Below are 280,807 nucleotides of genomic sequence, written 5' to 3' on the forward strand. Positions count from 1 at the left end.
AGATTCTGGGATGTTTGTGTCTCAGGTCTGAGCACATGGGCTGTTGACTTTTTTAAAAAGTAAAATAAGGTATGGATTTATTATCTGATCACTTGCCATTATCAAAATGCTCAGAACTTGCCCCACCCATTAGAAGTTTTTTGGCCAAGAAGTGTTTCTCTAATGGTGGCCTTCTAACCTCCTTCTTAGAGTTCCTGGGGTAATGGTTATATGAAACTTACTGGACCTCATCCCTAGATCAAATCAATCTAAAGGTCTAGGAATGTAGCCCTGAGAATTTGCATTTAAATAAGTAATTAGGTAATCTTGATGCACGCAAAAAGGTGAAAGCCAGTCCTTTGCCAGCTCAGGGCCAAAGGTTCTGCTTGATGTCATTTCCCTGAGTCTTCTTCCACTCTTTGTGATCCCCAACTGTCTCTCTCATTTCTAGGCTGATGGGTTTCTTTGGAGTGTTCTTAATATCTGATGTGTCATAGATAATGACTGTTTCATTGACCAAGCAAGCCCTCTGTTTTCTCCTGTTAAATGAGAGGGTCAGGTTGGGTCATTTTAAAAGTCTCCTCCAACTCAACATGTTAAATTCTATTTCTATGAGTTCTAGTTAGGGAGATTTGCCTGGTTATGGACAGCTCCTTTGATCATTCAGGGTTCTGGGGAACTCCTTGGGGAAATGTCATAGTAAGCATCACACTAGCTTCTTCTTGTCAGTCACGAAGGTCTTCCTCATGAACCCAAATCCGTGATGCTTGTGTTGCTTAGACTTGGAGTTGCTGAGAGATAGCCATTCACTGGGAACAATGATGGAGTTTCCCCATTTATGTTACAAGCTTCCCTGGTACCAGTAATTCCCAGCTTTCTATAATTTGAAAGGTCACAAATAAACTGTTTTTCAAGGAAATTTTATAAAATCATAGTCTGGTTTGATTAACAGCCCTGAGATACACCAGGAGCAAGAAAGACTTCATGGAGCAGAGGGCTGGGCTAATGAGGACTGCAGTGACAGCCACGGAAAGCAATGACTTTGGGTTTAGATAAATACCTACCTACAGCTGCTGAAGTTTTGGCTCTACAGAGAATCCCTGGGGTTCTGCCTTTCCCTGTCTGTAGTTTTAAAAGCTATTTTGACAGAAAATAAGTCTGAAGCAACCTGGACTTGAGTTCTGGAAGTGCCCTCACTGCATTTCTGCAGCATGGAGGGTGCACATGGTTTTCACCTGCACTGGCAAGTTTCTATGTGCCCTAAGATAATTAGTTGTTAATCATCCAATGACACTAAAAACCCAAACTGCTCAGGTAGCTGAGTATTTCTTTTAAGAAAACAGACGTTGCTGAAAGTCACTGTTCCACTTTGAGGAAAATACCACTAACATATAAAATATACCATTTATGGGGGCGCCTGGGTGGCTCAGTGGGTCAAGCTGCTGCCTTGGGCTCAGGTCATGATCTCAGGGTCCTGGGATCGAGTCCCACATGGGGCTCTCTGCTCAGCAGGGAGCCTGCTTCCCTCTCTCTCTCTGCCTGCCTCTCCATCTACTTGTGATTTCTCTCTGTCAAATAAATACATAAAATCTTTAAAATGCAAACTATTTTAAAAAATATATATCATTTATGATTAAAAAATGTAAGTCTATTTATATTAAATACTATCAAAGGAAAACTGTCTATATAACTATATAACATGCATGGAAGAATCACTCCTGTCTTCTCATGGAGCTACACGATTCTCAGTGGAGTTTCTTGGTTGGGTGAGGAATTTTAGCCAAGTGGTTTATCCCTTCTCCATTTCCCCAGAGTATCTTGTGAGAAATGCTTTTGGCTAGAATTTATTTTCCATAGGTTAATCATATGATTACATATGCAGTTTTCTAAGCCAGTGGTTCTCAAAGTTTGGTGTAGACCAGAATCACCTGGACTTAGAAAAACGCAAATTGCTGAGCCACATTCCCACAGTTTCTGATTTAGTAACTTGGAATCAGGCCCAAGGATTTGCATTGCCAACAAGTTCCCTAGTGATCTTGTTGCCAGTCTGGGAAGAACGCTGACTTGAACTCTTCGCCCCTTTGTTAAAACCTAGCTGGATTCTAAATGCTGCTGATGCCATTTATGCATTGTTTTTGAAAGCAGATTACTCATTTATGGCATAAAATATTTTATCATTGTTTTGCCTGAAGTAATTTCTCTTTCCTTTGCGTCTTAATAGAAATTTGGTAGGTTGGCCACCTTGAGCATGAATTAGGCGTTGTATTACATTCATCTTTGTATAAGTCTTATCTTTTTTACTATTCTGAACTCCTTGAAAGATTATTTTCATCTTTGAATACTCACTGTAACTTATCTTGTAGACATCAAATAATTGTTTTGTTTTTGTTTTTGTTTTTTTGTTTTTGAGAGGGAGGGAGAGGGAGAGGGGCTGAGGTAGAGGGGGAAAGAGAATCTTAAGCAGTTTCCATGCCAAGCTGGAGCCCAACATGGGACTTGACCTCACAGCCCCGAACATCAAGAGTCAGACGCTTAACTGCTGAGCCACACGGGTGCCCCTCATGTCTTGTCTTTTCTTTCTTTCTTTCTTTCTTTCTTTCTTTCTTTCTTTCTTTCCCCTCATGTATTCTTAATTGTACATATTATCTTAACTGACTTGGACGGTGTGGGGCAAGCACAGTTTCCTTGAACTTAACTAGACCAAGATTTGTAAATCTAAATACTTACATCTACTTAATTATTGGAAAGTTACCTATAATTTCGAATTCTGAAATTTTACTGTGAAATTTCCATACACAGAAATAGGACTCGAGAATGTGCATAATAATATAGTACTTACACAGACTGAGGTGTCCATAAGTGTCCTCTTCAAGAGCCGATGCTAGGGGCGCCAGGGGAGCTCTGTCGGTTAAGCAAGCGTCACACTCTTAATTTTACCTCAGGTCATGACCTTGGGGTTGTGAGATCAAGCCCCACCTCTCCCCTGCAACAAGCCCAGCGTTGGCGTCTGCACTCAGGGCAGAGTCTACCTGAAATTCTCTTCTCTTCCCCCTCTGCCTCTCCCCTCATTCATGCTCTCTCTCAAATAAATAATATCTTCAAAACAAAACAAAACAAAACAAAGCCAACACTAAGGTCATGGGACTGACTTCTGACATTACTTACATAGAAGTTGATTTACCCTAAATCACCTCCTTTGCTTCCCTTTAATATTTAGCTATTTAAGAATAAACTACATCTTCAAAAACTCGATTTCTGAAATCAGATGTCAGGATGCCAGAAATATTCATACTATTGTTGCGTTGTAGCCATAATCAAATGTATTTGAATTTTCGGACTTACAGATTTTAGAGTTGAAGCTTTCCAGCTTTGGAAGTGACCATAAAGATCATCCAAGTCCACAGTCAAGGCTCTCGTCTTCCCTATAGCCTACTTATACTCACCTTTGGTTTAAAAAAAATAATAATAAATAAAGCAACATTCAGCTTCTATGCAATTGCCCTATTTCAACCCCTTTAGAAATAAAGCCTGTTAAAAAAGGTAGTCCACTTGTCTGTCATTCCCCAGGGCTGCTTCCCTGTTCCCTATTTCTAGCTCTCCCTGCTTCCGAAGCAAGGGGAGGGAACTACAGCCCCACTGCTTCCAGCTGCTAGCTGCTCAGGGCACACAGGCTTGCCACTGACAAGCCTGAATCCTGACTGATGAAGAGAGGACTTTCTCCTTAGAAAACTTAACGGCTTTCTACTCCAAGCCCAGGCTCAGCACAAAACCTGTTACCACAGTGACGCTCTCAGTAGTTACTGCAGTACTAGCACGAAATGATATGGACTTTATCAAGGATCACAAAAGAATAAAGGCTTCAAAAGAAAAAGTAGTCTCCCTCAAATATAATAACCTCAGTAAGTAATATAAATATATAAATAGCTAAATGCTTACAGGTCTTAGTTCACATCCTGATCATTAAAATTTTAGCTCAATAAATCAAGGGCTATGTTTACAGATTTAGGTAATCTATTTCTTTTGTATGCTTTTTACTAATTAAAATCTATTCAACCTGGGATTACTTCAAACCATAACCCACCATCATATTTTACAATTTCACTTTCAATTGCGGTGAAAATATTTTTCCCACTGATGTTCACAAAGCCATGGTAAACATCACACAGGTACTACATAAATAAAACATGAATCTACAAATAGAATTATAAATTTAATTCACTTACATGTAAAATTTAGGCCAAGGCATGTAAATGTCTATTAAAAATACAACAGATTTGAAAGAACTACAGTTTGGAATACTGTCAAGTTCTGCATTATAGGGAGCAGAGTCAGATAATGGGGGTACATTTGAGCAAAGGAAGAGAGACACATGACACAAACTGAATTTCCATGCTAGAGATGAACATGGATATATAGAAGACACATGACCTCCACAAGTCAAGAGGCATACAGAATGGAAAAAGAAAACAGAATACAGAATGTAAGAATAAAACTGCAAAGGCAGAAATAAGAGAAATAAGCATTCATGGTACCTTATGCAGACTTTAGGAAATTGCCACCAAATACTTTTTAAATTAGGACACATTTTCCCCACCATAAGCATAAATAAGGATTCAGCTTTGATATTTGCCTTGTGAATTGGATAAAATTAAGCTGAGGGCCAGATGTTTCCCATCTGTGTCTCAGAATACGCTACACACAAAATCATTAGAGAGCGCCCGTGTGACCAAATGGTTTAACTTTTTATTAAAAAGTCAGGTAACATATAGCTGCTACTGCTTTAGACTTTGGTGATTTTAGTATATTTTTTGATGTTAGAATTTTGACAAGTAATGAAAAAATTAGATGAATAGTTTTGAGGTAAACAACAACAACCCTTCCACTTCATAAATAGGCAGCCTGAATCTTCACAACACTGAAACAACTTTTGAAAAGAGAAAGCTGCAGATTTTCCATATATCAAACTAGGAACCTGATTTATTTACCCTGACTTGAATTCTTGTATTAGGTACACAACCAAAATATATTAGTTAATATAGTTTATTATGTGTTGTGCAGAAACTACTGCAGCTCACATGCATGGACTAAATTAAGAATTAAGTGTCAAATACCCCAGTGGGGATTATGCTTCAGTATAATCACTAAAGGCTTGGAAGGAAAGTATATAGGAAGGGAAGTCATCAAAATGTCAGCATGGAAATATACACTGTATCAATCATCACATGCAAATCTACAATTGGTAGTAAACTGTAATAGTAAAATTGAAACTATTGAAAAAGTTGTGATGGCCCATAAGCTGTTTGATTACATCTTTGTTGAACAGTATGATTAATTTGTTATAGTAAGGAACATTATGTAAGCCATTTTACAATGTCCGTAAACTAATTTGAAACTCTGTAGGTTCTTTCAAAACAATCAAGGGAGGAGCAATTGACACAAAGGTCTTTATGCAAAAATGTGTTGAGTCTGAACATCACTAGAGAAAAATGTATTGTTTATGTATATTGGATACCACATCAATTAGGTTACCACTACGGTGTCCATTTGGTATATTAATCTAAACATAGATTTCATTGCCATCATGCATATTTCTATCTAGATTTTTTCCTTATTTTTTTTTCCTGGTGTGTCAAACTATGCCAATATATATCCATATTTCACAGCTTCTCTTGGTTTCCTACTCTTCTAAAGTTCCCCTCTATCATGCAACCAGAGGTAGGTAATGTTTTCTGATAGGATATTGATATTACTTGTTTTGAGTAGCCCTCAATTTGGGATATTAACAAACCATCATTCCATCTACTAGAAAAACAAAGCTTGAGGGCTGAATTTGATTCCACAGCACAAGATTATTTCCCAGTGAGACATCTTCAATTAACTTCAACTTATCAATATTTAATGTGAAGAGCTAAGGCAAGTAAAAGTGGTTTATAATTTTAGAGCCCTGAACAGCTTACTAGACATTTACATGAAGTCAAAGTCATTGCGGCTGCTATCATAACATTCTGTGAAACTCTCATGGCAGAACCCAAATAAATGGGAAACACTAAAGGTGCAACTTTAAAAGGATTTCTTAAAACTCCGCAGTATTAGAAGAGAAACAGTGCAAATCAGGGTGGAAACCGCCTTTCTTACAATATCATTGTTTCAAGTGTTTCTGCAAGAAGCATGCTCATCAAAATTAGGTTTTAGATTGGTATATCTTGTTTGATTGACTTACAGCAAAATAACTTAAAACAATATACACAATATGGGTATAAGATTTAAATTCTAACTGAAACTACACTAACACAGTAAATGATACAGTTATATTTTCTGTAACACAATTTACTTCCATTCATTACCAGAACCATTACAAAATTATAACTATTCAGTTAAAGGTAAATTTGCACAATTTTCCCTTGAGAAAACTATGGAGCATTGTTAACAAGTTCAGGAACAAACAATTCCGAATTACCTAAATAATTACTAACTCAATTTCCCCATGTTTCTAAGTTCTTGATCAAAATGGTTCTTCTATCAATTGAGAGTTAAATTTAAAATAATCATATCACATTAATCTTAGAATTTTCTAAAATATTATACTTTGTTATATTTTTGCATGATACTAAAACAGTTGCTTTAAAAATGTTCTTGAGACCATCATGAACATGTTTTCTTCAATCAGTTTTTAAAACTTCATTGACTTGGGTGCTCAGGTCTTTAAATAAAGCCTTAAATATAGTTGGTAGATTAAACTTCCTTTTTTTAGTGTTAACAAAACTCTAAATAAAAAATAAATTTTAGTTTACATTTAATGGCAATGTTTCTGAATTTTTCTCAAATTTTATTAAATTTTCTGCTAGGTGTGCTCAATTATATATCACTTATGTATATTATTTTGGTATATTGATTTATTTTAAAATTTTTAAAAAATCTAAATGGTATCGGTTGTAGTTTTATGAAACAAAGCATGTGGCAGCAGTTCCAATGTTAACAGCTTATAAAATCTCATACATTTCTGCCCTGTCAAACTTCTTTTTCTGATTTGTTAGCTTATTTTTCAGTATAAACATGAAATGGTTTCCTACACTTGGATAATAATATCATATCATTGTGGCTTTCTGGCTTCCACTTGGATAATCTGTTCTAAAGTAATTTGCAGTGGCACAAGAAACAGTCTTCCAGCTATACCAAATTAGTCAAGAAACTGTACTTTTACTGTGCTTTTTAAGTTTGCAGGATTAACTAAGTAAAAACATAAGAAAGTTACTTTGTCATCAAATGACTGTTCTGCTTTTAAACATCATATATATTGTATTTTTAGATAAATTCTATATATGTTATCTAGTTCTCTTAAGAATCATAAAGATAGACGTACAGGGAAACTTTATCTTCAACACTATCTGTTTAGATACTGGATGATCATGGCTGTCAATGACAGCTAGCAGACTCATTACAAACTGGCCACTTTTCTTTTTCCACCAAGGGCATTCTCTTTTGAATGAATCACTTCAACTTTTCTGAGTAGAAGCCCTTCCTTGGGTCTTTGCACTCTACCAGGATTTCTCTTTCCCCACTATCTGCCAGGATAGGAGTCTTGGCCCTGGCTCTGAAGTCTATCCCAGGGCATGGCTCAGATGTGAGTTTCTATAACTCTTCGTAGAAATGATTCTCAAGAATCTTGATTTAGATTAAGATTACACACTTAGATGTATATTAGTGTAAAGCAGCAACTTTCCTATTAATGTTGCTTGCAAAACTGTCAAACCCTTGAAAACTGAGCAAACCAAAATGTGCTTCCCAGGTAAAGACTTCTGAAGACTCCCATTCCAATCTGTTCCAAATAGTTCCAAAGTCTCTAATGAGAACAACTGGTTCTAAGGCAAAACTCCAAATGATTCTAACACTCTTTTGCTACCTTGTTCAAGTTAAAGTAAAATGCTATTTCTTAGGAATAAAAAAGTAATTTCCTCTGTTATGTTGATGTTTGTGTTTTACTTAATTCTGTAAGTCTCAAGTAAAATCCTCCTAGCTCTTAAGAACTTACCATTCCTGTTGACTTCAAACAAAAGGAAAGATAACAGTTTGTGAAGTCCTATCAATGTATAAACACTTCTGCTACCATGAAAAAACTATTCAGTTCCACTGAAATCTGCCATTAATGATGCTACCTTGACATATTGGCAAATGCTCTTTGATAATTCTAAATCAGAAGATTAAGATTTCAGTTTCAGGTTTAAAAATGCAAATGTTAGCAAACATCAAGGAGCCAATTGAGTTGAGACACTTGAAAAAAACAGCTGTAAACTTTTTTTAGAGACAGGCAAGAAACCTAGATATGAGTATTCCCGGCTCCTCCCTGAGCAAATCTTGGTCTATTTCAATGATAAAAAAATAAAATAAAATCCCAAGATACAAAATGAAACTAAACTTCCAGGCCCAGCCAGAAATTCCCAAGTGGCCATTGTGAAGCAAGACTGTTAGGATTTTCACAGCACAATGATTAAGAAGAAAACAAGCCAGACAAGGGGGCTGAGGTGTCAGCTTCTTCCCTGGGCGAAGACCAACCTTGAAGGAAGGTCCCCAGTTTCTTTGTACCTCTCCCAAGTCTCATTTATGAACAGATCCTTGGGTTTCCAGTTCCTCTCCAGACACCAGCATAACCCGCTGCCAGGAAGAAGCAAAGCTCTAGTATGACTTCTCTACCCACAGAACCACCAAATGGAAAGACACAGGGAACTTGCCAGATAGAAGAACGTGCATTGTAGGTGCAGCAAGTATCAAACTTTTAAGAGAAGCCCGACAGTCTCTGGTCAAGTCCTAAGACCGCGAGATCTATCCTCTTTACCACAAATCTGACCCTGCCCTACTTTCTCTGTCCACGCACCCAACACACTTGCCCAGACCCTTTCAAACCAAGAAACCTCCATACAGGCAGCCTACAGGAACCGTCTTCGCAGTGAAACCTGACCGCTTTATAAAGCCGCCCGAAAGACGAAAAGATCAAATGAGACTGCCTCATCCGGATCTCCAGGTGACCCCGGAGTTAACGTATTTATTTTCACACTGCAACTGCTGATTGTTTTACAGAGAGACATTTCATGCTGTAGCTCTGAATGGAGCTGAGGACAAAAGTAACATTTTTATTAATGTTATAATTATAATAATTATTCTTTAACAAAGCTATTTAAATAACCTGTACAAAGCCCGGCCGATCCTAGGGAAAAAAACAAGAAACCAAAAAACAAAAACCGAGCACTATTTAAAATCTCCCAAGGTCCTTCTGCTTTAATTCAGCAGTGTTTCCTATATACAAGGCCGGCCCAGTGTGGTTCCCCCAAAATGTAGCTCTCCCAGACGGTGGGAATGGTTCAGAGCTTGAAACCACCCTTGCGTGACGCAGAGCTCCCAACCCTACCTCCCCTGCTTCTCCTGGGCACTGGGTCCCTGTCCGCAGCCGGGCCAGGGAAGCTGGAAGTCTGGCGTCGTTTTGGGAGATGGGCAGCAGAAAGGCGCCAGTGCCTGTTGGGTCCTCCCTCGGCCAGGTGCCCACAGAACCCCGGAAACTCCCCGAAGAGGTGCTGGGACGGGAATCCGAGGCGGAAGAGGCCTCGAATCGCCCCGGGGTAGGCTCACAGGTCCCGCGGGTCTTCCCGTTTGACCCCGGCCTCAGCAACTTTAAGCTTCTTATTCTGGTGCGTCTTGACGTGCTTAGCAAGGTGGTCGCTGCGCATGAAGCGCTTGCCGCACTCCGGGCAGGCGAAGCGCTTCTCGCCGGTGTGAGTCCGCAGGTGCCGCTGCAGCTCGTCCGAGCGCGTGAAGCTCTTGCCGCAGAAGAGCCAGTTGCACACGAAGGGCCGCTCGCCCGTGTGCCAGCGCAGGTGCGCCTTCAGGTGCGACGTCTTGCCGTACACCTTGCCGCAGCCCGGCACGTGGCACACGTGCTGCTTCTTCTTGCCCGGCTCTGCCTCCGGGGCGCCGCCCGCCGCCTGGCAGTTGGGGCAGCGGCAGCGACGGCACCTCCTGGCCGTGGCCGCCAGGGGGGCCTTGGTCTGCAACAGCGCGGCGATCTGGCTCTGGTACTGCGCAAAGTCCGACGGGCCCAACACCAGCCCCCGCTGCAGAGCCGCGGCGGCTGCGGCGGCCGCTGCGGCCGCCGAGGCAGGGAAGCGGGGTGCGTGAGGGCCTCCAGCACAGGCGCCGGAGAGGCTGCCCCCCGGAACTCCGGAGGTCCCCGGGCCGGTGCCCGCCTGCGGGATACTCCACCAAGGGAGGTCGTCGGGGGCCGGGTTGGGGGACAGCTGGCGGCACGTGGGCGGCGGCGGGGGCGGCGGGGGCAGCAAGTTGGAGTAGCCGGGAGGCAGCGCGGCCTGTGCGGGGTAGGGCACGTAGGCAGGCGCGCAGCTGGCTGGGAGGGCCGCCATGCTCGAGGGCAGCATCTTGACGGGTGAGAACTCGTAGGGATACGAGGGGTCGGCAGGGGGTGTGAGCGGCAGCTCGTGCGCCGCCCCGAAGGACGGCTGCAGGTGCGTTTTCTGCGGCGTCAGGCCCAGGCTCGGGTGCGGGGGCGGCAGCGCTCCAGGGGAGTGCGCCGGCATGTCTGCGGTCCAAGGGTGAAAAAGCCGGGAGGGCGAGCCCAGCGCGGGGTCGTAGGGCACCTGCAGGAAGTCCGGGGGCGCAGCGGCTCCGGGCTGGCCGATGCGGCTACAGGTGGCGGCTAGCAGCGCCAGGGGCGAGTGCTTGCCCAGGTCCGGAGAGGCGCTGGGGGTGCGGTCCTGCATGGGCGGCGGCGGGGGAGGGCGGAGAAGAGACAAAAGGTTAGCGCTCCAAGCGCGGTCTCCGGGCCGGCCCGCCACCCCCACGCCAGCTATTATAGCGCCGCCCCTCCCCCGTCCCGGTGTCCCTCCCCCGCCACTGCACCCCACGCACGCACCCACCAGTACGGTTAACTTTTGGTGCCTGCGCTACCTGAACGCGGAGCGCTCCTGCTCTTCCCGTGAAACTACTTGGTGCAAGGAGACGCCATCCAGACTCAGAAGGCAGGCACAGGGTTGGGGGGAGAGGGATCCGACGGGCCGCTCCCGGCTCCGCGGTCAGAAAGGGTGTGGAAACACCCACAGCCCAGCTGCCCATCCGCCCGCCCTCCCATCTTTTAAGCTCTTTCCACGCTACTCTCGCGCTCCTACTCCGCCCACCCCAGGCTGAAATTCAGCGGGAGGGCCCAACAGGGTGAGCGCCGACCCTGTTCTCTGCCAGACGCCCAAGTCCGAGTAACCCCCGGATCCCCGCGGCCCTCCCCCAAAGGCCACACTCTAGACACCAAGGTTAGGTGCGAAGTTGACGTGGGCACCCCTCAGTCTAACTCTAGCGGCATCCACCGAGCAGGCAGGGGTCCCTTTGAGATTCGGGGTGCCCACAGTACCAGGATTGATCCGGACGCCACCCTTCCCACCTTTCCCTCGCTCCCTCCGAGCCCAGACCTGACCTGGAGGAAGGCCTGCAGAGAGTCGTTCCGGAGGACGGCCACGGCAGCCATAGCTACAGCTTGGGGGCCGCTGGCGGCGGAGCAGGGCGCTGCCGAGGCATGGAGACCCGAAGGCGAGGACGAACCGCGGCCCAGCGTCCCTCCCGGGCGCTCTCTCTGCGCTCGGGGGCCCTCCCCGCCAGCGCCCCTCGTCGCACCCCGCTCGCTCGCCCCGCGCGCGGTCTGAGCGCTTCAGGATCACCTCCAAGAATTTGATAAGGACTTTGCTGGGCCGCCAGCCAGTCAGAGGAAAGATTTATGGCTTTGAAGTTTGCCGCTACCCAATCATCAAAGAATAGCGGCTCTTTCAGAAGCGAAAGCAAATCCTTTGAATCCACAAAGCTCCTATGGTGTGTTTGTTGGTCGGGATAAAAGAACTGATTATTAGGGGGGATGGGAAGGGAGGAGATAAAGGCGGGACAATTAATGAAGTAATCACTATGTGGGAAATGTATATACACAAATAATTGGATTTTCCTGATCAAAGGGGGCCTTGCCGCCTGGAGACCCGCGCTTGGGTTGCTGGAGACACTCGATCCTCCCCCCACCCTCCCCCGCAACACCCTTGCAATTAAAGATTTGCACCGAGGCAGCGCCCAAAGTGACAAAGTGTCTTTGTTATCTCCAGAGAAATCTGCCTTTGGCTTCCAGGAGCGGGACTTTGAGACTGAGATGAGGGTAATTCTCCCCTCCCCCCCGCACTTACACACCCCACACGGGTCCAGCACACGCAGCGGCCCGCGCACACGGCGGACCTGAGGGAATTCCCGGGGCGGGGCGTGGGACTCACCTTGCCCGGCCGGCCGCGTGCCCGCTCTCCCCGCCTGCCGCGGTGGAGCTGCGGGCAGGGCTGTGACCCGGGGCGGGGCCAGGCGGCCGCCCATGGCGGCGGTGGGTGGCGCGCACGCTCCAGGGCCGCCTGCCTGACAAGCCACTGTGGCTCGCTTGTGACATTCCTGCTGGCGACCTGGAAGTTTTCTCTGGCCGCAACTTTTGCAAATAGTGAGCCTGGGAAAAACACCCGTGCCGCGCCTACCAGCAAAGCTAAGCTTGGCAGGACACCCAGAGCAAACCATAATATACACCCGAGGGAAAAAAAACGTGACGTCGTTCTTCTCCCTTCAGGCTGGCAGCCCTGGACGCCTTGGAGGGTCGGTCAGGCGGCTGACTGCTATTAGGCCCCCGAAGTCCCCGTCAGTGCTAGCAATTTCTCCCCCTAACCCGGTCCAGCGAGTGCGCACTCTTTGGGAGCCGCACACACCTACCAGGGAACTACTTGGAAAAAGTAAGGCGCGGTCAAGGAAACCTTTTGTTTTGAACAAACCACACACAGTGCGAGGGAGGCCCTTTAACCGGAAAGAAAAGTCAATAAAACTGTTGTTCCTGTCACCTTTGCAAAGAAAAGAAAGTTCAGGCGCATAGCGTGCGCCCCGGGCTCGGGAAACTCTCACTCCGAATCCTTCCTGGCCCGCATGCCTGACCGCGGAGGGACGGTGGGCCACCTGCCTCGGTCCGGCCGGGGCGCCGGGCGCGTTTCGCTGGGTGGGTGCGAACGCAGGAATCTCCTCACCCGGGAGCGCCGGGCGGGGGGAGGAAGATGAGGGGGCTGGGCGCAGCGGGATCCTCGCGGGACTGAAGGGGATTAGGAGCCGGAAGGGCCGCTGAGGCCTCCAGCCGGCGGCCGCGGCTCACGGGGCTGAGCAAAGGAGTGGGTCGCCCGGGCTTGGTGGACCCCGCTTCCCGCCGGGCCTCCCCGCGGACAGGGTCTCCTCTCTCGAAGGCCGCCTGCTGTGCGGGGCTCTTCTAGCCCTGTTGCGTCCCGTCTTCTGGAAAGACCGCGCCGCGGCCGGGACTGACTTGAGAGGAGGGGCCGGGTGGCCCAACGCGCCGTGTGGCGCCTGCGGCTAACATAACCCCAACCCGTTTTTGATTCGGAGACTGCGCTGTATCTTGGTGCCCTCTGCATTCCCACCAGGGGTCGGGAGGCTAGGCCACCAGACCCACATTTCCACACGCCCGGGATCTGCCACAGAAATAGAAACATCTTGCCGGAGAAGAGTGGGCCGCACGGCGTCCAAACACTATGAGGCGTTCCCAGCATACCCCACCCGAAGGTGTAACTCCAGGAACGATGCGCCTTGACCACACAGCTCGCTGGGCCAAGGCTCCTGAGGATGAGGTCCCGTTGCTCTGGAAGCGGGGAAGGGAGGGGATTTCGTGTTTGGCTCCGAGGCCTGGCAGTCCTACTCCTTCCACATCCCATCCGTGGGGCGAGTGCGGGTGAAGCCCGGGACCCCACGGCGCCCTTTCCCGGATGCTAGTCGGAGGCCAGGGAGTTCCGTGGCGCACACCCGCGCACGCACGCCGCCGAACTGCCCAAGCAGGTCTGGGACCTTGGCGTGCTTTCTTTGCCTCTCCTTGGAGCTCTTCAAACCCCGCTCTCCCCGAGGGGTCGGGCCAGGATGGGCCAAGCAGACTGGAAAGCAGTCTCATTTGCCGAATATGTTCTCTGTCTTAACACAAACGCAAGAAAAGCCGGTTCACATCTGCGTAGTTGTTATAGGAGAGAACTTTTCCTCCAAGATGCCCCCATTAGGCAGTTAAACCACACCACCAGGGGCCAGGAGACGAAAGAGAGAACTGCTTCGTGGTTAAAAGGTTGGGTTCAGAAGATCTGAACCCAGATTTTCTAGTTGACGCTTTTTAGTTGGTGACCTTGGCAAACAAGTTACTCAACCTCTTTATGCCTCAGTTTCCCAGTTGGTAAAATAGGGGTGATAGTAGTGCTCATCTTGTGGAGTGTTTGTAGGCTTCAAAGAGGTAATATAAGCAAAGTCTTTAGGACCGTGGGGCGCACAGTAGGCCCTTTCTTGCTGTCGGCCTTACCTCCATTTGTGAAAACCCACCAGGATTGTAGCCCTCCCAAGCACGAGCTGAAGTTTGCAGAGAGACTTTTACGAGCTGCTGTTTAGCTTCCCTCCCTTTGCAGTCGGGCTCCTGAAAAACTTACTCTTAATGAAGTAATGTTCGGAGCGTCCATTAAAAATGCAATGCCGGGAGATCAAAGTACAATATTTATTTTAGAAATTTGTTGCAATCACCAAGAGATACAGGTATCAAGGCCAAATGTCAGTTCCGTTACACAAAGCCCCGCGCCGGGGAAGAGAGTGTGGCTGCTCCGCCATAATGTAAAGAAACATCAAAGACCAAGCGCGCTGCAAAGTGCGCAGCCGGGAGAGAAGGAGTGAGCCCGGGAGGGCCGGGCGCGCCCCAGACAGCGCGGGGGCTGCGGGGGCGGGGGTCAGTTCAAAGAGGTATCCGCTGGGGCGCGAGTTCACAGGAGGGAAGATTTAATGGGCTTTCTTTTGTTGGTGGGTGTGTTTGTGCACAGAGGACCCAAGAACTCCTCTGTGGTCCTCCAGCCCGAGGGCGGAGGTGGAGGGGCGGGGAGCGGCGAATAGGGAGCAAACTTTTAGCGCGGCGGGGGGCGGGGAGGTTGAATACCAGCCTCCCCGCCGCGGCTAGCGCGGCAGTGCGGCTCTCCAAGCTGCAGGGCTCTGAGGCTGGGAAGTTTGCAGCACAATTTCTAACCGGGCAGGCTACGAGCGCCGACCAGGTGCCACCAGAGGGAAGAGGCGGGTAGGTAAACCCGCACAGGTACTCGCACGGTATGCGGATCCGCTCAGCGCGCTTCAGATCCATTTCAGAAAGAAGTGTGCTGAGAACTCTGGGTTACTACTTCACGCCCGAGCTTGGTACCTCCTCGCCTTGGGCATTTTTTTCTAACAATCGGGGACTCACGCCTCTGAAATCAACCCAATCGGTCACCCATCTCCAGTTGATTTTTTAAAAATATCTGTGCATTACTTAGGTCATTTAAACAAATTCATAATTCATTGGTTCTTCACAGCAAGGTGTTGCTTAACCGCCCAGATCCCTCCCTCCTTTTCCCACCCCCTCCCGGACCTCCCTGTTCCTCGCTAAAGGCTCAACCTTCCAATTGCCCGTATCTACCTAGTTAAAAGTAGGACCAGTCGTTGCTCTATTAAAGGTGCTGAGAGGGGAGAGGTCAGAGTTTCCCTCGTGCTAATGGGGCACCAAGACGCAGGAGGATGTCTTGTGCATTTCCTCAGTCTTCTACAAGCAAGTATTCTTAGAGCAGTCACTCGGCCGCCTTTTGAAGTCTTGCTAGAGCAGAAAGCTGCTATTGTTTCCAGCTCTCAACATGGAAGGGATCAAACTTTGCCTCTTCAATTTGGAAGTTTTTGTTGTTGTTGTTTTGTTTTAATGATGGTGGGGGAAGGGGTTGCAATCTGATATCTTTTAAGTTAACTTTGAGGATTTGGATTGGTCTCACAGTTTAAGCTGCAGACCAAACCACCGGCGCTCTAAAGCCTGCGTCTGAAACAGCAGCTCGATCACTAACCCAGCGGAGAGCGTTCAGTCGCAAGAAATTATAATGCTGGGAAACTTTGGAAAACACTGTCTTGGTTTGGGAAAGTTTCCTCAACTGGAAATCTTGTGTTAACTTTAAGCTTAAACTTCAAAATTGGATCAGTATGTAATAGATGAAGGAGTGGACTTCTAGGAAAGGTCCTTGACCTCCTCCAGTAAACTGCGTTTACATCATGTATCCTTCCTGCCACAGTGCTGTGAACTTCAGTAGCTTTTCAAAAAAGGCTCACTGGTGTTGGGTGGTAGAATGGAATTGTGTGTACCAATGTCATTTGCATAGTGTTTGGTGTCACAGAGCTCACAAATACAGTAGGGACTCAGAGGAGGACAATGGTGAGGGCTAGAGCAGTTAAGGGAGGCTTATTAAGGAGCTGGGGTTTGGAGGAGCTTTAAGTACCTAGGGAATTTTAATGAGTGCATAGAAAGGAAGACAATGGAGTAGGGAAAGGACAGGAAGGGAAGAGAATTCCCTTTTCAGTGAGGAGCCGAATAACCAGGGAAGAGGACATTTTCCATCTTTGATCTGGTATGGACAGGATGGGGCTAGATTAGAGAAATAGGGAGAGAAGACTGTCCCTCTAGACGTAGTGCAAATTCAGTGTAGACTCCTGAGTAGGTGAATTCAATTCCAGCTCTTCACTGTCCTTCCCTAGGAGGGTTGGCTTGCTGAGAGCTTGGAAGGAAAGATGCAGACGCAGTTATCTTGGTGTGAGATGGTGAAGACCTGGACTGGAAACTTGTGTGGTAGTCAAAGGGTGACAGACATTTTAAAGAGAAAAAGAGGAAAATTTGATGACAATTCGGAATAAGAGACAAAAGGAAAAATAAGAAAGATCTCACTTTTGACAAATGATGCTGAAACAACTGGATAGCCACATGTGAAAGATTGATGTTGGGCATTTTCCTTATGGCGCACATAAAAATTAACTCTAATTGGATCATAGACCTACATGTAAGAGTTAAACTATAACACCTGTAGAAGAAAACATAGGAGTGAGTCTTCACGACATCAGATGAGGCAGCAATTTCTTAGATGCTCCAAAAACACAGTGGCAAGAGAAAAAATACATAAGCTGGACCTCATCAAAATTTAGACCCCTGCACTTCCAAAAATACGGTCAGGAAAATGGAGACACCCCACAGAATGGGAGAAAGCATTTGCAAATTATGTTATCTCCTAAGAGATCTGTATCTGTAATGTGGAAAAAAACTCTTGTAACTCAACAATAAAAAGACAACTAACCCAATTTTAACATAGGCAAAGATTTTGAATTGATATTTTCCACATACAAAAAGCAGATAGGCACACGAAAATATGCTCGACATCATTAGCCATCGTTGAAACACAAATAAAAACAAACGTGATACCAGTTTACGTCTACTAGGATGTCTCAGACAGGAAAGCTAGTGTTGAACGTGGTGAAACTGGAACCCTCACACACTGCTGGTAGGGATGTAAACTGGTGCAGCCACTTTGGAAAACCATTTGGCAGTTCTCAAAATGTTAAGCATGGAGTTATAATTCTATTCCTAAATATATATCAAAGATAATTGAAAACATATGTGCACAGGAAACCTGGGCATCAATGTCCCAGCAGCACACTCATAATAGCCACAAGATAGAAACAATCCAGTTCAGCCCATCACCTGCTGAATGGATAACAAAATGTGTTGCTTTTATGCAATGAAATATTACTCAGCTATAAACATGAATGAAATGTTGGTACATGTTACTAGGCGGATGAGCTTTGAGATTTTAATTATGTGTTTATTTTTGGGGGGGGTGGCGAGAATGAGGGGAGGAGCAGAGAGGGAGGAAGAGGAGGGGGGAAATAATCTCAAAGCAACTCTGTGCTGAGTGCAGAGCTCCACTCCATCCTCGATCTTACCACTCTGAGATCATGACCTGAGCGGAAACCAAGATACCCCACGACGTGGGTGAACTTTGAAAATATTATGCTAAGTGAAAGAAAGTAGTCACAAGTACCACATATAATATGTTTACAATTATATGAAGTGTCTAGACTAGACAAATCCAGAGACAGAAAGTAGATTAGGAGTTGCCAGGGGTTGGGGGTGGGGAGTGGGAGGGAGGGTGGAGGAGTGGAGAATTTTGGAATGATTGCTTTTGGATTGCGTTTCTTTTTTGCAGAGAGTAAAAATATTCTAAAATTGATTGTGCTGGTTGTACAACTCTGTGACTAGACTAAAACTCATTGAATAATGCACTTTAAATCGAGGAGTTGTATGATACATAATTATAGTTCAATAAAGTTGTTCCAAAAGTATCAAAAAGAGGGGTGCCTGTGTGGCTCAGTCTGTTAAGCGTGGTTCTCTTGATTTCAGCTTAGGTCATGATCTCTCAGGTCCTGAGATCAAGACTTGGGTTGGGCTTTGTGCTCAGCGTGGACTCTGCTGGGGAGTCTTTCTCTTCCTTTCCCACTGCCCCTCCCCCCCAGCTCCCATGCACTCTTGTTTTCTCTCTCTGAAATAAATAAATAAATAAATAAATAAATAAAAGATCAGAAAGACCCCAGGGTTTTAGCCTGTGAGGCAGCAAAAATGGTCCAGTTGTTGATAAAAGTGGGAAAGTAAGGCAGGAGAAGTTTGTAGTTGAGTAGAAGCACTGAATTCAGTTTGGGGCTGTTGATTTGAAGATTTTGGCTGGATATTCACAGGGAAATGTTTGTGACAAGTTGGAAATATGGGAAGGCGGCAGGGCAGGAGTCAAGGATAAGGACTTGGGAACTCTGAGTAGTGATGACTGAGTGAGTGAGCTCACTGGAGTGAGTGGAGATCAAGCAGATAGAGGAAAGCTACAATAGAATTTTAGGGGAAACCACCATTAGAGGAGGGACAAAGGGAGAAGAGCCATCAATGTAGCCAAAGGAAAAAGAGAGGCAAGAGGAAAGAAAGCAGAGGTGGGAAAATGAGCAAGACCACTGGACATGTCCAAGGCCACAGTGGGGTGGAGGGGTAGAAAAAAGCGTGGTTAAAACAGGGTCTGTTGGTTTCAGGAGGAAACTTTGAGTCTCTACCTTCAGAACTGAAGTGGGCACAGGAAGCAGATTATGAGATTAAGAAGCAGCTAAAACAACCAGCAGGGTCAGGGCAAAAGTGTTTGTGCTTTAGGATGTGGAAAAAGGAAACAGTAGAAAGTGGGGAGCTGTAGGTGGGAAGCTTAGAATCTGGAGGTTTGCAGCAGAAGTCTGAGAGTTCCCTCTAATGAGGAGAGGAACCTATCCTTCCCAGGCAGAGAACAGCTAGCAAGTCGAACTATAGGAAACTTCTGACCGGGCTGTTGCCAAACAAAACTCCCAGGAGAAGCTTCTCTTTTGTTAATCTGAAAGTAAAAGGTGGAAGTTATTGCTAAGAGTGTTTGGGGTGAGGGGTTCCCACGTTAAAAGTGCAGTTGGAAACTGGTTACGGATCAGGATGCTTACATTGGCTTGTGCCAAACCTTGTCTTACCTGTTTTACTTGACCACATCCAAGCTTCACACACTTAAACCTTTTCTTCTCATTCACTCTGATGTCATTTGGATTCCTCAGACAAGAACAGGGACCTTCTCCTTACTTCCTTGATTTGCAAAGAGAAGAATATTGCTAATGTCCTCCAGTGCGGCTTTTGAGCAGGGCAGAGAGAAGGGTTGGGGTGCCTCCCATGGTGGGGAGGTCCACAAATAAACATGCTTTTTTTGGCATATAAAATTGCTCTTGGGGAACCTGGGTGGCTTACTTGGTTAAACATACTACCGTTGGTTTCGGCTCAGGTCATGATCTTGTGGTGGTGGGATCGAACCCTCCTAGAGCTCTGTGTTCAGCCTGGAGTGGGCTTCAGATACTCTCTCCCTCTCTCTCCCACTCACTTACTCTCTCTCTCTCTCTCAAATAAATAAATAAATAAAATCTTTATAAAAAATTGCTGTCAACAGCATTGCTCTGAGCCATCTTTAGGCCCCAAAAATGTCCCCATGCCAAAAATCCATCTTAGGAAAAGATAGCACCAAAATTTATTTCCTAAGCATATCTTTTCCTTCTCATTTTATCCATGAATATCCATGTTTCAACCCTATGTTTTGATTCATCACATGAGCCACTGGATGTTAAGAGAAATAAAAGAATAAAGAAGCCCGAGGACGAAGGTCATGGCAGGAGACTGCAGGAGCACAAGATACCATTTTGTGGCTCTGTCTGCCATCTTTCTTTCTAGGTACAAGGAACTGAATCTCTGTGGATTACAAAGGACATCTGATCAGGAGAGCTCAGGCATTGTGGAGGACTCCCAAGATAGAAGATGAACTCTGCCCTTTGGACTATCTGGAATCCAGAGCCGAGGAAGAGCAATCAGAGGGCAGGCACAGTTGGGTCCCAGCATCTCAAGACGGTGAGAAGGGCTGATAAATGTGATGAGGCCCAAAGAAGTGAGGTGGTTTCCTGAGATCACACAACACAGTGAAAGAATTGAGTTATGCATTATTTTTCTATGCTGATGGGGAACGGGAGTACTGAGGGAAAGATTCTCCATGATTTAATACTCATTTGTGGGGTCATTTATTCCCTTAAAAGAGACAAAAGTGACAAATAGAGCAATAAAATGGATACAGCAATAAAATAAAAACATGCATTATTATACAGGAAAATCTCTTTGGGTGCAAGCCCAATAAAGATCCTGTGTGCATATCAAGAAATGATAATAACATCTGGACCCTTCATTTCCAACCCTTCAAGTCCAGCACTCCTGAATAGAAGGAAGAGTTGGCTAATTTAGTTGGAGAAAGGAGTGCTGGTGAGGTCATGGGTTTGCATCATGGGTCTGCTCTGGTTTGCTGGTGGTGGTCTTTGGGGTAGCCCTGTCTGTGAACACAGACACTTTCACTCGTAAGTGTGCTTATGTAACCATGTGGCTGGAGGACCATGATTCTGTGGCCAACTACAACTCTAAGAAATCTCATCAGCTCTCTTACTCACCTGATTTTATGGATGGGGAAATTGTAGCATAGAGGAGTTAAATAGCATGCCTAAGATCCTACATCTTGCTATTGGTGTTGAATCCGGCTACTGCTTTTAATCATCAGATTAGAGTGTCTCCCTAAGTAAGTGCAAATTTCTATCATTGGAAAAGCAAATGAGTGTGTGGGTCCGCAGTGATATTATTATTTTACAAGATTTACTTATTTATTTTAGAGCGGGGTAGGGGCAGAGGGAAAGGAAGAGAAAGCCTAAAGCAGACTCTCTGCTGGGTATAGAGACCAACCTGGGACTTGATCCCAGTACTCAGGAGATCATGATCTGAGCTGAAACCAAGAGTCAGATACTCAATCCAGGAGCCCCCTGGAGTGATATTATTAAATAAGAAGTCAGGGATAATTTCTTAGCCACATTACAAGGTGCTATTTGCTTTGTGATAAGAATGTCAGTCTCACATGTGATGTTTTAATCTGTGTTACCCAAGGAGAAATGTGGATTTTCTTTTTTCCTTTTTTAAAAGATTTTTATTTATTTATTTGACAGAGAGATTGAGATCACAAGTAGGCAGAGAGGCAGGCAGAGAGAGGTGGGAAGCAGGCTCCCTGCTGAGCAGAGAGCCCGATGCGATGAGGGGCTCCATCCCAGGACCCTGACACCATGACCTGAGGCGAAGGCAGAGGCTTAACCCACTGAGCCACCCAGGTGCACCGGAAATGTGAATTTTCAGGGTTACAGTTCAGATCAAGACTGTCCTTTAACTTCTAGAATTTTCTTTTCTCTCCCGTGCCCTTTATTTACCTTTACCCCAAGCCACCAGGGGGCACACAGAATCAGCTCTCTATTTTAGAAGTTTTAAGGCTCCAGTTTTAAGGATACAGGTAAATATTAGATGGTATCTTTATGGGTCCAGCTGAGGACAGACTAACACAAATGTCAGGTCTCTGCATGTCCCCAGTTCCATTTAAAAGGTCACCTCTACTTCTTATAGCTCTGGCAAGAATCTTAACCTATGGGTCTTTTGGTTTTGAGAAACAGTGCCCTTATTATTGGGGTTCTAGGATCTCAGTTTAGTTTCAAGTTGGAACTGTTCTTTTTACTCAGATGCTCCCTTTCAGGGTTTCAGCGCTGATCTCCCTCTCTGTTTGCTCTACTTCCCTCTCTAACCTTTTAATGGCTGCTCCCTGGAATAGTCCTAATTCGTTATTTCTCTAAGATTCTCCTAAGTGGCTGCAACAAGAGTCTCCAAGCCCTACATCAGGATCTCTTGCTCACCGTATTGGTAAGCAACATATTCAAATGTCTTAGGGACCGAGTGGCGATCTAAAGAAACAGAGTCTCAGATGAGCTTTTAGGAACCTCCTCCCAGAACCACACCACAGACCTGGGTTTACAAGGGAGCCACTGCCCCTGCTGGGATCAGGCTGCTGTGGAATCAGAAAGCTGCCTGCCTTCTGGAAAGCCACAGAATCCTGCCACCCCTACCGTGGACCTTGCCTCTGTGACAACTACCGTAGGTAAGGCTGTGACATCAGGACCTCTGTTACAGCTGCCACAGAAAACAACGAATGTGCTGCACCCGCGCTTACCAGCAGGGACAACAGGAGTGCAGTTCCTACCTCGGCTGTGTGCTTCTGTCTCCCAGTTTTGGGATGCTGCATCTGACTGGTCCAGTCTAAATCATACACCACAGAAATCTAGCTGCAAGAGAGTCCAGGGAATATAATTTTTAACTTTCTGGCCTTGTAAGAGATTGGGACAGCTACTGAATGAACCAATCCAAGCTGTGCTACATTTGCGGACTATGAAGTTGCCTCACTTGAATTCCTGGTCTCCTTTCCTAGACCCTTACTTCTCCAGTAGGGAATGGCTGAAGTATGGATATGCTCTTTCTTCTCATTTCAAACACTGACTTGGCCCAGATACTCTGGTCCCAGTCACAGTGGGGTGATGTCATTCAATCAGTATTTATTGGATTCCTACCATATGCACTCTCTGATCATCTCCCCCTCTCATGACTCCTAAGTGTGTCTCCAGCATTGACTTTGGCCGTTCTCTAGAGCTCCAGCCCTGGATTACTAACTGTCCTCCTTCATGTCTCCTCCACAAGAATGTCCCATCAGATCTCCAAAATGAATATATCCCAGGAAACAACACCTCTTCCCAATTTTTAAACCAACACATCTTACCAAGATATCTGATTTGTGATTTTTAAATTGGTTCAGGTCGAGAGTCACTTGGCCTTTCTCCTTCTTCACTCCCTACTTCATCATTACTAATTCTGTTTCCATACTATTAATCAATTCTTACTTTTCTTTTCCAGCTTCCATTTTCCTGGTTGAAGCTTTCATTATCTTTAACTCCCTTTAGAAGGCCCTTGTGACTGTAGACTGTATTTTCATGGCAGACTATTTGCAAGAGATGATCCCAACTAAATCTCTTGTACAAACTGGCCGGCCTTAATGACTTGCTTAGAGTCAATGGGATGCAGCAGAAGTAGCCATTAAGGCTAGGTCAGTAAAAGCCAAGTGGCTTCTACTTGGTTCTCTTGGAATGTTCACTCTCTGGTTGCCCCTCTCCCTGCCTTGATATTCCCCTTCTTGGAACCACCCAGCTGTGAGAAGCCTGAGCCATGTAAGAGGCAAACTCTAGGTGCTCTGGTCAACAGTCCCAGCTGAAGCCAGCTTTCTAATCACACTAGCCCAGAAGCTGACATGGGAGTGAAGAAGCCTGTGGGTAATTCCATCCTTCAGCCGTTTGAATTACCCCAGCTGAGGTGCCAGACATCGTGAGCAGAGATGAACCATCCTCTCTGTGCTCTGTCCAAATTCCTGACCTGGAATGTCCACGAGCACGATGAAATGACTGTTGTTTTATTCCGTTAACCGTAGGGTGGTTTGCTCTAAAGCAATAGGTAATCAAAAGAGCCTTCAAATCTATATTGCATTGTAATGTAATCTGACGATTACTTTTCTTAAACATTGAGCAGCTTATATTTTTGCTGGGTTCAAAAACCTTAAATGTCTCCCCACTGAATAGGGAATTAATTGAATGTTTTCCAAGCTTGCATTCAAGATGCAGCATAAGTTTTAATCTTCCTGCCTTAGCTTCCACTTTAGCCTTCATTCCGTTTTTACCACGCATTAAATCTTTGCTTGGCCAGGCCTAAAGCTTTCCTTCCTCCATGAACATTCACAAGCCTTGGCTTTTACTTGGAATCTTTATTTTCTGTATCTATCAAATTCCCACCTATCCTTCCCTGAAGTCCAGCTTCGACCTCACATCCCCTAAGACTGTGTTATCCAATAGGGTAGCCAATAGCCACACAGGGCTATTCATATTTCAAATTAATTTTAATTTTTTAAAAGATTCTATTCATTTGTTAGAGAGAAAGAGAACACAAACAGGGAGAGCAGTTGGCAGAGAAGGCAGAGGGAGAAGCAGACTCCCTGCTGAACAGAGAGCCTGATGTAGGGCTCAAACCCAGGACCCTGGGATCATGACCTGAGCCAAAGGCAGACGCTTAACCCACTGAGCCACCCAGGCATCCCTCATATTTCAAGTTAAACCAATTAAATTAAGGTTTCAGTTCCTCAGTCTCAATGGCCACATTCTAGTGCTCAGCAGCCACTTCCTACAGGAGAGCACTGCTCTGAAAACCTTCTCAGCATTTTCTTTTCCAATTAATCTCTCTTTCCCCCACAGAATCTTAAATCACAACTTTGGCAATGTTGACTTGAATATCTTGAAAAATCATGTAATCCACTACCATAAAATCTCACTGCATCTTGGTTTTCTACCATTCTAGTGTGCTGCTCTGAACACGGTGGGCAGCTCAAACACTTCCCGAGTTACAAGGAAGCAGCAGTGAATCTCTAGCGAAGAGGCTTGGGTCAAATGATCTCTTAGGTCCTTTTCCAATAAAATATTCAATCAACAATACAAATCACATATTTTCACCAATATATAGTCTCCCTGGAAAGCTATTTTTCAAATCATAAACGGTTTGGCAGCAGGAGGGTCTCTGGGGAGGGGTATCCCAGTGTAGCCTTTTCTGCCTTCTCTACCTTTTCCAGCAGCTAATGCTTCTAGGGATCTAACTGTTTTGGAGTGTGTAGTGTGCATGAGTGTGTGTGTGTGTGTGTGTGTGTGTGTGTGTGTGTCTTTTGTCTCAGATTAGGCCAATCTTTGCCCAGTCCTCATGGCATCTTAATCTATATGTCAACTCTACATACCGTCAATCCAGTGAGGGATTTCCTTCTCACTGTTCTTTCTCTGAGCAGGAAGGACATGGGAATAATCTGCTACCAGATGATGACATTCCATTCAGTTTAAAGAAACGTTATGGCTAGTCCCTATACCATTCTGTTCCTATAAATAAAATACATAAAGCAAAACTCTAAAATTATATACTATGTGATTAGTAAGACTACTTCATCATACGTGTGTGTGTTTGTGTGTGGAAATAGAGAGATTTTTTTTTTTTTTTAAGTAATCTCTACATCCAACATGGGGCTCCAAAAACTCACAATCCCAAGATCAAGAGTCCAGTGCTCTACCAACTGAGCTAGCGAAGTGCCCCAGGGGGAAAGAGAGAAAGAGAAATTTTCAACTTCACTATCTAAATTCTTTACTGGTCCAATAAAGAAAGGTCATTAGGCATGTGGTAGATTCCCTGGGCTCAAGAGCACAGCCTTCTCCAAAGCCTGTAAAAGAGATGAGCTTTGATGATGTTTATGTGTGACACTATGTGCTCATGTCAACGGTGTTTTATTATTATTTCCCTTCGCTTATAACCACAGAATGAAGCTCCTACTAAACTTGGGACATTTTTGATGTTAATATTTACTTAATCGAAACATTCTATTTAAAATAGAAAACCTGGACTCTGTACTGGAAACACTTCTTCAGTTACTCAATAACCTTACTTTCATTGGACAGCAATAAATGGGAATTTTTAAAACTGTTTTTGGGATGGATGCTGAAGATTAGGATATTGCTGCCTGGTTTTGGATACAGTGACTTTCCAATACCTTTGGGGCACTCTCACTTAGCTCTCCCTTTAGAATAATTATTAGTTAGCCCCAAATGGCAATATTTTAGGCTTGGTTAGTTAGGATGGGTTTTTAAGATGCAGAAAGTATTAACTTCTCTTGATATTTTAGAACGGTGCCCTTGGGTCTCAGCATTATTATGAAGCAATGTAGGTTGATGCCCTTGGGGCACAGGCAAAGTAAAACCCGGCCTGGGGCATCTCAGTGTGGCCCTGGGTAGGTGCCTCACCGCCCATCCTGCTCTCCTGCTGGGGAAGGGCTGTGTCCTGGTTTTTTCCTCTGCCCAGCAGGTGGTACCCAGGACTCCCAGTCTAGCAGCTGGAGAGGGTTTTAATAACTTGCTGTGTCATTTCTCATAATGGCAATATCACTCTTCAAACCTCAACAAATTAAGAATATGCTGGCTTAAACTTAAATCTAAAATGAAGAGCTATATAAAATACTGCTATATTTTGTTCTCTATTAATATAACTAATAATTGACAAAAATATTATTTCTCTCCTCTCTTGGCATAATATGAAGCATTAATACCATTTTATTAATATCATTTTCTTCTAAAACCAGTGTAGGTTTTTAAGATTACAAAATAGTGGGGCGCCTGGGTGGCTCAGTGGGTTAAAGCCTTCGGCTCAGGTCATGATCCCAGGGTCCTGGGATCGAGCCCCGCATCGGGCTCTTTGCTCAGCAGGGAGCCTGCTTCTTCCTCTCTTTCTCTGCCTGCCTCTCAGCCTACTTGTAATCTCTGTCTGTCAAATAAAATAAATAAAATCTTAAAAAAAAAAAAAATTACAAAATAGTAAGTCCAGCCCCCTGGCATGCACACCGTCATAGCTCTGGGCCCCTAGGCAGAGGGTCTTGACTTATCCTGGGCCTCATTTTCAACACTGAATTAAAGGATTTTTTGTTTTTTGTTTTTTTTTTTGTTTGTTTGTTTTGTTTTGTTTTTTGTTTGCTTCTACTTCTCTGTTTCTAACACCTGGTGATAATGTGTTGGGGATTACTGATACATTAAATTTGAGAAGTTTAAAAAAAATTTCAATTGTGGCAAAAACACAAAAAATTTACCATCTCAATCATTTCTAAGTCTAAGTTCAGTAGTGTTAAGTATATTCCCATTGTTGTGCAATGCACTACTAGAACTTTTTCATCTTGCAACACTGACATTTTGTAGCCCTTAAACAACTCCCCACATCTCTAGCCCTTGGCAACCACCATTCTACTTCTATGGGTTTGCCTCCTCTAGATATTTCATGTAAGTGGGGTTGTACAATATTTGTCTTCTCGTGACTGGCTTCTTTCACGTAGCTCCATGTTCCTAAGATTCATCTATGTTGTAGCATGTGTCAGAATTTCCTGCTTTTTAAAGTCTGAAGTAATTATACTTTTTTCTTTTTAAGGAAAACTTGTGTCTGAAGGTACATAAGATCATTAGATTTTAAGAGAGAGACTGGCCTTGAGGTCCGATCTATTATTTTATGAGTGTGAAAGCAGAGGCCTAGAGAAGTGACTCCTGCAAGGTCACCCAGCAGGTTAGCAGAGCAGACCTGGCCAGAACTCAGGCTCTGGAGATTTGCCCCTAAAGTACTCCTTCCACCGCAGGATATGGGGGGCTGCATTTCGGGACATTCTAAAAGAAGGTGAAGAGGTTTAAAATAGCATTAGGTAGAAGGGAAAATAGCATTGATTATGCTGGAAAACAAAGCATGCCCTTGGGAATGTGGGGCAGAGCTGTGGGAAGAGGTTGGGGCAGGAGGAAGGGATGGCAGAGGAGGAGAGGGAACACTGATCTGAGGAGGGGGGCGTGAAATGGGGGAAGGAAAGAGTGGGGGCAGGGAGAACAGAGCTTGTGGGGGGAAAGGGGGAAGAGCCAGATTGGAACCTAGAGACAAGAAAGACCCAGACTTGGGACACCTGGGTGGCTCAGTTGGTTAAGCAGCTGCCTTCGGCTCAGGTCATGATCCCAGCGTCCTGGGATCGAGTCCCGCATCGGGCTCCTTGCTCAGCAGGGAGCCTGCTTCTCCCTCTGCCTCTGCTGCCACTCTGTCTGCCTGTGCTCGCTCTCTCGCCCTCTCTCTCTCTGATTAAAAAAAAAAAAAAAAAAGACCCAGACTTTAAAAGAAGCTAGTGAATAAATACAAATACTTCTGCCCTAGAGTAGCTAAAACAGGTTTACCTTAGGCCTACCTCCTCCAATCAGCTAAGTTTAGTGAAAAATCATGGAGTTTGCTATTGTTCCTCCAGGCCCCAACACCTGTCCTTGTGCTCAAAATACTTGAAAACAGAATCAAGGCTTTCCGTCTTAGATTGCAAATGCCTAGTTAGGTAACACATTGATTGACACTCTGCCCATTAAAGTACAATCAACTAAGACTTCAACAACTGCATGTGATTTTTGTCAGGCTTTCTTGTTTGGGATTGTGGAGCAGAATTGGGAGTTGCTGGGATTTCTAGAAAGGGCAGTATTAATTGTGGAATGACCAGAAAGGGGAAGCCCCAAGTTGGGACCCCTGTGTTCTTGTGCCTGGAGTCGGCCTTGTTTGCTTGTAGTTGCTACAGGCTTGGGGATTTCGAGGCAGATCTGCCTTGACCAGAACAAGATGATTGTGGGCCCAGAATTTCACACAATTTATGAAGATTTTACTTTTCAACCCCAGTTAATTCCTTACACAAGAAAGCTTTGTCCCAGGTGCTTCATAAATAGCGGGATCAGGCAATAAATGTTATATAATATGTGTTTTATAGACACCCAGAATGTATTTGTGCATAGCCCTGAGAACTGTGATCTGATGTTCATTTAGTTTGAGAGTCTTTGTTTTCCAAGAACTAAATCTTCAAAGACTTGCAGAAGAGAGCAGAAGCCACCTTTACGGTGGACACAATTTTCTTCCTCTCCCATGCTCTAACTCCTGGCTGGCTATAAAGCTATCAGACTCATTTCCATATCAAACAAAGAGGAGGCAGGAAAATACTCCCCTGATCGACATAAAAAGGCACATTACTGGAGATTGTCTAAGAACTTGTTTTTATGGCCAAAATTAGCAAATTATTCACAGTAATAGGTGAGTTGGATGACAATAGTGTTTAAGAGAACAAAGCTACTCATTAGGACTTCGACCCCAAATCTGCCCCATGGTGGGTCCCCAGCTGCCAGAACATCTCTCTGAGCACAGACAGCCAAGAGGCTATAAAAAAGAAAAAGAGGCAGCCAGGAAGTCTGCCACTTACCCAGATGCAGCTACCAGAAAATGCATTCCAGGGCTCATTCCTGCAGCTGCCCAGAAGGCTCCATGGGTGGCCACTGTGTTAATGTGGGGGCACACGTGGCTCCCATCTTGCTAGCGGTCCCAGGGAAACTGGGGAGCTTCAGATGCCCAATATCTATTTCCTCTCTTGAATTGAAACTCTTTCGGACATTTTGGAGACTTTCAGCGGAAACCTAATCTGCCAGCTGCCAAGCATAAGTGCTTGATTTCTTGACCTGCACTTAATCAATACCAATTTAATAACCCTTTTGAAAACATTCATGTGCATTGTGTTGCAAGGTGGTGAAAAGACGCTTGGCACCTTTCTGTATGAGGCCTGTCCCAGAGACAGTTTATCACATGGTAAATCAGTGTTAGCCAGCTGGGACTCAGCGACCCTTCCCATGAGGCATGGTCAAAGAGTCGATAGACAAGCCCTTGAAACAGGCACTGCTAAAGGGGCCCTCCAGGAGGGGAAGAAGTCTTAAGGCAGGACCAGCAATCCGACTGGACATCTGGGCTCAGACTTCCAGGGGTCACATCAGCAAGGCGAACCAAATGGGGATTTGTGCTGCTGCTCACTGTTCACTCTCTCTGCTCCACGACATAATTAATGAGGGCCTGTCTGCTGTCCTGGTCTCCCAAGGACATGTCTTCTCTTGGGTAACAGTGAGGGGAACTCATAAGCTTCCTCTTATGTTCTACTCGGGGCTCTCGAAGACCATTTTCTGAACTCAAAAGAGAATACCTCCAGCTGTAGGATTCTGGGCACTAGCTCACAGGAGCTCGCCTCCGGCTGCAGGTGAGAATCATTTGAGGAGCTTCTCAAAAGGTATGGAACCCAGGCCCTACCCGGACTAATTAAATCAGAATCTGTGAGGCCTGGCCATTGGCATTTCAAAAAAACCTTTATTTTGAAATAATTACAGGTGAATAGGAAGTTGCAAAAAGAGTGCCAAGATGTCCCATTAGCCTTCATCCAATGTTCCCAATGATTATATAGCTATGGTACATACACCCAGGAAATCGACGCTGGTACAGTATGTGAGAGTAGTTCTATGTCCCTGTGTCACGTGAGATTAGTGTGACCGTCACAATGATTAAGATGCAGACCCATTTCATCATCGCACACCTCCTTCTTGCCACCCGTAGAGTCCTGCCTGGCCACATGCCCGGCCATCCCCAACCCTTAGGATCTGCCCTTCACTGTCCTAATTTCATCCCTTTGAGAATATCATACAAATGGAACTGTATGGTGTGTGACCTTCTGATGCTGACTTTTGTCACTCTGCATAACGCCCTCCAGAGCTGTTCAAGTCGTTGCATGAATCAGCAGTCGCCTCCTGTTTATCTCTGAGTCGTGTCCGTCACACGGATATGGCTGAATTTACCCATTTACTTCTTGAATGACATGTTGGTTGTTTCCAGATTTGGTTATTTCCAATAAGGTTGCTATAAAATTCATGTATTGGGTTTTGTGAAGACATAGTTTTCATTTCTTTAGAGCAAATTTTTCCATTCACTTCTCAGGCCATTTCAAGAGGGAGCAGGGCTAGGAACTCTCAGACCAGGGAAAGTGAAAAAGTGGCTACCAGATGTCTCAGACATTTCCTAAATGCTCCATGTGACATTGTGCTAAGCGGCAGGGAGTCTAGAAGAGTAAATAAGAGCGTGGATGTGGGTGTCGCCCTGCCTGGGTTCATACTCTGGCTCTACAACTTTAGGGCTTGGTCTCTGTCTCACTAGTGCATCTGTAAAATGGGACAGTAACACCAACCTCAGAGTAGGGTTGTTAGCATGAATGAGTATTGCTACGGCCCGAATGTTCGTGCACCCCCCAGTTCATGTGTTGAAGGCCTAATCCCCAAGGTGACAGTATTTGGAGGGAGACCTTTAAGGGGTTACTACTTTAGCTGAGATTGTGAAATGGAGCCCGCATGATGGGATTCATGCTCCTGTAAGAGGAAACCAGAGAACTTGCTCTCCCCTTCTCTCTGCAATGTGAGATTACAGAAAGACAGCAACCCTCCGCCAGAAGAGAGTTTTCACCAGGAACAGAATTGGTCGGCACCTTGATCTTGGACTTGCTCAGTCTCCAGAGCTGTGAGAAATAAATTTCATTCAGTCTGTGTATTCTAACAGCCAGAGCTGACTAAGAAATAAAATCAAGTATAAGTCATGAAGAAGCTTAGAACATATTAAGAGCTCAATAAGTGTTATTAGCACTTACCATTGCTAGGAAGTGAATTTAGGTCACATGAGTTTCTGGCTTTAAAACTCTAAAGGCTTCGAACAGGTGTGAAATCATTATTAAAAATTTAAAAACACATAAATACAATGGGAACGAAGGATTGTGGAGACAATCAAAATCACAGCCGTGTTGATGCTAGCAAGGCTTCCTGAAAAAGACTCCGTTTGCTGTCTCCGTCTGCCTTCACTATGCCACACTGTGATAAATATCTGGAAACCGGTGAGGCTCGAGCAGGGAGTGCTGGACACCACGCGACCCATCCGCTCAGGAGGGACCAGAAGTTGCCACCATCTGATGTCTGTCTTGTGGCCGCATGAAAGGAGTTGGGGGTATAAGTCCAGTTCCTGGTGGACAGGTGTTGGAAACCCAAAGCCATCCTTACAGTTGGCACCTTTGGTGAGGCCTCCGCAGACAGGCAAGGATTAAATCGAGGGGAGATGGCATTGCTCTTCCACTCGGAGCCGGTGGCCCCAGCAGGGCAGGGCTGAGGCTGACTGACAGAAAGACCAGCGTGAAAGCCGCTACTGTGCTCTGTGCCCTGCGTCGCAGAGGAATCACGAGTTCTGGTCCCCAGAGCAGTCAATCCAGCAACTTTCACACATACTGTCATATGCACATTATACTTCCATCTGGCCACAACTGTTTCAAAGAATTAGAGGCATCCCTTTTATTATCAAAAGAATAATATAATTAATGCAAAGTGTTGGGCTCTGAATTCTGCTGTCAGAAATGAAATAAAAAAAGCAGTGCCCTGGACAGTACCTTTTCTTCAGAAGTTTTTCTTAAAGTCAAAGCAAAGAATGCCAGGAGGAAAGGAGTTTTGAGTTATCTTGCTCTCGTTTCCTACTAGGTTTTCTACAAGTTTAGAGTATTGATTTTGTTACATGGAGATTTTCAGAACCCGAGTGGGGTGTAGAGCCAAAATCAGCAACAGGAAGAAAACACCTCCCTCTGAAATTGAGATCACATGTACATGGATGACATTGTTGCATCTCTGGAAATCTCTCAAACAACCAAGAAATTATTCACGTATATGGCTGCATAACATTGTTTCCAACTCTCATGTGAACGTGTGACTAGCACAGGCTGAGCAATATCGTGATGACTGGTGTTTTGCCTGCCCCGGGACAGTGCTGTAAGGTCAGAGGATCATGGTAGAATATTGGAAACAATTTTGAAGCATGAAGTATTTGTCAGTTTTAAGAAGATGGTGCTCTGCCAGTGGACACAAGTGGCCTTCTATGAGAACCTGTCACCAGGCGGGGGCCCGCTGCTGGAGGCGGTGCAGACTCAGATCAGCGAGCATGGGGGTTGGCGGGGTGGGGGGGAGAGGGGGCGCTCTGCCCACACCTTGTCTAGCCTGCCTTGTTTGTAAGACCGGTGGTTCTCAGCTGGAACTTTGAGAAATGTGCACACTGCCCCTCTAACTTGTTGACTTCATCCTCCCCTGTCATCTTGATCTTTTAGAGTCTCCACTGACAACAAATTGGTATCCTGTTTCATAAATCTGTCTTCTGCAAGATTAGTGAGACGGAAGTTTCAACTTGCCTACAGGCCTAGGTGTTCAGTGGTGTTCAGAGGTGCCTTTGGGGTTGAGAGCAGGAAGAGGGGGAGCAAAGGCCCTCCCTTGGTGTTTCACAGACTTTTTTGACTTCACGAGAAGGCAAGCTCTTGACAGAAAACATTCTGAAAACCATTGAATCAAGTAGCCCATCCCTTTTGAATGTTTGTAATTATGTTAATTGTAGCAATTAAACTAGAAACAATTTAGTTTTTGCATGTACTGCTAATTTGTTCATTAATTTGTCAAATTATTCCTTTAAATGTTAAGAATTTAACTGTTACTGATTATACAATTTAAGAAAAGAATTTTTCCTATTAAAAAATGCCTTGTACAAACATAAAGGGTTCTGGCACTGCTTTTTGTTTGTTTGTTTTTAATTCCAGAGTTTTCTGGGTATTTGGAGAATTCTGAAATTGATGACATTTCTTGACAATCCTAAGAAAATGTATAGGTCACTATTTATTTATTACCTTTTAATGGGGTTCATTAGCTCATCATTCCTGGTTTTTCATTAGAATCAACTTTTGCTTTTGTCTTTGCTAGGCATGTTACAGTTCACTATCTCCAGAGAGATGCGGTGGTAAGAAAAATGATGTCAAATATAGCATTTATTTATGAGAGAACATTTGAAGGAAGCAGCATAAATCCAAGGACTTGATTTATTACAACAGCTGGTGGAGTGGCACTGAGATGAGTCCTAGGGTTGCTGCTCTGGGTGCTCCCTTTTCCATGGGCTACTCCAAGGATCACTGCTGGGGCTCTGCTGGCAGCCAGGAGGGGACATGGTCCAGCCCCGGCAGTGGGTGTCTAAGACCGTGGCCAAGGCGGCAAGCTCTGGGTGCTTATCTCACTGACAGACAGGGAGCCTCATGTTGTTAACCTGAAGACATTGGAAAGGGCCACGAGTCCCAAATCCCATGCTGTTCGCTAATGCCAGATCACCTGTTGATCTGATCCTATTGAAAGAAAAATAAAAGTATAATTCCCTATAGAGAAAGAGGTGAATTTTGCGGTACCTGTAAAATCCACGAATTCTGACACTTTACTGAATTCCTGTATAAGTTCTAGCAGTTTTGGAGTGGTTCATTCTTTTCTCTTGCTCACGGCCAACTACATTTCTAAGTTCTGGAGAATCTGATAAACTGGTGACAGTATTTAAATGGACTGTGGTACCTGTAGGTGGCTTATAGGACTGAAATAAAGGTGTTGGAGTTTTGGAGGGAGGGACTGGAATTAGTGGACAAGATCCACATTCTAGCCATGAGACCAACCTAGTTTTCAGACAGTGTTAATGCTTCCATTTCTAAAAGCTAAAGCTCCATTTCTTTATTTTTGAAACTTGAAACTGTTTATTCCTAATGGTTTAGAAAAGCGCCCTAATGTATATGGCTAATACATAGGATTTCTGGGAAGATCACACTTTAGTGGGCGGCTAACAGTATCTGTGTGAAACCAGTGACTGGAAAACAACAAAAACGATGCAAAGCCAAGCCAGAGGTTTACTAAGTGTTGCTGGAAAGAACATGTAATTGCTTCAGCTCTCTTCCTTCGTGGCTTTCCCCTAAAAAGGGAGGGCAAGTTCCTTCTCCCCTACATTTAATTGTCAGACTCATCTGCATCTTTTTTTTTTTTTTTTAAGTTGGATAGACCAAGCCTAAAACATTCTGGGGGTGGAGGGTTTCATGTCTACAGCATTTTTCTCACTCTTGACACAGTGAAAAAGAGGTCATGCCAGCTCTCAGAGCTCTGGAGCCTGGTCTCTCATGTTCACCTCCGTATCTTCCGTTCCTGGCACAGTGCCTGGCCTGTGGTAGGTGCTCATTAAACATAAGTTGAATGAATGGTCATGTGGCATTATGGACTGGAGAAAGTACCCCCCAAGGAAGAACTGTAACTTGTCCTATGCACTTCACAAATTATGGCAATTGAGAATTAGAAATGGCATTCTGTTAATTTTGGAGACTAGATGGATAACTGAACAGACTTATTCCAGATGACTGAGCTAACTCATGAGAGGTGGAATTCTTCATTATTCCTTTCTCTGTCATCTATACCTTTCTTACCGTTTAGAAGACACACATCATTAGCAGTCCCCAAATTAGCAAGCTGAAAGCTAAGCAAAGATTACTAAATATAATGAAAATTTCACATGCTTTAGGCATCTAAAAAGGTGTGTCTAATGTCTCCTAATTTAAAAAGAGTTTATGTTTTGTAGTTTAATTAATTTATTTAATGCAAACACTCTCAGATCTGTAATAGGCCTGTTGATAGAATAAAGCTTTGTCAAATAGAAGGGGCTGTTGCTTAGCCAGCATTCACCCATGTTTGCAAAGAGTTGTGTCTGCGGCCAATCAGGGGAGAAGTTTTGTAAATAAACAGTCTCTCTCCTAATTGAGAGTTGCAGTTTAACTGGTAGGGAAATGCCAATTTTACAAAATTTTGGAGGCACAAAAGCAAAATCTCTTAAGTCTTGTCCTGAAAATAACTTGACATGAACATTTTTTTCGCCCATTCCGAAGGTCTGGAGCTGGGCTCTGTAATTTACATGACACGATGAAGACGGTTATATGCCATTTTAGACTATTTATGTAAATTGGAAGGAATTTACTCCTTCACTCATTATGGCAAAGTATTTACTGTTTATGTGTACTAACTTTAATAAACGTTCAGTTTGCTCCTTTTTGTAGCTGTGGCTAGTTGCCTTTAAGTGCTCTTAATTTGTCCGTGATAACCAGGCATCTCTTTTTGAAAGATCGAAATTAAAATCCTGGATAAGGATACAATCACAGACAAGGCACCAATACAAAATACATTTTGCCAGTAGTTAGTCATCTAATTTGGCAGAGAGGAATTTGTTTTTGTTGCTGTTCCCTTAGAAGATACAATGACAATAATATAGTTGATTAGATTTTTTTTTCCCCCTTTTAACTTTTTTCATAACGTTTCCGGGCTTTACTACTTGGCAAAGACAACTTGGGACAGATTTCTTTATTTTCTCCTCTGGCCTAAAACGAAAAACCCCCACTTTCCAAACTGTTACCACCGAAGAGTTTATTAAATGGCTGAAAAAGACAGCTGGTCCCACCATCTGTTAAAATTTTTCAGGGGCCAAATAAAACAGGTTACACCTTTAGCCATGCCAAGTCTTGCAATACCCCCTTCCTCTCACAGCCTGGGGAGGGCTAATCTGAATTTCACGCTCTGATTTTGCTATTGCTAATGCCTGAGCTGCATATGTAGCTTCTCCATGTTGTTTCTATTACCTCTCTTTTTTAGGTACAAAGCTATTCTCACATTTCAACCAAGCTTATTTGCAACCCATTGCCTTACACCTCCAGAGTCTGTATAGTTACACCCAGCAACAAGAAGGAAACCCACAGATAACTAACTAATTTCTGACTTTTCAAGCAAAAGGGGAGAGCCAAAAGTATGTTTCCGTTGTTTTGCAACCATTTTTCTATAAATGCTAATGGAGGTAATTCAGATTTTGGAACAAAGGCTTAGCTCACGACACACTGCAGGTGTGAAAGGGTTGAAACAAAAGAGATGCTAACCCTAATGGTATTTCTTGTCATTAACAATTCTTTGATGTTCACACTGGAGCCTCCCTTTTATCTTTTAGTTTTTCAGCCATCTTTGTTAACACTCAGCTCAATTGAATCTTTTTTTTTTTTTTTTAACCTCCCCCTGGCCTTTAAAGACATCTGCAAAATGTTTATGCTAAGTTAGTTTCCACCGCATCTTTTAGTACCAAGGCAAAGTAAAATGAGATAAAGCTTGTGAGGTTATTATTAAAACATCAGTAAGTTTCTATCATTAAGCTGAAGGGGAAGATCAATAAAAAAGGAGCACTTAATGTTACTTTAATAAGGATGAGTTTCCTGTAACAGGATTTGGGATTAACTTTAGTATCACTGAAGTGGGCTTTACGCTAACGTTGCCATTGCCGTGATGAGAAGAGTTTGACTTGCCTTTACCCAATTAAACAGTTTGCAAATACTTTGAATGTACTTGATCTATTATTTCCTGTTTCTTTGAAAGCTTTCATGATATAGCATATTTTAAGAATATTTGACTAGAGCTTTTTCTTCTTTGTGGATGAGTCCCTGGCAGGCTGCCAAAGACTTTTGCAGGCAGGTTTGCCTCTGTCTGTCCTTCTGTCCATGGAGGATTGGGGAAGGAGGAGGTGAGATGACAGGGAGTGGAACTGCAGCTTTGAGAAAAGTTTAACTCACTTTGATGACAGCAACATGTAGGGAACAGTCAACACTACATAATATACCGTCCTAAGCTATTCAGGGGCAGGCTCTGGGACTCGGAGCATGGGTGCAAAGTAGAATCATATGTTTCCCACGAAATGGTTTGGCTGATCTTACTATTCATTAATCTATTTTTGCATTGTTTTGAATAAAGCAGAAACGTTTATTAATTGCTTCTGAATTAAAACACCTTTCCTTTTAACTGTTGGCGGGGATGCGAATGTTTAACTAGATAACTCTTGAGTGCAAGTGGGGAACCTCTCTGGACAGTTGATTTATTTTTACTTGAGAGCTCATGTTTTGGCAAGTATTAATTTGGAGCTAGTTTAATACTGTAGTTCGGGGTTGTAGTAAACCAGGCAACTCCCTCAGCCTTTATATACCTAGTTCTGCCCCAAATGTCAAATGCTAGGGGGCAGATAATAAGAAAAGATAAAATACAAATTAATGTTAACAATGTATCTATTTTATGATTTTCCTCTCATATTATTTAATAATTCTTAGCATTTATATGACACTTTTCATCTTCAAAGCACTTTACAAATGTTAGCTAATTAACCACAAGGTAATGAGGCCTGGGTAATCATGTAGCAGTAAATTTTCTCTAGCTCAGATTATGAAGTAAAAATGGAGATCATGTATTCATACTTCTTTTTATAGCATTAGGTGGTCTTGGAGATTTTGTGAATCTGAAACTCAGGCAATTTATCTTTGTGTAGAACTTATGTTTCTCTGTAAAAAATCTTGGGCAATTCAGATGCTCATGAACTGGAAGGATTTTCCCATCTAGCAGGTGGTTAACAAACTTTTTTTTAATTTTAGCTTCGTCTGTTCTTATTCCTCGTTATTTTCACCTTGATCGCTCTCTTCTTGTCTAAGAACAGAGAAAGGTCCAAAGGGAAGGAAGGACATTTACTAGGAGGAATTAGGGACAGACATTTTGGTTTTTTCCCCAAATTCCCCAAGTTGTTTTAGTTTATGAGCTGCATGCTAAAACATTGGTGCTATTTTACATGGTTTGGTGTAATGCTGCTAGTGCAGGAAGGTTTCAGTAGTTTCGAACGGGGTGTGTGTGTGCACTGTAGACAGTCGGGCTTTGTATAAGGCCTAAATTAGGTAAATTTTCAAGAAAAGCATACTTTATTCTACACAAAATACCATCTGATATAAAATAGACTCTAGGAAGGAGAACGAAGGCAGCGTATTTCATGGCAGACTAACATTACAGACTAGTAAACACACTGCTTTCTGAGAATGAACTGCTCGCTGTACTCGTGCTCCGAGGGCTGGTCTTACTTCCCTGAACTCCTGATTTTGGAAAGCTACTAAAGTTAATCAGATTCTCCTAGTCATAGATAAGATCCTGATGATTCAGAAGGAATTTTATTTGAACCACTGAGGGTCCCACAGACTACGTTCTAAATTAGAACAACTTAACGAGGATTTATTCTATTTGTTAAACGCTTTCCTCTCCTCCATCTAGGAATTATATATTGGGCTATGTCCACATGCCCCAAACACAAGACTGAGAAGTAGAGGTTCTAGTCTCAGACCTCATCCTCCTGAGACTTGGGGAACACACTGATACTATTTGGAAAAAGCCAGATAATGACTGGTGCATAACAGACTACAATGTCCAGGTGACGGATTTTTTTTCACTTTTCAGTCTGATAGCTTTAAAGTCCTGAGCACCAAGTGCCAGCCTGTATGCCTTTATAATAATATAAATCATCAAAGAAAGAATCAATTGCTACAATATTCTGAATCTGGGTCTACATATGCCTTAATGATATGGCCTCTCTACCGAACTCATGCCTGGTAGCAGACTGAAGATAAAATATACTGTTATCATCAAACTAGCATCCCTCAAAGAAATTAATTGTATGCTTAACTCATAAAGACATAACTTGATCAGCTGGAGCTTACAGTATGCTGGTCAGGGACAAGTGTTTCTGTCATAAATCACGACCTTGTTCTCACCTTTTGTTCCTAAGCAAACATATCCTTAGCTTGGTGTGCCATCAGGATGGCCCCAGTCTTCAGATGGGGGTGGAAGAAGGGTCAGGAAGGAGGAGAAACAAAATAGGAATCAACCCTTCTTGTCAGTGACACCGACCAAGCCTCTTTCCTATGTGTAGGGGGAAAGGAATGGACCCCAGTGAAGATGGAAACCGAACCAAGTACTTTCATATTAGTCCAGTGAAATCTCTCAAACACTTCCTCACCCACTGATTTCATTTCTGTTGAGATGATGAATTTTTACATTTTGGAGAAATATTATTCATCAAGTATTCCTAATCGGCTTTGCTTACTCTGTGGCACCCTTGTTATCTCTGTATATTTGTACTCTAGAAACTTTCTGTCTCCGGCAAGAATTCTTGCATGGAGACTTAGCATAGATTCAATTACCAAGAAAGGTTTAACCCCTGGCCCCCTTCTCTCCATCTGAACTCCAAAGCCGTGGCTCCCTTCTTTTATTAGAGCAGAATCCATTTCGATGGAGAGATGTGTCCAAGTGGGAAAGGAGTATGACTACATAGTGGACTACTGTGTATACCCTGACGTGAAACTGTCCATAAAATTTACTGATTCAAAAACACCACATGGTATGTGCAATATGATACAATTCATGTTTTAAAAGCTTCTATGTGAGGGCGCCTGGGTGGCTCAGTGGGTTAAGCCGCTGCCTTCGGCTCAGATCATGATCTCAGGGTCCTGGGATCGAGTCCCACATCGGACTCTGCTCAGCAGGGAACCTGCTTCCTCCTCTCTCTCTGCCTGCCTCTCTGCCTACTTGTGATCTCTGTCTGTCAAATAAATAAATAAAATCTTTAAATAAATAAAAGCTTCTATGTGCTAAAGAAAAGCATGAGAATATGTATATTATTTCAATGTTTTATAATAAGGCTATATAGGCTTTTAAAGTCATATGCTCTTGACCAACTCCCACACTTGTTCAAATCTTACTCAAATGTCTCTGGTTCAGTCAGATCCATCCTGGCCACCCTGTTAAACTGCAATCCACTCTCTGCTCTCCCTGTTCTCCATGGTCCTTAGCATCTTCAAACATGAAGGGTGACCATGCAACTTGCTGATCAAAGGGAACGTTTTTGCAAGTGAGAGGGAGCATTAACTGGAATTGAAGGGGGCCAGAATAATGTACATAATCTGAGACTATTTTGAGCAAAGCAGAATGTTTGATTACTTGAGATACACTATATAGTTGGTTTATTTATTATGTTTATTGCTTATTGGCAGCCGCCCCTCAACCCGGATTGAAGCTCCATGGCAGCAAACAGGCAAAGCTTTTTGTCTGTTTTTATCTATATGCTTACTGGTGTATCCCAAGGCCTAGAGCAGTGCTTGGCACACAGTAAGTGTTTAATAAAGATTCACTGAATGGAGGAATACAACAATAAATGGATAAATACACTGAATGAGTGAAAATAGGAAACTCATTTTGGGGAAAAAAATGGTGTATAAATGTGAAAGTGTTCTAAGCAAAGTCATAAGGCTCTGAATCTTTGCCACATCCATGACACTTTGGTGAGTGTTCTACACATAGCAAGAATATGCTGAATGAATGTTTCCTGATTCAGTGACTATTTAGTCTGGAATTCAGTGAATTCTCAGAACACCCATTCCTATTAAAATGACTAACTCAAAATTTGTTCCAAAATCAAACCGTGATGCTATTTTCATGGAACAATGGGCTGATGTGCTATTTTCCTTCTGTTAAAAAACAAAATTCAACTGAGTAAATTTGAAGATCTAGATGGGTTTATGCAACAATTCACGAGCCAGGCAGTATCCCTTCTAGCAGACAGAAAGGAGCTCCAAAAGGAGCTATATAAAATGGAAGACATTTACAGGCAGAAGGAGGCAGGCAAGAGTGTTATTCTAGCAAAGTGGGTTATTTCAGGCAGGGTCACCTTTCATTGGAGGAAGGTAGGGGTCTCTCAGGCAGATTTCCTCACTAGTTATGACTCAGGAATTCCAGACTGACTGGTTAAGACTATATTTCTGGGGAAGACTGAAACTGCTCTTATGTTAGGTATCAAGTCTTTGTTTGCGGCGTGGGGCTTAGTGCAAGTGACTCTATTTTGGGCTTGTCTTTTTCTTTCTTTCTTTTTTTTTTGTTTAACATTTTATTAGTACAGATAAATGATGAATGACTTAACTTGGAGAGCAATTTCATCTTTCAGTAGGAAAAGTTTTCTATTTACATTTTATTATTTTTTCATATATGTTTTATTTGGGGGGGCATGGATTAAAATATGAATTTACAGAGGGCCTTCTCATATGGTCTGATTTCAGGTTCTCCCTAGTGTTTTTCTTCTCTCAGGTATGAATCAATAACTCATGCTAAATTAGTTCCTGCGTAGTTTCCATTTCCTTTTCTCATTTTACCACTACAATGTATTTATACAATATCTACCTTAACACCCACGTGTGTTTTTCATATGGTCAGGAGGAACACCAGAAAGACTGTTCTTCAGGATTAAACATTTATTCTTATATTGCTTTTATTCAACCCTCTCCCTTATTTTGGTGTGATTTAAAACTTGTCTGGGTTACCCCACAAGATAATATTATGAGGACAACTGTTATTCTCTTTCTTCAAAGTCCAGGTGGCACTTGGACTTACTTTAAAAAATGATTTAAAATGACTTTATCATTAAATGCCTTTTGTTTAACCTAATGTTCCCAAAGGAAGCCCTTTGTCTCATTTGGGAAATGTTTTCAATAATGTATGGAAAGGACAGTGTTTAGAGAAAAGTAGGGGGCCTAGGAGAAAAACTGTACACGTAAGGCAGGTCAGAGAGAGGAACAAGAGAAGGCATGACCCCAAAGAGCTGTGTTTATAGTTGAACATCTGATTGGGGTGTCTTTGATTGCTGTCTCCTATAGATGGCATGAAATTGGAGGCATCTCTCTTTCTAAAACCAGGTGCAGTGTGTAAAGGAGAGTAGGAACAATAGGTAAGTTAGAAAGGTAGAGGGAGGACCCGGCTGTCGGTGGAAGAATTGCCAATGGAGCAAAAGGCTTCTGAGAGCAGCAGGCTGAGTATGGAAGAGACCACTGGTTGTCAGTCTGATTAGACAACACAAGAATATGTCAGAAAGAGGGACTGGGGAACAATCCTGTTCTCTTGGTGGGGATAGCACACATTGTCGTAATAATTATTAAGAAGTTGAGCTTCTGAGATAATTTGGAAGGAAGTTCCTATTTCAGGCATAAACTTTCCAGTCTTGTTAATTTTTACAGACAGAAAGTAATATATATTTAAATAGTTAGGAAATGTTTACAACAGAAATGCAAATGCTTTGTTCTCTCTGCTGTTCTCCTTTTGCGGACATTTTGTTAGCCTTGAGCTGGAAATGTTTGCGCCTGCTCTGCATCTCACCTTTAGTCTTTGTGCAGTTGCTGCTACAGTTGCTTTGTTGTTAGCTCTAAGGCCTCTTCCTATAGGAAGAAAAGAAGAACAGAAGGATCGGGGAGTAGGGAGAGAGACAGAGGGATTTGGAAAGAAGAGTGCGGGAAGGGAGAAAGTCGGACACCCAGTCCAAGGTTAATTTTTGTTGTTCAAGATGATGCTTTAAGGACTTGAGTTTTAATAAACTCCACTCTAATATCTTCTACACCGGTTTAAATCAATGTTTCAGTTCATTCAAAGTTAAGGACTTGTAATTTAACTCAAGCTATAAAGATGTGCAGCAGGGTTTCTCATACTTTTTTGTGCACAGGAGTCACATGAGGTAGAGATCCCTCCTGTGACCTCCAGAAGTTCTGCTCACGTAGGTCCGGGTGGGCCCAGGAAAAGGCTGTCTTTAGCAATCTCCCCTTGTGGCTCTGATATTCTGAGCCAGAGACACTTGGAGAAGCACTGGGTTTGCACTCATTATTTTTACTTCACCTGGATTGGGTTAGGCCCCAAGAACCTCCTCTGACCTCTCTTTTATTCTGAAGAAGGAAAAGTGGCTCTCACTTCTCTCTGCTCTCTGGAGGTAAAGGAAACAACTAAGTTCCTGTGACCCCAACCTCATCCCTTTCTTTTATTCTCATGGATGTTTCAAACATATCCTGAAGCTAAACAAGCAGCCTTCCTTTCCAGGTATCAATGGGATGGGAAAAGGGAGCACTATCACTGAAATATTGTTTAAATATGTTGTGACATTCTGAGCCCCTGAAGCTAAGCCTATTAGATGAAAATGAATAATGCCACTGATGTCCTTGTAGGAAGTGATTTCCCCCCTGTGATCTTTATGTGAAAATCTCAAGAGGACAGCTCTGTATTTAGCAGAAAAATCACAGAACTTGCTTAGTGTGGCTTATTTTAACAAGAACATGGAAACAAGAGAAACTCAGAATAATATAAGGGTTTCACATAGAGTGTAGTTGCATAGTTGGAGGCGTGAGTTCAATTCCTGGCATAGAGTAGTTATTTATTTTGTAATATTTTTGAAAGATTTATGTATTTATTTGAGAGAGAGAGTATGTATGTGTGTGTGCAGGGCAAGGAGTGGAGGGAGAGGGACAAGCAGATTCTGTGCTGAGTGTGGAGCCTAATGATGGGCTCGATCCCACAATCCCAAGATCACACCCAATCCAAAATCAAGAATTCAATGCTCAACCAACTAGGCCACCCCGGCGTCCCTAGAGTAGTCATTTAACACACATTTGCTGAATAAATGAATATATTTTAAGATAAACTCAAGCCTTGTTTCCAGCTACATAATACTAGACATAAGAGATACACAAATAATTCCTACTACACTTCTTCAGAGACCTATGACAAATTTTCAATCTCAATTGAGCTCTTTGGTCATATCATTACCACGATTGTCAAGAATCTATAACTACCCAGTTGCATGCCCAATTATGTGATGCTCTTAACTTGACCCCAAATGGATAGGTTAGCTTGCAGTTAGTTGTTAAGAACAGTATCTTGTCACATTAAGCTTATGTATTAGTATTGGTGAAGAGATGTAGATTTGCTAGCAATTAAAATCACTCAGACATATTACACATAAGTGACTGGAGAGATCTAGCATCCTGAATGGACACTTCAGTGGTTTGATGATTGTTGACAGTGCCGTTCAATAACATATCTAAATCTGGGAGTGAATGCAGGGTGCTGGGTTTCAGGACATGATGTCTTGGGATTTTGTGATGGTTCAGGAAAAGCCAAGGACGTTAATGACTGAGGGTCCTTGGAAACCCAGGTGTAGGCTCTAGAGAAAAGCCTAATGTCCTAACTCGACAGGTGAGGAACTACAGCTTTGAAAGGAATCTCTCTGCTCTTTCTCTTTCCAGCCCCTTCAACCTTGTTTCTCCCTACCCCCCCTTTTTTTTCTGAAGGGTTGTTGGTGATCTGTTAAGCATTCCATACAGCCTTCCTTCTGCTCACAGTTATTGATAATACGTGGTTCCTTAGAATGGATTACATCATGAACTCATACCCCATAGGCCTATTTGTATAGTATAGTATTAATCATGCAACTTAAGAAAAAAAGAAAAAGGCAATAGAACCGTATTACTAGGCTTCTTGTCCAAGGATTTTTCATGAGGCCAAACCTTTTCAGTAACTCTCAGAATGGTTGGAAAGTGGCTAGAAAAAAGTTTTCCCCCCAGTTCTCTAGGTAACAGTCTAGAGCAGGCATTGGCAAACTTCTGTAAAGGGCTAGATAGTGAAGAGTTTAGGCTTTGGGGGCCTGCCATTGTGGTGTGAAAGCAGCCATGGACAATATGTAAACAAATGGGTGTGTGTGTGCTCCAATAAAACTTTATCCATAAAAGGAGGTTGTGGGCCAGAAGTGATCCATAGGCTACAGCCTATCAAAATTTAGCCTTGAGAAATACCATTTCCCTGGATGGCCAAGATTAGGAAAAATTTCTGCACTTCAGTAGTTGAGAAATTTGGTGTTATTTATTTTTCTCCCTGGAATTAAACCCTCAATAGCTGAGGAGAAAGGCTGATGAGGTGTATTGATTTTTTTCAGTCTGAATGTTCTGTGAATGAAAGCAGAATTGACTTAACTGAAAATTAATGTGACATAGGAATAACATGCTATTTTCAATGAAAGACTTAAAAAGAGAGACAGTATGTGTTTAGAGCTATATTACTATGTCAGTTGGATATTGGACTGGGTCTTTTAGTTTAGGTTTTTACAGTTGGAATGACAGAATTGAGAGCCAGTGGAGTTTTCTCCAGAGTTTCCCAGTTTTCCTTTCAGCTTCACGTTGCCTGTGGGCACTGTTGAAGCTCCATGCCTATAGCTGCCTCTGCACAACTTGCCCCTGACTTCTTACTGCCCATCGGTCCCCCGCAAACTTATTTTTCCTAGTGCACTGCTTCAGGGTCAGCTCTCAGAAGCGAACTCATTTGAGAAACCCCTTACACAAAAGTGTAAATTGCGACAATAGTTTTTTGCATTCTTTGGGATAGAAGATGGTGCAGGTTGGTTTCCACATAGAAAGCTCACCACCATTTTTGTCACTGTCTTGTTAACTGTCACCAAGAAATCAGGAATTTCTCTGGAAATCCCCAGCAAGGCTATTCTGCATTGCCTCAAGAACTTCAATAATTTCCTGTTTTATAATCCAACAGTTGGTTCAAGTTTCTTCTCAACTTGGCTTTCATAGAGCCTTTGGTAATCTAGTCAATGTTCTTGACGGAGCCGCCACTTGACCCTCTCTGCAGGACTCTTCCTGAGGTTGCGGGTTTTACATGGCAGCATGGAGTAGGGATTAAGGGATACTCCGAAGTCACAATGTCTGGGCTCACATCCCAGTGACACCACACTGCAGGGTCTTGGGCATGTCACTGAAACTTTCCTGTCAAAATGGCATAATGACAATGACAGCATATATCTATCTAATAGGTTAATGTGAAGGTTGAATGGAGCGAGAGGAATCGACACAGGACTTGACGTATAATAACTACTCAAGTGTGTCCGTTATATTGTTCTCAGATAAAAATCCGATGGAATCCTCGGCATTATTCTATATTGAACTGCATTTTGGTTATTGTCACCCTGGGCAGACTGTCATTGAACTGATAGCATTCCTTGAAGGACAGTGAAAAACACAGGATGCTTGGCTCCTGGAAGGAGTCTGGTTTGGGACTCTGACACGGCTGGGTTTGCGTATTGCTCGCCCCTACAGGCTCTCTGACCACGTCAGGTAACATAACCTTCCTGAGCTTCCCATTTATGCCTTTTACCTACTTAGCATAGCTGGTGTGAAGACTATAGGAGAGAATGCCAGTGAAACTGCATTAAATAAATGCATTAAGAGGGGCCTGAGTGGCTCAGTTGGTTAAGTGTCTGACTCGATTTTGGCTCAGGTCATCATCTCAGGATTGTGAGATCGAGCCCCCCATTGGGCTCTGCACTGGGCATGGAATCTCTCTTTCCATCTCCCTTTGCTCCTTGGCCCACCACTCTTAAAAAAAAAAAAAAAAAAAAAGGAGATAATAAATAAATAAATGTGTCAATTTTTTTTTTTATTTCAATAATGGCTTTATTATTGAAATAAAGGGCTGGCATCAAGCGTCTTCCATTGGGAGAATTAGGGAAATATTTTTGGCAAGAAAATCAAAATCTCTTTTCTAAGCAAATTATCTGCTTAGAATCAATTAACCTGTGTATAAATGGGGCTGGTCCTAGATTATATGACATCACTGGGAAGCTGGATAGTTTGGTACAGAGACTCCAGAATGTAGAATAAACTAACCTAGATTTTTGTCTTTACTCTGTTACTGACTCACAGTGGGACCCCTGGGTAAGTCACTGGCTGTCTGCTCTGTCATCTGTAAAAAGAGTGATGTTGGCCTAGTATTTTCTAAGTCTTCTTATTGTTCTAAAGTAGAATGTTCATGTGTACAGAGCAGTGACAGGTCATTTTTATGGGACTGATGTGGCAAGTGACTGCCAACCATCCAGTGTTAACAAGGGAAGGTTAATTGGTAGAAACATTTTCTTTGCTTTTAGCATTGTAATGGGAGTGGCAACAAGCCTTTTGTTCTTTGCTTTGGTTTTGTTCCTCTCCTTTTATTTTGAATGACAGACACATGGCCCAGTAAAGCTACAAGAGAGCGTGAATGAAGAAAACATTCTGGGGGCACCTGGATGGCTCAGTTGGCTGAGTATACGACTCCTCATCTCAGCTCAGGTCTTGATCTCAGGGTCATGAGTTCAAGTCCTACACTGGGCTCCACACTGGGCATGGGGCCTACTTAAAAAATTCTGTGTGACTCAGAAGATTAGCATTCTTTGCTATCATCGATCAAGGGGCTGGTGTGGAGAACAGTAAATACCAGAGCTTCACTTAAGTGGGAAACATTACCCAACTAACTAATAAGCATAGGCTCTTCCCAACTTCTCATTTTATTCATAAGTTGTCACTGGTTCCTCGATGACATGTATAAATGCACAAAATCCTTCTCTTCCTTTATCAGAAGCTGAGTATACCGAAAATAAGATTTGGCTGGGCACTTCAGTTAAATTGCCAAACTGGTGTTTATGCATAGATGCAGTCTGAACTGATGACTGGGTTAGTCATTCAACCAATTAACCTGATCAATAACCAGTCCATGACCTTACAGAGAGATCACCAATGGATCAAATGATTCAAACCACTGGGTGTGATTAAATGTGGTCTTGTGAATGAGTCATGGATACAAAGAAAATATTTAAGAGGAAACATCTCAGCATCTCTCTAAAACTTCTACTTCACAAAAATTTGTCTTAGGATGAACATTAATGTAATTAAATAACACCTACATAGAAAAAGAGCATGATATGTTTAAAAAAAAAAAAAAAAAGGAATCCCCAAACATTTCTTTTAGGAATAGTCTCTGAACGTTGAAATATATGTAAGTTAATATATATGATGTAACAGTCCCTTTCTCTTGAAGGTTATTTTAACTGTCATCGGGAACTGACAATAAATAAATTACAAAAGTCTCAGGAATCAACATTGGCAGTGTGAAAAACCAACAAACACAGCTCTGAGAAAACCACCTTTCAAACTCTTTTAATGATTAACATGTACCTGAATCCAGTTATTACACGATTTATTTAACTTTGAATCTCAGCTACTCTAGTAACATAAAAAAATTACTATTACCCATCTTCAGTGTGAACCTTAATCCTTACCCTTTTCTTCAGCCTGTTTGCATCCTACAAATCTGACCAATCCTATAACCCCCTCCTTGAATCACCTTTCTTCCTCTTTCCTCCTTTTTAACCACTGAGCTTCTGGAAAATTAGCCAGCTGCCACAGGAAACTAAAGTGACTGTCCCAGTCACCCAGCTGATAAATTGCAGATAAGTTTCAGATTTCAACTTATTTCTTCTGCAAGGAATCATCTTTATCTTTCCTCCACCCATTACTTCCCCAGTCCTTACTACCCAATCTGCAAATGATATTTTTACAGGTTGTACTGGTTTCACACTTCTTTTATTCTCCTTCCGTCATTCTAGCTTTGGTCTTTAATACCTTTGGCTGAACTGCCACCCCATAAGTCTTCCAACTGATCTCCTCGCCTCTCACGTCATGCTCCTTTGCAATACTGCCAACAAGCTCCTTCCAAATTCCAGCTGTTCGTGGCATTCCTTGGAACACAGTCCCCAGTGGTTTCTTGTTGCCCAGTAAATAGAGTACAAACTCCTTAGCACAGTATTCAAATTCCTCCATAAACAACTTCCACAGTTTTACCTCTTATTTACTTTCTATGCTCCGTCAAACCAGAACAGGACCTGAATTTTCTTGATGCCTCAGGCTGACTAGGCTCTTCCAGGACACTTGGTTGTTCTATTTCTATAAAGACGCTTAGAATGGGGGTGGAGAGGGACTTTTTTTTTTTTTTTTTTGCTAATTTGCATCAAGGGCTAGCAGCTACCCTTGTGTTTTACTTTATGGGATGCCAGTTTAATTCTGCCTTTGCCCATCTCTGCTCTACCAAATCTATTCAAGATTTGGGTTAAATGCTGATTCCTTTATGAAACATTTCTTTATGCTTCCTCTCTGCTCTTACTCTGCCATTTCCTACTGTAAATATCTGTATATGTGTCATATCTCCTCTTCTATATTATAAACTCCTACATCAGCTCAACAATAGTGTCTTAAAAGAAGTACTATCTGGGGGGTGCCTGGGTGGCTCAGTGGGTTAAGCCTCTGCCTTTGGCTCAGGTCATGATCTCAGGGTCCTGGGAGAGAGCCCCACATCGGGCTCTTTGCTCAGCAGGGAGCCTGCTTCCTCCTCTCTCTGCCTGCCTCTCTGCCTACTTGTGATCTCTGTCTGTCAAATAAATAAATAAAATCTTAAAAAACAAAACAAAACAAACAAACAAAAAAAACAGTACTGTCTGGAATTTAATTATGTGAAACTAATAATTCATTATTAATAATAGTTCAAATATACTGAATTGTACACTTTAAAAGGGTGAGTTTTATGGTATGTGAATTATTTCTCAATAATTGATTATAAGAATAATAGTTCAAATACTAATATTTGTATATGACTCAATTAATAATAATTTTAATTATTATTAAATAGGATAGGTGACAGCAAGGCAGATATAGCGTGCACACATTTATATCTCCTATTTCCTGAGATCTCATTTAAATGGCAGTAAGGTGGAACTAAGAAGAATAAACTCACAATAATGATAAGAATAGAAAAGAGAATGATCAAGGGAAGAGAGATTTCAATATATTTCTGGAAGATGAAAAATAGGTAGAAGAAGTCACCTGGTTGCCGTAATAAAGGACTAGGTAGTTCAAACTGTACTCTCCTTGAGCCAAATAGTAAATTAGGACAAAATTTAAAATACACTAGGATTTAAGGCACTGAAAAGCTAGCAAGAGAATGAAAAAATATTGAATTAAGGTCAAGAAAAAAACAGAAGTTCTGAGAGAAGAGCTTGACATTGGGGGGAACTTTTCTTGGAGGCATTTGCCAATTCTAAAGAGACAACTAAGAAGCTGTGAGGCTGAGCAGCAGGGGGAAGCCAAGGGGACAAAAGTCTTAAAAACCTATGTTCCCGGGGTGCCTGGGTGGCTCAGTGGGTTAAAGCCTCAGCCTTCGGCTCAGGTCATGATCTCAGGGTCCTGAGATCGAGCCCCACATCGGGCTCTCTGCTCGGCAGGGGAGCCTGCTTCCTCCCTCTTCTCTCCCTACCTGCCTCTCTGCTTACTTGTGATCTCTCTCTGTCAAATAAATAAATAAAATCTTTAAAAAAATATTCTTCAAGAATTAAGATGCAATTAAAACATTTCTTAGTTAAACAAAAACTTATAGCAGCCAACTCACAGTAAGGGAAACACTAATGGTGCTCTTTAGGCAGAATGAAATGGACCTCAGAATAAAGGTCTGAGATGTGGATATGGAAGAAATGAAGAGCAATGAAAACAATAATAAGATCTTGCAGGATTTAAAATATATATAAAATTAAAACATACCACAATAGGGGCACCTGGACAGCTCAGTTGGTAGAGCATGTAACTCTTGATTTTGGAGTAGTGAGTTTGAGTCCCATGTTGACCGTAGGGCCTACTTAAAAAAAATATACCACAATAGGGGCAATATAATCAAGGAGGAATATGTAACATAGATAGAGATTTTGGTAGTGTTTTAAAGTCCTTGAATTCTTGAATTGTCCAAGAAGAGGGTAAAAATGTACAAGTAATATTAGATTTTGGTTAAGTCAAGGATGCATGCATACTGTAATTTCTTGGGTAGTCAAAAAAAAAAAAGGTAAAAGTATGTATATGTACCTAATAATAAAGATTTAAAATACATAGAGAAAAAAAATTGCCAAAACTAAATGGAGAGGGGCAGCTGGGTGGCTCAGTCATTAAGCATCTGCCTTCTGCTCAGGTCATGATCCCGAAAACCTGGGATTGAGCCCCATATTGGGCTCTCTGCTCAGCAGGGAGCCTGCTTGTCCCGCTCCACCACCCTTGTATTTGTGTTGGGGAACTATCTCTCTCTGTCATAAAGTCATAAGTAAAAAAACAAAACAAAACAAAACAAAAAAAACAAAAACAAAAAACCACCAAAGAAACAAACAAACAAAATAAAAACACCTAAGTGGAGAAATAGACAAATTCATAATCATAGTGGGATATTTTAACATACATCTCTTAACTGATAGAAAAAGCAGTAAAAGAAAAATAAGTGAGCATTGAAAAGATGAGAGTTAACAAACTGGACCTATTGTGCATATATAGAAGACTGCAGAATATACCTTATTTCTAGTATATGTGGAATATTTGTGAAAGTTTTACCAAAAAAATCATATGCTGAGTCATAAAATCTCAATAAATGTCAAAGTCTTGAAGTAATACTGAATTTGTTCTCTGGCCATTAAGAATTATTAAGCTAGAAACCAATTAAGAAAAGTATAGGAGAAAATCCTTGTATGTTTAGAAATTAATAAACTTCTGAAAATCTTATGAGTTAAAAAAGAAATCATAACTAAATGATAATAAAATGCTTCCATTTGCTGCTAATTTCATACTTAGAGGGAAAATTATAGCCTAAATAAATATATTAGAAAAGTTAAGATTCCAAAAAACCAGAAAAAATAACAGCCATTTTTACCAAAGCAGAAATATAATAAGCCTAAGAACAAAAGTTAGTGAAGTAGGAAACAAATTGGTAATAAAAAAAATAAGTAAAATCAAAAGTTATTTTCATTAAAACACTAATAAAATTGGCAGATCTGGTAAGAATAATTAAGGAAAAAGAAATCGCAAATCATCACCATTACAAAAGAAGGAAGGCGACCTGACTATAGATTCTACAATATTAAAAATATCTATAGACTTTTTTTGAATAATTCTAACCAAATTTGACAATGTAGAAAACCAGACAATTTTCTAGAAAATGAAAACCTAACAAAACTGACATAGGAAGAAGTAGAAAATCAGCATAACCTTAACATTAAGAACCATATGAACCTATCAACCATAACATTAACAAAATATAGGAGTAAAATCACAGAATTATTTAAAAACAAAAAATAAGCATGTGATAAAATAGAACATCCACTTATGAGGGGGAATTCCTCTTGAGAATAGAAAGGGACAGCAAATACTATAATTAATGATAAAATACTGAATGCTTTCCCTCTTTGAGATTGCAAAAAAGACAAGAGTACTTACTATTAGCTCTCCTAACCAACCTTGTACTGAAAAACTTAGCCAGATCAGTCTGGTATTTTGAATAAGGAAAAAAAAAAAAAAAGACTCAAATTCTCTACTTTTCCTTGTATCCACACCCTTTGCAATGTAATGGGACTCTGAAGCCCTTCTTGAATCCGCGCTGGCTTTGTATTTTGCTTTGGTTAAAAGAATATGGCTAAATTGACAATGTGCCATTTCTGAGCCTCAAGAGATATTTTTCTCACTCTCCCTCTCCTCCCTTTGTTTTTCAAAGACTCTCGCACTGCCCCTGGGGATAATAACAAACTGGAGGATGAAATCATGTTGAATAGAACTAAGGTGGCCAAGCTGTCCTTGCTGTGGCCCTAGATATGTAAGAAACCCAGCCAACATCAGCAAAGGTGCTTAGTTGAACTGCAGCTAACCACAGATGCACAAATGGATCCTGGCAAGACTAGTTCAAATCAGCAGATATAGTCATCCAACCACAGACTTGTAAGAATAATTTGGGGTGGTTTATAATGCAGCAAAAACATTATAAAACAGACAGTAGGTCAAGGAAAAAAAAAACAACAACCAAGGTATAAAAGGAAGTATGAAGTATGAAAAAGGAAGAAAATGTCTATAGTTATTTGCAGGGGGTAAAACTATGTAGAAAATCCAAAAATATCTAGCTACATTATTGGAATTAATGACTTAGCAAAGTTGGTGGATCTCAAATACAAAATATCCATTACACTTTCACATAATGGCAATGTCTTAGTCTATTTGGGCTGTCATAACAGAATACTATAGACTGGGTGGCTTAAACAACAGAAATTTATCTCTTACAGTTCTGGAGGTCTGGGAAGTCCAAGATCAAGGTACCAGTAGATTTGGTGTCTTGTGAGCATCTGCTGGTTCATAGATAGGCATCTTTTCGCTGTGTCCTCATGTGGTGGAGGCAAGCCTGGTCTCTGGGGTCTCTTTAAAAGGATACTGATCCCATTCATGAAAGCTGTACTCTCATGGCTTACTTACGTCCCAAAGACCCCACCAACAAATACCATCACATTGGAAATTAGATTTAAGCATATGAATTTTGGGGGGACATAGACATTTAATCTAGAGCAGGCAACCAACAGTTAAAAAACTTAAAAAACACTTCTAAATACTATAAAATTATATATGGTACATACGGATAAAACTAACAAACTATGTGTAAGATTTCACAGATAAAATTATTTGTCATTATTAAGGGAAGAGAAGGAATAACTACATAAATAGAAGGATATACCATGCTTTGGAAAATTCAATCTTGTAGACATGACAATTCCTTCCAAATTGACTTACAGACTCAAGATAATTCCAAAGAAATACCAATAGTTCTTTTTTTCCGTAAGTTGACTATTTGAATCTAAAATATGCAAAGAGCCCAAACTAATCAAGGTTCTCCTATAAAAGAAAAACCATGTTAGAAGACTTGCTCTGTCTTATACCAAAGCCTATTTTGAAAGTATAGGATTTACAGCAAGGATAAAAGGTCAACAGAACAGAATAGAGAATCTGAGAACAGATCCATGATTACTTGATTTATGTAAATGATACTATTTTAGAGCAGTAGAAAAGAGATGTACTTTTCATTAAATGGGCCTTTGACAGCTGAATATCCATTATTAGAAAACATGAAAATTTGTCCTTACCACACAGTATTCACAAAATTGATTCTGGGTGAGCTGAAGATCTAAATGTGAAAGGCAAGACAATAATGCCTCCAGAAAATCCTAAAGGTAAATACTTCTATGACCTTGGGGCTGGACAAGATTTCTTAATAGGCTATAAGAAAGTAGTAATCAAACAGGAAAAGACTGATTAAGTTGTATTATGTTAACATTACAACACTTTTTTTTTTTTTTTTTTAGCACAAGATACCTTAAGGGAATGAAAGGACAAACCACCTAGTGGAGAAAATATTTGCAACACATATAACTAACAACATATAATACATTTCTTCAAATTAAAAGAAAAAACATAGTTAACCCAAATTAAACTAGGCATATCACAAAAGAAGGTATCTAAAATGGCCACTGAAGTATGAAAATGTGCTCAATATCATTATTAATCAGAGATATGTAAGCTAGAAATCAACAGTGAAATTCTAATATATATTCATTGGAGTATCCGTATGAGGACTGAAAATAACAAGAATCGGGGAGAATACAGAATAATGGAAGCTCTTTTATGTCACGGGTGTGACTGTGAATTGGTAAAATCACTTAGGAAAACAGTTTGGTATTACCTACTGAAGTGCAGATATGGGTACCTTAGAATTCTGCCATCTTAATCCTAGGTACACAGCCAACAGATATGCATGAAAGCAGACACCAAGAGACATACAACAATAATAGTAGCAATGTCCAGAATAACCCTAAATTGGAAATAATTCATATTTGTCTATCAAAAGCAGAATGGCTAAGTCAGTTGCTCCGTATTCATATACTGGAATGCTACATAGTTTTGAAAATAAATGAGCTACATTTATATTCCACAACATAGATGAATCTCACAAATAAAACACCAAATAAAAGAAACAAAACCCAAAAGATTATATACTACGTGATTCCATTTATAGAAAGCTCCTAGAACCTAACATAAGAAGCCAAATTTAACTATAGTGTTTAGGGATGTGTGTAAATGGCAAAATTATAAAGAAAACCAAGGAAGTATTTATACCTGAGTCATGGGAATGCTTGCCTTTGGAGAGGTGGGTGATTGGGAATGGATAAAGGGAGACTTCTAGTATGCTGACAATGTTCTAATGGACCCACAGATAGTTTATATATATACTTTCTAATAACCTTCAGCCTGTAGGAGTGGTTACACAGATAACTTGACTGTAGGGGCAGTTATGTAGATACTGATTTTCTGATAACTTATTGAGTTGAGTCTTCTGATTTGTGCCTTTTTCTGTATTTGCATGACATTTAAAAATAAAGTAAGTTAAAGTGGGTGGAGGCATGTCTGCAGATGTACCAAAATGGAAGGAAAATCAGCAGCTCACAACATGAACACCAATGGTTTTGCAATGAAGCTTTTAAAAACTGTGGTATTCCCGGGATGATTTCTGTTTCGTCCAGGGTCAGTTATTTTGTCTTGACAGCATTTTTCACCTTGTTGGTTTTCTTCATGTCAGGTATTCTTGCAGAGATACTATCTAAAGTCAATGACATACAAAAATAGGTGTTTAATTATATAATTTAAAGTTTAAAAGGTAATCAACACAAATTTAAGCATCAAATTATAAGCACTGGAAGAAGGGCAGGGAGAATTGAAATAAATGCACACCTTTCACAGAGGGGGAGAGTAAATATTATTGAAAATGATAAACCAAGAAGATGGAAGCAAATTATTCACAGACGTGATGGAAACCATTCAAAGAATTAGAATTAGAAATAATAAGACATGGTTGTTTCAGTGGGGAGGGACTAAGGTAGGGACAGGGAGAAGAAGATTGATTTCCATTATAAACCCTCTGGACTCTTTGATTTTTGTTTTGTTTTTGCCATATGCATATTACTTTAATAAACTCATAGGACATTTCTGAGATTCCAAGTTGCATCATTCTCATATACTTGATCTAAGAACTGCTTCTTGAGTTCGTGGCATTATGACTAGTCCAAGAGTAACATCTACAATCTGTTGATGGTGTAGCTGGTAGTGAATCCCATTTCTAAAGTACTGTTAGGAGTAAGAGCTGTGGCAAAGACTATTTATTACAGATCTTCTAAATTATAATTTTATAATTATTTGTTTCCTTTTAATTTATTTATGGAAATATTTAATTAGAAACAAGGCAGATAACTATTATATTGTACACAGACAAATGGGAAGTTAGGAACATTTTTACTCAACAGTTTGAAAAACAGCTAATATTAGCAAATCAAAAGTAGAAAAGTCAGTGATAAAAGTAAAACTTCCAAAACAAGGAATATCACCTCATACCAGTCATAATGGTGTGATAAGAAATAGCAAGAGTTGGCAAGGATGTGGAGCAAACGGAACCCTTGTGCACTGTTGCTAAGCATACAAATTGGTGCAAACACTGTGGAAAGAAGTAGGGAGGTTCCTCAAAAAATTAAAAATAGAAATATCCTAAGATCCAGTAATTCCACTACTGGGTATTTACTCAAAGAAAATGAAAACACCAATTCAAAAATATCTATGCAACCCTATGTCTATTGCAGCATTATTTATAATAGCCAGGCTATGGAAGCAACCTATAAATCCACTGATAGATGAATGGGTAAAGAAGAAGTACTGTGTATATGTATGTGTGTGTGTATTATATATATATGTAATGGAATATTACTCACCCATAAAAAAGAATGAGATCTTGGCATTTTGTGACAGCATGGATGGACCTATAGGGGTATTATGCTATGTAAAGTAAGTCAGAGAAATACAGATATTGTATAATTTCATTTACATATGGAATCTAAGAAACAAATAGATGAACAAATGGACAAACAAACATAAAAACAAAAACCAGAAACAGACTAAAAAATATAGGGAAAAAACGGTAGTTGCCAGAGGGGAGGGGTGGCAGGACAGGTGAAATAGGTGAAGAGGATTAGGAGATAACAAACCTCTAGATGGATTGATAGGTTGGCTGGTTGATTGATGGATGGAGGAGAGGAGAGGGAGAGGGAGAGAATTTTAAGCAGACTCCACGCCCAGTGTCTCACAACCCTGAGATTGTAACCTGAGCCAAAATCAAGGATCAGACACTGAACTGACTGAGCTGCCCGGGGCTGGGGGGGCAGACTTCCTGTTTTAAATACTAAGTCACAGAGATGAAAAGCGAAGCACAAGGAATACTGTCAAGTATGCGGTATGGTGAGAGATGGGAACTACACTTAGAGTGGTGAGCACTGCACGAGGCACAGAACTGTCGAATCACTATTTTGTACACCTATGCTATACTCCAAAACAAAAATACTTACCTTAAAATAATGTTAAAAAGCTACATAGACTACATATTTTTTAAACAATGAAGTTCATTTATGTTTCTTCTGCTGTACTTGTATACCTTAATAAACATTACCTTTGGGGTGAATATGTGAGGAAAAAAATCAAGGCTCACTTTTTTAAAAAGTAAAGTTTAACTATTGGATAATTGGATTTTCCTATTTCTTTTTCTTTAAAAGTATAATTTCTGAGATCTTTAGATGCCTCGTTTCAGTATTTTATCTTTGTAAAATGTGTATTAAAATTGTCCTCTCTGTAACTCTGGCTAACAATTTTTTCTATTTTTTCCACTTATTTTTTTCCCCCAAACCTGGGTACTCCCACATGTATGATCTGCCAAATATTTTAAAGCAAAAAAAAAAAAAAAAAAAGAAAGAAAGAAAGAAAGAAAAAAAAATCCGAGAACATCTGTTCTAGAGAAAAGGTCTTGTAGGATTTTTGTTTTTGTTTTTGCTTTTACATCATAGAGCAATCTCACACATTGTTTTGCATGGAGTAGTTGCTCAAGAGATGTTTGTTTTATTGAATCATATTGAGTATTATAATATATGGTATAACATTACTATAATAGAACTAGCCCAACCTGGAGTGAAAAATCAGAGCTTACAGTGTAAGAAAAGTGATTAATCATGAGGAAGGCACAATTGACAGCTACTTTCCTGTCACATATGTAACTAAGTGAAGTCTCACCATTCATGTAAGGCCACTTACTAGATGTCCATTCTGTGCCAGGCACTGTCCTAGTCTCTGCCCACAAAGACAGGCACAAGATAAGATCCTTTCCCAAAAATCACTCACAGCCTCATGGACACCACTGACCGGAGAATGGGAATTTACTAAACCATGTGACATAGACTATGACAGGTCCAAATTTTCTTTCCCTCTAATTTCTTTGTTTTTACTGCGAAGATGATGGAAGTAAAGAGTCAAGTCTTTATCAGCATAATAACTAGCAGGAGAGGGGTTCATCAGCCTTAGATAAAGATTAGGCCTCTCCCCCTAAACACAAAAAATTATCCTGGCCTAGGAGACCTTGAGTGGGGACACGCTCCAGTGGAATTCTGACTCTGGAGAGAGGCCTGAAGCATCTCTCAGAGGAGGTGGGGAGTGCAGGGGAGAAGTGAGGTGAAAAGGGAGGCCTGGATTTTCACAGGGGCAGATTTTGCATGGACTGATGTGGCAGGAAAAATGAATATCATCAGCATTCATGATTGGCTTATTATCCTCTTAGATGCTGAGGGCACGAATGATGCTTATTGCTGTAGTCTAGAAGGATGTTCAGTGTCCCACAGGTACCCATGAGATGAGAAAAGGAAAAAACTGCCCAGTTCAGGTTGCACTGCAGATGTGGGGAGGGCAGTGGAGATTTGAGAAAATGGTTAGGAATCTGAAAATTATTTGGCAAGGCTCAGACCCAGACTATGTGTCCAAAGAAGCTGGCCCCATCACACCTCTTTCTTATTAAATGATAGTCAGTCAATTACCATGATTGTTCTTACCCTGAACAGACTGGGTGGGGGGCAGAAAGTACACCTCAGAGCTGAGCAAAAGATGCTCCTTTTGAGGGTGAGGAAGAAAGGAAAGGGCAGGATGGGTTATCTTCCTCAGGAACAGAGTCCACAGGTGACAAAGATTTGTAATATTCGTCTTCTCCATCAAGCACTTTGATTTGGCTGCAACAAAGAAAAGAGTTTTCAGCAGAAAAAAAAAGGAAAAAGGGTACAGTCATCACTGCAGCAGCTGAAGTTGCATATGAGAACAGGATTGGGTTCCCCCAGCGGGAAGGAAGGACAGCTTAGGGTAGGTAGCTCAGGCTCTCCCAAAACACAGGAACTGAGGTCTGATCCACAAAGCATTTCACCTCAGGGTCACAGGCCGATATTGGGCCCAATTTAGTGGGGTCTGGAAGTTGTGATCAAATTACAATTTGCCTGAATTGACTTGTCTGTCCCTGTTTGGTTCCTTCTAGAGGAGAAAGTTCCCTCCTGTCCTCCTCCAGTTCTCAAACGGGTACCTTACCTATGTCACTATATTCTCTATCGGCATACTAACAAACCAGAAGAGTCCTCTAACCACTGGGGGAGATTTCCCTTTGTGTACCTTTAAGGTCCAGGGGTAGGGTGATGTGGGAACTGGCATATTTGCATTGCATGGAATGCTCTTATTTGTGGGAGAGTCTTATACAGTCTGCTACATCTGCAATTATGAGGGAAACCCCAATTTCCTGGGATAATTGTGAAAAATAACATTTGCCTTTAGGTGACAATTTCAGCCTTTTCGGACAGAATAGATTCAAGTTTTATAAAGCTGCTACTGTGAAAAGTAGTTTCCAATGTCAATAATAGGGGTGATATCCCTATTTGCATATTTTTAGAAGCTTCTCTGAAAAGTTTTGCATTTTCTGTAATATCACAAAGGACCCCTTCTGTTTACAGTTGCTTAGAACTAAGAAGACAGATATTTACCCAAGTTTTCTTGGCTTCCTCTTGCTCCCTTGATATTCTAGAGTTCCCTGTGGAGAGGGCCAAGAACACACAGTCAAAGCAAAGCAGCAAGTCGTTAATTTTTAATTCAAAGTGATTTTGTGTTGAATGCAAGCAGATGCTGATAATATCAGAAGTCACAGCATAATTTTTTTGATCAAAGGGCTCAAGTGAGCCTGATGAAGCATGCATCTTGCTCGTCTTTGATAAACCACATCAATTATTCACCGTGAAGGCAGACATCCTGACATGAAAGCAACAGATAAAGAGCCTAAGCACATGTTCAAGAAGAGAGCATAAGAGAGTGGGGGTGGGGCTGGAGGGGCTGGAACAGGTATTAATAACAGAATTATTAACTGGAAACAAAGCCAGTGAAACGGCTTTATGACCACTTTGAACTCACATTTAACTGGTTATAGTACATGGTGTCCTCAGGGCTACTCAACATTTTGGGCTGCTGACATCTTCGGCGAGGTGTTCGCTGCTTCTGTATAAGACCGTTTTCTGAAATTGCAGCAAGACAGCAAAACTTCACTGTAAACCATTCAAGGTGTTGGGAAAATCAGGTAAAAAACTGCTCTTCACGTAGATGCACTTAGAGGAAACCGTGTCCCGTTTTAACAGGTATGCTAATATTGGCAGAAATGTCATGCTAAGACACATATGCACACACAGGAACTGCTAAGGCTAACCAAGGACCACTATAACTTTGCCTTCGTCGCTCTTATCCAAATCAGCCGTCAAGAGTGACAGAAAGCAAACTGGGTTCGTCCATGCTGGTGAAGCAGAGGTTGGTGGTCAGCCTTTGTAGAGTGTGGAGTGGTAGCTTAGTGCGATAACTCAGGACAACGAAAGCAATCTGGGAGAGTTTGTACCACATCCTACATTGAGGGTTCAAAGACATCTGGAGCACACACACTCCTGGGTAGATGAGAAGCAAACCTTTCAGTGGGATACATTTTGGAGGGAAAATGGCTTGAACCAGTATTTACTGAAATGCTTTGAACAGTACCATTGATCCGTGCAATCTCTGGAAATACAGTGGAAAGGAGAAGGGGAAAAGATAATTGCATGGCTTCACAGAGAAGTCTCTCTGTGTTAGCCCTGATTTCAGAACCCTGGACCAAGAGTGAACTGAAGATTAAGAACTAAGTGTCCAGGGGCACCTTGGTGGCTCAGTGGGTTAAGCCTCTGTCTTTTGGCTTGGGTCATGATCTCAGGGTCCTGGGATCGAGCCCCTCATTGGGATCTCTGCTCAGCAGGGAGCCTGCTTCCCCCTCTCTCTCTGCCTGCCTCTCTGCCTACTTGTGATCTCTCTCTCTCTGTCAGATAAATGAATAAAATCTTTAAAAAATAAAAAGCAAACCACGTGTCCAATGAAGTCATGATTTATTTCCTTTCCAAGCAGATGATTTTCGTGGAATCTGCTGTCCTTTTCACACTATATCTGAATCAGGATTTAGCAGCTCTTCTTGCCAACATACGCGCTTGCGCACGCGTGCACACACACACGCATGCCCCAGAGCTGCCACAGGATATTGTTCACAAATGTGACAGTCTAGAGAAGAGATATAACTTTCTTCTACAAAGTGTATATCATATTCATAAAGTGGAGTTGGAGATTTGTACTTGGAACTATAGCTTGACTTCACTAGAGGTTCCTACTATTTAGGGAAATTTTGGGGGAATTTTCTAAGTGAAGATTGACTCAGCAAGGGGCATTATGAAGAGCAAATCAGCAGTTTCCTAAGTATGAAGTTTTGCATTTGCACTTTTCTCGAACAGGAACATATCTATCTTGAACAAGGTGATTAGAACCATACAGGACTTTAGCAACCATTTATTCTAAACACGCTTTTTTTTTTTTTTTTTTTAAAGAAAACTGAGGCCCACAAATGTTGAATGACTCATTCCAGATGAAGTGGTAGAATGAGGACACAACCCTAGATTCTTATCTCCTGTTCTAGAAGTGTTCTTTTTAAAACTACAGCATATTGTTTTTCTTAACAAGAAACTTTTTTTGTAAGCTAAGGTGTAAGTAAAAGTAAGCTCCATGAAAACATATTATTTAGCATAGCACAATGACGCATTGCTTGCAGAGGACTCCAGTAGCCTTTAAAGGTATCCCTGTCCATATCTTCAGGAAGTCTGTGCAGAAGGCCGGACTCCAGCTCTCATGCTGTCGTTGTCCTCAGAGTAGAAGGAATCCAGGATGGAAATCGGTTCTTTCTGATATTTCCAACATACCTACCTCCTGCTTGCTTTGTGAAGTCCATAAACTGTGATATGGTAGGACACAAAGTCCCTTGTGTCACCTCCTCTGATTTATAGATTAATGAAGAGAAGTGCCTGGAGGTAAGGTTGTTGGGGTGAACACACACTGGAGATCTGACATCTATTTTCCCTTAGACTTCCTAATATTATGGGAATTCCAACCTTGGAAACTCAAAAGGCTGATCTTAATAGTTTCTGAGTTCAGCTGGAGTTCAGCCCAGTTCAGCTGGACTTCATGTAGTGTTTACATTTGATCAGAAGCTTTTATTTATGTTCTCAATTGGGTATGCTTGATATAAGATGTGGTTTTCAACTTTTGCTCTCGATGAACTTGCTGTTCCATGGGTGGGTGTTTTTTCATATTCTTAGAAGGAATTAAGTTATTGGGTAGAATCTTCTCAATTTTAACATTTCTCCCACAAATAAAAAAAAAAACCGACGGTTGGTTTCTGATGGCATCTATACTATACTACAATCTAATGTAAGTTAGTGTCTGATTTAGCATCAAGTTTTAATTTTCATTATTGTAGCTTAAATATCTCCATGTTTCATGATGTTTTACAGAATGCCATAACTTCGAAGCATTTTGCCATTGGAAGAAATATGAGTACCACTGATATGTGATCAATAATAAGCAACCAAATAAATATTTAGGAAATGAATCATTATTTAATAAATGCTGTTGGAACAATTTCATAGTAAGATGCAAAAAGTATAACTTGAATATAGACCTTATAAAATTTATCCTGTATGTAATATAAATATATAAATTTTATAATTTACAAAATTATAAATATTTTTTATTGTGGGGGGAAAAAAGGAAAATAAGACAAGGTCCCTATCTTCAGTCTAGTAGAGAGCACAGGGTCTTAAGAGGTTGAGTGACTTGTCATAAGTTAGTGCTGCTGGACTCCAGTTAGTTTTAAAAAATTCTAAATTGTTTACTTTTCTCAATATGCTTTTTGATTCTCACAGGCCACAATAAATTCCAGATGTGTTATATAGTTAAACATTTTAAATATTCCTATAAAAACCTTAAAGGGAATGAAATGGATTATCTTAACTATGGAAGAAGATATTAATAACAACGATGGGTTCAATTATAATATAAACAAGAAAGTAAAATATTCTATATGATGGACAGTAACAAAACTAAGATGAAAGGAAGTACATTAGAAAGATTATAAAAAAATTTAAAAATATATACACACAGAAGTCTACCAACCATAATGTGGAGAGGAAGGCAAGAGAAATATGGAGACACATTCATACATATTGAAATACAATTAAATGAAATGAGATACTGAAATTGTTTAGCCATCCTGACAAACAGCTTCAACTAAAACAACTACTACTGCTTTTCTATTAATTAGGATAAATTAAAGATCCAAAGACAATATGGGAGTGGCCCTACATACACAGATGAGCCCATAGGCTCCACTTTGCCTGAGAGAATAAATAACAACTTGACAACAAATAACACAGGCTAAGCAATTTGTTCCAAGAAACATGTCCCAGTGAAGGAGACCAGACGGAGAGAAAAAGAATTTATACGAAGATGGATTATGATGACACTTTTGTAGTGGAAAAAAGCTAGAAACATGACAAATATTTAATAATTGGGGAGAAGATAACTCTGGGATATGGACATGATATTCCCATGTTCCCACGAAGGCATCAACAAAGATCAATTAATTTATGCTGTTGAAAGATGAAAATTCAAAATTCAGAAAAAGAAGAAAAAGACAAAACAGCATATATCACATTGATTAAATCTAAGTAGGTGTGCACATTGAGAAGTTTATCGTGAATTTTTTCCTTTAAAAATTAAAAGAAAAAAATTAAAATAAATCAATGAGGCGTGTAGGGCAAAATTATTCTTTCTTTCTGTAGATGAAGAAAGCATAGCTAAGAAAGTTAAATCTCAAAGAGGCAAAGCGGAAGCTAGAACCCCTGTCTTTTGGCTTCCAAGGCAAAAGTTCGTTTCCAAGAGGTATGAAACAATAGGGTATGTGGCAATTTACCTAGTTCATTTGACTTGTTTATGTAGGTAAATGGGTAATTCAAGTTTGAAGATAAACATTAGTCTATGAGTCATTTGAAGACAATGATGTTCATAATCTGAAAGTGGCCTATTTCTGTCTAGCTCACGCAAACGTGTGTAAGCCAAGCGAATGTTCCAGTTTGTAATCCTCTGGGGGTTACCTCCTCTTAACAGTTTTTGAAAGTACATGATGTCATGGATACCATTTGACACACGTCTTTTCCCCTTTCAAGAATCCCTGCACCTTCTTTTCCCCTTGCGTCTTCTGATTTCATATTTGAGACCTGAGCACATCTTTCTCTTAGGAGTTCTGTCCCAGAACCTTATAATAAACTGCAGATAAATTCATTGCAAAATGGAAGACTTGTAAATGGCATCTCAGTCAGGAGCACGGGGTCAGGCATACTTCTGGATCCCCAACCCCAAATCATCACACTGTGTTTGCACAACGGGCTAAGCCCTTGATGGTTCAGTTGCCAGCTTCGTCGCAAAACTTCAAACAGCTGATTTGGAAATTTCATATTTCAATTCTCTTTATTGAACATGCAGGTATCCCCACACTAGAGTTGCCAGATCAAATACAGAACACCCAATTAAATCTGAATTTCAGATAAACAACCAATACTTTTTTTTTAATCTAATAAAACCCTGTGCAATACTCAGGACATACTTGTATTAAAAAGTGATCAGTTGTTCATTTGAAATTCAAATCTAGCTGGGTGTTCTGTATTTTTTTGTTGTTGTTAAATCCGTGCAGCCCTGATTCCAGCACCATTTCAAGTCACAAATAAGGCCTTTTGTTTCCTCAGAGGGTCTCAGAGATGAAGAAGGAAACTATTTCTCACTCTGACCTGCTGAGTTACAGGTATTTTGGCTACAAATGCTCTTCGTCCAGACTGTCCCCTAACAGTTTGTCCCCTAGGGTTTCACTTTTTTTTTTTTAAGATTTTATTTATTTATTTGACAGAGATTACAAATGCAGAGAGAGGAAGGGAAGCAGGCTCCATGCTGAGCAGAGAGCCTGATGCGGGGCTCGATCCCAGGATGCTGGGATCATAACCTGAGCCAAAGGCAGAGGCTTTAACCCACTGAGCCACCCAGGTGCCCCGGGTTTCACTTTTTATCACCCATTACAGATGGTTCATTTTGATCTATTTCCTAACAGGATCATAATGAGGGAAGGACCACCACAAGGGAGGGCAGGATGGGGCATACAGTCCAATTATTCCCCTTCTTAGTGGGGCAGCATGGATTCTGGGCCCCTGAGGAATGGACAGGGAGTGGGCAGGGTTCCTGCAAAGAAAGGGAGAGAGCACACTGGGAGAACCATAGCCCCGCACACACTCCCTGTGGGCCCTCCTCAGGCAGGAATATGTTCTGGGCGGTAAGACTGCTGATCTGATTGCCATTTGTGGATGAGGCATTCCCTTGGTTTTACTTGCCAAGTAAAACATCCCCATGAAGCAAACAGTGTTCGGTGTTCTAGATTTACAAATGGCAAATCCCATATGGGGTTACTAGATATAGCCCTGGGGCACAAAACAGAATTAGAGTTATGCAATTAACTTACAGAGCTCTGTCAAGTCCGTGCATAAAGGGGGTACATCATTTCTATGACCAAAGTTCTCAGGGCGGATGGGGGTGACAGCAGCCTAGCTGTCAGCTGGATAATCTCTCTCCTCCATGACTGCTGACCATGCTGTGTGGTACTCCACTGGACACTTAATGAACTAGCCTCCAATGATTTGACTTGTCTTTTCTGGCCCTATGTCTCTTCCACTTACCACTTCATTTTTATGGATCAAGTCTTGTTTTACAAAGTAGCTTTTCCTTCATTTATTCTCATTTTTGGGAAGGATGACAAACCCCAAAGAGATGACAGAGGCATAGGGAGATCAAGAGATCACACAGCAAGTTAGAAGCAAAGGAGAATTTGGGGTTCCAAATGTCCCAAAGATCATTTTCTTTACGTTATACCAGTAGAAATACTGGTACCCAGGTCAGGACCTAGGCACTGATGTACCCCCCCCCAAAAAAAATCTCTTTGGATTGTTCTAATGTACAGCCCATATTAAATCTTTCCTTACGGATAAGAGCCACATCGGTAGAGTCTGCGATAATCTGCACTACCTTAAAAATGCTGTCTATGGAAGAAGCTTCTCGATGTGTTGTAAACCACTTGCTCCTGATATACCCTGAGGTGCAGGCTGTTTTGGGGATGCCCAGAGCCCTGACAGGGAACAGGAGGGAAGATATTATGCCCTGGGAGTTCAGATTTTCCAATTTAAGTCATGGCATGGAGGATGATAAATCTCTGTGGTTTGGTCCCTTCCTTTTATAGCTAAGGGGTCTAAGTCCGGGGAGCACGGGCCTCTCTCTGGTCTCCCTTCAGAGCCAGGGCTAGCTCAGGTCTTTTGATTCAAAAATCTCAAAGCCCAGGCCGTGGCCTTTACTATGATGCTTGTTCTTTTACAGAGACATTCTTAGAAGTTTTCACCTCGCCCTGTCTAACTTCAGGAGGGACTAAGGAATTCAGTGTGCTTTTGTAAAACACACACACAACCAGAAAGAGAGATTTTCTCCTGGGGTGCATGTAATTCAGATCTTCCTTTCGAAGATGAAAGGAAAGCTACAAATTTTCCCAGTTGCCGTGTTATGTCATGAGCAATCTTCCTCAAAATTGCAAAATTGCTACAAAGAAAACATCTCTGAGTTAAATTAGTGCCTGTGGAAGATGGTGGAGTTATAAACTGTCTACATGGAATTTTCTCCTTACTAGTTAGGGAAGTGGTAATAACTTCCCCTAAAACTATTTTATAGCTCAGGGCTTGGTACACACTTAACAAATAATGAATGAATACACGGTGACCGTTCACTATTCTTGTTAAGATCTGTTCCATCTATGTGGCTCACTCTTTGGTTCTGTCAGTCAGGATATTACTGTCAGGGCTTCCAATAGAAAAAGGGCCTCTCCCTCTCCTATCCTTGGACCCCTCTGGGGAAACTAGCCTACCAAGGGTGGAGATGAAGTCAGCTTCTTAAAAACAAAGTTGATTGTCACTGTTGTATTTTTTTTCTTAATACCCTTTCAAGATTTTTCTAGGAGTATGTATTCATTTTTCTTCTTTCCTCCCCCCCCCTTATAAAGAATTAGTTTATTTATTTGGGGGAGAGAGAGTAGTAGGGGGGATGGAGGGGGTAGGGGCAGAAACAGAGGGAGAAGCAGGCTCTGTGCTGAGCAGGGAGTCCAAGGCAGGGCTCAATCCCAGGACCCTGAGACCCTGACTAAGCCAAAAGCAGACATTTAACCCACTGAGCCATCCAGGTGTCCCTGCGTTCACTTTTCTTAACAACAAAAAATTTACTTGTTATTGCTTTCCCCTCTACTTAACAATAAAGTCATATTTTCCATGATATTAACCTACTTGAAAAATAGTGTATTTCTTTGAGAGTTACATTTTTTTTTTTTTTAAAGATCTGATTTTTTAAGGAATCTCTACACGCCAACATGGGGCTCAAACTTACAATCCTGAGATCAAGAGTTGAATGCTCTACCAACAGAGCCAACCAGGCGTCCGTAGAGCCACATTTTTAAAGTAATAAATGAACATGATGTTCAAATAAATTAAGCACAAGAATCCATCTTTCTTCTCCCCTCTGTGATTCCATCCCCCCAAACAGCAGTAAATCCTGGAACAAGTTACTTGTCTTCCAGATTGGTCTCAATGGAATCATTTCAAATGGTTGTATGGTATTTCATTTAATGGATGATGCATGATTAACCAAAATAATCTCCTATATTCAGCATGAAAGTTGTGTCCAGTGTTTTTCTCTAAGTAGTGCTTTGAGAAACATCTCATGATATGATCTTTGATAATAATCCACATTATTAGTTTCTTAAGATAAATTCCTAGAGGTTGAACAATTGGCTAAAAATTATACATATTTTTAAAAGTCATGATTTATCCCAATTGCCATCCAGAAAGTATGTAGCAAATATCCTTCTACCATCTGAACCTGAGATTTATCCATTTCTGAGGGCCCTCACCAGATGGGACGGCATCCTTAAGATAAAATCTGATAACTGAAGAGGTGAAAAATGGCACCTCATTTGTGTTTTGATTTTCATTTCATTGATTACTTGAGAGGACAGTGTCTGTTTTTCCCCCCTCCCTGTTTATTAGTCATTTGTGTTTCAGGATTGCTTGTGAGCTGAAAGCAGTAGCTAAGTTTCCGGCTGGACCTACCCTGGATGGAATGAGCTTTGCCTGCCTGTTGCGATGGGATGATAGAAGAGACTTCCCACTGGCTACCAGGTGTGGAGACGCCCCTTTTGAAAATGAGCATGTTGTTGGAAAGCATATCTCAACCTTCTGTCATCATCCACCGCTTAAACCATTTTTTGCTATATTCAAGACACCTGTACTATTCGTCATGTAGTATTTTTAAAATCAACTACATTTTTTTTTTTTTTTTACTTAAACACATTAAAAAAAAAATGAATCCTTATTCACTGCTGTGCTAAGTGGAAAGCCAGTGCCATCTGCCATAAACAAAGTAAATCATGAAGTAAATACAATGAAAACAAAAACAGTACTATCACACCTGAACTAGATTCTATTTACCACAGAACGTTCTGGGCTTCTTTAAAAGGTTTGATAAAAGGAGAGGTAAGTGTAAGAGGAATTTAAAACCTATTAATACAGTCACGATTTTCTCCTTAATATGAAGAATTTAAACCAGAACTGAAAAAGGAGTAACTTTCTTTTACACAATCAGTGTTATTTAAGGTCACATTCAGACACCATCTAAAATCAACTTGCAGACCACTAGAGGACCGTGTCCCACACTTTGAGAACTATCGGTGTTGTGAAAGAAAAAAAACCCAGCAGGTTTAGAAAAACTGGAGTCTGAATTCCACCTCTAGCACTTACTAGAGGTCTGACTTGGTGATGATGATCACCCAATTAAGGTTGTGGTGAAGATGACAGATAACACACGAAAAGAGAAAACCTGGCACCCAAGGCAGAGGAGGTGCTCCTAAAGGGTTTGCCCAATTCTGGTTATATGGGGGGTGGTTCTCTACCCTGGCTGCATGTTAGAGTCCTCTGAAGAACTTTATAAAAAGTACAAATGCCTTAGACTCACCCCTGGATGTTAGTCAAGTTAGTCATTCAGTTAGTCAAAGGTAGAGCTCTGCTTTTAAACACAGCGCCACCCCTTCCCCCATCCCTTTCCAGAAGATTTTAACTTGTAGCCAGCTTTGGAAAAACTAAGGACTTAAACCTCTCCTAAAAGCTTAGATTGATTTCACAGATCAGCTAGCCATCATCTGTGGGGCGCCAGGGGTGGGAGGGGGTGGTCGAGAAGTTTCAGTTGGGCTGGAGAAATTGTGGGGAAGGGACAGCAGCTCCCGGAGGACTACTAGCACTGTGAGGTATTCACTTTGTGCCGGAAGCCACGTCAGATGGCTTGAGCTTAAAGCTATGGACACTGGGAAAATCATTTTTCATATCCCAAGAGAATAGTTTTGTCGACCAAAGGAACATTATCTCTGGTGTCCAGAGGGTATGATGCTGCCCAGTGCTCTCTGGCAGGTTTTGGTGTGAATGAATGACAGAGCTGAAAAGCCATTCTGCCCTACTAAACTCTTTTTAAGTCAAACATAACATAGGGCAAAAGCGCTGGAGTGTCGGGAGGGTTGAAACAAGTAAAAAATGTTTAGAAGGCACAAGCTTAGAATCGGTAATATGGATTCAGCAATGGGTTGCTGTTGGTTTCTTTCTTTCTGCTTTATGTTTCCTGGTCAGCCTACTCAGAATGCTCGCATCATGTCCCATCGCTCTGTTTTTAGGAGTTTTTAAACTGCTTATTCTGAGCTCTCGCAATGTTCCCTTCCAGCCACGCGTCTTCCCGTGGGGATGACTGACTTCATCTGTTACCGTTCCTGACAATGGCTATTCCCTAACTTTGGCCCTGTTGGGGGGGTGGGGGCAGGAATTAAGGCCAAAATGGCCACCCAATCTCTGCCCAGTGAAAAGCAGCACTAATTCAGCTTTTTCAAAAATGTCAATGTGAAAAAAATCCAAGACCTGATCTGATGCTTAGCAGACCCACAATGCTAGGCAGCAGGCTGGAAGATGTCATTTCTGGAACTCCTAATGAGATGCAAATCACCTAGTGAACTACTCGGGAGCTGGGAAACAATGTCCTGGGTAAAAGCAGATAAAAATGGAACGAAAGAATGTCTTTGAAGATTGGAACGACATTTTAAATGCTTGAGGATATGGGACACCAGATAGTGCTGGTTTTAGTAAACTAATTGTGACTGGGTCTTTGATTCCTCATGGCAGGGGATCCTGGGGCATTCATCCCCAGCTCTGCCTTGCTTTCTAAGTTGGGACCTGGTTCTGCTTTTTGCTATTAGTGTGCAAAGGGCAGGTCAGCTGTAGTGAAGCCAACACTGGACTTGAGGTCAGAAGGCCTGGGCATAGTTCAATTTCTGGAACTCTCTGGTATGTGACCCAGGTGAACTGCTTACTTTTCTGGCTGCCATGTTTTATCTGTGAAACAAGGGGTTGGACCGATGGAATGATTTTTCGACAAAGGGTGGTAGTGCATATTTTCTTGCCTGGAGATTTGAGGCTGTTATCCCTGAAGTCATGCTCCTTCCCTGTGAGTGTCTGTGCATAGTGAGAGATGTACCTGATGAGAGTTAGTTGTGTGAAAGCAGGAAGAGAGAGAACCATCAGCCAAGAGACTCTTTAAGGTCCATTCCAAATTTAAGATGTTATGGTTGCCAAATTCCAGCCATTCATTTTCAAAATGGACATAAATCCTATGGACCCTATTGGCCTTCTTGGAATTTAAAGAAGACCCATCAAACTGCAATCAGGCTTCAGGATGGAAAGTTCTTGGTAACTATACCAGAACGTCACTGTAATATGATTCATTCACTTCATGGGCAATGCTGCACAAGGGGGTGCTCACCCAAACCCCTTTCTTGGTCATTTGGTTACTGATGGACTAAAAGACCACACTTGAATCTCACTCACCCTTCCCAGCTGTGAGCAAAAACTGCAATGCACAGGTTAATGCCGTACAGCTGTACAAACACCCACCCAGGTTCACAAATTGTAAAATATTTTTACATACAGAGAGCAGTCGTTAGTATGATGGACTTGGTTTGGGGGAGATTATATGCACAAATGATTCGGAACTCTGTATATGTGTGTGTGTTGTGTGTATATGTGAAATTGTAAAGAATGTGAATAATAGACCAAATGAAACCACAGTTGTGATTTTTGTTTTCTTTATATAATAAGATGCAAAAGTGGAATCAATGCAGTATTAATGGTGAAAAATGAGATCATTCTGGTTCTTTCTGTTTTAATCTCCAAAAACCAATAAATAGGAAGTATCTGGGGGAAATAAAGTTAAAAAGAAAATAACTACATTTGGGTTATTGTCCTATTTTTGTGCAAGTTGGAAAAAATTTCCTTGGTACACTGTAAATTAAATTTTGCCCAACTATCTAGTACATCTTTAAGATTTATAAAAATATTGAGACACAGAGGTTTCAGTTCTCTGCTCCAATCAAGAGTTTAGACTCTAGTTCTTCCAGGTCATACAGAACTACTAAACTTCTTGGCCCTGTTCTCTTACAATCTGATATGAGCTTAATCCATAATGGAAACAATATACAGACTAAGAGCCTCTCATACCCTCCCTTTCCCTTTATTCTCATGGGAGGTTATCTTGTCATGAGGAGGTCATAAGAGATCTGAGTCTCTCCACAGGACTCAGGATCTCTCAACAAATTAACGTCATCAACATTTTTTTCCCATTTAAATTGCACTTCTCTGAATCACTTGATCAGTATAGCTATAAGCCCATTCCAGCATGTCAAAAAAAACAAAACAAAACAAAAAAAAAACAAGCCAAACTTAACAAAGTAAAAACTTAGTTGTTAGCAGCATATCTGAAAATGGGTATCTCCTGCATTATACAGTTATTTAGGCCTTGAAAAGGACATTAATTACCACTTTTACTCAGGCTTCTGTGCAGTGACTTTGTATACTGACACACTGTGCTCTGACCACTCGGTCTGACCAGGCTAAACGACAGGTTCAGTGCATTTAATTTTAAGTTTAAAACTAACATATTTTAGGGAATCTGTATCAGCCGTTCTCCACTCTTGGACCCTAAAGGAAACACTCTTTCAGGGACTCTGGTATCTTGGCTTAGTCAAATAAAATATTAACAATCAGAAACCTGGTAGCATTTATCTGACAATAAAGAAAATCATATTAACAGGAGCTCTCCACTGGAGCGATCTTGGACATCCGTGATGGCGCCGGGAAACGCGCCACTACCTCTGAAAGAGCGAGAGGTCCAGGCTGACTTGGCACCTTCCCACTTCCAGCTCTCACTGCCTCTCACCCTGCATGAGATGGGGACCCAGCAGAGTGGGGTTAAATGGGTTGGGGAGCCAGTCCAGCTGGGGGTCATTAGCAATCAAGGACCAGCATTAAAAGGCAGCAGGAGACTAAGGGTCTCTGACAGGCTTGGCTCCACGCACCATCTGGAAAGAAAGAGGCTGTAGAAGCTGGATTAAAAAAAAAAAAAAAGGAAGAAGAAGAAGAAGAAGAACTTCATGGAGATCCCTTCTTGGAGATTCAAATATAAACAGTGATGTTATTTTCAAAGGGGGTCCTTCATTTTTGAGAGTTGGGCCAGGTAGCCACATTTCCAGGTCAATCTCTGGCGATAATGACAATTTACTGGTGCCTGGGTTGGGACCAGCCCAGGAAACTCTGTCTAATGGTTTGATAATGGCTAGTAATCAGAACATCCATGCTGGATAATGTGTGAAGCCTGAAGTATGGGGGGCAGGGCTCATACCAAATAACACATTTAGCTGTAGTCTATACCCTATAGTATGATCTGTGATTAAGAGGAGAAAAGCAGAGAGCTTTACTTTGGATGTGCCCAAATTGATAATTTAAACTGTTAATTTTTCACACAATGAACATGTTTTTTTAAAGATTTTATTTTTATTTATTTGACAGACAGAGATCACAAGCAGGCAGGGAGGCAGGCAGAGAGAGAGGAGGAAGCAGACTCTCCTCTGAGCAGAGAGTCCAATGCGGGGCTCGATCCCAGGACCCTGAGATCATGATCTGAGCCACAGGCAGAGGCTTTAACCCACTGAGCCACCCAGGTGCCCCAACACAATGAAAACTTAAAAACAAGCTGGGACTCACTTTCTAAGGTCATTCTAAAATAATCTGTATAAAGAGGTGGCAGTCATAGATGTCACATAGGGCATATACATGATCACTAACTTTGGCTGACATTATTAAGTTGCCTCTCTCTTTTTTGCCGTTTAGACTTTTGGATGTCCCTCCTCCTTAATTGTAAATACATAAGAAAGAAAATATGTTTAAAGTACGGAATTTTATTTCTTTTGATCATAGATTGTTAGACTTACAGAACAAAGAAAACTTACAATGTGATCCTTAAGATGTATTACAATACAAATTTAGAATGAGCTGTTATTCTCACAGTAAGAATCACTAATATAATATTATAGTTGAATTCAAGAGAGGAATTTGCATTCCAGCTCATTACTGTGTGGTTCTAACATTAATCTTCAGAATACCTTTAGTTCTGATTACAAAGCAGCCAGTGCAAGGAAAAGAACTCAGGCTTGTATCTGTTTTTAGATGGTGAATGTACTTTCCTGATATTGTTAAGAATGAATAGTAGCTAAAATTATCCTCATGAAGCTTTTGGTAAGGTTCTAGATGCCTGGGCTAGGGAAAAAGTAATGGGAACAATCTAGGACATCATACTATCTCAGATTTAGGGTCACGTGATGGGGGGGCTCAGATGACACTGGCTGCTGACTCAGGGAGTAGACATCATGTAGAGAAGAAATCAAGGTGGTTATAGACCAGCAGAAATGTGCAGTTCTGAGCATCAAATCTCAATCATTTTTTGTCCTTAACTTTGGATAAATTTACATTCATTATTGGCCAGCCTATCAGAGATAGTGTTTTACTTAAAGCTCTAGTCACAAAGAACAGAGTTTAAAAGAGACATACAGATCCCCAGAGGGAGAACACTGTGGTCATAAGACATGGACAAATCCTATTCTTAAGGTTCTGTAGTTGGGCTCATGTTAATTTTGACAGTTCTCCTGAAAGCTTTTAGTTTTTTTTTTTTTTTTAGGTATATAAGGGTGACAATGTGAATGTGACTTTTAAATCATGGAAACCCAGTACTGATTAGAGTTATGGGTCTCTAGGAATGGATATGAAGGGTTTCTTTTAAGTAGGTAAAAGTACCCAGACTTGATGTCTACTGCCCAATCTCACACTAAAACTTCATAAAAGACTTGTACCTTAGTTTGGTATGGAAGATTGTTAGTACTAACTTACTCAAGTTCACTTATCTCTGAGAAGCAGAGAATAGAACCCAGGATTCAATTGGCAACAAAGCCCACACCCTTTTTGTTATGGCCTATTGCTCCCCTACACTTCACTGGTGAGAGAGGGGGAATGGCAAGGGGATTGAAGAGAGTGGGGAAAGCTTGAAATAGATGCAGAATGGAATGGGAGTGGGTCCTGGTATGGGACTAGTATTTGGGGAGCATTATAGGTCAAGCCAGGATTGGAGATGATTATTTTGTGAAGGGCACAAAACTGCCCAGGTAGGATTTTCAGCAATAATTCTTAGGAGTACAAGTGAAATGCAGAGGAGGAAGGATTAATCTGGAGCTTGGATATTCCACATGGTGGAGGGAAGGACCTAAAGTTTGTCAGAGTAACTGAATTCTAGTCTAGGCTGAAGGCAGGTAGAAGGCAAGCCAACAGAGCTTGGAAGGCAATGGGAGAACAGCTGAGACACGGGTGAGAGAGCTGGAAAGAGAGGCTGTGTTCCTATGGGGAGCAGCCCTTGATGGGTCAGGTCAATGTAGCCATTGGCCATTGAGGTAGATGCCTGGGTGGAAAAGAGATGAAGGTCACTGGTGTGAAAGGGTAGGAAGCAGTAAAGTTTAGGAGTTGGACAGATTTATGGCTGTGAAAAAATCTCTCTAGTTGGTGGTGAGATTTGGGAATAGAGAAGATGATAAATTAAATACCCAAATGCTCACTGAATGTGAAGTGACCAGGATAAGATCAGCAAACAACAGGAAAAGAGGGTGATCAAAGGAGATATAGATAGCAATGGCAAGTTAGCAGGATGTGAATTTTATCCCTGACCCCTCCCCCACCCCAAGGTCCTGCTGATGGGGCTCCACTCAAGATTTCATGGGAAATGGTGGCCAGTAGAAGCGGTAAGTCAGAGGAGAGGAAACCCAGAAAACGGTGGATAAGCAATGACACCACAGGGCGACTAGAGTGCCTTGAGTTTTGAGGAGTAGCCAGTGGTGACCAGCATTCAAGGCAGGCTGGAGAAAGTCAGCTTAAGGTCTCAAATGGAATAACCTTTGTTGGGAAGTTCCATCAGTGCCAGCGGGAACTGGTAATCATGGAAGCTAAGCGCCAGCAGGCTGAATGGTTCAGGACTCCAAACCACTGATTGGCGAAAGGTTATTTTCATGCTCCTGAAAGGCAAATCCTGAATATGGGAGAGAGATTAATAATGATTAATTTATTATTGGTAGGCCAGTTTGTGGGAGTTTGAAAAAAAAATGGGGATGAGGGCAGAAGAAAAAGAGAGGAGACACACCAAAGTCCAGGTGGATGGAGAAAGGGGCTGGACAATGGCCCTCTCTTTCCCATTACCAGATTAATCTCTGGCCCCTGGTGTGAGGTGGGCCCCTGGTCCCAACTGCTCTGCAGGACCTTTTTTTTGTAAAGTGAGAAGGAAGACATCAGGGGCTCATGTCATGCTCTGTTGAGAAAGGGTTGTCCTTAAGCATTATGGAATTGAACAAGACCTCTTGCTCATTTCATAAACACAGTGTCTTCCTTGTCAGCAGGCCTGCCGCAAGCCTTGGCACAGTGGGATGAACCCAAATACCAATGGTCACGCTACATCAGAACCGTGACTCTCTGCTAACCCCTGGCACCGCTGGTGAGGGTAAACATGTCTTTTTCTCCCTGAAGGTGAAATCTGTCCCTTATTGCTTACTCAATTTTATTCAGGGTCTATTCTGTGCCAGGCCCTGGGGATGGGGCATTGAACAAAGATCTCTGCCCTCAAAGAACTCACCAGTTGGTAGGGGAGAAACACAATAAAGAATAAGCATAGGGGTGCCTGGGCAGCTCAGTGGGTTAATCCTCTGCCTTTGGCTCAGGTCATGATCTCAGGTCCTGGGATCGAGCCCCGCATGGGGCTTTCTGCTCAGCGGGGAGCCTGCTGCCTGCTCTCTCTCTGTCTGCCTCTCTGCCTACTTGAGATCTCCCTCTCTGTGTCAAATAAATAAATAAAATCTTTAAAAAAAATGAATAAGCGTAGTGAATTGTATGGTATATGCTAGAAAGTTATGAAGATTATTAACAAGAACAATAACAATAAGATAATAGGGCAGGGCACAATAACTAACCCATTGTCCTTAAGGTCCTGAGCACTGGTGCTGCTGGGCTTCCTTCCCCAAGGTCTGATGACACCCCCACAAACCCTCAGATGCAAATACACACCACAGGTGACTCTTTCTCCACCAGGCTTCACCTGGCCAGTCATATGTTCCTCCTTGTAAAATTTTTGGTTCGTGGGGGGATGGACCAAATCTGTGGACCAGGTGACAGAGAAGAGATGCCTTGGCATCTGGGCTACCTGGTAGAAGTGGAGCTTTGTAGGGAAGGGGTGGCTCAGTACAGGCTCTCTTTCCTGTCCAAGTGTCCAGGGAAGGTTTCACCCAGGAACCCACTGCTGCTCCATGGGTGGGACTCAGTGTCCATGAGACCAGCCTGGGGATCCACTAGGTTGCTAACGACATGGTATTTTTCTGTTCTTCAATGTCTCTTGAGCCAACGAGGAAATGAGGTTCACAAAAATCAATTCATGAAATTTGAAATGTGTACATTTTGATGGAGGTCCACAGAGGAAGCAAAGAAAATACATAAGCCCCTCACTGAAGCTACAGGGAAGGAGAATCTGACATTTCCTACAAACAAGGGAAGGTATGTAGAAGTTAATCGTGCTATACCCAAGGTTACTGTTTTCAAAGATTTATAAGATATTATTGCTGTTCTCTTTAGTGTGCCTTTTTCTATTTATTTTATTGGATGCAATAGTAGGAGGCTTTTGAATTCTGCCTCCTCCTACACCATCCCTAGGAATGGAGCTGAGCCTCAGAGAGGAAATATGAACTACTCTTTTTAAATTCATTATTATTTTTTAAAAGATTTTATTTATCCATTTATTTGACACAGAGAGAGAGAGAGGGAGAGAGAGAACAAGCAAGGGGAGCAACAGAGGTAAAGGGAGAAGCAGCCTCCCTTCTGAGCAAGGATCCCAATGCAGGGCTTTATCCCGGGAGATTTCAGGACCCCGGGATCATGACCTGAGCAAAAGGCAGACACTTAACCAACTGAGCCACCCAGGCATCCCTGAACTACTCCTGATTCCATTTCTAATCTGTAGTATTCTCATACGTTTCAACGTCCTCGACACTCCCATTTTGTGCAAATACAGTTCCGCTCCAATAAATGTTAGCCCCAGAGCTGGTTGTTGGAGATCCCATTTTGCTAAATGACTCTGGCCCTTCTCCTTAAAAAAAAAAACAAAAAACAAAAAACAAAAAACAAATAAACAAACAAAAAAGCATAATCACTAAGACATACCACTTGTTGATAGAAGCTTCCCTGAATTAAGATTCCTCAAATGTGGGTTAAATGTCTGTGTGGAGTTATGTAAGTAATTTTGAGGCAGAATGTCTTTAATCAGCCAAATTTCTGCTTCATAAGGACCTAGGTGGTGCCTCATCTCGTTGCCAACAGGGTCGACCTGCTAATTCTCTCCATTCCAGAACATGGTTGTTTGTAGTTTCGATGGATTTGCCATGCTGTTAGCTGGGGTTAATCTGCGATTCCTACATGAAGGTTAGGATGCTGCGAGCTAGGCTTATCCTCCACCTAGAAGGCAGATAGACTCTTCGACGCTTTCTGACCCCCCCAGATCTGCAACGGCTTGCTTTGGAGACTTCAGTCTCTTTCCTGTGATAACACATCTTTTTTTTTTTTTTTTAAAGATTTTATTTATTTATTTGACAGAGAGAGATCACAAGTAGGCAGAGAGGCAGGCCGAGAGAGAGGAAGGGAAGCAGGCTCCCTGCTGAGCAGAGAGCCCGATGCGGGACTCGATTCCAGGACCCTGAGATCATGACCTGAGCCGAAGGCAGCGGCTTAACCTACTGAGCCACCCAGGCACCCGATAACACATCTTTGAAGAGTATATTTTCACCTCTGTGTCCTCGTACTGAGAATTAGATAAACTAGCTTCACAATATATAAATTGTTCAATAACTGGAGCAGGCATCTCACATCAAAATATGCAATTCATATTTTATCTACTACCCAAATGCAAAACTCTCAAGGGTGTTGAGTTATGAAATTATTCAAACACAGAAATTAGCATTTTAAAAAGTTCTCAGCTGATAGAAAAGTACTGTTCTCGGATACTTTTCCCCATGTGTAACTTAGCAAGTACTGGATATTTACAGCCAACACAACCCATGAAGCAGAACAATACTTCAGGATGTAGCAGCAAGCAAAAAGAACATTATTTTATTTGACAGAGCTACCATATCTGGAAGAAGAAATGTATATAGGTATCTCATTTCTATATTCAAGACTCCCAGAAGTTTCTGTTTAGAACTCAATGGAAAATTACTGACCACCTGATAGAGGGCAATAACTTTTCCAACAAAAGTCAGACTTCCTATAAGTTCCTAGAGATCTCTGCCTTGGTCTCCCTTCTGAGAATCAGCTACACTGAGGAACTGAGCAGTTTGAATATAATGGAAATAAAACTCTCCAGGCGGACATTGTTTTGCCCTCTGATTCGGTTTGAGAGCCTCCTCTTTACTGTGGGGACCATATTTGACGTATTTGCATGTGACTGATCCCCCCTCCTCTCCCTCTTCCCCAGGTTCAGGTTGAACCTGTAGCCCAGGCCTAGCCCAGCAGAGTTTTCCTTTCCCATGCACAGTGGCCCGTTCGGGGGTTGGGCACGCAAGCCAGGCAGGGCTAAAGTTCCTCTAAGAGACCTGAGATAGGGCACTGGAAGAGAGAGTGCCTTTGTCCTTCGGGATCTTGAGACAGGATCAGTGGTCATTTTACCAACATTGAAAAATGACAGCCCAAAAGGGATAAGCAGCACTGAGAAAGGGAGACGCAAGAGAGAGGGAGAGGCCTAAAGCCATTGTTTAAATCCCAATAAATTACATTTTGAACTAAGTTAGTTTGAGACGGGTTTCTGGTTCTCATATCTAAATGAGTCCTTTCATAGTTTTTATGAACACATAACTTACATAGTATTGCCCTTCCTGATAATCATTAGCTTTGACACTCTGCACTCCACAGTGAGGAGCACCCTAGGGTCCTTTCCCTTAGCCTCTTGGACAGCTCTAATGCATCACGGATTAGGTCATTAGGTCTTTTTGAGCCACTAAAATTTAATATGTGGATGTGTCCCTGAAGGAAAACCCGCTTGGTGTGTGTGTGTGTGTGTATGTGTGTTTGTGTGTGTGTCTGTGTGTATGACATTTCATTACTTTAATATTAGCTAGAGGTAAAACAAGCTCAGCATGCCAGTGTAATTTGTGAGACATCCATTTCTTATTAATGAAGTAAACAGAGGCATTTGTGAGGAAGCATGAGCAAGGAACTCAGCAAGCACGTGGGCGATTTCCCACCTACACCAGACGAAACATGAAAGAGCAACTCTTAATTACAACCAAATATTAGCTCTGGCTCCTGGGAACTCATCATCCCATCTCAAGGTCTATATTTATGAAAATTTAAGCAATGTCTTAAAACATGTTAATTTGTTCTTTGTTTATTTCTCTCCCTGACAGATTAATTTATTCCAAGGGACTTTGGTTCTCAAGCGCTAATATATTGATCGGGCCCATGTACGACATAGCTAATAGCCTGGGGAGGAGATTTTGGTGGAAAACAAAAGTCTTTCTTGTACTTTTCCTTAGGTAATTAACTTTTATTTGTGGGCCCTGGAATGCTTCCAGTTTTCTCTGGATTTGCATCTCTGACTTTCAGATCAATGGTTGATTTCATGAGAAAGGGGCTGGAAGCACTGAAAAAAAGAATTACACTTTAGGCTTGAATGAACCAGTCAGATCACATTGAGGCCAAGAAAAAAGTTATGAGTCTTTCCCTATGGGGTGATATCCTTCCAAGAACTTCTATGTAAAGGACATTCAGACAGTCATAAGAATCCAAAGTATGAGAAATACTGTTTATCATTTATGGAAACTTCTCTTGGTGAGTTTTGGAACCTTTGGTCTTGTCTAGTCCCACTGGAAACTCAAAGCAATGCTCATAAAGTGCTTTCCTTTTAATGTCTATTCCTTGATTCTCAGTTCTTTTGTAGCTCGTGAATTGTCCTGAGAAGTCTGTGGAACTTACGCACCATATAGCGTAAGTTCTGTATCTATAGATATATAGATATAGATATAGATATCTATATCTTGCAGAAAGAGAAAGTACATAGCAAGTAAGAAATGAAATTAGCTGAGAACCTATATGTTCCCAAACAACCTAATGCTTTTAACTATCTGTATCATTAGATGAAGTGGAACAGAAAGTCTCCAGAATTGCACCTGTTCTCAAAATTCAGGCAACTCCTTAAACAGTCTTGGATTTTAGTTTTAAAGGTCTGCAAGTTTAAAGCAGTACATGATGGGGCACATGGCTGGCTCAGTTGGTGGAGCAGGCAACTCTTGATCTTGAGGTTGTGGGTCTGAACCCCATACAGGGTATAGAGATTACTTAAAAATAAAATCTTAAAAAAAAAATAAAGCAGCACATCAGAAGTGAGTGACTCCTAATTATATTTCCCTTTCACAAACAAAATCTCTCTCTCTTTTAAAAGATTTTATTTATTTAATTGAGAGAGAGAGCATGAAAGGGGAGCGGTCAGAGGTAGAAGCAGACTCCCCGCCGAGCAGGGAGCCCAATGTGGGACTTGATCTCGGGACTTCAGGACCATGACCCGAGCCAAAGGCAGTCAGTTGCCCAACCAACTGAGCCACCCAGGCACCACCTTTTTTTTTTTTTTTAAACTATCTTGAACTATATCATTTTTTTAAAAGATATTTTATTTATTTAATTGACAGAGAGAGACATAGCTAAGAGAGGAAACACAAGTAGGGGAGAAGAAGAAGCAGGCTTTCTGCTGAGCTAGGAGGCCAATGTGGAGCTTGATTCCAGGACCCCAGGATCACGACCTGAGTTGAAGGCAGATGCTTAGCGGCTGAGCCACCCAGGCACCCCCACAAACAAAATCTTTCTAGTTAGCAAGCCAACTAGAGAGATTTCTGTCACTCTTAGAATTCCTGAATTCTACATGCTTTGTGCCTTGACCTAGAGCTTCTCACTAAATACAACAAACATACATTATTACTTATAAAGTGCTAAATACAAGTCAGAATGCTAATGTAGATATTTTTATTATGTAATATTACTTTTACAAATAGGTTAAATGGCATAAACCATGTGCTAGGATATATGCCTGAAATTCAGGTACCTACTATCAGATAAAAGCAAGAGTGGCTTGGAATGACTGTAGTAGACTATGTAACTTTTATACCAAATATTCCTCTTGCTACCACTCAAGTGCATCTCCCAACAGGAAGATTTACGTCCCCACCTTGCTAAACTCAGGAGTGATCAGGTGGCTTCTCTTGGCCAGTGAAATATACATATGTCAAAAGGATGTGTGTGTTTCTATATAGAAGCTAGGATATGATTGGCCAAGTCTCTGCCACAACTACCAGTAATGATTTAGATAGAAATCACTCCAGCAGACTGGGTCCAGAAGTGAAGATGCCATAAAGCAGAGCTACGGCTACAGAGGGGAATCATGAGTGAGGAATAGGCCTTTGTGGTGACAAGCCCCTAAGATGTGGGGGGTATTTGTTTCTGCAGCATAAACTAAGCTATTCTGACCAAGAGCTTAAATTAAATATGTATACTCTATTGATTTATTAGTTTGATCCTTATGACATTACCATTTGGAAGTAAAAACATGATCGAATAGCAGCAATCTCATATGATTCAATTTATTATAACTGAGAAAAACTGGAATATGAATTTCTACTCATGAAACTCTATGTACTTAGAGTATGTCCTTAGTATAAATACCACTTGTAAGTTGTACTTACATACAACCATAAGTACTTAGTAAGAGAAGGGCATATTTATTACTTTGATTCTTTTTATTAAAAAGATCATATCAGAGCTAGAAAAAGGGTTGCAAAAAATATACATTCCTAAATCCACAGTGTTAGCAATAATCAATGGACAGGTCATCTTCCAGGTGATAGTTCCTAGGGATGCACTGGTGAGCAAATAGACATGATTCTGCCTTTATGGAGATTTTGTTCTTTCTAATGATGGTGCTCAATTCTGAACAGGTCAGTTACTACAAATCTTGGTGTTTTCAGTTGGATTTATGTAGGAAAGGGGACTAAAGAGGGAGACAGCCCCTCAGGAATGACAGAATGACAGAAGTTAGCCATGTGAAAAGCGGTATAAGTGGGGGTCAGAGAGCATTCCAGGCTGAGGAACAGCATAGGCAAACACCATACTCATGACCCTGAGGGAGATCAGGTCTGACCAGTGGGGATGGACTGTAGTGAGAAAAGGGATAAAAATATGTGATAAAGCTGGAAAAATGTGCTGTGGACAGGTCACGCAGGGCTTTGATGGCTATGGAAGAATTTGAATTTTAAGTCAATGGGAAGTACTGAAAGAGAATGGGAAGAAAAAAAGAGAGAATTTATTTCTTAGCAAAACCCACTGTCTCTAGTGGGAGTTCCATATAAGTAGAGCAGAAGAATGGAAACAAGGAGACCATTGAGGAGGCTATGGTGGGTCAGAGGCAATGCTTGTCTAGACTGTTGTGCTGAAGAGGGAGAGAAGGAGACAGAAGAGATGTGCAGGAAGTCAGAATTTGCTGATGGATTGGATGTGGAGGGTGAAGGAAAGGGAACAGTTACTGATGGCTTCCAGACTTCTGGTGTGGGTCATTGATTGGACAGCACACCATCCACTGAACTAGGGAAGAGCAAGGGAAGATTAAGGTTCTGAGGTCATGAGGAAATCAAGAGTTCAATTTTGGACATGTTAAGTGTGGGATGCCTAAGAAACATCTGAGTGGAGAGATCAAGTGGGAAGCATTTCTAGAATCCAGAGAAACAATCTGGGCAGGGCATAGGTACTGCAGAGTCATCAACCCATCAATGGAATGTCAGGTTTGGGGAATAAATGTAGAGGGAGAAGAAAAAGGGTTCTTGGAGGCCCAAGGAACTCTAGCATTTCGAGGCTTTAGTAGGAAACAAAGAGCAGACATGAGGCTCGGGGACTGCTCTAGGGGTGAGTCAGTAACTGAGAAAAGAGAGTGTTTTACAAAGGGTGAGGTGGTCAGTTTTATCAGAGCTGCTGAGAGTTAGAGTAAGAAAAGGACAGAGAAGGTTCTCTGAATCTGGTGACCTGGAGGTGGTCAGCCACCCTGACAAGTGTTTCAGGAGAGTGATAGGCCCAGGGGATTCTGTAGGGGAGGGAATACAGGCAATACATCTAGTCAAAAATGTTTTAAAATTTGGCTGAGAAGAAGATAAGAAAGAAAGGTGAGGGAGGAGAGCCCAGAATTAACAGTATTTAATAAAGAGCTATTACAACAAATCCTGGAAGTGATTGAGTTTACCTGGAAGCTACCAGACTATTTTCCACTATCAGCAAAAATGTTGGCTTGAGAACTAGCTAACTAGTTATAATCTTGCACATCTGTTTTATGTAGCCTCTTTCTGCAAAACCATGTTCTTCAAGTGTCATCTCCTCCACTTTCTTTTCCTAATATTTCTGGAAGGCATCTGTTTGGGTCACTGTAATTAATATAGCTTTTTCTAACCTTGCTTGATCTTATTTTGTCTTTTAAGCTCTGAAAAATATGCTGTCGTTGAAGAATGCTCTTCTGTTTAAGAGGGCTTTATTTTTTTCCCTCTAACTCCACAAATGCTGACCTAGTTGGTTTCTGTATCTCTTGGTACAGTTCACTTCCCTCTTAGCTTAAGTGTTGTTAAATGAGAATAAAATTTCATTACAAATTTTAGTCAAAAATGTTTAATTAATATTTCTAATAAAAAATCCACACATTTTAGGTATAGGGAAAAAGTCAAATAGCACAAAATACTGTTGAATGGAAAATAAGTCCTTTCTAGAACCCTAGATTCTGCTTTAGAGGCAACCACTGCCATTGCTGTATTGTGTGACACAGTCTATGCGGACATATTCCTAAGGCTCTATAGTGCTTGTCCCCAAAACAAAACCACAACTGATAAAATTTCAAATGTGAGCATACTTCTATACTCTGTGCCTTGCTTTCCTTTTCTTTTTTTATTTTTCAAGATTTTATTTACTTATTTGTCAGAGAGAGAGAGAGAGAGAGAGCACAAGAAGGGGATGCCATAGGCAGAGGGAGAGAAGCAAGTTCTCAGCTGAGCAGGGAGCCTAATGCAGGGCTCCAACCTAGGCCTCTGGGATCATGATCTGAGCTGAAAGCAAACGCATAACCAACTGAGTCACGCAGGCTTCCCTGCCTTGCTTTTCTCACATTTTGATGTAAATGGAGGCTACTTGAGAATATATAGAAATATACCTCACTCCTTTCCATGGCTCCATGTTTATGGCTTTACCACCGTTTAACAAGGTTTCCACAGATGACCCCTTAGGTTTTTCATGGCACTTTATTTTTATTTATTTATTTATTATTTATTTATTTTTAATCTTTTTAAAGATTTATTTTTAAGTACTCCCCACACCCAATGTGGGGCTTGAATTCATGATCCCGAGATCAAGAGTCACATGCTCTATCAACGGAGCCCGCCAGGTGCCTGGAAGTTTTTTGTTGCATTATAAAACCATAAATGTTCTTAAGTGATTACACAAAACCTCTATCCAATATTAATTAAACAATTATTAGCTCTAATCCCAAAGCAAGTTAGGTTGGGAATAAATGCAATTTTTATATAGTTTGTGATAAGGAAAGATGGCTGGTGTTTTTATGACTCATCTATGAAATTTGAGTATCAGCAACCATAACCTCTAGGAATAATATGCATAAGTCATAGGAGAGAATGAATATGAAAGTTTTAAGACATTCAGAAAAGTAATCCTTTAGAATAAAGAAGTATGCATTATCAAATGGCTTACTCAGTAAGTGCTTGGTGTTTTGTTTTTTCTTGGATAAATGCTATTAGATTTTTCTTCCAAATAGCAGTTTTCTAAAAATGTTTTCTTTCACATTTTATAGTACATGGACAATTAGTATTTGCAATTTCAAACAATACTACTACTTTTATTTGAGGGAGTTTTTCATGGACCTAATTAATGTAGCATGGAGGCAAAGTGCTTGTAGGCCTACCCCTAGAATCACCACTAATTATGAAGGTGTGTTTCAGGGGCAGGGAAGTGGAGACTTTATTTTGGAAATACATGAAGTTTGGTTGTGAAGGTTTGGAAGTCAGTTTTAAAGATTCTGTCTTTTATCTCGTGGGCCCTAGGGAGATGCTGAGGCTTCTGATCAGGAGAGTATCATATAGTACTAGCAGTGTTTGGATTGGAGGAGGGACAAAAGGAAGAATAAAAAAGGGCATTGCAGTCTGAGCTAAGGTAATGAAAACCTTGGCTGGAGTGAGAACAGCAGAAACAAAAGTGAAAAGGACCCAAGAGTGACTCTTAACCCTCTTTCTTTGCTCCACCACCGTAGTAAAGTAAGACAAATCCCATTAATTAACAGTTATTCACTCTGTATTCAAAATTTTGTTATAAATGCAGCAGAAAACCCAATTATAAGGCTAAGCCATTAAAGTGTGTCACAACAAATCATTAAATTATAAATAAATGAGGAAGTGATTGTCTTCAGAGTTTTCTATTGTGTATGCTGAGTAGGATGCTTTTAGCTTTTACCTCCTGTCACTGGTGCCTTCCATGAGCCATCACTGTCATAAAGTAGCAAGGCAGGACTTCCAAGAAGGGAAAAGAGTCAACAATGACGATTGATTTATGAAGTAAATCATCTGTGCTAGATAAATTCTGATAGCTCAAAGGTAAACATTTCAAGGATATTTATATTAAATCTAAATATTAAAAACAGTGCTTAAAATGATAAAAGAAGATATGTGTGAATATATAATCACAAGGGTGGAAAAGATTTCTCTAGGCATAAGTAAGACCAAAAGCAGATAATCTAAAAGAAAATATTAATTGACTACATTAAAATGAGAAAAAGAAGCAAGAAACAGCAAAACAATAAAAAATAGCTAAAACCCCAAAACAAATAAAAACTAAACCCAAACAAAACTGAAAGGCAAAAAATAAAGTAGAAAAATATTTGTAACATCTGTATTTAGCAACATGTAACTACGTCTAATAGATAAAGAGCTATTATAAATCTTTGTGAGCCATTGGTTTCCTATCTCGAGCTCCCTTTTGAAAATAAAGCAGACTGGATATACGCCTTTTCTCTGATGTAAAGGCAACCAGCCATAACGGCCCAGAGTGTGGACAAATGGGTACCCCCAGCACTAAGAGAATTATGCCTTGACTTGATATAGTCCTTTCTACTGGGTAGTAAGGGGATAGAGGGTGACTAAGGAATGTGCCATAGAGGTGAGGGGGAAGGTCTTGCAGGGTGAAATAAAGTCAGGTAAAGACAGGATGGGTGGAGACACTGAAGAAAATGAGTAGTATACTAACTCTATTTTTCAAGCGACACAGTACACCACGAAGGCTGTAAAAGCATCTAAAACATAGGACCCAGATTGCAGTAGACTTTAGTAAATTTATATGTTTTGAATTTAATTAAGCAAAGGCATGACATGACTAGAAGCAAAGAGGCAGAGACAATAGATCCTGCCTTTAATAACAATGACAATAGCAGCTCATTATGTTATTATAGCTTACTAGGTACCCGATCTTTACCTTAGATCTAGACATGGATTACTTTATTTAAATCACACAATAACACTGTAAGATTAATACCAGCATCACCATTTTATAGATCTAGAAACTGAAATGCTGTGCTCAAATTCACATGACGAGAAAAAGGCCAGGTGATTCAAGTTTGACTACCGACCCACATTTTTACCACTACGCTCTACACTTCCTCACTGGCCGTCCCTCACCATTAGGTTGACCACATGTGGTCCAATGGACCGGTGTCCTCGGTCTCCAGTTACAAATGTGATTCTTAGAATGCTGCAGTTCTGAATTTCCATACAGGATTGCTGAATTCCCCAAGCCCAGGAAGATTCAAGTTAAGCTAGTAGCCTGGGAGACTGAAACAGGAAGAGTTGCCAAAAAATAAACAGTCTTTTGGGCATTCTTTCTAGGGACCAAACTGTACTTTGTTTGTTCAGATGGAGGTGGGCCCTGGTGCTAAGCACTGCACACGTTACAGGAGAATTTGTGAGGGCCTTTGATGTCACATGCATCCCAGGAACAGCCAGCTAAAGCAGAGAGCTGCTTCGTGTTTACGCCTCTAAACAGAACCATTTGAGTACACATACCGAAAGACCCTGATCTGGGAGCACTGTGTTTTCTCCAATAGAGTGATTCATTACTAATGTCTTCATTTTGGACACTGCAGTTGAATGTGAAGCCATATGCTTTAAATTAAAAGCACACTAAGCAAATCACAAGTTTCTCAAGATGGTTCTTAAAGTCTGCTTTGGCATCTGCTGGTTGCCAAAAGACCCACATGATCCTGTAATTAAACGACAAATATTTTCTGCAAAATCAATCATTTTTGCTGTCCTAAATGCTAAGATTATGATGTTTAGATGCTATGTTGAGAAATAAGTTGCACAACTAGATCCTTGTCAGGTTGTTTGTTCTCTACTCCAATATTGCTCTGCTCTTTCTCTAGCCATCTTATTACATTTGATTATATCAGAAGCAAAGCTTTTTAGTTGCAATGAGCAATAAACACCAGAGCCGCAAAGCCAGAAATGTGGGCAGCAGAAGCACCACAAATAGGGACTATTGTATCTACTCTACCAGAAAATTCACTCACCATGAGGTAGGTATCAGAATAAGTCAGGGATCTTGGATATATAGTCATTAGAAATCAATTGAGACCATCTTAAGTGAAGAGGGAATTACTGGGAGGAAGTCAGGGATTCAGGAAGTTGATGGGGAGGCAGAGAAAGAGCCCAGGCTGGACAAGAGGCAGGATCAAGGGACACTCTGGAGAGTCAGAGAATGGAAAGAGGCATGGCTATCGCCGTGCTGGTGATTTGGCCTTGCCACGTCCTTGCGTGGTTGACTCTAAAGTATGGGGAGCACCAGCCTGCCAGGGCTTCTTTTAAAGTCCATTCTATGGCCATTCTGTAGTGGAAGAGAGAATGGTGTTCCCTACTTCCATTGAGACAGTGAGGAGATTCCCCAGTGAAGATGAGAATGCTGAGGGCAAGGCAAGGTCAACACCAGACAACCAAAAGTTCTGGTACCACATTCCTAAGATGGAGACCAATTTTCATTTTCCAGTCATGTTTTCCTCCTAAGCAGAAAAATGTGTGGCCAGAAAACCAAAGGCATGAGGATCACTCCGAGGCAAAGGTAGATCATATTACCTAATGAGCAGGGGCTGGCAAGGGGAAGAGACCTATTTCTAAAGAAATTCAAACTTCTTTCATAGGCTTGTACCTGGTGAATGTATGTTAAGAACAATGGCTTCCGGGGTGCCTGGGTGGCTCAGTGGGGTGGGGCCTCCACCTTTGGCTCTGGTCGTGGTCTCGGGATCCTGGGATAGAGCCCCACCCTCTGCGTTGGGCTCTCTGCTCAATGGGGAGCCTGCTTCCCCCTCTCTGTCTGCCTGCCTCTCTGCCAACTTGTGATCTCTGTCTGTCAAATAAATAAATAAAATCTTTAAACAAACAAACAAAAAAAGAACAATGGCTTCCTGGGCCCACCTCAGTTAGGAGATGGCCTTCTACAAAAGTCATTGTTTTTCCTTTCCTTTCTTTTCTTTTCAGATTCTATTTATTTGGGAGAGAGTGAGCAAGAGCACAAGTGGGGGGGGGGGAGAGGTAGAGGTAGAGGGAGAAGCAGACCCCCTGCTGAGCAGGGAGCTGGATGTGGGACTTGATCCCAGGACCCCAGGAACTTGACCTGAGCTGAAGGCAAACAATTAATTGGCTGAACCACCCAGGCACCCCATAAGGCATTGTTTCTTATCCCCTTCAAGGGCCTGCTCTGCCCTGGAGGGCAGATTAGCTATGCAGTCCGGGTGTGTGAGGTGGGGCAGAGGAGAGAAAAAAGAGAACAGAGGAAGAGATACTCATTTAAAATGAGCCATTCTTCCTCCTATGAATCTTTTGGGTGGGAGAAAACATATAGTCAGAATTAAGGAATTTCATGGCCAAATCAAGTCCAATTAGGAATGGGCGGTAATGCTTAGGTATGTGGAACAGCTAGAAACAGTGTTCTGCACGATTTACGTTGAGTTCTGAGGCCCAGCTGAATTTAGGTAAAAGTGAGCTAAATGAAGAGAAGGCAGAGGGAGCCCCAGGGGCTGGTAATGATCCACAGAGGGACCACCTAGGAGGAGAGACGTGAGGGGCTCAAGGGCCAGTCCTCTTCCAAGCCTGGTACCAGAAATGACAGCTTTCTGGGCAGGGGTGGCCAAGGTGGGGATGGTTAAAATAGAGGCGCTGCTCAGCATGGTTGCATTGGGGCTTTTGAGATTATTTTCAGTATTACAACAAACCCAGCCAAAATCATAGGCGAATCAGAATTCTAAATTTCTTTCCTTTGGACCTGAAATGAACTTACTCAGTGTAGCAGCATTGACTGTATCATGCTGGTGAGTTAATCCCTAACGGCAACCATTCCCATGATTAATAAAGTGAGAAAATTAATTTTAGTAAATAAATTACACCATTAGGAGAAGATAGAAATTTAAAATATAGCACAACAGAATAACAGGTGTTATAAATGGCAAAAATGTTGCCTGGATTCAGGCAATTTTACCACAAAGGATCCCCACTAAAATGCAACCATATTTGGGAAGAGCGGGTTCATTAGCAATAGTGACCACAGGAACCTCGATCATTCATCAGACAAGCCGAGAAAGGGGTAGGGGTTAGTTAGGGTCAAAGTGAGAAGGAAGACCTATGAAGGGGCAGACGGCACATTCTCTGGAACTAGGAGACCCAGGAATGTCCTTAGAGAGTAACAGTAAACAAGAAGGGGGCAACACAAGAGGGTTTGCAGAGATAGAGGGTGAAGAATGGTCTCAGAATGTAGTCTTGCCTGTCTAAAGCTGTGCTGGACAGCTTACCTTCCCAGCGGCCATGCTACTCCCACCGACCATCCGGCCATCTTCAGGTAAGACAGCAGTGCTTCATATTTTGAACACCTGCATGCGAGGGGCTGGACTGCGTGGTTGGCATAAATTCTCTTTTCCCTGCACCACAACCCTGCAAGACGGTGGTTCTTGCTCCCATTTTAGATGAAACGTGTCTGAACTCGCAGCTAGTGAACGCCGAGGTGGCTGGGATTGGAGGCGTCAGAGCCCCTGTAACTCCTGCACAGGCATTCTGGAGCCCGGGGCATAACTCTGCCCTCAGGCTTCTCCACACCACCCTCTTAGGTAGCCGATGGGGATTTAACAATCACACCTTCTGTGCCCGGTACTGGGCGCCTTTTAGTAAAATAGATAGAAAAGTGACAGTGTGTCAATCCAGCTCAGCAATGATGGGTGTGGATGTGCTGGGAGAGAGTGTGTGCTTGGAGCGGCCATGAGCCACAGAGAAAGGCGAGTAAGAAAGGCGGCAAGGAGGAGGTGGGACAGAAACACAGGTGGGACTGGGGTTGGTGCAGGAGGCGCAGGTCTTAGCGGACGGGACGGCAGGGGCCTCCTTGGGCCACACCATCCTCCTCAGGGTAATGATTTCATAGCACAAAGTTAGCTGCTATGTTCATTTCCCAAATACACAGGGTAAAATTCCCATTTGCTATTAGAAAGTGTATTGGATGTCTGTTTGGCTCAAGTGATAGAAACCATCTTAAATTAGTTTAGGAGACACACGGAACATTTGATGGAAGAGTCTGGGAGAAGAACTGGCTTCCAGAATTCCCGGGCTTTAAATCACGTCACCTGGGTTTTCTCTGTTTTTCTGTCCCTTGCATGTCTGCAGCTCCCTTCCCTCCATCTCTTAGCTCTGCTCCTTTCTATGTATCGACAATGCTCTCTTTTACTTTATACAGATTTCTCTACTTGACAGTGGAGGTGGCAGTGGGGGGAGAAGGGTGAGAGGGTGGGGATAGGCAATTCCGATAGACCAGCCCCGGGGCAGATACCCGGCATTTTGACCAGAAGTTAGCATAATTCGCTGGAGAGCCTCATCAGAACCACATGAAGTATGTGTGCTTGGGGACAATTTCCCAGAAGAAGTAGGTGATATCAGAGGAAGTGAAGGAGAAGGAATGCTGGGCTAATGACACTAACACTTGTTGGCTACAGTGTTATTATGAATATCACAATGTGCAAAATCAGTGAGCTCCATGAAATAATATGGATTTTCCGTGAAAAATGGTTAGCCGTCCCATGACATAGGAAAATCTTACATATGCTCCTGACTAATGACTACCAGGGTGCACAGCAGAGAGAGCCGGAAACAAGACAGTGGACATCTAAGGCTGCATCATGTTCAAGTGTATGGAGCATTTATTTTAAGATGTGCAGTTCTCTTTTAATTATTTATGATACTTCACAGCATACTGTAAGTGGATCCCAGCATATTTTGTGAGAATAATGACATCATAGGACTAAAAAACCTCTCTCAGATCTCTTGTTCTCCAGCTCTTGCTAAGACTTGGGAGAGAGGCAGTGAAATGTGATACTTACATTTGTGTATCTGCTTGGAGATTTATGTTTTCTACACTGATGTGTGCAAGGAGTTGTTGGCTCTGGAGTCAGTGGGTAAACTCTGTGAATGTGAGTCACTGAACCTCAGTTTTCTTATTTGTAAAATGGAGATGGTAAGTCTTTCCCTAAAACTGGGGAGAATTCATTCATTAATGTATTCAAACAGTGAGTGATATTTATTGAGCATCCACTATGGCGATGTGAGGGGCACCAAGGTTAAATCACTAAAGAGGACAAATAGCATCCCTGCCCTCAATGAGGGAGACAGGAAAGGAAATGATATTCAAAAAGCACCTGGCATGGGAGCCTGGTACACAAAAAGTGCTCAGTAAATATGAGTTGTCTTCTCTACCCTTTCCCTGCCAATTCAATCACTCATCTCATCCTAACCTAAAAATGGTATCAAGTCCTTAATTTCTGAAAGTCTCAGTTTTCTTTTGGGTTTATTAAAGGGGTGGAAAGACCTTCTGATGTTTCCACTTGTTCTAAAACTTCTGCAACTCTTTGGTTCCCTTTCCTCTTCATCCAGAGTACAGAGAACAGGAATCTCACTGGGGACTACCACCTAAATCCTGTCTTTGAAGAGCAGCTTCCTTATTGTTGCAAAGCTGCCTATGAACCATCATCTTGAACCCAGTTTAAAGCTTATTAGGAATATTTCCACCCCATCCCATCTAAAAAGTCCTCAAAAAGTACCTGTATCAACAGAGAGGCTCATGTGAGAGTGATTTTAAAATGCACGTAGGAGGCAGTGTGGTTATGATAGGGCTTTGGGTCAGATAGGCTTGGCTGAAATCTCAGCACTTAGCTATAGGATTTTGGATTTAACCTCTTCATGCATCAGTTTCCACCTGTATAGATGGGAATAAAAAAATCTATTTCAGCAGGGTTACTGTAAGGATTGAATACAATAATGTATGTGTGTGGAGGGTGTGGTGCCTGGTGTGGAGTAAGCATTAGAAAATGGAGTATACTCTCCTGGGTTGAGAAGGGAGTGCATGTTTATTGCAATATGGTAGGTGTAAGAGACTTCTTGTTAGTCTTGCAAGAGACTTTATTTGTAAGAAACAAGTAAAGCTCTAAATTTATGCTATCAAGCTTAGTGCATTTTTAATGAGTTTAATACAGAATATTTGTATATTCTGCATATACATTATTTTTTTAGCCAAAAACTAGAGGAAGAGACATTTAGAAAGTATGGTGCTCACCTGTAAATCAAGAGGCCTGTACTAGATCTCCTCTAAGATCCTTTTTAACTCTAAAGCTCTATGATTCCAGGCTTTGTTGAAAATCTGTGGGAAAATTTGTCAAAAAAGAAAAAAAAGTCTTTTGTCCTGCTCTGCTTCCCTCTCTCTTCCCACACTAGACCTGCCAACTCATGACTGTTAGCCATCCCTTGCATCACCGACCTCTGTTGTCATTAACCTCACGTTTTCATAGAAAATCTCTTTTGTCCACTGAAATGTGAAAAGGTGTGGTTTACAACCCAACACCTCTTTGATTTTTTATTTTTGATCCCAGAGAATGGGGTTTGAACTCATTTAGCATCATCATGGGAAATAACAGAGGCCCTATGTACCTTTAACAGAGAGACCCAAGAGTTTTAGGCCTTCTGGGAATGAGATTAGCATTTCTGAAGGTCTAAAATTGCAGGCACATATTGACACTATTCAAGCTCTTAAATCCACAGGAATCCGCTGGTGCTCCAAGGAGAGCAATCAAAAACCTAAATTAAATAATTGTATCAATAGATTTCACTCAGGAAAGAAAAAATTATCATGCCTGAGGCTATTGGGAAAAAGTAAAAGTTCTAAGCAGGGAGGGAGAAATAATAAAGCATCCAAAGGCCCAGTTTGATGCTGTTCACACTTTTTACTGTTAAGAGCAAAGGTGGTAATATGACCTTTTTCCTCCACCAGCCTGTTGTAGCAGGAATCTGCGGCCTCTGAATACTGAGACACATTCTCTCCAGGGCACCCTGGCAAAGTCAAAAGTCTTGAGGGACTGTGAGTGTGAAGAGAAAGTCTTGAGGGACTGTGAGTGTGACGAGAGCGGTTTGGCCAAGGGTTTTCCCCAGCACCATCCTGGTCCTAAAGGAAAGAATCCACTTGGAATACTACAGCCCATATTCCAGAAAATTCTAAATTTGGTATCAAAAGTGTAATACCCCGTCCACCCTCCCTGCCTGGGTTTAAAAGAGAGCAGCAGACTTTTTTTTTTTTTTAATCCCCTCCTTTTTTTCTTTCACCCTTTAAGCTAGATTTTCTTAGCTCCATGACCTGTCCTTCATGGAGGAAAATGTACAGATAAAGAAAAAACGTTCTCTTAAATGATTGGATTTTGCTGATTAAGAGAGTTCAGAGCCCCCCCCCCCCAAAAAAAGAGTACATTACTTCTGGTAATAGAAATGGAAATGTTTGGAACAAAGTTTAAAGAAAGTAGCTTTAGCTGGTGTATGGACAGAAGAAGAGCGTTCGGTTGGTTGTGGTCTGCTTTGTGCCTGTCTCTCTCAATACAAGTAGCTTCAAAATGAAATAATGTGGGGTTGTGGGCATAATGAAAAATTTCATTTGATGCAAAACAAAATGCAGAAAACTATTTCCAGTTGTTTCCAAACAGCTTGGGTAACAACTCTTATACTCAGAAAAATTAAGATGGAACTTTTGAGGAAAAAAACCTGAATTTTGAATCTTTGTCCTTTTATTCATAAGAAACATTCATTCTTCTCCTATTCATTTTGGCTGTTTTCAAAGAAAGTAACTCTATAAAGATTTTGTTCTGGACGGGAACGTCCTATTTCATATGTATATGCACATATAAATATACGCAAAAGGAAATAATGTATTATACACACAAACACAGATATGTGTATATACACCTTTTGCCTCTGATTTAATTTGGACAGTGATTGTGATAGAATATTAACTACAGAAAGTGAAAGATTTGAGTCATATTTTGACCAAGCTAATAAAGACATAAATCCTTTAAGTTTCTGTGTTTGGGAGTAGTTGTTTCTTTCCATTACCTGTGTAAGTGTGAATTCAACAAAACCACTTTAAAGACCCATGTCATGCACTGTTGTTTCGCAAAGGTAGTTACAAAATGCTATCTAAATGTGTTCTATTACTGTTAGTTGACACTACTTTTGTACATCACAAAGTGTACCTACAGCTAACATGCTGACATTCAGCTTGTTTGGCACTGACCAGACTTGGCAAGACAGAGAACCAATATGCTGATTCATTTTAAAAAATCCAAATTGAGTTCCAAAACTTTTACTTAAGTGATGCTTACACAAACTGTTAAATATTTGGATAATCAAGTGTCAGAGTGGCAGTTCCTGGAAGAATCATGTTCCACGAAGTTAAAGCATCTCATTTAAAAAAAAAGATTATTATTATTATTATTGTTATTATTTAAGATTTTATTTTTAAGTAATCTCTACACCCAACGTGGGGCTCAAACTCACAACCTGAGATCAAGAGTCACACACTCTACCCACTAAGCCAGCCCGGCATCCCCTGAAGTATCTGATTTTGACATAAAAATTAATTTCAAAAATTTTAGATTTAGTTTAAATCAAATTTAGATTTGATTCAAGGTCATAAGTAATTAAATTTTATGAGAACACAGCAGTATCTCCGGTGCCTGACAAAGTCTTCAGGGCAACTGAGACCAAAATTTCCACCATGTGACCTTTATTCAGGGGCAGCTCTGCTTTGAAATTAAGAACTTTTCCTCTTACAGAAAATGGAAAATAATGAGCAATTTCTTTGGGTCACATATCTCTATTGCCAGAAAAATAAAAGACATCAAATTTTTCAGTAACATACATAACAGGCACCATTTTTGCTTTTATGTAAAGTATCAATTCCACATGTAATTGCTGAATATTTTCTAAATTAAGAGCCCATGTGGTGAGCGGGTGCACACAAAGAGATAATCAGAAAAATCTCGGCATTAAAATATAGTCTCCAAGTAAAAACACATAAATCACTTTGGTGAGGCCCAGTCGGCTGTGAAAAGTACTGCTCTCAGCCCATTTTTTCAGTTGGGTCTAGTGCAGAGGAACTGAAAATCGACTGGGCCCAAGAACCTTAGGCCATGAACTAAAGGGAACATAACAAATGGCTGCATACCAGAAAGTCAAAGGCCAAAGACATGCAGAGATCTATAAGTGGGTTATAACAGAAGAAGACCTCTTTTTATTTTCTAGTTTTCATTCCACTGCTTAGTAAAGTTTGGATCCCTTGGGTCTGTTTTACTGCCTACAAATGGTACCCCTAATGCTGGCTGGTCATCTCACAAATGTCACAAGGAGGTAAGCCTGTGAGCCTGGCTGTACCAATGTACAGTGCTCGCTCCTGGGAAACCATGGAAGGGTATGCAAGGGAGAGCGGTTCTGTCAGAGTCAAGACTCAAATGCTGGGAGGTGGTACGGATGAGCAGACTGTTCATACTGGCTGCTCCTTCCTGTCCCGAGCTCTCCAGAGGTGAGCCAGGTATAAGAACAGATACTTTTTGCTCCTCCATAAAAGAAAGACATGCTCAAGTGATTCCTGAAAGCCCTCTTGGCTGTTCACCTGGGATATATTATTCAGGCTCACAGAAACATTTGCAACCCGAGGACATGCTGGAATGTACGTGTAAGACTTACTTATTATCAGACTTCTTCTCTGTGCACATCCCTAGAGCTATAATTTTCAGCCTTGGCTGCACAATAGAGTCATCTGGAGAAATCTGAAACAATTCCAATGACCAGCCACACCCAGAACAATTCTATCAGAATCTCAGGAGGTGGGGCCCAGGCAGGTGGACATTTTTTCAAGTTTCCCTGGCAATTCCGATGTGCAGCCAAGGTTGAGAAGTACTGTATTAGAGGAGGAACAGTCAGGGGCATGGGTCTGCGAAGGGTGGAAGTGTTCTCAGGCTGACTTGCTGAAAGCATCCCAGATTGCCAGGGTAACTACCTAATGTCTACTGAAAACTGATTTCAGTTTTCCTCCTAAGGGTCAGAATCAAAGGCAGACAGCCTAAAAATAACTCATCAAGCAGCCTGTTTGGCTGATGGCAATGCTGGAAATTCTAAGTTGCCTTTTAACTTCAGCTTATTGCCTTTTCCCTTTGAAATCCTTTAACTATTAAGAATCAAGTTACAGATCAATAAAAGGTCTTGTTAACCATGTTAACAAGTGTGAAAGGTCCAAATCAACACCCAGTCCCTGAGTAGGCCCCGGTACTTATGTACCCCTTTACCTAAAATTCAAGAGACTTAAAGGGGAAAAGACAGCAAAGATAGCTGAAGAGAACTGTATTTGCTTAAAGGAATGACAAGTGATACATTTTCCACACTAATTTATATCTGCCCTTCGTCTCCACAGGCTCAATTAATAAAAGCTATGCATAAATCATAGGAGAGATCATTAAATCAACCAGTTCATAGTGCTGACTAATTGGTAAATAAATACTTCATGAAAATGGTTGATGGGTGTACAGAGTCCGAGAAAAAACAAACCAGGAAAAAAAAAAAAAGCTTCATCTCTAGCTCTGATAGAGTTGTCCACACCTCCTCCACTTCAATTTTGTAATTTTTTCATGTTTTATGAGGGAGATAGACCATAAAAATAGAACTCCACAGGGAGACCACGTCCTAGATGAGAAGTTTAAAATCAAATTTAAAAACCCAGTTTCATTTCGTTTGTCAGCTGCCTGGTGGCAGGCACAGAAGACACCCTAAATCTGGGTGCTGCCACCTTTTAAGTACTAGTCCAGTTGTGTGCTGTTGTGTGACCGTGACTGTAGGTGGAGGACAAGGAGGGAAGACGGGCCCATATTAGACTACGCTGAATATAAAACAGGTGCCTCCGAAGTCAGCTTGCTTTTTGAGGTTTAATTTTTTCAAACTCTATTGCTCTCTATAAAAAATAACACCTTTAGAGAGAAATTTTTCCCTCCTCACCATGAGACCCGAGTGTAAGGTTAGGTGGTACTGTTCGCCAGCTGTGGGACTTTGGGTCTTATAAAGATGTTTTCTTATTTAAGACATAATGTGGAAAAACATTATATGCCCAGGTGAGGGCATAGAGTAAAATCCTCATGAAATAGCGGTTACTGTTTTTGTCATTTACTATGTGTAGATAAGCCTAGTAATGATCTTCACTTTCCCAGAGAGCAAAGCAACTCTTCAAAAATGGATTTCTCAAGCAAAGACCTGGATTCAGGGGTGAACAGAGCTCATGATTCTAAATTGAAGATTCAGAAAAGGGATGTTCCAAGCTTGACGTTTCTCACAGAGACCCTGAATGAGGCCAGTGGAATGGTGAAGGCAAACTCAGAAGTGATGTGACGGTCCCAGGGCCGTGAGGGAGAAGAGTTTGCAAGAAAGGAGCAGACGGCTCACTGAGGGTCGCTGCTGCATGACCACAGGTGAGGCCGAGACCTCTCTGGACTCGATGGGGACCAGAGGTGGAATGAGACCATCCCTACTCTCAAGAATCTGTCAGTCTGGTAGGGGACACAAGGGTTAGTCACCCACACAGATAAGCTTAAACACTGAAATGGGAGCCCATCCGCATTCTGTTCGGGCTCTGCAGTGTGCAGTCTTGGGGGAGGGCCTGGCTCCCAATCCTCTGGCAGGGGCTAGTTCTGCAGCCACGGAGAGGGGTCTTGTGCCCTCACCAAGTGCTGACTTTTATACCCTCCGAAGCAAGCTGCTGCTGAAAAGGGTCTGTCCACCTCCAGCGAGCAAGCTCAGGAAGGGATCCTATGGGAGCACGAAAGAGAACGTCCTACTGTGTCTCTCCCCTGGGCCCCGAGAGAGAACAACATCAACTGTTTTTCTTGACAGAAGGTTTAAATATTGAAGGCCTATTGCAGGGTACTCACTGCACTTTTCTGGGGGACCTAGAGGTCACACCTCCTGCTGGATTTTTTTTTTTTTAATATTTTTTTTTTAAAGATTTTACTTATTTGACAGACTGAGATCACAAGTAGGCAGAGAGGCAGGCAGAGAGATAGGAGGAAGCAGGCTCCCCGCTGAGCAGAGAGCCCGATGCGGGGCTCGATCCCAGGATCCTGGGATCATGACCTGAGCCGAAGGCAGAGGCTTTAACCCACTGAGCCACCCAGGTGCCCCTGGATTTTTATTTCTTATAGAAAAAGATGAGGAGGAAGAAAAGAGGAGAAGAACAAAACAGGGGCAAAATGAGAGAAGGGGAATTGTGAGGAAAGGCGAAACACAAAGGGAAACTCTAGAGTTGTCACTGGGCACCTGTAGGTAGTCGGGCACTCCGGCTGGGCTCCACCCTGGCATGGGTCAGAGCAGGCCAAACGAGGGATGTGTGGCTGAGCACAGTGACCCCCGGCTGTGGCCAAAGGACTGGAGAAAAGGGCAGTGAGGTTGTCTTCCTTTAAAAACAATGTTCTTCCAAGGCTTGACTCCATCCCGTACACAGTTGTCTTAAAGCCTATAGTGTTCTGTTTTTCGAAGAAAGCAAGCAGTAGATAATATACCAAACTTCACATCCTCACCCTCAACTTTTCCCAAACTGCTTCTCCGAGTGACATCAAACCCCAGTAGCTCCCTTCCTGTCCCTTTGCTTACTGGCAATCTTCCAGACCTACTGTTAGTGTCCGTGAACCTGATCACAGTCCTCGAACTCCACAAAGTTATGTTGTGTGAAACAGCCTTTGCCCCTATGAAGATTTTTTTTTCTTCCTGAAAAGTGGGTAAAAGGTAACAGTCTGCTTTAATGACCATCTGCCTAAGCCTGGGGTATCTCTTAGATTAGTTTAATATGAGCCTCGATTCTTTGGGTTGTTTTTACTTGTTATAAGGACACATGTTGGTTGGCTCCTTTCCACTGCATATATGTATTTTTATAGCTTTGTTAAAATTGTCACAAAAGATCTTGCCTGAAAAGATAGTTCATTTACATATACTGCCACCATCAAAAGTACAATGTTATTATTATACATAAAGTATTAGCTTTTGTAATGAATCAGATAGAGGTTAAGTTGCTTCACTAAAAGTGTGATGGTTGAGCAAGATCCAAATTTGCAGAGAAGGCTGCAGCCAGTCACAGAGCCAAATGATAGTTTGGCACAGCTTTAGCACCCCTGCCCACCCCCACCCCCCATAATCAGCCCCCGCATCCCTTCCACAACCATCTTAGTAGATACACAATCTTCATAGAAGCAGTGGGCCTACAACGTAACACAGCTCTCTAACCACCCTGCAGTCTCTACCGTCTGCCCATGTGGGGATTCTGGAGCCCCAATGGCTATAGCTATTTGAGAAACAGTGCTTGGAATTGTCCGTTTACCAAGGAGATATACAGAGAAAAGGAAATCTAACTGACCTTCATATTTAATCTTTTAACAAAAATTAATACCTACCAGCAAGCAAGGAGCCCTATTAAGGGGTCACAGAAAATGCCTGTAGTGTAAGATCCCAAGTCCTTAGTCTGATTTCAAGCCCGTCCCTTGTCTATCCCTCACATTAATGGTACATTATGTACCAGGTGCACTGGACTTTTCCCAGTCCTTCCAGTTTCTTCTTTATTCTCTCTCTCTCTTTTTTCCCTCTGTGCTTCTGCATCATTCCCTCTGCCTGAAACACAGTTCCTGCTATACTGCATGAGCCCAATTTCTACTCCTCCTTTAAGCCTCAGTTGAGTTTTAGCCTTCCTAGGATAGTCTTCTCTGAGTCCGTGGACTAGGCTATGTTCCTTTGCTATATGCTACCATTGAATCCTGGACTTTTCCTTTCACGTTTATAATTTTTAAATATCTTTCTTCCTTTCTGTAAATTTCATGAGGGCAGGGACTACCTTTGTCTTGTTTATAACTATGTCCCATTAGCCTAATACTACATGCCTAGCACATTAATAGTTGCTTCCTGTTTACTGAGTTATTTAAATAAATAGAATGATCCCTGCCTACAAGTGCTCCTATGATAGGAAAGGTGAAAAAAATTAGATAAGTGCCAGAGTGTATGTAAGTACCAAAAATTAAATCCGGACAGCAATAACTAAGAAAAAAACCCTCCAAACCAAAACTTGCCAATTTATGGTTTTCCCAATATGGAGCAATATCCTATGGATCGGCTCTACTGTTGCAGATATTTATCTACTGTTTATGAGAATGCCTAAAAAAGAACTCAGTCTCTGAGCTGAATCTTATTCTCCTATAGAGCTCAAATTTACATATTTTCTTTTCCCCAAGGACAAGGGTTCAAGTTTGACTTCGCTTTCCCCGCATAGGCAAGTTGTATGGAGTTTAATGACTAATAATGAGATGAATACATGTGCTCTGGCGCCCAAAAGCATCACAGTGAGAGAGCTCTTGGCAGCTCTGTCAAGCAGGGCTCTGCTTAAAAACCTCTGCAAAATATTTGCTTAAGTCGTTGATTCCACAGAACTGTGCTAAGCTCCAAGGAGAAACGATACAACTGTAGCTCATGCTAGTAGGCATTAGCAAGTAAAACTTAGTAGTCTATATAAAATACACTATGAGCAAGTAGAATTCCAAGATTTCACGAATTTCGGATTTAAAAAGTCTATTAACGTACAATACCAACATACCACACTAATTAGAAAGTTAAAGTAGACTAAACTAGGGGCACCTGGGTGGCTCAGTCGGTCAGATCACCACCCGAGGATCCTGGGATGGAGCCCCACAGAGGGCTCCTTGCTCAGTGGAGAGTCTGCTTCTCCCTCTGCCTCTGCCCCTTCCCTGGCTTTGCTCTCTCTCTCTCTCAAATAAATAAGTAAATAAAATCTTTAATTAAAATAAAGTAGACTATACTATAGGCTCTAAAGTAGAACTTCACTTAAGTAGATACAGAAATAGCTTTCAATGAAATGTAACACTCAAGTATTATCAAACTATGAATAGAAAATAATGTACTTAACTTCATCAAATATATTAAACATTTACAGCAAAAATCACACTCAGTGGTGAAACCTTAGAGGCCTTCTAAAGTCAAGAACTAGGCAGTCATGCTCATTAACTCTGCTTATATCCAATGTGGTACTGAAGTTCCTACACATTGTTATTAGGCAAGGAAAAAGGAGGGTATAATCAGAAATGAAGAGATAACATTTTCTTATTTGTTACAGTATGATGGATACACAGGAAAACTGAGATAATCCACAGACTACTGAAACTAGTAAGAGTTTAGCAAGATGATGTTCAAAATCAGCATAAAAAAATCAATAGTGTTTTCCATATCCCAGTAATGGCCAATTCAAAATATAATTTTTAAAAAATCCCATTTATAATAGCAACAGAAAATAGAAGTGTGGTAGCTTGCCTCTACAAGGGGCTCGAGGGTCTCTGCCCTCACTTTCCTGGAATTCTGTTTAGTCAATAAGATACCACAGAAGTAATAGTCTGTGATCTCCAGCCTTGGGTCACATAAGATATTTAGCTTCAACCTATCTCTCAAGACTCCTGAAAAGTGGAAATGGGAAGCAGAAGGAGTCAGTGTCAGAGAGATGGCACTGTGGGAAGGACTTAGTCTGGCAACTGTGAGTTTCGAAGATGGAGGAATGGGGCCATGAGCCAAGGAATTCAGAAACCATCCAGAAGCTAGAAAAAACCCAGAAAACATATACTCCCTAGGAGTGCAGGGAGTGCAGCCTCTGCCTGGAGTACAGCCTAGCCAACACCTTGATTTTAGCCCAGCAGGGTCCGTTTTGGACCTCTGACCTCAAGAGCTGTAGGATAATAAATTTATGTTGTTTTAAGCTACCAAATTGGCAGTAATTTGTTATGAGAGCAATAGGAAAGGAATATGATCTACCTTACAAATCACTGAGGAAGTGATGTACTATTCAACAAATGTGGCTGTCCCAACTAGTTATCCATATACAAAGAAAGGAAACTAGATCCCTCTCTCATGTCATATGTAAAGATAAACCTGAGGTAGGGTGAGTACCTAACGTGTAAAAAAGAAAGTATTAAAATAAAAATAAAATGTTTAATATCTTTATGAGCTTGGGGAGAGAATTCTTAAGGCACAGAAAAAAGCACGAGCTATAAAGAAAAGAAACTGATAAAACTACGTTAAAATTAAATTAATCTGTTCAATAAAAGTTACTATATATAAATACAGAAGACAGGACACAGACCAAGAGAATATATCTGCAGTGCATCTAACTCATAAAAATTAATATCCACAGTATAGAAATAATTGTGATAAATCAACGAAAGAAAGACAACCCAAAAGAAAAATGGACAAAGGGCAGGTTTTTTAGGCAATTCATAAGAAGAAATTCTAATGTTCATTAACATACGAGAAAGTGCTTATCTTTATTATTAGTTTGAAACAAGCAAAGAAAGGGATACATTGTGTGTTTCTGACTGGAAAAAAATTTTTAAAATCTGAAAATCCTATGGGTTGGTGAGGGTATGGAGAAAAGGAAGGCTCACAGTCTTCTGGTATGAGTACAAATTTGTATTTTAGTTTTGAAGAGCAATTTGGCAATATTCTGAACTATAGAAGATGCATATTTTGTGTGACTCAGTGATTTGTTTCTAGAGAAAGAGATAACCCAGGAAACATATGCTTATGCTTGTACATAAGGAGACCTACACATCTGTCACAGTGTCATCTGTAATACTGAAACTCATGAACAACCTATATGTCATGGATAAATAATGGAAACATTTAAAGGGAAAAATAGGGGCGCCTGGGTGGCTCAGTGGGTTAAGCCTCTGCCTTTGGCTCAAGCCATGATCTCAGGGTCCTGGGATCCAGCCCCACATTGGGCTCTCTGCTCCGCAGGGAGCCTGCTTCCCCCTCTCTCTCTGCCTGCCTCTCTACAGACTTGTGATTGCAATCTCTCTGTCAAATAAATAAAATCTTAAAAAAAAAACTAAAAAAAGGGAAAAATAAACTTGCAGAATGATAAATATATTCTGTATTTACATAAAACTTAAAAACACATATTATTTATGTGTAAATAAATGTAAATGTAAACTTTGTTGGGGCCTGAAGCTTAAATAATTGTGTGTCTTTAGAAAAAGAATGTAAAATTATAAATGTAAACTCGATCTAATATTAATTTTGAGTATTAATTTTGAATAAGAAAAAAAATCACAACTATAATTCTTTTAAAAGCTGACAAATACAAGAAAAATAAAAAAAATCAATGTAACGTTATTAACTATAGGACGCCTCTTTATAATACCATTCTCTTTGGCTCCAATTTTTTAATACATTTTTTTTTTAAATGTAACAAGATAATTCTATCTTTTCCTTAGCATGGCTGGTCAACAAATTTAAGAAAAGAGATAGCTTAGCAAAGATTCTTTGAACATCACAATTCTGTCACTTCTGTTCTTCCGGGATAGCAGAGTGAAATGAATTCTCTAGGCAGGCAGGGCTTCCAGAGCAGCCTGGATCACGGCCCCTCAGCCAGAAGCAGATACTTCCCTCAGGGTTGAATATGATGAGGGCAGAGCATCTCGGGCTGCTGGGAGTTGTGAGACTGTGGAGGTAGTCCTGGCAGCCCCAGAGTCATGCATTCCAGGGATGGGTGTTACTCCTGACTTCCAGCCCCTTGTTGGGGCTGCTTCTGTGACAATGGCCCTGACAACTTCTGGGCCTTGGGAGGAAGCAATGGCAATGCCCCCGCTGTGCTCAAACAACTTGAAAAGGTCTTGTCCGAAAAGTGTATTGTTTGTAAATTACAAATCTTTAAATCTGGTGATGCTGATTCTCCAGTTCTTTGCTGGTCATAGTTTCTCCATCTTACTACACAACCAAGAAGTGTATCTTATTGCCTTTATACGAATAACTTCTATAGTGATAAGCTCTATAAATATGCTGAGTAATTGCATTCAAACCATAAACTTTTAGTTTGCCCAGGATTTATGGACTCATTAGGATATGAATTTCATAAAAACAATAACTTGTTCCTTATACTATATAGAATTTCTGCAACGAGGTCATTTTTCTAAGAAAATGCTAAACTCTTTGGAGCCTACTACTAAAGATCCAAGCCTTCAGTAAGCTGTCTGGGCCTCCTTCAGTAATGCCACCACCAGCGGGCAACAGCACAATTCCTGGGGGGTGGAGGGGGGCTGTTTACTGAGACCATAACATCTACTCTTTACAGCAAGATTTACAAGTGAACACGGTGAATATTTTCAGTTACTTCAGATAAATGAGGCAATTTGTGGATAATGCAGTGAATATATTAACAGCTTAGGATATTTAATACATTTTTAACAAAGTATAAATTACACAAAATGCACATTTTAGCAGTAATTAACAGTGTTCACTGTATTTACCTCTGGATGCTTTTGAAATCCTTTAACAGAAAATGTTCATTAAGTTTCCAATACCTCCTCACAGGGAACTACTTTCGATATTACTTATTTAAAACACAACTACTTCACAGCAGCTCAGGAGAGGGTGAAATTTCAAATGCAGAACAGCTGTTCTGTTTTTAAGTCCAGACCAGACCTTAAAACTGTGCTTTAGTAAAATCGAGCTAATTAAAATTAATCTGCTTGGTCACCCCTTGTGTCCACGCATGGCTCCTCCCCCCAAACAATCCATGTTTGGTCTCTAGGCATTACAGTCCCAAGAGGGCATCGTGACCTTGGGTGTATGAGAATCTACATTTCCTCAGGCTGACAGCTTGGCTGTGCTCTGGGGAGGCTGTATACTCCTCCTACTTCTTCCTAATGAACCCTTGATAATACCTCAGACAGGTATTGTTCATATTTAGGTGTTTAGAGAGTGTTTGGGCATAATATTAAATTTATGTCAGAAGTATTAAACAGGAAAAACACACGTGCATATGTTCACACGTGTGCACACACACACTTTCACATACCCTGCAGTTGTAGAACAATTTGCAGTTAGAGCAAAGTCTTTCCTCTTCACATTTAATATTTGGAAATGCTTGAGGTTTAAGGAAAACATTTTCATTAAGCGTTTGATGTTGTGGAGGAGCTCCGGGCGGTGGAAGACTGCTTTGGTTCACATTTCAGGAGCTCCTCAGGAATTGGGAAGAAGAGCTAATGAAATGTTTCCCTGTTTAAAGTCACGTGCAAGAAAATGAATCTTCTAAAATGTAAGATATTCCATTTAAAAGTGCACAGTAATATTAAACACTACCCCAAAGCCATGAAACTCTGAGGGGAATAGAGACCTCTCTCCTCTGAGGAACTCATGTACTTGTAATCTTCAACCCAATACCAATAAAGGGGGCTGCTGAGTCAGATTACTAGAATTTATTCATGAATCCAGAGACTGAAGACTCTGAGCTTTCATGTGTGAGCTAGCAATATTAAAATGAAAACGAAAAGATTTTTAGTCCTTTGATACTAACCAGTTAGGCCATCTCTGGCTATCTATCGACCTACACATTCAACCAGCATTTACTGACTGCTATCAGGATACAGGTGTTAGAAGAGGATCCCCTGACATACCTACACGAACCAGTCACAGACTTTGCCCTCCAGGAGATTAAAGTTTGAGATAAAAATATATTTTCAAGGTAGCAATAAATGAGAGATAATGGGTCTACTCTGGAATTTTTTATTACCTTCTAAATAATTAAAACAGTTTTATATAGAATTTTTGCTCTTGTCCCCACAACTTCGAGTTTTCCTGGTTCAAAGGTCTATGTATCCAAGAAAGGCATGTTTCTACCAGGGCATGCCACAATGGTCCCACTGAATCAGAAGATGAGACCGCCCACTGCCTGGCATTCTGGACTCCTTATGCCACTGCACCATCAGGCAAAGAAAGAGACTACTCCGCGGGATGGACTGATCCTGATGATCAGGGAATTGCAGCTACACAATGAAGGGAAATGGGATTCTCTCTGGAACCCAGGATATTTTGGGGGTACCTCTCACTACTTCCAGGTCTAACAGTAAAAGTTCATGGCAAAAAACAGTAAGTAGAAATATGAAGAACCCCTGAAAATTCAGACCCCTCAGGAATGAAGCGTGGGCTACCTTGCCAGGTAAAGAATCTCAACAAGGTGAGATCTTGACTGAGGGATGTTAGAGTAAGAAATAAAGAAATGATAAGCATCTACCATCTGTTAATGAGCATTTCATTTACAGTAACAAGGATGACAGCAGCTATACACATTTCCTTCTTGCTTTTCTTGGTTCCTGTCATCATCACCACAGTGAGAGATTTTCACCCTGGCAGTGAGGGTTGGTTCCAACAGTTGCAGTTGGCTCCATTTTGCCATTTCTCCTGCTACCAGCAGCAGCCTCACTGCATTCCCTCAGACACCAGCACCAGCTGGACATGACCCTGCTCAGAGGTCTAGGTTTCAGCTCCATGAGGCTCCTCCTCTAAGCCCAAGTTCTCATAGTCACAACATCTTCTCTTTGCTCCTGAAGCTTTAAGAGTGGTAGACTTAACATTTTTTTTTTTTTTTTTTTAATCTCTGGGATACTGCAGTGTCCCTCTTTGGCCTTTTCAGTTCTTTAATGTTGGTTGACAACTGAAGAGTTGTTAAGTTCCATTAAAATAATTGTTGTGTCGACATTCTTGCCATTTGCGATGATGTGGATGGAACTAGAGGGTATCATGCTTAGTGAAATAAGTCAAGCGGAGAAAGACAACTAACTATCATATGATCTCCCTGATATGAGGAAGTGGAGATGCAACATGGGAGGGCTAAGGGAGTAGGAGAAGAATAAATGAAACAAGATGGGATTGGGAGGGAGATAAACCATAAGTAACTCTTAATCTCACAAAACAAACTGAGAGTTGCTGGGGGGAGGGGGGTTGGGCGAAGGGGGGTGGGGTTATGGACATTGGGAAGGGTATGTGCTATGGTGAGTGCTGTGAAGTATGTAAACCTGGCGATTCACAGACCTGTACCCCTGGGGATAAAAATACATTATATGTTTATAAAAAATAAAAAAAATAAAAATAAATCATTAAAAAAAAAAACAGTGTAAAAAAAAATAATTGGTGTGGTTCCTGTCTCCTGACTGGTCCATGACAGATATAATGAACACTGTTGTATCTTCCAAGTCTACTCCACACCTTCCAAAATGCACAGCAGTCATCATTTGGGAGGCACTGAGCCCACTCCCGGATCCAGGGATGGGCCCTAATAGGTCTACATCAGGGTAACACCATTCCCTTCCTTACCATAAATGGTGCATAGAACCCAGGCACCAACCACTCTTCTGGATTGGTGAAGGGTAGTCTGGTCAAATTCTGGGCCATGATTTTGTTTAAATGTAAAGACAACAACTGCTGCCAGCCTTTTTGCCATCTTAAGAGGAACCAAACTGAGGATAAAGTTTATCTATGTAGGATGGTAGAGTTAAGGGAATTGCAAGGAACAGAGCCTGAGGTCCTGACCAAGTTATACCTCATGTACTCAGGACATTTCAGTTAAGTGAGCCAATAAATCCTCTTTATTGTTTCAGCTAGTTTGAGTTAGGTGTGTGATTACTTGCCAGCAAAAGCCTTACAATGAAGTCATCTTGTAATTAAAAATATGTGTGATCATAAAGGACAATGCAGTCTTCTTTAAAATGCAGTTTAATATATGTGTATTAGCCCCTCACAGGTATATAACCAGTATAAGTGAATATGGTAAAATATAAAGAATCCTTGACCTTTGTTTGACTTCAGCTAGAATTGTACTTTATAACCTGTCTCCCCTCTACACCCTAAAAAACCATAAACCTTTACTTGAATAGGAAAAAAATTTTCTAAATTTGTTCTTTTGGTTGTAAAGGCATAGGAACCTGTTTGTTTTTTAATTTTGGGGTTGCTATTTCTAATATCCTAAGGATATGAATTTAGAGCCATTAGAACACATAAGGTCTAAATTAATCATAACCTAGAAGTGACTTAACTTCCATCAGCTTTGCCTTCAGCTCTTTATGTTAGCATATTGGTAGGCCAGTAGGAGGAAAAGACCCGAGGACAGTTTATTGCTATTTTTAGAAACCCAAGATCTTGAAACTCTATCAGGGCCTCCCTCTACCCTCCTTCTTTGGTGAAACATTGTGAAAGCCTTAGCCTCTCGCCTTTGACTCTTTAGCAAGAAACAAAGATGCATAATAAAAATGGCCTCTTACATTTGCATAGTGTTTGAGTTTTCAAAATATTTCATATAGATAATTTAATTTGGATACCCAGCTCTCTGGGAAGTGGACAGGGGAGTTACTGCCACTCTGCTGACACTGAGAACCAGAGCTGTGACTGACTTCTCCTTCTGCCCCCTGCCAGCCTAGCAAAGTGACCTCCATATAATTCCAGGTGATCAAGAAATGTTGGCTAGTGAGTGAAAATGAAAGACAAGAGAGTTTCAGCTCAGCTTTTTTCCATAAAACATTCCTGGGATTGTAGAGTGAGGAGGTAGAACTAGGACCAGAACCCAGGACCTCCGGCTCTAGTTTTCTGCCCTTTTTCTAGATAAGGCTGTAGTCAGAGAGTAGGCCAACTACAAGAAGAAGGTCTAAAGACCTGGAAGGAACCTAGGGCAGCAGAGAAGCTCCTGTGGAGAGGGGTTGGTCAGGGACATGTTCTCACAGACGAGGGCTCACAGTTATCCACCCCACCAAACCTTCGTAAATTGACTCTTCTTTCATAACTACACGAATGTTTCCTCTTGTAGCTAAATTGTTCTACATATGGGGTGCTTTTATAAAAGGGCACCAAGCTTCTGGTGTTTTCACATATTAGCCTACAGAATTGATTGTGGCTATTTTTAAAAAAGGAACCACAAAGGGACGAAGGGTACACACAAAATAAAATGATTTGGAGATTAAAACCAACCAACCAACCCACAAACCCACCTGCCCACTGATCTTGCCTACATCCAATGGTGCCTATGGAGGAAGTCAAAAGAACAGTGTACAAGGAGTCTGGAAGCATGGGGTCAGCTGGGATTCTCACACTGATTGCCTTGCATCTAGAGCAAGCTGTTAAGTTTTTGGAATCTTCACTTCCTTTTGTGAATTAAAGGGTTGAACTATTTGTAGATCTCTAAAGATCTTTCTAGCCACGAGAGTATAGGAGTCAATGGGCATAGTAGAGAGGGGTTTTCTATTCAAACCTTGCCCTTATCACTTACTATTTGTTAAACCTGGACAAATTCTTTCTTTTCTTTCTTTTAAAAAATAATGTGGCTCTTTTGTCTGGGCTGCCAACATGCCGTGTAGACAGAGGAAGACCAGGAAACTCCATGATTACATGAGCCATAGCATCATTGGCTCGGGGAATGCTGGTGGCTTGCATCTCACAGAATCAGCTTTGACACATACTTCCCAAGTTACTTGGGAAAAGTTGGTACAAGGCATTACCACTTTAACAGGAACAAGAGCTTCTGCCCAACTGTCAACCTTCATAAACTATGAGCCTTGGTCTGTGAGTAGACATGGGCAAACGCTGCCAAAAACAAGCCTGAAGCTTGCTCCCATCATTGCTGTGGTGTGACTGGGCTACTAAAAAGTTTTGGGGAAGGGAAAGCTCCCCAAACAGCCTGAAATGGTGAAGGCCAAATTCTTCAGGAGAAAGCTGAAGAAAAGATTAGTGTATATATGTGTGTGTGTGTTGTGGGGGGACTGTGTCCTGGTAGCATGAAGCCAGATGCAGAGAGGTTCATGAAATGATAATAAGTGTTTAAAAAATTATGTATATTCTTTGCTTCCTATTAATTAAAGTGTTATATATGCATTATAGAAAGTGTAGAGGGACACCTGGGCCCCTGGGTGGCTCAGTCGGTTAAGCATTCAACTCTTGATTTTGGCTCAGGTTGTGATCTCAGGGTTGTGAGATCAAGACCCATGTCAGGCTCTGTGCTGGGCATAGAGCCTGCTTAAGATTCTCTTTCTCCCTCACCCTCTGTTCCTCTGTCCCCTCTAAAAAAAAAGAAAAGAAAAAGGAAAATGTAGAACACATAAATAATAATAATTAATAATATTAAGGTAGAAAATAAGGACCTCTTACAATTTTGTTACTCAGAGGTAACTGACTATTTTAAGTCATTAAAATAGAAAAGTTATTTCTTTCCATAACATAAACTGTAACAACCCTTGGGCCAAACCTGTTGTTTTTGTATGGCTCATGAGCTAAGAATGGTTTTCACATTTTTAAAAGCTGAAAAAATTCAAAAGAATAATAATACTTTGTGGCTCATGAAAATTATGTGAAATTAAAATTTCAGTGTCCCTAAATAAAGTTTTATTGGAACACAGCCATGATTATTTGACTATGTACTGTCTATGTGGTTTTTACTCTATAACAGCAGAGCTAAGCAGGAGACCCTGTGACCCACAAAGTCTAAAATATTTACTATCTGGTTCTTTATAGAACTGCTGGCTTCTGATACAGATAAAATAAATATAAATATATAGGTGTATAGAAATACATATGAAAAATTATACCAAATATCTTACATTCTATTTTTTTCTTTTAACATTTAAAAACAAACACTTACTAGTAACTGTAAACAGTCGTTGTAAACATGGTTTTAACAGCTCCCTAATATATCATGTAAGAGGTACTATAATTAAAACTCTTCTTTTGTTGGACACTTGGTTTATTAAAAATTTTCACTTAAAATTGCCACAAACATCCTTAAGCATAAACATGTGACCATATCTCTGAATAGTTCCTAAAATTAGCTTCCTAAAAGTGAGATGACTAGCATAAAGTATACAAACAGTTGTACAGATAATCTAAAAATGTACTGTGTAAACACCCATTACTCTAGGTGACCGAAAGTGCTTCTTTTCTTTTTCTTTTTCTTTTTTTTTTTAAGATTTTTATTTGTTTATTTGACAGATCACAAGTAGGCAGAGAGGCAGGCAGAGAGAGAAAGAGAGGAGGAGGCAGGCTCCCTGCTGAGCAGAGAGCCCAATGCTCGATCCCAGGACCCTGGGATCATGACCTGAGTCAAAGGCAGAGGCTTTAACCACTGAGCCACCCAGGTGCCCAAAAGTGCTTATTTTCTTGTACCTTTCTTAGTAAGCATCATTAAAGCAGAGGGGGGCTGGGAGGAGAGGGAGAGAAGAAGATTAAGATTAAGATCAAAATTGATATTAGGTCCAGGGTCATGTGCCTCTATGAGCGTATTTTCACTTCACTGAAATGGGGGTAAGAGTTCTAGGAACTAAAAGTTTTTCTTTGAGGAAAAAAGATGTAAGGGCACTTTGTAAACTGTTAAAGCACAATAATTGTCTCATAACTATTATCATGAGTCTATGAAAGCTATATATACACGAACCAGCCAGTTGTTCACCCTGAGGGGAAAAAACCCAACTCACCATAACTGTCCTTTTTACAAAAGAATCAGGTCTTAACTTTACAAAGACTATTTCATCCCTGTGTTACATTCTTAAAATTAGATCCATGTGTTTCTTTTAATTAGTACTTGATATAGTATTAATATTCTTATTTATCTTCTGCATGCCATATGGATTAAATTCTCATTACCTTTGATCTTAATACTTTTAAAATATGTAAATCAGCAGACACCGTCTTTAAAGCAGTGTTTGCATCACTGTCTATTATTGCCTTGGGCAAAAGGAAAATATCTGCATTGAAAATCCCCAAATTGTGTTGAAATCCTAAAAAACGTATATTACACTGGTCAATCTCAATAAATTAGATAATGGCCAACTAAAAATGAAGCCAATTACAATTAAGTATTGCTTAAACCTGACAAAGGTTAATGTGAGCCCACCATGCGTGCATATCATCAAGGTGGTCACATTTCAGAACAAAACTAGTTCAAGGCTTTATAATTTACTGAACTTCAGCAAACAGAACACAAGAAAGCTTTTCTGTTTAACAAATATATGCATGCTATCCGAAGTGCTTTTGTATTCCGGAAGTCTTTTTATTTGTTTTGAGCTATAGTGAGTCATATCCCTTTCTTGGTCATTAGTTTCTCCCACCATAAAATGGGGTGAAAGACATATTCCCCTCTAAGCATTAACAAGAAATAATTATAAGGCAGTTATTGAACACATTTTAAAGAACTCTAAACTTAACTTGGACTATAGTTACTAAATTAGCTCAAGAAAAAATGGAGAGGGGAAAGGACAACTATCGCTGATTGACGGAAATTAATCTTAAACAGGACCATTTATATACCTACTGACAGGCACACTTAGTCACCCAGATGTGTTTTCCCTTTTCTTAAAATATATTGTGAAAAATATATTAGCATTATTTTCTCACCTCCTGACTTGAAATACTTTTCTAGCTTATGCTAGCACAAGCATTCCCTCCCCTTAGAACGTATTCAATTAATGATACAAAATACTTTTAGGAGAATTTTGTGTCAAAGGTTTATAAGCTCTATGCCACTAAATGTCAGAAATTATTCCTACTTATTTACAAGGTTAATTGCTTTTTTTTTCAGCTGTTCATTTTACTTTAAAAAATAAACAGATTCCCAGACTCATAATGGAAGTGATAGCCTTCTTGGACTATGGAAGGCTTATGTTCTTGAGCCCAGGTGTAGCTCTTTCTGGAAGAATGCAATCATGTATTCACTTTGAATTAATCACTTCAGTTGCCACTCTATAGTTTCTGTACTTTGACAGGTTCCTGCATCCCACCAGTTACTAGATAATGCAGTTTCACAATTCAGGCAAACTTTGCCCAGTATAACTTAGTCTATGTACGTAAAGTATTTCCTAGAAGCAGTCCAATGTCCAGGATAACAGCTATCTTCTACTGAGAGTGGCTCTGATTTAGAGAGTTTACAATCTAGCTTAGAAAATATAAAGCTTCCACTTGAGCCATATCCCTGACTAGGACGACACATAGAGACCAACTGTGCAAGGCACAGCTGGGATATCAAATATGAAAGACCGGAAATTATATGGCAAATTACTAAGGGATAAAAGGGCCAGGAATATCTAAAGGAAAACTAGACGTGACATGAATTATTTCTTGTAATAGACTGGCCTAGAAAAATGAGAACCAGGCATAGATTCACAACACATATTACATTGTTTGTTTCTTCAATTAAGCCATATGTTTCTAGATATTTGTGTTTGTTGAAATTCTTTCAAGAAGTGCATTACCCAGCGGAGCCTGGGTGGCTCAGTCTGTGAAGCACTGACTCTTGATTTCAGCTCAGGTCATTATATCAGGATTTGGGAATTCAGCCCCCTCATCGGACTCCCCACTCAGAGGGGGTCTGCTTCTCTCCTCCTCCCTCTCCCTCTGCACCTCCCCCGGCTCGCGTTCATGCTCTCTCTTGCTCCTCAAATACATAAATAAATCTTTTTTTTTTTTTTTTTTTTAAAGCAAGTGCATCACCCAGTGGAAAATCTGCCATGTTGTCCAGAGGAGCTTATGTGTGAGAAGGTGTCAATCTTGGCCATGAGGGCAGGACCTGTGCTGCTGGTGGGAAGAGGAAATGCCAACCTGACCAGCACTGTTTGATTTCCGTACCAAAAAAACGACCCTTATTTTCACACTTCTCTCTCTAGCATCATTTTATCATAATCTACAGCTGCCTTTGAGACTCAGTGCCTTAAAGAAATTGCTGAAAAGGCACCACTTTTCTATAATGTGTTCAGGAAGAGCACAATCCAGAAACAAAGGCATTTCATTCCAGATCCTTCCCTCTCCTAGTCCCACTGTACATCAGTCACCAGGCCTTGCACGCTCCACTTTTTTCCCCGCTGGGAGAATCATTCCATCTATCTCACTGCTTTAATTCACACCTTAACAACTCTCGTCTGGACCACAGCGACGGCCTCTCTCCTAGTCTCATGTCTGGTTTTGCCCCATCCTGTCTATCTTCCACATGGTAGCCAGAGGCAATTTTCTAAAGGAGCATGTCATTCTTTGCATAGTATCTTCGATGTTTCCCCATAGCTTTCAGAACAAAGATGGCATTCTTCAGTTCAGCACACATGGCCTTTCCTGATCTAATACCTAACTTACCTTTCCGGCTCATCTCCAACTGTTCCTTCGAGCTCAGTCTCCGCTCCAGTACAACAACTCCATCTGCTCGCCCTGTAAGAACCAGTTCAGGCTCATCTACTTCTGACCTCTTCCCTAACTTCCAAGTCTATGTGAAATGCCCTAACACTGGGCTCCGATTTCATTCTGTGTATAATAACATAATAAGAATTATCCCACATGAAAGCAGGTACAATCATATTCATCTTTCTTCTTCTGTGGCCTGGATCACAGATGACAAATGTATATTCAAGAAATGAACAAGCCTTTTATTTGTTCTTGCTCAAAAACATCTCCACCAACATCTCTAGTTCCTTCAGAAAGTCCACATTGCTAGGTGAAAGCCAGCTAACTAGTCTGATAAATGAACTCTATCTAAGTGTTACCTGTCTTGAGAAACACAAGGTAGTTTTAACAGCAGGCTTTTAAGGAGGTAATTCTAAGTCAGTAAGGGAGATGTTACTGGGAAGCCTTTCAGGATGACGGGATAAACATTTATGTCAAAAGGACTGCCTTTCAACTAGCAGCACATTATGGAAAAAGCAATAGGTTTACAGATAAGGGTAAGGGAACCGCAAATTCCCCCCTATCATTTACAGGTGGGTTGCTGGGTGCTGCTAATTTGTAGAATAAATATTTATACTGATATCTATGTAACATTTGAGAGCTGTAGAGATCTGCAAAACAATTAAGAAAAATTGCAAATAAAGAATCCAAAATCTAAGCGAGAATAAAATATCAGTGATTGTCTCTTTAAGGACAAATAACCAGATTGGTCACTTGCTGAATAAAATCAGCATAGTCAGCCATACAATGATTAAGAAAAACTACCCCAAAGCAGGGTTAGGGTCTCCTATAGACCAAAAGTTTTTGTCCCTCAGCTCCCAAACTTTGTATGTTGAAATTGTAATCCCCAGTGTGATGATATTTGGAGATGGACCTTTGGGAGGTGATTAGGAATGGGATTAGTAGCCTTAGAAAAGAGATGCAGGAGAGCTTCCTTACCACTTCTGCCATGTGAGATCACAGCAGAAGGACCTTTGTCTGTGCACCAGGAAACAGGCCCTTACCAGACATTGAATGTGCCGGCACCTTGATCATGGACTTCTCAGCCTCCAGAACTGTTAGAAATAAATGTTTGTTGTTTAAGCCATGCAGTCTGTGGTATTTTTGTCATAGCAGCCCAAATGACCTAAGATATATCTCACGACCTTGATTAGAATAAAATACTTCTGCCAGGGAAGAGAACAGAGCATGGTGGCCCAGAGCCCAGCTTGGCAGTGAGAAAAGTCTGTGTGGAATTTCGGCTCTGACACTTTCTGGCTATGTGAGTGTGGACAAGGCACTTAACCTTTAGAAACAGGAGTTTCTGGGCGCCTGGGTTTCTCAGTTGGTTAAGTGACTGCCTTCAGCTCAGGTCATGATCTCAGAGTCCTGGGATCGAGTCCTGCATCAGGCTCCCTGCTCAGTGGGAGGCCTGCTTCTCCCTCTCTCTGCCTGCCACTCTGTCTACTTACGCTCTCTGTCAAATAAATTAAAAGAAAAAAAAAATCTTTAAAAAAAAAAAAAAACGACCAAAGAAACAGGAGTTTCCTTATCTGTAAAATGGGGGCATCTGGTTATTTTGTTCACAAAGATCTAATATAAAAAAGATTAATTTTATCTCTAGTAAAATATGGTTTTCTCGCATAAGAGAAGAAGCTAGATAAAAATACCAACAAACCAACTCAACTTCAACCCTTCAAACTGATAGATACTTTTCCTTTAAACAACACAGCTCCTATTACAGCAGCTGGGAGAAGTTTGTTCTCTTTACAAATGGGAAAACGCTTTGTCTTTACCTGAGATCACATATGAGGTCTAAATCTGATTCTCCAACATTTGAAACAATAGTTGTGTAGCTCAGTAGATTAATTTTGGCTCTTGCCCCACAATCATACCAGTGTCTGAGTCTCCTTAATCCTCTTCCAGGTTAGTTAAATTAGGCTTAGGTGGATAAAGCATTTAGTAAACACTCTCATGTTCAAATAATCCACATCTCCCTATAATGAGGACACTGTTAAAAGAACCACATCTTGCAGGAAACAACAACAACAACAACAACAATAAAACAACTGGCAAAGTCACCTGAATTCTAGGATTTAGGAAATAAAAGCAAACATTTCCACAGCTCCCAGTTTTCTATGGATCACCGTTCAAAACTTAAATCTTGAGAAGATAATCGGTTTTACAGAGTCTTTCTTTCATAAGGTCCTGGGAAGGAAATGACTCTTTGGCTTATGGGTTAACACACAATTCAAGTCCAGCTTCATGGATTCTGTTGCAAAATCCTTCAGTGGCTGGCTCTTGATGTAATGTGTTGATGTAAGGGGGTAACTTATTATACGACTGTTCTAACTCCAGATACCACACTAGTGTGAAGAGAAAAACATATTTGAATATTACTGGAAACTGCATTCCACCCCCCACCCCGGGGGGGGGGGTGATGCAAAAGTGAAACACTGACTTTAGCTCACTCTTGGAAAGATGGGTGAAGAGCCATTAGGAAAAGCTGAATACAGACAAAAAGAAAGCAATATACAGAGAAGAGGAAAGAAACCTAGCACTCCACTGTTTCCTGCAATAATATTCAGGCCCCAAGTCATCCAAAAGTGAGGCATAATGATTAACAGACAAAAAAGGTAACATTCACAATTTTATGTATTTCTAGTATTGTAAGATTTTGTTTCTCTTTTTTTTTTTGTTGTTGTTGTTTTTTCTCTCCTCCCATTTGTCGTCCCCAAGGTTAAAAGGGAAAAATGAAAGAGAGGATGTCTAAAAATATCTTTGGATATTAAACACCAACTTATATAATAGGACACATATGTCACTGAATTCATTTTTGTAGACCTTGTCCCTGGACATCCAACCTTTCAAAGAAATAGTTGGCTTCCTCAGCTCTAGTATCATGGCTAGATTCCTGCTATAGCAACTGCCCTCTCGAATCTAAAAATGTAAATATTTAAATCAACGATCCATAGAATTTCATGGCCTCCTTTTATGCCTTACCCCTAATATTCAAGATCCAGCTGAAACCACTGTTGAAAGTCTCTGTAATTTCACAAATGAAGGTATTTTAGGGACAAAAGCCCATACCTCTGCAAATATGGAGAAGCAAACTATAGAAGACAAACCTGGAAGCTGGACATTTCAAAGAGCTATGGTTCTCATCTCTTTTTCTGAGCAAAAGAAGATCCAAACAAAGTCACACAACAGCTAAACCAATGCCATCTGTGTGGAAACCATATTTTAAACATAAACAAAATCAAACGCTCCATATGCCTTCACTCTCGAACATTTGCTAGAACATTTCTGAGTATTTATTGTTAGAAAGTCAGTATGGTCAAGCAAAGGAAGCAAAAAAGCCCTTTGGGAAGTCCTTGGCTTTCCTGCACTGGCCTGCCCTCACTCTCTGCCCCGTTATCACCACACACCCTGTGCATTTTACCTGGGGATGCTACACTACCCTCTTTCTGCCTCTGTGTATTTATTACCCAAATAATTTAACATGCTTCTTTTTTTTAGAATTCAGGGATTTTACAAAGTATATTCGTAAAGCAGGTTTTTTAGCCTTTGCCATATCACGACACACATAGCAAGTCAGACTATCTGTACAGCACAGCCTGACCGACAGGGGCACCCCGAAGGCCCAGTCCCGCCTGACTGCTGCAATATCTTGGTAGGACCACAATTTATCCAGGGCCCAGCAGAACGCCAGAGTGCCTCACTTGAAGATCTGCTGTAAAATGTATTTGTTTCCAGGAAACATTAATGCTACTACTTCTTTAAAAAGTTGCTTATGGAATATGAAATTTTAAAATTTTTTTCTATTTATTTGACAGACGGAGATCACAAGCAGGCCAACAGGCAAGCTGAGAGAGAGGAAGGGAAGCAGGTTCCCCGCTGAGCAGAGAGAGAGAGCACAGAGGGAGAAGTAGACTCAGAGAGCCTGACATGGGACTTGATCCCAGGACCCTGGGTTCATGACCCGAGCTGAAAGCAGAGGCTTTAACCCGCTGAGCCACCCAGGCGCCCCTGAAATTTTAATTTAAAGGCACATAAAAATGTATGCAACTCTTCATCCCATTTCTAAATCTCATCAAGTTTTTTACAACTTGGCTGTGTGAAGACTGCTTAAGGCCCCATTTCCAAACACCTGAAGTTGTTTCTGTTCCCTATAAGAAACAATGAAAGGTGGCTTTTCTACAGTGGCATTCTGTTTGTGACTCTGGCTGTGTGTTATTTTTTTCACTGAGCTTTCTGCCTGGAGACCTTTCAGCATGAGAGTGGAGCCATTTAGCAGATCATTCCCTCGCAATCTCAGCCACAAACAAAACAGCCTAGGCTGATCAGAAGCCAAGCTCAGTGACTTGCTCTTTGTTGCTCCGGTCTCTGTTAACGGTCTTAACCATTCCATTATTTGACTTTTTACATACACAAAGGAATGTTATACTTGCAGGTCCAAAGAGAGCTTCAAACATTTCTCTAAGTCCTCTTTGAATCTCCTACATTCTTCACTAGAATCACCTAAGACCCACTTTGTAGGAGATATTAGGGGAGAAAAGTTACATTTTCAGTTGAAAAATTCAAATTCACAAAGATCTTATTGAAATTCTTGTTAATTTCATGAACAATCATCTAGCTATGATTTTGGTATTAGAATGACAGTTTCAGTAGAATATATTATAATTATTTATTTATTTATTTTAAAAAATTTCTTTTCAGTGTACCAGAATTCACTGTTCATGCACCACACCCAGTGCTCCAGGCAATACGTGCCCTCCTTAATACCCACCACCATATATTATAATTATTGTAGAGGCTGCTTTTAGGCGTGAGCAATGTAAAGCTGAGTAAGGTAAAATGGCCCACAGTTATCACCAGGCTAAATGCAAACAGGCCCTTTAGGTGATCCACCCCGAAAAACCAAAAGCCCTAGCTGACCAATGGGCTACTTTATAACCAGACACAGGCACCAAAACCGGAAAATTCCTTATGTTCCCATACCTCCTCATTTCCTCCTTCGCAGCCCCTCACCACTGCCTCCTGGCAGATAGCCTCTCCTTTGCTGTCCTGCCCACTGCTCCCTTGCAGTGTATTCAATAAGTTTCTGTCTCCTTTATTCGGCCTCTAGTGAATTCCCTCATTGCCCGTGCTGCTGGCCTCCACCTGATTGGGTTGCCCTACACTTATTACAAATACAGTATTATTATAGCATGATAATCAGACTTACGTAACATCAAGCTTATAACCGGACTCACTCCCTCTCTTTCCTCTGTTGCATCATTTTATTTTTGCTCTTCGGAAACAGACTCTGAATGACAAGAAGACATCCTTTTCATGCCAATAAATTCAAGAAACACAGTTCAAATTGTTTTAACTGAAGGCTGCTTACAAAAAGTGTACAACCTGTTTCCCATATGCCATGGGCTAGGTGTCTTATTTAAAACTGTCACTATCAAAGGTTAGATGGTTGACAAACACCCAAGTTTAAGTCCTAAGGCTCTGAGTCTGACTCATGTATAGACTGCTGCAGTTCTTCAGCTGGGTTACTGCCTTGCTCCCAAACCTGGACTCAATCATGCTGAGATATGAGGAAATCACGCACACTACTAATCTTATTGCCTTCCAGGAGGTACCAATAAGACAGCAGGACACTAATCAGAAACATTTGAACTTCAGAATTATACAAAGAAGATTTACTTACTGAGAGTGAGACCCTTTTCAAAATGCCAAACCCATTCACACTTGGTGCATAATTTTTTAAAAATTGAGCTTTCTTTCACTACCATGATTTAATAACTCCATCGATTTCAATGTTTTAGTAAGTTTAGTGCAGATAACGGTAATAAATTAGTGGAAAATGTTGTCAAAGAAATACAATTTTTCTTACTGGCCACTTAGAACTCCCTCCATAAGATGGATAATAATATTTAGTTAACGGGATAAGCAGAGCTTTGAAAAACTCAAGCGACAAAATTCTAGCTGTAATGCATATTTAAAAGGAGACTAAAATGTAAGCTTTAACATTATTGCTTATACAATTCACATGGTAAAAATTCTCAGGTGTTACAGTCAACAAAATAATAAGGCCCTAGCCATATTTTAAAATTCATTTTTTGGGGTGCTGGGGGGTCAGTCAGTTAAGTATCTCACTCTTGATTTCAGCTTGGGTTATGATCTCAGAGTCAGGAAACTGAGCCCCATGTCCGGTTCCAGGATGGGCGTGGAACCTGTTTTAAGATACTTTCTCTCCCTCTTCCCTCTGCCCTGCCCCTTCCCCCAACATGCGTATTCTCTCAAAAAAAAAAAAAAAAAAAAAAAAAAAAGAAAAGAAAAGAAAATGATTAAATAAATAAAACTCATTTTTTTTCTCAGTTACCATGTTATGTACCTAAATGGCATTTTCTATCCAGAGTCTTTCTAACTGAAAAACATTACTTCATCCTTCCCTTTGTAAGAGAAACAGTTAAGTCTCTTAACCTCTATTTTAGATGCTTTCTTGTATTAAGTGATTTGAACACATTCTGTTAGGAATTTCTAAGAAAATAAACACTGAAACTTGCACAAGTTTCTAATTCAACATATTTTCATCATTAAAATCCAAGCATATTCTAATGTGCTGATATAAAGACCAATATTCCAAGTTGTCCTCACTGATTGTTTCAGCCGAATTCTTTTGCAACAAAGGTTTGGGGATTTTTCAGGTGTGTTGTGGGGAAAATATTTGATCAGAGGAGAAGAAAAGATATTGAAGGAAACTACATCCTCCTTTTAGTAGGGCCTCAGACCATCTCTCCAGACCACGCTAATTTATCTAAAATGATCGTGCTTACCAATCCGATGACCCAGTTTAGTTTCCTGACATTCAAAGCATTGGATACAGCGATATAAACCACAGAGCCACCTGCTTCAGTCTATTCCCCCCTACAAACTTTTCCAAGGCCCACTACTAATCTCACTACTAATCTAGTCTTATTTAGAGACTGCATTCATTTTCATAATGAATTTGATTGTATTAAAACACACACACACAGAAAGAAAGAAATCCCATTTCTTAAAGTCTCCCACATTCTAGACAGATGGCTGTGCCCCATCTCCTAAGCTCTAGTTCCACGGTTACAACTATTGGCCAGAAATATTTTTGAAACAAAGCTAATTTCCTCCAAAGAGACTCCTTTCTGAAATAATTTGTCACTCGATTAACATTTATTAAGTGCTTCCTATGTGCTACATACCATGTCCCATGTCAAGCACATCGTGTTTCTCTTTTCATCTACTATCATTCTCTGAGCAACTGAGAATTAACATCACTGAGTTGTGTTTATATGTCAATACAACCAGTAACAGAATAGAATGCACAGCTTCCAATATTATTACTCAATCATGAAGAGACAATAAGATTATAGAACAGGTTTTGCTGGATCATGAGCAAACTGCCCTCTGAAGAGGTTGTTGGCCCTGACACAAATAACGTTATGAATGCTTGTTTCCTTATATTACTGACAGCCTATGCATCATCTTTTTCTTCTAGTCTAACCTGTTTCAGAGGCAAAAAATAAAATTTCATTTCTCATATTAAATTTTGAGGTTGAAAATTTTGCATATAGTCATGAGTCATTCACATTTTCTCCTTTTATGAATTGCCTTTTAAGTTGTCAATTTCTCTCTAAAGGAATGTTTGGGGGCAACTGGCTGGAACAGGTGATTCTTGATCTTAGGGTTGTGAGTTCAGGCCCCATGTTGGGTGTAGAGATTACTTAAAAATTACATCTTTAAAAAAATTTTTTTAAAGATTTTATTTATTTATTTGAGAGAGAGAGATATAGGGAGTCAGAGAGTGAGCACGTGTGCAGAAGCAGGCACAGAGGAAGAAGGAGGCTCCCCACTGAGCAGGGAGCCTGATGAGGGGCTGGATCCCAAGACCTTGGGATCATGACCTGAGCCAAAGGAAGATGCTTAACCAACTGAGTTAGGCACCCCAAAAATAAAATCTTAAAAGAAAGGAGTATTTGTTTTTTGTGTTGTTGTTGTTTTTTTTTTTTCTGAAGTTCAAGGCGGTGACAGGCAGCAATGGAGTGGAACATTTAAGTCCTACTAGGATGGGGGCTACAGCCATTCCAGTTGGATATTAAAAGAAAGGGAGATGTAGAGGATTGGAATACTCAGGCAAAACCACAGCAGAACCTTAGGCTGTTTTGACAATAAAACCAATTCATGTTTACTATCTTACATGCTTTGTAAATGTAGTTTTTAATCATCATGTATTATTTCACAATAGAATTATATCAAATTTACTCAATTGTCCTCCTAACTTTTTCTGGATGTTTTAAAAGGGCAAATTCTGAGTGAATTATTGGCATAAAGTATCTGAACAATTTTTTAAAAGGATCTTAATACACATTGCAAAATACTTTTGCACAAAAACTCTTCTTTTATACTTTCACCAGCATGCTAACAAAATGTGTCTTTTCCATTTCTCTTACTTTTGGACTCTATAAGAAACAGGTTCATTTCATTTGCACAAACTTTCTCCACAAGACACTTGAATATGTGCCTTGGAATTTGATAGCCATCTCTTGTAAATGGCCTTTTTCTTACCTGAAGGCCTTGATTTTCCATGAAGCAGCTGAGACTAAATCTCATCATTCAGGAGGGAATATCTGATTCATAAGACTTGAGAATTCCCAAGTTCAGAAATGAGCATGAAACAAAGTCCTGGGCATATGTGTAGAATTTGTCTATTCAACTTCCATTCTTTCTTGTCTCTTTTCCAATAGAACCCTTACATAATATAGGGCACAATGTGACCAGCTATGTTTTCTAGCTTCTTCTGTAGATAAAGGAGGCCCATGAGATGTAAAGAGAAGTCATTAGGTAGGGCTTCCAGGAAAAGCCTTTTTGCTCTCCTGCAAAGAAAGTAGCCATGATGGCCGGATCTTCAGCAGTCTTCTTAGGATCATAAAAGAAGGCCAGGAGAGTTGCATAGGCTTGGCTTTGCCTGACATTCTTGATTTCCTGAACCAATGCCAGAAACTGTACCCTCCCTGGATTTCTAGTGACATAAAGAAAGTAAACATTTGTCTATCAAAGTCACTGTATTTCAGTGTCTGTTTATTAAAGCAGGGAGTGATTCCTAACATTCCTAATGTTAAAAAAAAAAAAAAATCTTCCAGATAAGTAGTTTTCATTTCTATGGGAGTTGCTATGAATTTTATATTAGGATTGAAGTTATACTGTGTCCTTTTTAAATTTTTTATGTTTTTGAGTGGGGATGCAGAGGAGCAGATGGGAGAGAGAGAGAGAGAATCTTAAGTAGGCTCCATGTCCAGCACGTGGAGCCTGAGGCAGGGCTGGATCTCACAACCCTGAGATCATGACCCGACCCCAAATCACGAGTTAATACTTAACTGACTGAACCATCCAGATACCCTTATATTGGGTCCTTTTAAGTGATGTAGCATTCCTTCCTTACAGATCCATTTTCCATCCATTTCTACCATCTTCTCTGCCCCAGAAGCTGACCTGTATGGACTACTGTGGCTTCCCAATGATCTGACCACTAGAGAGTCCTAGCAAGAAATCAGAGGGAAGAAACAGAGTGAATAAAGAAAGAAAATACTCTCTTATTCTCCAGGTCCCTCTCTGTGGTGTTGTCTTGTGTTTAAGGCGTCCTTTGCCGAAACTCATCTCTCTTCTTCTCAAGCTCATTTTTTCCCCCTTATTAATGAAGAGGTAAAAGACTATATAGTAACCTGCCTTGGCATTTCTGAGAAGCCAAAGCTCCATCCTTTTTAGATGCAAATACATCTTCTAGTCTAGTCCTAAGGCCTTAGATTCTGGCATAAAACTTTACTGAATGAAGTCATAGGTTTTAAGGGTCATTTGATGAATTGCAAAGCCAAAGAACTCAAAGAGAAGTCTAACTAAGAAAGCTATAGCAATCTACAAATATTTGAAGTACTACCATATATTAAAAGAAGTAGCCTTGCTATTCAGTTTTTGGGAAGAAAAAAGAAGCCCTTCTATTAAGCTTTCTAATCATGAAACTGATAGTCTTCAAAATTAGCCAATTCCTCTCACGAGAATAGAGTCTTCAAAATTAGCCAATAGAGTCTTCAAAATTAGCCAATTCCTCTCACGAGAATAGATTCTTAACCTGGGATGAAGACACTGATAGGAACATGAAGGTATTCAAAGAATCCTTGAAATTATATGCACCAGATTTCTAGGTTCAGAGTACATGGATTCCATTGGCTTCTCCAAGAGGCTCATGATGAAAAAGGTCTGCAAAAGAGTGTATGAAATCATCCTGGTTGACCATTTGTCTGAAGTACTGAAGAGAAGATAATCACTCTAGGGTCAATGTTTATAATTTGCTGGTTACAGATAATGTAAACACAGTGTGTGTTCCATCTTCTAATCTCTCAGCAGCTATTTATAGGCGACCCCTATGCTCATTTGGGTTGATTTGCTCAGAGTGGTAGGTTAAAGGGAGCACCTATTCTAACTCCCTAAGGAGAGAGACCAGGGATGTACTTTTTTCCGGTGAAGAAGAAATAGAAATTGCTACATGAAGTGTGGGTTCCATTAGTGGACTGATTAAGAGGATGTAGTCTAGAGCAAGGAATGACCAGCCTACCACAGATGAGAAGAGCTCTGGGCTCCAGGCGGCAACCCAAGTTGAAAATCAGAAGGCAGAGTACAAGCATGATGCTGTGAGCTGAACTGCTCTGAGCATGGGTAAATAGGGCAGTGAAGGACAAATGGAATGGACACTTTGTAATTTGATCCTTGGAGATTTGGAGTGAATCCTTGGATGTTCCATCCCCCACCCACACCCCAGACATTCAGGACCTTGTGTAATGAGTTAGCATATGAACTGTCCTTTGGAGGACAAATCAGTTAAGGACAGAAACAAACCTAGAGCTCTTGGCACTTATCTGATTTCCGCACAAATACAGAGTTTGACATTTAAAGTTGGTGTGTGCCCACTGGGAGAGCTCCGCCATTGTGTTCAGGCATTAAAACTTCTCCTTTGAAATTAGGATAGTATGTAAACTCATCCCTTAAGAGCTTTGTGGATCTCTTGCATTTGTTTCTTGGACCTGTTTGAATTTGTTCTTTTAAATAGGCTGCTTAGAGAAAAATACCTGGCACCGATTTAATGAAAAGGGATATCATTAATTTCTTCCTTTAAAAAGGAAGGGTCCCTTTGGGAACACTGAGTCTTCATGTATATGCCAGACAAAGCCAGCCTAATGTCTAGGTAGACTGGCTGTTGTAATTGCTCACTGCTAAGCAGCTGAACAGACCCTTTTGGATAGTGAAGAAAGGAAATGGAGATCAGAGTTGCTGGGAGGGGTATAGTCCTTATACCATTTACGTGGATTAATGAAACAGAACTCCTCCCATTACACAAATTGCCAGACCCAGAAAATACCAACAAATTAGTCCCACTGTTCTTAAATGCAGTAAAGGTTCATGGTGATAAACTCTTGAGACTTGTGGTGACATCGAAGAAAAACCAAGAGCAGTTTATAAAAATCTTAGCATACTCCACAAATCTTGACAATTTGAAAGGAAAGGAGGAACTGTTAACTTGGAAACTGCTCCTTTCAGAAGTGATTCTCCCTTGAGGGTTAAGAAACCACAGCAGCAGCTAAATGTTTATTAAGTGCTTACCTTGTGCCAGGCTCTATTCTCATGCATTGAACTGATAATCTGGAGTCTTATTTTTGTTGTTGTGGTTTTGTTGTTGTTGTTATTTTAGACTTTTATTTATTTGACAGAGAGAGCACAAATGGGGGGAGCAGCAGTCAGAGGGAGAGGGAGAAGGAGGCCCCTGCTGAGCAAGGAGCCTGACATGAGGCTCCATCCTAGGACCCTGGGATCATAAGCTGAGCCAAAGGCAGACGCTTAACCCACTGAGCCACCCAGGCTCCCCTGGAGTCTTATTTTTGAAGGACAAGTCCTTACCTGGAGTTCCCTCAAAGCTGCCAGAGCATCACACACATATAAACACACACACACACACACACACACACACACACGTACCAACATTCTTACGAATGTGGAACAGAGACCAAAGAAGTTCAGGCTGATCAAAGGGTTAAATACCAGCGAGGTCCTGGAAAGGCAAGCAAAATATGGGACTAGAAAGTTTTGGGGCTGGCGGTGGGCACTGCTCAGAAAAGTCTGGTTTAGGAACGAATGCAGAGTTGAAGCAGGGGAAGAGAAAGTCACTGTGAATTGTTCTTCCTTGGAAGTAAACTGTGCATTCATTTAATGTCAGTTGTTTACCTTGAATTGCTCCTTCCTGTCATTACCCCAATTTCAACTTTATAGTTCAAAAAGAAATATATTCCTTAAAAAAAATAACAAGTAATTTTAATGCAAATCTGACAGCAGTCTAAGTTAAACAGAACACCTATACCTAATGTCAGTAATCCCTGAGGCATAGTTTTATGTCCCTTATTTTGCCTGCTTGCCTCTGAACCTAACCAGGGTGGAGCCCATCAAATCGTAAACTCTGGCCAACACACAATCAAATAGCTTGGGCATAACGTAACAGATTTCACAGTCTACTGCTGCCCATAGAGCTAACTGATCAACCCTTTGGACTTTCTGTTTTTCCCTTTCTTTGTAGAACAAAGAGGAAAATACATGTAAGAAGCTAACGTGGCTGTCCAAAGAACCATCAAGAGCAGTCTGGGCCATGAGAGTGGTCTAGAGGCACCATTTCCTTGATTTCTCTCTAGAACCCAGGTCTGTGTTGACCTCCTGGGACTCTGTTTCCTCATCTCTAGAATAAGAGGGTTGAGGAGAATTATCTCAAAGCCTTCTCTAATTCCAGATCCAGATAAGAACTTACCCAAAGGAAAATGAGCTATTCCCTTGAATAAGAAACAGAACCCCACGCAGGAGCAAACTTCTGTTGAATGCTTACTATATGCCAAGTAATGTGGGAAGTACTTTATATGCATATCCCAGGTTATAGGTATTTTTATTCCCATTTTATAGATGAGAAGAAAGAGGCACAGAGAGGTTAAGTAACTTGCCCAAAGTCACAAAGCTGTTAGAGTGGCAGGGCTGAGATGTCCATTTAAGTCTCCCTGCTGTGCCATACTACTGAGGGTGTGGGACCATCATCCATGGGCATCTTTCTCTCTCTCTCTCTTTTTTTTTTGTAAGAGGTCTAAACTGGGAGCAACTCAGATGCCCAGTGACAGAAAACTGGATTCATAAAGTAGGATACTCTGTAGCAATGAAAATAAACAAGTTAATCTTAAAAAATGTAATGTTAAAGGGTGCCCTGGGTGGCTCAGTGGGTTAAGTCTCTGCCTTTGGCTCAAGTCATGGTCTCAGGGTCCTGAGATTGAGGCCTGCATTGGGCTTTCTGCTCAGCAGGGAGTCTGCTTCCCCCCTCCCTCTCTGCCTGTCTCTCTACCTACTTGTGATCTCTCTCTCTGTGTCAACTAAATAAATAAAACATTTAAAAAAATGTAATCTTAAGGGGAAAAAAGAAGAAAAAGCTAGAAACCAAAGAATATATGCTGTGTGATTCTAGTTATGCAGTTTAAAAACAGGCAAATGGAACTATGATATTTAGGATGCATTCTTAGGAAGAAAAAGAGTCAAATCAGGAAAGGGTGTGCAGGACATTTCTGAGGTGTGGTAAGTTCTTCTGCAATCTCAGTTGTAGTTATGTGTGTACTTCCTTTATAATATTTCCTTACAGTGCCCATCTCTGTTTTAAGTTTTTTTTTTTTTCTTTAGGCATGTTACATTTCAGAATTTAAAAAAATATATTAAAAACAAGAACAACGAAAATCTCTTCTCTTTCCCATGTGAGCTTTTCCAGGTGTGGAAAGGGAACGGTTAGAGGACTGCAGACACCTTTCTCTCCTCTTTGCCTGGCAGATTCTTAGCCCCCCACCTTTCAGTTCTCAGTTTTGGCTTAAACCTACCTGTCCCTTCTCCACTCTCTGAGACCTGGTACCCTTGTTGGAGCTCAGATCAGTGCTCATTCTTATTGACACCTCAGTCAAAGGAGACTTGATTTTGGAGTCACTTGTCCATTTCCCTCTTGGAATGTAAACTTCACAAGGACAATCCTAGATCTTGCTGCCTTGTACAACACCAGCGTCCAATTTGGTGTCTGCCACTTAGTAGGTGCTGAACGAATATCTGCTGAATATCTAAATGAATGAGTAATAAGGATTCATTTTACTCTTCCAGCCCGCTCTGATTTAAGCCAATAATTTTTCCTCTGCTAATTACAGTTTTTACTGGAAGCTAACAACTGGAGTTTTCTTGGTCATTTTAGGAATTCTAGTGAGTTTATCAGTACAAGTAGCAAGGAAACAGGAAACTCAAAGAAAAATGAAAACTGGAAAAAAATCTTAGCATAGTTCTGCATATAGTCATACTTTTTTTCTTATTAACTTTGGACTGGGTCTGTCTTGCCTCCCTATAGCACTTAAAATTGATCATATTTAATTTGGGAAACACATTTGTGTCAGGTTCTCATATGTTTAACATCTAAATGTCTGATTATCTTGTTCCTTTCAGACTACTAACTTTCTTGGGTGGGGAATGGGTGCAAAGCCAAGATGGGAGTCAGTTTGATTTGAAAACATTTTTTTTTCCTGGTTACATACATATAAAAAATTACTTCCTGCTCTACTAAAGACACTACTTAAAAAATGAAAAGACAAGCCACAGACTGAGAGAAACATTTGTAAAACATATCTGGTATGTTTGTTTTATATATTTTGGACTGGTATCCAAAATATATAAAGAACTCTTAAAACTTAACAATGAGAAAACAAACAACAATTTAAAAATGGGGAAAAGATCTAAACACATCCTTCACCAAAGAAGACAAACAAGTGGCAAATAAGCATATGAAAAGTTGCTTCAAGTCATATGTCATCAGGGAAACAGAAATTAAAACAACAATGAGATAGATAATACTACACACCTACTAAAATGGCCTAAATCCAAAACACTGACAACACCAAATGCTGACGAGGATTTGGAGAAATAGGAACTCTTATTTGCGGCTGGTGGGAATGCAAAATAGTACAGCTATTTTGGAAGACAGTTTGGCCGCTTCTTAAAAAGCTGAACATACCCTTACCATATAATCTAGCAATCACACTCTTTGGTATTTACCCCAAAGAGTTGAAAACGTATATTCACACAAAAACCTGAACAAAAATGTTTACAGCAACTTTATTCATAATTGCCAAAACTTGGAAGCAACCAAATGTCTTTAAGAGGTGAATGGATAAACGATCCACACAATGGATAAACAGCCACACAACAGAGTACTTTCAGCAATAAAAAGAAATGGACTATCAAGCTGTGCAAAGACACAAAAGAGCTCAAATGCATACTGGTAACTGAAAGAAGGCAATTTGAAGAAGCTATGTATGTAATTCCAAGTATATTTACATTCTGGAAAAAGTGAGATTTGTAAACAGTAAAAGAACAAAATCAAACAAGCAAAAAACACCACCCCCCACCCTTACTCCTGAAATAGATATTGCCCTGAGCTTAGGGGGAGGGACGGAGGGATAAAGAGGTGGAGCCATAAGGGATTTTTAGGCAAGTGAAACTACTCTCTATGATCCTACAGTGGTGGATACATGTCAAAACCCATTTGTCAAAACCCGGAGTGTACAACACAAAGAGTAAGCCCTACTGTGAATTCTCGACCTTAGTAAATAACATATCAATATTGGCTCATCATTATAACAACTGAGCCACAATAATGCCAGATGTTAACAACAGGGAAAACTTGGGGGAGGGGAAGACATAAGGGTTTATATGAGAATTCTGCACTTTGTTCAATTTTCTGAAAATCCCAAACTACTAGGAAAAAAAAGTCATTAATTAAAAAAAAAAAAGTATTACTCCTAATCTTGGAAAACAAGCAAAAGTAAAAAGAAAAACCTCTCCACTCCTCATTCCTACCATTACACAACTGTATGTTTAATTTTAAAGTTGAAAAGAATCCTTTAAAATAAAACAAACTAGGCAGCCAAGGTTAACAGGGTAGTCTAGAGAGTATGTGCTGTTTTAAATATATCAAGTAAGAAAAGAATTTAAAAATAAAATTCCTATCAGCACGTTTTATGGCCATGCCATCAGCCTCCCATTCTGGAAGCGAAGTACCCTAACTCACCTCACTCACCCTGCCTTGCATTGTCTGGCAGCTGCGCTCCTGATGTCCTGGGTCAACGCCAGAACTTCACTTGGCATCTGCAGAAAGTGCATCCTGACCTGACACGCTCAGGAGAGCACCGGAAAAGTTCCTGCTGAACTTGCCTCAGATACATTTGCAGTCACAATCTAAGCAGAAATAATGACCCCAAACTATGCAACTTCATAATGTGCTTTAATGAGTTGCAGAAATGAGAATAGACTGTCACAAGGCCTTCCCTGAGCCATGCAGCCTTGGGAATGGTGGCTGATCAATGACCTCCTGGACTGTGGCCACCTCCCCTCCAGCTTCAACTCCTCAGGCAAGGTTGGGATCTTGCCGCCTCAGCTGGCGGTGATGCTGACCTCTGTGGACTGCATCCATTCTCCTTATCATCCAGATCCCCAAATTTCAGGGAGAAAATTGTGTGCCAAAATGAATGTTCTCTTGTTGGTAGTCAACCTACAAATTCCTCCTGAAAGTCATAGTTTTGGACAGAAGCCTCATTTGGGGTAAACGGTCAGCCAGCACTCCGTTTGCATTCTCCAAAATTACAAAATAAAGCCAAACAAAAGCAAAACAACCCCAAATCCAGATCTGGGGGTGGGGGGGAAGTCTTTGAAGCAAAAGAAGAAAAGTATATGATTAACATAAATCAGGCTAAATTAGAAATGAAGTTTGGGATTAGGAGAGCTATAATCTCTTTTCTCTCTTCTTCCATCCTTTACCTTCATGCCCACAAACCTCAAACCGTGCAATCCTTATGCTGGCCTTGCCTCAATTGTTTTGCAAAAAACCAGAACACAAACATTCTGGTGATGACATACATATAAGAGATCTGTGCAAATATTCAGATCTGGTGGGGTTTAGAGCAATTCTGCCTTAAGGGAGGCTGGCAAAGCCTGGCAGAGTTTACAAAACAGAAATATCCTTTAAAAGCAATAATTCCTAATAATTTTAGAAATTGAGACACTATAAAAATCTGGAACACTCCCCTCCTCCTCCTCTACAGCAAAGTTACAAGTAAATTTGTTTACTTGTAAATTACTTGTAAATTTTACAAGTAACTTTGTTCTTCACAACTTCCTGAGAATTTAATGAGACCACTTGAGATAAATAAGGACACTTGTGTATTCCCAAACCTGGTTTGGAAAATAACAGCTGTAAAGACCAATATATTAGAAATACATTACACTCTCTAAATATCTTATTTCACTTCTGGGCCCGTGGCTGAATACAGTGAGTGTTCAATAAGTGTTTGTTGAATGAACAGAAAATCATACATATATGGTTCACTTTTTCTCATTCAGTGTGGTATTGCAGAGATAGGGGTTATCTAGAGCAGTGGTTCTCAAACAGTAGTCCCCAGACTAGCGCTATGATGTCTCCTAGGAATCTGATAAAAACACAAATCCCTCTCCCATCCCAACCCAGAGATTGTAGAGTGGGCCCAATGATTTTGATGCACCTTGAAGTTTAAGCACCACTCATCAAAAAAGATCCTTTAACAAGGAGGTGTTTTTTTCCCACTTCCCATGCTAACAGAGTAAGAATTCTATGCCTCTAATTCCTTTACTATCTCACTGAGAAAAGTCCTGAGACAGGATTTACCAGTTTCACTGATGAGGGTTTACGGTGAATTCTGTGGCATCTGGGCAAGAAGAAAAGATGTCTCAGGTCAATGAAGCCAAAGGAGGAGGCATTTAGAGTACTGAAGACTACCCATATATGAGGGCATAAGAGAGGCCTTGAAATCTCATGTGTGACATTCCATAATGGCATTGGATGCAGGCCACAGAGGCCCAGCAGCCTTCCCTCCACATAGGGTTTGGTTTCCATGTGCTTTCCCAATAGGGATTATATTGCCTTTGAGATTCCACTGCAGGAACATGCTCTTTTGGTCAAATGGGTGACATCTGAGCCTTTCATGGTCACAGTACTTGCTGTTTGGTAAACTGCTTGTAACCCCTTCCAAACATAAGCAGGCAGTTCGAGGCAATTCTGTCCCATGGATCTAAGGCTTTGTCTTGCCTGGAAGAGTGATCTAATTAAAAAAAAAAAATAGTTCCTCTCCAAATCAAGTTCAACTTCTAGTATCGTAATAGGCTAACCAACTTGTCTCTATGTGCCTGGAGCTGTCCTGGTGTTCGCACTGAAAATCTTACATCGAGGAAAACCTCTCAGTTCTATGCAGAACTACCTCACTTAGGTGAGGTATCACAGGAAAGGGTAGGTGGTCCCATTTCACAGTGATCTCTAGGACCCTCTCTGCATTATGGCCCCGTGTGATAACTGTTGTTAATGATCATGTTCTGAGACACTACAGAATTGTATTCATTGCACTTAGAATGAAAGGGAGTGATAGGTTTTAGAAAGTTTCAGCTGTCTGGAAAATGAAACTTAACCAGAATATCTCATTTCACTGATGAGGTCTGTAGCCTATTCTTCACCAACGGGCTAGAGTAATCATTTTAGAACACAACTCAGGTCAAGTCACTCCTGGGCTGAAAATGCTCAGCATTCTGCATTTCAAAGACTTTATACCCTCACTGTTGTGGGCCTCAGTGCAACAATACTGGCAACCACCTGGAAGCTTATAAGTATTGCAGAATCTTTGGAGCCACCCAGACCTACTTAATCAGAATCTTCATTTAGACTAGATCCCTGGAGTGCTTATTAAGTCATTAAGAAGTACTGACCTGGGACGCCTGGGTGGCTCAGTTGGTTAAGCAGCTGCCTTCGGCTCAGGTCATGATCCCAGCGTCCTGGGATGGAGTCCCACATCGGGCTCCTTGCTCAGCAGGGAGTCTGCTTCTCCCTCTGCCTCTGCCTGCCATTTTGTCTGCCTGTGCTCACTCTCTCCCCCTCTCTCCCTCTGATAAATAAATAAAATATTTAAAAAAAAAAAAAAAAAAGAAGTACTGACCTGAGGCACCAGACTGCTTTGGTTGGTAGAGCATGCAACTCTTTTTATTTTTTTTATTTTTTATTTCTTTTAAGCATGCCCCATGCCTAGCACAGAGCCCAACATGGGGCTTGACCTCAAGACCCTGAGATCAAGACCTGAGCTGAGATCAAGAGTCAGACACTCAATGACTGAGTCACCCAGGTGCCCCGAGCATGGAACTCTTGATCTCGGAGTTGTGAGTTTAAGTCCCATATTGGGGGTAGAGATTATTTAATAAATAAAAGTTAGAAGAAGTAGAAGAAGTAAAAGTAGAAGAAGAAGGAGAAGGAGGAGGAATAGGGGGAAGAGAAGGAGGGAAAGGAAGGGGGGGGAAGAGGGGGATGGAGAGGGGAGGAGGAGGAGGAGAGGAGGGGGAGGAGGAGAGGGAGGAAGGAGGAGGAGGGGGAGAGGGAGGAAGGAGGGGGAGGAGGAGAAGAACAGGTGCTGATGTGGTTCCTCACCTGTATCATCTGGCTCCTCACCTCCTACCATTTCCTCTGGTTTTCCCAGCTCCCTCCACAGGGCTTCTTTCCACCACTCCCCTGTTCATGCAGGCTCTTCCCTCACTGCCTTTGCCATGGTATTCCCTTTGCCTGGAATGCTCTTCTCCCAAATACTGCATGGCTAATTTGCTCACCACTTTCAAGCCTTCTCAGTGAAACCAACCCTATCCACCCCATTTAAAAGTGCTGTCATCCCCAACCCCCTCTTCCATACTTTGGCTACTCTGAAAGTCTCCCTCGCAGTATTTTCTCCCTCATAACACTTGACCCTTCTAACATCCCATACCACTGACTTTAGTACTATGCTTACTATTTATTGTCATCTCCCTCTGCTGGAACGTAGCACTGTGAGGACAGAAATTTTTTACTGTTTTTCCCTGATTTATCACATATGCCTAGAACAGTGTTAGTGCTGTATGTGGTGTGTGGGCTGACTCTTGCTACTTGTCCCAATGAGATTAGTAAAGAAATTTAGAATAATTTAGAGTAAGAAATTTAGAAAAGTTTAGATCATTTTGATATCGATACATCTAAGTATGCAATTATGTAACTAGTAGGTAACCTTTGAAAAACACAGGTTTGAATTGTGTAGGTTCACTTATACAGGGTTTTTTCCCAAAAGATAATTGGAAATTTTTTTTAGATTTGCAACAATTTGGAAAAGCTCTTAGATGAACTGCACAGTTTAGAAATACTGAAAAAAATTAAGAAAAAGGTATTACTATAAGAGTACAGTATATAATACATATAACACACATTAAAGCATTAATCAACTACTTATGTTATCAATAAGGTCAACAGTACATTATGAGTAGTTACATTTTTGATGCACCAAAAGTTAGACATGGATTTTTGACTGCGTAGTGGTCAGTACTCCTAACCCCTGTGTTGTTGAAGGGTCAGCTATAATTCTTTTTTATTTTATTCACAAAAGTATCTGTGCAAATTGGAAATTAAAACAACCAACCCAAAACTGATCTTTTAAAACAGTATAAGAAGTCCGAGAACAGGACAGTTCCTGGCACTTAGTAAGTATTAGTAATTGCTGAGTAAATAGATGAATAATAAATATAGAGTGACTAAAGCATTAATCAACTACTTATGTTATCAATAAGGTCAACAGTACATTATGAGTAGTTAAATTTTTGATGCACCAAAAGTTAGACATGGATTTTTGACTGCGTAGTGGTCAGCACTCCTAACCCCTGTGTTGTTGAAGGGTCAGCTATAATTCTTTTTTATTTTATTCACAAAAGTATCTGTGCAAATTGGAAATTAAAACAACCAACCCAAAACTGATCTTTTAAAACAGTATAAGAAGTCCGAGAACAGGACAGTTCCTGGCACTTAGTAAGTATTAGTAATTGCTGAGTAAATAGATGAATAATAAATATAAGGACAAATATCTAAAGAATACATTTTAAACAGTAAAATCAGACCAAGCCTGTCTATATGCCTATCTGGTCTAATTAAATAATTTCACTGCTTGAATTAGTTGCAAAGTGATTATTATTATGTACTTCCTAGGTATACTGTGCTTTCCTCTTCTATGTGAAGATGAGTCAGGCTCAGATGGGCAAATTAAGGACTACTTCTGAGACTCTCTGACTAAGGTGCTGAAGACAGCCTTTGTACAAGCCCCACATCGGTACACTTCTTTGCATGCCTGCTCTGAACAGAGCTGGCCTGACAGGAGCTTTACATTTATTCCCCACCTTCCTCCATCCCCCACCCCACCAGACCACTCCATACAACAGTGAAGTTATTATCAGTCATTGGAAGTTACAAGGCTAACTTGTTGGATGTTAGTGGGGTTTTTTTATACTGAAAGATCACAATATTCTCGTTCAGTCTTTCATAGAAATATAGGTTGAAACAATGGGTAATTCAAGGCAAAAAATTAAACGCAAAAGTATAACTTGCTGAAATGTTTCTTACAGAATATACTCTTGTTTCTGCAGCTGATAACCTTGAAAACATATAACTGGAGAGCTTCTGCTCTTTGATCCATCTTTGCTACTTTCTACATAATGCATTTTCCTGCCTAAACCTTTTTCTTTCCCCCACTCAAAACAACAGCAACAAAATAAAACAGGTTGGATAACTTTAACCTGATCTAGTGGTATACTATCCTATATGGGGGTGACTAAGAGACATTAATTTTATTCCAGGATTATTAGAAGCACATTTTAAAACTTTTCTCTGCCTCATTCAAGAGCTTCGTTACATTCTTGCTTCCATTATATTTCATCACGGCTTTGGATGCTCAAGAATTCAGTTAGAAGATGTAGGCTAGGGGCACCTGGGTGGCTCAGTGGGTTAAGCCTCTGCCTTCAGCTCAGGTCATGATCCCATGATCCTGGGATCGAGCCCTGCATCGGGCTCTCTGCTCAGCAGGGAGCCTGCTTCCTCCTCTCTCTGCCTGCCTCTTTGCCTACTTGTGATCTCTGTCTGTCAAATAAATAAATAAAATCTTAAAAAAAAAAAAAGATGTAGGCTAGGCTGTGAGGAGAGAATACAGAAATGAAAAGATAAAATCCCAGAGAGTTTAAAATCTAGTAGATGAATGAAAATATAATGTAAGGCAGGATGTGATAAGTACTAAAAGAAGAGTCAAGGGAGTCTTGACTCCCTTGAACTATGGGGAATCAAGAATGGAGAGGACCAGGGAGAATGAGTGGCTCAGTCAGTTAAGCATCCTAATCTAACTCTTGATTTTGGCTCAGGTCATGATCTCAGGGTCGTGAGATTGAGCTCTGCATTGGGCTGTGTGCCAGGCATGGAGCATGCTTAAGATTCTCTCTTTCCCTCTTCCTCTGACTCTCTCTCCCTCTTCCTCTCAACTCATGTTCTTTAAAAAAAAAAAAAAAAAAAAAAGAATGGGAAGGACTGAAAGTGAACAGGAAGAAGGATAGATGAGGCAGAGGGCACTGTGTGAGCCATGTCACAGAGGAGAGGAAGGACATACTAGGTATGCTTGGAGAACAGAGAACAGTTTGGATATTATGAAGCAAAGAATGAGGAAGAAAGATCAGTGGAAGATAGAGCTAGAAAGGAAGTTTAAGACCATACCAGAGATAGCCTTGAATGTCACACCGAGAAATTTAGAGCTGATGCTGAAGCAATGGGGAGCCATGGAGGAATATGGAGGAAGGGAATGTTAGTATCAGAGTATGCTTTAGAAAATCTCCTCAGGGGGTGCCTGGGTGGCTCAGTGGGTTAAGCCTCTGCCTTCAGCTCAGGTCACAGTCTCAGGGTCCTGGGATTGAGCCCCCAATCTGGCTTTCTGCACAGTGGGGAACCTGCTTCCTCCTCTCTCTCTGCCTGCCTCTCTGCCTACTTGTGTTTTCTGTCTGTCAAATAAATAAAAGAAAAAAAAAAGAAAAAAATCTCCTCAGATATCTGTGCAGAAGATAAGTTGAAGGAGGAAAAGAATGGAAGCAGGAAGACTACTTTGGATGCTATTTACAAGAGTGTAAGGAGAAGTAATGGTGATAGTGGCAAACCCAAGAGAAAACCATCCAGATTGGAAGGAAAAAACAAGTGTGACAGGAAAGTGCATCTGAGCCACTTATAGTAAGTCAGATGTGTAGCTTTTTAGTGAGCTTGACTTTGGAAATACTTCCCTAAAGACCAAGAAAGATGATTATAATCCAACAAATCTCTTTAATAGTTAACTCAAAATACAATATATTTTTACTTCCTATAGACTCCTACCAAAATTTAGTGCCTTACAATAAGAACTGTATTTCTCTGTTTTTCATACTTATAGATTAAATTTGCATTTATATAATATCAATAGCAATGAGTACAACAGCAACAGCTGAAATAATGTACCTTGTCATGAACCAGACACCATGCTGTGCTCTTTGCTTGTACTACCAGCTCATTGGATCCTGAGGATAACCCCTCAGCTATGAATTACCATTTCCTCATTTGATATGTGTAAGTACTGAGATAGGGATTTGTTTCATAACTCAGTTAATACTACACAGGAGAACAGAGATTTGAATCCAGGCAGGTCTCATTCTAGAATCTGTGCCTTTGGCTACTCAATCATACTTAAAATTTTTCTTTTTACATATATTTTAAAATAGAATGTCAAAAGTGAACTAAGATTGGATGGGAGAAATCGAAAACAAACAGCAAGATGGTAAGATTTAAGGCAAAAATACATCAATAATCACATTAAATATAAATGGTCTAAACAATACAATTAAAAGGTAGAGATTGTCTGTTTGGATAGAGACAAATGCCAACCAAATTCTTGCATAATGGATTCTGCTCTACCACACTGTCTTTTCCCTAAATTTCCCTCTTTTTTTGTACTACTCCTATCCCTACCTCATTGTGGCCTTATTCCTGAACACCATCTGGCTGTGTGGGAACACTGAACACTGTGGGGCTAATATTCCCTTTGATAGATTTATCATTTTCTGCATACCCATTTAAAAGGCTCTGCTATAGTACACTCATCCTCTCTTGTCTCTCTCCAAGAGCCTAAGTTCCATATAGACTGAAGTCCTAACACACTTATTGTACATTCTTCACTTCATATTGTACTACTTTGTTACTAAAAAACAGGCTAAGAAGAAATTTGGAGAGACCTGAGAATTTATTGGATATTCCAGAAAAATAGGTGAAGTCAATACTGAGTGTAATGTCAGTATTTTAAGCTGAAAAAGTTTCTTTCTTTGGAAGATCCACATTGCTTTTAGTATCTTCTGGTTCTTAAGTATTTCTTACAATAATGCTTCTATTTTATCTTCCAGAAGTACACATAAACCACACATTATAGCCACACATAAACCCCAAACTAACTTTCACCATATTCTGAAGCAAAAAATTTAGAAAGGGGGCCATAAATTGCTATTTCACAAAGGAGTGTGGCAAGATGTGTGTACTCTTGCTGAAAGAATTGCCAAATGTATTGCCAAAAGAGCAGAACTACTCTCTAAATCCATATTCTTTACAAGCCCTAGATTTTGACCCAAAATGATCTGTTCCACTGGACGCTGACCAGTTGTCTGTCTTTCCTTTGACAAAATGAAATTGCGAGGCAGTTTCCTAATTTGAGGCTCTTAACAGGTTAAGGGAAATAATGGTCTTTGATATTCTCTTTCTTCCCTCAGAGAAGTAAACTTGAGTGGCATGAGGAGGCAGTAAATGGGTACCTTTATTTTTATTTTTTTAAGATTTTATTTATTTATTTGACAGAGAGAAGGAGAGCACAAGCAGATGGGGTGGAAGGCAGAAGCAGAAGAAGATTCCCTGCTCACTCGGCAGGGATCCTGATGCAGGGCTTGATCCCAGAACTCTGGGTCCATGACCTAGGCCAAAGGCAATCTCCCAACCAAGCCATCCAGGCTCTCTATGGCTATTTTTTTTAATAGATTTTATTTATTTATTTGACAGAGAGAGAGAAATCACGAGTAGGCAGAGAGGTAGGCGGGTGGGGGGAGGCAGGGGGGAACAAGCTCCCCCCTGAGCAGAGAGCCTGCTACGGGGCTCAACCCCAGGTCATGAGATCATGAGATCATGACCTGAGCTGAAGGCAGAGGTCCAACCCACTGAGCCACTCAGGTGTCCCATGGCTACTTTTAATACATGTTTTGCTTCCAGCCTTAAAGGCTGCACAAACCTGAATTTTTCGCTAACATTAAGTCATATTACTGAGTCCTACTTTTTAGATAGTCCTGCCTAACCAACTCATCAAAAAATACACAAGTATGCAAAAGAGAGAAGCAGCATGCAATTCAAAATGTTCTTACCAAGCTTTGTAGGGGCTCCTTTTGAGGGACTTGGTCCTGGGCAACCTGGGGCAGCATGGCATGTCCGAGAAGATAGCAGATCAGTCCCAGAAATGGAGTGCTTCGCAAAGAAGAAGAAGCAGCGTCAAGGACATAGCTTCCATTTAACTAAGGGACCTTTAACCCTGATGATATGTGGAAAAAGCTAAGTATATTTGGGTCATGTGAGTTGCCCCTGTCTTGCATGAGAATTGAGTGGAGGTCCTCTCCTTGGGACAATTAGTAGCAGAGTCTCAGCACCTTTTGCTTAATTCATTTATTTCTTCCCCTGAACAAGTCAACTTAGCCCTCTCTTAAATTAATTATAGTCCAGAATATAAAAAACAGCTATGTGCTGATTTTCTCCTATACTTAATTTTTATCCCTAAGAAAGAAAAAAGAAAACCTATAGGAAGGTATTAATCTACTTAACATTTCTAAGTACATCATCCAAAGGATTTTGTTTTTTTAATCTTACATATGCTCAGCAGAGTTACTGGCAAAAACTGTACATTTTCTTCATTTCATCCTTTCAACATCAAATAGTAGGCAGCAAAAATTGGATCAGACTTCAAAGCCTGCTGTGGGCTCCAAGTCACAGAGAGATGCCTCCATTTCACATATTGAATTCGAGCAGGATATCAAAGTGCTACCAAAGAACCTCGGGTCCTTACTCAAAAAGAGGCTCTAACATCTGTAGAGAGTGGAGTGCACAGACAAATCACCTCAGGGAGCAGCTAGCATTTATTCTCAGCAGCAAATTTCCAGGCTTTTGATTCTCTCTTCACTGTACCTCCCTGTCTCTCTGCTGAACCAAAGTTCTTTAGCAAGCTGGGCTTTTGTCTCAAAGACTTCAAAATATGACTAACAGTTTCATGTTTGGATGACCTGACCAAGCAGCCACAGACAGGCTTCACAACCATCGACTTGGACAAGTCTGAAATAAAGATACACGGTCATTTTGGAATCAAGGTGTCCAGCTACCTTATTTGAATGTCCTGCGGAGACATCACACCCTTTTGGAGAACACTGGGTTTGTGGATGCCTAAAAAGAAAAATAATCATTTTTAAAAGACCTGAAATCATGTTTTAAGAACTTAAAGAGGATTGCTTTCCTCCAAAGAGGTATCAGAACATACTATGTTCCCATTATTTTCCATTCTGGTCCTCAATTAAAAGGACATGGTCAACTGAAGAAAATGCATCCTACTAAGTATTACTGCTATAGTCCTAGTCAGCCTGAGGTTCTAAGACTGTAGTAGCTGCCCTTTTTAAAGTTGTATGATACAATTTAGTTCACTATTGGGCTTTCACAGACTTTACCAAGAAGTCAACAAAACTGATGCTAAGTTTGTACTTCCCAGCCAGCACACTGTAATCAAATTGTTAGATAATTCAAAATAAATTCTGTAGTCAAATAAGTATGGGAAATACTGAGTTGTACAGTTAAGAGGCTTTCTCAGTTCAGGAATAATCTTTTACTATCACAACATTCATTTATGGATTCCTAAAGGCAGGGTTGGAGGGTGGGTGTAGTTTCTCAAACTAATTTGATCAAGCAATTTAAAAAATGATAATCTACAAACACCTATTAAAATACTAATGTTTTATGGAATAAAGTTTGGAAAAACCAATTGTACTGTATCCCTAATTTCTAGTAATTGAAAGCCATTGTATAAAAGTGTGGTAATTATTACTCACTGTTAAAATATGAGCTGGCCCTTTCAGATAGAACCCAGCAGAGTGCAAAGCACTGACTAGGGGAAAAGAAATCTGGGTTCTAATTCCTGTGTCAAGATCCCTGGTCTCTCTCTCTCTCTCACACACACACACACACACACAGACTGGGGATATTTCTACAGTATTCTGGTTTCTAATTTTCATCATCTGTAAAATGAAGGGATTGAGATAAACCATTCCTAAGGTATCTTCTAGTTCTATATTAAAAATTGTATTCTCTATTGAAACTGATAAATTCATTTTCTGTATTTTCTATGAACAGTTCATGGATAATACCTTCAAAATACATCCATATGGAGAGTATAAGCAATATCTCATTTAAAAAATATCACATCATGGGACGCCTGGGTGGCTCAGTTGGTTAAGCAGCTGCTTTCGGCTCAGGTCATGATCCCAGCGTCCTGGGATCGAGTCCCGCATCGGGCTCCTTGCTCGGCAGGGAGTCTGCTTCTCCCTCTGCCTCTGCCTGCCATTCTGTCTGCCTGTGTTCGCTCTCTCTCCCTCTCTCTCTCTGACAAATAAATAAATAAATCTTTAAAAAAATATATATCACATCAGTACCTGGAAACAGGAGACTATAATGATGCACTTATTTGTGTACATATTTGTTTATCATATGTCTCCCACTATGGAATGTACATTCCAAGAAGGCAGGGATCGGAGCTGCTTTATTCTATACTCTCCATCAGCACCTAACCCTAGGAGCTGGTATGTTGCAAAGTGCTCAATAAATATTTGACAAGTTGAATGAATAAAAGAATGATTAGTAGATCCTCAAATATGAAGATCAGCAAGAATACCCTTAACATTAACATTAAATAAATGAGCTTTTATTTATTTATGTATTTATCCCCCTCCCTTTTTAAATTGACATATAACGTATTGTTTCAGGGGTATAGGTCTGTGAATCATCAGTCTTACACAATTCACAACACTCACCATAGCACATAATGAGCTTTTAAATAACACTTCATATTTTAAAAAATGCTTTTATAATCTAATGAGAATTTCACAACCATTTGAGCTAAGTGCTTTAATTGTTCCTATTATATAGATGAAGAAACTGTAGTTCAGAGAGGGTAAGGAACTTGGCGAGGGACCAGGTTACTACCTGGCAGAGCTAAAACACTGACCCCTTTTGGTCTGACTTCAAATCCTTTGTCCTCTGAAACTTGACACCCTCTATACCTTTTGGTTTCTGTGCATCAGACCAAGGAACTCATTCCTGTCAACCTAGGCAAGTCCCAATGGTTCTGGGACACCTAAATGACAGATGGACTCTGAGGTCCTCGAGGAGTGAGTCCTGGAAAGGTTTGAAGACAATCGAAGGAAGAGAGGTTAGCTGTCACATTACTATGGGCTTTCTAATTTCTACCCTACAAGCCCCAACATGGAAATGAAACCTCTTAAGAACTCTGCTCACTTGTATGGCTTTGTAGGATCCAAAAGCCAGGGGCAGACATCTTCCAACTCTCCGCTGAGGGTCAGCTCAGCAGTCTGAGCCCCTCCTCGTTCAAGCCCTTGGGAGAATCTAAGGCAGCTCAATACAACGTTTATATGTATTACTTTGGTTTTATAAAAGCAAGGATGGGATGGGTAGTAATGATAGGCAAACAGATTAGAAAACACCTAATTTAAGCAAATACTCGACTAAAGCAGATTTCTTTTTTTTTTTTTTTTAAGATTTATTTATTTATTTATTCGACAGGCATAGATCACAAGTAGGCAGAGAGGCAGGCAGAGAGAGAGAGAGGTGGAAGCAGGCTCCCTGCTGAGCAGAGAGCCCGACACGGGGCCTGATCCCAGGATGCCGGGATCACGACCCGAGCCGAAGGCAGAGGCCCCAACCCATTGAGCCACCCAGGTGCCCAAACTAAAGCAGATTTCTTTCTCAAGAGGCTTTCCAGAACCTTTAGCTTAATGCCATGCACAGTGAAACTCCACCAGTAGAAAACAACACACAGCATTTCCCAGATGTAATCTTAGAGTGGCACCCTTCTCCCAGGGAATATGTTGGGGGCCTACTGGTTCCTATAACATGCCTTAGGAAATTCTAATCTGAGCAGCCCTTATTTGAAACAAATCCCAATCTGCTATTATGGGCCACCTAGGTAGTTAAGCCTGTTGTGTCTGCCTTGGCTCAGGTTGTGATCCTAGGATCCTGGGATTGAGCCCCTCATCAGGTTCCCTGCTCAGAGGGAGTCTATTTCTCCCTCTCCCCCTGAACCTCCCCCTGCTCGTGCATGTACTCTCTCTCTCAAATAAATAAAATCTTTTTAAAAAATAAAATAAAAAATGGTATAGTTTTCTTCAAAAGTCTAACTGCCTCAACTCCTTTGCAGCAATTTATCTGATATTTTGTCATCTGCTTCAAGGACTTGAGACTGGCAGTCAATGATAATGCTCCATAAGCTGTCACTTAATGAAATAAGTAACAAGCACAATAATAAGGAAAATCACAATAATAAAAAATAACCAATGCTTATTGTATGCATATATCTCACCAGGCATCGGTCAAAGAATGGATACATGGTCATTTCATATAACACTTCTAACAGCCATGTGAATTGGTTATATTTTTATACCCATTTTACAGGTGAGGGAATCAAGGATCAAGAAACTAATGACTTGGTTCATATCATAACTAGTGCATAAATAGTGCACCACAATTTGACAAAGTACAACATCCATTCATAACAAAAACCTCAACAAATTAGGTTGAGAGGGAACATACATCAACATAATACAGGTTATACATATGAAGAACCCACAGCTAGTACCATCCTCAATGGGTGAAAAACTGAGAGCTTTCACCTAAGGTCATGAACAAGACATGGATGTTCACTCTCACCACTTGAATTCAACATACTACTAGAAATCCTAGCCATTGCAATCAGTCAACAAAGAAATAAAAGGTATCCAAATTGGAAAGGAAGAAGTAAAACTTTTCATTATTTGCAGATTACATGATACTATATATAGAAAACCTGAAAGATTCTTAAAAACAAAACAAAACAAAAAAAAACAAAACACCTGCTAGCACTGATAAACTCAGTAAAGTCACAGGATACAAAATCAATGTTCAGAAATCTGTGACACCTCTATACACCACTAATGAAGCAGCAGAAAGAGAAATTAAGAAACCAATCCCATTTACAATTGTACCAAAAATAATGATACCTAGGAATAAACTTAACGAAAGAGGTAAAAGACCTATACTCTGAAAACTATAAAACACTGATGAAAGAAAGTGAAGATGACAAAAGAAATGGAAAGACATTTCTATGCCCATGGATTGGAAGAGCAAATATTGTTAAAGTCTCTATACTACACAAAGAAACTATACATTTAATTCAATTCCTATCAAAATGCCAACAACATTTTCCACACAACTAGACCAAATAATCTAAAATTTATATGGAACCCCAAAAGACCCTGAATAGCCAAAGCAATCTTGAACAAGAAAAGCAAAGGTGGAGACATCACAATTCTGGATTTCAAGTTATATTACAAAGCTATAGTGATTGAAACAGTATGATACAGGAATAAAAACAGACATGGAGACCAATGGAACAGAGTAGAAAACCCAGAAATGAACCCATAACTATCTGATCAATTAATCTTTGACAAAGAAGGAAAGAGTATCCAACAGAAAAAGGACAATTTCTTCAACAAATGGTGTTGAGAAAACTGGACAGTAACATGTGGAAAAGAAACTGGACCACTTTCTTACACCATAAACAAAAATAAATTCAAAGTGGGTTAAAGACCTAATTGTAAGACTTGAAACCATAAAAGTCCTGGAAGAGAACACAGGCAGTAACCTTTTTTGACACTGGGCATAGCAACTTTTTTCTAGATATGTCTCCTAAGGCAAAAGAAATGAAATAAAAAATAAACTACTGCGACTACATCAAAATAAAATGCTTCTGCCCAGCAAAGGAAACAATCAATAAAACTAAAAGACAACTTACAGAATGGGAGACTATATCTACAAATGACATGTCCAATAAAAGATTAGTATCCAAAATATACAAAGAAGTTACACAACTCAACACTCAAAAAACAAATAATCCAATTAAAAATGGGCAAAAGACATGAACTGACATTTCTCCAAAGAAGACATCCAGGTAGCCAACAGACACATGGAAAGATGTTCATTATCATTTAACATCAGGGAAATGCAAATCAAAACTACAATGAGATATCATCTCACACCTGTCAGAATGGCTAAAATCAAAAACAAGAAATAGCAAGTGTTGGCAAGGATGTGGAGAAAGAGGATCTCTCCTGTACTATTGGTGGGAATGCAACCTGGTACAGCCACAGTGGAAAACAGTATGAAGGCTCCTCAGAAAGTTAAAAATAGAACTACTCTACAATCTAGCAATTACACTACTGGGTATTTGCCCCCAAAATACATAAACAACAATTCAAAGGGATACGTGCATCCCTATCTTTATCGCAACTTTATTTATAATAGTGAAATTATGGATGCACTTGTTCATCAACACATAAATGGATAAAGACAATTTGGTGTCTATACATAATGGGCTATTACTCAGCTATAAAGAAGAATGAAACTTTGCCATTTGCAAGGATGTGGATGGAACTAAAGAGTATATACTAAGCAACCTAAGTCAGAGAAAGAAATACCATATGATTTCAGTCACATGAAGAATTTAAGAAATAAAATAAATGAGCAAAGGAAAAAAAAAAGAGGGAGAGAGAGAAGAAACAGACTCTTAACTATAGAGAACAAACTGATAGTTATCAGAGGGGAGGTGGGTGGGGGGATGGGTTAAAGAGGTGATGGGATTAAGGAGGGCACTTGTCCTAATGAGCACAGGTGATGTATGGAATTGTTGAATTAAAATATTGTACGCCTGAAACTAAAACAACACTGTATTTTAACTAACCAGAATTAAACTAAAAACGTTAAAAAACAGCACAGCATAAAACCTGCTGACATAGAAAAAGGGATTCCAAAGGGAAATTATTGAATTAGGCAAGGATTATCAAGAGCTCATTAGACCTTCTGAGAAATGCTTGATAGTTAATGGGACAGTCCTATGCTGCCAAAGCACCTCCACACTGAGTCCGAAGATTAATTGGTCAGGAGAGCAAGGTAAGGGTACATCTTAATCCAGCACTAGTTTTAGCACCACTAATGCCTAGACAACATTGTCTTGTGGTGTGAGGCAATGTGAAGTATTTGACAATTATATTTTTTGTTTCAGTCAAAAACATTTAACTTGAATGTAATCAAAGCTTTCAATCTTCCAGTTTACCTAGAACACAGGGTATCTAGGGATACGCTAAGACCACAAAGAATCAAACAAATAGAGAAGGTGAGCTATAATTAGCTCAGTCTCTTAAAAAGTCAATGTGATGAGAAAGTGAGTATTCTCTATTAAATGAGATTTAGGGACATAACAACTCAATGCAAGGTAATGACCTGAACAGGATCCTGGCCTGGACAAAGAGGTATAGGGGACATTTTCAGGACAGCTGGAAATTTGACAATGAATGGGCATTAGATGATATTAAGGAATTATTCATTTTTATTTATTTCATTTTTTTAAGGAGGCTCCATGCCCAATGTGGGACTTGAATTCACAACCCCCACGAACAAGAGTTGCGTGTTCTACTGACTGAGCCAGCCAGGTGCCCCAGGACTTAATCATTTTTAAAGTGTGAGATTATTTTGAATCTGTAGGAAAACTAAAAAATACAATACTATCCTCAGCCTCCATTAGGAATCACATGCTAAACAGCAGAATTAGTGACTATGTCTATCTATCTATTCATATGTAGATAGACATATATCTACCTACATATGATGCTCTGCATATTCCAAGGGCTCCTCTAGCCTCTCAGAATCCATGACTAACGTCTTAAGCAGATTGCCTCCAGGGCTTAGCCCCTCTGCTGCTTTGCTGCCATCAGTTCACTCAGCTGTGTGTTCTTGGGGAGACAGAAAAAATCTCACTCCTCAATGACAGTGCTTCTGCTGGGCATCTTCCCTGGAAAAGTCCCCCCAAACAAAACTCACATAGAATTCTTTCTTAAAGAATGTGACTGGATGAGAAGTCAGGTGCCGGCTGGCTCAAGGGAGTGGGGCTGCTGAGAATGCCCTACCATTTCTCTTCTACAGCAAGGATGCATGAGGCCAGCTGGCTTTGTCATGCTGGGCTGGCAGCATTCAGTGAAGTCACCACGCTCCCAAACTGGGTCTCTGCTTTCATAGGCTCCAAAATTCAGTCTGCCAGTTCTCTGAGAGGTGATGATTTTTTTAGAGTGGAGTTGTATGAGTTGTATTAACCAAACTCAGAAGAGTCATGTTTGGAAAGTAGAATGCCAGCGTGTGATTTTACAGTGTGTGGTATAATCTGGACCATACTCTCCCCTTCACTAGTTGGCTGAAATAATCTGGAGACAGATTTATGCATTAGAATTAAAACAAAAGAAGCAGAGTACTCTTTGAGCACTGATCAATTAATCTAGTCTTGTAACTGACCTTTTTTCTACTTTTGGGTTAGAATCAGTAACTTTTTTCCTGGGTGGGAGTAGAGACACACTAGTCACACTCTGACCCTCTATTTTATAAACTTCATTTACATTTCTTTTTGCAGTTTTTATTAACGTTGGTGAAATCTGCAAGATTATGTCTTACTTTTATCAATTACAATTTAGAATGGCTGGTAGACAAATGAAAAAATCCATTAGTCGTTCATACTTGAAAGCACATTCTAATTTCAAAACAGGATAGGTCGCTGCTAATTCATTGTGGGTTGATTTCTGTTAGCTTCCTGCTGTCTCTAGATTTGGGAGTAGTTCTCATCGTAAATTCGTGTCATCCATGACAGCCCTGGGAGAAAGGCTAATCAGCATAACCAAGCAAATTTGTTCCTGCTTCTTTGATAGCCCTGAAAAAAGAATCTGTTGTATATGGAGCTCTTAATAAGAAGAGGCCAATTTTTTGTTCCCAAGCAGCAGCAGCCAATCCACCCTCCAGAATATATGCTCAGACCAAGATATTTTAATATTGTAAGATCCGCATGAATCTTGAGGGAGGCACATTTCAGACAAATAAGTCATGGAAATTACCATGAAGGATAATAGAAAACATAAACATCTTTGCAAATGGTTTCAATTAAGTTCAAGGTAAGGTAAATAAAGACATTTAAAACATGACATCAGAGCGAAGGACACTGTCCTTTGTAAAAGATCCTGTGCTGACCTGAGTGTTAACAGGACTTCGATACAAAGTGGCCACAGATCGAACCTCAACTGGCCACTCTAGCATTCTTATTTAGTTCTTACATGGCACCTGAACATTGTGAGGGTTGTGGGTGTACTAGATCCAAATCTCCCCGTATTGTCACCGTGCATCTACTCCTCCCAAATCTGTGTCAGCTAGATATTCACTGCATATTCTCCTTACTGCTTGTATTTGTTTAAACAGCTCTGAAGACACAGAGGATTGGAAGACAAAATGTTCTACAAAGAACACAAATTATCACATTAAGTTTAAAGGTACCCAGAATGTGTAAGATAATGCATATTGTATTATAAAACTTAAAAAGCTAGGATTTCTAGAATGCTTTTGTGTTGTTTGTTTAAGATTTATTTACCTAGTTGAGAGAGATAGAGGAGGGAAGGGGCAGAAGGAGAGAGAAACATTAGCAGACTCTGTGCTGAATGCAGAGCCTGATGTGGGGCTCCATCCCACAACCCTGAGATAACAACCTGAGCTGAAACCCAGAGTCAGATGCTTAACAGACTGAGCAACCCAGGAGCCCCTACAATGCTTTTGTTTGCTCTTCACCACCATCACAACACATCAGCATTTGCCAAGCCCCCACTGAACCTCCTCAGGGCTGTAGTCATACTTCTGTGCTTTTTCCTGGAATCATGTCTCCTGTCTGGCCATTGCACCTTCACACTTTAGCTTGGGTGTCCACTCCTGAGAAGAGCCTTTTCTGCCCACCCTGGCCACCTCTTCCACTCTGGGCCGAGTTGGAGCCTCCCGGTACATTCCACAATCTACTGAGCACAACCACACTGAAAACTTGGTGCAGTAACTAACCCATCTGCTGCCACATCCTGACCAATGAAAAGGGTCTGCAGATCAACTACTGACTGTCAGCTTTATCACATTCTGATTAAGGGAGGGAGAGCAAAGAACAAGCACTTGGTTTTTGAGATAGCAGAGGTGTTCCTATTGCTGTGTTCATCAGTTTTGTCTTTTCTTCTTTATATTTTAGTAATGAAAATGCTCCAAATTCCCAAAAGGTCTGAATATTCACCCATCACTAATCAATGAAAGTGGAGTAATCTTTGACTTTCTCCCCAAAGTAAACGACTAAAAGAACGGGTGGCAAAATGTTTCCTTTTTCTTTCTCTGATTTAAAAAGGTTTTTTTTCTGATAAAAAAAAGTCATGTATTTATTGTTGTACTATCTAAAATAGATACTCAAGGAGAAGAAAATTAAGCTCAGGATGTTTCCCATATACAGGTATAACTCCTGTTAATATCTTGCTATGTATCTTTTCAATTGTTTTTCTATGCATATAATATACATTTTAAAAAACAAAGGCTTATGATATGTTTGCCATTTTAACTTCCATTTGGTAGTTACAAGCATCTTTTGATGTCTTTTGTGTAATATGCACATATGTAAATATGCATGTAAGTCATATTTATGGCTTTATAGTATTATATTGGGCAATTATCATAAATGATTCAATTAATCTCTTATTTTTAGAAATTTGCTTCTAATTTATGATATTATCAATAATGGATCGTGAATTATTCTGTGCATATAATTATGAATACTCATGTAATTATTTTCTTGGATGAATCTTAATTGATGCAGTTGGGTCAAAGGGTAAACAAATTCTTTACCTGTTTGTTTTTTTAAAAGATTTTATTTATTTATTGGACAGACAGGGATCATAAGTAGGCAGAGAAGCTGGCAGAGAGAGAGAGAGAAGGAAGCAGACTCTCCACAGAGCAGAGAGCCCAATCAAAGTGGGGCTTGATCCCAGGACCCGGGGATCATGACCTGAGCCGAAGGCAGAGGCTCTAACCCACTGAGCCACCCAGGCACCCCTTCTTTACCTGTTTTAAAACTTTTGAATTATATGACCAAAATCTTCTCTAAAAGGCAACAATAGCTAACATTCATACTTGAAAACTATGAAAGGACCCACTTCCCATATATCATCAATACTGGGGATTATCAGTCTTTTTAATCTTTGCTTACCTCTTTAGCCAAAAAAATCGGGAGGTGTACCTCATTATTAGTTTAACTGGGATACTTTAGGAATTTGTTGATTCTTAAAGAAGGAAAACATTATTCTTGGGCTTTGGTATATAACATGAAGGAAACACAAAGAATACAGAAGAAGTGAAAACAAAGAACAATCATACAAAAATAAGATCACCAGTATTGCAGGGAAGAAGGGAAACAAGAAAGAATGATCACAGCTTTTGTATTGTTTTTCATTAGGTTTGGCTACTTGGTAGCTTTCATAAAGATTTTGAAGGCATGCCCTGTATCTCAGTATCCCAACCGGTATCACCGCTGAATAAGTTGAATATGTAAGTTACTTAAATAGATCGGTATTTGTTTGTTCTTAGACACATAATTATGTTAAGTTTTAGAATATGGCTCAAGGACAAATTCATCAAAAGGACTAAAAAAACCTGATACATGTTTCATAATGCCACTGCTCGAAGTTAGCACTACTAGTTAGATGTATGTACGTATGCTAATTTCCCAAGTCACACTGAGTCCTTTAAATTTGATATGTTTGCCTCATTGCTTTGCCCCAACCATAAGCCCAGACAGCCTTAATTTGCCAGTTCTTGTATTCTTATTTCTTTTTTTTCTCCTTTACTACTTTATGGCAGGCAGCTGTCATGCCTTTTTTCATTCTGCTGAGAATGCTTCCCTTATTGGAAAAAAGGACATTGAACTAAGAGCCCTTAAAATAACCCATACTTAAAGTAACCCATAAAACTTACTTCAGTTCTTTGTCAGCAACCAAGGGAGCTAAGAGAAAACCGGCCTCAGACCCAGGGATGGGATTCAGATGCTGTAGTGAGGAGGAACACTGTGACCTGAAGAAATGCAGCCATGGGCTGAACACACTTTACCGTGCTGAGACTCTGACCGGATCATCTTGTTTAATCCTCGTGTCAGGGCCAGCAGCCTAGGTCCTACTAGGGTCCCCTCTTCACAGATGAAGCTTGGGTTGATTGAATAATCTGCACAGGTGGCATCCAGACATCCTGTTCCAAACTCAAATCAGCAGCCTCCAGGACCTATTTTTTTTTTTAATTGGACTCTTTCAGATAGTCCCACAATCATATTTGGGATATCAAATGTTGCTTATAGTGACTAATATTTAATTCTAGAAAACTTTCCAGGGAGTAGATTAAATTAAGTCCAACTCCATCTAGAGATACAACTTGATCCCTGACCTGCTGACCTTTTATTTACCTTGTATCCATGGATTAACGTTAAGATAATGTACACTGTATCACAGTCAAGATTCTAATTTGGTGGAAAGACTTCTTAAGATTCTGTATAGTTATAAATACAACATACATTACAAGGGCAATAAGAGATCGTCAATGACCTCCCAGACATCATTCATTCATTCCACAAATATTTATTGAGTACCTTTGTCTCTTGCTATTATTGGGGCTACTGCAATAACAAGGAAATCTAAGATTCCTATCCTCTTAAGAACCTACATTCAAGTGGGGGAAGCAGACAATGAAAGAAAGAAAGAAGTAAATATGCCAGCACATTAAACAGAAATGCCAAAGAAAATTGAAGCAAGAAAGGGGCATAAGAAGCGTTGGAGGCAGGTCTGCAATTTTAGATTGAATGGCTATAGTAGATGATATCTGAATAAAGCCCTTAATAAATAAATAGGAATTGATGTCTTTGGATATGTTTTCAAGAGAAAGCTCCTATAGGTTAAAAAAATTACATGTTACAGCATGTAGAGGCCAGAAGGCTACTGTAAACACTGGTAATATTTAGCAACACACTTTATGATATATATTTATAATATACATGTACATATTCATGACATATTAGTTCCAGAGCACTTGGGCTGGTGCTAAAACACACCCACCTAATGGTCTATTTTGAATTTTAAGTATATAACAAATAATTTTTTTGGTATAAGTTTTTTCAAATATTTCATGGGGCATACACTAAAAAAAATTTTATATAAAATTCAGATTTAAGCGAACATCCTGCATTTTTATTTGCTAAATATGGCAACTCTAACTCAGGCAAATCAGTACCTCAGGCAAATCAGTACCTTCTTCATCAGGAAAATATGAATAAAAATTCTTGCCAAACTGAAGGTGTTTTTAGGCAGAATGAAATGTAAATATAAGACAAAAGGATTTTAGAAGAATCGGGAGATATATGTATGGTCAGAATTTAGAAACACACACATAGCAAGGTGTTATATTAGTCTTTATAATTCTGTACTTTGGAGAGACAAGTCCCTCAATGGGGAAACTTCAGGCTTGACAGAAGGGAGAAGGATAATGACAGGTATCTGGGGTGGCTTCCTTTCTGGAACCTCTGTCTCTACTTTGGGTGGGGTCACAAGGTGACTTGTGGGTTGAGTTAATTTTGAGTTACAGTTCTAGCACTTTGAAGACTGAATTAGGCCAGGGCACAGACTCATGGAAACAAAGGAAACTTCACACGTTTTCATGCTGTACGTGGCATAACTGAGGCCTGAAAGGCTGACGTGACTTATTCAATTCAAGAAGAGCAAGAGACAAGTCTAACATCCACATCCTTTGCTTGATGCTCTCGTCACCAGTACACTCCCCAAAGAGAATATTTAACCCAGTTTTCCTCTTTGAATTCTGGAAGCAAGGCTCGGCTCAGAGAATGAGAAGCAAAAAATCCTGAAATTAAGTGCATGATGAGCATGGTCTTAATGATAGGCCCAAAGACAGATGAGGGAGGGGGCAGGGGGTGGGGAGGAACAGTTCAGGGAATTAAAATAAAAAACAGGTGAAAAAGCCTCAATAAGAGTGTGGCAGTCAGCAGTGTCACAGTGGGGAAGCTCAAGGACAGACAGCATGCAGGGCAATGCTGTCGTGAAGACACATTTCGGTCTGGATTGAGAGAAAGTGGGATCTAAAGAGAAAGTGGCTGATGAAGTGCCCAGCCAAAGAACAGGAAGCAGCCCTGACTTGATTTTTTTAAATTTTAACTTTTTATTTTGACTTAATTTCATATTTATAGTAAAGATGAAAGAACAACAGAAGTGATTCTGTATATTCCCGAGCAGATTCTCCAAATATTAGCAATGTACACATTTGCCATATCCGCTCTCCTCTCTTTTCTCTTGGTACATGTATACTGATATCTCATATACACAAAAAAATACATATTTTTTTCTGAACTATTTCAGAGTCAGTTGGATCTGATGTTCTTTTATCCCTAAATACTTCAGTGCATGCTTCTTAAAAGCAAGGGCACTCTCACATATGACCATAGTACAGTAACCAAAAAATCAAGAAATTAGCATTAATACATTCTATCATCCAGTGTATAGAACATTCAGACTTTGCCATCTGTCCCAACATCTTCCTCTACAGAAAAGAAAAATTCCGGACCATACACTATAATCAGTTGTCATGTTTCTCTAGTCTCCTTTCATCTGGAACAGGTTCCTCATCGTCCTTTGTCTTTCATTTGGAAGCCTACAGGTTAGTAATTTTGGAAGAGGTCTGTTTGTCTGCTGTTTCTCCATGAGATTCAGGTTATGTACATTTGTCAGGAAATCCACAGGAGTGAGGTTGTGTTCTCCTCAGTGCATTGTATCAGGAGGCACATGCTGTTAATTTGTCCAGTTATAGGCGATGCTAACTTTTACCATTTGGCTAAAGCACTGTCTCCCAGATCACCCCCCACCCTACTGTAATTGCTAAGTATCTCATGGAAATTTCCTCAGGGAGTATGTGAAAAGCTTGTTATTCCTTAAACTTTCATCTACAGGTTTTAGCACCCACTGATGATTCTTGTCTGAAACAATCATTATTTTGGTAGTTGCCAAACAATGATTTTCTGTTTTCATCATTCCTTTTACATTTCTTGTTTCACATTTTATTGCAAAGAAAAGCTTACACTGTTACTCTCTTTCATCCTCCTCCTTTCTCTCCCTTCCTTCCTTCCTTTTTTTCTATCAGTGTGGATTAATGGATTCTTAATTTATTCAATAGATTATAGTCTTTTATTATCATTATTTACTTTGATACTGAAAGTGTCCTCAATTTGGCATTGGCTTAATGAATTAATTTATTTTTTAGAGCAGGAGAGAGCGAGGTAGGAAGGATCAGAAAGAGAATCTTATGCACACTCCATGCAGAGCATGGAGCCAGACATGGTGCTCGATCTCATAACCCTGACATCATGACATAAACTGAAACCAAGATTCAGACGCTTAACCAACTGAGACACCCAAACACCCTGGCACTGGCTTATTTTTAAAGAGTTAAGAATCACAGGCTTCAAAATGAATGCCCAGAAAAGAATGTAGAACACTAAAAAGTACACAGAGAAAGGTGAGTGCTTCAGAGAGAGTGATAATAACTCCGTCTTTACTATTTGAGTGCTTTTTATGTGTCAGATGAGACGCCACATACTTTATATATGTCATCTCATTGAACTTTCTCGACCTGGTTAGGTAGACATTGTACCATTTTGTCTTCTATTTAAAGATGAGGAAGTGGAGAAAATAAGTTCATCAAGATCTTTCCCTTAGTAGAAGCAGGTCTAGTAGACTGTAGAGAGCCCTTCCTCTCAAGTGCCAGGCAGCCCTACAAAGTGTGGAAATCTTCAGGAAAGGACATAGTCTTAGAAGCAAGTCTGCACTGTTACTGTGGGTAGCTGGACATTTGTTCCAGCTTTTATAAGTCATCTAAACTTTCTGCATTTTTACAAATGGGGCATTTGGAACCTGTCTACAAGTCTGTCATCAGTCTAGGAACTTCCCTAACCTGCCCTGTGGCAACCGTCCAACCCTGCCTGCAATCCAGTGAGGAAAGCATAAAGAAAGAGTTCATTTGTGCCAATGTCAACTGACACAGATCCAGAAAAACATGAGTTGGCCTAGTCACCCAGGCAAGCATTCCCATGGGTCAAGACAAGTGAAAGCCAAATTTAGGAAGAGAGGAGAAAGCGAAGGGACCAGCAGAGCAGGGATTCTTAAGAAAGCTGTGTTCATTCCAGTCTTTAGATCCCACATGAAGACAGGGCCGTAGTGTTGCCCTCCTGGCAGGCTAACATACCAGATTCTTCTTCCTACAACAATACCATCCCCTCCACCGCCACCACACCACCACTTTTAATATTAAATTCCACATCCTATGAAAACGCACTTAGGTGAAAGAAGTACGCAGCATGCGAGTGAAACGAATGGAGACAATGGCCGTGCCCGAGATGGAAAAACACAATTGGATCTGAGAATAACATCCTTATGCTCCCAGGAGGAACAAACTAAAAATAAAAGACAACAAGGTGCTTCCTGCCAGTCTGTAAATCCAATAAGCAAAGGAGATGCCTCAACCTGGCGCTGGGTAGTTACCCGTCAGCCTGACTCCCTCCACCCAAGAGCAGCCATGTGGTTCTCAGAGCTAACAGCTGCCAAGCAGAACCCCTCAGATTAACCCATAGGTGGTGTTGAACCACTTCCCATTAAGATATTTGCAAAGCAAACAAAAATGATAGCCCCACTCTGAGTGCTGGGAGACAGCCAGGAGCGCTGGCTGTTCTTGTTGACACAAAGAGCTCTCTGGGGAAGGTCTGGGCCAGAGCGAGGAAGGCCATTCCTGCCTGTGTCTCCAGACTGTGTTGATTTTAGGCCATTAGAATCTTGGTAACAGGGTCTGTTTATTATCTAATTTCCCAATCACAGCAGTCGCTAGAGCCCTGTTTCACCAAAGCTCTCTCTATTCCTGTCTTCCTGACCTACACCATTCAGATGAAAAGAAGAAAATTCATCCCTCCTTCTGTTTTGTCTACTCATCAAGGAGACAAGTCTGAGAAGTCACTGAGATACACACAGAAAAAGTGTGGTATTACTACTGTCAACAGCTTCTGTGTTGAACACTTGCTTAGGTTTCTTCTTAGTTTAAAGTGACTGGGGCAATGCTAACGGGAAATAGAGTGGAATATTTGCGCCCTACAGGTAGAAGCCAACTGCCACTGAATTCACAAAACACACTTGAAGCAGAAACGCTGATTATTTTTTCCTTTCAACCCGAAAAAGAAAATGAAATAAAATTAATAAGGTTATGGAAATGTACAATGTTAATCCTTCTACCTGCAGGATTATGGTCTAGGTTTCCTTAACTGTTGATAAAACACTTTTATGCAGAATTCATTTTTACACAAATTTTGTTTCCTACAGTATTTTCAACTTGAGCAAGTTTTCTTTTCTCAAGTTTTTTTTCTTTATTTCAAAGTAAGTTCAACATGAAAAGGTGTTTTTGCCAAAAACTCATTCTGAGCCTGAATTATAAGGGTATGGTTTAGGATATAAGCAAAGTAAATATCAGAGATATACTGAATTTCTAGAAATTCCTACACTCACAAATGGGTAATGTAGAATGGGAACAAGGGGTAATGAAATGGTCAGAAGAATCTGCCTGATTTTGTCATTACTTGAAATTGTCCTTTAGGTGAGAAGCCAGGACTTTAGAGGTGTAGGTATCAACTGTATAAGGAGAGAGAGATTTTGAGAGAGAGAGAGAGAGAAATTGATTTTTTATAAAGACCTATTTGACATTTAAAGTACAAAGTTAAAGAGTAACATTTTAGAACCTTAATACATGATTCAGTTTTAAATGATACTTATCCAAATAAAAATTACATGTCATTGGACCAAAGCTCTCTATAAATGTTCAAGTTTTCCAGAGAAAAAGTGAATCCAACTTTGCAGGTCAGCTCTGCAGAGCTCATGCCATCATTTGCTGACAGCATCATTTGCTGATGGCAAATGTGTTCGTGTTTTAACTTCAGCTATACGTAGGATATGGTAAACATACCAAACACTGGTTTTCATGCCAAACTGCGCAAATCATTTCTGAAGATGCTTTATGTTTGTCTAAGATATCAGATGCAAAACACTGCCTTGAAGTGTGGATCTCATGTATGTGGGGAGGGTGGTCAGAGAACCTATGTCAAAAATGTGTTCTAATATCATTTCTGCTTAAGTTTACTACATCTGGTTTCTAGCAACCCACCCTAATTTTTTAAAAAAGATTATTTTTTTACTTATTTGAGAAAGAGCACCAGTGGGGGAGTGGGAAGAAGGAGAAATAGGCTCCCTGCTGAGCAGAGAGCCCAACTTGGGACTCAATCCCAGGACCCTGGGATCATGACCTGAGTTGAAGGCAGACGCTTAACCAACTGAGTGAACCAGCTGCCCCTGTATCAACCCTAAATTAACATATTAACCATAGACAGTTACCTGCCAATAAATGAGCTTCATAAAGAAAACACATAATTGGGACGCCTGGGTGGCTCAGTGGGTTAAGCCACTGCCTTCGGCTCAGGTCACGATCTCGGGGTCCTGGGATCGAGTCCCACATCGGGCTCTCTGCTCAGCAGGGAGCCTGCTTCCCTCTCTCTCTCTCTGCCTGCCTCTCCATCTACTTGTGATTTCTCTCTGTCAAATAAATAAATAAAATCTTTAAAAAAAAAAAAAAAAAGAAACAAAACACATAATTAAGCATCTTCCCAGACCTGGATTTTATTTTGAGTTAGGCAGTTAGATCCATCATAGAAAATGAGACAATATTAACTTTCCTTTCACTTATTTTGTTAGCTTTGTTAGGTTTCTGAGAAAGACAGATCCCTAATTTATCAAAAATCAATTATTATATTCAAGTCAAACTCAACATAAACAAGAAGCTTTTCTTGAGGTCAAACTAATTAAGTTTACCTCTGGTTCCGACAGAAATAAAAACTCAAAGAGGACATATTCATTCATCCATTACCTTTATGCTTATGATAGCCCATGATTCTAGATCCAGATTTAGTGGAATCACTCAGAAATGAGTGACCGTTTCAACCCTGGAGTTTATTATCTCATGTAGAATGTAGTAATAGCAGTTAACGTTTTTGTGCATTTACTACATACTAGGTAATCTTCTAAACATTCCGTATATTTTATTCTCACAACAGCCATAGGAGACGGGTGCCATGACTAGACATCCACTCTAGCTTGTTCAAGGTCATGGAGCTAGCTGGACACACAGACCTGAGCCTAGACAGAAGCAATTTGGCTGCAGAGTCTGTGACCTAAACTGCTTCCTCTGACTGCAAGGTGCCTCTGCACACACTGGGCAGGAATCAGACTTAGATGCTCATGGGGCCAGGCCATGAATTAAGCAGACCATGAGTAGGTATCAATGAAAGACAGCTTCTACACGGTTCTGGTAGGCTGCTGCTAGATACCCCAATTTTTCAAAAGCCATCAGAAATCTGAATTGTTCCAGGAAATCTATTTTTATATGTTAGAAACTAATTAAGACTTTCAAAAACATTGTTTGGGCCAAACAGAATATGTCTGCAGACCACATTCTATCCAATGGCTGTATGTATATATCTTTCAGCTTATAGAACACGGTCCAAATTTGATATTCTGTGCATCTTTTAAGCCTCCCACATCTTGGCTCCCATCTGCCTTACTGCCTGTTACAGTATTCTCTGCATTACTGCACCCCCACCCTGTCCCCTTCAGCCTTCATCCCGCTGGACCCCTCACCCCCCCAGAGCATCCCGACATCCTGCCTCTGGACCACTTTTTCCCTCCTGGAATGCTCTTCTCCTAGCTCTAATCTGTTTCAAGGCCTTCCAGGAGGTGCTACCTACATGGGTAATATAGCAACAGGTAAAGAAGGAACTATCAAGGAAATTCTGTTCAGAGGGAACAGCATGAACAGATATACAGAAACAGGAAAACAAAAGACATATTGAAAACCACCAAACAGCTCCAAATATTTTAAAGGAGGCCTCCAATCTTTGGAATCTGGTCCTATAAAGAGAACTTGGACTGCTGACATTCTTGACATCCATAATCCTTCTAAAAGTCTCCTTTGCATAAGGATCACTGATGATTTAAGGTTTGTTGAAATAGTTCAGATAAATATTTATGTACAGCCATAGGCAAATCCACAAGGAAAAATATAACTCAAAACAGATTTTTTCCCTGCAGCTTCTTTAGCTGGTGATAAGGTTTCTGGCTTCAAAAAGGTTTTGAAAATGAATGTGACCAATTAATATTTTAAAAATCAAGAAACTCAGAGAAGAACCTAATAATTGAGTAAGCTCTGAAAGTTATCATTTAAGGGTGTGCCAGTGGAATCCTGGTCATACTGGCAAGGGTGAGTCAGGCCCAAAGTCAACCTCAGTTTTATCCCTGAGATAACAGCCAGGAATACAAAAAAATAAAATTTGGCTCTCAAGTTAAAGTAGAGAGTAAGCATTGTTCAAAGTTTCTAAAGTGTTGGAATCCTCAATGTTTATTTTAATCTAAAGCCCTAGACCAAAGCCAGAGGGGTTTTGACCCTTCATATCAGGTTAGCTTTACAGTGACCCTTTATTTATTTTTGGAAGATTTTGTTTATTTATATTAGAGAGGGGACATAAGAAGGGCGAGTGGGAGAGAGAGAGAAGCAGGCTTTCTGCTGAGCAGGGAGTCCAACACGGGGCTCCATCCCAGGACCCCGGGGTCATGACCTGACCCAAAGGTGGATGCTTAACCGACTGAGGCACCCAGGTGCCCCTACAGTAACCTTTTAAATACCATTACTGCCATTATTGCTACCACTTCCACCACCACAAGCAACAGCAGCTAGTCTTCATCCCTTGAGCATTCATTGTATGTCTAGAACTACACTAGTTCTCTTACATAGATCATCTCTAATCCACACTCATTGCCGTTTTGCAGCCCAGCATATTGAAGTTCAGAAAGATGAAAGAATGTGCCCAGTGACTCACAGCTTATAAGGCATTGAACTAAGGTTTAAAACCAGGACTGTCCCCAAGGCCCATCTGCTTTCCACCCAGATGAGATAACACACAGACTATCTTTCACATCACCAGAGCTTCATCGAAGAAGGCCGCCGCCTCCACCACTGCTCCCACGCCTACTGCCTATCTCCTTCAGGGTCCTCATAAGGTCCTCTAATGCCTTAGTGCATTGACTTGGCCACAGCGGTAGAAAGTTCGCTGGAGGGCACTAGCCTCCTGAGGGGGTGAAATGGAAGTGGAAGGAAAACCGAGCATGGGGACTGAAGGGTGGGAGAGGAAAGGTCCTCCTGATACGTAAGAAAAGTTGTTTCGTTTCATCTTCTTCGCGATGCCACATATTTCTGCAATGACCCCCCACGCAGACTGTGTGTCAAGAGATGTGGCAATCTGTACTTTCACAGCCCACATGAAAATCTGGCCCACAGTCGGCCCTGACTGGGAGGCTGTTCCTCTGGCTCATCGATTCTGAGGTCAGCCCAATTGGCTCCAAGCCCCAGAGCTGCAAGGATGACACACGGGAGAAATATGTGCTCGTTTTCCCCTCGCGAGGTGCCAGCTCTGCTCGAGCTGCCTGAGTCGTGACGATTCCCATCACTCTGAGTCTGAATCCTCACTCAGGCAGCCCCCACGAAGCAGCTTCTCCGGAGGTGTGTTACAAGCTGCTGGGCAGAAATCTTCTGCCTCCCTTATAGGATAGGGGCTTCTTTTTATACTACAACAGGCCGGCTGTGCTAAAGAATGTCAAATAAAAGCCTAGGGAGAGCTTTGCCATATGTGGGCCAAATTAAATTAAGGAGCATAATCCTCACTATTGTACTTATCAGCATTAAAATAGAGGATCACCATCAGGGGAACAAAGCCCCAGGACATAAAAGACTATTTCCTTTCTGTCATTTGCTGTACACAATTACAGGCTCACGGAGGTAGTGGGGTGGAGGAGTGACACCCTAGCCACCGATTTCTACTTTCAACCTGGAGTTGCCTTCTCCTTAGCCATATTAGCTCCCACCCCACTGGACACAGAGGGGAGCACCTATCTTCTCCACGAGGCTTTGTCCCCAGACTTCAGTGCTGACATTTTTTCCACCCATCACAGGATGACAGTTTTATGCCAGTCAGGGTTTATTCCTTAGCTGGCTGTGATTTACAATTTGTTACAATGACAGTGACAAAGAACACAGAGCAGGAAAAAGCCATGGGCTAAGCATCTGGAGCCTGGAACCTAGATTGACAGCAGAATGTAACAGTATCTCAAAAGGGTCAGCTCTGGAGTCAGAAGGCCTGCATCCAAATCCTGACTCTGTCACATGACTAAGCCACGCTGGCAAATTACTTGTTTGTTTGGTTTTTTTTTTTAAGCTTCCACAAAGGCAACTCATTAACAGAAAACATTAATTTGAGGAATCCTGTTCATAGACAGCGACCTCGGCAACCCCGCTTCCTGTAAGTGTTGTGGAGGGATGGGGTGGGGCCGTGAGATTGACATTCTCAACCCACCTGACCTTCACTCCTGAACAAGCAAGGGCTCTGAGGGCTGACTGGGCCTTGGGTCCTGGGGTTTGGGTTCTGTTTCCTCCTGTGACCTGGAGTTTGATGTGGAGAGCAGTGATGCCCAGAGATGTGACCCTCTGGGTTACACCCTGGGCAGCCAACATGGCAGCCTAGGGAGAGGACTCATCTGGGTTAGCCTTCACCTTCATCCCACCAGTTACATGGCAGATGGTTTCCTTGTCAGAAAGATCGGTAACATGGACAGAAGTGTCACTGAAGGACACAAAGATGTGGCAGATACCACACTCATTTTCTCTGTTAGCTACCTGAGGTCCAAGGCTGAGGACCTGTTCTTCCTTCTTTTCTTTCCCCTTCAAGGGGCCATTTCTGCAGGGCTTCTCCAGACTCTGCCACCAGAGAGCAAATGACTCATAATAACTTGATGTTAGAAATGATAAAAAGTGGACCTCTTTCATCTGGTAGTTACATGAGGATTAAATAGGGTAATATATGTAGAACACTTAGTACAGTGCCCAGGAATTTGTTAGTAAGTGTCAAATGTTAGTTGTTTTTAGTGATGGAGAGAGAAGTTCTGATTTCAAACCCAGACCTGCATTTATTCTCTGTGTGACACTGGGTGACCCTCCCGACGAGCTGATTAGGGGCAGGAGTAGGTAAATCTGATACGTACAACTCAGCTCTGGTCTCTGGACCAGCATGTGGGACCTACTCATCTTAGCCCTCCCTGTTTGGTTTACTTATCAGTAACATGGAGTCAGTGATACCACCAGAAAGGCAAGAATGAGAAACACGTGAGATCACTGTGGGAAAAGATCTGGACTCACAAAAAATGTTGAGTGAATCTGAATGATTATGTTGTTTTTATTCCTGGCAATATTTCTTGTCTTGTTTGGGTCTTCCTTATGAACTCCTCCCTCTGATTCTGCCTGCCCTTTATCTTTCCCTGGTACCTATCTGCTCCCTACACTACCCCTCCAGGACTCTTCTGGCATGTTCTCTTACAAAGCTGCAAACGCCCATCCTCACATTCTCAGCTTGCCCTGCAGCTCCCTGGCAGGGCCACCCCGGCAAACTGCCAATTGCTGGCCAGTGAGATGCAAGTGTGTCCTAGGGACTTCTGGGAAACAGAGACAGACTCCTGAAGAGCGCCTCCTTCCCATCCAGCCCTTCCTTCCTCTTTGGACATTGCCTGGTGAGGAGGTAATGCTTAGTGCTGCTTCAGCCACCTTGTGACCCTAAGTGGGAGCACTGCTGATGCACTGAAAGTAGCCTAGAGATGAAGAGGGCCCATGTCTTAAATGACATCCCCAAGCAGCTGAACCAGCACTGGAAGTTTTGTGTTTAGAACTCTATCCTGAGGGATTCTTAAGTATACTGGTTGGAGGGTCTGTTAATTTGCTGCTAAGAACATCAACATTGGCATGATTTAGCTTTCTTCTTACTCTGCCCATTCCTTCCCCTGGCATCTCCTTCCCCTTGGCTTCCTTCCTGTCAATCATTGGGTTGATTCACAGGGCATTCAGGTGATCAGCAAACACAGAGGGCAAAATGAGACTTCTAGCTCCCTGGGGCAGGCATGTCCTAGCTGATGAGTTTTTCAGTATCCTATTGTTGCTGCCACCACCCAATGATGGAGCAAGAAGAACACTTCTTTCATAAAAATCTGAGCCTTAGGAGGGGTATTGGAAGTCCAGTCAAGAGACTTACTGAGTACCTACTGCACGTACTGGAAACAGGGAGAAGTAAGATTCAGTCCTCACCTTTGAGAAGTTGACCTGCTAGCATACAGTCAACCACAACACCAGGCAATACATGAAAAGCGACAGAGATCAATAAACCAAAGCATGGTCTGTTTATCACCAGAGCCCTGACTGTGAGCTATTACTGCTCACAACATCCTAAGGAGTTTTTGGCAGAATGTAAATCAACTTATCACCAAGTACATTATTTAGCTGAACTGATATTTTTTACACAGCAAACTTTCTTGATGAGGAAAGCTATGGGTTGATTTACATTCTGATAAAAGTTCACTATTTTGTCTCGAGCAGTCAGTTTTTCTTTCTGGCAGTCATTTTTGATCCCTGCCTCTCATGCATCTCCACCTCCAGTCATTTTCTTAGAGTCCTTCCCTGGTCTGGGCCTGCCATTATCTCATCCCCTCTGTCTCTTGTTTCTTGTCTTTATAGAGCAGCTTTTATTTCTGACACCTGATCAATTGTCCTTAAGCATATTCTGACTTTTCAAAGAACTTTAATGGCTTCCCATTTTAGACCAAAAGAGGTTCAGACTTCTCAGTGTGCCATATCCAGCCTCTCTCTGTCTTGCTGGACTTTGTCTTCCAGACTCACCTCCACCTTGTCCCAATATGCACCCTGTGCGGTCAGACTTACTGTTTGACCAATGCATCTACCTCTGTTCTCTCTGCTCATGCCTTTCTGTTCAGCTCTTACCAATCTCATCAAGATACGTTGTCATAGCCCTTTCCTCCATGATGACCTCAATGCTCATCAGTGCTCCAGTCAAGGACCTGGAGAACTGCCTCATTTAATGGTGGGTGGAGGAGGAGAATGGAGCCAGAGAAGACAGAGACCAGGGTATCCTAGAGGAAGAGCTTGAAGTCCCCAGGTCCACAGACACCCAAGGAAGAGGGCAACCTGAAGCCAGCATGGCCCATGGAATGGATGCTGTTGAGTCTGATGAAGATGAGGTTCTAGCCACTGGGAGCTGAAATTCCCAAGAGCAGTTGTAGAAACATGGGGAGGGCACAGATCAGATTTTAGGATCAAAAAGGGAGGGAATGAAGTAGATGACTTGGATATCAGTCTAAGAAAGTCTGATAGTAAAAGTAAGAGGGAGGCCAGGGCTAAGAGTAGCCTCTTTTGTAGGATGTGGAAAGGTATAAGCAAAGGGAAAAGAGATAGGAGAGAATGAAAGCTGTGGAAGTGAGTGTGTCCTCCAGGGCCTGGAGGAAAGGACCACAAATGAAGGCATTAGTTAGCCTGTTCAAGGAAAAGACCTGTACTCTTTTGATAACAGCAAAGGAAGGAAGAGCAGCTGAAGAGAGAGATTCTGAGATTCAGGAAACCAAGTTGAAGTTGCTCACAGCACTACCATGATACTGTACAAAGTCAGCCACCAGCTGAGGTTGAGCGGGGTCAGGCTTGGGCTGGAGCCAGAGCCATTTACCAAACAGGGTCACTGAGTCATCCAAGGTCAAAGCGCTGGAAAATGGCACTAGGACCAGAACCCGAGTCTTCCATCTGCAAAGGTCAGTGGTCTTCCTGCTGCATCAGAAATTCTAAACTTTGTTATTCTAGTATGAGGTGACAGGCCTATAATATTTCCTCAAGTGCCCTTGAGTGAGCTGTTTTATTGGGAAACTAGTCTACTTTATGAGCAGTCCAACAACAGCTTGAGACCACTAGAGAAGTATTGATAATGTAATTCGTCAAGTCTCAAAAATATTAATAAGAAATCTCAAAAAACTAATAAATATTTTTTAAAATTACATATCAAAACCACTTCTTTTTCCAAGTGAAAAGATGCACAGAAGTTTCTAATGATCTGCTTCTTTCTCCAAATCCTGGCGTAAATTTTTAATGAGAAAGTCCCTACAACTGATTTAGAGGAAAATATGAAAGGCAAGCTTCATGCTAGTTAGACCTTCCCTTTGCCACAGTCTGCTCTTTCCTGTACTTGCATCCTCTCCTGGTGACAGATATGACAGAACCTAAAAACATTTTCTGGGAAAAGGTAGGTTATGGAGATATCCCTGAAGAACTGGAAGCCTGGGTGTTCCTTGAGTCTCCCGTGCTTGATGTCCTGGCCTGGTCTGGGCTGACTTAAAGTGACCTGAGCCTACAGTGAGCCACGGATATTGTCCTCTGCAGCCCCGAGCAGGTCCTGTGTACCATGAAGATGAGCTATAATGCTCTACTTATTTTGAGTTATATTTAACTAGAAATTGTGGGTAAACGGGCAATTATACTCCCTTTTTGCTTTATCTTAACCCAAGGTTTTCCCACCTTGGACTACTTTGGGCTAGACAATTCTTAGTTGTGAGGGGGCTGTGGTGTGCAGGGTGGGATGTTCAGCAGTACCCCTGGCCTCTGCTCACCAGATGACATCAGCACAACTCCTCCCCCTGAGGCTGTGACAACAAAAATATCTCCAGACACTGCCAAATGTCCCAGAGGAAAGAGGGGCAAAACTGTCCCCAGTTGAGAAAAATCACTTTAACTGAATGAGGCCAAGCACCTGCTTTACTATGAAGAGAACCCAAAAAGCAGGATTGTGTCCAGGTTGCCCTGCAGAGTGAAGACTTTTTGCCCACAGAGGAATGACCTCTGACCTGGGAGAATCTGATAAAAAACACTTTTTGGCTCTACTTTCTCCAACTCTTCAATATAACACATTGTCAGAAATACTTCTGTTCAGTGTCCTTGGGCACAGAGCACCTAAGTGTAAGACTAAGAACAGTATGGAAATGACTCACCGATTTTTCTCAGTGACAACAGGAGAGTTGCTTGAAGTCTCTGCATGGCCACTGTTGAATTCTGTTTGTGGACTTCTTTTATGATCTATGGGAGCCCCTCAGAATGGGCAGAAAACAAACAAAAAACAGACAAAAAACTTAGAGATCTATGGCTAGGTTCAGAGGCAGGGTTAGGCTTTAGTGCCTATCCATACTCCACAGCACCCCTCTCCCTGCCCTCTTGCTGTTCTACAGCCTTTGTCTACACACATCATCAAGACTGACCTGCTCTGTGATCCCAGCCAGCAAACTCGGTAAAATAATTCACAGGTACGGGAAAACAAGCTACCTTTCTCCAAGAGATAGAGATGGTGGGCAGAGATTAGAAGCCCCCGGGAGAGCTCAACTGCCACAGTGGTATGTAGGAGTTGGAATGGCAGTGGGCTAGACAGCAGGCCAGTTTCCAGTTCCAGCTAGGCAGGGTGGGGCTGGTGCTGATGCAGAATGTTCATCAGGGAATGGACTGTCCCAATGTGGATAGGACGGACACTAACTAGGGAATCACTTCTGGAGTCATCCATTTCTACACTGTGAAGGAGGGCAATTCACTGATAAATTTCTCAAGAGTGGGAGTAACAAATACAGTTTCTCCTTTCTGTGACCATGGGTGCCTAGCCCTACCTAATCAATCATGCCCCTCTTTTCCACTAAATCTTAATTCAGGTTCAAGTTCCTTTTTTTTTTGAAAAAGATTTATTTATTTATTTATTTGGGTGAGTGTAAGCTTACTTGAGTAGGGGGAAAGACAGGGAGAGAGAAAGAGAGAGAGAGTCCCAGGCAGCCTCCCCACTGAGTGCAGAGCCCATGGGAGGGGATGGGTTTGACATGCGGCTTGATCCCACAACCCATGAGATCATGATCAGAGCCAAAATCCCGAGTTGGATACTCAAATAACTGAGCCACCCAGGCTCTCCAGCTTCAAATCTCTTCTCCTTCTTCTTCTTCTATTTTGTTTTGTTTTAAATATTTTATTTACTTATTTGACAAAGAGAGAGAGAGAGCACGCACACATAAGTATGGGGAATGGCAGGCAGAGGGGAGGGAAAATCAGGATCCCTGTTGAACAGAGACCTGGATCAGGACCCCAATCATGACCTTAGCTGAAGACAGACACTTAACTGACTGAGCCACCTGGGTGCCCCTCAAGTTCCTTTTACATCAGAGGTTCCCCTGGTGCAGGTGCCACATGGTCATGATTTCATGAGGACAACAAAGGAAGCATCAACATCACTTAGAAACTTGTTAGAAATGCACATTCTTGGGCCCCACCCAAGACCTAGTGAATTAGAATGTCCAGTGGTGGTAGCTGGCAACCTCCTGTTTTTTTTTTTTTAATTTTATTAAAATTTTTAATTTTTTTATAACATATAATGTATTTTTATCCCAGGGGTACAGGTCTGTGAATTGCCAGGTTTATACACTTCACACTGCTCACCATAGCACATAACCTCCCCAATGTCCATAACCCCACCCCCCTCTCCCAGCCCCCTTTCCCCCAGCAACCCTCAGTTTTTTTTTGTGAGATTAGGAGTCACTTACAGTTTGTCTCCCTCCCAATCCCATCTTGTTTCATTTATTCTTTTCCTACCCCCTAAAACCCCCATATTGCATCTCGACTTCCTCATATCAGGGAGATCATATGATAGTTGTCTTTCTCCGACTGACTTACTTCGCTAAGCATAATACCCTCTAGTTCCATCCAAGTCGTCGCAAATGGCAAGATTTCATTTCTTTTGATGGCTGCATAGTATTCCATTGTGTATATATACCACATCTTCTTTATCCATTCATCTGTTGATGGACATCTACGTTCTTTCCATAGTTTGGCTATTGTGGACATTGCTGCTATAAACATTCAGGTGCATGTGCCCCTTCGGATCACTACATTTGTATCTTTACGGTAAATACCCAGTAGTGTAATTGCTGGGTTATAGGGTAGCTCTATTTTCAACTTTTTGAGGAACCTCCATGCTGTTTTCCAGAGTGGCTGCACCAGCTTGCATTCCCACCAATAGTATAGGAGGGTTCCCCTTTCTCCACATCCTCGCCAGCATCTGTCATTTCCTAACTTGTTAATTTTGGCCATTCTGACTGGTGTGAGGTGGTATCTCATTGTGGTTTTGATTTGTACTTCCCTGATGCTGAGTGATGTGGAGCACTTTTTCATGTGTCTGTTGGCCATCTGGATGTTTTCTTTGCAGAAATGTCTGTTTATGTCCTCTGCCCTTTTCTTGATTGGATTATTTGTTCTTTGGGTATTGAGTTTGCTAAGCTCTTTATAGATTCTGGACACTAGCCCTTTAACTGATATGTTGTTTGCAAATATCTTCTCCCATTCTGTCAGTTGTCTTTCAGTTTTGTTAACCGTTTCCTTTGCTGTGCAAAAGTTTTTGATCTTGATGAAATCCCAATAGTTCATTTTTTCCCTTGCTTCCCTTGCCTTTGGCGATGTTCCCAGGAAGAAGTTGCTGCGGCTGAGGTCAAAGAGGTTGCTGCCTGTGTTCTCCTCAAGGATTTTGATGGATTCCTTTCGCACATTGAGGTCCTTCATCCATTTTGAGTCTATTTTCGTGTGTGGTATAAGGAAATGGTCCAATTTCATTTTTCTGCATGTGGCTGTCCAATTTTCCCAACACCATTTGTTGAACAGACTATCTTTTTTCCATTGGACATTCTTTCCTGCTTTGTGGAAGATTAGTTAACCATAGAGTTGAGGGTCTATTTCTGGGCTCTCTATTCTCTTCCATTGATCTATGTGTCTGTTTTTGTGCCACTACCATACTGTCTTGATGGTGACAGCTTTGTAATAGAGCTTGAAGTCTGGATATGTGATGCCACTAACTTTGGCTTTCTTTTTCAATATTCTTTTGGCTATTCGAGCTCTTTTCTGGTTCTGTATAAATTTTAGGATTATTTGTTCCATTTCTTTGAAAAAAATGGATAGGATTTTGATAGGGATTGCATTAAATGTGTAGATTGCTTTAGGTAGCATAGACACTTTCACAATATTTATTCTTCCAATCCAGAAGCATGGAACATTTTTCCATTTCTTTGTGTCTTCCTCAATTTCTTTCATGAGTACTTTATAGTTTTCTGAGTATAGATTCGTTGCCTCTTTGGTTAGGTTTATTCCTAGGTATCTTATGGTTTTGGGTGCAACTGTAAATGGGATTGACTCCTTAATTTCTCTTTCCTCTGTCTTGTTGTTGTAGAGAAATGCCACTGATTTCTGTGCATTGATTTTATATCCTGACACTTTACTGAATTCCTGTACAAGTTCTAGCAGCTTTGGAGTGGAGTCTTTTGTGTTTTCCACATATAGTATCATATCATCTGCAAAGAGTGATAGTTTGACTTCTTCTTTGCTGATTTGGATGCCTTTAATTTCTTTTTGTTGTCTGATTGCTGAGGCTAGGACTTCTAGGACCACATTGAATAGAAGTGGTGATAATGGACATCCCTGCCGTGTTCCTGACCTTAGCGAAAAAGCTTTCAGTTTTTCTCCATTGAGAATGTTATTTGTGGTGGGTTTTTCATAGATGGCTTTGATGATATTGAGGTATGTGCCCTCTATCCCTACACTTTGAAGAGTTTTGATCAGGAAGGGATGCTGTACTTTGTCAAATGCTTTTTCAGCATCTATTGAGAATATCATATGGTTCTTGTTCTTTCTTTTATTAATGTATTGTATCACATTGATTGATTTGCAGATGTTGAACCAACCTTGCAGCCCTGTAATAAATCCCACTTGGTCGTGGTGAATAATCTTTTTAATGTACTGTTGGATCCCATTGTCTAGTATTTTGGTGAGAATTTTTGCATCTGTGTTCATCAAGGATATTGGTCTGTAATTCTCTTTTTTGATGGGATCCTTGTCTGCTTTTGGGATCAAGGTGATGCTGGCCTCATAAAATGAGTTTGGAAGTTTTCCTTCTATTTCTATTTTTTGGAACAGTTTCAGGAGAACAGATATTAATTCCTCTTTAAACGTTTGGTAGAATACCCCTGGGAAGCCGTCTGGCCCTGGGCTTTTTTTGTTTGGAGATTTTTGATGACTGTCTCAATCTCCTTACTGGTTATAGGTCTGTTCAGGTTTTCTATTTCTTCCTGGTTCAGTTGTGGTAGTTTATATGTCTCCAGGAATGCATCCATTTCTTCCAGATTGTCAAATTTGTTGCCATAGAGTTGTTCATGATATGTTCTTATAATTATTTGTATTTCTTTGGTGTTGGTTGTGATCTCTCCTCTTTCATTCATGATTTTATTTATTTGGGTCCTTTCTCTTTTCTTTTTGATAAGTCTGGCCAGGGGTTTATCAATCTTATTAATTCTTTCAAAGAACCAGCTCCTAGTTTCGTTGATTTGTTCTATTGTGTTTTTTTGGTTTCTATTTCATTGATTTCTGCTCTGATCTTTATGATTTCTCTTCTCCTGCTGGGTTTAGGCTTTCTTTGTTGTTCTTTCTCCAGCTCCTTTAGGTCTAGGGTTAGGTTGTGTATTTGAGATCTTTCTTGTTTCTTGAGAAAGGCTTGTACCGCTATATATTTTCCTCTCAGAATTGCCTTTGCTGTGTCCCACGGATTTTGAACAGTTGTGTTTTCATTATCATCTGTTTCCATGATTTTTTTTCAATTCTTCCTTAATTTCCTGGTTGACCCATCATTCTTTAGAAGGATGCTGTTTAATCTACATGTATTTGGGTTTGTTCCAAATTTCCTCTTGTGATTGAGTTCTAGCTTCAGAGCATTATGGTCTGAAAATATGCAGGGAATTATCCCAATCTTTTGATACTGGTTGAGACCTGATTTATGACCCAGGATGTGATCTATTCTGGAGAATGTTCCATGTGCACTAGAGAAGAATGTGTATTATGCTGCTCTGGGATGAAATTTCTGAATATATCTGTGATGTCCCTCTGGTCCAGTGTGTCATTTAAGGCCTTTATTTCCTTGTTGATCTTTTGCTTGGATGATCTGTCCATTTCAGTGAGGGGAGTGTTAAAGTCCCCTGCTATTATTGTATTATTGTTGATGTGTTTCTTTGATTTTGTTATTAATTGGTTTATATAGTTGGCTGCTCCCATATTATGGGCATAGATATTTAAAATTGTTAGATCTTCTTGTTGTACAGACCCTTTGAATATGATATAGTGTCCTTCCGCATCTCTTTTTATAGTCTTTGGCTTAAAGTCTAATTGATCTGATATAAGGATTGCCACCCCAGCCTTCTTCTGATGTCCATTAGCATGGTAAATTGTTTTCCACTTCCTCACTTTAAATCTGGAGGTGTCTTCAGGTCTAAAATGAGTTTCTTGTAGGCAGCATATTGATGGGTTTTATTTTTTTATCCATTCTGATACCCTGTGTGTCTTTTGATTGGGGCATTTAGCCCATTTACATTCAGGGTAACTATATAGAGATATGAGTTTAGTGCCATTGTATTGCCTGTAAGGTGACTGTTACTGTATATTGTCTGTTCCTTTCTGATCTACTACTTTTAGGGTCTCTCTTCGCTTAGAGGACCCCTTTCAATATTTCCTATAGAGCTGGTTTGGTGTTTGCAAATTCTTTCAGTTTTTGTTTGTCTCTCCTTCTATTTTCAATGATAGCCTAGCTGGATATAGTATTCTTGGTTTTCTCGTTTAGTGCTCTGAATATATCATGCCAGTTCTCTCTGGCCTGCCAGGTCTCTGTGGATAAGTCTGCTGCCAATCTAATATTTTTACCATTGTATGTTATAGACTTCTTTTCCCGGGCTGCTTTCAGGATTTTCTCTTTGTTGCTAAGACTTATAAATTTTACTATTAGGTGAGGCGGTGTGGACCTATTCTTATTGATTTTGAGGGGGGTTTTCTGCACCTCCTGGATTTTGATGCTTGTTCCCTTTGCCATATTACGGAAATTCTCTACATTAATTCTCTCCAATATACATTCTACTCCCCTGTCTCTTTCTTCTTCTTCTGGAATCCCAATTATTCTAATGTTGTTTCGTCTTATGGTGTCACTTCTCTCTTGAATTCTCCCCTCGTGGTCCAGTATTTGTTTGTCTCTCTTTTACTCGGCTTCTTTATTCTCTGTCATTTGGTCTTCTGTATCACTAATTCTTTCTTCTGCCTCATTTATCCTAGCAGTAAGAGCCTCCATTTTTAATTGCACCTCATTAATAGCTTTTTTATTTCAACTTGGTTAGATTTAAGTTCTTTCATTTCTCCATAAATGGCTTTTATCTCTCCAGAGAGGGTTTCTCTAATATCTTCCAAGCCTTTTTCGAGCCCGGCTAGAACTTTGAGAATCATCATTCTGAACTCTAGATCTGACATATTACCAATGTCCGTATTGATTAGGTCCCTAGCCTTTGGTATTGCCTCTTGTTCGTTTTTTTGTGGTGAGTTTTTCCACCTTGTCATTTTGTTCAGATAAGAATATATGAAGGAGCAAATAAAATACTAAAAGGGTGGCAAAGACCCCAAGAAAATGCACTTTAGCCAAATCAGAAGAGACCCCAAGTCATTGGGGGCAGGGGAGAAAGGGGATAAAAAGAAGTTCAGAAAAAAAAGATTAAAAAAAAAAAAGAAAACAAATTTAAAAAATATAAAAAAGAAAAAATATATATTAGACTAGTGACTAGAACAGGGTCACCCACTTAATTTTGGAAGTATTTTGGTCTCTTAGAAGAAACTACCTCCTAAAATTTTAAAGAATGAAAAACATATATAAGGGTAAACACAATGAAGGGATGGAATATGCCTATAAAGATGAAAAAAAGATTTTTTTTTTAATTTCTAAAAAAGGAGTTGATAAAGTAAGTTGGTTGGGAGAATAAAGAAAAAGAAAGCGGAGAGATTATTCTCAGGCTGGAGATTAGAACAGGCCCAGAGCTAGATTTAGGGCATATTTTGACCTATTAGAAGAAGTTGTACCCCAGATTTTTTAGAAGAAAAAACCCTATGTGTATACAAAAAATAAAGTTAGATACAATGAAGGAGAAAATATGACTACAATCATGAAGGTTCAAAAAAGATTATTTTTTTTAATGAAAGGTATTGTTAAGATAAACTAGTTAAAAAACGTTAAAAGAGGAAAGGGTAAAAGTTAAAAAAAATTTAGAATAAGAAAAGATATATAGTTAAAAAAAATTAAATTAACTGCAAGACTAAGGAATCATGGGGAGAAAGCCATGAATTCCATGCTTTGCTTTCTCCTCCTCTGAAATTCTGCTGTTCTCCTTTGTATGTTAACTTGTTCTTGGATGGATTTCTTGTTGATCTTCTGGAAGAGGGGCCTGTTGTAGTGATTCTCCAGTGTCTTTGCCCCAGGCGGAATTGCACTGCCCTTACCAGGGGCCGGGCTAAGTAATCCACTCTGGTTCGCTTTCAGGAGCTCTTGTTCCCTGAACGCTTTCCATAAAATTCCGTTGGACGGGAATGAAAATGGCGGCCTCCCAGTCTCCAACCCACATGAGTGGAGAGCTCGGGGCCCCACTCCTCAGTGTGCCCTCAGAGACAAGCGTTCAATCACTCTGGTGTTCCTGGCCTCTGGCTGCGCTCTGAGCTCACCCAGCCTGTGACCAGTTCAAGGTGACCCTGAGCTGAGAGCTCACTCCTCGGCTCTGTCTCTGTAGCTGGCTTCCTTGCTGTAATACCTGCGAGCTCTGCGACACTCAGACATCCCCAATCCTTCTGTGACCCCATGGGACCTGGGGCCACGCTGACCCCGCATGGGCGTCACCCCAGTTTAGCCTCTGGAGCGATATCCCTCAATGGAGCAGACTTTTAAAAGTCCTGATTTTGTGCTCCATTGCTCCACTGCTTGCTGGGAGCTGGACCCTCCCCCTGCAGTCTATCTTCCCGTGACTTTGGATTCACTTCTCCACTGGTCCTACCTTTTAGAAAGAATTGTTGCTGTTCTTCTCTTCGGTCTCTTGTTGGATTTGTAGGTATTCGCAATGGATTGATAAGCTATCTAGCTGATCTCCTGCTACCTGATATAGTCTCAGTCTGCTACTTCTCCGCCATCTTGACCACAAACCTCCTCTGGCAACCTGTTTTTAATAGGCCCTCAAGGTGATCTGGATCCATGCTGAAGTTTGACAGACACTGCTCCAGATCAATGATTCTTAATCTGGGCTGTATATTCAAATCACCTGGGAAGATTTTAAATATACCTAAACCCAGCTCCTAGAGATTCTGAAATTGCCTGGGGTAGGATTGCGTTAATTTTAAGAAGCTCTCCGGATGATTTTCCGTTTGGCCAGGGCTGAGAATTAGTTTCACATAGTCACTACTAATCAGTTGGGATAGGGGAGAGAGTGCATCTATTTGCTATCCTTATTTCAGGTCATCTAAAAGCAGCCAAACCAAAATATAAATATGAAGATATCTGTAAAATTGGCAACTGTGACATACTACAGAAGATGCATAAAATGTATAAGGTTGGGGGTGCCTGGGTGGTGCAGTTGGTTAAGCATTCAATTCTTGGTTTCAGCTCAGGTCATGATCTCAGGGTTGGTAGATGGAGCCCCACCTCGAGCTCTGTGCTCAGTGGGGAGTCTGTTTAAGACTCTTCTCTCCCTTTCCCTGCACTCTTCCCCTCCCCCATCCTGGGGCTCTTTCTCTCTCTCTCTCTCTAATAAATAAATCTTTAAAAAACTTATAAGGTTGACGTTATGATGATTGAACATATAGCATGACAAAGAGTACAGAGAAAGAAATATATAAATCAATTGTTTTATGTTGTCTATTCTGGGAAGGGTAAGCTCTGATTCTGTGTTATTAGTTTGGTTCCTTAAACATAAATATCTCATGTGTAAAAGAAATGTAATTCTTCGAGCTATCGGTGATAGATAAGACCATCTGTTATTGTTATTATTATTGCTATAAACACCAAAAGAATAAAGATAAAATTTTAAGTGGAACATTATTATATTTTTATTATTACACAAAAAAACATTACGACCAAACAGTGAAACAACAACGTTGAAAGAAGCAGCAAAAGAAATCAAGAAAATTAGCTGCAGCCTTCCAGAATTTCATTAACTGATTCCCTTCCTTCCCTTCCCTGCCATCCCTTGACTGACCAACTCCTCTAGTGAGAGGATCAGGCAGGTTCCCCCCTCCTGGAGATTCTAAAACACTGTTTGGCCTAATCTCACTTGTAATACTGTGACAAGCAACATAAAAGCAAGAACTGACTTTAAAAGGAGAAAGAGGAGCCTACTTCAGGGCACAAATAACTCTGCTTCCTTATTAAGAAGGAATGTTGACAGGAATAATCTTTACCCCTGTGCTCTGGCCCAATTTGGCAGAACCAATAGCGACCACGGACTGATCAAAGCCCAAATAGTGTCACCCAGGTGGAAAGCTGAGATTGCTGTTGTCTCCACCTATCTGAGATCTTTGGAATAAAGAGAAGGAGTAACAGCTTAACAGTAATTCAGAGAGGAAAGAACAATGCCAGAAAAGATCATCAAGCCCCTTTTGGTTTGGGACTCTCAAGAGAAAGGTGCTACGTCCGCCTCCAGAGAAGAAGCTTCACCATCTTTCCCTGGAACTTAGCAAATGTTCCCAGTTACTTTGTCTGGGTTTCCAATAAAAACCCACAGAATTTCTGTTCATGTAATTAAAGGGAAAACTTACTCCATGTTTCTTATTCATTTACACTTCAGTCATCAAAATATTGATTTTTAGGAGTTATTTGAAGTATAAAAATCAAACAGAAAACTTTCAGAATATTCTTAATAAAGCTTAGATGAAGTCTGTTCCTCCATCCCCCAGCTTTGCCTGAAGATCAGGGAGAAGGATTTGAGTCAGAGTAAAAACATAAACTTAAATAAGAAGGAGGCCAAACTATTGAGTTGAAAGCAACCCAAAATTGTGAAATATTTTTAAGTATGTCCTGGTGACAGTTGGAATCATCTGGCATCTCTTTGGCAAATTAATTACTGAACAAGGAGATTGGAGAAACAAAGATACAGAGAGAACCAGAAAGGTAAAATAGGGTGGTCACTCCAAGTGAAGATAGTAAGTGAAGGAATAAGAGCAGTGAGATGGTGGTAAAAAAATTCAATGATGAGCTTGCATAGCCGACCTGAGGTGCATACAGGTGGGGCAACAGAGGCTTCTCCAGATGGGGTCTCTTCTCCTTAGAGGAACATCCCTAAGTGCTTCGGTTCAATGAAATGAATCAGTTTGAGGAGGGACTTCTCTGAAGGAGTTGAATCCTTCCAAAGTTGAATTGAACTCAATGAGTCATTCATATTTCCCAGGAAAGTCAAGCCAATTCTCCACTGGACCATTTTGGAATAAGATGGAAAGGCATTTGGCTGAAAACATGGGAGCAGGCAGTGTAAACTCAAATGCCTCTGGGGCATCCCAGGTAACATAAATGTGTGCACTGTCAGGCAAAGAGGGTGGGAAGTGGTGGGGTTTGTGTGAACCAGAGAATGTATGCCTCACATGGAGACTTTTGGGTTTAAAGTTTTGGTAAACTGTGTCTGGCCAAACAAAACACACCTTCATGGTGATTACAACTGGAAGACCTCCTATTTGTGACTTCTGCTAAGTAGAAAGTGTCAAGGCCATGAGTCAGTAACTGCTAGGCATCCTGTTTCTGAAAATGGAAAGTGTGTCATGGTCTCCAACCACAGGTCTCCTCAAATTCAGGAAACCCTGCTGCTCCCTGGGCTCCCCATCTTACCACTCCCTAACTTCCCTGCTCCAAGATAAAGTCCCAGTTCTATATTTCCTAAACAGAGGCTGGGTGGCAGGTTCCAAAGCAGTGGAAAGTGCCCAGAAATTCTTCACTGGGCCTGGCAGATAAACTGCAAAGTCTACTGTGAAATTCAGAGCAACTCATCTTTATGTTTCAGAAAATGCTGGCATTAGCATTAAAGGCCATATTTTCGAAAATCACAGCTTCTTTCAGCAGAAGTCCAAAAACTTCAAACTGCAAAAAGGAAAGATTCTGGTATTTTTTAAATGTTTAAAAAAAAAAAACTGGTTTAGTCCATCAACTGCTCTCATTTTATAATGGTGTTAACTAATGGAGGGAGGCTTAGACCAGGTACTCAAGTTTTAATTTCTTGTCCATGGTGCTCCTCCCCACCATAAATGTTCTGCATTTATGGTTTGAGATCCATGTATCAATGTGACAGTCATAGAAAGACCTTAAGAAGCCAAACCAAGGTAGATCAGACAGAAATGTGTCCATGTCCACTCTAAGAGGGGGAGTTGAGGAGAGGCAATAGGTAAGGAGAGCCACAACTAGACCAGTTTCCCCAGTAAACAGGTCAGTGGGCAGAGGGGGAAGCTGAGAGTATCTCTGTCTACTCTTTCCCTTTTGTGAAATCACTGGTTGGGATCCTCTGTAAGGCTGCCCCTAAATTTAACCAGCTGTCTCCTATAGAAAAACAGAGAGTCCATATCAGGTGGTCATTTCCATCTCCAGAACCTTCTCTGGAATGTCTCTGAATACAAGACACCCATCCCCAAACTCTAATGACCTCACCTGTGTGGTCACTAGGTTCACCATGGTCTTGATCCTGGACACCTCCCTTGCTTTCCCTTGTGACAGTGGGCTGCAGATCACTGCTTTGGTCTGAAGGGTGCCCTGTGGAATGAAACAAAGGAGGAACTTATCAAACTTGTGCTCCCACACCTGGATTCATTACCCAAGTGGGTGACACAGTGTGGCTAGGGAAACCCACACTTGTCTCACAGTTCTAGGCACCAACATGATAAACCTCACCAATAGATCCAGGGCTTATTTTTAAGATTTAATACAGTGTGGCTGTAGAGGGCCTAATGGTAGAAAATAAGGGAAGTGGTTAACTGTCCTGACTGGACTCCCTGCTAGTTTTGTGACTTGATAATTCAGATAAGCTCTGTCTCAATGATTGTGTTAGTCAAACAGGGAGCTTAAGTGTACCAGGATAGGGCTTCTGGTTGGACACCTGCATGGTTTTCCTATTTCCTTTTCAGTTGTACCACCAGGAAAGTAAAAGGAGGGATAAGGTCTACTCCTTTCTTCCACATCTCTGCCCCTTACTCATGTCTGTCCTTTCCTTTCATCCTGTAGTCCTGTTCACTGATGTTTGTGGGTTGACAACCAATAATGCTGTCATGAAAAAGATCGACTACATATTCCACTAGGATGAGGACACTCACAATTGCAGCTTTTCATTGTCCAGTCAGTTTAGCTCATGTTGATAAATACCTAAATACTTCTCTACCAAACAGCTCATGACCTGAGTGGAAAAATACTGAAGGGTCTGTCCTGGTGGTCACATCTCTTCTTCCACTCTCCATGACCCTCAAGGGCATGATGGGTTGAAGATGTTCTACCACCTCAGACTACCTCAGGTATCTGAAGAGGGCTGCTTCTTTCCAGTTGGATCCCTTGGCTCTAGAAGAAACCACACTGGTAGCAGGGCCCCTAATCCCTGCAGAGGAGATATGCTGCAGGCTTTGCCCTTAGGCAGCCCCATCTCCTTTTCCTCTGACCTGAGATATAAACTTTGTTCTCTCTCATCCCGCAACTTCTTTCTGACTCTGGCTGTTTCAAATATGTTGGTAGTTATTTCCAGATATACCATATTACAATATTTGGGATCTCTGACCTTTTTCTGTTTTTATTTCTTTGGATGGGATTTTTTTTTTCCATCCTGTCCTTCTCTCTCCTTCTGAGTGACTCTCCTACCTCAAATATCACCTTCCCACACCTAGCCTGATGGCACCATGTCTCTCCAGTCCCTTGAGGTGGCCCAGCAAACCCATTAAGCAATGCCTCAGACTATACTTAAAAAGATACTGTCCCTACTCTCATGGAGCTTTCATACTAATACAGAGAGTAAGAATAAAAAGGGATAACAGATGTAAAAACACCCTAAAACTTTTAAGAGGGTGAGCTGGGTAGACTAGAGTCCCCTCAATATTCCTATCTATCTAGAACCTCAGAATGTGACCTTACTTGGAAATAAGATCTTTGTAGATGTAATTAGTTTAAGATGAGGTCACACTGGAATAAGGTGGGTCTTAAGTTCAACGATTAGTATCCTTATAAGAAGGCCATGTGAAGACAGAGACACAGGCAGAATGCAGTGATAATGAAAGCTAAGAATGGAGTGATGGGTCTACAAGCCAAGGAATGCCAAACATTGTCAGGAACTACCGAAAGCTAGGGGAGAGGTATGGAAAGAATTCTCCCTCAGAGTGTCCAACACAAACCAAACTTGCTGATTTTGGACTTCCAGCCTCCTGAACTGTGAGAGAATAAGTTTCTGTTGTTTTATGCTACAAAGTTGGGGTAATTTGTTATGGCTGCCCTAGGAAACTGACATGAAGAGGTAAAGCTGACAGATGTTAAAAAAGAAACAGAAGAAAAAGATTAGGTACATGTATTCAGCTTGATTTTGTTGGGGGTTGGGGGAATGTTAAGAACAGGAGTTAGGGAAATGTCCCGTTATTTTCATTTAACAAACAAAGATGTATAGGTTATTATGTTCCATGCAGTGTTCTAAGCCCTTTATAAATATTAACTCATTAATCTTTATAGTAACTCTAAAAGGTAGAGGCCACTATTTTCCCCATTTTATGGTTAAGGAAACGGAGGCCCAGAGCAGTTAAATGACTTGCCAAGAGTCACTCACAGCTGGAGAGTGGCAGAACCAGTTTTCAAATCCTAGCAGTTTTGCCCTAAAGCCTGAATTCCTAAATATTACATGGTACAGTCCCATTTATGTAGACATTTAAAAAATCATTAAACTCTACTCTTATTTCTTCCTTTATAAGTGGCAGTAAGAATTCAGACTTTCTTTCTTTCACGTGCCTGGGGTTCTAAGGTCCCACAGATCAGGTGCTATGGGAGGAGGCTCTGGGCTGGACTGGCATTTGATGACCTGCTTGGAGGACAGACCCAGAGGCAAGGTTTCCAGCAAGGGCACTGTCTAGGTAGATTTCTTGGTTGGAGATCTAGGCCGGGTAAGCTTTTCTGGCCTCATAATGGGTCTGGCAAACAGTGCCTACTGTATCTGGCAGAGGAGGCGCATACAGATGAGGCACAAAAGCCCAACCTTCCCCTCCTCACCACTGCTGGCCAATTGCAGCAGGAGCCCATGTCATTTCTGGCTGGAGTGACAGCTGGTCAACAGCCATCTTATCAGAACAGAAAGAGGCCAACTTGTGGGAGGTCTGACAGGCAAATGCCACCAAAAGCAGCAATGAGAAAGTAAAATTATTTTTCTAAAGAACAGAATCTCATTGACAGATTTTTTTTTTTCAATAGCCACATCAGAAACCCTGGTCTCAACATAAAACAGTTCTGGTAATTCCAGGCCTACGAGAACATTCTCCACTTTGATTCTCCTGTGCTTAATGCCAGTCATTATCCTGGTCAGACTTTGGCGGAGTTCAAAGAAAGTCTTGCCTGGTAATTGTTTTCTCTAACTTGGGAACTAAGGAGGAAGGTTTTCCCTTATCCTAAAGATCAGTTTCTTGTGTTCTCTGGAACATCACTGTTTGGGGAATTCCCCTTGCCTTCAAGCACCCAGGGATTGTCACTGTTCTCTTCTGACTCCCAGCAGCCTTGGGTGGGATTTACTTCTTATAATTTATGCCCCGTCTGCTTCCGAAAAGGACCAGAGCAAGCCTCATAGATTGTTTGTTTCTTGTGCTTGTGTTAGTTGTCTCTAGCTTAGCATTCCTCTTAAGCCTGGGGCAGATGTGTCTGTCCTGGTTCCATTTGAGGATTTTCTAAAAGATTTTATTTTTAAGTGCAGTTTTAGATTCTCAGCAAAACTGAGAGGGAGTTGCAGAGGTTTCCCATATAGTCCCTGCTCCCGCATATGCAGACACTGCCAATACCTCCCACCAGAGCGGCATATTTGCTACAATCGATGGACCTACACTGACACTTCTTAATTACCCAAAACCCATAGTTTACATTATGGTTCACTCCTGATGTCGTACATGACATGGGTCTGGACACATTATAATGACATATATCCATCATCCTGGTGTCATACAGTAATTTCACTGCTGTAAAAAATCCTCTGGGCTCTGCCTATTAACCCCCTCCCACATCATGGCAACCACTGATCTTTGTATAGTCTCCACAGTTTTGCTTTTCCTAGAATGTCACATAGTTGGAATCATGCAGTTCGTAGTCTCTTCAGACTGGCTCTCTCCTCGTAAGATGCATTTATGTTTCCTGCATGCCTCTTCGTGGCTTGAGAGCTCATTTCTTTTTAGCACTGAATACTATTCCATCGTCTGGATGTACTACAGTTTATTTATCCATTTACCCACTGAAGCACATTCCGGTCGCTTCCAAGTTCTAGCAATCACGAATAAAGATGCCTCACACATCTGTGTGCAGGTTTTTGTGTGGACGTAAGTTTTCAACTCCTTTGGGTAAATACAAAAGAGCGTGAAGACTGGATCATATGGTAAGAGTATGTTTAGTTTTATAAGAAACTGCCACACTGTCTTCCAAAATAGCACCACCATTCGGTATTCTCATCAGTGACGAATGAGGTTCCTGCTGTTCCATGACCTCACCGGCATTTGATGCTGTCAGTGTTACAGATTTTGGCCCTTCTAATAGGTGTGTAACAGTATATTGTTGTTTTAATTTACATTTGCCTGCTGACATGATGTAGAGCATCAGACTGTCCCCCTCCTGGGGAAAAAATAAATTTTATGTTGCTTTTGTGACCACCCCAAAAGCATTTAGCAGTGTGTTCTGCACAGAGAGGATGTTCAGAGAATGTTTGGGGGAAGGACACCAGATCAAGAGTTAGGCAGTCTGTACCGCAGGGAGGTTTCTCAGTCACCATCTGTAAAAAGGGGTAAGATTCCCAATCTACTTCTCAGGGTTTCGGAGATAATTACAAAAATAAGGTGAGTGAAACTGCCTTGTATAAACTAGGAATTGCTATGCAGAAATATAGCATGTTAGGAAAATAAGTATTTCTGTTTGTTAATTAAGAAGGAAATAATTCCCACCTCTATGATCATTCCAGCCTATATAGTTCTGGTTTCCCATAAATCAAAGTTATTTACTTTCCTATAAATCTCCTAAAAAGATAAAGTTCTAGATGTATATAGCAGCTTTATTCATAGTCACCCAGAACTAGAAACAAAGTTCATTCAGCAAGTAATTGGCAAAACTGTGGTATACCCATACTCTAGAAACCTGCTCAGCAACAAAAAAGAACAAATTACTCTTAAATGCATCAATACCGATGAATCATAAAAGTATTATATCAAGTGAAAGAAGCCAGATGCAGTTTACATACTGTATTACTCCATTTCTATGACATTTTGGGAAAGGCATAATTATAGGGACAGAAAATCCATTAGTGGTCCCCGGGAGCTAAGAGTGTGGGGAGATGGTCACAGAACGGCAGGAGAGAGCTTTTTGGAAATTTTCTTTTTTCTTGATTGTGAAGGGGATTACCTGACTGTGTTCAACCAATTTTATCAAACCATTTGAGTTTTACTTATATAAATTATACCTCAATAAATATGACTTTTTAAAAATTACCAGAACATAAAAAAATTAAAAGATAAAGTCTCCTCAAATTGACTGTTCCCAGAAAGCAGGATCCAATCATTTCTAACCCACGAGGAGGGAAGTGTCTGGTGGGGAGAGCCTTGCTGTTGATGAGGGACCCTTCACAGCCATTTGTATCATTGACCATAGCTGGTTTTGACACTAAGTACTTGGCTCAAAGTCTACAAAATTAGCAGGCTCTGGTTGCTTGTACCTCTCAACCGTCACAACTTTATTGATGAGAATGGCTACCAGCTGTCACCTCTGCCTCCACCTCTGTGCTTGGTGATTTAGACTTCATGGCCACAGCAAATCAAGCCATGATCCTGCTATGGCTCTTCGTGTTGGGGTTTGAACTTCTAGCCAAATGGCTGTCGCTCAGCTGTTAGGCTGCCAATCACCCGTCACTGTGGGTTAAGCATGATATGCACACTGAGATCTTCCAACTCCTTAGACATCTGAAAGGCAACTTGTTTTCCACACCAGCAGGCAGCAAATCTGGGTGATATTTAACTCCTGGATTTTAGAATTTCTGACTTTATGGAAGGGGGTGAGGGGGGGGACTTGGAATTTTACATTACAAGTTGCAGAAGGGCCTCAAACCAGTGGACAGGAAAAATGATGTCATTAGTATACCACCTAAATCTTAACACATTTGAGGCCAGTGAAAAATTTATCTACATAAATGAATCAAGCTCTTGGCACAATGGAGCACAGTTTTTTTACAAAAACAAAAACAAAACCACTTCAAATCTTTCATATGATATTATTGTAGTTTAGTTTTCCTCTGTTAGATAAGCAAGACTTAAGATTCAGAAAATTCTCTTTTATAAAGGCTATACTGTAACTGTATTTAAGATTTGACAGGTACTAGTTTTTTTCTCCAAAAGTAAGAGAAATGGTTTCATCTGTTTGAAGTTATATTATTATTATGCTCATCCATGAAGAGTAATATACAGACAGATTTATTTCCCTGTGAAATTCATATTTAGGAAGGGGGTGTAGAGAGAAAACTAATAATTACTATCTACCACAGGACAGGTACCACGCTTTGCACGTAATATCTGTAATCACCTTTACAATGGTCCTGAAAACTAGGCCTTTAGGAGTTCCATTTTATAGGTGAGGAATCTAAAACTCAGAAGTCAAGTAATTTTCCCTCAAACCATATGACAAATTATGGCACAGCAGAGATTTCAAGTTGATTGCTTTTTGTTTGTTGTTCTTTCCTTTTTCTTAAAATTTAAGTATAGTTGACACACATTACATAAGTTTCAGGTGTACAACACAGTGATTCAACATCTCTGTACATTACGGTATACTCACTACAAGTATAGCTGCCATTTGTTATCATACAAGGCTATTACAACACCACTGACTATATGCCCTGTGCTGTACCTTTTATTCTCATGACTTATTAATTCCATAACTGAAGCCTATATCCCCCAGTCCCCTTCAGCCATTTTGTCCATCTTCCTGCCCCGCTTTGCTCTGGCAACCATCAGTTTGTTCTCTGTATTTATACATTTGATTCTACTTTTTGTTTATTCATTTGTTTTGTTTTTTTTTAGATTCCATATATGTGAAATTATATAGTCTTTGTCTTTCTCAGTCTGGCTTGTTTCACTTAGCGTAATGACCTCTAGGTCCATCCATGTTGTTGCAAATGGCAGAAATCTCATCCTTCTTTATGGCTGTATGATATTCCATTGTGTATGTGAACTGCTTCTTCTTTAACTGATCATCTATCAAGGGACACTTAGGTTGTTTCTATATCTTGACTACTGAAAATAATGTTGCAGTAAACACAGGGGTGCATATATCTTTTTGAGTTTGAAGAAAATGAAAACATTTTCTTCAGGAAAATATCCAATAGTGGAGTTAATGGATCATATTGTATTTCTATTTTTAATTTTTTGAGAAAGTTCCATACTGTTTTCAATGGTGGCTGCAATAATTATATTCCCACCAGCACTGGACCTGGGTCCCCTTTTCTCCATGTATTTCACCAATACTTTTTATTTTTTATCTTCTTGATTTTAGCCATTCTGACAGATGTATAGTGACATCTCATTGTGGTTTTGATTTCTATTTCCCTGATGAGTGATGCTGAGCATCTTTTCATGTGTTTGTTGGCTATTAGTATGTCAAGTCCTCTGCCCATTTTTTGGTCAGAGTTTTTTGGTTAAAGTAAAATTTTTTGATTCCAAAGTCCACTTGCTTAGGTTGGTATATGAAACTCTTTCCAAAGCTTTGGCTGGTACCCTATATCCATGTGCCATATCCAAGACAGAAACAAATGACAGATTGTGGTCTACAGGAACGAGCACTGGGTGAAGACTGAGAAGAGGGCTTTGACACCAATTCTTCTTCTTCTTCTTTTTTTTTTTTTTTAAGGATTTATTATAGAGAGAAAGAGAGAGAGCACCAGAGTGAGCACACATAGGAGCACACATAGGGAAAGAAGGAGAGAATCTTCAAGCCAGCTCCCCACTGAGCATGAGGCTCGATCCCACAACCCATGAGATCATGACCTCAGCTGAAACAGAGTCAGACACTCACCCAACTGAGCCACTGAGGAGCCCAGCCAATTCTTAAGCTCACATAACACATAACAAGAGACAACTTACTTAAATTCTCTGTGCTTCTGTTTCATCTGTTAAGGGGGAAAACAAAATCTGTCTTTCCACACACAGGAGTCTTTCGAGGAAAAGAAGTCCAATCACTCTTGCCAGAGCAGTTAATTTTGTCCCTAAATGTTTCTTTATTATTATGTGGATATAGCCTAAATAACCATGATTCCATATGAAAAAAAAGAAACGTGAAAAAAATCTCAAGATCTAGAATAAAGTCAACTTGAGTGCACAGTCAGGTTGAGTATAGTTGACAGGTTGAGGTGGTAAAGATGCCACTTTGGGCAGCACCTCTTTATAGCCAGATTCTGGAGCTCTGTACGAGGTCCAGAAGGGAGAAGCAGATTCAAAGTTGAAGTACTCCTGGACTTCCTCTGAAAATTTAATCTTGGGTCTTGGGGGTGCAGACTGCTGCACCAAAGTTTCATCTTAAGCACAATATATGCCGTTAATATATCAGTCACAATCTTCAAGCCCATGTTGGCTCTTCACAACTTCCTCTCTGTGAATTAGGTGAATAGCACTCTGGGCATTTCATTCTAACATGGAAAATAATTTGATTTCATAGCAAAGGACATTCCTTTGCATTCCAAGTTTTTCATGGCAAGAATTCCATTGTTTGTGCCTAAGTGAGGTTTAGCAGGGCCCATTTCTTGAAGAAACCCTGAAGCACAGGCCAGGCCTTCTCGCTGTTATACACCATTTCCTTTAAACCAAGCTTCAGGAGCTCTGTATGTCTTACATGTGTCTGCATGTATCCTGTCACAAACAGGGCACATTTTCCCAAAGTAAAGGACAAGACTTGTCCCTACTAACATTTCCTCTCTCCAAAATGTTAAGTCTATAGCTGTCAGAAATCAGCCCCAACTTTTCACTTACAGAGAGCTAGAGAAATCCAGGCAGTGTGCAGGTAGACTGGGCCGGACTCCTTGCACGAAACTGAAGGTACTCTGTCTTCTATTAAACAAAGATATAGAAGGCAGTGGAGCTCTTGTGTATCTCATAGTTCATCTCAAGCGTCCATACACCAGCTAACGCTTTCACCTAGATGTTACTTTACTCTTATATGATACAACTTAAAACAATAAGAAAGAGAGGAAGCTGGTTCCTGGTCAATGGCCAAGAATAGTGGAACATGTCTTCTCTCACATTTTGAGGAGGTAAGCTTTTGTGTGAAGCGACCAGGAATCTTTCTAAGAGGCAGAAGTGGAGTGAGTGAAGAAACAAGAGAATAAAGGCAGAATGGCAAATAGAGATAAAAGGAGAGGAGTGATCAAAAGTATACTTGATTTCCTTCTATTAATTCAAAGTGGACCTTTGCCTTCAATGGTACATTCACTTGACCTTCCTCTACTGTTTGGCTTACAATCAACAATCTGCTTATGCACAGCTTTGTCAGAATGAAAACTATCTTCTGCAATCATCTTCATCTTCAAGAAACATGGGTTATTTCACTGTATATCCTCAGCCATATTTTAGAATGATTTTGACTCTTTGTATTATACTAGAATTTTCTAGAACTCCCTCCCAGTATGTGTTGACATTACACAGAGTACCTGATTTATACAAACAGCATCTCTCTGAGGAAGAGCATGCTTCATCGCCCTCTGTATTGGAGATGGGAAATCTGATGCCCCAAATTAAATCCCATCCTCACCATGGTCACTTCAGCATACAGTAGATACTAAAAAAATATTGAATGAAGAGAGACATTTCCAAATTTAAAATATAGCTGTCCTGCAAACCTAGAGATACTTCTGGAAATCTAGTTCCAGGAAATGACTGCAACCACCCATTCAGTGCCAACTCACTAACAGTGCTAAAGGAACCAACCTTTTGAAGTTAGAAAAGACCCGAATGAGGCTTTACCTAAAACAGATTTAAAAGTTCAGGCAGTTTAAAAAAACAAAACAAAAAAAGATTTATTTATTTGAGTGAGAGAGAGAGACAAAGATAGCGACAGAGAGCATGAGTGAGAAAACCTAGCATGACTGGGGAGGACTGGGGAGACAGGCTTCCTGCTCAGCAGGGAGCCAAATGCGGGGCTCAATCCATGGGCCCTGGGATCATAACCTAGCTGAAGGCAGATGCTTAACTGACTGAGCCACCCAGGTGCCCCAAGCTCAGGCAGTTTTAAACACAAAAATCTGGTTTTGTTATGAAGTAGGGTCATGTTTCTAAAAGAAGTTTAAATAGCCTCTGATAGGTTCCCATCTGAAATTGTATCCGAGTGTGCTGGAACCTCTCTGGGCATGATGCTTGCTTTCCCCTCTGGAACCAGCATTTAAAGTAACTCTCATTGCCCAGTGTCACATGACGTGCCCGGCAGTTCCAGCTGAATCTGGTTTAAATGCCTGTTCACAGGCTCAAGGAAGCCTAAGTCTTAGCACAGTCATGGCTGAGGCTCCAGAAAGCACTCTCCTCAAAAGGCATTGGAAAGAGAAATGGCCATCGCTTATCTGGGTTGTTAGAAAGGCCAAGGGGGGGGGTAAGTGGGACGTTGATGGAGGACAGAGAGGGGAAACATTTTCCACTGCACTGAAGCAATTAGATGACAATGTGCTGTAAACCAATGGGCTCTTCCTGCACCCAGGCATCTGGAGAGAATGGGAAAGGGGGACTGGAAGAGGCTACTCCTTCCTGGAGACACTCTGAAATTCTGGTCCCAGCCCCTAAGGCTCCACTGTCACCTACTTGAGGCATTTTCCCTCTGAGATGGGGAAGCCTACCACTTTGCTCTCATTTAAAGAACAGATCTTGAATTAGGGGAGCAGTTTTCAAGACAATGCTTTCAAAAACTTAAAGAATGAGATACTGTAGACCTTTTAAAAATTCCCTGCAGGTTATGTGTTTTGATAGTATTTATTAAGGAATAGATGCACTTTTATTTGAATAAATCTAGTTATATCCAGTTTGTGATAGCAAAGAGTTCATTAAAAGGGAATGACATATAACTTACTTTTTACTTAGAATATCCCATCTATCTGAAAACTAGTATGTGTCATCTTATCTTTCTAATTAAAAAGATATGAAATTTAAAATTCTTTGGTGTTTAAAAGAGTATGTTTTCCTTTGGCAAGAGCCTATTTTTAGCATTAACAAATAATAAAAACATACAAAACATGTCATTTCTCACCCAAATGACATTCAAAGCTGTTCCCCTGGCAAAGAAAAAAAAAGTTTTTTGCCGATAAACTAGGCTTTTGCTTGGGATCCCTAGCTTTCTCTCCCGGAGATTCCTCACATCTCAGAGGCCCTTTATTGCTGGTACAATGTTATACACATAGGAAATGGATGCGTAGTTACCTAGGGTATTTTTTTTCATTTGTTTTCTCTTCCAGCATTTGATCACTGGCTGGTGAACTGTTTGGGCCCATAGAGATCTCTAGACCACCAGCTCATGTATTTGAAAGGCATCTGTTTATTTTGAAAATGCAAATGTGGCCTACCTCAAAGACTGACAGGCAAGAAATGACCCACTGAGCAAGGGGAGAGGTTTCCAATCTGGAGCCCTGTCCCTCCCTCTATCAAACCGAGATCACTCGCTGTCAAAACAACTTAAACAAGCTCCAGGAATCTGAGTGAAGGGCCCACAATTAAAATGAACAGGCCTGTGTGTGTGTGTATGTATGTGTGTGTGTGTAACTCCTTCCCTCTCTATTTCAGGAATTAACCAGGCAGATCATTTCTCACCTAGTTTAAAGTAATGATGAGATCAGTTACTAAAGGACTCTGCACCTTTGAAATGGTGGATCTCCATGGAGGGCTGCCTGGAGGAGGGCCCTATAACAGGGACACTGGCCTCTTAACAGCCGTAGCCCAGTCCTGGGGACAGATTCCCGGAGAAAGCCCAGGAAGGTTAATACCCTGACTTTGATCTCTGTCAAGGCAAACCAGCAAGAATTAATTTACATTTCAGATGAAAAAGGTTGACAGCATGAAAAGGCATCTTGTTTCTGGTATGTGAACGTGCTGTAATAGATCGGGAATTCTGAAAGGAAGTTCTGAGGAAGCTAAAGGGATAAGCTGTGCGGCTGCTTTTATTGGGAAGGAGATGAAAGGAAAACAAATTTCCATATGCACTGCTCTGTAGCAACATGTAGGCCAAATGCTTCCTAAATTTCAAGGGCCGCTCTTTTAAAAATATATAACATATCTTAGCAACACCACTAAAGAAAAAGAAAGGCAATGGGCCAGAACTTGAAATACAAAGAAATGCATTCCATAGAATCTAAATTTCAAGTGAAATGATTTGTTGGAAAAAAAAAAAAATAAATGAAAGAGTAAGTTTTGAAAACAATCAGAAACAGTCCTACTAGGATAACCTCCTTAAGCCACTTCCTGTAGGGTTCCCAAGTAAGGGAACTGCTGGGTCTGGGGCTTGTTCTACTCAGAAACATCCTAGTAGTGGGAAGAAGAGCTTGTAATGAGAAGATTATGCTCTGGGAAGAAAACCCCCCAACACCCCCACCCAAACAGAGAAGTTGGAATGAACTGCTTTGCTTTTTAGATCAACAGAACCATGCTTTCCAATATAAAGATAAGGAAAACATTCTCACGCGAAAGTAAACTGCCCATAAAATTGCAAATGCTGTTACCCTATCCAGGCATCTTTTCTGCTAGCACAATACCAGCACCTCAACTCACATCTGTGGTGTTGGGCTGAAGAGCAAAGAGACTGTCTGCTTTTGCTCTGGCTGCCACACTACTTCCAAGAGGGAGGGGTGGCATTAGTCCCACCCTCAATGTCCTCCTCTCCGCCCAAGCCCCTGTGGACTCGGTTAATGGAAGTTCCCTATGCCACTTGATAAGTGGGAACACAAGCTGCTGGACTAAAAAGAAGAGGGAGGGAGGAGGTACTTGCAAAGCTTAAAAAAAAAAAAAAGCTCCTTGAAGACATGTGTTCTCTCCAGTTTCACAAAGCAAGATTATCTTTCCATGGTACCTACCGCAAAGGTGCTCTACCAAAAAGATGCCATCACGGCTGATGACGAAGGAAACCTGTCTCTGTTTTCATGCAGCTCTCACTTGGCAACAACAGAGTGCAAACAAGGAATCCTTTAAAGATCATTTCCAGAGAGGGAAAAGGTGATTTATAATCCTATATACTGGACTCAGTGGATCAACAATATATAACCAAAAGTTTATGTTTTAAAACATATGTTGGGCTTTGGGCCAAAATGCAAGATCAGAAATCAGTCCAGGAGACTGTGGGGAGAGGGGTGTGTGCATGCGTGTGCGTGCGCCGTGTGGTGTGATGTGTGGAGGTGGGCAAGGAAGGATCAAATGCACCTTGAGTACTCTTTCTTAAGCTGCAACCAGAAGTGGATCCTTCTTCCATTGAACTCTTTGAAGTTGTAGAGCTTAGAATTCCTAGGAGATGGTGTTAAAACGTACACATTTGCATCTCAATGACATCCCTTCCTTCCAAATATTTTGGTCCTGAATGAAGATGTCAGGTCTCTACAGTGGCCAGAAGAGAGTTTTGAGAAGTGTTCCTGGAGCCAGGTTCTGGGCAGGGACTGCCTCAAAAAGGCTGCAGCTGTTTTATTTGAGAGTTTGCTTCAAAGCAGCAGTTTCTGGAACCCTACCCGTCTTCAGGCTTGCAGAGTCAATGGACTGGCAAATGCTCTTTCACTCTGTTTCTGCACTCTGGACTCTCTGAGCTCCAGGCATGCTCTGGGGACCACTTCTTCCCAGGGCCTCACTTGGGCATATCCAGCTTCCAATGATGACAGGAACCCAGGCTGGCAGGCACCATAGATACTGCCATTTACAGAAGAGCAGAGTCACCGAGGAACCAGGAACAGGTCGGGTGAGGCAGGACCAGACCTTGAAGCACTCAGGCAGCCAGGCCCAAGCTGAGCCCAGCTCAACTCCATGGGGCCCAGAGGACCACCTTAGCCACATACAGGTTGGTGTGTGGGGAATCCCATTTGCATGGAAAGTCCCGGAGCAATTCTTATCTCTCTGATGCTGAACGATGAGTGCTGCGCATAATCGGAGAATTCCAACCTTCTAGACTTAACCAGACTTGGGCCTGCACTCTCCATTTCACAGCTATAACGGAGGTGTGACAAAAAGGAAAGGGCTTTTTTCCGTTGGCAGGATACGAAGTTGACTTTATCTGACTTGCCTGTGTTCAGATGCTGAGTCTGCTACTGACCAGCTGTGTGACTGTGGACAAGCTACTATGCTTCTCTGTGCCGCAGTTGCCCTCTCTATAAACTCAGGGATATTAGAGCACTTACTGAGAGGCTCCTTACACAAGGATGGCAAGCAGCAAATGCACACTGTCAGCCTTATCAACATCACACCCGGGGTGTATTAGAACAAGCCCCAGAACCCCCACTAGAACTCACAACTCCAATTCCAGGGCTCCTGAATTATTCACCTCTCAGCTTTCTAAAATTGTATGAACTCAATCACAGAATATTTTCAAGTGGATGCTATGAAAATGATGTTTTAATTACCTGCTTGAATAGGAACCACAGACTCACTCCTTCTGTTGCTTATTTTCTTAAATTTCTTCCGAGCATCATATCCTCTCCAGGCTAAAAATATAAAACCATGTGCTAGGAATGACATTAATTTAAGAATGTGCCAGTGAATTGATATAAGCTGTTTTCCCTCCAATCTATTACCCCTCTTGTACTCCCTCTTGCTTTCTCACTGAACAAAATCAGCAGCGAAACGTGAGCAATGATGGAGAAAAGGGGCCTCTCTGTACTCTTGGCTGGACCTCCAAGATGCTTCTGAGAAGGAGTTATTTTTGTTCTGGCAGTGAGTTTCCAGAACACTCTGGATGCAACTTACGAATCACTGGGGACCTCTATCCCAGGTGAGGCAGTTCCCTGTCATTCTAATCCCTGGAGAAAGCTCTGTGTTCAGGACTTGGGAGAAGGGTGGTTTGTTGGGATGGTAGGAAAGAATGGAATATCCTGACCAGTTCGATTGTTCTTGTTTGGAAGGAAGGTATGAACATGAAATTTGAAGGAGTGAAAAATGAAGAACAGAGTCAGAGCCTGGGGTGGCTCAGTAGGTAAACTATGTGCCTTTGGCTTAGGTCATGATCCCAGTATCCTGGGATTAAGCCCCGCATTGGACTCCCTGCTTAGCAGACAGTCTGCTTCTCCCTCTCCCTCCCACTCCTCCTGCTTGTGCTGTTAGATAAATAAATAAATAAGCAAATAAATAAGAAGGGGGTCAAAGGGAATAATTAGTAGCACAACACCTGCATTTGGGAAGTTGAACCATGGCCCAAGAACTGTGCTTCGGGAGAAGAAACTATGCAACAGTAAGGCATAAGGCAAGGAAATGGATGAGGAGGAGAGAAGAAATCTCTGGGGGTGTGCTGAGTCCTATACACAGAGGACTGGGGCCTTAAGCTGTCCACCAGGGGCATGACCACCTTATCTTTCTGTCCCTCCCATTAGCATCACAGCTTTCCAATTGCTGAGTGCGGTCATGAAGTCCAGAGTGGACAACGGGAGACTGGGTTATGAGAGTATGAAGGAAATTGTCCACTATGTTCAAGATTTGATGCTTTCCTAACCATTCATCAATAGCACAGAAGCTCAGATGCTGTTTGTAACACAAATGACACACACATGAACAGAGAAACACTGAATGGGCTGCGCATATGAGAGAGCCTGGTAATTTATTCCCTTGGTTTATAAGCTCTGTCTGTACTAGAAAGCCATTGGGAAAGGGCATTATAATAATTTTGATGCTGAGAACTTGGTGATGGGCCTGAAATGTATATTACATCAGTCATCTGGGAGAAGGGGCACAGGTCTGTGTGCTTTGGGTTTTCCCTCTGCTCACTTCACGCTACTTCTACCAAGCCACTGACCACAGTGTGTTGTGATGGCTTGTTTGCTCATGTGGAGGTCAGAGGGACTGAGGTTTTCTTGCTCATGGCTATATTCCCAGCATCTACCATAGGGCCTGTGATAGGCACTCGATAAATATTTGCTAGAGCAAGGAAGAAAGGAAGGAAGAAGGGAAGGAAGGGTAGAAAAAAGAGAAGAAGCCACTGAGAAAAGCAACATGTGAGTGGCCATAGTAGTTGATGAAATGCCAAGATTCAGGACTATTTACCTGACTGGATGGCAATGGCCCCCTTCTCTCTCTTCTCTCTGATTCTTTTGTATCTCCTGGCTCCAAGCCACCCCTTGGCATACGCCTGCAGCACAACCACTCTGCCTATGACTTCTCGCAGCAGCAAATTTAACTGCTCGACATGATAGTATTTGAGAAAAACCTGAAATGAGATATTAGTTTTAGCATTATATATGGGCTCCCAAACAGAAATTTAGTCTACTGCAGAGTATTCTTAGTAAAAATCTTAAAACCATTATCTAAATAAAGTTTACAGCGATTTCTTTTGTGCTAACATTACTGACTTCTTGGGAGCAAACACAATACCCCTTCTAAGGTTCAGCCAATTCTTGATTATTGATATAAATAGATGATGAGGTTAATGGGATTGAGGAGATCCCAAATACTCTCCAAGTCTGCTTATATCTGCCAGGAGTTCTGTTTTCTCAGTTTGATTTCTACTATCTCCACAGCCTTTGATGGAGGCACTAACCAATAGAACTGATCCGTGGCCAACAATGGACGTTCAGAAGGAAAACGACCTAAATGACCCACAGTGATGTAATTCCTGCTGAGGAACAACCGTGTTGCTATCCACACACAGGTTAAGATTGGCTTTGTACGGCAATTCAGAACAGATCGTAAAAATCTGGGACACGGATGGGATGTTCCCCAAATGAAAAGCTACACACAATGAGACAACTAACCAGGGTGCACAGTAAAAAACACAACATGAGTCTAATGAAAAATGGACAAAACTGTAAAAGATACTCATTATTGTCATTAGTGAGATTTGTGTATTTCCATGAGTTGCTGGAATAAGCAACATTTAAAAAGGACATTTTTAAAAGAATCCAAGTTCTCATTCTAGAAATGCTAAGTGGCTCTCTCAAACTACATGCAGAACAGGAAACAAACCCTCCTCCTCTTGTCCAGAGGTCGGAGGACTCCTGACCCAAGACCAGCAAAGATCAGCGTCAGGTTGGGGTGTTGTCTGCTAAGCCACACAATTTACAAAGCCATTCATATCACTGACAAGAGACAAAGGTACACTGTAGAGCATCACAGGTGACAATTTGAATAAAAAAGAAAGAACTACCTTTGTTTTTCCCAGCACCCAGTGATCTAATCTGGATTTTTCCAAGATAGCAACACAGCTCTCTTTGCTAGCAAGAGGCATTTCATGTGCTTTGAATGCCAAGTAATAATACCTACGAAATAAAAGAGTAAAATAAAACATTTTTAGTTATCATTTGATTCTGTATAGTAGATATTCTCTGGACCCACTGTCATGCCTTGTTTTTTTAATAGCAAATATTTCTTGAGCACCAATATTAGCATACTAGGTAGTGAAAGGTATACAATTTATGCTTATTAACTTGGCTCTTACTTTTATATTTTCTGTTATGGGTATTTCCCTTTTAATATTGCTTTATAATTCATGTTCAATGAATATTTGGTATCTCCTGCAAAATCAAAGTATCAAAATCCTTTAAGAAAACTTAAATTTAGACAGCCCTTCTAGTGAAAGTTATCATTTTATGTGTTAGCATTGTTATAAAATAATTTGTAATCCCATTGTATAAATTTTGACTCTGCTCTGAAAAGTCCCCTCTAGAGGAATCTATAGATAGCAAAAGTGATCATGGTCTAATACCACTGAATCAGTATGCTGAGCTACATGTCGATTTCAAGGTATAGAGTAGGTATGGGTTTTTTGTCTTGTTTTGTATTTTTTTTTAAGATTTTATTTATTTATTTGAGAAGAGAAAGAGAACACAAGTAGGGAGGAGATCCCCCCTCTACCCCACTGTGAGCAGGGAGCCCAATGGGGGACTCCATCCCAAAACCTTGGGATCATGACCCAAGCTGAAGGCAGATGCTTAACTGACTGAGCCACCCAGGTGCCTGGTATATTTTTTCATAAAGATTTTATTTATTCCAGAGGTAGGGGGAGAATGGGGGACAGAGGATGGGGAGTAGAGGGAGAGGGACAAGCAGACTCCACACTGAGCATGGAGCCCAATGTGGAGCTCAATCTCAGGACCCTGAGATCTTGACCAGAGCTGAAACCAAGAGTCAAATGCTTAACTGACTGAGCTACCCAGGCACCCCAGGAGTAGGTATGTTTTTTGATACAATCACCAAAACCACATCTGTTTTCCTAAATTACTCATTTTAATGAATTTCCATACTTTCTGTATAGATTGAAAGACCACCGCAAAAAGGGTTTCCCCCCTCCTTTTTTTTTTTATTCTTTATTCTCCCTGTTAAAATACACACAAACACACACACACACACACACACACATGCACACACACACACACACAGTGGAATAGATTACCCTTATAGAACAAACACCTTACCTTAGTTTTCCTTTAAAAAACTTTCAAGGATCTATTCTCTGCTCTTTGCTGCCATCTATAATTAAATTCAACCCCTTGGAAGTTTAAAAATAAACCTAATTTCCGTGTCAAAGGCTTTTCCTGCCATTCCTCAGACAAGGCTGATCTGTTATTTTAGAATTATTGTACTTTTAAATGTAGAGCTGCTTTTACTTTTCAAAAAAATCACCTAAATACAAAATATGACTCCTCTTCTTGCCAAATATTCCCTATCTTTCAGTTTCTGGAAAACTGAACATACTTGATTAGCACTTCAGTCATTTCACTTTATCTTTGTGCCATAAGACTGTTTTATAGGTTAGGATATAATGCTGAGTTTGCCAGAAATGTTTGCATTCGGAGATCCTGGGAATGTTTTCAAGGCTTGGAGTCTGTTTCCATTGGTCAGGGAGAAGGGATAGTGCTCTCACAGATCCCCTGAATGGCAGCCAGGACCATGCTAGAACATTTGACCAAGCCCAGGAACCTGTTCACAGAAGATGCCTACTGGAGGTAGGGGGTGGAGGGACAACTGCAAGTCCGGCTTAGGCCTATCTGGGCTGTTCATGGCATTGGCACAGATTCTTCAGCCTCAGTTTCTCCAGGACTGTTGTTTCAGTCAGGCTTCTCTGACCTGACTCCTGCTGAAGTAAAAAGACTGTGTTCTGGAGCACACCGGGATGGTGGGAATGGATGGCAAATCTCTATGTGTGAATGTTTTGGGAAAGCTGAAGTACAGATAGCTTAAAGTATAAAAGTCAGAGGTAAAACCAGGAATTCCTATATTCTTTCTGTTAGGCACATTTATAACATGAGCTCCCCTAGCTTTAATTAGCCCAGGCTCGATACTATTGACAATGAAGTATTTAAAGAGAATCTAATGAATGACCCGTCCTGTGCAAGATACAAGAGGAACGCAAGATATGTTCCAGCTCTCCAATCACGGATTTCTACTTGTTTATCAGGCATCTCTAGATGGCTCCCAGCAATTTTTAATTTCTAAGTAGGCAAGAATGAATTCTGAACTAACATAAATATTAGAGCTTAACTTTGATTTCTGATCCCTCAACCAAATCTCTTAATTTATTATGATGATAATATTCACATTTGGCTTAGTTCAGAAAGAGATGGGTAACAATATTGCAAAGAAATGAAGGTTTCAAAAAGTACTGAAGAAACATGTAAGTGAAATGTCTGTAGTAATCATGTCAGATAAGTCTAATGGATTCCCTCCATGGAGTAGTTCTGAATTCTGGCAGGTACCATGGTTAAAGAAGCACTTTGGTTGAGCTCCTATGTGCATCAATATAAGGGCAAAACTGACAGGAACCAAGAAAAAAAGATCTCTCAGCAAGAGGGGTCTTTTTGGTAAGATCTATTCCACATCTATTTCCTGAAGCAGTTTGATGAATTAAACTAAAAGCAGTTCGTTGAGGGTGTCTGGGCAGCTCAGTCATTAAGCATCTGCCTTCAGCTCAGGTCATGATCCCAGGGACCTGAAATCAAGTCCAGCATCGGGTTCTCTGCTCAGCGGGAAGCCTCCTTCTCCCTCTCCCACCACTCTCCCTGCTTGTGTTCCCTCTTTCTGTGTCTCTGTCAGATAATAAATAAAATCTTAAAAAAAAAAAAAAAACCAGATTGATACAAGAGAACCTCCTCAACCTAATGTTAACAAGTCTATGAAAAACTAAAAGAGTTAATGGTGAATGACTGAACACTTATTCCCCAATGATTAGGAAAAAAGGCAAGGATGTCCATACTTGCAACTTCTGCATTGTACCACATTGTGCTAGCACTGCAAGGGGACCACAGAAAGAAAGAAAAGGTGTCTGTATTAAAAATGAATAGAATTGTCTTAAATCAAAGATGACACAATTGTCTATGTAGAAAATTCAATGGTATCTACAAAACAAAACGAAACAAAAAACAACCCGTATGGGAACTAATAAGTTCTAGTAAGTGAGTTTAGCAAAGTTGTAGGATAAAAATCAATATACAGAAATTACTGTATTTCTATATATAAAAACAACAAATTGGGAACTTAAATTTTAAAAATAATTATCATTTATAATTTCTCTCAGTGTATACACACACACACACACACACACACATACACACACACACACACACACACCCTATTGATTGTATTTCTCTGGAGAACCCTGACTAATGCAGTACTGGTTCCCCCACTGAGTGGAGATAGAGCCAACCTTGGTAATACATTTCCTATAATGGTATAGGCTGTTCTTTAGTAACCTCCTTCCTCTCTAACATTTCTTCTCGCTTTGTCACTGTACTTTTCAAGTTTCCCATAGATGCTGGGGTTTCTTCCCTGCACACTGGGAATCTAGGACACCCCTGCCCCATCAAGCTGTTCTTCCTCATGTTCACAAACAGATGTGCCCTGCCCTCTGTCAAAACTCCTCATGCCTAGGCATTCCCACAGGGCCATCTGTGGAAGGGACTGGCTTGCTCCTCAAAAAAACATTCAGATCCTGAAAGGAACTTAAGAGTCACCAACAAAATTCTTGTTTTGTAAAAAAGAGAAAGCCAGAGAGGAGGAATTGGCTCAAGATCACAAATTAGTAAGTGGAGGCCTGAGGTTTGCCCATGTCTTTTAACTCCACGTTCAGGCTTCTTTACATTCATCTAACCTGCGTCCACTCTTATCTCTTACTATATCCTTGGTCGTGTCTTTGACTTTCTAACAAGGACCTTTGATACTCGAGCACTTTTCAGCTCATTAGAACTTGTGTCTATAGCAATCTGGAATATTGGGCTTCTGACTTTGGTGAAGTGTTGATTTCCTACATCTGAACACCAGCTGTCAAGTGCTCCTTGACACGTGTGGTGATCCAAACAATATTCTATTTTAACTAGTGTGTCAGTAAGGCATTGGTACTTAGGTGGAAAACTGCATACACCATCTTTAGCACACCCTTCTGGGTAATCAGATTCTAGCCCTGTTCATCTTCTTTGAGCTAATTTGCAACTCTGTAAATTGTAGGTAATTGATAGCTATGTATACCCTATCTAGTCCCGTGATGATTTTTACTTCCCTCTGTGGAAAATCCAGTTTCATCTCCATTTCCAATTCACCTCAACATTCTCTTAAATTAAATTTAATTAACTGCTTATGCAGTTTTAAATTTTCCTTTGAACCAATGATAATATCTGCTTGATTCCCTCATATCATATAAATAAAATATATTCTTTAAACACATCCATCTTTACGTCCATATGTGACTCATGATGCTACCCTTCTGGAAATTATCTTTTAACAAGAGGAAGAAAGAAGTACAAAAATCTAGACTGTAGACATTTGACCCAAAGGAGCACAAACCCAGGGGCAGGTTGAGGCAGGAAGTCATCACACTTAGGTAGACCCACTGCTACCAAGCAATCTTAAAAGATCCAGAGGTTCAGAAACATGGCCACTTTTCTACTTAATAACCTCTAAAGTGGAAACACTGGTTAGTATAATGTTCATGTCGGAGCTTACTAAAAAAGCCAAGCTGCTTCCAAAGTGATCAGACATAAATACCTCACCAAAAGAGCCTCAAAGTCTTGTTGCTCTCTATCCCATGCCAATCCAAGGAATTATCTGTCTTACTGGTTATTGCCAAAGTAAGTATCAAATGATAAATTTAAGTGTGGTTTTAATGTGCATTTCCTTAATTATTAGTGAGGTTGAATTTTCCTTTTGTTTTCATAGAAGTCCTCCGACAATAGACAATACATACAATGAATTTCCTTTCTCTATGTTCTCCTAATGACTACCCATACTCCTAGAAGAGAAGAGGAGAGAGAGAGAAGAGCAAGAACTAAGAGTTACCTATGTTAGATAAAAATTATACAAAAAATTCTGCAGGTAGGGCTCAGCAGTCTGTGTTTTAAGAAGGCCTCAGGAGATTCTCATGTATGGGAAGGCTGAAGAACCACTGACTTATTAGACAAACAGAACCCCGAGGTACAGAGTGACTTGCCTAAAATGACACAATCCATCTGAGGAAAGAAACTGGCTCCCAAGTCTCTTCATGATCTTTTCTTTGTCAGGACCAAATGACTTTCTGGAGCACATCACTTTCCCCTGAAAGGTCAATTAGTTGCAAAATCTACCCTAAAGAAATTCTCACACGTGTTCAATATGTAAGATTGTTTGAGCATTGATGGCAAAAAACTGGACACAATGTCAATTTCCTCTAACAGAAGAATGGCTACATGAATATTACCAACTTTAAAGACAGAGTTAAAAAGGAATGCATTGGAGCTATAGAACAACATAGTTTTATCTCTAATACGTATTGCTAAATAGAAAAGGAAGTTACCAAATGGTATAAAATACGTGATTTGAGTTAAACTAAACATGTAGCGTATTTTTTTCCCTTGCTTGATCTCTTTCTTCCCCCTATGTGTGTGTATGCATGTATGTGTGTATTCTGAAAGGCTAACACTACCAAAAGAGTAACAGTTAACTACATAGGGAAGTGCCATCATGCAAGTAGGATCCTGGGAAATACAATTTGTGATGCACAAAGAAAGATGTTAGTCTTACATGTAATATTTAAAAATTTTACAGGAAAAGGTAGTCACACGTTATTTTTGTAATTAAAAGTTAGTTTCAAACATTAAGTAGATTTTTAAAATTTTAAAATACAATATGCCTCTATCCTGGTCAAAGAATCATCTATCTATTAATTTGGTTACTATCACTTGCATCTAAGTGGATACATCCCCAATCAGGCAGCAAAAGTATCAACCCTTTTCCTATTTAAAAATAATCCTTGAGGGACCCTCAATCAACATTAGTGACCACCCAGACTGTCTACTCAGATATCCAAAATACAGGACAATTATCTGAACAATTCAACCCATATAAATAATTTTCTCTTAGGTCGATAATGGAGGAAACTGAGCTATTCTGGCTTGGATAATTTGATAATTACCCCCAATTGCCCATTTCCCTTTAGTGTGTATGAAAATCCAGATTTAGTTTTTAAGTTCTTTCTTATATTTACCATAAGCCCCTTTATTTTAATTTTTTCCCTTCATGTTTGGCCTTCAGTAAAGACAGAACAGCTGGCCACCATCTGCTACAAAAAGAAAAAAAAAAGCCATTATATTCTTAGGAAGACTCTTAAATTTAGGCCTTGGGATAAGAAGCCACGTTGATCTGTGCTCTTAGATTGTGGAAGCCCTGAGACTGTAAATTCCTTCTAATTCAGTATTACTGCAGCACTTAGCACACACAATAGGTGCTTAATAAATGTTTCTGATGCTGTTGCTGCCTCCACATAAGCTTTAAATGGGAGGCTTTCTAAAGGAAAAAAAATAAAATAAAGTGGGAATTCAAGACTGAGGCTGAGTTTATTCACAAATTTGTAATAGAAAGTTAAACTTTAAACCGATCAGTCTATTTTACATATTTACATTACATATTTACATTACTATTTTTTTTTAAGATTTTATTTATTTATTTGACAGAGAGAGATCACAAGTAGGCAGAGAGGCATGCAGAGAGAGAGAGAGGAGGAAGCAGGCTCCCCGCTGAGCAGAGAGCCCGACGCGGGACTCGATCCCGGTACGTGAGATCATGACCTGAGCCGAAGGCAGCAGCTCAACCCACTGAGCCACCCAGGTGCCCCCATTACTATTTTTGCAATTGAATTCTATAGACTGATTTCACAGTGAATATTTGGGTTATGTTCAATGGTCTCATTTAAATATTTTGAAGATGGGCTTTGGAATCAGGTAGACTCTTATTTCATATCCTGACTATACAACACATTATGTGTGATTTTGAGCCATTTTCCTCATCTGTGAAACTGAAATAATTTCATGTATTTGGGGGGATATTATCAGTATTTTTTTTATAAGCAAGTTTTATTTATTTTAGAGAGTGAGTGAGTAAGAGAGGGGTGAAGGACAGAGGGAGAGGGAGAATCCCAAGCAGACTCCCTGCCGAGCATGGATTCTGATGCAGGGTGTGATCTCAGGACTCGAAGATCATGACATGAGCCGAAATCAAGGTCGGGCACTTAACTGACTGTGCCATCCAGGTGCCCCTAAGTGAGATGATGTCTGAAAGCACTAACATGAAGCCTACCATCAGTAGGTAGTTCATAAATACCCCTCTCTCCTATCTTCATCCCTTTCTTTGGCAAAGATGTTTTCCCAAATGTATATAAAAGAGTGGCTAGCAATCTTTCCTTTGAGTCATCCCTAAACCATGGTACTCAGGGGTGGGCAGATATTTACTGTCAACTGAACAGAACTTGTTCAAATGAGCACAAGTTCAACCGTGGGTCAGCTGATGGACTGGGCAATGGTTTCCTAGGGCACCGTGTTGGGGAATTCCAGGGCCAGGAATTCTAGGCTGTGAAGGCCATTGCCTTGGTTGAGGAGCCAGGTCTGTAGCTGGGGCTGGAGAGAGATGTCCTGCTCATCTGCCATCTCCGTGTGAGGTTTCCTCACATTCTCCTTTCTCCTCTTCCACCTTCTCTCCTTTCCACTCATTATTTTCCTTATTCTTATTTGTTTTTGCTGCTTCATCATTATCACTACTTAACATAACTCAGTCCCACTCGATTTTTTAAAGAAACCTCCAAGTAGGGACATAGAGTTTTAATTCAGCAACTGATTTTCACAGAGTAAGCCAGGCAGCCAATCCAAAGGTCCAGAGTGGTGGTCTTCTCAACAACATGGATACTAAGACTCCATAACATCTTTCTTCTTTGCTTCCTTTGCTATTTCTTCCTGCACTGCTGCCATAGCAGAGCCATTGCCTGCTGTGTTTCTACGTCCTCCTGGGTTGTTTCCTATGAATGGATTATTTCATGAGTCTGCCCACAGTGCAGGCATTAGAAAAATAAGGAAAGACAGCTTGTTATTATCATTACAGCCTCTTCACAGAGCCTCTGGAGAAGAGTCTGACTGATATTACCTCTTGTCTCAACTTCTCAAGTCACCACTACAAATTTCAGGCTGAATTTGCAGAGCTATCAACTACAGAAATGATTTTTCCGCTACTCGAATAGTGAAAGACAGCTGTCAACAATGTGGGCTCCATGAGAAAGACAGGACCTTAAAAGAATGGGTTTTGGGATTTTGAATCATCCACAGCCTTAGGCAAGGTGGGAAGAACCCACAGCCCAGGCAAGGCCAATAAGAGCCCATTCTGTCCCCTAAGAATAGAGAGAGGTGGTCACAGAGACTGATACTGCCAACCTCTTAGAGGTGGGACCTTGGGAAAGCTGCTTCTCCTCTCCGACCTCAGCCTCCTCATCTCTGAAATGGAAAGTTGGACTGGGCTACTTGTTAGAGTCTATCAGTAATATTGTAAAAGGAGCTTTTAAAGTTTTCTTCATTTGATTTTTTTAAAATTTAGTACACTAACCAAGATTATAAAAATGGTAAATGTAAGAATTAAGAGAGAGAAGTCATCCAAGGTCTCACCTGTAGTTGGGGCGGGGTGGCTGATTCATTCTCTCAAACACAGAATAATGGGCAGGAAAGACAGTATACAAGGGCAGCAGCTGTTAGAGACCCCTCCCAGAGAATGCCACCACTCCACTGCTACCCTTAGAAGATAAATGCAGTGACCGTTCACATGACTATGCGACATGCTTACTCGCAATGTTGAAGCTGTCCATTATCTTCCTTAGGTATTCTCATAATGTGTCCTTCACTACGATGCAAATCAATTTGCAAGGAATTGCAAGGATTCTTTCCACTTTGCTGCAAATCTACTAGTTTATCTGAATGGCACACTAAGATCTATTTGATGTCAGGCTCTCACCTGTGTAGCTACAGGTAAAAACAAAAGAAATCCAGGAATATCCTGTAAGAGACAAGGCATGGTATCACCATCCTAGCTCTTGGAGGATTTGTGCCTTTCTAATCACTGCTTAATACTCAGAGAAAAAAGTAGAAGCTTTGTTAGTTGAAAATTGAAACTTGGGATTTCAGGATTTCAGCCCTTCTTGAGATGTCTGGATTCTTTTGTGCGTTGATTTTACCTCTCATTTCCTGTCCTATGAGCCAGTGCTAACCTTGGCTCTCTGTAAGGGAATTTCAGGGACCCTGTCTTCAGGTGGAGTTTTCACAGTGATAACTGATGATATTCAGTTCATTTTGCAAGAGGTAAAAGAATTTGTTGCAGGCTTAAAATTGCAAACACACCTTTCTATAGCAATGGAATCAAGGGGTTCTTAGTCTCTTGCCTATTTTTACTTAGGCACTTCTGAACCTATTGCTAGTTCTTAAGCTACCATGTTGAGCAAGAAGCTAGGGAGCAAAGAATGAAAAATGAGTGGGTCACGGGGAACAGAAAGTATTTATTCAAATTCATTCAGCCTCTTATTTACTTATTCCCTCATTCAATTAATAAACATGGGATTTCTTTTCTGTGATAAGCATAATTAATGTGTCTCTCATTTCTATTCCCACTTCTTCCTGGCTAAAAGAATAGTAGTTTCTATCTTTTGGGTGACAATGTTCCCAGCCCTAGGCCTCTGTCCTACTTTCTAAGCCCTTCTCTGTAGCTAGGAATGATTACATGAATCTGTTCAGGCCAGTGAGATATGAAATGGCTTCTGGGAAAATGTTTTCTTTCCTAATAAAGGGTGGGACAAATATAGCTGGCTTAGTCATTCCTCTTGCCCCTTTCTTTCTTTGACTATAGACATGATGACTGGAGAGACAGCAGCCCCATTGTGACCATGAGACTATAAGCCAACCCACATAATAAAGATGGTAAAAAGGAATGAATGAAGGTCAGAAGGTATATTCAGGTTCCTGGTGACATCAGTGAACAGCTGAACTAATATGAAAAATAGCTTACCTCTTTTTTTGTTTTTTGTTTTTTGTTTTTTTGTGGGAAACTAACAAATAAACCTATTTGCTACTGGTTTTAAATTTGAGAAATTAGGTTCCTGGGGGATGTTTGGCAATATCTGGAGACAGTTTTTTATTGTCATGACTTGGGGGTGGTGAAGAGGTGATTGGCATCTTAATAGGTAGGAGCCAGAGATGTTACTGGTACATTATACATTCTTCTAGGCATAGGCATAGCCTTCCACAACAAAGAATTATCTGGTCCAAAATGTCAGCATGTTGAGAATGAGAAACCCTGGTTCAAGCACTAAAAATGTTTGTTATTCACAATCAGATGCATTCCTGACTGATACATTCCCTCATTTGGGAAACGCAAAACATACACCATGGAGCACACATTATACCAGGCAAGATGCAAGAAGCAAAAAAAAAAAAAAAAAAATGAGTGAAGTCCACTCCATGCCCACAGAAGTTTAAAGTCTAGTGGGCTAGACAGACATGTTTGGATAAAAATGAAAGTACATGTTCTAATACAGAGACATCAACATCCAGATGTGGGCCAGAGGATGCAGGACCTGCCAGCTCTGTGGAGCCTGGGCCAGCTTCAGAGGGAAGGGGACTGGGCTAGAGATTGGGAGGTGGGGAGAAGGCGTAAAGAGGTATAAAGGCCAACACTGTGCATGGCCTGGAGGGTCCATGGTTAGACTGACAGCAGTCTAGGGTGTGAGAGAGAGAACAGTGGGGAAAAATGAGAATGGTTGGCTGGAGCTTACCTACTGAGAAACACCTGCCTTACCTACTGAGCTGAAGGCTTTGGATGTTATCCTGTAGGCAGTGAGGAGCAGGCACAGAATTTCATTCACAAGAATGACAGGATTACATTTTTAGAAACATAACTAGTGGCAGTGTAAGGAATGGCTAGTAAACAGATTGGAGTTAGGGGGCGCCTGGGTGGCTCAGTGGGTTAAAGCCTCTGCCTTCGGCTCAGGTCATGATCCCAGGGTCCTGGGATAGAGCCCCACATCGGGCTCTCTGCTTAGCGGGGAGCCTGTTTCCTCCTCTCTCACTCTCTGCCTGCCTCTCTGCCTACTTGTGATCTGTCAAATAAATAAATAAAATCTTTAAAAAAAAAAAACAGATTGGAGTTAGAAAGACCTATTTGGAGGCTCTCCCAAATTCAGTTGGGAGACTACCCTTAGTATTCTGAAAGGTACAGCAGGGAGTAGTAAAAAGGAGAGAATAAATGTTTAGGATGTTCTGTGTCATATGCTCTTTTGTAATTCATGCCCTCCATAAAGGTACTTTATTCTTGTCATTTTTTTCTTTACCGCTTTTATTTATTTATACTATAAGGAAAAGGACACACAAGACTCCTTACTGAGGGCATCTCCAGAGCTAAAGAATTCACTTTCTTGGATTCTAGAGCAATCCTTTGAGACCCAGGTATTCTTGCTGGTGGAAGTTCTGGAGTGTGTCTAGACATCCAGACTTTTTTTTTTTTTTCAGTATTTTATTTATTTGACAGAGAGATCACAAGGAGGCAGAGAGAAAGGCAGAGAGAGAGGAGGAAGCAGGCTCCTTGCGGAGCAGAGAGCCCGATGTGGGGCTCAATCCCCGGACCCTGAGATCATGACCTGAGTCGAAGGCAGGGGCTTTAACCCACTGAGCCACCCAGGCGCCCCCCAACCAGACATTTTTAAAGTTGACCTTGATTTTCAAGTCTTTCATATTTGGACTTTGACCCTTAACTTTGTACTCCTTCAGGGTTTTTCCAGAGTGGTCCCAGGATGAAACCAGGAGGTAGACATACATGTCACCTACAGGACTTCTTAGCTCCTGGCCGTGAATACAGCCTCCATGTTATCAAGAGAAAATGTCTAATGAGAACCTACCTATATGGCAAGTTCCATACAAGGTGCTAAGAACACAGATGAGGCACATTCTTGCCTTCAGCATCATTGGGTTTAGAATCATTCGATCCACATTTTTTGAGCACCTACTCTGTGCCAGGCATTCTATTCAAGATATGGATACATACGTAAAGGCAGAGTTGTATAAATGACTTTTTATGAGACAGTTCTCACAAGGGCACTTTGATTCTTCACAAATGTTCAGAGGCAACTCTTGTGTCCATAATCCTTGGCATTCATAAGTCTTCTCTGTAGCTGCTAGAAATTCTGCTACTACTTGGAAGGTGGTTATAAAATCAGGTAACTCATTCACAAAAAGGTCATACCCAAACCAACAAAAAAGTCCTAATAATTGTGGTTCCTCTTAAAAATCACTCATTCTCCAGCTCCTTGGGACATTACATGCTCTCTTTGCCATAAATATTTAGGACTCATTTATAGAATCTATATCTGAACTTCCACTTAAAAGCCTCGAAGTTGGGGCATCTGGGTGGCTCAGTCAGTTAAGCATCTGCCTTCGGCTCAGGACATGATCCCAGGGTCCTGGGATCTAGTCCCATGTCAGGCTCTCTGAGTCTACTTCTCCCTCTGTGCTCTCTTTCTCTTGCACACGTGGATGTGCCCTCTCTCAAATAATAAAATCCTAAAAAAATAAATAAAAGCCTCCAAGTTGGTAAATTTTTGTCATGTACATGTGTTAATTTTCAAAAAGAGCTAAGATTAATTCAGAATCAAGTCTAATAAAAAAGGTGGTCAAACTGGGTGTTCGCAGAAGTCCAATAAAATAATTGTGTGCTTTTTTCTGAAGGAAAGTCCAAATAAGAAATACTTTGAATAACAGCATGACTTGTTGGAAATAATGTAGGTTTGTTTATGCAGCTGCTGAGAGGATCACCCCCCACCCTCAATGATTATGAAAAACCAGTATCTATTCCATTAAGCCACACATTTAGACCCAAACTCTACTATGTAATTGTATACTTTTTCTGCCACTGCCAGGAAATTCTACAAGTTTACAATACTTTAGTGATTTCATTTTAATTACAAAGGGAAAACACAGGAAGAGAATAATGAGAAATAGTAAACTATTGAAAGGGACGATCTTAAAGAAAATTTAAGGTGTTGTGTACATTAGGGAGATCTCAAATAGTCCTATGATCACAGTATAAAAAATTTCAAATGTAAGACAAGTAATCTTTCTAAGGTGGAAATTCCCTTTATCATGCGGTACAAAACTGTGATGTCCTGGGTCAGGGGAGTAAAGGTCATTCTGTTTAACACATTGATTTAGCAACTGTTATGAATTGGGACCTGGGACATATTGTTCTCCTGCCTGTGAGCTTGACTGGGGGTGAGTGGTCTTTCTGGAAGACTCAGAAACCAAGTTAGGCCAAGGAATCTACATGTGATCCCTGAAACTCTTCAGAATATGGGTTCTTTGTAATCCTGCCTTCTCATGCAGACAAGGAAATATTTTTTACAGAATGTCAAGTAATGTGCCAAACACTACATCCAAAAGTAGATTAGAACCCTGATCTCATTACTAAGTTGCACTCTTCACTGCAATAGTTTAATAAACAAATGGTAAGACTCTGAACTGAAAGTGCAGTCCTAACTTACAGACATTTGCCAGAACACATCCCAACACATGCTATTCTATGTGTTTGCCCCAGCAAAGACCTTCTGTTGACCATGCTTCTGACCAGTGACCATGAAGCCAATGAACATTCAGTCATTTTCTGTGATGTCCCTGAACAGTACAACTTCAGGAGGCTTCAGCTACCTGCCCATTGCTGCCAGGTGACTTCTTCCATACCTGTATGAGAATAAATAAAAACTTCCAACCCACCTGGTCCCACTGATGAGAAGGTGTTGGGAACAACCTCTCTCCCCCAAGGCTCCATGAATAGAAAACAGAAAGGGCACTTCCAAGTGATTTTGCCAAAAAATTCAAAGACGATGGGGTGAGAAAGTATTTTAGGTTTGGCCAAGTGGCAGATTTGGGTAACTTGGGCAATACTTCCCCATTCTGGAACCCAATAACATAATCCCCTAAACACTGTCTTTCTGGATTCTGTCCCAAATGCCAGAAAGTACAAAAAGGTAAAGAATAACGTAAAAGGCTTTACCTTTTATTTACCTCTACCCAATAAACCTAAATGACTCTGTTCCCTGCCTTTGATTGTTTTGTCTGCTTATTTCCGCTAAGAGTTTACAAAACAGCATTCCCAAACAGGAAGATAAGAGGCGCACCTATTTGTTGAATAAACATCAAGGAAGAAAACTGCTAACTCATCTATTTTGTTGTGAAATTGCTCAAAAGGATCAAAATACCAATTAACTTCCTGGCTCAGAAATCTTTGATACCTTCAGATTTACTGACATTTTGAAATTCTTGTTCATACTTGCCTAATGGCTTTCTGATTACGAACAAAGAAGTGCCAATCTGTTTAGCATTTGACCTGTTTTCTTAAATATTTTTATGTATTCCACACTTAGTGGCTAAAAATACTTGACTAGTCACATTCATGTGCTAAAACAGTCTCTTTTTTTCTCCTTCTACCTCCAAGTTTAAGAGGAAAAAGGAGCTCAAAGACACTTCTTTTTTAAAAAGCCATTTTGTTATTTTTAATTGGAAAACTCTAACTGCAAGGAAATTTCTTTGCCCTTTCTTCTCCATGGAATGTAGTGGTATTTTGAAGCCTCGATGAAGCAAGATACCTATTAGAATCCATTCTTCCTGGAGAAAAAGTTGGAAAAATGACCTTGGGCACAAGTTTCACAAAAGAGGTAAAAAGAAACTAGAGATGGCTAATGGGGTGCAAATTTTAAAATGGGTTTTAATTTTCCTCTCTGGTGTCTTCAGACAGCAGTGTATCTCACTGGTGGCTTTTTGTTATTGTTGCCCTCTATTTCCTCACAGAAAGTTTTGTAAAACTCCTACTCGTAATCACATGACACAGAATCCATCCCTATGGCCTTGTATAGACAAGAACAGGTTTTCACTAATAGATAAAGTCAATTTCTGGGTCTAAAAAACTCCAAAACATTTCAATAAACATTGAATGAATGCAATGGACCGAGGAGATTAAATGTGGATGCTGAAGACCGCCCGGGTTCAAATTTCTGCTCTACCACCTACTAGCTTGGAAAAGTCACTTACATTTCTTTCTGTGCCTCAAAATTTCCTCATCTGTAAAATGGGAATAATAACAGATCATAGCTTACAGCATTTTTCTATGGATCAAATGAGATTATACATCTAGGACATTCTAGGTGCTATATAAATGTTAACTATCCTATGACACCATAACATTGTTTTAGCCTAAGAGAGGATCGGCTGCTTGGGTGTATTTCACATCCACTAGAATCTTGACCCACTTAAGAAGGAACCCTTTCAACATGTCAGTTAAATATCTGGAGGCTCTGAAACCTAAGGATATATGTAATATATAAATATCTATGGATGTTTTTATTTTTTAAAAAGTGGTCAGAAGTGTGCTTACCCTGTCTTCCAGAGCACAACAATTTAGATGGAGCACAATAAAAATGCAACATTTCAGCAAGTAAATGGTAGCTGGTAACTAGCCGGTTACATGTTAGGAGGCAAACAAGCAGGAGGAGCAGTCCCAGGGGATAGGGATAGCCACAGGACAGCTATATTTAACAGAATGCATTTCCCAAGATGCTGGCCTGACCTTTTCACAAACTCTGCAAAGAGGATGCGATGGGAATAGCCCTGCCTGCGGATGCTGACTGTCTCCAGGATCCCTGTGGAGCGGAGCTGGGCCAGCACACTCTCTCGGGAGAACTTCAGGGCCTCTCGGTCATCATTGGGTTTAATGCAGCGCACAAAGTGGGGCTGTCCGATCACCATTTTGGAGAGCAGATCCATCAGAGAATACTACCAGGGGGAAAAATACACAGGAAATGAGGTTACCACAAACATAATGGATAATTACGGCACAGGCCCACAGGGCCCTCTAGAGCAGTTTGTGGGCTTGTAAACAACTCACAGGCCTTTATAAGGCAGAAAAAGAAACCAGCTATAGGGGGTGATAATATAGGTTCTGTGAAGTACTTATAGCTGTCTGTGAATTCAAAAGCATTCTTGAAACATCACCTAGGGCCAGGGCACCTGGGTGGCTTAGTTGATTTGAGCGTCTGACTCTTGATTTCAGCTCAGGTCATGATTTTGGGGTGGTGGGACTGAGCCCTGTGTCAGGCTCCCTGCTCAGCCAGGCACCCGAGATTCTCTACCTCTGACCCTCCCCCCTGCTCGCATGCTCACACTCACACTCTCTCTCTCTGAAAATGAACAGATGAGGGGCATTTAGGTGGCTCCATCAGTTAAGCATCCAACTGTTAATGTCGACTCAGGCCATGAACTCTGGGTCATAGGACTGAGCCCTGCAGCAGGATCCTCACTCAGCATGGAGTCTGCTTGAGATTCTCTCTCTCTCTCCCTCTCTCCCTCTGTCCCTCCCCCCAGCTCATGCTTTTTCTCTAACAAATAAATAAATTTTTTAAAAATAAAGAAAACAAATAGATAAATCTTTAAAATATAAATAAATATCACCAAGTGCCAAGCAATATCCCTATGTGGCAGAAGCTTAGCTGTCGAAGAACATGCTTAGGTTACCCTGTAATGCCATCGCAGAACCAGCTCATGTGGTATGCTAACACAGTATTCCATAAACTGTATCTGTAATGTAAAAGGTCTAGCTTTTAGGAAAGGGGTCAGTTTCTTCTTCAGCCTAAGAACCACCAGAAAGTCTAAGCAAATCCTACGGATACCACTGGTAATAAAGCAGAAGGGAAACAAGAAAGAGAGAAAAAGGACAAAGAAAACAAGAAAAATTGAAGAAAAGGAGACTATTGTGAAGGTCACCTAACATCCATCAAGTGGCTGGCAGGGGGCTCCCACAGAAAGAGGGCGCATGGAGAAGCACTACTGTGTGGGACTGTCTCAGCTTCTCATAAGAGGCAGCTGCTTTTGGAGCTTCTCTGTGGACACACCTTCAGGGGCAATTGCAGCTACACAGGAAATCAGTCCCTTTATTTCATAATCACATCTCCACTGATCCAAAATGGTATTATTACCTAGCTTGCCACTATATTCTCTTTCTTGGAATTAACTTCTGGGGGACACCAAACTGATTGTCATGGATATATTTCTGAAAAATCATAAGGCAAAGGTGGCTTCATCTGAGAGAGGGCCTCTAGGATCTTGAAGTTGATCCCACAGGGCTGCTCAAAGTCTCCAAATCTCCCAGAACAGGGACATACACATGCACACACGTACACACACACACCCTGTCCCCCAAGACACTAGGAGGATACAGCCACTAAAGTGGACAGGACTAGGGGAGGTCTCAAGGTAAGAAATATATGGCAATTAGAAATGTCCGGCCATTAGAGTGATGAAATAGGATCTAAATATCTACCTGTCAGAGAAGCTGTAGCAAGAATTAGCATGAAGGTGGAGTGCTGGACTCAAAGGTCTCTGGGCCCACTTCACACCCTCTGGGCCCAATTTCAGTCTACTTCTGAAGTATACAGCTGATGAGGTCAGATTTTGTGGCTTTGGATGCTAATTGAACCTGCTAGCTTTCCATGGAGACTTCCCCCATGGTGCTGGCTCCCAGGTCCTGTCCTCCAGCCTGCTTCAGCAACTCCAGCTCACGATCACTCAACTCCCATCCCTGCTGAGTCCCTTCCTATCCCAACTCCACCCTACAACCTGAGATCAGTAATTCTGTCTTTGGCCCAATAGCATCTCCACCACAAAGCTGCCTAAACCTTAGTTCCCAGTGGGACATGAACTCTAAGGGGCTTCCAACCCTACTGCTTTATAATTTGAAGATAAACAAATCTGTGTGAATTGGTAAAAAGTGTCTGTGTCTTACCTTTCCTATATAATATGCATTTAACAGAGCCCTTCTAGGCACAATTTTACTCAAAGGAGTCATTTTACTAGATGAAATATCAAGAATTGGGGCAGCAGAGATGGGAAATAACTGTGTCTGGCAATGGGTCAATTTGAACTAGGAAAATAAAGTTAAAACAAAGACAGATTCCCTCAGGATATGAACTTAATAAGCCACCTTCTGGAATTTTATTAACTTTATTTTTCAGTAAATATGCTGGAAAAGCGGTGGATTCCAGTAGCTTTAAGGCTAAGGAGCAGCTCAAATACTAACAGAATCAGCACACTGAATGGACGGGCTCTGTGCCAGTGACAGAGAGTGTCCCGTCTGTAGACACATGGGATTTCATTTTATCTTTCTGAAATCAGAAAAGGTATACGTAGAGGTGGGCTCTCCACTTTAATTTTTCTCTCCCCACACTCCCACCTTTCTTAACTAACTCTTGTACTTTGCTCTTATTTCACTAATTCCATCATCTCTGGGCCTCTCACAGGAAGGGATGGCAGTCCTTTTTGGAAACAGGTAGAATAGAGATCAAAAGGACTCCGTACCCGGAAGTAAGAAGCCATGGTCTGCCTCTTCATGTTGGTGGTTTCTTCGGGATGTCGTATCACCTCCAGAGTGTCCACCTAGAGCAGAAGCAAAGGGAAGTAGTTTTAGGGTATAGGCATTTTCTGGTTCTTCCAAAAGCTGAAAGGTTTTTTGGTTAAATACCCAAGGGACCTTGACGTTTAGAACACGATAGTGAAAACTATGGGAGAAGTTTGAAGACCTATAAAAGAAAAACAAAATTTGCACTATCCTACTCGCTTGAGAATGGACCCCATTCTGTGAAGTACCATACTGTGAAGTCTTGGTATAAATTCCCGTCACTATTATTTCTGTATTTCTTGATGTTCTAATGGGCCCCTGTTAAGCTCTCCAATAAGGATGCATGAGACCAAACTATTTCTTAAAAGAAAACTGGGCAACGACCCATGTGGCTGGGTGATTACAAAGACATGGGCTCAAAGCCCAGGTTGGACTGCAGGGAATTAGATGAGCTGTAGTCCCCTTCCTGCCACCCTCCCACATCACACAGCTCCCACGTGCTCACTGGAGACTGGAGCTTGAGATACACCTGTTCCCAATCATCTATCCCAACCACCTAGGCTGACTGGAAGAAATTTATGAATAAAAACAACTGTAGGAAACAGCCTGTTTTGTTATTGTACCTCAACAATAAAACCCCCCACTCCTGCACATATAAGCTATTTGGTTTGCAAAGTGCACGAGTGGCATTTTAGCGCCAGCCTCTGCCATGGCAGCCTCCCATCTGCTCAGAACAGGTGGCAAGGGGATGAAGCAGGAATGTCTGAACTGGAGATGCCGCGGTCAGCAAGTGTGTTCTGCTTGGAACACCCCATGGGGTGAGGATGTCTGCAAGCTTGTTCAGCAAAAGTGCGAAGAGGGTACTAGAAGGGTTGAGGGCATGAGGGTGGGGACAAATAATGAGACCTACCTTGAGGGGTAGTTAGGAAATGGTGCATAGTGGAAGGAAATGCTTCAGTTGGCTTCAAGAAAAGTTTATGAAAAGGAATAAATGGGGAGCTAAGTTTTTAAGAACTAGAAGAGCAACCTGCATAGTGAGCAGGAATATGGGGCTATCACTTCTGAGGCAATGACGGGGGGCAGGGCGGTTTCCTTTCCTAGGCTGCATGTTGGATGCGTTTCCAAAGCCATCAGCTCATATGCATGCAGCTGAAGCTATGGTACCGCCGCCTATGGTTTGATTTTTTCATTTTTTTTAATGAGGAAGGAGGAAATGAAAGCTTGGTGTTGAGCAGGAAGGCTATTCTAAGAGAGAAAAGGGAAAACTAGACACTACCAGCTGCCCCACGTGCAGAGACTATACTGCATTCTGGAAGTCTTCTTTGCCCATCCCATCCCTCTCTGGAGGATGGAGTTCGGAGCTGGTGAGGTTTGGGGTCACAAATCAGGATTAAAGGGAAGAGGATGTTGGTTGGGGCCTGCCTTCTGCCAAACTGTAAATTCTAAGTTTTCTTGAACTTTTTTTCTCTTTAATTTCTTTCCTCTCAACCTGACCTTCACACACACTCCCACACAGAAACACACACACATACATTCTAAACTTGGGAATTTCTCTACCACTTCCTTTTATTCAGAGACACTCCCTGAAGAACCCTGTCTTACTTTGAACCTTGCTTTTCCTCCCTCATTTCCTTCTCTTTTTATTCAAAATAGTCAGGGAGTGCCAACCCTTCAGGGCAGCCCTAGGGCACAGTAAAAAGGCAGCTTAAAAACACATCCATATTTCTCTATTAGTAGGATTTACCTGTTAGCTTCCCTCTGAACATACAATAGGCCCTTGGCATTTGATAATTTAACCGTTTAGTGGTCAGAAAATCCTCGGTGGATATTAATTGTGCTGTTACATAATTTAAAAGGTATACTAAGAACTGTTTTCAAGACCAGCACTTGTCCTCTGCAGCAAACTGGAAAAATATAGAATGAAGCACTAATTTGCACTCCAAAAGTTGTAAGTCTGTTGGGCTCCCCTAACTACCCAGCATTACCAAGTGCTGTCCTTCTACTCACATACAGAGTAACTCTTGGGAAGGAAATAAAAACCCGTTTGGCATTACGTACAGCTTGGAAGTACTAATGCTTGTCCACAGTTTATCACCTACATAGTTAGTATTTTAAAGAATTTTAATGAATAAATAACTTGCTAATTTAAGAATTTGGAAAGGTCTTACATTGGTCAAGGACTTCTAGTATAGTCACAAGGTTGTCCTGAACATGGAGTGGATTTGAAAGAGGGACTTTGGACAAGGGACAAAGCAGAAGTTGAGTCTCTTGGTACTTCAAACAAGGAGACTCGGCACAAACCTCACCTCTGTCTGCACCAGGTCTATCATGAACCCGAAAGAATGCCAAAAAAATCCAAACCAAAACAGAAGTTAAGGTTGTGGTCTGACATAAAAGTTTGTCATCCTGAGCTAATTTAGTTAAAAGTAGCTTCATTTAATTAAAAAAGAAAAATCTTTTAGAAAGAATCCAGAAAATAGATTTCTTTAGGGACATCATCTAGCATATAGTTCTTCTCAAAGATAGGGCATTCCCAAGAAACAGTCTTCCCCAGAGGATCTGATAAGCTTTTACCTCAGATAGGGGGAAAAGACCCTAGAAAAGCTTTCCTGGGTTTAGAGGATATATGCCATGGAACACAGAGTTTTGGAACTGGACATCCTGGTTCAAAACCAGGCTCCTCCACTTATTTCTTGTATGGACTTGGACTTGCTATTCAACTTCTCAAAACCTCTGTTTTCCTTATTAGGAAAACTGCTCAGTAAATGCTACCACCTCACACACATGCAAGAAGTGTATCAGTTTCCCTTCCATTATTACCATGATTGACTTAGTTCTAGTCTAGTGATGAATGTCAAAGATGCAGTTTTCTTCAATGGCAAGATGGCAAGTACTAGCGCCCATGCAACACAGCAAAAAGATCTTTTCACTTATTGGCAGAGAAAATACTTCCAATCAAACCAATTTCAAAATGATCAGCAGAACCAATATTCGGGATCAAACAATTGTATGTCTAACCCAATATCCTTTCTCATCCAGTGCCAATTTATACAACGATATAAGTCAACTAGAGATGAGCAAGCCTGCTTTCTGCCCACATGACAAATGTCCTGCCCAATTCCTTGTAAGAGGCACTGGTTAGTGTTTAAAGTAGTCCTGAGTCAGCTTTACAAACTGTAACACAGACTCCAAGTGCACAGGAAATGAGCGAGTTTCAGTATACGTATGGACTCCACACATGGAGTTTTAGATGGGTATCAAAACAAGAGCAATAAAACATCTATTGTTCCAAGGTAAAAAAAATTACCGCAGTAACCACTTTGCCTATATTATGCCAATGAGGTCTCAAAATGATCCTACGAGGTAAGTACTATTATTATTCCTATTGTACCTAATAGGAGGTTAAGGCTCAGAGATTCTAGAGAAATTATCCAGTCTTGCAACTAGTAGTTGGCCATGCCTACATATGAACCCAGTTCTGATTCCAAAACCTTACTTTTAAACATTATATACTGCCTTTCTATGTGATTTGATATGACTTACAACATGGGTCTGAAAGCATGGTATTACTAAAATTACTTGCCTCATCTGTCAACAAAATTTACTCTAGGATAAAGACAGATTCCAAGAAGTCCCATAAACCATCTAGATTTCAGTTATTGCCGAAAAAAACAGAAAGATTTTTTTCCTGATCTCAGTAAGTGCCCACTATTTGCATCCTGAAACCTCACAGGGGCTTATATTTGTCTTCCTGACAGCATCTTTGTCAAGAATTTTTACTGCTATCAAGTGATCCAACCACCCTTTAAGGAAAAAAGTCCTACAGCATCACTCCTCTCAAAGCCTGCACAGCCCTGAATGGAAAAGCAAGACTGGCATTGACACTATCGGTGCATCACAGTGTGGTGCTGCTGAATGTGCTGGAGGCCAGCTTCCTAAAAAGACCACCTGTGTTATCGGACCTTGGCCAAGACAGAATAACTATTGCTATCGTGAAACGTATTTTCTGGTGCCTTAACTAGAACTTTCAACTCATCCCTCTTCCAGATGAAACCAAATCACGAGTTACTTTCATCTCAATGATATACATTATTATTATAATGATGTAAATATATGCCATATACTAGAGGGCACACTTGTCACACAGGCAAGGCCTGAACAACAGGAGGCAGTTTAGAGAAAGGTAACTGCGCTGGTATTCGGGGTGTGGAGGGCAAGGGAGCAGGGTCCTAGCAGAATCCAATAGCCACAAAATCAAACTGAAGGAAGGACAGTAATGTGGGCTGATAAAAAGTATTACAGGGGAGTCTTTAATTTTTTTGTGTCATGGTCTCTTTCAGAATCTAGTGGGAGCCAGTGTTTCCAAAAAAACAAATATAGTTGCTCCTCATTCTTTGTGGATCCTGTATTTGTGGATGTGCCTACTTTCTAAAATTTATTTTTAACCCCCAAATCAGTACCTGCAATGCTTTCATGATCATTCATAGACATACGGAGTGGAGAAAACTTTGATCACCTGATGCATGTGTTTCCAGCTCAGTTTGAACAACGTGATGCTCTGCCTTCCTGTTTTAGCTCTCATGCTATAAGCAAGTATCCTTTTCTGGGTTATTGAAGTGCCAAATGTTCTGCATTTTTGTGCTTTTGGCTAATGATTTCAATGTATAAAATAACCCCCAAGGGGCTCCTCGGTGGTTCAGTGGGTTAAAACCTCTGCCTTCGGCTCAGGTCATGATCCCAGGGTCCTGGGATCGAGTCCCGCATCGGGCTCTCTCCTCGGCAGGGAGCCTGCTTCCCTTCCTTTCTCTGCCTGCCTCTCTGCCTACTTGTAATCTCTCTCTGTCAAGTAAATAAATAAAATCTTAAATAAATAAATAAATAAATAAAATAGCCTCCAAGCATGGTGCTAATGCTGTCTTGTCTTTCTAAGTGCAAGAAGGCTATTAAATACCTCTTGGAGAACATATGTGCATCAGATAAGCTTCATTCAGGCATGAGTTATAGTGCTGTTGGCCTTTATTCAATGACACAAATACTGTAATTAAAATATTATTTTCAGGGCTCCTGGGTGGCTTAGTAGGTTAAGCATCCAACTCTTGGTTTCAGCTTAAATCATGATCTCAGGACCCTGCATCAGGCTCCATGCTCAATGGGGAATCTGCTTGAGATTTTCTCCCTATCCTTCAGCCCCCATCCCACTTGCATTTGGTCTTGCTCTAGTTCTCTCTCCGCTCTCTAAAATAAAGAAACAAATCTTTTAAAAAATAAAATATTATTTTATATAAAAATACTACATATAATTATTTTCAAGAAATATATATTAAATAATGTGCTTCTAAATAGAAACACACATGAAACAAGATTATATACTAATTGGTTGACAACAATGTTGTGAGCAGAGGCTTTTGGGAACCTAACCACATAAATCCCCTAGGAGCAATGCTTCTGTATTGGCTGATTCAGTGTTCACAGCAACTTGACAGAACATAATTTCATGAAGAATAAGAATCAACTGTGTTTACAAATTTTACATGTAATAATATCAAGAGGCCATTAGAACCAATGAAACTCTGATGTAAATCTCTCCTAGGGGTCATATAACCCATGTTATATAGTCCTAATATCTTGCTACAAACTCACAAGACTGAAAAAGTAATACATGTGTTTATAATAGCAACGTGGGTAAAAACATTATTGTTAACAAAAATGATCTGAGTCCCTATTATGTAGAGCTAAATTTTTCATTCTCAAAGAAAGTTAAATATCAATATCTATGTCTGTATCAATTTTGAGACTATTCAACAGTATTCTGTGTGGCTGAAGTTGTTATTTTTTATTAAATAATTCAATGTTCAATGTAAATAAAAATATATGAAAATTCAGAAATGTGATCTACTTATTTTATTACTCTATCACCTTTTAGATATTTGGGTGTTGGTGTTAGTATGTACAATGATCATTAACCAGCCAATCCTTGAGATCCTTGTGAAACATTAGCTAGAAGAATTTAATAGTTAAAAATATTTTACAGTGGGGTCACCTGGGTAGCTCAGTGGCTCAGTGGCTTAAGCCTCCACATTTGGCTCAGGTCAGGATCTCAGAGTCTTGAGATTGAGCCCCGCATCAGGCTCCCTGAGGGAGCCTGCTTCCCCCTCTCTCTCTGCCTGCCTCTCTGCTTACTTGTGATCTCTGTCAAATAAATAAATAAAATATTTTTAAAAAATTTTTACAGTGGGATATTTATTAACCCTTCTAACATTCCGTTTGCACAGACAAGTACACTCCTTATATTTCAGAGAGCAAAGCAGAACGACAGGAAATGGTTTGATTTCTTTCCTCCCTGCTGACTCTATTTGGTCCCTGTTACCCTCCTCTGTAGGTTGGTGACAGCCTCAAGGAAGAGCACTTCATCTCTTCCTAGAAAGACTTTACTTTCAAGTGTCATTGTTCTGTATCTTAAGTGGTCTTTCTGAGAATCACATGAAGGGGTCCAGAATATGCCATGGTGGCATAGGTATTATTTTGAGTTGAACATCTGAGAATCAACAGTTGCAAGAAGAGGCTTTTTCTGAACTCCCCTTATCTGGCTAAAAACAGGGCCTCTCAAGATCATCCAACTGCCATAAATCTCCTCCCTGGCAGTTTCACAGCCTGCCATGGAAGACTGACTCCTATCACCAGAGATGAGAAATGAGCACTGGGATTTCCAAGAAATTGCCTAAACAGACACTATCACAAAACTATCATATCTCCCATCTATTCTCCTAAGGACCATTTGTTTTTCCCAAAAGTCATTTGTTCTCCCACAAGTGCCCCTCTCCCCCATTCATCCCCTATTAAGAGGGTATATAAGCCTCAAATTCTAACTACCCCTTTAAGTAAATTTTTTGAATTCCTGTGTGTATATATAATTAAAATTTGTTTTTTCTTCTGTTACTCTTTCAGGTTGAGTTTAATTCAGTCCCCAAAGAACTAAAGTTAAAATGGTACAGGAGACATTTTCTTTTGTAACACAGGATTTTAAAGATTCCATGCTGTTGTTTCAAATTTCCTAACCTCTTATTTCCTAAATGCCTTCCATTTCTTAACCAGACTTCCCATGGGCCAGAGAAACTAAAGTCGCCAACTCTAGGATTATCCCCAAGGCAGGAGCACCCCAGGGTCCACATTATTTTGAGTCCAAACCTGCTACTCACTTTGGTTCTCCCAGCACTGAAATGTGGAGGCAAAGATCTTGAGGCTGCTGTTATCCTGGCTCTTGTCTGGGCCAAGTTACCTGAGCAAGAAAGACAAAAAGCTAAAGTGAAGGAAAAATTAAGGAACAGAATCATGAGTAATATTTTCCCTTTATGTCCTGGTAGTTTTATTAATTTTCCAAATGATCTTCTCTGAATATGAAAAATTTAGAAGAATTTGAATTTTGAAACTTGAATGACATAAATTATAAATAAATTATAATAATTTATAAATTGTGATTTATAATAGAAATTGTATTTATATTAGTCTTGTAAGCAAAAAATAAATAATAAAAAACTCCCCAATTCACTCAATAAACTAGCAATAGAAGGAAATTGCCACAACATAAAAAGGACATATGTGAAAAGCCGATAGCTAACATATTCAATAGTGAAAGATCAAAAGCATTTTCCTCTAAGATCAGGAACAGGACAAGAATGCTCATTTCCACCACTTCTATTCAACTAGCACTCAAGTTTAAGCAATCAGGCAAGAAAAAGAAATAAAAGACATCCAAATTGTAAAGAAAGAAGTAAAACGATCTCTGCTCATAGAAGACATGATCTTATATATAGAAAACCTAAAGATCCTACCAAAAATCCTGTTAGAACTAATAAATCAATTCAGCAATCTTATAAGATATAAAATCAGCATCAAAACCCAGTTGTATTTCTATGCACTAACAATGAAAATTTGCAAAGAAAATTAAAAAAATCCTATTTACAATGGCATCAAAAAGAATAAAATATTTAGAAATAAACTTAACCAAGGAGGTAAAAGACTTGTACTCTGAAAACATTCCTGGAAGAAATTAAAGAAGACACACAAATAAATAGAAAGACACCTTGTTCTTGGGGAGGAAAAGAATCTTTTTCCTCTACTCATCTTATGTTACCCATCTTTTGTTAATTTCTTAGGGCAAATAGACTGACAGAAGACAGATTAACAAGAGAAAAATAAACAGAGGTTTCTTAATGCATGTATCACACATACACACAGGAGTATTTGGTGATAAGTAACTCAAGCGGTAGTAAGAATTGGGCTCACACAGTATCTTAACAAAATAACAATAAATTTCTAGGTAAGTGACCAAAGATCTTTGAGTTTTTAGGGGCAATAAATTATGGGAAAGTAAATATATGAGGAAGCTAATGGAAAGTAAGGTCAAGTTAGTAAAGTTTTGTTATACAGATTCCTCTGGTGCTGTCTCTGGGCTGATAAAGGTCTAGAATTGTCTCTGGTGATTAACTTCTGTCTTTCCTGGCAGAGAGGGGTGGGGGGATATCTCTAAAAATTTATGTCTTGCTTTTATGTAAACAGGGAAGGCAGGGAGCTTTTCTTATATCTACATCTTCTCAATTACCTTCGGCTCAAATAATCTTTATGCCAAGGTGGCACATTTTTTGTGGCATATTTTAAGTGTTCATGGATTAAAACATCTAATATTGTTAAAATGTCCACGATACTCAAAAAGATCTATAGATTTAATGTAATCCCCATCAAAATCTTAATGGCATTTTCACAGAAACATTAATAAAACCCTAAAATTCAGCTTCTAGAACCACAAAAGATCCAAAACTCCAAATGACCTTGAGAAGGAAAAGAAAAGCTGAAAGCTTCATATTTCCTGATTTCAAAATATTTTATAAAGTAACAGTAATCAAAACAGAATGGTACTGGCATAAAGAAAAACATACAGGACAATGGACCAGAATACAGAGCCCAGAAATAAATCTATGTATATATGGTCAAATCATCTTTAAGGTGGATATCAAGATTATACAATGGGGAAAGGGTGGTCTCTTCAACAAATTGTGTTTGGAAAACTCAATATCCAAGTGCAAAAAAAATAAAAATAAAAAAAAGAAAGAAAGAAAAGAAACTGCACACCTATCTTACACAAAATTCAATTCCTCCTGGATTAAAGACTTAAATGTAAGACCTGAAGCTATAAAACTCCTGGGGGGGGGGGGAAAGGGCGGGGGAAAGCTTCATAACACTGACCTTAGCAGTGATTTCTTGGATAGGATATCAAAAGCACAGGCAATAAAAGCAAAAATACACATGCAGATTTACATCAAATCAAAAGCTTCTGCACAGAAAAGGAAACAATCAACAGAGGGAAAAGGCAACCTACAGACCAAATATTTCCAGACCATAGAAGGGGTTAATTTCCCAGATCTATAAGGAACTCCTATAACTCAACAGCAAAAAATAAAATAACATAATCTGATTTAAAAATGGACACAGGAGGGGTACCTGGGTGGCTCAGTTGTTTAAGCATCTAACTCTTGATTTCAGCTCAGATCATGATCTCTGGGCTGTAGGATTGAGCCCTACCTTGGGCTCCACAAACAGTGGGGAGTCTGCCTGGGATTCTCTTGCTCCCTCTGCCCCTCCCCCTGTGTGTGTGTGCATGCATGCTCTCTCTACAAAATAAATAAATGAAACTTTAAAAAAATATAAAAAGGATAACAAAGTAAAAATGGGCAAAGGACTTGAATAGGCATTTCTCCAAAGAGGATATAAAAATGGCCAACAGCTATATAAAAGATGCCCAGCATCACCAAGAATCATGGAAATGCATATCAAAACCACAATGAGGGGCGCCTGGGTGGCTCAGTGGGTTAAGCCGTTGCCTTCGGCTCAGGTCATGATCTCAGGGTCCTGGGATCGAGTCCCGCATCGGGCTCTCTGCTCAGCAGGGAGCCTGCTTCCTCCTCTCTCTCTCTGCCTCTCTGCCTGCTTGTGATCTCTCTGTCAAATGAATAAAATAAATTCTTTAAAAAAAAAAAAAAAACACAATGAGATATCACTTTATACTATTAGTATGGTCATTGTATAAAACAATAACAGTAACAACAGAAAAATAACAAGTATTGGCAAAGATATGGAGAAACTAGAACCTTGGTGCACTCATTGCTAGTAGGAATATAAAGTAGTGCAGCCAATATGGAAAATAGTGTGGAGGTTCTTAAAAAATTAAAAATAGAATACCATGTAATCCAATAAGTCCACCTCTGGGTATTTATCCAAAACAACTGGAAAAAGAATCATGAAGAGGTATGTGCCTCCCATGTTCACTGCAGCATTGTTTACAACAGCCAAGCTGTGAAAACAAATTAAATATTCACCAAAGGATGAGTGGATACAAAAAAAATGTGGTGGTAGATGTGTACAATGGAATATTATTCAGCCTTATAAAAGAAGGATGTCTTGCCATTTGAGACAACACAGACGAACCTGGGACATTATGCTGCAGACAATACTGCATGATTTCTCTTATATGATGTATCTAAAACAGATAAGCTCATAAAAACAGAGAGTAGAATGTTGGTTGCCAGGGCCTGCGAGAGCAGGGAAATGGGGAATTTTTTGCTCAGTGGGTAGAGTTTCAGTAATGCAAGATGAAAAAGTTCTAGAGATCAGCTTTCCAACAATGTGCACATAGTGAATGATACTGTACTATATACTTAAAAATGTGTTAGGAGGGCAGGTCTCATGTTATGTGTTTTTATCACAATAAAAAAAAATTTTCGAACTAGGGTACTGTTAAGAATTTGAAAGAGATGGGTAAGCAAGAAAAAAGATGCTGGGAATTTTCCCAAAAAGGAAACTGGGCAATTGAGAACCCCACTGTAAAATTTTAAGACATAGACACTGATCAGCAGATCTGGAAGAATGGGCCCCCTGGCACACGGGGAGAAAGCCTGCCATGCAGTAGACCAGAAGACACGGAGAGCATGGGCATCAGCCACTGAGTTTTGGGGACTGATGGGTTTTTGCATTTGCCTGGGGTGTGAACACGTTAGCTAATATCTCAGTGCCCTGGTTTCCTTATCTATAACATGAAGACAGTATTACCTCATTCTGACGGTTGTTATGGGCATTCCATGAGGGTAATTCACGACAAGCACTGTGAATGCAGAGTTTGTTCAAGGTAAGCGCTCACTTCATGTTAGCCAGCACTGATTATTATTAATATTATTATTATCATTACTTGCTATGAATAGTCCATCCACACAGGTCTCAAAACAGAGAGTAGAAGGCAAGAGAATACTAAGGAATCTTACTAATTTGCTACTATGAGAACTGGTCAGTCTAAAAACTAATGATAAGACAACCTCTACTTTGAACCTCCATGTCTTGGCCACTCTGATTCCCAATGTTTTTTTTAACCTTTAACGGATCTCAGTGGCCTGTCCAGACACTCTTCTCCCCTCACCACCCACCTACTCTTAATCTCCTCTCCTATCCCTAGCCTCCCAAACTCAGTGCTTGAAGATTTGTTTGCTACTTTACTGACGATGTCATTTGATTCTGTAGCAAAATAAAAAGTTGTCAATGAAAGGAAATGCTGCAATTTGTGCCTATGCAAGACACTTGAGATCTCAAAGTTTTTAGCAAGTCTAGCACAAAGATGTCCAAATGTTTTCTCTGGCGATATCTTCAGAGGCTAAACTGTGATTAATAGCCCAGAAAGAACCCTTTGAAGCAGGATTGGTGACATCAAAGTCATAATCCAGGGGTGGCAGGAGCTTTATAATGAGTGGGAAGCATTTTAACACATTTCAAAGGATTTACAGCATGAATAAACAATAGACCTCAGCAGATGCACTGCACACACCTTGCAGAAGCATAACCTATTAGAAGTTCCCCATTTTAATTTAAATGTAAATACAGTGTTCACATTTGTTTCAAAGCATCTTCCCAGCTTCAGCCCTCGACAGCCTCTTTGGCTAAGGATGCCTCACTGCCCCCAGAGCCCCAGAAACTGTGACTACTGACGTGTGTTGGGAAGAGAAAATGGAAGTCAGAGCCATCTAAAGGAATTTATATCCTATGTGGGAACTGGGTTAAGAAAGAATCTGAAATGGAGCTTACAATGATCCCACACAATCTCTCTGTTTCCAACTTAAAGAGAAAGAGACAAGTGGTCTGAAGACAGAGCTGGAACTTTTAAACGATGGCAATTTCCTGCCTGCTTCAGAGGATTTCTTCTCTTGGAAAGTACCCAGGACCCATGATTTCATCTTCAGTTCCTTCTTAAAAATTGTCCAAAATGATGGCTGTTGTTTAAATAATCACGCACAGAATTCGGCTTCCCTCTGCTGCCCTCTCTGGGTTTACAGAATTTGTTGCAGGGTTCCCGTGGTAATCGCTAGTGGGCATTTGGAAAATTTTCCTGTTTAAATTTTCCCTAAAACAAGGTATAAGCTCATAAGCCAATAAATTACTGCAAAGCAATGCTGAAATATAAAGTCTCACGCCAAATTGCTGCTAAGAAAGAAGCTGCAAATGAAAAAAAATCAGTTTCAGTTCATCTATTACCAGAGCAAGTTATCTGAGTAGATCTGAGAACTGAAACCATCGATCCAAAAGTCTGTCTGGATACTGAGAACCTAAACCACACCATACTGTCTACAGGGAAATGACTCTCCACTGGCATGGATTTCTTTTTCCAGTATTCAATACCGGAACTCCCTGCAAGATCTTAGACCATCAACTCTGCAATGGAAAATATCAACAGCAATTTACCCTTTAGGATTCTTTGAATCCCTGGGCTCAAAAATCCTCACCTTGTTCTCCCCATCAATCGCAGACTTTTGTTTTGTGATCCTTACCCAACCCTTATCAAGCCCCCTCGCTTTGAAAGACCCACCTTCAGCTCAGGTCATGATTGCTCAGCAGGGAGCCTGCTCCCCCCCACTCTCTCTGCCTGCCTCTCTGCCTACTTGTGATCTCTGTCTGTCAAATAAATAAATAAAGTCTAAAAAAAAAAAAAAAGAATGTTCTGATCCTGCTTTTCCTTCTCCACGACACTGCCAAAACTTTGAGAGGTGGTGGTCTCCATTACTGTGTTAAGTAATGAAGTCCACTTTGTCTTATCAACAGGTTGTGTGGATGATGTTTACAAAGCCAATGTGGGACAGACCAGGGCTGGTGTGATGCCTGCTGTGCTCGCAGTGTTCTAATTCCAGCCATAACACCGCAGCTCATAAAAATGCACGGAGTCAAATTCAGTAGTTGTATAAAACACACCATAGTATTTTGTATGCAAAAAAGCTTGTTTTTATATACCTACCGATCCTAAAAATAATAAGGATTTGTTTTAGATTTGATACACTGAGATAACTTAAAACAGCTACAAAAAAAAAAAAAAAAAAGAAAAAGAAAAAAAAGAAACAGTTGGAGGAGGCCAAAAGAAAAAGGGTGTTGTTAGATTTTGTTCTGCAAGTTTTTCACTTTCTCCCCTGGCATTCATCTATGGCTTTGAGAGTGAATATCAATAAATGGGCAGTGGGGAGGTGGGTAATTAATCTCTCAAGCAAAGAACATTGATAATATATCGAATAGGCTGTAGTTTTGTGGAGGGAAGGCAACAAGAGTAAATAAAACACCAGCCTGTCCTCCCAGCTCTTTTATAGAAGAAAGATACACACATAACAAATTCACTCTCTTTTCTGAGTGCACAGCCTTTAACATGCACATGGGTAATTCAAAGCCCAAAGAAACCCCTCTCTCATTCCTGTATTGACTTTTAATTGGCAGTTGTCTGGCATCTTAGGAAGTTCTGCATAATTAACACCTCTGGACTATCTGCTTAGAAGGAAGCCAAACCAATGTTTTTGCTGCTTTTTAAAGAATTATTTTTATTAACATATAATGTATTATTTGCCCCAGGGGTACAGGTCTTTGAATCATCAGGCTTACACACTCCATAGCACTCACCATAGCAGACACCCTCCCCAATGTCTATCACCCAAACACCCTCTCCACATCCCCCCCCACCCCTAGCAACACTCAGTTTGTTTTGTGAGATGGCTTTTTTTTCTTTTTCATTTAGAATGTGAACTATAGCTTTAAAGATTGGTGACCCAGCGATTTCAAAATTTTGTAGAGCTGAGGAAAAATAGCAACTCCTTCTTTCCTCCTTTAAGCTTTAAAACTCATGAACAGGGTATCAGCCCACCAAACAACTGTACTGGATCATCAGAATTCAAGGAGACAACAGGCTTCCCTTTCCTAATTTGGTCAATAGTGGAGCAGAGGCCCTCTGTTTTCTGCATTTTATTGCCACATTGGCAGAAGCTGTTAGTTCAGTCCATCCTCATGATAAGAATCTCCCCACTAGTAGAGCCATATAAAGAAAAAAAAAAAAAAAAAAAAAAAGCTCAGGGTGCCTGGGTGGCTCAGTCGGTTAAGTGCCTGCCTTTGGCTCAGGTCATGATCCCAGGGTCCTGGGATGAAGCCCCATATCAGTCTCCCTGCTCCGCGGGAAGCCTACTTCTCCCTCTCCACTCCCCCTGCTTGTGTTCCCTCTCTCTCTGTGTCTCTCTCTGTCAAATAAATAAATAAAGTCTTTAAAAAGAAGAAAAAGCTCTTCATATTTCCTGCCTTCTCCATGTTTTCTGATGCAGTTTGCTTGTAAATGATATGACATGTGTTCACAAAAGTACTAGAGCCTAGACTGTTAATATCTATCAAAGAAGACCTAATCCATCCAGGGGGAAAAAAAAATGAAATTCACATACACCTCTCTGCCAGAACCGACCCATCGCTGACATGTGACATTTATTCCAGCCTCAGAGCAACATCCCTATGCAGCAGAACAGGTTTGAGTCCAACCAGTGCTGGTCCTGGACAAACTGTAATTTAGGCAAAGGATGTATTCAAGTTCCACACATTCCTTTTCACACCCCCATTTCCACTTCTGGAGGCCCACATGGCTTTAAGGCTGTATCTCCTCCCTACTCCAGCAGCTAGATCCCCTACTCCTTGTCCCACTCCTGAACTTGACCAGGCAGTATAGACTTCCTCCATCAAACCTCATGTTCCAAATCTTCAGGTTACTATTCTCCTCTGACAATTAATGCAGATCTCCTTTGTTCATGGATAGAGAATGGTATTACTTCACTCAGGTGAGATGTTTGCAGGATATGGAAAGCCTTCTTAGGAACAAAACATTCTCAGAATGATTCTGTTGATGAAAATGTTAGGGACCTATAGACTATCCAGTCTCTGGTCAAGAGGGTAGTTTGGAAGTAAAGGCACTTTCAGTTAACGGTGCTCAAGTTACTTATGCTTTGAAATAAAATAGTAAGGGCCCTCTGTGGTTCATCTAAGATGAGCAGAACACAGTTCTTCGTCTCAAGGAGAGGCTAGCCCAGAGAAGCTGCGGGGGGGAAGGGAAAAGACAGACTTATAAACAATTCATTGCAATTTGAGCAGAAAGTGTTACAATAAACCTGAATGAAGTGACATGAGAGGATGGAAGACTACGTTTTCTTGTGAGAATGAGAAAAAAAGCTGAAGAGTAGGCAATAAATGAGCTAGATCTTGGGGATTAACAGTAGTTTGACAGAAAAGGGATAGGATTCTACCTGAAAGATGCAGGCGCTTAGTGAGAAGAGAGGTCTTTAAAAATTCCAGAGACTGAAGCATCTGGCTGGCTCAGTCAGAAGAGCATGTGACTCTTGATCTTGGGGTCATGAGTTCAAGCCCCATGTGGGGTATAAAGATTACTTAAATAAATAAAAACTAAAGATAAATAAGTTTATTAATAAAAATTACAGAGACTTTCAGAGACCCTATTCATCAAACTCCCAAGGGGCTCCTCACTTTTATATTAGACATATAATAATAGCAAAAAATATTTTTTTCCCTTATAAGCATAAACACAAGTTACCCCTCCTACCAATGAAAATACTATGAAGGCAAGTTCTGGGGAAAGAAAACATGGAAAAGGAAAGCTCTCTTAAGGTTTCATAAGTTACTGAGACCATGGACAAAATCTTTGCTATTTTGCTCTTCCAGGCCTTCAGGTAGTCCTCAACCATTTGTATGGCCAAAGTTGGATGGTTTGTATGTAAACCAGCAGGGGACTCATATCAGTTAGTTGATACAAGCAATAATGAGACCAAAGTCTTGAATAAAATCTCAATGTGGATGCAGTAGATGCAGAGAAAAGTGACGTTCCATATCTAAGACTAGAATCCTAAGTAAAATACCCAGGCAGGAGAGAATAAACTGATCACTGTAGATTTTTAAATCCCCTTTAGAAGTTCTGCTCAATACACCTTATCTATTGATGATGAGTCTGTTGCATGATTTCTTTGTGTGAAGCACAATACTTGGGTTTCCTTGTGTTTTCAGTGAAGACAGAGAAAGCCAAAGAGGGCTTCGGGAAATAAGATGCTGTTAACTCCCATTGTGCAGGATAACAAGTGGGTACTTGAAACTATAAATGTTCCTTTGGTTCTTCCTCTTCAGCATGGAAGCAATGAAAAGGACTCTAGATACAGTTAAGAGTGAGAAATCCTTATTTTTATCCCAAGCATGCCATTGACTTTATATCACTCTACTCTCTGGGACTCACTTTTATTATATGTCAAATGAGGAGTCCAAGTATATTAGTGGTCTTCTACTTGTATGCCCTAGCATTCTGCCACAGCACCCACAAAGCAAATCCTTTGTGGCTATGCAGCTTTTAGATCAATACCAGGCAATGTGGTGTTAAGAGGGGTAGAACCTTTTTGAGGGGTAACTACAAGAACTGCATAATGTCAGCCTGGTACCAGAAAGAGATTATGTGACATCTGTGGCCAGGATATATGAGAAAGTTACCTGGGCTATAAATCAGAGAGCTGGTCAGGGCAATAAACAACATTGTTCAAAAAGCAACATCAGAGAAAATTGTTTATAAATCATAGATCTGACAAAAGGCTGTTACCCAAAATATACTAAAAATTATTAATATTCACTAAGAAAGCAACCCAGCTGAAAAATGAACTAAAGATTTTTTTTTTCTTTAAACTTTATTTATTTATTTTTTTAAGTGATCTCTATGCCCAAGGTAGGGCTTGAACTCACAACCCTGAGATCAAGAGTCACATGCTCTTCTGACTAAGCCAGCCAGGCACCCCAAAATGGACCAAAGATCTTAAAAAGAAGGAGGAGAAGAAGAAGAAGATGGCTATACCATTTTGCATCCAACTGGCAATGAATGAGCATTCCTGTTGCTCTAAATCCTTGCCAGCCTTTGATATTATCAGTTGTTCTTGATTTTGGCTATTCTCATAGGCGTGAAGTGGCATCTCGTTGTTATTCTAATTTGCATTTCCCTTTTGACATGTAATGTGGAGCATCTTTATGTATACTTATTTATCATCTGTATATCTTCTATTGGTGGAGTTTCTTTTCTTTTTTTTTTTTTAAGTAGGCTCCATGCTCAGTGTGGAGCTTGAACTCAAAACCCTGAGATCAAGACCTGAGCTGAAACCAAGAGTTGGACACTTAACCGTCTGAACCACCCAGATGCCCCAGTACAGCCATTTTTGGAAGAGAGTTTAGAAGTTTCTTACAAAACTAAACATACTCTTAGCACGTGATCCAGCAGTCCCACTCCTCAATATTTACCCAAAGGATTGAAAACTAATGTCCACACAAACTCCTGTTGCCAAAAATTGGAAGCAATCAAGATGTATTTCAGGAGGTGAACAGATAAATTAACTAAGGTACATCCAGACAACAGAATATTATTCAGTACTAAAAAGAAGTGGAACTATCAAGTCATGAAAAACCTTGGAAGAGCCTTAAATGCACATTACGAAGTGAAATAAGCCAATCTGAAAAGGCTACATATTGTGTGATTCCAACTACATGACACTCTGGAAAAGGCAACACTATGGGGATAATAAAAAGATCAGGAGATGGGGGAAGGGATGAATAGGAGAGCATAGAGGACTTTGATGGCAGTGAAAATAGTCTGTATGATACCATGATGATGGATACATGTTATTATACATTTGTCTAAACCCACAAAATGTACAACATCAAGTGAGAACCCTAAAGTAAACTATGGACTTTGGGTAATAATGATGTGTCATTATAAGTTCACCCATTGTAACAAAGGTATGGCTCTTGTGGAAGACACTGATAATGAAGGCAGCTATGCATGTGTGGGCATGGGTTATATGGGAAATCTCTGTTCCTTCCCTTCAATATCACTATGAACTAAAACTGCTCTTAAAAAGTAAAGTTTTTTTTTGTTTTTTTTTATTTAAAAAAACAAACATCATAATGACCAACAAGCAAATGAGTAAGAGTAGGAATTGTGGATGCAAATTATAGTAAAAGAGATCAAATAATGTTGGGCTTCCATTCAGCTCTGAAATTCTACCTACAGTTGTAAAATCTTAAAAGAATCCTGAGGTGGGGGAAATAAGAAAGAACAAGATAAGAAAGACACAAATAAAATCTGCACAATGTATTATTGTTTCTTGGCAGTTTGGTAGGCAACAGAAGGAAGAGGGGGTGGTGATGATAGCATTGCTTAGATAAATGGAGGAAGCATAAATGATATTTATTGAGACTTGGGTATATAATTTGTCAATGCTCTCTTCACAGCTGATCACCCTGAGCAACAGCAATGGTTCTGATTCTGTGATCTCTTTAGTTCTTCCTCCTTTACTTTGCTATTATGGCTACAGTGATCTTATTCAGATCCCCAATTTTTATACCACTCTTCTTAGCACATGAGAGAGGAGACAGAAGTTTAGGTTCTTCTCCACAATGTATTTAAGATTATTTAAGATTAAGGAATTCAACGTGCTTACCTTTAACATCTTCATAATATACAGTCTTTCTAGTTAAAAAAAAAAAAATCCTCCTTCTTTTAGATTCGACATTAGGAAATACTCACCATTTTGAAGAACTGGTACTAATATGAATGCAACCATCACTTACATAAATCTTTTTTCCATTGAGTCTCTGCAAGCATCCGAGGTTAACTTTCAATCTGTAGTTACCCAAGTCTGTTTTTCACATTTACCAGTTATTTTGCTTTACTCCAAAGAATGACTATTCCATATCACCCAGCTCCTTTTTTAAAGGAACTAGTCTGAACATCCAGGTGCACATCTTTGAGAAAAACTACAGAGTCCAGAAGATAAGGAAAAGCATACAGGGAAAGGCCGCATTCTGCAGGCAACAAAACTTACAACACACCTAAGCGGCCAGCATTACTCATATCTAAGCTACATTGCCATGTGTTTTCTGAACATCCACACTCCACATTTCTCTCTTATATGTAGGATTTTTATTTTGTTGTTGTTATTGTTACCAACTCATAAAATGACAGTGCCCAGAAAGTGCTACTGAACCGCATATGCATCATGGTGGTGAAAGATAAAATTAATCTATTTTTATTTCTTAAGTACAGGCATAGCCTTTTTGAGACCCTGACCTTATGATATAGCATAAAAAATAACAATTTTATTTCAAAAACTTTGTAAATTCAAGTTTTATCCTACATACTAGAGATGCCATAATTACTGTTTTTAAAAGAACAGGATCGATTAAGAATAAAGTTCAGCAAAAAAAAGATTCTTTCTCTGATGAAGTAACCCTACAAGTATCATAATCTGTGCTAATTCTAGAGGCTGCAGCTAGTCAGTGTACTTGTGTCTAAGTCTTTTCAAGTCAAAATAAATATTCTACCTTATGTGAGTATTTTTGTTTAGGAATGATTCTTTATAGAGATTATAAGCCCTTGGAAGCCAGACACCAAGTATTTCTATTCTCAATGAAGGTTTAAATGTTTCTAGAGAATGTCTCATCAAAAAGTATTCCTTTTGCACCTGCTAAAGATTGGCAAAGTGTCCTACACATAGTAGACACTAAAGAAAAACTATATAGGTGATTTCTACCCTTGCCTTCTGGAGATGGATCTGATCTACTACCTCCCGTCAAACTGCAGTATCATCGATTCTTCCTTCACTCATCCAAGAATGCCATGGCTCATTATCCTAAGGAGATAAGCAATTGACTGTGAACCATTTTGCAGAGTTATGTAGCACCACAGATGAGTAATGAATCTGAATGAAACAGATTTATGGTTTAAATGTTTCTAGAGAATGTCTCACCAAAGCTAAAAGTGTTCCTTGATGTTACACTGAAAGCTACCCATGAATCTAATTAACACTGCATCTCTCATTGGAGTCTAAGCTCCATGAGGGAGGACACTAGGTGTATTTTATTTAACACTCTATACCTAGTGGTCTATTTAGCAGAGAGTAAGCATTCAAATGCACGTGAATTAGAGTGAATAAATTGTGCATTAAATTTTTATTTAACATTACCTCTAACACTCTCTAAGAGCAGCCCCTAGAGTTCATCTCACTTCCCTCCAAGCATCCTGACCTTTTTGCTGGTCTTTGTCCATGCCATGCTCCTTTCATATTTCAGACCTTTGCTCATTTGCTTATTTGAGGTCTTATGGCAGAGGTGAAGTAAAGACTTTGAGTTCTGGGGTCAAACTACCTGGAGTTTGTCTCAGTTCTGCCCCTTACTGGTTAGGCATGCTTGAATGGGTTACTTACTTTCTTTGTATCTGGGTTTTATCATCCAGAGGGCTGGACAAATGTTTATTGAGCTCTGGGAACAAAGTGTTCTTATTAAATTTATAGTTAACAGAGTTTCAGTGGTGAGCAGAGATGCAGATGTTGCTGGTATAGGGGATTTGATTAGAGCCACATGGAACTCCTAGAAATCCTAGTGGGCAAGGAGTTTTAGTTAAAGCCATATAACTTGACTCAGTGACAATCTCTTCAGCATACCCTTTGAGATTTACAAAAATATTAATTAGGGATTCTGGTTAATCACAGTTTTATAAACTATCCAATTTTCTATGGCCCAGAGCCTCATTAAATGTAGGGTTGTTTGACTAGAAAAGAAAGCAAACAAACTGAGGATTTAAGAGTTAAGATTAAGGGTTTATTTTCTTCTGTTTATTTTCTTAAGCTATTATTTTTAAAACACAGAAATCACAAACTCTCAACAGAAAGAAAGATAGACCACAGTACTATGTAATAACATCCTTCTTTTTAAAAAAATGCATCAGAGATAAGAAAACAAATGTAGAAATCCACTTATCTGGCCCTATATTTGTCACTTAGCCACAGATTAGAAAAGAGTTAACAATTCTTTTTTTTTTTTTTTTAAGATTTTCATTTATTTATTTGAAAGACAGAGATCACAAGCAGGCAGAAAAGCAGGCAGAGAGAGAGAGGAGGAAGCAGGCTCCCCGCTGAACAGAGAGCCCAACGCAGGGCTTGATCCCAAGACCCCGGGACCATGACCTGAGCCAAAGGTAGAGGCCCCAACCCACTGAGCCACCCAGGTGCCCCAAGAGTTAACAATTCTTAAATACTAACATTCCCTGAATGTTTACAGGACAGTAGCTACTAAGTGTATGAAATGAACTATTTAATGTGACAATTTTGTCACATTAATACCTCCAATCTATAAGGAAAGGAAACTGAGGCAGAGAGTATTCAAGTTTCTTGCCTGGAGTTGAATATCAGCAGTGCAGAGCACTGAGCAGGAACACTTAAGAAAGCCCATCATCTGAGATGGCCTAACTGAAGATTTTGCAGTAGTTACAGGGTTTTTGATTGTATCCAAGGCAGACCACCGAGTAATTGATGGGACTGCTGCCTGACCAAACTGATTGAACCCAACTGATTTTAGATGATGTCTGGATTTTTTTGGTCATTTACACACCAAACCAGGTCAACCTCCAGTGATCCCAATGATTACTAAGCAATCACCTTTGCTGTGGCTAAGCCAAACCTAATCATCTGGGAAACAGCTGATTCAGTTTTTGGGTAACCTGAACTACCCTTATGAAACACAAAGAATGGAGCGACTTTGCTAAGTACAAACCTTAAATCTTAGCAGTCCTCTCTCCCACTTCCAACTCCCAAGTTCAGTTCAGTGACATTTTATTTGGTTTACTGATGTCTCACATGTGCAAACCAGTAAAGTTCACAATTTTTACTCCATACAGCTGTGGTTTACAGTTTTTCTTAGCACACGAGCTGGCACCACAGCCAAATGATTAACTTTTATATGCTTCTAACATATGGACCAGACTGTCAGAAGCTAGCCTTGTATTCTAAAGAGAAAAATACAGTTTCTATTGATATGACCCAAATTCCTGGGGAAAAAGTGTTAAATTGTGATCCATCTCTAAGTAGAGAGATTATAATTATAATTATAATTATAATTATAATGGCTTTGTTTCTAATTCATTTGATTCGAAGTGCCTGGAGTTATCTTTTAGTAAGAGAAGTGAGGAGGAGGGTTAAAATGACCTGAAAGCCCTATTATAAAGAGATATTATAGTAGGATAAATTAATAAACTGTAAATGGCCTTGGGACTTTTTCTCCAATATGAGCTATGAAATAAAACCAAAGAACCTTTCATCTTAAATATGAACATATTTCTTTTCTATGAATGAGAAGGATGCTGGTTGAGAGCAGCAGAACCTACTTTTCTTGCATTTTTGACCCTTTGAAAAAAATCACAGCTGCCACATTTGTTATACTTGACAGGATCATTAAAGAAATAAAACAGAAAGTCTCTAAATTGAACTGCCACTTTAAAGTAAAATGTACATTCACTGTCACATTTAGGAGCTATGAAAGAACTATTAAAATGTGTTGAGGAAAGATAGTAGATCTGATTCACAACAGATACTAATGTTCCCAATATTAGAGCCATTATCGCAACTCATTATTGAGCTCAGTTTTTCCTTCTTAAGAACATAGCATCGACAGGATCCCTAGAGCCAAGAAAGCACAAGAAACTTTTGGGAATGGAGTTAAAACCCACACAACAAGGTTGCCCTGGAAAAGGAAGTCAGGGAGAAAATGTTCTGATCAGCATCGCCTCAGCAGGTCCCACTTGACTCCTGACCCTCAAGATGCTTTCTAGAAAAAGCGGTTTCTTGGTTTTGGAAGCCCTGTGCATGAGAAACATCTCTTGGCATTTCTGCAATAAAGATATATATTGGATTTTCACAATCAGTATTTCCCATACTTTCTGACCAGGAAATCTCTTATTCACCTCACACCTCTTTATATCCCACAAATCCAGTACTTCATGAAACACATTTTGGGAAACACTGCTCTCACTACTGATAATATGGGAATATTTCTATCTTTGCCAACAGAGTCAAGAGAAATTTTTAAAAGCTTGTGCTAGAACTTGGCAAATCCAGAAGACTGATTTTTCTCATACTCAGGAAAATAGTCTAACGTCCAATCTGGACACAATAAAATATTGTTTTATGAAGAAACAAGACTTCATTTTCCTTGGGAGGACCAGCAAGAAGAGCTCTTTGTCATCTCTGCACTTCTCTTTGAAAGCAGGAACAAGGAGGCACTTCTGTGGCCAGGACAGCGATCCTTTAGAGCAACAGCTACTCAATATGGCAGCTCCAGAGCACGTGGAATGTGGCCAGTCCACAAAGTAAGATGTGCCATAAGCATAAAATACATACCAGATGTAGAAAACTTAGTACAACAAAAAAAGTAAAACTTATCACATTAGTAAGATTTATACTGATCATATGTTGGATGATATTATTTTGGATACACTGATACATTATTAAAATTACTTCACCTCCACCTGTGCTCTAGACTGAATGTTTATGTCCCTCTCCATTTTTATGTGATGAGAGAGCCATGCATCCCCCAGCCCCCAGGGAGACGGAGTTTCTGAGCAGGGAGGTGGGGCCTTTGAGAGGTGATCAGGGGCTTCATGAAGGCAGGAATGGATTAGTGCCCTTCCAAGAGAGGCCCCAGAGAGCTCCCTTGACCCTTCTACCATATGAGGACACAGGAGAAAGGCTCTGTGCATCAGGAAATGGGCTCTCATCAGACACTAAACATGCTGGCACCTTGAGATTGGATTTTCCAGCCACCGGAACTCTTAGAAAGTTTCCTGTTGTTTATAAATCACCCAGTTGGGTATTTTGGTATGGCAGCCTGAACAGACTAAGACACTGCTTCTTTTCACATTTTAAAATGTGATAATAGAACATTTTACATTACATTGGACAGTGTGGTTCTACAGACCAACACGCAGAAGAGGGCCCAGTGAGCGCTTTCAAACTCCAGACCGAAGGTCTGGGCTAGAGATTATTAGAGGTTTGTCTGTTGGACCTTAAGGTTCCATCTAATCAGGTGACGCTCTTCACACAAACCCCTCAATGTGCAGATGGGAAGCAGAGAATTAAATCTGAGGGGTACAAAGGAGCAATCTCTATCTCAGTCACCTGATTTACAGTCCAGGGCTCCTCACTCTACCATGGCTAATGGGGTAGAAGAAACGGAAGGTGGACTTTTAAAAAAGAAACACTTAAGCTGCTTACACTTAAACACAAAGAAAACAGCTCCTGGAGAATGCAAACTCAAAACCTAAAAGCATTCAGGGATAGGAGAAAAAAAACTAGAATTACAAGAGATGCTTTCTGCCCACTACCACTGCCCTACACATGCATTTTTGTCTTCAACAAGGCCTTTGGCTGAAAACCACTGACAAAGGGGAAGGTGAGAAGGTGTGAAGTTTCTCCCGGGGCTGTCTAACTGTTGCCAGGACACTCTGCCTCCTCCTCCAGCCCGTCAAAGGGCAGAGGAGGATGCTGCCCTCGTGGAACCTCACAGAAGCAACAGAGATTGCAGCAGTAAGGTAAGGGAAGCAACAGAGATTGCAGAAGTAAGGTAAGGTAAGTAAGGTAAGGTATGGCCACATTTCTGAGCAAGTGCATGGATCTCATGCTTCCTAGCACAATCTGTCCGTTAATCCTGTGTGTGCTGTTTGCTTCTGTTTGCTTCTGGGACAGCCCCCTCCATCACCCTCCAGACGAAGGGGGCTAGCAATCCACTGCAGATGCCAAATGTAACTGCAATTTCACCTGCACTTCCGTGGTCCCTGAGTCCAAACAGGGCTCCACACCTGTTCCAGATTCAGATTAGACAATTCTAAGTGGAGTTCTTCTTTGAATTTCACAACTTGTGAACACAGATGTCTGATGATGGGCTTCCAACTGATGCCATAAATCACAGGATGGTCCAATATTTCTGACAGCTTCTAGGGCTTTCAGGACCACCAGGAAACTCTGGTCCTAAATGGCACTGCCTAGCCAGAACAGACAGAGTCCACTGAGCACCTCCTACGGGCCAGGGCCTTCGCTGGGAGTTGGAAAGAGGAGCTGACTAAACGGACAATATCCTATCCTTGTGGAATTTACATTCTAGTGGTGCAAGTAATTGGACACAACCCAAAACTTCCTGGAGGAGGTGAGGCTAGGGCTGAGTTCTGGAGATTAAATATATATATATATATATATTCAGAGGCAGGAGAGGGGGAAGGATGGAAGGTGTGATGGTGAGATGATGAGCACTGGGGGTAGGGGACAGGTACAACTCCAGAAAGCAGAACACAGGTGGGCAACAGCGTGGAGCTGTGAAATACTGTGAACCATCCCAACTACATGGTCTCTATATACATAAAACAGAAGACACACTCTCTGTTCTCATGGGACTGGCTGTCTTCTCAGATAGACAAGATGGTTACAGAACTGCAGAGCTGGGTAGACCAAGTACTGAACTGCAATTCTGATGACAGATGGTTGGGAGATGAAGAGCCCATGTAATTAACATTTGCTGCTTCTGTTCTTCATGAGTGACTTGCCCTATTCAATGACACTTGCCCTATTCCTGAGACAAAACTCTGACTCTGACCCGCTCTAGGCTGGTGCAGGGAGGAATCCACAGTGAGTGATGAAAACTGCCAGCCTCCTAAGGTCACATGTACAGGAAGCTTTGTGGTTCTCTGCTGTGCCTGGAGCATGAAATCAGCATACAGAGGCATCTCAGTTCACTGGGGATAAACAAGAAACATATCTGCCTTTTCCTGTTATTTCCCTCACCCACGCTGACCTGCCTTTCTGTGAGGATGGCAGTTCCCTTAACCATATTTCTGCCCCAGGTCATAGATTTTCAGATGTTTTCTGTTATTTGAGATTACTTTTGGTTTTAAAGATTCATTCTTATTTGTTTATAACTTTTGCCATCATACCAATTCAAAGCTCTTTTTCCCATTCTCCCTTTCCCTCCAGACTGGATTGATGGTCTTCATGGCTTGGGGAATGTTCTCTCTTCTCCAGAGTATCTAGTCTGGAGAAGTCTTCACCTCCACCTGTGCTCTAGGCTGAATGTTATGTGAAAGGAAAAGGGAGAGAACAGAGCTCTCCTTCCCTGACTGGGTGAGGCTACAAACACTCTCTGGCAGGTCACAGCTGTCCTTTGGGGAAAGGTGGTAGCCCCAACATGTCCCACAGGGAAAGAGCTCGTATCTAACAGCTCCCTCAGCTTCTAGTGATCTGTTACATGTTGCAGCATATCCCCTCACCCAAATTCATAAGTTCAAGACCTAACCCCCATTCCCTCGGAATATGACTGCATTTGGAGATAGGACCTCTAAAAATGTGATTAAGGTAAAATCGGTAAGCCCTAATCCAATCTGACTGGTGTCCTGGTAAAAAGAGGAGACTGGGACACATCATATACACACACAGACCAAAGGTGACCATGTGAGGGTACTGAAAAGGCACCCACCTGCAAGCCAAGGAGAGAGGTATCAGAAGAAATCAAACCTGCCAACACTTTAATCTTGGAATTCTAAACTCCAGAACTCTGAGACAATAAATTTCTGTTGTTCAAGGTCACTTTTTATTTGTGTGGCCTTGTTATGGCAGCCCTTGTAAATTAATATATAGCCTTAAAGTGGGAGTCAAGATTTGGGTTTTAGCTTTAGTTTCTACCTTGCAGGAGTTACCAAGTTATTTAACACACATTTATTGAGGACTGACTATGCACTGCTCTGGGCCCTAGGTATACCATGGTTTAAAAAAAAGAAAAACAAAGGTTGATAAGGTCTCTGTTCTCAAAGAGTTCACAGTGTGGCATAGGGGATGGGGGAAGGAGGTGATATATAGACAGAGAAGATAATGTTAGATCCCAATGGAGATAGTTAAAGGGGTAACATAACAGAGTAAGAAGTGTGGGGTCACTCTCCATTGGGTGGACAGAGAAGGCCTCCCTTTGGAGGTGACATCTGAGCAGGATCCTAGATCACAGAATGGAGACAGAGCTGTAAAGATCTGGAGAAAGAATGTTCCGGGCAGAATGAGCAGCTGCCTACAGAGTGAGGAAAAGGCTTGGAATATATGAGGAACAGAAGGAAGTCAGAAAGTGAGGGGTAAAGTTCAAGTGATAGGAACAGAAAGAAGGGCAGGGACAAATCATGTAAGAGTTTATAGAAAAGGAAAGGAGTCGGTACTTTTTTTTTTAAAGATACATTTGTTTATTTTAGAGAGAGAGTGAATGAGCAGGAGGAGGGACAGAGGGAGGGAGAGAGGGGAAGCAAACTCTCTGCTAAGTGGGGACCCGCACAGGTGGTTCAATCTTAGGACCCTGAGATCACAACCTGAGCTGAAACCAAGAGCTGGACACTTAACCGACTGAGCCACCCAGGTGCCCCAGAGGTTTGGATTTTATTCTAGGTGTGATGAGGGGCCACTGGAAGCTTTAAACAGGAGAGTGAGATGATCAGAGTTATATTTTTGAAAAGATAGTTTAGCTGTTAGGCTGTAAAAGGCAAGAGTAGAAACAGAATTTCGTTGAGAGGTTCAGGTGAGAGAAGCTGTCAAAGCACCACCCTGCTCTCTGCCTTCATCTTCCCATGGCACTCTCCCTGTGTGCATCTCTAGGTCCAAATGTTTCTTTTCTGTAATGGCAGCGAATGTATTGGATTAGCACCCACCTTGATGACTGCATTTTACCATGATTACTTCTGTAAAGACCTCATTTCTAAATAAAGTTGCATTCTGAAGTGTTGGGGCTTGGACGTGGTGTGGGGGGGACACACAATTTAATATACAACAAGGAGTGAAAAAGATGGAAAACACTATGTCACATTAAGAGGGATAAACAGGGGCTCTTGGGTGCCTTAGTTGTTAAGAATCTGCCTTCAGCTCAGGTCATGATCCCAGAGTCCTAGGATCGAGCCCTGTATCAGGCTCCCTGCTCAGCAGGAAGCCTGTTTCTCCCTCTCCTACTCCCCCTGCTTGTGTTCCTTCTCTGGTTGTGTGTGTCTCTCTCTGTCAAATAAATAAAATCTTAAAAAAAAAAAAAAGAGGGGTAAATAGATGATGCAGAAGAGAAGAGGAATAACTGCATGATCAAAGTCCTTATCAAAATGAAAGGGGAAGGAATAGAGAGGACAAGTGGAGAGCTGGCCTATAATAAGGGCAGGCATAGTCCAGTCCTTTGGAAGGAAGACAGAAATAGAAAGAGATTTAGTTCATCCATCATTTATTCAGTAAACATAAACTGAATGTCTATTACATGTCAGGTAGGATACAGTGATGGACAAACCAGACAAAAATCCCTGCCATCTTGGAACTTACATTATGGTGGAGGAAGGCAGACAATAAACAAGATAAATAAGTGTATATTGTATATAAAGTAGTGGTAAGTGTTACGGAGAAAAATAAAACAGGAAATAGGAATATAAAATATTGAGTAGGTTAAAATTTTAGCAAGAAGAGCAGATTGTGATTAAAAGACCTAAAGAAAATGAAGGCGCTAGGTATGGGTATGTTTTAGAGGAAAATATTCCAGATAGAGGGAATAACAAGGCAAGTACACCTACATAAAACCTGTAGTTAACATCATACTTAACAGTGAAAGACTCAATGCTTTCCCCCCAAGATCAGGAACAAAGCAAGGATGTCTCTCCTCTAACTGCTTCGACTCAACATTATACTGTCCTAGCCAGTGAAATAAGGCAAGACAAATAAATAAAAAGCCTAAGAATGGAAAGAAAAAGAAATGTTCTTATTTATAGACAACATGCCTGTCTATGTAGAAAACCATCAGAAATCTAAAAAAGTAAAAACTACTGAGTTTAGCAAAGAGAAATAAGGTCAATCCACAAAAATCAACAGTATTTCTGTATACTATCTGGACAACTGAAAACAAACAAACAAAAAATGTAAACTAGCTCCAAAAGTTGAAATACTTAGGTATAAATCTAACAAAACAGGTACGGGATCTGTATGTGAAACAAAATACAGATGACTCTTGAACAACAGGAGTTGAAGTGCCAAACTCCTACATGATCAAAAATCGACAAATAACTTTTGACTCCCCCAAAACCTACCTACTAATAGCCCACTGTTGACTGGAAGCCTTACTGAATAACATAAATAGTTGATTAACACATATCTTGTATGCTATATATATTATGTACTATATTCTTAACAATCAAGTAAGCTAAAAATGAGAAAATGTTACTAAGAAAATCATGTTTGCGGAATTGTATTATATTTATCAAAAAATCTGCATATAAGTGGATCCATGCAGTTCAAACCTATGTTGTTCAAGGGCCAACTGTACTGATTAAATAAGATTCAAACAAGAAGACATACTGTGTTTGTGGAATGAAAGTCTCAACATAATGAAGATGACAATTCTTCCAAGACTGGTCTATAAGTTTCATGCAATTCCAAACAAAATCATACCACGATTTTGTATAGATATAGACAAACTACTTTTAAAATTTACATGGATAGGCAAAGGAACTGAAATAGCCAATACAATTTTGAAAGAGAAGAATAAAGTTGGAGGAATCACACTACCTGTTTTAACTCACTATAAAGCTACAATAGTAAAGACAGTGTGGTATTGATGAAGAATTAAATACTAATATCAATGAAACAGGCCCACACAATATAACCACTGATTTCTGACAAATGCTAAAGCAATTCAATGAAGAAAACACAGTCATTTCAACAGTTTTAGAGCATCTGAACATACTTATGGGAAAGAAAAATGAACTTCAACCTCATACCTCATCAAATATTAACTCAAAATGGATTCTACATCTAAATATAGAATGTAGAAATATTTATTGAGCATCTACTTACACACTTCGCACAGACAAGTAGGGCATACCCTGTTCTCCCTAGTCAGTCTTATAACACCCCTGCACAAGTTTTCCTTTCTCATCCTGAAACTCTTTTCTCCAAGAGCATGCTCTGACCACCCGGAGTATCAGATTGGCATCAGAAGCCTATCCTTGACTCAGTAGACTGCCATCATTTATCCATCTTGCTTCCTTCTCTCTGCCCTGAATCCTTCCCTCATGCACTATTCACTTAATTATCTCACTGCCTACCTCTCCTTTTCAGTGCTGTAGACCCTGGCTTACAATGCCTCATTACTCCCAGACTGCTCAATTTTCTCTCCTCTCCATTAAAACAAACAAACAAAGAGGAGAGAAACAAACAAACAAACAAAAAACAAACAAACAAACAAAAACTTTTCAAGGGCACCTGGGTGCCTCAGTTGGTTAAGTGTCTGCCTTTGGCTTAGGTCACAATCCCAGGGTCCTAGGATTGAGCCCCACATGGGGCTCCCTGCTCAGCTGGGAGCCCGCCTCTCTCTCTCTCTCTCACTTTCTCCCTCTACCCCTCCCCACCATGTTCTCCCTCTCTCTCCTGCTCTCAAATAAAATCTTTTAAAAGAATTGAAAAATTAAAAAAACAAAAAAACTCTTCCATGAAGTCTTTGTAATTAAAAGAAGTTTTATCCCGTCCTGACATGCATTTCTAAGACTTTTCCTTCTATTTTTACTTCAATAGACACAATGCTTATATTGTCTCCATTTATTGATTTACATGCCTATTCAGAATTTACATTATTTTGTGCATACTTTATACATTTAGGACACACAATCTTTCGGTGACTATTCGAATTGGGATTTTCTTTTATTCCTTCTAGAAAGCACCTATGCACAACACCATATCTAGACAGACCCTAAATATATAATTATCTACTGACTGAGATACTCTCAAATTAAATAGAAAGAAGCAGACCTCTGTGTGAGTAGGAACTCACCCCTCAGGGCTTCCTGATTGGGTCGGCCCATTAGATCTGCTGTTTCAGGAGGAAGCAAACACTGTCCATGTCAGTGACCCTGGAACCTTGTCATTTAGAGTCAGCTCATCCTACTAGACCATTTTCTGAATTGCCAGCAGGGAGGAGAAGCCATAAGTGGAAAATGAAAACTTCCAGAGATAGTGACCAAAAGGCATCCTCTTCAGAGCTGAATGCTGAATTTGGGGAGTGACAGAATCAGGAATTTCAGTATTAATCATCAAGTATTTCAGCAGTGATGGTGTTAGTCCTTTACAGATATAACATGGGGGCTTGCCTTGCCCCCTCATCCAAATAAAAAGAGGAACCAATGGGAGTCAAGATAAAGAGAACTTACTGCTGATTTCACTTCAAATCAAATTCCAAGGGAACTATCTGGGAAAGCCTGGACAGGAGAAAACAGAGCCAAATTCAGTTCTAGATTCTAAAGCAAAATCAGAGTTGGAGGCTAAGAGAATATTCCCAGAGGGAATATTCTTTCTTTCTTTCTTTCTTTTTTTTTTTCCCCTAGTTTCTTCCAAGTTTCGAACTCCTTTAAAACCCCAAACCCCTACTTGGAAGTCAGAATTCACAATTCAAAGACAGAAATGGATTTTTTAAGTTCCTTTTGAAACATCCTCTTCTCTTTCTTTCCTTGAGCCTTTTGAACTTTTCTCTCATTTATTAGTAGCAAGAGGAACATCCCCCAAACAAGAAAGTATGTGATGAAACCTTGTTATAACATCTTTCCTTTTAATGTCTTTCTACCTAGATCGTGCAGTTTGAAAAGTCCCAGCTGAAGGGTTAGAAAGCAATGTTACTGCCACATCAAATTTTCACCCACGAAACCTTCAGAGAACTTCCTATCAATAGGAAGGATTACAAAGAAAATTTCACCACGTCTGAAGTGGCCCATCTAGAGGCAAGAGAGACTTCCATTAATTCTGAATCCATACTGCCTGTAGCTGCCTCCGTGTGCCTGATGGCCAGTGAGTTCCCTGGAATAGGAGTGTGTCTGTCAGGCACAGGCATCTCTCTCTCACCACACGCAGCTGCATGCCAGGGGAAGGGGCTGCTGCTAAGGTCGCTACAGAAATTTGGGAGGAGCCCTATTTCCTGGTGACCCTTTGCCTTCTGACTTCACACCCCACATTTTGTTTGTTTGTTCCTTATAAAAAAATTTTTTGTTGAGGTATAATTGACAATGGAATCTATATATTTTTTGATGTTCATGTGTTTTTTTTGTTGTTTTTACTAACATATAATGTATTATTTGTTTCAGGGGTACAGGTCTGTTTTTAACCTTTTTAGGATTTGGGGATGTATAACATGAACAGGAATGTGGGTACAGGAAACAGGAAATGGTCAACTGGATTACTCTCTGCTTTTATATTACCTTTTCACACAAGACACACAGAGGTTAATCCTCTCAGCCTTGTTAAGAGATTAGACAAAGAGAACCAATAATTCTGTTTTATAAACACTAACGAAGGGCTTGTTACCTGCCCAGCAGCCCAGAGACAGGACTGTCAACCAGGAGTTCTTTGATGCCTGCTTCTGAAAACAAGGGCTGCAATAGTCTAGGTACCAGGAAACCTCAATTTAACACAAAGGGAAATCTTAGACAACGGAAGTTTTTCTTTGCATTTTAAGCTCTCCTTTCTATCTCCTGGAAAATAAAAGTGCTATTGTGGGGGCACCTGGGTGGCTCAGTGGGTTAAAGCCTCTGCCTTCAGCTCAGGTCATGATCCCAGGGTCCTGGGATTGAGACCCACATCGGGCTCTCTGCTCAGCGGGGAGCCTGCTTCCTCCTCTCCCTCCACCTGCCTTTCTGCCTACTTGTGATCTCTCTCTGTCAAATAAATAAATAAAAACCTTTTTTAAAAAAGTGCTATTGTGAGACAGAATGCATGTACAGAAAAGTGTGCAAAACAAATGTACAACATAACAGATATTATAAAGCAAAGGTAGATGTGACCACCACAAGGAGCAGGAGCCAGAGCACGGCCAACATCTCATCTCTCAAAGCTAAGGAGTCCAGCAATGGACCTCTTTTCAAAGTCTGGGGCTAACATCCTCCTAAGCATCCCGACTTTGATTTTTTTCCATTCCTCTCTGTAGTTCATCTCCTAAAGAAGTTTGAAAAGTAACTACCCATATCAACGCTCTTTGAACTAGTGACCCATTTAATTTTAATAAAACAAATATTTAAAGGTTTGAAGCAGGGTAAAAATAAAAATAAAACCAGCAAGGAATATGGTTTCTCATGCTCTGAAAATATTGGCATATTCAGGTTTTGAGGGACTTTGCTTCCAGCAAGAATACTGTGATGAACAGCCCATATCTGCTTTCATAAGAGACACGTGCTGAAACAAGTAATTGCAATTTCAGTAAAAACAGCACGAATTATTTCTGTCCAGGAAGGGTTTTCACACCTTCAAAGGCTGTAATATTCTAAAACCAAAAAATATAGAATATGGATGTTTTAAAACTTAGAATCTTAATATTCTGTCCTTCAACACTGGATACACAATCTCCTTAGAACTGATTTTGGAGGCAAATATCATCATAAGGACATAAATTCTAGACAGAAAGTGAAGGAAAGGAAAGTTACTGTTGCTTTAGGGCAAAGCCATTTTATCTTTATCTCCTTGCTGCCTAGATGGTGTCTTATTATTAGAAGCTGTTCTATAAATGTTGATTGAAGGGATTTGTTTATGAATAATTTCAGAAAAAGAAAAAAGAATTATGCTTATTAGTTTTGATGTGTTTTGTGGCTTCTAAATTGTACTCAAAATGCGGAGAAAATAAAGCTTAGGATTTCAAAAGGAAATTATTATACACAATGCATGACTCAGGAGTACAAGGAAGCTTATTAGGAAAACATTTGTTTCCAGTCTTCTTTTTTACTTTTATTTCCTTCAGGAGGTATGGAATGCAGTTTGAAGGCAAGATTCACAAAGTTACAAGATAGGAGGAAAGCTCTTTCAGGAAAAAAAAAAAAAGAAGAAGAAGAAGAAGAAGAAAGAAAAAGCAGAGGCTATCTCTTTGTTCTTGGTTCTTCTTAGGCGATCAAGGGCAAACATAAGGCTTGCCGGCAGAGCCTGACTTCTTGCATCACGCCACCTAGTGGCCCAGGCTGCGAAATTGTTTTTATTTTGCCAATGGCTGAAAAACTGGAAATTCCAGAGTTGTTAACAGATTTGACAGATCGTTACTCATATTTATGAGAGAGTATAAATGCCAACTGACAAGTCATTTGGATAGATTTCACTTCAAAGTATACGTATTAGGGGTATTAGTGATGGCTGTATCTTTGCCCCTGCATGTAAGTTTCCTGATAAGACCTAAGTGTCTGGTGAGGGAGCCCTGCTCACATCTGGCCCACTCTGAAACAAGTATTTGTAATTTCAGCAAAAACAAAAGAAACCACTTCTGTCCAATAAAATCCTCCCACCTTCAAAGGCTGTAATACATTAAAACCAAAAATAAGTGTTTTACAATTTAGAAGCTTGATTACCACCCTGAACTCTAACGTAGGATGCACCATCTCTTTATTTTTTTTCTTTTTCTTTTTTAAAATTTTTTATTTGTTATAAACATGTAATACATTTCTATACCCAGGGTTTATTTTTTAAAAAAACATTTTATTTATTTATTTGACAGAGAGAGATCACAAGTAGGCAGGGAGGCAGGCAGAGAGAGAGGGGGAAGCAGGCTCCCTGATGAGCAGAGAGCCCGATGTGGGGCTCAATCCCAGGACCCTGAGATCATGACCCGAGGGCAGAGGCTTTAACCCACTGAGCCCCCAAGCGCCCCGGCACCATCTCTTTAGAACCAAGGTTTGAGGGTAAAGTTCTTCATAAGGAGATAATGAATCAAGTCCTGGCTCTGCCCAAGGGAGGTATGGAAAGAAAGGCAGAGGCAGCTTTCTCATGGGCACCCTACTATTTTTGTTTAAAGGAGCATGTTTGAAGAAAGTTAAGAACTGTTTTCAACTTTCTTTCCAAGTAAAGATGATGCAAAGGTTGTGGACTGCGGCTTTTTTCTTAGCCAAGCTTTTCATTCCTCTGCTTGTTGCTAAAAATCAGACCTGGCAGCCACTCCCTTTTAACATACAAAGGCCCCAAACTAGACATGGTGCCAATGACTTCAAGAGGGACATGGGAAGAAAGAAAAGGAAATAATGAACAATGACAAAGAGGCTTCTCCTCCTACTTTGTTTCCAGACCCACAGCTGTTTCCAGACAGACCCTCAGAACATAATGTCCTTGAGAGGAAAGCTGTGAGAAGGCCTAGTGGGCTGCCCAGCCAAAGGCAGCAGATCCCAGGTAAATCAAAGGAACTTGACCAAATGGGAAAGTATTTGGCAAAACAGCAAAGACAGGGAAGTTCTGTTCTTTGGCCCTAGTTTCCTGCTTCCCATCATAAGAACTGAATGAGAAGCTAAACAGAAGTCATTAAGCAGGAGGTGGCTGTGAGTGGCCGGGCATGCAGGCCAGTGATGGACCTATGCTAGGTTGGTTAGGAGAGTGGGGGGTGGGGTCACTGACTGGGGAGTGAGTTGGGCCAGGTGACCTCTGAGAGCCCACAACTGGGTGACCTTTGGATTCCCCACATTCCCTTCACTTAGAATCATACATGAACAGAAATAATCTTCCCAAAAATTCTAGGTCAACTGAGACCACCCTAGAGTGCTTAGCATGAATGAATGATAACATGTGGTTTTATAAATGGAAGAATGAAAAGAGGCAAGCAGAGAAAATGAGAAGTCTAAGAGTTAACGTTAAAAAAGTGTGTGTGTGTGTGTGTGTGTGTGTGTGTGTGTGTGTACATAGCACATATACACTGATGCTGTGCGATTACACTGCAAAAGAAACAATCACTTTCCTTTTCTTGAAGTTAGTTAAATGGACTTTTACCCCTGCTTAAAGTTCCAAACGGTAGTAGTGCAGCCCTGGCCGAATTTCAACACAGACAAGGAAATGCCAGCAGTGCCTATGGAAGCGTCAGGCCCAGGGAGGTCAGGGGGCTCCATGTACCTGTTTTGGTCAAAGGAATTGAGAAGAGTTGCTGCAGAAGCTGGTTTTCTGACGTTCTCAGGACCACAACCACATCAGCAGGGAGCGTGTCTCTGTTTTTCTCCAGAACCCCAGAAGCATCATACAATACCTGCAACAGAAACGGCAAATAGCAAACTAGCCAGTGTCGTGCACTGTCGGCGACATCGGCAAGCTGTCTGAGGTCAGTCACTCATCCACCCATTTAGAGACTTTATCTTGACTTTATCATGACACAGCCATGTTTGTAAATCCAGACCATGAGATAAGGAGGAAAAAACTGTAATTTCTGACAAGCCAATTTATCTTAACTTCTCATTCAGGTGTGCTTTGAAGAAAAGGGGCATAACAAAGATATATCCTGTGAGAATAACTATGAAAACAGATTGGGCACTATGTGCATAAAACACCTATCTCCATTTTACTGGTGGGCAGAGACTCAGCGAGAAACTGAATGACAGACTGTGGTCACACATCTCACAAGTGGCAGGCAGGCTTCCAAACCCAGGCAGTTTGGGCTCCCTGCTCATAATCACCAGACTGTTGTAGCTCCCCAAGGTACTCACTGCACGTGAGTGACTGCTCAGGGATGCGGAGCTATTTTCAGCTCTTACAACAGAAGGGATCCAGGTCACAGAAATTTTAAGGAACACTCCAGAGAAATAATGAATTCAGGAAAGGACACGAAGCCCAGAAAGAAAACAATCCTTTCCCATCCTCCCTTAAAATCAAGAAAGAAGAGAGAGAAGGGGAAGATGGGTGAATAGGAAATTGGAGTAAAAGGACACAGAGACAGACGGGCAGGTGCGAGGATGAAGACAGGAACGGGGGCAGGGCTCAGGATAGATTCGGGTATCCCAGACATGGAGGACGTTAATATATGGTCAGACATCAGTGCTACAGTGAATGGGTTGCAATTTCTAACAAAGATCCAAAATATACTCTATGCACTATGTGGAAAGAAAAACAATTCTCTTTACTTATATTAGAACTGCCTTTCAGCCAACCTCCAGTCAGATAAAATTCAGTTTAATACCATTATATGAATATAAAAAATAATTTCAATAAATCTTACTATTGAATCAACAATATAATCCAAAGCATCTTTTGTTGAACTGCTACCCTTTTTTTGGACCCAGGTCCTCAGCACACCCCACGAGAACAAATTAGCCATAATTCCAATGACTCCTCTGAGAGTAACTTGAGCAATGAGTTGTTGGCTGCAGAACCAGAGAATTTCCCAAATTAGTCACTTTATGCTTCCTCTGCTTCAGAAACTTGAAATGAGACTGAGGCATAAATAATGAAAGGTGGAAATTTTGGTTAGTGTTAAAAAAGCGTAACATCTGGATGATGAAAGGAATTTTCTTCCTTTCTGTCTAGACATTTTTGGTGCCCTGTAGACACAGAAAGTGCTAAAAACCAAGCCCCACTGTGATATTAACCCTCCTCTTTTCCCTGCACACTTCCCAGTGACTTCAGAATGTGCACATTCAGGGCTAAGCACTGTGAACGCGACACCACATTTTCCCTCTGGAGAGCTGTCACTTCTAGGCCAAAGCTCAGGTGAGAAGCAGAAGGCAGCACCGCAGCCAGCCCAGCAAGAAATGGCTTTTGGCTAGGGGCGACTTTTTGAAAGCAGAACCATGGAGAAAGTTTGGGAATTATGATTATGTGTTCTTAAAGAACTGAAAGGAGAAGGAAGTTGGCAAGCAATTTTGTGAGCAGCATAGACAGGCTAATAGGGACACTTACCCCATGTCCAGTTCAGGTTTACTGACACAGACACACACTGGCCTCACCTTCCCAGCGTAGTGCAGAATGCCAAAGCACAGCTCCACTCCCTTAGGCCTCCAGAAGTACTGGCTTCGTAGATTATCTTCAAATTTATCTGTGTGGATTATCATGTTTACAAGTTACAATGAGAACTGTCAGCTCCTTCAAACAAAGAAGTGCTCCTTGAGCCAGGAGTGACCCAGAATAAGGGATATTCAGGGCAACCTGAGGTTATCACTGTATGTACAACGATGGAGAAAAAGGACACAGGCTTACAGTCAAGTCTTTGCTTAGTTGTTTCATGTTGTCTTAAGTGTCAGGTTATGCCCTAAGACCTCTTCTTCTAAGAACTCCTAGCATGGACACTGATGACGCCAAAACTCTGGTCAATTAGCTTTAGAACCATGAAGATATCCCATGGAAGTCAAGCCAACCTGGCATGAACTTATTGTGGCAACTTCTGATGATTTTATAGGTAAAAGAAAACCACCAAGTGTGACAATTTCAATGCCTAGAAGGGAATCTCTCCCACCAATCAATTTTCTATCTGGCAAAAAGGCTTGGAGCTTTCTGTTCCTCCCTCAATATATAATTTTTGCTATTGTTGTAACTCAGGGTCTACTCTGTGTGAGGAGCTGTGCTAAGTACTGAAGGGATGCAAAGACTGGTGCTTTGTTGCCCAAAACATCTCACAATCTCAGTGTGGGATGAGACTGTGTGGAACACCAATGATTAGAGGAACGGGGATAAAATGTAGAGGGCCTTTTAAATGTCAGGAGGAGGTGTCTTATCAGCATCCTACAGACAACAGTAACTTAATGAAAAGGAGGTTTTAGAAAGACTAAATAAGCTGGGATGTTTAGGGTAGAGTGGGTAAGTATGAATATAGAGGCCAAAAGACCAGAAGAGTCTTCTATACAAACCTGGACTAGACAAGGATGGGTCCAAGCAGATACATGACAGAAGGGTATGAAAAGGACAAGAAGCAAGTATTGATTATAGGAAATAAGGGAGAAGAAGGTATAAAAATGATATTGGCAGCAACAGGACAGTGAGGAGGGCTTGGTGATGGGTTTGCCTTAAAACACAAATCTATGAGGACATCTGCTGAAGATATCAATTCATTAAAAACAGGCTCTATACTTGCACAACCTAGTGGGAGGGCCAGAATACCAAGTCAAAATACCAATGAAACAAGTTCTCTCCTGAGTGTATTATGCCTTTTCAGACACTTACCAACTAGGGTCTGATCAGTTGCTTGGGGAAATTGACTTTCCTCATCCAAAAGCGCAAGCAGTCCCAGGGGTTTCTGGAGGAACATGTCCAGGAGTGGGCGATTGTCCTCATACACCACAGGTGTAACATCAATGCCTTCATTCTGATATTCCATCTGGAGGAACACAGATTGTGAGTCTCTCCAGCCTGAAACTGGCCTATGTAGCACCAGGCTGCTTCGGTGTGCACTTCTGTGTTTGGCAATGCTGACTGTATGTGGGAAATAGGCTGTCTTAGGACTGTAGTAAAAGGCTCTTCTGCATACCCCACTGTTGAAGCTTTGGGTATAAGTCTGGCCTACAGGCAGCCTGTGGCAGACAGCTGAAGCAGCAAAAGAAGGGACAGTGCTGTCTCCCAAACACCAACTCAGTTAGTCATAATTTAGAAACTGACATGGAATAGAAGGGCAACTGAAAAAAAAATTATTTTGGTGATAAATATGGCTTAAACCAGGAAGAAAGCAGACTTTAATTTTCTGTAAAGCATTCTATAATGGAATCATCTCGGACTGAAAAACTAGAAAACTCCAGATTTCCCAGGGAATAAATACAAGGAGCTGAGTGAAAAGAGGTTGAGTTTTGTGCAGGGTAGGAATGGAGAGGAGAGTGATAGAGCTCTATCCAGTTCCACTGATAAATCCAATACTGATATTTTTACTCTATGTCTTGTGTTTATGTAATCACAGTGCAGTGTGCGTGTCTTCGCTCCTAAAGCAAAGGGTTCAGTCAGAATATTTCATTGTTGAACTACTCCATACAGGACAAAGTTTTGGGTTGTGGTGGAGGGGAAGTCCTCCTAGCCTTTGGGCACATGAGCTTCACACTCTGTTTTATTTACCATTAACCTCATAAGGGAAAGATTTTCATTTGGAGAAAACCAAGAACATAGCTTACGCTTCCCTGGAGCCACTCCCCCTCCCAAGTCACTGTGGGATCTGGTGTGTAGGAGATGGGGGGTGGAGAAGGCCTCTTTGGGAGTTAGGAAACACAAGAATCTGTGCCCTGAATTCAAGTCCATCCTGTGTCATTCTGGACACAACATAGATGCTTTTAGTCAAATAAAGTAGAAGAAAATGTAGCATTTTGGACAATGTGCATGAAATAGTTTGGAAGCAATATTTAAATAACTGGCTTGTCACCAGCTCCACTCAAGAGAGAAAATGTGACTTTCCACAGAAATCAAGACTTTTTCTCTGGCAAATTTCCGCTATTTATTTTGACAGACTGTCTCACCAGTGTTTTTTCCTTAGAATCTTTTACCTGTCAGCCTAACAGGGTTTCTGCTTCAAATTGTGGGCAGCCTGGAGACACCTTCCCCATCAGGTTTAATTACTTTCAGAGTTCACTGTTACCTGCTCAAGAGCAAAAACGTGCTGGTTGAAATAGTACTGGATTTGCTCATTGGCGATGTTTATGCAGAGCTGTTCAAATGAATTTCTCTGAAAGTTCTCGAATCCAAAAATATCCAAGATCCCCACATTAATACCATCATCTGCACTACTGCATGAGAGAAAAGAAAAACGCTTTTTAGGGGAGGAAACATTCATCTCAAGATGATGAAAATGTATGGGCCCATGCGCTTACCAACTTACAGAACCACCTGTGGAAAGCAGCATTCAGCTGACTCTAAGGGAAGAAACAGTTTGTCTTACACCAGTCCTTCCTACAGTCTTTCAACAGTATTTCCAACTTTTTTTTTTTTTTTAAGCGGTCGAGTCCTTTAAAATCTCATTCAGAAGCTCCTTATAGAGATTAGGGAGGAACCACTCGGTTGGAAGGGGCTAGAACTGCTGCCCACTCATTCTTCGACCTTCCCACCCATTGGACTTAATTGGAAGAATACTCTAGAATTTGATGTTGTTAATTCTTCCACAACATAGAAACCACTAATGCTTAGGAAACAAAAGGTAGTAGTAGCAGCAGCAGTAATATTATAAGACATGGAGCTCTAAAACTTTTCATGAAACAACACTATGAGGAGGATATTATGCCCCTCATTTTACAGAGGAGAAAACTGTGACTTAGAACATGGGAGCCAATCAAACTATACAGCTAAAATGCAAACCCAGTTGGCCCAGCTCCCAGATAAGCCTGTTTTCTTAAACACTACACTATGATAGCTGTCAGTCATGTGCCTCTTCCATTCTCCTGGATCCCCTTCTCCTTTCAAAGGAAAAGACCTGAGAGCTTCACTAAAGGAAACTCAGGAGAGGACCTAACACTTCCTCTTGCACATCCTGAGAGACATCAGGGCCACTGACAGCTCTCCCAAGGCCTCTGCTTCCCGAGGGCACTTGCCATATGCTTTTGTCTGGCTGCAGGAGTGTATTGATGCGATTGACAATCCAACTGAAGAGCCTCCCATACAGCGCTTTGGACATAGCATCTCGGACATCCGCAGCCCTATCGACAGTATTGGCTCGGACGATGGTCTCACCACGGGTGACCACACAGTATGAGATAAGGGCCTCTTGGAGTTCTTCAGGACTGATGCAGAGAACGGAGGCAGCTGCAATAAAGGGTAATGATGACACCAGAGAATGTACTCATCCATCCACCCATCCACCCATCCGTTCAGCCAGCACTGACTCAACATCTACAATGTGCCAGGCTCTGCCTAGGCACTTCAGATGCAAAAGCAAGGAAGCCAGGTACCTAACCCCAAGAAGTATCTGGGTGGATACAGTATCTCCCAAGTGGTTCTGAAAGCTCTTCACAGGTGTTTGATGAGAAAAAGTGAGAGGAGATGATCTTTGGTCAAAGAGTTGGGGACTGTATTCAAGAGTCATGAAGCATCTTAGTTTATTAAAAGCAGTGAAAGATGCTGCAGGTGTTTATTTAAATCACTTTTTTTCTAATTCAGGATTCTCATTCCTTGTGTCATCATTATTACCCTTAGAACTTTAAACAGGTGCCTGCTTGTCCCCTGCAGCTGCTGATACAGTGTGGATTCAGACAGGGGTCCACCACTTGCATTTTTTCAAAAAATTGTAGATGATTTTCAAAAGTAGCCAATGTTGACACCACTGCTAGACCTTCTATGGAATTCTTTTTGGCAGAGCTTATGGAAAGAATATTGATGTTCCACAAGTCATCCTTTGGAAAATCCTAGTTAGTGAAAACACTCACACTATATTTCACAGCATCTCAAGAAACTACCAAGATGAAAACTACCAAAGTGAAAGAAACATGCAATTTGGCTACACAGGGCACAGATATCAAACAATTACCGTTTTTCAAAGCTTCAACATTGGGCACCTCACTTTTATCAGTTTGATGTTGAGAGGAAATAGCCGCAAACTCAATGCTTCCAATATTTAAAATCCCAGCCAAAATTCTGTACACCGAGTGCACCTCCTGAAAAGGACAGCAAGAACTGTGTTTGGTCACTGCCAATCCAACCAACAAACCACTAGCACTGCTAGCTGTTCACCTAAGTCCAACACCCCCTCTTTCCTGAGCTCCCTTGCAGTTAGGCAGTGGAACTCAATTCCCAACAAAGGAGCAAGTAGGATGATGTGGGTGAATTCAGAGCCTAGCCTTACAGAAGCAAACATGCCTCCTCCATGCTTTCTTTCCCATTATTGCTGGCTGGACCTCCCAACAACCCAGCCTCCCACACAGTTGTCTAGGATTCCTGAGACCAATGACTGCATGGAACAAAGTTGTTCTGCAACATGAACCTCTCACTTTGAAATGCTTCCATAAGGGACCACTGATCTTCTTTGTTCTTTAAGCCACTTTTAGCCATTTACCCTAACTAATACTAGCTCTAAATTCAGGTATGTTCTTTCTTCAAAATGAAAGAGAGGAGTTTCCTTTTCCACTTTTGAATATAGCTTTTATGAAATAGTTATCAGGGACACTGAAAATTTGAAGTTAAATAATGGAGTACAGATTTATGAATGAGGTCGAGAAATACTCTGACTCACTAGAAATTATCTGTGATATTGTGATATAATAAAAACATACATTTGGTCTTCGTACTGATTTCTTGCACAAGAGCTAGACAACCCATGGAATTATGAGTAACAGGTGTTAAAGGAGTATCCTCTTATTCACAATAAGCCCCTCAACCGTAACTGAGTTTGTGCCAATGAAGTAACTCTTGGGGAATGGGGCTGGTTGCTAGAGAGCACACATGTGGGTTGGAATTTTTAGCTGAATCATGGACTTCCATGAGTTAATCACCAACTGACAATAACTTAATCATTTATTCCTATGTTATGGAATAAATCTCTAATCGATGAGGTCCAGAATACTTTCAGGCTGTGAGAAGTGGTGAGAGAAGGTGGTACTCCCTTTCCCATGACCTTGCCCTATGCATCTCTTCCATTTGGCTATCTATTCCTGAGCTGCATCCTTTATAATAAACCAGTAATACTAAGTAAACTGTTTTCCCAAATTTTTTGAGTCCTTCTATCCAATTATTAAACTCAAGTTTGGGGTCCTGGCACTCTAAACCTCCCATTTTGTAGCCACTTGGTCAGTAGGTGAACCCTAGGGCTTGCAATTAGTGTCAGAAGTGGGGACAATCTTGTGGAACGGAGCCCCTGACTTGTGTGATCTGATGTTAACGCCAGGTAGACAGTATCAGAAATGAACTGAATTGTAGGAGAATTGGTGTGAGGGGGGGAAAAAACTCCATGCATTTTATGTCAGAAGTATTGTGAGTAAATGTAGATTATCTAAGTCCTATTTTTATATCGAAAGTTAAATACATAAGTAGCATTACTGGTTTTAAAAAAAAAAGTGTATTTACTTATTTAAACATATGCATTTCCTATAGGTGAGACAAATATGCAGCCAGGTAATTTCTGCATCTTATTCTTATAGATGGAGAAAAGTACTTCCACAAAATACACTCAAGTGAGAAACTTGATTTAGTACTATACATAGCAGCAAACTAATAGGAACTCTCATTAGACCACTGATAAAGGACTGTTCCCAAAGTGAGCCCTCCACTGAACACAGACTGTAATAGTGACATCTGCTGGATACCTGATAATGCTACAAAGACAAATAAGGATTTTAACCAGGCTTCTACTACAGATAAATACTGTTCTTCAACCTTCTAAATCAAAGGCAAGATGTCATTTTTTTGTGTGTCAAAAATCACTGTTTTAATCACACAACTGAAGACTGGAGAAGAACATCTACCAAATGGGTTTTCTGGGACTAGTCTGGTTTTAACATGACAGACCTCGTTACCTTGATCAATACATCAGCCATGTGCTGTATGGTAGAAGATAATCAGTAGTATGTTCATCTGAGGGATTACACCTCTCCTCCCCCGCCACCCCCACACAGAACTTCTTGATCAAGCCTCTTCTTTTCTTCCTACACTAGCCTGATTTTTCACCTTCCTCACTTTGCTTACTTCCTCTTGCCTGGTCTCCAGCTATGCAGCCTTTCCTGGCATCCCTGCCTTTGCTACCAAATCTTGCTATGATGCTCTTATCTTTTTATTTCTTAGGTTTCCAACTTACTATATGATAAACCAAAATAATGTCATTCAGGACAGGAAATACTATCAAGAAGATTAATGACTTCTCTAGCTGGTTTCCCAATTCATTGCTGGTGAGTATGAATTTGTTTTCACCAGCAATCAGTAGAAGTGGGATCTTTGCTGCTGCTGCTGCTTTTTTCTTCTTCTTCTTTTTAAAGATTTTTAAAAAGATTTTATTCATTTGACACACACACAGAGAGAGAGAGAGAGCGAGCGAGCATAAGTACGGGGCGTGACAGGCAGAAGGAGGGGGAGAAACAGACCCCCTGTTGAGTAGGGAGCCCGATGCAGGGCTCTACCCCAGACCCTGGGATCATGACCTGAGCCACTCAGGTGCCCCTCCTTTTTTCTTTTTCTCAGGAGACACTCCTTTCACTGTTTTAGGTATTCTTTCAATAAAGTTGAGGCTAAGTAGAAAATTGAAAAGCACCTTGGTTTTCTGTTAGCCTGGAGCTGATTAAAGAAATCGCTCCCAGCATGGTTTACAGCCCTTTCATGGTCGTTGTTTCCCAATACCTTCCTAGGAACTGACCTGCCCTCTCAGTGTTTTTTTACCTTGTTTCCATTTTATAGGTCTCTCTCTCCTTTTTTTAACCAATTCTGCCCTAAGTACATTAGATCCAATTAAAGGGTTTTCTCCCTTATGTGCTCTATCCCAACATCTATCTTCAGGTTCCTTTTCAAAGGCTCACAATATTTGTATCTTGAAAGCCAATGACTGGTTTAAAAAATTGGGGGGTGGGGTGTGTATCAATCATACATCAATAAAGTAGTGTAAAAAAAAAAAGTCAATGCTAAGTCCTATTTTCTGTCATTAAGACATTGGATATCCCCAATTTATATTTTCACATATAACCCTTCAGTCTCTCTTCAGCAATACTCTCCCAAATTCATCATTTATCTTGAAGAAAGGGAGAAAATTCTGCCCTAATCTCAAAACCTTCTCCTTAATTTCTTCATCTGTAGTAAATATCCAGTGTTGACCATCATGCAGATCATCTACCAAAAATGTTTTCATGTAGTATTAAATATAAATATGTTATGATAAATCATATACCAGTAAGACAAGCATATTATTAAGCAAAATAATATGGTTGACTCAAAAAAATAGGACTCCAAAAGTCTGGATCTTCATAATAGGGTTTTAGGTATAATCCCACTCCACCCCTCACCCCTGCCCGATACCCTGCAAAGAGCCATCATTGTTAGTGGAAGTCTCCTTCTACCAGGGAGGCTTCTTTACAATAAAGTCAGGGTCAAGTGTTCTTTCAGATACTTTTGGCTGGTGTCCCAGAATTAAAATTCATGCTCCCGAGTCCACACTGAGGTGTGCTACTCATAATATAATTTTGCTGTAAGAGTTTGGAAGAATCTGAGTAATACTAGAAACATTTCTGCAGGGAACTAATGACATTATAAGAAAGAAGGGTGACCATAATTTTGATTAAATTGACCAGTTCATTTAAGCTCTGTCTAGAAATGTCCCTCAGATAAACTTAAGAAAATGTTCTGATACATCAGCTATTTGGCATCTGCTCCCTGACTACATTCTACTGAGTCTTTCTGAATTTAGCCAAACTATTTTGAGTTTATAAAGTGAATTGAGTGAATTCAGCAAAAAAAGGTTGTCTGTAGAAACACAGACAAAGATATAACCAAAAAATTTAGGGTCAGGGAGATATGAACCAGCCTCTTCCTTCCGTTTCCAAGGTTGCTAACTGACGTAAGTTTATTTCCAATATGAATTAATATGGGACATGGTGAACATTAATGCATATATATACACTTACATTCTGGTTATTCATTTTACAGTCCAGATCCAACAGAAATCAAGTATGTTTACCACTTTTTACATTTCTTTCTTTTCATATTTATTCATTCATTCATTCATTTCTACTCCACTTTTCTTCCACAAGGGTTAGAGACAGCTTACTTCAAGGACACATATGTAGCATATTTAATTTTTGTTTTTAATTTTGTTTTCTTAAAATAGCATTTGTTTGATTACTATTTGCACTATATTTCTATTATTAGAAAAGAGCCATTATAACCCTCTTTTAGGGCTAGGACCAATCTCTTCACAGTATTCTATAACTATCTTTACACTCATTGAAAGCAAAATATTTTTAAGATTTTTATTTATTTCAGAGAAAGAGAATGTGCATGCGCACAGGCAGGAAGAGGGGCAGAGGGAAGAGAGAGAGAGGGAGAGAATCTCAAGCAGACTCCACACTGAGCATGGAGCCTGACCTGGAGCACGACCCTGAGATCATGACCTGAACCAAAATAAAGAGTCTGACACTTAATCACCTGAGCCACGAGGGCACCCAGAACGCCAAATATTATTAACCTTACAGCTAACTCTCTATCCTTTTATCCTGTACCCTTTTAAAACAGTATGCCCCTGAACACTTTGGCATGACCCAGGTGACTTTAAATTGCTCTACTGCCATGTCCACCACGCTTGGACTCTTCTGGTGATGCATCTTGATAATAACCAGCTCCATAAATTAATAACTATAAAGGCCCTTTAATAAGGCTTGAACCTGTTTAATTGCTCTCCTCTAAGGAGCCAAGGGAAATACAGTTCTGTTTTTATCTGTCCTTTGGGATTTTCCACTGTCTGTCAGTCTAAAGTCAGTGGGAGGCCAAAAGAGAAAATTAACAGCTGCTTAGAAAAAAGGAAGGTATTATTATGACTAAAATCAGCCATGCTGGGGAGGGAAGGGCTGGCCAAACTCATTAGATTACAGAAGCAATCCTTTACCCAGAGTGGCTGTCCCAGGGTAACTGGAGTGTCTTGTAATCTAATCCCTTAAGATTTAACAATCTCACCTACCTCCTAATCATTCACCACCTTTGTTGGAAAAGTAAAAGAATCTGTGTATTTTGCCAAATTGATGGCATGAAGCCCAGAAACTATGGCATAAATGTATCACAGAATAATATTTGAACCTAGGGTTATAAATATCTTCTGTCACCCTGGCATATATTTAATAGAGACAGCCTGTATCTAGAAAGATTAGAATAGTACAATACTTAGAGCTAGAGGTAATCATGTGCATCTGTGTACCACAGAGAAGGAAGTGACTGCAAGAAAGTTGAAAAGCTTCAGATTAATTTGTTTTGGTGCAGAAGGAGCTACTAGCATAAATGTATTTCTGTGGCTGGGTGTAACTTACATATCCCCATACTTCTATTACACAATTCACTTTAATGCCTGGAACAACCTCAACTCAAGAAAAGGGCAGTATTGCTTTGGTGTTTGTTATCATAGCTGTAGTGAACTGGTGACAATGGGAACAATTTGCAGGTATGAGGCTGTTACGACAGTATTTCTACTTTAATATTCACCTGTGCATCTTGTTTAAAATCAGATTCTGGTTCAGCCATTCTTAGATGGGCCTGGGAGTCTACAAGTCTGCATTCCTTCTTTTTAGAGAGGGAGGACCGGGAGGGGCAGAGGGAGAGAAAATCTTAAGCAGACTCCACACCCAACATGGAGTCCAACATGGGATTTGATCCCACGACCCTGAAATCATGACCTGAGCCAAAATCAAGAGTCAGACATTTAACTAACTGAGTCATACAGGCACCGCCCCCCCTTTTATATTTTTGAGCCTGATTTTTTTTTTTTTAAGATTTATGTATTTGAGAGAGAGAGAGAGAAAGAGAGAGCATGCGGGACAGAGAAGGGCAGAGGGAGAGAGAGAGAATCTCAAGCAAACTCCCCGCTGAGTGTGGAGTCCAACTTGGGTTTTGATGCCATGAACCTAAGATCATGACCAGAGCTGAAATCAAAAGTCACACTTAACTGACTGAGTCATCCAGGTGCCCTGAGAGTCTGCATTTCTAACAAACTCCCAGGTGAAGACAGTATTTCTGGCCTCCAATCATATTCTGAGGAGCAAGAACTTATACAGAATCAGATGACGGGGGAAAAGAAAGGATCCTCCTCCAAGTGAGAACATTCACATCTTCACTCACATTGATCCAAGAATATGAACACTTGAGTTTCTTTTTCTCTTGGCAATCACTTACCTTGTCAGTGAACCCTATAATTCTGAAGCAATGCTGAATTGCTTCAAATTGTCTTCTGTAAGACTCCTTGTTAGTTATGTCATGTATCACCCTTCCAGTTTCACCGGCTATATACCTAAATGGGGTAGGACCAAATATAATGAGCATTGTGTTGGCAAATGGCCCCCGAATACCAGGCCGTCGCTGGGCTCCTTCTTCACCAGGGCAATTCCCTTTCAGTCTAATAGTGAAGTAGGATAATGGCACACACAGCTGAGTAAAATGGCTACAGTTAAGTTTCCGAACTTTCTTGAAAATGAAAATGGTGAGACATAGTTCCCGCCATCTTATCCTGGGTATTTCAACTTAAGAGACTATCAGTATCCAGTTAGGAAAAACAGTTCCATTTATTTCTAAGTTTTCTCAAATGCTAGTTACACATTCATTAGAAATCAACAACTAAAACCCCTGACACTTACCTAGGAGGCTTTTCCTCAGGAAGTCTGAACTCAGAAAGTTTCTTCTGGTGATAAAGACCAGCATAAATGTAGTAAAATATGTGAAAATTTTTCTCTCCCCTGAAAAAGGGGAGAGGGTATATTATTAATAACATATTCTGCTTCTGCATTTCAAGTATTTTATACCATTTCTGTTCTATGAAAAATATTATCCTGTGGCAAATTTGCATTTTTAAATATGCAAATTAAATAGGCCACAACCCAATTATAGAATAGGAATAGTGATAGGATTAGTTTAGTAATTGTCACAGTGTCACATTATTAAACACACTTATCTTTACACAGAAGGAGGTTTCAGAGAATGGAACATTCACACATAACAGCTCAGGTTACACATGTTTAGAGATCTTTCTAGTATAGCCCAAATGACTATGCCTCTGTGCCACTTACTTTCTATTTGTAGTCCACATTGTTTAAGAGACAACTGTTATCCAGCTTAGAGAGCTATCAACCAATCTCCCTATTTTATTGGGGCCCCAGACAAGAAGTGGGTCTCCAGTCCTATGGCAAGTTAGGAGCAGAACTGGTCCCACAGCTGAGGTCTCCACTCTTTCAAACCTATATTCTTTCAAAGTGGCATGCACCAGTTCCCTGGTCTCCTGCTGTCCACCCTCTTTTATCCATCATGGCCAAGGTCCTTTCAGATCTGTGTTACTCTAAGTGTGGTCTGTGGATTGCTGTCAGTGTACATGTCTAGATATTTTATACCATGCAACATTGCCATGACATCCATGAGTATGATAGTTTTTTGGATAATTCATTTCCATGTTTTACAAGGTATTAGTTCATAATGGATTGAGAAATTTTTAACTGGTCCTTTGGCACAGACAGTTTGAAAAAGCCCTGTTCTGGGTCCCTTTCCTTCCTCTGGAGGACAGTCTCTTTTGTTGATATCCCTAGATTTGGCAAATCCTCACCTTGGCCAACTTAGCTCTATGGAAAGAAATCTTGTTTCTTTCCCTTGTTCTCTTCTGTGACATGGGCCCCACTCTTCCCTTCAGTTTCTCCTAGGTATTCTGGTCTTCCTTTGGTTATTTATTGTATCAAAGCTCTTCCCCTGTATTCTTACTCCTGTCCTATATTCTAGATGCCTCTGCTTGCCATTTCGTACTCATTTGTTCCCTCAACTAATAAGTTTATCAAATGCCAATCATGGTTGGATGACACCATGGTGCCAGGAATACAAGACTAGGAGATTTCATGCTTTCTGGAGCTTTCCTTCTAGTGACAGAGTTTGAGGAAACAAGGAAACCTGTGATGAGGGCTTTGAAACAAACAAAAGGCTGACACAAAGAACAGTGTTGGGGGATGAGGCCTACTTTTGTCAAGTCAGGAGAAGGACTCTCTAAGGAAATAATACTTAAGCCAAACACTGAAACATGAGAAGGGCCTGGAAGGAGCTACAGAAAGAAGGGAGAAAGCATTCCAAAGACAGGGAGCAACATATACACAAGGGCTCTGAGGATGATACCCACATAGAACAACAACAACAAAAAAAGCTAGTGAGAAGGGGGTGGGCAGGTGAGCAGGGCCAGCCCACACCAAGCCTTGTTAGGCCATAATGAGGACCTTGTTAATTCAGCAGTCAGAATTCTTTGAAGCATTTTAAACTGGACCCACATTGCACTGTAAGTATATGGCATGAGGAGATCCATGTTGAAAAAAGTACCTTCTAGCTGCAGGATGAAGACTAGACTATAAAAAGCCAGGATGGATACAAGGAGACCAATCAGGAGGTCCAGGTGAGACAGCAAGTGACTTGGATAGGTAGCAATGCTAGTGATGATGGGGAACAAGGGTAAGCTTAAAGGTCTATTTTGAGGAATAAGTAAAAGAACATCCTGAGAGAATGAATGAAGGCAGTGAGGGAAAGGGATCTGGATTCTGCCTCCCAGGTATCTAACTTGAGCCTCTAGTAACTATACATCTATTCACAGAGATGGTAAAGCCCTTTTAGGGCTTTATGAATCAGTATGCCTGGTACAAATGCCACTTATTTTTTTTAAGCTCTGATAACAACATGCTGGCTTTGGCTGACCCAAATTGGTCTTGCCTTCTTATAGATTTTTTTTTTTTTTGCAGATATTTCTAGTTCTGAATTCTTCTGAACATTGCCTACCAATATCTACCCCTAGCATAAATTCAATTTAGTTTTCTTCCCTGTATATATCTGGTTTGGCTAGGTTTGGTTGCAATAACAAACATCCTAAAAATGTCAGTGGCAGAAGGTCACTTCTTGCTCAGAGTACATGTCCACTGAGGGCTAGCAAAGGGAAGGGGGCTGTGCTCATCATAGTCACTCATGGGCCCAGGCTTATGAAGCAGCCACCATCTCACACTTTGCCAGAGGGTCTTGCCATTAAATGCTCAATTGCTAGAACTGGCCATATGACCACATCTAACCCCAGCATACCTAAAAGGGAAATCCCTCATGTGCTGGAAGGGAGCAGACAAGAAAGCTTAGGTGAACAGGACCTTCACAAGCCCCATTTTCTTCCCTCATCCAATATCTTCAGTCTATTTTACCTCAGCACTGCTGTCGTATTGAATAAATTTAATAATCATAATGTTATGGTATATTAGATACCTATTATGTTTCAGATTCTGTGTTTGATATAAATCACATATCTCATTTGATTCTCATAATAGCCCTGTATGGGTGATTTTATTATGCCCTTTTTGCATATAAGGAATGTAAGGTATGAGGATATTATATTAAGTGACATATACAACAAATGACATAGCTGTGATTGGAACCCTCTTCATATTATCTTTGCAAAAGACCACTTTACATTTGTACCCAGAAAACTGTATTTTCCATTATGTCAGAGGTAGCTCCATAAACTTTAAAATCACCCTAATTTGGGGAGAAAGAAGCAAGTGACATCATAAAAATTAATCAAGAAGCCACAGGGAGGCTAAAATAACTCTCACTCTGTCTTTTTGTTCATTTGTTTAATTTGCACGCCAGCCCCTATTTTGTGAGGAAACTGCAAATGTATGACAGAGGAGGACGCTTGAGCTCTGACCCTGGAACAAGTGCTGTAGACTGTCCTTGCACAGTAGCTCTCAGATTCATCGACTTCTTTCCACCTCTCTCCACTGCTATGCTTTCAGTCCAGGCCAACATTCTGCCTCACAGGGATCTGGCAACAGACAGCCTCCTAATGGTCTCAACAGGATCCCTACTGCATCTCCAATCCATTCTCCCCACTGAAGCCAGAGCAGTCATTTGAAATGTAACTTGGGTTTTGTGACTCCTCTGCTTGAAAACATTAAATGGCTTCCTACTGCCTTTATTTTTCTTGAAGATTTTATTTATTTATTTGACAGAGAGAGTGAGCGAGAGAACATAAGCATGGGGAGCAGCAGAAAGAGAGGGAGAAGCAGGCTCCCCACTAAGCAGGGAGTCTGATGATGCAGGGCTCAATCCCAGGACCCCGAGATCATGACCTGAGCCAAAGGCAGACACTTAACTGACTGAGCCACCCAGGCATACCCCTACTGCCTTTAGAATAAGGTTCAAAATCCCCAGCCTGGTTCCAAAGCCTAGACCAGATGATCTGGTCTCAGGCTCATCTTTACCTGTCTCCCTTATTGGGAGGAGCACCACCTTGTTTGCCAATCCGTAGTGATCCTCAGTCTCAGATTAACTGTCTCATACAGAGGGAGCCCCTCTCTTCCTGGTCTAGCTTATGTGCCTTTCCTTCTCCTCTCTTACCTTCACAGCACCTTTTACTGTTTCCTAGGACTTATCCTAATCCTTCTGACTTTAAGTTTATTTATTTGTTTAATGCCTGTGATCCTCCCTCCTCCCCAAACCCCACCCACTCTGAGCTCCATGATTACTGCCGCCTTGTCTATTTTGCTTACTCCTGCAACTCCAGCAAGGAGCACAACACTAGCAAACAACAAGCATTCAGTAGATAATTACTGAAAATACATGAATGGACCATGTTCCTAAGGAAGTCTAGGATCCTGCAATAATAATAAAAAGCATGGATAGCCCTCTAATAACCTGTACTGCACAAGGCACTTTTTAAACTAACTTTATATACATGAAATCATTAATCTTCACAGCAAACCCATGAGGTAGGTACTACTGGCATCTCCATTTCACAGGTAAATCACAGAGAGGTTAAGTGACATAACCAAGGGCAGTAAATGTCAGAGCCGCCAGCATTTGAATCCAGAAAATTCCATACTATTGATCACTGTTGCTAGACTGCTCTTCTTAAAACAAAATCATTTTTTTTTTCCTTTTCAATCTAGGGACAAAAGTGGTATGTGGAATATGACCAATGCTTTTTTTAATAGTTCAATTTTAAGGTATCTAGTGAGTTTTTTCTGAAGACGTATTTACTTATTTGAGAGGGAGAATGGGGGCAGGGGAGGGGGAGAAGGAGAGAGAGAGAGAGACTCTCAAGCAGATTCCATGCCAAGTGTGGAGCCTGAAGTGGGTCTTGATCTCACAACTCTGAGATCGTGACCTGAGCTGAATGTTCAACCAGCTGTGCCACCCAGGTGCCCTGGTACCTAATGATTTTTAAAAGTGTTCACAATGTTTTAAATTCTCCCTGGCATAACCAAAATATGGGATACTAATTCCAAAGTACTCCCACCCAAACCCTTGTACTTGGTCCGCAAATATCTTTAAGGTTAAAAATGATCACTTATCCTTTGCTTAAATAATTCCTTGTTCTTGGACAGGCTGGGGGTGGGTTTTGGGGCATGGATGCTAAGAAAAAGGTGAAACAGGGCCATTAAGATGACCAAAGCTGCCCGGTCTATCTTGCAGAGCAAAAATTGAGTGGCAAAATCATGCACTTACACTGCCTGTTTTATAACTCTGGATTTTTCAAGGAGATACTCAGACATTCTTGCCCCCATCACAGCTCCGGTTGGTGTAAACATCATTTCCAGATATTTTCCAAAACGGCTGGAATTGTCATTGATGGCAGTGCATGCATTTCCAAAGGCTTCCACCAGGGAGTTGACTTGCAGAATTTTCTCTCTCAAGGTCTGATTACTGGCCTGTGCCAAACAGACAACAGTCAAGAGGAGCTTCCAGAAATATGATCTTAGCAAAATTGCCAGGCACCCCTCCCTGCCCCCACAAATTCACATTATCCTTTTGGGAAGAACTTCACTTGGGGAAATTAGCATCAACCACCAGCACTGTTTTCTCAGACGAGCAACTCCCCAGGTGCACAGGTATCAGATGGGGCTAGATTAGGTTTTCAATTTTTACATCCAGTCACACTTCACTTAAAATCCTTGACAGATAAAATGCCTATACAGTTTAGAAAGAGTTTTAAATAGAGAGATCCCATAACTTTTCTCAGTCATCCATTATAACATTCGATAAACCTCATCTGTAGAAAATATTCCTTAAATTCTTAGTCTCATAATACACTAATTCTGAGTCTAAGAAACTGCTACACTATTTTTAAGTCATTCCTTCAATGTCCATTTTACCAAGCTAAAAATTTCCATTCCCTTCAAGTTTTGCTCAAAGATTTCTGTTTTCCAATCCTTTAATCGCCTTAGTGGCTTTCCTTGAGACTGTTCCTAGTGTTTAACCACTTTTGCTACTTAATGGCTAAATGTTTCTATTACATTGAAAACATAAAAAATTAATTGCTGATAATCTAGTAAATTCGTGCTGGCATTATTTTCCTCACTATTGAGAGAGGGATGGCATGCTGACATCTTAAGAGGCCTCGCTATCAGGAATAAACATAATAAAGATGGAAGGCTTTTACATAACAACTAATAAAAACCAGTCATTCCATCATTTATAAAATATGCAGTTACACTGGCAAGGATTCTAGCCATGACACATAAAACAGGTGGTCGATACCTTTCCCAAGAAAGTCAAATGCTGAACAATCAGATGGGCACTTTCTGTCTTCCCAGAGCCACTTTCTCCACTGATGACAATGCACTGACACAGAAAAAGGAGTGAGAGTGAGGAATTCATAGCACAGTATGTTCAGGGATGGTTTTCATATAATATCCACCACTATACACCTTCCTTTTGTTCATTGAATGATTTATCTACGGAATCTTTCCATTTCCGTACACTGAGAACTTCTTCAACCTTTTCACCACTGCTTGGTCCATTGGACAGATGTACCAGAGTCAATTTAACCAGTCTCGTATTGATGGATACATAAGGAGTATACTACAATGAATAACCCTATATGTAGGGCATTTTATTTACATGCAGGCTCTTCTATAGAATAAATTTTTAGAAATGGATTGCTGAAGTGAAGGATAAATACATTTATAAATAGGATAGGTAGTACAAAATTGCTTTCTTAAGGACTGGACCAATCCCTGAAAGTGCCTGTTCTCCTATTGCCTCACTAATAGGGTATGTTGGGTTTTTGCCAATTGGAAACACACGAGAACAGTCTTGGTTTCAAGACCAAGTGTAGTTTTAACTTGCATTTATTTTATTATGAGTGAGGCTGAGATATTTTCATATGTTTAAAGTTATTCATATTTTCTTTTTTGTGACCAGCCCATATCCTTTGCCTGTTTGTTTGGTTCACTCCTAGGGGCTCTTTATGTATCAAGAAGATTAGTGGGTGTGGTATAATAAAAAAACATGTAATTGGTCTTTGTCTCTGGTTCCTGGCACAGAGCTCCTAAGACCCTTGGAACTTCCTGAATCATAGCAGCAGTAGGACCATCTTTTGTTAGTCACAAAAAAGTCCCCTTCAACCAAACCTAACTGCTAATCAGGTGGTTCAAGGTAGGGCCCAAGATAGCTTCCCAGTGGGTGCTGGTCACCAAAAAGACCAAATACATCATGAGAGAGTAGAAACTTTCAGCCCTATCACCCCAACTTCTAGGGGGGAGAGGAGGACTAGAGATTGATTGAGTCATAAAAATTCAAAAACAACAAGATTCAGAGAACTTCTGGTATGAACACTTTGAGAGGCTGACAGGGGACATGGAAGCTTTGCGCCACCCTTCTCCCCTATATCTTACCCTGGATAATCTCTTCCATTTGGCTGTTCCTGGGTTGTAACCTTTATACTAAGCCAGTAAATTTAAGTAAAGTGTAAGTGAAGAAATTCAATGAAGCGCGGGTAAACGGTGGGAGTAACTATGACTCTCTTAAGGTAGCCAAATGCCTCGTCATCTAATTAGTGACGCGCATGAATGGATGAACGAGATTCCCACTGTCCCTACCTACTATCCAGCGAAACCACCGTAAATTTTAAAAATTAAATTTAAAAAAAAATTTAAGTAAAGTGTTTTCCTGAGTTCTGTGAGTTGTTCTAGTGAATTGTCAGACTTGAGGGTGGTTGTGGAAACCCCTGAATTTGTAGGCTGGGCAGAAAAGTGTGGGTAGCCTGGGTACCTCTTTTGTGGCTGGCATCTGAGATGGGGGCAGTCTTTGGGGCTGAGCCCTGACCATGTGGGATCTGTGCTAACTCTGGGACATGAGTATCGGAATTGAATGAATCAAACAATTGGGCATCCAATTACTGTTGGAGAATCGAAGAACTGGTTGGTGCTGGAAAAGACACAACCTTCAGTGTCAGAAAAAACTCAGTGGGGAAACTTCTCAAATTTAGAAATACATGTGTCTCTCTCCACTGACTCCCTTTCTATGAAATCTATGAACACTTCACAAGTCTTTGGGAAAGGTCGGAACGCAGAGAAGCCAAGATTCTAACCTGAAAGTGAATCCATAGACTCTATTTTGTAACTCGCGCTGTTATAGTTTCATCTATTCCTTAACAAACCCAAAGCTGGGACCTCAGAGATGTCAGAAAATTTACACACAGTAACTCTCTCAAAAAAATTTCTTACCCACTTTATTACTTGTATTTCAAACAGACTAAAGACACAAACAAAAATATGCATAGTAAAAGTAAAGGAAGGGTTAAGGTTGGATATATCACCACCTTGACTTGAAGGTCCAGAAAGGGAAGCTTTATGGGTGAGCTTTGTAGTTAACTAGCATTGAATTTAAAATCTGTTCAGTCTCTACCAAATCCACCACAATTTCTCACTAGCTAAATGGTGTGGGGCTTGATCGGTCAACCTGTGCGCAATATTTCATACAAAAAATATCAAACCATGAAAATTCCAAGACCTTAATAAGAAGGAATTTCATTTATGTCATTCTACATGCTGTTTTTATTACAGTTGTAGTCATGTAATCAGGTTTTTGTTGGCTCTATGCTTTCATATCATAGTAGAAACACTTTCTACATTTTATCAGGGAAAATGAGTGCTTATGACACCAATGCTTCATGTAACTCCAAAAGAATTTTCACGTTCTCTGCCTGCTGTAACTTTACCACCATTCCTGTATCACTGAGCTACTGTTTCATTTTCTATTTCCTTGAATCAGCACCAGCAACCAGAATGGAGTTTTCAGGAAGACATAAGAGCTGCAGAGGAAGACAGTACACGTCCAACTGGATGAGTTGGTAGGGAAGGAAGGAGAGTTCTTACCTGGTCTTTGCTAAAAGTAACCATACATTGGTAAGCAGCATCTGCTGTTGCAAATATGTGGGGGGGGTTTGAGGCACGTTTCACCCCATGATAAAGTCTGGAAAACTGAAGGAAAAAAAAATAAATTTAAAGATGACATCTAATGCACCAGTACCTGTTGCCCATGAAACCAAGGCTTTGTTACTTGTTAGGGGAATTATAGCATCAGAAAGGCTATTGAGCCACAGACTCTGGAGTCTGCAGGCATAAGTTCAAATCCCAGCTCTTCACTTACAAGTTTCATGAGCTTTTGCATGGGAGTTAACTTCACCATGCTAAGTTTCCTCATCTGCCAAACAGCTTTAATCATCATGCCTGCTTCATAAGATTACAAGGAGTGAGTGAGATAAGCCCGTTTCTGGCATGTGGAAAGCACTAACTGAATGTTTGCTATTACCATTATATCTTGCTCTGAAAAGTTACCCACGAAATGGAAGAATGCCATCTGTGTTGTTTTATCATCTGCAGGTTGGGGTATATACTGCAAAAGCAGCAGCAGTTTATTCTCGTTTTTCCCTTCTTTTCACTTTCCCTTGTGGTTTTTTAATTTCCTATTAAGGAGTAACATGCTCTTACAGCACCCCTTACCTGTGGAGAGTATATGCTTAGATTCTGGAAGGGGTTTAAGGCAATTAAGATGTCTCCAACATATGTGTAGATCACCAAGTCCATGTAACGCTTTTGCAACTGACGAATAATTGAATCCTAAGAAGAGGATAGATAGTACTGAGAGTAAACACTATTTATAACTAAGAAAGAATTCTCAAAATAACAAATTTAGTCTCATAAGAATTTTTTTTTCTAAAAGAGGAAAGTAGCAATTTAAATTATACAGTGACCCTAAGGATCCTCAATGAAGATATTTGGCTTGGAAGAAGAAAAAAAATAGGAATATGCTGAAAGAATAAGGCCTACTTAGGACTTGCTAAAGGACATTGAGATAGCCAACAGGGTTTTATTTGTTATTACGAAGAACCTGTCTTATCGAATCAAAATGCTCTACTTAGAATTTGGTTTAATAGAAAAAAAATTTTTATAGAAAAAATAGTAACTTCTTTTCTAAAAGCATTACACTTAAAATTTATGTAGTGGGAATATGGAATTGAACACTTCTATGTTACACTTTAGTGATTCATGCATTGTAGTTAAAGGTCTCTGGAGTTAGAATCAGCAAAAGCAGATCCAGTGCAATTAACAGCTCTATTAAACATGCATACTTTAAATGGAGATTATCACAGTTTTCAAATTTAGAACTCAAGCTGTATTATCCTCCACTATTTCCCTAAATAAAGCTACTCTTTATGAAGAAAAAACAACTATCTTTTTTTTTTAATTAACATAGAATGTATTATTTGCCCCAGGGGTACAGGTCTGTGAATCATCAGTCCTACACAACTCACAGCACTCACCATAGCACATACCCTCCCCAGTGTCCATCACCCAATCACCCCATGCCTCCCATCCCCCTGCCTCCAGCAACTCTCAGTTTGTTTCCTGAGATTGAGTCTCTTGTGGTTTGCCTCCCTCCCTGGTCCTATCTGGTTTCATTTTTTCCTTCCCTTTCCCCTAAGATCCACTCCCCACACTGGCCCTGCCTCTCAAATTCCTCATATCAGAGAGATCATATGATAATTGTCTTTCACTGACTGACTTATTTCACTTAGCATAATACCCTGTAGTTCCATCCACATCCTTGCAAATTGCAAGATTTTGACAAACACCTATCTTGACTTCAGAGTTAAACTGCACTTCCTCTAAAACAGAAAACAATTCCTGGCGATATAATAAATCATTTAGGCTTATAATATAAAGGGCTTTATTGGAAAAAATTCAAATCCTTTCCTCTTCATCATTTAGGACATTTGGGGGACTATAAATGAACACAACACAGGATCACAGTCACAGCAACCAAATGCTCTGTGAGCTTCACCTCAAGGCTATACAAACAATTAAATTTTCATGTGACCTTAGGAGAACATGGTCTACAAGAAAAAGGTCAGATCATTCACATGAAACAAATGTCAGCAGTGAGAATTGCCTACTAAATATTTAGTACCTCATCCAGAACCTCTAAATTGACCAAGTCATCCTCAAGGCAGTATTTTTCAGCATCTTCCACATGATAGGGTCGTCTGGTATGCATTCTTTCATGCCTAGAAATGTATCCAGAGAACATTAGCATTAATATAGTAAAAATTGTAGCAGAATGTAGACCACGAGAATGTTAGAACATTAGCATTAATATAGTAAAAATTGTAGCAGAATGTAGACCACGAGAATGTTTCATTCACAATCTTCCCACATGTGTTCAGAGACTTCAGTGATGGGGACAGAAAGAGCAAGTGCAGTCCAGGTCCCCAAGCCCTAGAGCCCTCTCTCTGTGGCTGTAGAGCTATCCAGGGCAAGGTGACCTACAAACCTCAAGCCTCCTTTCTACCACAGTGAGGAATATTGCCAAATGGGCCCATCTAATACCTCTGTTTGCTTTTCTTAAATGCCAACCACAGCTTTTCCAGAAATAAGTATCTCATGTTCTTTCTGCTCATTGGGAGGAATATAGTCCTCACCCAGGTACTGCCCTTGAGGTCCCCTCGTGCTATCCACCAGCATAAACCCCAACTTTTTGAAAAATATTTAAAACTGAGAGAATAAGCAAGCAAATATCAATAAATTAAAAATGTTTACATTTTACCTTATTTATTTGAAATCTCTGTTACCCACGTTTCATCCCACTCCCCTTTCCTGAATGACGACTATTTGGTGGGTATCCTTCCAGTCTATTTTTTAAATACTGATCATACACATGAGCCATATACATATTCTGTATGTTGCTTATAAAAACGATATACTGTTTCATTCTGCAAAATTGTTTTCTCCCACTCAACATTATGATTTTTTAAACTATATACATATACATATTTCGGTCACTTCAATCACTGGGTAATGTTACGTTATATAAATATATACCAATTTATTTACTCAGTCCTATGATTATCAACACTTAGATTGATTCCGATTTTTGCTATTTAAATAAAGCAACACTGAATATATTTATATGTATCCCCTTGTCTATGTATGTGAGATTTTTCTCTTGGGGGCTTTACTCCACAGGCATTTAAAAAACCTGATTGGCAAAAATAAAAAACAAAAACTTGGTTGGCAAACAACGCCAATCTCCTTTGGCATACTAAAATATAGTTCTTTAAGGTATAAAATCAGTTCAAGTCAAAGTAGGCCTTCCTGTAATTCCTTCATAAAGGTATCACTAGTCAGTGTGGTGTAGGGGGAAAGCAACAGCTTAGAAGTTAAAAGCTCTGGGTCCTCATCTCAGGGTTCTGAGGAATGCGTGGGCCACTCAGCAATCAGCCTGCATCTCAGTTTTCTTCATCTATAAACAGAACCTCTCAAAACTGTCTGTCTCACAGGGGCTCTGAAAGCAATATGGTCATGGATATAAAAATGCAAAAGAGTTGAAAACATGTACCAAGTATTGTCAAAACTTGGAATCAACAATTTGCACTACTCTACATATTACTTAGAATACTGAACAAAATCATGTGTAAGATCCCTTCCAGGCAGTCAGTTCCGAAGCATCACTGCATGGTCCTTCGCTGTCACCTGCTATGCTCATAGGATACAGGATACAATTTTATTAGTTCCAGAAGCTAGTCTGACCCAATGTGTTGCTACATGTGCCGGGTGGGCGTCATAGCATCCCGCTGTACACTCTGTCCCTTGCTACATGCGTTTCACAGGCGGTAAAAAGGAAGAAGTAAATTCAACAACTCTACATATTGAATCTTGACTTCATAATGTGAAGGAAATGGCCAAAGAAAACACTGAATTTTTTCCCTCTTCCTGCCTATTAAATTTTACTTCCTAATTCGCATCACTGACAGATTTGAAGAAGGGGTATCTGAAGTGTAGTATTAGTCATTTCCAGTGCTAGAGCTGGTTTTGCTGCTAATCCATATAGAGATCCAAGATAGAGAAAGCTTAGTTTTACTTAATAAAATCAAATTTATAACCTAAGAATTTTTAAAATTATTAAACAGAAGGGTTTGTTCATCTGTGTCCTAACATATTAGTGATGTCAAAGAGAAATCAGATTGAACTGAAATATAAATTTTTACTAAAACTCAGAGCTGCTTACTTCTAGCTAGGCACTTTGCTAAATAAAACATCAGGAGGGTGCCTATTTCTGGCCAAATCCTCTTCATGTAAAACTTAAGCATACTTTCCCTTGAAGCTCAACATGAAATGAAATATACATTTAAAAAAATAATTAAGTTCTCATATTAAATATGGTTACCTTATCCCCTTTCTAAACCCCTACCCTGCAATTGTATGAAATAGGTAAGTTGGAGTTTATTCTATACATCTTCAACAATGAAAATGAGGAATTCAAAAATCATCCACAGATCTGGTTCCAGTCAAGATGGAGTAAACTCTCTCCAGTCTGCCTCCCTACTGAATGCAACTAAATGCCTTAGAGAGAATGCATGGGACTTTGAGAAGTAAACAGTAACAGGAAGACTGGGGAAATAAAAGTCTGAAATACTACTGAATCAATGGCAAATTTGTCATGGATTATTTTTTTCCTCCAGTAACTCCTGACCTGAACTTAAAGGCAGTACAAACGACATACAGGGATGTCAGGCTTCATTCTGGATGACATTTTTACAGCCAACCAAAAATGGAAATACTGACAAAACCTCACTTGCAATATCAAAAATAAATAAACTCTAGAGAAAGCTGTGACTTTCAAGGTGAACATGTACAATGCAATATACCACCAGGATCGAAACTGTCATCTTTTGAACCCTGCAGAAGATTGTCTATCTGCCAACACAGATTTAATCTCCAGGAATCATGCAGATGCTATCTGCAAATCTGAGCTTGATTCTCATAAGAACCTTCCCCTTATAATATTTTATAAACAACTTTTGAAAGATTTTACCCGCTGTGATTAGCCATGTATCACCTCTCTCCATGCTTGTTGGCAATCAAATTGCTTAGACTTGTTTGCTTCCAAAATTGAAGCTGGCAATCTAGAAGCTGATGTTGATGCAAGGTATTTCCACTCTATCAAAATCACTTCATTTTCTCTACCAGCAAAAAAAAAAAAAAAAAAATCTCTTAGCCCCATCTTTATCTTTCCCAACTAGTGCTCTCACCTACTTCATTTTCCTCTGGCTATGGGGTTTGTAGAGTCTACTGAAGACAAAAAAAATAAATAAATAAAAAATTACTTATTCCAGCTTTTATCTGTTCTTTTAAAAATTATCCTAGACCTTACATACACTCATAAAAAATATTACTAAAAAATATTTACTTACACTCATGAGTGTATGTAACATTTGTTTATTTTTAGTTGAAATTAATAAAATTAACTTGGTTTAATTTTTTTAGTTTTCTTTCATTAAATTATTTGTTGTCACTGGCAATTACCAGTTTACATTTCCTTTAAATTCACATGCTCCATCTAGTGCCTTACTTGAGAATAGCATATATTATCAATCTTTGCTGAAGAATTCCTTAATGTGAAAATTATGAACTTCCAACTACAAGGTACTTGAATTGAATGTTTCAAAGCTCAGAGAAATGGATAGATAGATAAGTGGATGGATGAATAGTGAAAGGCATTCTATTAAATCAAGAGGATAAGTTTTAATGACTCAAAAGTCATTTTCAAATCCCAGGAAAGTCTGTACTGCTTTTGGCTAGATTCTTACTTGTTTTTTATGAGGCTCTAAGTATGTTGGCTGTCAAGTCTGGCCTCCTTGACAAATGGAGTTTGTGGGGTTAAAGCTTAGAATGGAAGAAACTCAAAGTCCTGGCTTGGGCTGGTTCCTGGAGTGTCAGTTCGTGGGGGATGCAGGATAGTGAGTAGGACTGACCTTAGGTTTCAGGGATCAGGAAAAGAGGGAACTGGTGTCAGAATCCTTGGCTTAGGTGAGCTGGGAACAAGGGCAAGTCTGAAACATCAAGCCCAAAGAAATGGGTGGAGAGTAAGAACTAGATCTGAAGAGTGGGTGAGACAAGCAGAGGTTAAAAGTTCGGTAAGACGAAGGTACAAAGGTAGGCACAATCACAGAACATGGGAGAGACTTTGGAATGTCTTAGGCCCAGCCCATGAATGAGAAACAAGCCGTAGAGGGTACCAAACTGGCTCAGACACTGGGGGGATTGTTCTCTTGGAATAAATTCCTGAAGTACTGCTGTCTTCACTACAGTTTCATCTCTATGCCAGCCTTAGAGTTAAAACCATTTGTGCATGCATGCTCTTTAATATCTCATCAATGGGCTACAGATTTCTTTGTTCAAGCTGCTGGCCCTATGAAGGATTTTGACAAATATTATATATTTTGTCTGAAAGTAATCCTTTCATCCCTTAGCCTCTTCCTATCTGTCAACTATGCCTGTGGAAACAGTGACTTCCATGTAGGTAGGTGAAAACAGGGCTTCACATAGGTGTAGTGCATTCTTTCCTTTATCTCCAACTATGATGAAGAACAAAGCAAAAGGAGGCACTCTAAAGCATAACTCAAGATGGGAACGAAATAAAAATGTTTTAGCCTAATAATTACAGGAGCTGTGCTAGTAAGAGAAATTAAACATTGCACTGAGAAATGCCTGATGGTATTTTGGGGACAGTCACGCTGTGACAGGACCATTGTGAAGGATACTTCCCTGTCAGCTCCTCCACACTCAGGCTCAGAGCCCTCCCTCCAACCAAGAGTGGAACTGGAAAGAGTAGAGAATGACTAAGTCTCCCATCAGATTCCAGACACTAAAAGAAGTAAAATCTGTTGATGGTGGAGAAAAAAGGGGGAAGAGAAGAGAAGGAGTAAGAAAAGGTCCAGGCTCAAAGGTGGTGGTCCTCAAGACTCTAAGACAAAGGCTTCTGTGGCCATGGACAGAGCTCAGGAACAAACTGACAAGCTGAATAGATCAGAGGTACATGAGAGATCAGAGGAACTCCCTTATCACCCAATTCAGTGGAGTCTATATAGTGAAGAAAATATTACTAAAAACTAGAGAAAGAGTACTATTATATTTCTTCCAAATCATTATTAACATTTTAATATACCCTTTGATAACAAAGTTGATGAAAGAAAAATTTCTATTTGACTCTAACTATATAATCATGGACCTAGAATGAGAAAAACAATGGCAGACCATCTAGGTGTGATACCATTTTACCAAGAATCAAGTATAGATAGAGATACCACCTAGATAACTTTAACTACTACATGAGCTCTATCTTGACCTAAAATGTAAGTTTGTATCTATCCAACAAACATTATAATACACAGACTAAAAGAACAGAATTGTTGGGGGGAGAAATTACTATAATATCTCCCTATCTGTTCATCAAAGCACAGTTTGGGCCAGAATTCCAATTAATTAGCATCTTATCATCAATCATATTAAACGGAATTGGATATACTCGCCTTCTCTAGGCAGCAAGAATCAGTGACAACATCAAAAAATTAAGTATTAATCTATTCATTCAGTTACAGACATATAGATAGACAGCAGATACTACTTATATTGGTGTGGATTTATTTTGTGTCTGTTAGGAGGACAGATCTTTCTGTCATGGCCACAGAAAGATATTTCACCTCCTATGTAAAGCATTCTCAGCACTTGATAAAGTAATCATTTAGAAGTCATTCACTTACGCTCATGAGTGTATGTAACATGGTGGACATGGATGTGTGTTCATGTTTGCAGGTAAAAGAGGAAGTGAGTGAGCAAGGCTTACTGGGGAAGGCTAGACAGTTAAACAGTGAGAATCTGTTTTTAAAGGTCACTGCTGCAGGTTGAAAAGAAAATCAAAAAAGCTGAGGTCATCATTTTAATCAGCCTCAGGCAAATTGCAAGGGTAGAATAAAAATCCATTAAACAGAGCAGAAAACAATGAGCAACTTAATTCTTCTACCAAGTAATACTTGGAATAGCCCCCTGGCATTTAAGGATTTAATATTTGTGGTTTCAGTCAGTCCCAAGCCCTCTCAGGGGAAAGACATGCTGGATCTTGTAATTTTACTAAGGATTGCCGAGCCCACAACAGGAGACTGGGAAGTAGGAGGCAATCACAGCACAGTCAACCCAGCACCTTCCCTACCTCTACTCACATTCCAGACAGTAGTTTTGCTCTTTCCCCACTAATTCTTGTGAGGTAATTAAAACAAAACATATTTTCATGTCTACTTCTCTGAACGTTAATGATGATATAAGATACTAGCTTATACTGATGAAGTCAGGGATTTATAAAACTGGTTTGGGGGGAAATTCCTGTTGAAGACCAAGGAATGGAAGCTGATGTAAAGGAAATGGCCAAATTGTTTAAAAGCACCCCAGACAAGTAAGTAAAAAAAGAGAGCCCCCAACTACTGTTT

At 40.7% G+C, this 280,807-nt stretch overlaps 2 protein-coding genes across 3 annotated transcripts; both read right to left on the minus strand.

The window, feature by feature from the left end:
- Positions 1-8,982: 8,982 nt before the first annotated feature.
- SP5 (Sp5 transcription factor) lies at positions 8,983-12,316 on the minus strand. 2 transcript variants are annotated; one of them, XM_013052055.2, is made up of 2 exons: positions 10,930-12,316; positions 8,983-10,736 (listed from the first exon to the last, which is right to left on the minus strand). In XM_013052055.2, the coding sequence occupies exons 1-2, from the start codon at positions 11,092-11,094 to the stop codon at positions 9,594-9,596; spliced, it is 1,308 nt and encodes a 435-aa protein (XP_012907509.1). In that variant the 5' UTR covers positions 11,095-12,316; the 3' UTR covers positions 8,983-9,593. The 2 variants fall into 2 exon arrangements, with proteins under 2 accessions (XP_012907509.1, XP_004744107.1); XM_004744050.3 differs by having other exon boundaries at positions 11,447-12,314.
- A 42,730-nt stretch (positions 12,317-55,046) lies between these two features.
- Positions 55,047-241,402, minus strand: MYO3B (myosin IIIB). The gene is made up of 16 exons (XM_045066728.1): positions 241,355-241,402; positions 221,845-221,924; positions 214,609-214,686; positions 211,826-212,031; positions 196,098-196,209; positions 194,999-195,161; positions 193,369-193,449; positions 187,129-187,323; positions 179,217-179,342; positions 167,674-167,758; positions 141,811-141,871; positions 140,809-140,908; positions 60,348-60,448; positions 59,927-59,973; positions 58,961-59,134; positions 55,047-55,647 (listed from the first exon to the last, which is right to left on the minus strand). Exons 3-15 carry the CDS (start codon positions 214,639-214,641, stop codon positions 58,996-58,998), a joined length of 1,449 nt encoding a protein of 482 aa, XP_044922663.1. The 5' UTR covers positions 214,642-214,686; positions 221,845-221,924; positions 241,355-241,402; the 3' UTR covers positions 55,047-55,647; positions 58,961-58,995.
- Between the last annotated feature and the right edge of the window lie 39,405 nt (positions 241,403-280,807).

Source organism: Mustela putorius, unplaced genomic scaffold (genome assembly GCF_011764305.1).
Source record: "Mustela putorius furo isolate JIRA1106 unplaced genomic scaffold, ASM1176430v1.1 tig00003869_pilon_pilon_pilon, whole genome shotgun sequence".
Lineage (NCBI taxonomy): Eukaryota > Metazoa > Chordata > Mammalia > Carnivora > Mustelidae > Mustela > Mustela putorius.

Bases quoted from the DNA above. Each gene is read 5' to 3' on its own strand.
- SP5 (XM_013052055.2), bottom strand. From the start codon at position 11,094: ATGGGCAGCTGGGCTGTGGGTGTTTCCACACCCTTTCTGACCGCGGAG. The intron at 10,737-10,929 runs GTAGCGCAGGCA...CCGCCCATGCAG, and splicing joins CAGGAGCGCTCCGCGTTCAG to GACCGCACCCCCAGCGCCTC.
- MYO3B (XM_045066728.1), bottom strand. From the start codon at position 214,641: ATGAAGAGGCAGACCATGGCTTCTTACTTCCGG. The intron at 167,759-179,216 runs GTGAGGTCATTA...GGGCTCCCATAG, and splicing joins TGAACCTAGTGACCACACAG to ATCATAAAAGAAGTCCACAA. The intron at 60,449-140,808 runs GTAAGAACATTT...CTGCAATTTCAG, and splicing joins AGGAGCCCCTACAAAGCTTG to AAAACGGTCTTATACAGAAG.